At 39.7% G+C, this 271,289-nt stretch overlaps 3 protein-coding genes across 11 annotated transcripts; 1 reads left to right on the forward strand and 2 right to left on the reverse strand.

Moving 5' to 3' along the window:
- Positions 1–7,425: 7,425 nt before the first annotated feature.
- On the forward strand, positions 7,426–181,035 carry MAGI3 (membrane associated guanylate kinase, WW and PDZ domain containing 3). 2 transcript variants are annotated; one of them, XM_067468087.1, is made up of 22 exons: positions 7,426–8,045; positions 83,526–83,642; positions 87,719–87,838; positions 93,016–93,225; positions 94,859–95,033; positions 95,918–95,997; positions 101,633–101,690; positions 117,006–117,100; positions 120,281–120,469; positions 124,679–125,287; positions 130,293–130,339; positions 133,710–133,866; positions 137,645–137,736; positions 139,737–139,929; positions 143,498–143,695; positions 151,032–151,217; positions 159,698–159,800; positions 162,069–162,171; positions 163,212–163,355; positions 171,213–171,351; positions 174,593–174,681; positions 176,026–176,114. In XM_067468087.1, exons 1-21 carry the CDS (start codon positions 7,697–7,699, stop codon positions 174,640–174,642), a joined length of 3,414 nt encoding a protein of 1,137 aa, XP_067324188.1. In that variant the 5' UTR covers positions 7,426–7,696; the 3' UTR covers positions 174,643–174,681; positions 176,026–176,114. The 2 variants fall into 2 exon arrangements, with proteins under 2 accessions (XP_067324188.1, XP_067324187.1); XM_067468086.1 differs by lacking the exon at positions 174,593–174,681 and having other exon boundaries at positions 176,026–181,035.
- A 985-nt stretch (positions 181,036–182,020) lies between these two features.
- On the reverse strand, positions 182,021–212,283 carry PHTF1 (putative homeodomain transcription factor 1). Of its 8 annotated transcripts, none has more exons than XM_060772602.2 (21): positions 212,174–212,283; positions 211,809–211,884; positions 209,706–209,762; positions 207,232–207,301; positions 206,941–207,099; positions 205,890–206,055; positions 204,457–204,606; positions 202,848–202,989; positions 199,350–199,439; positions 198,297–198,353; positions 196,452–196,628; positions 194,625–194,699; positions 193,363–193,581; positions 189,738–189,866; positions 187,606–187,878; positions 186,451–186,582; positions 186,185–186,271; positions 185,257–185,412; positions 184,252–184,347; positions 183,983–184,108; positions 182,021–183,440 (listed from the first exon to the last, which is right to left on the reverse strand). In XM_060772602.2, the coding sequence occupies exons 2-21, from the start codon at positions 211,851–211,853 to the stop codon at positions 183,420–183,422; spliced, it is 2,427 nt and encodes an 808-aa protein (XP_060628585.2). In that variant the 5' UTR covers positions 211,854–211,884; positions 212,174–212,283; the 3' UTR covers positions 182,021–183,419. The 8 variants fall into 8 exon arrangements, with proteins under 8 accessions (XP_060628585.2, XP_060628588.2, XP_067324190.1 ...); XM_060772605.2 differs by having other exon boundaries at positions 199,350–199,442; XM_067468089.1 differs by having other exon boundaries at positions 199,350–199,442; positions 204,466–204,606; positions 212,174–212,282.
- Positions 212,284–218,075: 5,792 nt separating this feature from the next.
- Positions 218,076–259,512, reverse strand: RSBN1 (round spermatid basic protein 1). Its single transcript, XM_060772600.2, has 7 exons — positions 258,957–259,512; positions 239,028–239,698; positions 233,860–233,997; positions 233,400–233,542; positions 231,721–231,888; positions 225,238–225,346; positions 218,076–223,402 (listed from the first exon to the last, which is right to left on the reverse strand). Exons 1-7 carry the CDS (start codon positions 259,495–259,497, stop codon positions 223,043–223,045), a joined length of 2,130 nt encoding a protein of 709 aa, XP_060628583.2. The 5' UTR covers positions 259,498–259,512; the 3' UTR covers positions 218,076–223,042.
- Between the last annotated feature and the right edge of the window lie 11,777 nt (positions 259,513–271,289).

Below are 271,289 nucleotides of genomic sequence, written 5' to 3' on the forward strand. Positions count from 1 at the left end.
TGCTGTTTGACACCATTTTAACTGGCATAATTTTATTCTGTGTTATCATGGGAGTTGTAATTTGACAAGGTCTTTAGCCTTCTTTGCCACAGAGTGCTGGTGCCTCACTGAACTACAACTCCCAGTATTCCATAGCCATAGTAATTAGAGTGGTGTCCAATTACACTAATTCTACAGAGTGGGTGTACCCAAAGATTACTGCCATCCCTCCTCCATGGGCTGCTTGAGGTGGGATTGCTGGGGAAAATGCTACTGAGATCATGGATGCTGATCTCAGGAGCAGTCTCCATATGCCCACTCCTCTATACCTTATTGAAAGCTCTGGATCTTTGCAGGATTTTTTTAACCCTGGTTAAACCTGGAAATCCAGGTTTACTCCAGGTTAAACTGGATTAGCCTGAGATGTTGTTTGGACACCTCAGGCCACTCAGGTAAAACCCCTGCAGTTTAGGCCTGTGTAGATGGGCCCTCAAAAACAAACAGTGGAAGCTGGGGTATTTTACTCAAAATAAAAGCATCTCAAATGATTGCTCAGGTGCTCTGAATAACAGCAAAAGCTCAAAGCACATAAAGCTAGCTACTAGTCAGTAATCAGACTATGTTTATGGCTTTGTTGTTTTATAAAGCCCTAAATTGGAAACTGAGAGTTAGCATGAACTGAGAGTTCAAGCATTGCACTACAACTCTGGAGATAAGTGTTTGAATTCCTGCTTGGTCATGGAAATTCACTGGGTATCCTTAGGCAAGTAACACTCTATCAGTCTTAGAGGGAGGAAAAAGCAACCTCCTCTTTGAATAAATACAACCAAGAAAATCCCATGAGAGGGTTGCCATAATTTTAAAAAAATTACTTGAAGCCATAGAGCAACAAATTTGGGGCATGACCTAAATACCCTAAAGGAGACTGATCCCACCTGATTTGGAAGCTAATCGGGATCAGTCCTGGTTAATATTTGAATAGTAGACTACACAGAAATACCAGGTGTTGTATGCTATATTTCAGAGAAAAGAAGTGGCAAATCCACCTCTGAATATATGTTGTCAAAGGCTTTCATGGCAGGAATCACTGGGTTGCTGTGAGTTTTCCGTGTTGTATGGCCATCTTCCAGAAGCATGGAATATGGCCATACAGCCCGGAAAACTCACAGCAACCCACCTCTGGATATCCAATATCTAAGCAAACTATGCAATTGAAGGGCTAGTTGTATGTTGACACATGCACACACACAACTACAATTTGGAGCCTAGTTTCTCTATTACAGATCCACTTGATCCTTAAGAACATTGAGAAAGCATGTGCTACTCTGCAGATATCTGGACTGGAGCATACAGAATGATCCAACATTTTTTAATATTGTGGTTCACATTGAAAATTTATCTGTACAGTATTTTCAAGTTCTTCCTATATATTCCAAGTTGCTGTCCAATCCATGGACAATGTTAAAGATTTTTTTTAAAAAATAGAGATTTTATATCTTGCTGTACTTTGTTTTTAAGCCTTGAGAACAAAGGTTTTTAGTTTAAAAATTATCCATAAATAAAGATATAATCACTTGGTGCTGAAAGTGCCTCTGCTTTTACTTGCATCATTTGAAGGTTGTGTTGCTTCCCTGCTTCACCAACAGCAGAAATTATTGCTTTGATTATTACTGCTGTCCCTTCCTTGCATGTTCTAATGTCCAATTAAAGGAGGAAATATGCTTTTCTTCCTTAACTGCAGTATCAACACTTAAGACCTCCATGTTTTTATAGACTATGTGAACAAAGCAGGGTGTTTACAGACTGGTGGGTTCACATTAGAGATTCTACAGGGCTGGACAGATAATACTCTTCTTCATTTTCATAATTATCACGATCTTCTTCATCATCCTTGTGGTCCTTTTCAGTGCTGTGATTTTATAATTCTATGAGCAGTGCCATTAAAATATCCCAGAAAGGTGAGTGTAGATGGAATGAATCATCTTTAAGTGTAACAGGTATCAGCAATCCATAGCATGACAAAGTTTCTGTTTTCAAAACCGAAAGACTGGCTACAGCTCAGAGATCTGCATTTTGTCTTGTTTTGGCTAACTGCTGAGTTGGCATAGAGCAACACAGAGAGCAATGGCAGTCCTTATATAACGAAAGATGGATGGCCGCTGGGCAAAAGAATGGGACTAGGTTGAAAAATCAATTGAGCCAAATTGTATTACACAGGGATGGAGGGGGTGGGAATTTCAGTGCAAAGTCTACTTTCGGGAGGCATATTTTCCCCTAAATGACTAAATGCAGTATTTTCCAAAATAAATCAAAACAAAACAAAACAAAGGCAGCTGTGCTGGTCCAAGGGAACAAAGCACAACAAAAATATGCACAGCCAGTCAATACCTTTAGGAACAGAGTGACAGAGTTCCGTGTGTAATACATTAGCCTGATCTGAAATTTGGAAACTATGTGGATGACAAATTATATTACACACAGTTTCTCTTTCAAACTTGGAGTTATGAATGTCCTGCCTAACAAGTTAACCTTAAAAGTGAAAAGTGCTGCAGAATATATTCCTACCATATTCAAACCCACTGGACTAAATGGGCTTATTTTTGAGCAAGCTTGACTAAGGTTGCTCTGTAAGTTGATAAAGCTCTTTACACAAAAATGTGATAGAAGTTATTAATAAAAAGTGTAGCACATATTGGCTTAAATCTTATTGTTGTTCCAAACTAGAGTGCAGCCACTGAATTAATTGTATTTAGGAAAATGTTGAAGGGCTGCAAACAAATGCTACATACTGACAACAATGCAAAGAATCCTTGTACTAAGATGAATCAATAAAGCTGGCCACATTTGGGTTACATTGCTCTTACTCCTTGCAGTTTATTTATTTATACTTCTTCTGATCGGCACTTTTTCTCAGTCAAAGGCCTGTCACTGTGCCACCCTTGGGCTTGGCAATTTGCACAGTATGCTGTAGTATTCAAAGAAGGAATGACAAATTCATAAAGTAAATATTGACAGAAGTAGCCATAAAATCTGGCTCCCTACATTTATCTCCCCTTCTTCTCATATTAATCAAAGATATTTCAAGAAAAGGACTCAATACTTTGATTAATGTATAACTGATTGATATATAACTTTCATTACAGTAGCATATAACAGAAGAAGCAGAAAGGAATGTAGGAGGTCCATTGTGTCTTACATGTATTTCAAAAAGAAGAACCAGCATTAATTAAAAAGTGAAAACAAGTAGAATATGTATATAATTATGTTTTATTGAAGAAAAGCTCATTGTAAATATGCTGAGGGCGAAGTTGATGACCAGAAAACAAAATAAGTTTTTTTTCCAAGCTGAGGATGAAGTCCTTACTATACTGTACAAAGGAAGTTATATTGCACTCAGTGACATTTACTTTTGAGGGGTTTTGCTGAAAGGTGGGAAGTGTCACAGAGAAAGTATTAAAAGGCTAAATAGTTAATGGCTATTTTGCCCCAGAACTACTTGGACCAATATCCTTGGTACCCAAAGAAACAGAAGATTAAAAAGTACACTGCAGCATGTCGCACATTCAATGTTTCTTTCAATCACCCTCTCTCTATATATGTATAAACAGTCTGAATAGCTATGCACATTTATTTCCCAATAAGCCTCATTGACTCTAGAAGGATTTATGGAGAAACCAAGCATCTGTTGAGGCACGAAATTTGCAAAGATGAGAACATGGATCTGTAAGTGAATTGCATTGGCAACGATGGGATTATTATTATTATTATTATTATTATTATTATTATATTTTTTGCTTCTACTTCAGTTTTCTAGTCACATCTACATTTTTTTGTTTGTTTATTTACAGTATTTATATCCTCCCCTTCTCACCCTGAAGGGGACTCAAAGTGGTCTTACAATCAGCAACAATTTAATGCCATATCAAACAACATATAATAAAAATAAACATCAAAATTAAAAGCAATATAAACATTAAAATCAAGTATTAAAACCAAACAGTCCAAAATCATAGTCATAGGGCGTTCCAGCCATAATTCCACGTATTCCATCTACCCTTATTGCACTACATTTCTATCCTAAGGCTTAGTCCCAGAGCCACGTTTGTACTTCCTTTCTGAAGGTCAGGAGGGAGGGGGCTAACCTGATTTTGCTGAGGAGGGAGTTCCATAGTTGAGGGACCACCACTGAGAAGGCCCTGTCTTCCATCCCCACCAGTTGCACCTGAGAAGAAGGTGGAACCAAGAGCAGGGCCTCCCCAGATGATCTTAACCTCCAGTATGGTTAATAGAGGGAGATGCGTTGGGACAGATAAGCTGGGCCAGAAACATTTAGAGCTTTATAGGCTAAAGTCAGCACTTTGTTTTCGGTAGCAAATGGGCAGCCAGTGGAGCCGACATAACAGGGGAGTTGTATCCTCCCTATATGCCGCTCCAGTGAGAAATCTGGCTGCTGCCCGTTGGACTGCTTGAAGCTTCCAAACAGTCTTCAAAGGCAACCCCATGTACAATGTACATTACAGATATAAATAATCTTGTTCTATTGACGTCCTTTTCCCTGGGTTGAAGATATAACTTCTTAAAAAATCTTCTTGTAGATAATGTTTACCTACACCCCTGCAGCTAACTGTTGTATTTAAATAATATTAGAAGAACAAACTAGCAGAAATGAGAAAATTAGCAACGATGCTTAAAGGAAAATCCCAAAAGAGCTATAGAAAGGACTAGGAACCATATTTAAATTTCATTTTTTTAAAAAGATGGACAATTATTTACTGCAGGTTTTAAACTTTAAACGGAAAGTTACCTTGCTTTAATATCTATTGGAATTCCAGTGTAAGAACTGAGAAGGTGTTTACGAAGTAGCTTAAGGAAGAATGCAGAGGCTTAGAACTGCACTGCTGAACAGGAATGCGCAGCCAATCCCTTTGGCACCAGGGTCAGGCTGATTAGATGCCAGCAATGCCAGGCAGCAGCTTTGGTCTAAGCCCTCTCTGAGATTCTACTCAGTGTAAGTGGCAGACTGAGAAACTGGCAGGAAAGACCCCCCAGGAGTTTTAGGTCCCTTTAGTGGGTATATCCCTCTCTTCTGTGTAGCAAAGCCTTTTATCTCTCCTGCACAAGGTAGGTGAGTGGCAACTCAAAGGTACAGACATTTCTTTCACCTTGTATTTTGGCCAGCCCAAATCACTAGTACAAAAGGATTAAGGTGACTCTGGAAGCTCAAACAAGCTGTGGTCACTCCAAAATGCACACCCCTAGAACCAGAAGAGATTCTGGGTTTCTGTGAGTTTTCCGGGCTGTATGGCCATGTTCCAGAACCATTCTCTTCTGACATTTTGCCCACATCTATGGCAGGCATCCTCAGAGGTTGTGAGGTCTGTTGGAAACTAGGCAAGTGAGGTTTATATATCTGTGGAATGTCCAGAGTGAGAGAAAGAACTCTTGTCCACTTGAGGCAAGTGTGAATGTGATTAGCATTGAGCAGCCTTGCAGCTTCAAAGCCTGGCTGATTCCTGCCTTTAGTTGCCTAGCTTCCAACAGACCTTACAACCTCTGGGGATGACTGCCATAGATGGGGGCAAAACATCAGGAGAGAATGCTTCTGGAATATGGCCATACAGCCTGGAAAACTCACAGCAACCCAATGATTCTGGTCATGAAAGCCTTCAACACACAGAAGAGGCTCCTCTTTCAGATGGCAAGGACATTTGTCTTGCCTAAACCTGGATGACATATGGACCACAGTTAGGGGCCAGACCTCTCAGAGGGGTCACCAGGGGGTGTCATAGGGGTCACCAAAGACCAGCAGAAAACAAAGTATTTTCTGTTGATCATGGGGGGTTCTGTGTGGGAAGTTTGGCCCAATTCTATTGTTGGTGTGGTTCAGAATGCGCTTTGATTGTAGGTGAACTATAAATCCCAGCAACTACAACTCCCAAATGTCAAGGTCTATTTTCCCCCAAACTCCACCAGTGCTTACATTTGGGCATATTGAGTATCCGTGCCAAGTTTGGTCCTGATCCATCATCGTTTGAGTCCACTGTGCTCTCTGGATGTAGGTGAACTAAAACTCCAAAACTCAAGGTCAATACCCACCAAACCCTTCCAGTATTTGCTGTGGGTCATGGGAGTTGCCTGTGCCAAGTTTGGTTCAATTCTATCATTGGTGTGGAGTTCAGAATGCTCTTTGATTGTAGGTGAATTATAAATCCCAGCAACTACAACTCCCAAGTGACAAAACCAATCCCCCCAACTCCACCAATATTCAAATTTGGGCGTATGGGGTATTTGTGCCAATTTTGGTCCAGTGAATACATCCTGCACATCAGATATTTACTATTAATAACAATAGCAAAATTAGTTATGAAGTAGCAACCAAAAGAATGTTATGATTGGGGGCCAACACAACATGAGGAACTGTGCGAAAGGGTGGCGGCATTAGGAAGGTTGAGAGACACTGCTTTAGTGAATTGCTATTCCAGAGTAAGAGGGCGAGATCTCCGAAACAGCAACGCCGCAGCCTGAGAGCCAGGCAGAGACCAAAGCCGCTTTGCAGCCCGTCCTGTCGCCGCCACAAACCCTTTTCCTTGTCCCTGAAAGTTCTTTTCTCTCTGACGTCAGGCCCATAGCCCCGCCCCCTGGAATGCCGGGTGGGGCTTTGGGGACAATAGCGAGCGCGAGGCGAGGGAGAGGAGGGGAAGTTGGAGAGGGAGAGAAGAAGTGTGTCCAATGGGAGGAGAGGAAGAGAAGAAAGGGGCGTGGTCTCCGGCGGCCGTGGGGAGGCCGCTTCAGGGAGAGGGGGGAGAATAGGGAGAAGAGAAGGGGGCGTGTCCTCTTGCCCAGGGGCGGGAGTTGAGAAAGGACGAGGAGGTGTATGCAATAGGAGAAGAAGGGGGCGTGTCTTCTGTCAGCCGTGGGGGAGAGGAGAGAATAGATTTGTCCAATGGGAGAAGGAAAAAGAGGAAAAGGGGGCGTGTCCTCCTGCCCAGGGGAGGGAGTTGAGAGTAAGGAGAAGGAGGTGTATGCAATAGGAGAAGCAGGGGGCGTGTCCTTTGTCATCCGTGGGGAGGCCGCCTCAGTGAGAAGGAGGGAGAATACGTTTGCCCAATGGGAGAAGGAAGAAGAGAAGAAGGGGCGTGCCCTCCTGCTAAGGGGAGGGAGTTGAGAGAAGGGATGAAGAGGTGTATCCAATAGGAGAAGGAGGGGGCGTGTCCTTTTGTAGAGAGAGCGAGCTGAGGGAGAGAAGCAGGAGAAGTGTGTCCAATGGGAGGAGGAAGAGAAGAAGGGGCGTGCCCTCCTGCTCAGGGGCGGGAGTTGAGAGAAGGGATGAAGAGGTGTATCCAATAGGAGAAGGAGGGGGCGTGTCCTTTTGTAGCGAAAGCTGAGGGAGAGGAGCGGGAGAGGTGTGTCCAATGGGAGGAGGAAGAGAAGAAGGGGGCGTGTCCTCGTGCCGCGGCCGGCGCGCGGAGGGAGCCGTCAGTTGGGAAGCAGCCGCGGCCGGTGGCGGTTGGGGAAGGCGCGAGGCAAAGGAGAGAGAGAGAGAGAGAGCGCGCGCACGCGCACAAGCACACAGAGGCGCGCGCTTGGCGAACTGGCCGGACGAGTGACTGACTGACTGACTGACTGACTGAGTACACAGTGGGAGAGTGGTGGCGCCTCCGTCGTCGCCGTCTCCTCGTCCTCCTTTCGGGCGGAAGGTCGCCCATGGTGCGGCCTCATGTCTAAGACGCTGCGGAGGAAGCGGCACTGGCTGAGCAAAGTACAGGAGTGCGCCGTGTCCTGGGGCAGCGGCTGCGGGCCGGACCCGGAGCTCCTCCGCGGGGGAGCCGAGCGCGGAGAGTTCCCTTACCTCGGCGCCCGCCTCACGTCGCCGGCCGAGCCCTCGCCCTCCTCGTCTTCCTCAGGCGGCGCTCCCGGCTCGGTCCTGCTCTCGGGGAAAGCCCCGGCGCCGGGGGACGTCTTGCTGGAGGTGAACGGCACCCCGGTGAGCGGCCTCACGCACCGCGACACGCTGGCCGTCATCCGACACTTCAGGGAACCCGTGCACCTCAAGACCGTGCGGCCAGGTCAGTGCCTCGGGGCCGCGAAATGCCCTCCCGCCTTGCCTGCCTGCCTGCTTTGGGTGACTCTACACCAGGCATGGGCAAACTTGGGCCCTCCAGGTGTTTTGGACTTCAACTCCCAGCATTCCTAACAGCCTCAGGCCCTTTCCTTTTCCCCCTCAGCCCTAAGGGCCTGAGGCTGTTAGGAATGCTGGGAGTTGAAGTCCAAAACACCTGGAGGGCCCAAGTTTGCCCATGCCAGCCCTCATCCCTTTCTCCTTCATAAGCTCAAGCTATCTCTCCCTCCCATCTCCTTGCCCTTGGGGCACATTCTCGCCTTACCTGAGCACTCCTGGCCCTGTTTCCAGGCACATTTAGCCCCCTAGGGTGCATCTATGCTGTAGAATTTGACACCACTTTAATAATAATAATAATACACTTTATTTATATTCCATTCTATCTCATTTATTTACTCTTACTTGTATCCCGCCTTTCTCCACCCTGAAGGAGACTCAAGGAGGCTTTCCGTAGGACAACTCTTCAATGCCTTTGAACAACAAACAGTTAAAATACATGGAGTGAAAGGTTTAAAATTAAAATGGAATGCACATTTAAAATATGCCTGTGGAACTCTCTACCCAGTGACGTTAGATTGGCTCCCTCCCTCTTTTCCTTTAGAATGAAATTCAAAACCTGGCTGTGGGACCAAGTGTTTGAACAGTAGAGGCAGCAATTTAGAATGAGACCCAATTTGTGTGAATTACAATGGACTGATCTGGACTATGATTTCAAACTTGCGTGATTTAAACAATGTTTTAGTAATTTTAAAGCATTCACAAATTGTTTTAATTTCTTTTATTTATTTATTTACGCTATTTCTATCCCGCCCATATCATCCTGAAGGCGACTCAGGGCGGCATACAGAGTCGGCACAATTCGATGCCATATATAAAATACATACATTGATAAAAAGCAATAAAGAAACATTACAGTACATTTAAAATCATAAAAACAATGAACAATAAAAATTTAAAGAACTATATCGTCTCGTTCAAATCCTCATCCATTCCATTGTCTTGGCCGTTCCTGGGTCATTTTCTGATTCAAGTTTGTCTGTTTATGCTGTGGTACCGAAAGCTTGCTCGAAGAGCCAAGTTTTACTCTTTTTCGAAAGGTCAGAAGGGAGGGGGCTGATCTAATATCCCTAAGCAGGGAGTTCCACAGCCGAGGGGCCACCACAGAGAAGGCCCTGTCTCTCACCCCCGCCAAACATGCTTGCAAAGCAGGCAGGATCGAGAGCAGGGCCTCCTCCGACGATCTCAAGTTCGTGGTGGGTTCATAGGAAAAGATGCGTTTGGATAGATAAGCTGGGCCAGAACCGTTTAGGGCTTTATAGGCTAAAGCCAGCACTTTATCATTCATTACTGCTGTTTAGCATTGAATGAATGCCTGTTGGGAAGCCACTCTGAGTCTCCCCCTCAGGGTGAGGAAGATGGGGTACAAATATGCGAAATAATATAAATACGAACATATATACATATAAAGCATTACACTCACTAATTAAAAATCACACCACTCGCAATCGTAATCTGGGACCATTTCAAAAGCCATTGCACATAATGTTGACAAGTTGTATTGTGTCCAGAGGAGGGCTACTCAAATGATCAAGGGTCTAGAGAACTAGCCCTATGAGGAGTGGATCAAAGAACTGGGCATGTTTAGCCTGAAAAAGACAAGGCTGAGAGGAGGCATGATGACCATGTATAAATACGTGAAGGAAAGTCAGAGGGAGGAGGAAGCAAGCTTGTTTTCTGCTGTCCCTGAGACTAGGACGCGGAACAGTGGCTTCAAACTACAGGAAAGGGGATTCCACTTGAACATTAAGAAGAACTTCTTGACCGTTCAAGAGTAGAACTCTCTGCCCCAGAGTGTGGTGGAGGCTCCTTTTTTGGAGGCTTTTAAGGAGAGGCTGGATGGCCATTTGTCAGGGGTGCTTTGAATGTGATTTTCCTGCTTCTTGGCGAGGGTTGCATTGGATGGCCCACACAATCTCTTCCAACTCTATGATTCTATGAATTTCGTAGCTTTTATTGCAATGTAGTTAATCTCCAAAGGCTTGACCCACAGGGCCAGATTTTCACTTTCCTTCTGAAGGCCAAGAGGGAGGGGGCTGCTCTAATATGACTGGGGAGAGAGTTCCACATCTGAGGGGCCACCACTGAGTAGGCCCTGTCTCTCATCGCCATCAGTCACATCTGCAAAGGAGGGTGGATCGAGAGCAGTGCCTCTCCAATATGATCTTAATCTCCGAGGGGACTCAGAGCAGATTACAGTATGCACATAAATAGGGAAACATTCCATGCTTTTTATACAGTGAACAATTACATACTATACACAAACAAAGGAAAAGTTTCCCTTTTCATTTCTGGTGTCTGGAGGCGATGCTCAACTCTAGCCATAGGGAGGTGCTCTTGTTCCATTTTTCTCTGCCAAGAAGCCTGTTGTCCATAGACCCTCCAGGTCGTGATTGCCGGCATGGCTTCATGGGTTCCTTTTGATCTATTCACATTACATGTTTTTGAACTGTTAGGTTGGCAGAAACTAGGGCTAACAGCAGGAGCTCACCTCGACCCGTGGTTTCAAACTGCCAACCTTCCGTTTAGCAGTTTCTCTGCAGTTAGCAGATTACCCTACTATGCTACCGCGGCCCTTAATTGCCATGCCTCAATGCTGTGATATCCTGGATTTGTTGTGCAGTGAAGCACCTGCATCCTTTGGCAGAGAAGAAAGCGAAAGACTTTGAAAAGCTGCCATTCCCATGATTCCACAGCATTGAGCCATGGCCGTTACAGTAATGTCAAACTGGATTAATTTTACAGCATAGATATTCCCCTAGTCACCACAGACAGAGCTGCCTCCTATTGATGTGTGTTATTGTTTTCCTCCCCTGTTAAGGAGGGCCTGACCCTGCCATTCCACTGCTAAATCCCTTCCCTGAGCAGACCTGGCCCTTCCTGTTTACTCCAGTATCCATCTTCCGCTCTCGTGCCGGTGGCATTACTCAGGCGTTTCCACTCTCCAGACCTGCTTTAAGTTGGAGAGGGGCTGGCTGGCTGGTGGAACAGGATCTGAGCTGGGATTTCTCTGTCCTTGCTCTCTGTAAGGTCTGCACGGTATTTGATTTCCACGGTGTTAGATACTGTAGTCATCCTGATAGCTCCAGTGCGTTAGCTGCCCTTTCAAATGAGCTGAAAGCCAGAAATATTTCACTTCTGACATATGGTAGTTTGTCCTAACCTTGGAATTAGACGTTTGGAATTTTCATTTGCAACCATGACAGCTTTAGGTGGGAAAGAAACAATTGCAACTATTTTCAGTGCTATGCAGTTCTTAGTATTTGTGTGTGTGTGTGTATATGTTTTTTAAATTGTGTTTGTGGTTCAATTTTGATGTTACAGGGAAGCCTTTTGTTGCCTGTATCTTTGAGGGAAGGGAACTGTTGCAATTGTACTTCATGCTTGAGCAAACAGGTTCTTGCATGTTGTATTTGTGGTGTAGACCCTGAAGCCCTTTTCAGCTTACCAAATTCACATTGTACAGCACCAAGCTTTGCACTTGATTTCTAACATTGTCAAACTGATTTTCATTTGTGGCGGTAGGAACAAACTTGTGATTAACCTTCTCCAGTCTCTGCTGTGGGCTTTCATAATCCAGTAATTTCTCTGTAATGCTAGCTGTTTGTATATGCTTTGAGAGTGAAGTTTATAGAGCATTGAGGTTTACTGAAAGATAATGTTGCACTTGGGAAGGATTAGTGAACGAGCATTATTAAAAGCTATCATTTTAGCTAGTTGCCTACTTGTTATAGGGAGTTCACTATTTTTTTTTTTTACATAATTCCTTTTTGTAAAATTAACATGGTAGAAATATGAATAGCAGAGGGAGGTTAGGACAATGATTCTCCTTTTCTTTGGTCAGTTGACTGAAGGGAATGATAGCTTGCTCATTAATAGGAGAGAGCTTGGCATGCCTGCTTAAACACTTCGGTTCTTGCAAGTGAAACTTAAATCTAGATGCCAGCATTTGGCAGGCAAATTTTAGGACAGACATTCATCACATTTTTTTTTCAGCACTGTTTCAAAATTCCTTCTTCTATTCAAAGGAGTAATATTTGGCTCTAACCAACCGTATACAGTCCTTGCCTAAGAAAGTCCTGTCAAATTCATAAGGTTGCCACAAGCTGACAGAGAACTTGAAGCATATACATACATATTCAGATCATTCCACACAAGCTGTTACAATTTGTCCAAGTATTTTCTGCCACATAAAAATAATATTGTTCCAAAAAGCAAAACATTAAGCATCGTTTTTTTGATAAAAGCACTCAGTATTTTTGTACCTCTAGTGTAATAAAATAGAATTTGATCTTTGATAGTTGTTTATACTTCAGTAACTGTTAGAAATGATGCTATTATATATTCTTCCTTACTGAATTAGAAGAATCTTAAAATATCTAAAATAAGAACTTGTCTTGTCTGTATAAAGTATGGTATGTAGTATCTCTAGAGCAACAAGATCATTCCCTATTTTGTTTATTGTATTTTGTGTTGAACCTCTGTTTGCAATCATTTAAAACTTGTAAGAAAGTGACCTCCCTCCTTCATTGTTGAAAAATGATGAAATTACATAGTCTACTTTTGGGTTGTGTTTGTGAGTTTATAATACAATACCATGGGCTAACCTTTCAGGTGAGATACATCATCAGCATGTTAACTGCATGATTAAATTAAGAATGCAGTTTTTAGGAGAAGATAAGAAAAAGTAATTTTATTTCTACTTCTGCGGTCTACCTAAGTTTGTTTTCAAGTGTGTTTCACGAGAGACCTTCACGATTCTTAAGGAGGTCCCTACTAGTTCACACAGAAGAGTCCAGAATCCTAATTCCAGAGCAGCAAATAAGATGTTCTTGGGAAGATGAAAATGACAGTGGTCTTCATCTCCTATCTGTTGTTTTTATGTACCTTCAAGCTGATGTCAATATATGTCAACTCTAGCATGGGGCTTTCTTGGCAAGATATATTATGAGAAGGTTTGCCATTTTTTTCCAAAGGCAAAAGGGGGTGACTTTCCCAAGGCCATTCAGTCAGTTCCTATGGCTGAGTGAGAATTTGATTCCTGGTACCCTGGGTACTTAATCTAACAGTGAGACCTCTATACAGTGGAACCTCAATGTAAGAGTGTCCCAACTTAAGAGCATTTGAGTTAAGAGTTGTCACTCAGCCTTGTTTTCGCTTTGACATACAAGCAGTGTTTTACGTTACAAACTAGCACCAGAGGGATTGCTAGCATCAGAGTATAGGGCTTAAGGGATTCAATGAAGCATCCTCTGTACCTTGTGTTCTCGTCCACTTTGGGAGATTACTGTCTGCTTTGAAGAACTTTGGGTTAGTTGATTTTGTATTGTTTTTATTCCTGGCATGTTTGGTTTCATGAAGAGAGAGGGAGAGCAAGAGAGGGAGGGAGGCTGGATTGAGTTTAGTATGAAGATAATGATGCATCTGCTTCTTCATTTTGTGCTTTTGCTTCCTTGCCACAACTTTGTGCTTTTACCATTTAAAGTTGATATTTCTGTTTTTAATTGCTTCATGTGAATGTGCATTTATACATTATTTGTTATTTATAAAGTACATTTTCTTATTTTAAAGCATGAAACAAAAAAGGGTGTGTGTGGGCTGGAACAGATTAATAAAACGGCCATTATGACCGGTGGTTTGTTATCAGACGTCTTTTCCAGACATTTGTGTGAACTTGTACAATTTCTGAGAATACATTCATAGTAGGGAACTTTGAACATTGGCATTATGCATCTGGGCAAATTGATAAGCACACTCAGAGCTGATCTTAGGATCAAATAGCACACAGTTATTACCTTGGAGTGGGTTGCAAATATTACGATAGAGCTTCCTGCATGGTAAAGTAACCAAATAATTAGATGAATGAAATGAGTTGCTTCAGAAGGGGGAAATTAATTAAAAGAAACAGTCATATGTGAAAGGTATCAAAAATCTACACTGATTTCAGGGTCCAGGTAGGATTCAGACTAGGAAGTGATTGGAGTTAAGCAAATGGGTGACTCCATTGTCTTTTAAGGCAAAACATGAAAAAAAGAGGCTGAGAGGAGTGATTCTGGAAATTAACAAATAGGACAAAAGGCATTCTGTATTTTTTTTACAAAGCAAAACACCTTTCACCCTAGGCTTACACTTTCACCAAACATGGGGAAACTGCTATTGTGTACATTTAAATATTTCCCAAAGATAGATCAGGGTTTTAAAGGTTTATATTTTTCTTGGATCTTAGAGGATCTGAGAACTGTTGAAATACTGGTAAAAAAGGGAATAGGAAAGGGGACTTTTGGTAAACATTGTAGAGAACAACAAGCTAAGAGTTCCTTGAAGTTAGGAATGAGTTAAAACAAGTTGACATGATTCTGTGGCTAAAATTCTACATCTTTTAATTTAAGCTTTAGATGAACCTAATTGAAGCTTCAGGCTTAGGTTAGTGATTGTAGCAAGGGAAACTGCAACAGAGCTTCTTTTCAAGATAGGCGTTAACTGCAGAATTACTTTTTAAGTGGAAGAAGACAAAATAGCTCCTCAGTCTGGAAGTTGCAAGCATTTCTTCTTAGGTGAAGATATAGGATCTTTAATAGATGCTTGAATCTTAGGCAAGGTGACTTTCATCAGCATTTTATTCTTGGTCTCAGGTTCATAATAATTCTTTCTCTAACGTAGAGGTAGGGAAACTCTGGAGGTGGAGATTCTTCACTGATGCTACTCATTCCTTAAAAATGCTCTGTAAAACTGAGTTTCCTATAAGGAATGAAGTCCTTACTTTTTCTGATGAAGATAACAGTTGGGTTTCTCTAATGGTTGCAAGTGAATGACCAATCTAGCTATTAATATCTTATCTAATATGACAGGGATTCCTTCTCTAGGACTTCACAGTCAATGTTCCCAGGATGCTTTTGGGAGTGCTGAAAATGGATCACTCCTTTGTCCTCTGAAGAATGATTAAGAAAGAAAGGAGAGTGTCCTCAGTCCAGCGCATTCCTAAAAGTGGCAACCTTTTGCTCCCTTCATTTTGGGTAGGGGAAGTGAAGCTAGTTTACCAGCTGAAGCACTAATATTCAGCCTGACTTCCAGGGACTTTTTAACATCTACATGAAATCACAGGGAGAGGTCATCCGGAGTTTTGGAGTTAGGTGCCATCTCTACGCAGATGACACACAACTCTACTACTCATTTCCACCTAACTCCAAGGAAGCCCCTCGAGTGCTGGACGAGTGCTTGGCCGCTGTGGCTGTCTGGATGAGGAAGAACAAGCTGAAGATGAATCCCGACAAGACAGAGGTGCTCCTGGTCGATTGAAAAACAGATCGGTGTATAGGGTGGCAACCTGTGCTCCCCCTAAAGTCACAGGTCCGCAGTTTGAGAGTCCTCCTGGATTCATCACTTACGCTTGAGGCTCAGGCGTCGGCGGTGTCCAGGAGGGCTTTTGCACAATTGAGACTTGTGCGCCAACTGCGACCGTACCTCGCAAAGGCTGATCTGGTCGGGGTGGTCCATGCCTTGGTCACCTCTAGATTGGACTACTGTAATGCACTCTACGTGGGGCTGCCCTTGAAAACGGCTCCGAAATTTCAGCTAGTCCAACGGGCGGCGGCCAGGATGTTAACCGGAGCCCCGTACAGAGAGAGGTCAACCTCCTGTTCAAGGAGCTCCATTGGCTGCCGTTCATTTTCCGGTCCCAATTCAAGGTGCAGGTACTTACCTACAAAGCCCTAAACGGTTTGGGACCTGCCTACCTGCATGACAGCATCTCCGTTTATGAACCCACGCGTTCCCTTCGTTCATTCAGAGAGGCCCTGCTCGCGATCCCACCTGCGTCTCAGGCGCGTTTGGTGGGGACGAGGGACAGGGCCTTTTCTGTGGTAGCCCTCCAACTTTGGAACACCCTCCCCAAGGACATCAGACAAGCCCCTACACTGGCAGTCTTTAGGAAGAGCTTGAAGACCTGGCTGTTCCAGTGTGCCTTTCCAGAATAGGAAACTCCAACAATATGTCCCAGAAGCACTTTATCAGAGAGTTAAGATTGTCTGCACATGGCACTTACCCTAAAGTCCTACATGTTACCTGTCATACTCAGCACCTTTTTAATTCTGTACCCATTACAGTTGCCCCGGCCCTAGTTTTTAATTGTGTTATGGTGTATTGTTTATCGTCTATTGCTTGATGTTTTTGATTTGCTTTATAATGTTATGTGTATTGTTATGTTGTTGTTTTTGAGGCCTCGGCCCATGTAAGCCACATCGAGTCCTTTGGGAGATGCTAGCGGGGTACAAATAAAGATAATAATAATAATAATAATAATAATAATAATAATAAGGTGTCATCTGGCCATTGGGTGATGGTTATCTAGTCCTTGCAGAGTTGATGAAATATGGATTGGTGATTCGTTACATTTTCATATGTTCATAGGCTCTGGATCTTTTTTCTCTTGCCTTTATGTTCCTTTAATTATTTAAACATATTATTTAAAATAGGAGTTAGATGGATATTTGCTCTCCATCTTCCATAATGAAGAAGCATACAAAAATTAAGCATCTCTGCAGTCTTTCTATTCTGCTTCTAGCTGTGTTCTAATCACTTCTAGCTAATTTCTGGCATCTAATATTTGTTCATTTTTGGTCTTGACCTTGTTAGCAGTACATTTTCAAGTTCATTTTCAATCTCTTTTTCTGCTTGCATTTCTTTTGCTTTATGACAGCAATAACGATTGCTAGCATGAAGTGGAGTAAACATTAGTTATGAAATTATCTCTATGTGTTGCTTGGAAATAGTGCAAATGACTGCAGTGACTCATTAAAACATCTTGAATTTCTGTCAACTTCATTTGGACGTCTCATCTTGTCTTGATGGTTTTAATTTGTATATATAGAAGATATCAAATAATTGCATTAATTATTTAGTCTTCTCACCAGTATTATTTCAAATGTCAAGTTATTGCTAAGAACTGCTACTTGCAATCATCCAGACTAATGATTTACAATTATAAATTTGAAGCTAATTATAACTGCTCTAGTACAGCACAATGTGAATATTAAACAGAATTTTGACAATGTTAAATTGTTACAAGTACAACTCATTGTTGATCAAATGAATTCACATTTAGTTTCAATCTATATGTGGTCATTTCTGTTGCTAATACAACATTATACCAACATGTCTTCATTTACCTTTGAAATAAGGATGTTGCTCCTGTTAGTGAGGAGAAATTTTAATAATATGTGTAATGGTTTGAATATCATGGTGATGATGAAAATGTTACTTAGGCCGCAGGCATGAACCTTACCTGGCATTGCTTTCTCGAGGAATTGCTGGGTTTGGTTTGGGGTTGTTGTTGTTGTTGTTGTGGTAATTGGTTGCACATTACAGCTAACTTGCATCACGTTAGATAAGAATAAGGTCCATTTGAAGTGACACCATATTTAATTTATAACATATGAAATGAAATACTTCTGTTTACCAAAATACTTGTCCTCTTCATTTTCTTTACTATTATAGAAATGACAGAAACTTCAGCAAATATGGCACAGTTAGTATTGGATACTATTGGGTTTGGATGGAAGTTGATATACGTGCAGTCAAGTGACTGATTGACCATGAAAGTGTGTTTTGATAAATAACTTGCTTTACAAAATTTTGATGTTAAAGTGAGGCAATAAGTTGGATTCTGACTATGTTTGGTAATTTTATATTCAGTGATCCTAGAACAGTGGCGGGGAATTCTAGCCATCTTTTTTCTCCAATATTGTTGTCTGGGATGGTCGAAGTTATAATCCAAGACATTTGAAGAGTATCAAGATCTAGGTAAAAATTAAGCGGGGAAAAACAGGGATGTCATTATGGAATGACTACTACAGAGCTCAAAGCCAGACTGAGGACCTAGATGGTGTCTTCTTAGAAAAGATGAGGAGAAAAGGGGGAGGCAGCGTGCGAAGCAGCTTTGGGGCCGCTTCGCCCGTCGCCTCCCTGGGCTCAGCCTATTCTTCTCCCTTCGGGACGAGGCCTGGCCTCATCCTGAAGGGAGAAGAGGGGGAAGCAGCGGGCGAAGCAGCTTTGGGGCCGCTTTGCCCGCCACCTCCCCAAGTTTATATTTTAAGTGTGGTTTTTGGGGGTTTTTTGCACTGCAAATAATATATGTGCAGTATGGTCGAAGGCTTTCATGGCTGGAATCACTAAGTTTTTGTGGGTTTTTTCGGGCTATATGGCCATGTTCTAGAGGCATTTCTCTTGACATTTCGCCTGCATCTATGGCAAGCATCCTCAGAGGTGAGGTCTGTTGGAACTGGGGAAAAGGGTTTATATATCTGTGGAATGACCAGGGTGAGACAAAGGACTTTTGTCAGTTGGACTAGGTGTGAATATTTCAACTGACCACCTTGATTAGCATAAAATGGGCTGACTGTGCCTGGAGCAAACTCTTCTTGAAAGGTAATTAGATGTCCCTGCCTGTTTCCTCTCTGCTGTTTTTGCTGTTGCAATTTTAGATTTTTTTAATACCACCAAATGCAGCGCCCAAACAAGAATCAAGGAACATGAAAGGCACTGCAGACTACTTCAGCCAGAGAAATCAGCCATAGCAGAGCACCTGATGAACCAACCTGGACACAGAATATTATTTGAGAACACAGAAATGCTGTACCACACCAACAACCACCATGTCAGACTACACAGAGAAGCCATTGAAATACACAAACATGTGGACAATTTCAACAGAAAGGAGGAAACCATGAAAATGAACAAGATCTGGCTACCAGTATTAAAAAATTCTAAAATTGCAACAGCAAAAACAGCAGTTTAAAAGATATTGGCAAGGTGGAATGTGTCCAGAAGAGGGCAACTAAAACGATCAAAGGTCTGGAAACCATGCCCTATGCTGGATATATTTACCTAGCCTGCAGAAGAGAAGAGACATGATAGCCCTAAGGAGACATAAACTTCCTGACTGTTAAAGTTGTTCAGCCCTGGAACTCTCTGCCTTGGAGTGTAGTTGAGGCTCCTTCTTAGAGGCTTTTAAACAGAGGCTGAATGGCCATCTGTCAAAGGTATTTTGAATGTGTGTTTCCTGCATGGCATTGGGTTGGACTAAATGAATCTTTGACTAATCTAAATGAATTCAAGTCTTCAGGGCCAGATGAACAGCATCTAATGGTATTAAAAGAACTGGAAATCATCTTTGAGAATTCCTGGAGAACAGAAGAAGTTCCAGCAGATTAGAAGAAGGTAAAAGTTTTTGTAATCTTCAAAAATGGGGAGAAAAGAGAACCGCTCAGTCAGCCTGACATCAATACCAGGAATGATTCTGGGGCAGATCATTAAAGAGATAGTCAGACTTAGAAAAGAATGTCATATTCACAAATAGTCAACATGGGTTTCTCAAAAAGAAGCCATACCAGAAGACCTGATCTCTCTTTTTTTTGGTAAAGTTACAAGCTTCTCATTCTGGAGAGAAGTGACCAATGGGAAGGGAAGTAATTGTGCTTTTCTATCCTGCTTTGGTCACAGGATAGAAAACTGTCCAGTTCTGGGCACTGCAATTCAAGAAGGATATTGGCAAGCTAGAACTTGTCCAGCGAACCAAAATGATCAAAGGTTTGGAAGTCAAGCCCTATGAGGAATGGCTGAAGGAGCTGGGTATGTTTAGCTTGGAGAAAAAAAGGCTGAGAGGGGACATGGTAACTTATTTAAGTATTGGAAAGGATGTAAGAGCCGCTGCAAACTAGCCTCCTGCTAGAGCAAACTGTGCCAGCACGTCCATGACGACATAAGACTCCGCCTCTTTCTCCGCCTCTTTCTCCGTGCCAGCGTGGTTTTTCCTTTGCTAGGGCAGCGTTGCCAGCGTACTCTCGTTGTTGAATTCTGTAGAGACATCACACTGGCAACAAAGATCCGCCTAGTCAAAGCCATGGTATTCCCTGTAGTCACCTACGGATGTGAGAGCTGGACCTTAGGGAAGGCTGAGCGAAGGAAGATAGATGCTTTTGAACTGTGGTGTTGGAGGAAAGTTCTGAGAGTGCCTTGGACTGGGAGAAGATCCAACCAGTCCATCCTCCAGGAAATAAAGCCCGACTGCTCATTGGAGGGAAGGATACTAGAGACAAAGGATACTAGAGACAAAGTACTTTGGCCACATCATGAGGAGACAGCAAAGCCTGGAGAAGACAATTATCATGGGGAAGGGGAAGGTAAAAGGAAGAGGGGCCGACCAAGGGCAAGATAGAAAGCTATTCCTGTTGTCAATTGCACTAATGTCCTATTCATTTCTTGTACTGCATTACTATACTTCCTGAAGGCTTGTTCCCAGAGCCATGTCTTTACGTTTTTTTCTGAAGGCAAAGAGGGAGAGTGTTGATCTAATTGTGGGTGGCCAGCCAAACCTTCCTTACGAGGTGTTTCCATAGTCTAGGGACAGTGTCTCTGAAAAAAAACCCCCACTGTTCCATGTCCTTATCAGACAAGTCTGGAGATGGGATGGGACAAGAGAAAAAGCCACCACCCTGAAAATTGTAAGATTTAGATGAGCTTATATGGAAATATATGGATTTTCAAATAGTTTCCATGGGTTTTATAGATTATAGCCATAGCCTTCAAATTGTGCCCAGAAACAGGCCAGTCCCCAGTGAAATTGTTTCAGCATGAGAATTGCATGCTCCCTGTAATCTGTATTGGGCAATGGTCTCACCACAGCATTTATAAAAGATGTAAGTTTTGAATTGGGAAAAGGCCTCGCTTTTCGCTCATGGTTTCTCTTGCAATTTGAAAGTATGACATACACTTTCTCTTTTTATGTGATTAGGAGAGGTGTTTAAATAAACTGATCTGGCACCATTATACTTAATTTGACTTTTAAAATTCACAATTTAGGAAGGGGAATCTTAACCTGTAGTGTTTTGATCAGTGTGCGGTACAGTTTTAAAGGTAGCTTGCCCTGTCCAGTGCCTTTTAGTTTGGAATTTGGAAAGAAGAGATACCATGAAGTTAGTGGTAGAAGACTTGAAAGTTAGTTGTTCATACAGCAGTGGATGAATGTTTGACTCTTTAAAATTGGGAAAATTATAACAACTGCATGAAAATGATACATGAAAATGAATTTGTAAAAAATGATTTTGCGAAGACATTGGTTTGCTTCAAATGTATAATGAATGTGTTGAAGACATGGACCTTATATATTACACCATACATAATTTTTCTACTGTAGAAACCCTACCAATAAAAAATAATATTTTAAAACATTGATAAAACATTGAAAGGCATCATATATTATCTTTAAATTAAGAACACTATAATTGTGTGTTACAAATGCTTCACAGATGTTTGCTTTAAATTGTATTGGTGGGAATCCATTGTCTTCTTGTGTAACCTACAGATGAGGACTCATTTGAGGGGTTCTCTGGGGATGAAGGGTCAATGAGTGAAGGAGAGGAGGGAGACACAATGGATGGGAATAGAGGAAGAAAGAGGGTTACTCGGGAGCAGGAATCGGATGAGGAGTGACAAAGGAAGAGGATCTGGGATATACTTACGGCACCTACGGATGAGGAATCATTTGAGTGTTTCCCTGGGGATGATGGGTCACAGAGTGGGGAAAACGTGGATGACACTGTGGATTTGACTAAGGTAAAGGAAGTGCAAGCTATTTGTGCAGAGCCAACATCTAGTGATACATTTATGGGATTCTCGAAGTGAAGATTGGCAATCAGGGAATACAAAAAAAGAAGCATTCCCTTCTCTAAGTAGAGTGATGAAACAGAATCATAGAATCAATAATAGAATCATAGAGTTGGAAGAGACCTCGTGAGCCATCCAGTCTAACCCCTGCCAAGAAGCAGGAAAATAGCATTCAAAGCACAGAAAATCTTACTCCATCCCACGAGAAGCTAAAACAACTACTGACCCCTTCTACTCTATCTGCTGCAGCACTGCTGGTGATGCTTTTGAATACCTGAGGCTTCTTCTTAAAGGACCATTGAAAGAAAGGGGGGTGCGGTGTTTGTTTTCGGGTTTCTTTGAATGAACTAATATTTCACCTTTTCCCACTCTATCAGATAACAGGTTGGTTCCTTTTTAAAATAAGAGTTAATACTGTGCCTCTGCATCTCTGAGTTGAGTGGTGAAAAGACCTTTCTTAATGCATGGGTGGAAAAAATGGCAGTGGCAGGGATGGCACTCCTTTAGGGGCAGTGCTAATACTTTCCGCTTCCCATTAAATGACTTTCGATTTATCTTTTGATTTATCCATGGGTCATATCAAAATCCATAATTTTGATACCAAAACTTACCCTCAATTTATACATAAGGTCAGTATAGTACATTATTATTTGTTTGATAGTCTCTGTTATTGTACAGTTTGTAAGAAAGGCTGGAGTGGCATTTTATCTGTGAAATTTGCTTGAACTTTGCTTTTCTGGGTACTATGAGAATTGTGATTCCCATATTTCACATGTTAAGTGTTCTTTCTGACTCCCCATGGAGCAATGAAGTTCAATCATTTTAATCTAGGCCAGCCCTTTTTACATGCAGAAAAAATCCACGGAACTTTTGTACACCCATGAAATGGGATATGAATAATATATTTCATAGATACATTTATTTTGTATAATATGAATAATATATTTCATAGATACATTTATTTTGTATAATATTTCGATGTATTGTGATAGCTGTCAATCTGCATGAAGAATGTGCACTCATTGCTTCTTCGCAACTTAATTGTATTATTAATATTATTTAGAAATATGACAATTAGCAAACTTGCATTTTCGGTTACTTAGTGTTTGAGAAAAGCAGCTGAACACATCTGATTTTGCATTGGAGCATTGGTGCATAAGATTTGATCATAATTACCAATTTCTGAAGACATACTTGCTAGAGACATTTATGTAAAATGGATTTGTAGCTTTATGCTGGGAGAGTAATTGGTACAACCAACTTTTATGCTGGTGTGGTTTTTCGATAAAACTTACTTTTAACATACTAAACTGGAATTATACAAGTAGATATATAACTCATTGACAAGTTGGAAAGTTTCACTAAAGAACATAGATTGCAGTCCTATGCAGAGATGGGAATAAATCACATTATGTGGTATTGAAGCATTAGAATGCATCACCCCCCTTTTTCCCCTACTGTAGTCACACTAATTCCTACTAAGAGTCATATAAAAATAGGATATTACAATATTTGGTAGATAATGTGATCTGGCTGGTTGACATTGCATACAGTGGCTGGGTTTGTGTGTCATGGTAATCCAAATTATGGGTATTATATCTCCAGTTTACTTCAAAACTAGCAGTCTGGGTCCTTTCTCTCCTGATAAGCTGGACAAACAACTCTGGACGTGTTCATGTTTTATTTTTGCAGACTGCTGTAGTGCAGATAAGGCAAATTGCTTGATTTGAAAATCATAGTTGAACCACAGGTTTTTGTTTTTTTGGTCATTCTTTTTGGGGATTGGAGAGCATGTAGATCCATACTGTTTATTCATGGGTAATTCTGACTTGTATTATATAACATAACAAGTAGTGTCAAAATAATGTAAAAGTTGATACTGCCAACAGTGTTTATGCAAAAAAAAAAATTGCAGCTAGAGCTTATTTCTTTGGGTTTTTTTTAAACCCATACCCTGCTGTTCTTTTTAAAATAGGGTGTAAGTAGCACACAGATATTTCATAAAATATAAACATCTGTGCTGAAATCCTAGATTGGCTGTCTATTTAATAAGACATACCTAAATATGTCTCCTGGCCTGACCCCCTTTCCCTGGTCTAAAGAGCCAACTATGAGATTGACAAAAGGAGGTCTGTTCTGCAGAAAATTGGGGTAAAAGGAGGATGCTTATATCCACCTACGACCAATAAGCAAGGTTGTAGCATGGACTTGCAACAGTCATCTTGCATCTGATTGTTACAACCTCACTTTTGTTTGTAGGAGGATGGAACTCCCTCCGTAATAAAAAAAGACAGTTCCTTCACTTCTCTCCTTCAAAAAACAAGTGAAAAGTTGTTTTTTCTCATTAGCATATGGAGAGGAGGAGGATTAGGTGAGGCTATACCGCTACTATCTCTGATTGAACACTGTTATGGTACTCAGGTTTTGTAGACCCTGTCAGCCCAGTTAACATCACTGACCACATAATCAGTTTATATATTTAGTGAACTTTCCTCGACGCTTGTAATTTGATATGGATGCTAGATGTTTATGTTTTAGGTTAGAGATAATTTATCTGATATTTACATTCTATTTAATTTTTAGTGTTATGTTATAATGTGTTTTTATATGTTGAGTTATTTTGTGTTATTATGTTTGTATTTATTGTTGTATTGAGGCATTGAATGTTTGCCTTTTTGTTTGCTGGAATCTTCCCCGAGTCCTCTTGGAGAGAGAGGGTGGAATATAATATAAATAAAGTTTTTTATTATTAGTAGTAGTAGTAGTATTATACCATCCTCTTTGCCATCAGAACATATTGCCATCAGAATAGAGCTCCATCGGCTGTTGAAGTGGGCCTTGACAACAAAGGATTAGTTAATGCAGAGCATTTATGAATCCGTGTCTGCACTACTGAGTACCAGCCATCGTAAAATACAGCTCAAATTATTGTAAAAGCACATAAGAAACCCTATTACTACAATAAAATAAAGAATAAAGAATAAGATGTAAATGGGAATGTATAACATTGTTATACTACAGTAGAAACTTGATATCTGCTGCAGTTTGGTTCCAGGATCCCCATGGATACCGAAATCCATGGATGCTCAAATCCATTATATTCAATGGTGCAGTCAAACCATGCTATCAAATGGAAAAAATAAATGTTTGCCATTTGATTTTAAAAAATATTTTCAAGCTGTAGTTCATTGAATCTGTGGATATGGTGGACTGACTATATTTAGAACTATGTGCTGTGTCTGCCAAACAGTTTCTGTGAAATGGTCACACTACTCATATATACGGTAGTATGTATATTTTTTTAGGTTAGCAAATCATTTAAGCCTAAAAGGAACTTCATCAAGCAGCATTTCTTTTTCACCATTTAAAAATGACATTTTAAAGACTATTCTGTAATGGGTAAGAACTCAGTAAAATCAATTTTTAAGTAGATTCCATTTTTTCAATGTTATTGATTTCTAGTCTTGATAAAACACAGTTCCCTTTTCTTTTTAAAATGCAAATAGCTAACATAGTTCTATTTTGTGATCTGCATTGCAGTATAAATAAGCAGAAGGGGAAACAAAGCTAATTGTGATCAATTACAGTTGATCACAAAATGAGGGTCATGCAGTTATAGCTAGGTGTTTTCTTGGAAAGATTTGTTCAAAGAGGCTTTGCCTTCGCTCTCCCTTGAGGCTGAGAGAGTATGACTTGTCCAGGATCACTCATTGGGTTTCTACAGCCAGATGGGGATTTGAACTGTGGTATACAAAGTATTAATCCAACACTCAAGTCATTGCCCATGCTATTCAGTTATAAATAAGATCGGCATTTTCATGAGAATTTTTTTTCTTGAGTTTGGATACTTAAAAATTTTCTAAAACACAGTAGCAGCCAGTAGAGTCAGGGTAAGAACTGAATGGAAGGGAAAACTAGAACGAATTGTATCGGCAACAAATCAGATAACCAGCAGCGAAGCATGGGGTGAAACTATGGATGTGAACTGCGTCATGGAGGAGGGAGGGTGTTCCGTTGGTCGGGGAGCCCCCATAGAAGTCGTGGTGGGGATGGGGAGATACGGGAAAAGGAGACCCCGAATTCGGCCTAGGGATCGTACAACAACATTAGTGATTCCAAATCGGTCTCCTGATACGGTAAATTGGTGTAACCAGGATGGCGGTCCCCCCGGATTGAAGGTGGTGCTGTTGAACGCCAGATCTGTCAATGGCAAAACAGCTTTCATCCAGGACTTAATCCTGGATGAACGGGCAGATCTGGCGTGCATCACAGAGATCTGGCTGGACGAAGCTGAAGGTGTGAATTTGACCCAGCTTTGCCCGCCAGGTTTCTCTGTGCAGCACCAGCCAAGATCCAGAGGGCGGGGTGGCGGGGTGGCAGTGGTCTATAGAGATTCCATTCTTCTGACCAGGGCCCCCATCCCGCAGTCAACAAATTTTGAATGCGTCCACCTGAGGGTGGGTGACCGGGACAGATTAGGGATTCTGTTAGTGTACCGTCCACCTCGCTGCACTACAGTCTCCCTGACTGAGCTAGCGGGGGTGATCTCGGACCTGGCATTGGAGTCCCAGCGGCTGCTTGTGCTGGGGGACTTCAATGTCCACGCCGAGACCGCCTTATCGGGAGTGGCTCAGGACTTCATGTCTGCCATGGCAACCATGGGGCTGTCCCAACAGGTATCTGGCCCCACCCACAGTGCTGGACACACATTGGATTTGGTTTTCTGTCAGGGATGGGAGGAAGGTGGCGGTGTTGAGGAGTTATCCATCTCTCCGTTGCCATGGACCGACCACCACCTGGTCAGCTTTAGACTAACTGCACCCCCTAACCTCTGCAGAGGTGGAGGACCCATTAAATTGGTCCGCCCCAGGAAGCTTATGGATCCGGATGGATTCCTGACGGCTCTTGGGGTATTTCCCGCCACCTCGGTTGGTGATCCTGTTGATGCCCTGGTCGCTCTCTGGAATGGGGAGATGGCTAGGGCAATAGACACGATCGCTCCAGAACGTCCCCTCTCAAGTAGCCGAGCTAAACCAGCTCCTTGGTTCACTGAGGAGCTGGCAGCGTTGAAGCGAAAGAAGAGGGAACTAGAGAGCGTGTGGCGTTCGAATCCGAGCGAGCCAAATCGAACACGGTTTGTGTCCTTTTTAAGGGCATATGCCGCGGCAATAAAAGCCTCAAAGAAGACTTTCTTTGCGGCTACTATTGCGTCTGCAAAGAACCGTCCGGCTAAACTGTTCCGAGTTGTCAGAGGCCTTTTAAAACCCACCATGCAGGATGGGTGCCCTGATGACTCGGAAGCTCACTGTGAGGCCTTTGCTCAGTTCTTTGCAGACAAAGTCGCTTTGATCCGCTCTGGTCTGGACACCATATTAACGGCAGTCTCTGAGGATGTAACACGAGCATCTGCTTGTCCGGTTTTGATGGATTCATTTCAATTGGTTCAATCTGAGGATGTGGACAAGGTGCTTGGAGGAATGAGAGCTACCACATGCATCCTAGACCCCTGCCCATCCTGGCTTCTGAAGGAGGCTCCAATTAGTCCAACGCTCGGCAGCCATGATACTAACAGGAGCGGAGCGCAGGGAGCATACAACTCCTCTGCTGCACCAGCTCCACTGGCTGCCGATCTGCTACCGGGCTCAATTCAAAGTGCTGGCGTTGGCCTTTAAAGCCCTAAACGGTTCTGGCCCAACTTACCTATCCGAACGTATCTCGACCTATCAGCCCACCAGGACCCTAAGATCTTCTGGGGAGGCCCTGCTCTCTATCCCGCCTGCTTCACAGGTGCGGCTGGCGGGGATGAGAGACAGGGCCTTTTCTGTGGTGGCCCCGCGGCTATGGAACGCCCTTCCCATGGAGGTAAGATCAGCCCCCTCATTGATGGTATTCCGTAGAAGATTAAAAACCTGGATGTTCGAGCAGGCATTCGGTTAACTCAGTGCAAGGAATGTAATGATTAAAGGACTGGCAATATGGACGACGAAACTGGATCATGATTTTAGTCAGGAGATTAATTGGATTGTTTGTTGATATATGTACTGTGCACTATGTTTTTATGCTTTTAAACTGTATACTGTCGATTGTTATATTTTGTTGTAAACCGCGTTGAGTCGCCGGCTAGGCTGAGAAACAGCGGTATACAAGTATAGCAAATAAATAAATAAATAAATAAATACTCTAGTCCTATAATTTTGTGCACAAACCTTATGTTTTCCATTCATACATGTTCCCATGCTCCAACTTCACATTAAAAACTGGTTGTTTCTTGGACTCTACTACCTTATCTGACAAAGCTTTGTGAGCTTTGCCCAACTCTGCAGTAAGGAATAGATAGTTACAATAGTCTCATTTAACCAGTACCCATGGAGATTGATAGATAGTGGATATTATAGTAATTAAAAGTGAATAAGGACAAATAAATACAAACTTAATTTAATGTAACACAGTTTTACTGTATTACAAACAGCTTTAAAAATTAAAAGTATTTTTTCTTGGATTTTGTTACTGATTGCTTGAGAGTTCAGGTGAATTGAACTCAGATTATCTGAGATTCTACTGTATAAATCCTTCTGCATGCAAAGTACATTTTAGGATGGTTCATATTTGTTAACTGAATGTCCAGAAGATTGCCCCTTCAAAACAGTGGATGTTTTTGTTCAGTGTTTGTTCTGGGACACATTTTCATGAGATGTATCTGGCAGGGTGTGCATCCCTAAATGAGATTAGGGAAAGCACAATGTGATGCATGTATGATTTGCTAGAGAGGCGTGTAAGTGGCTCCTTGTGAGGGATTACTGAGTTAGTTGTAAGGGAAAGGGAGTGATGGAAAAATGAGATGACAACCACCACACGAATCTTACTTTTTTATCTCTCCTCTCTCTTGGCAAGCCTTTGCTATCACAATCACAAGATTAGAAATATTTCCTCGAAAGTGTGTATTATGGTATCGGGTCCCCTGGTGGCACAGCGGGTTAAACCACTGAGTGGCTGAACTTTCAGACCGAAATTTTGTTGGTTCAAAACCGGGGAGGGGGTGAGCTCCCGCTGTTAGGCCTGGCTTCTGCAAGTGTGAGTAGATCAATACGTATCACTTCTGCAGGAAGGTGACAGCGCTCCATGCAGTCATGCTGGCGACATGACCTTGGAGGTGTCTATGGACAATGCTGGCTCTTCAGCTTAGAAATGGAAATGACCCCCAGAGTCGAACACATAATGTCAAGGGGAAGCCTTTACTCTTATCTATGTATTTTAGTAATACTGTTTGGAAAGTAATCCAGTCTGTCCACTACTTCATTACTTATAGAACAGGCATGGGCAAACTTAGGCCCATCAGGTGCTTTAGACTTCAACTCCCAAAATTCCTAACAGCCGGTAAACTGACTGGAATTTCTGGGAGTTAGAGTCTAAAACACCTGGAGGGTCGAAATTTGCCTATGCCGTTTATAGAAGATACTTTGGTTTTTTGTACTTAATTCCTGTTTTTGTGCTCTAGCTTTTCTATATGATCATATATCCTTGATAGAGGATATATCCAAACATGTTTAAAATTTTGGGGGAATACCCTAAACCACCTGCCCTGTGCTTGCATGCAATTCAGATATACTCTTGACTGAAAAGCTCCGGTCTTGAGCAGTGGGTAAGACAAGAATTCTGTCTTTCACCGTTACTTACAGTATACTCTTGTGTTACTTGTGCATCAAAAAATGAGAGTGGCACTATTATCACTGATAAAGGCTCGTTTCTTGGCTGCTATCCACTTATATGATTTCATGCCTATACTGAGTAACAAACAGCCAACCACACAAGCTGGTGGTTTCTTTGCTGACTTGTACAAAAATAGAGATCACAGTCTGTTCAAGTAGATTTACTGTTTATCAAGCAGCATATTTCTTTTCCATAGAATGAACCAAATGTGAGATCTGTTCAAAAAAGAAATACTGAAATTTTGTTCATCTTACTCAAATGCTTTTCCTTTTTCAGCAGTGTCTGCCTTCATGATTGCTGTGCAGTAGGAGTGGTCATTTTGTGGATCAGAGTATAGATTATTGAAGTGTAAGCTGTGCACTCTTCAATCACTCTGTCACTTCTGTGTCTTAGTGGCAAGAGCAATGGGAAAATCAGATTGATGAAAGATTTCTTGACTTGAAACAGGCACTTAGATTGTGTCATTTAAGGAACTAAACAAAAGACATTGCCCAACTTTGTTTTTTTTTTCTCTCGTGTCACAAGTGACTAGGGTAACTGCAAGTCGCTTCTGGTGAGAGAGAATTGGCAGTCTGCAGAGAAGTTGCCCAGGGGACACCCGGATGTGTTACCATCCTGTGGGAGGCTTCTCTCATGATTCCACATGGGAAGCAGGGACTGAGAGATGGGAGCTCACTCTTGTCATGCAGATTCAAACCGATGACTTTCAGGGCACTAGGGTTTAACCACAACTTTGGTGTAGAGGCCTTCCTCACCAATGCTGAAAGGGTACACAGTTCCATTCATCTGCACTTGCACCTAAGAGATACACATATTTTACTGGACTATGTATGTTTGCCTACAGCAGCCCTTTCTGCATATCCCTTTTCCTATTCAAAATCAGCCCTTATGTTCTTGGCAGTGGTGATTGACAAACTTTATTCAGTAAGCTTAGTTATATTGTAAATGAGTTTTTAAATAAGTCTCTGATGGAAGAATTTACCTGCACTCTTATTTTGCATTATGTTGTGTTTGTTTTGCCATTAGCTTGTTAAGAAATTACATTATTATTACTTCAACTTTACATACATGTGTATTTTTATTTGGGGACCCAGAGCAAAAAATGGTCAGTGGTGTTGCTTCTGATGGATAGAAAAAACCTATAACATTTGTGCCTTTGAGTTATTGTTGTTTTAAAGGGTTAAAAGTTTTTATTTGATTTAATTCTATTTTTAATATATTAAATAGTTTTCATTTTTAAATTAATATAAGATACTGAATTTCTTTTTTTTTTTACTTTCATTTAAAAATAAAAAATAATAATAAACTTTATTTATATCCCACCACCATGTCCCAGAAAGGACTTGGGGTGACTTACAAGGCACTCCAGGGTGCACATATATACCGGTAATAATAATAATAATTATTATTATTATTATTATTATTATTATTATTATTATTTCTTACCCATCTCTCCTCGTTTCTCGAGGTAACTTACAACATTATTAAAAACACACAATTATCTAAAAACATTCTACAAAATACACATAGCTGACAGGTTGTTCCATAGTATTAGGAATGCCAATGAAAAGGTCCTCTGTGTGATGTTTGCCAGTCAGGGTCTGGCGGGCTGGAGTAGCCACCCCCCAGAGGACCTAAGTGTGCAGGGCAGATTGTATGAGAGGAGGTAATCCTGTAGGTAACCTGGGCCTAAACCATGGAGGGCTTTAAAGGTCAAAACCAACACCTTGTACTTTGCCCTAAAACTAATTAGCAGCTAATGGAGTGACTTTAGGATAGGTGTAATACATTCACTCCTGAATGTTCTCTTAATCAATCTGGCTGCCATATTTTGAACCAGTGGAGTTTCCGAACTTGGTACAAAGGTGTAAAGCACATTGCAGAAGTCTAACCTTGAATTTCCCAGTGTGTGCACTACCATCTTTAGGTCCTTCAAATGTAATGCATCAATAATTATTGTATTTGAGATCGAATTACATCTTCTCTCTGGACAACCAGCCAAGAGGGACAAGGATCAAGAAAGCAGGTTGTCTACCTTATTTGCTCCAGCAGCTTGTCTATATCCACAATACTCACCAATTGAAATACTCATCAATTGGCTAACTTGATGGTTCTGGGTATTTATTTATTTTATTTATAGTATTTATATACCGCTTTTCCCACCCTTAGAGGGACTCATTGCTAATCAATCCTTCAGCTGGCTCTCTCACAACCAGTTGGTGTAACCAAAGTGACCAGCAAAGGGATGAGCTGGCAAAGCAGCCAGTAAAGGCGTAAGCTGGCAAAGTGCTAAGGAGTGCTAAGGAGCAAGAGGCCACCTTCACATCTTCTTCCTTGGCTTGCCAGGGCTGCTGCCTGACCAGCTGCAGGCCCTGAAGCCAAGGAGGAGACAAAGGTGGACTCCTCTACCTGGATTCCCCAGGGCCTCCCTCTCAGTGGAACCATTCTTGGCTCTGCCAGCCAGGAGACAAGGCCGTATGGGCGCGGGTGCTGGCTAACTGTTTGGCTGGCGGAGGGGGGGGGGGTAGCAGCTATTCCAAGAAGGCGGAGCAGCTGTGATGCAACCCCTCTCAAATGGCCAATCAACCTCCCCTAGGGGTCACAACCCCCAGGTTGAGAACCGCTGATCTATTGAGTCATGGCAAGTGGTGGGCCTGAGTCTGCGAAGAGAAAGGAATAATGAATCTTCTCTTTGCAGTTCCACAGATGGACCCCAGCAAGCCAAAGCAAAACTGCAGCAATTAAACCTTAAGAGTTACACTGGAGATTCTCTAGGGATTTCAAGAGATAACATTTTTATACTATAGCCCAGAAAGTAGGTAAAGTGGGAACACTGGGTGTAAAAGGTCTAATCTTATGAAATGTTTCTGTAACCAAGCAGAGCAGGCTCTTGTAGGCTTCTGTGGTCTACTTTTTGTTTTCTTTCTGCTGCTTTCTTCAGCTGGGAGCTGAAGGCTGGGTTGTTCTGACAGAAGTTATAAAGGAACCATGTCCAGATGGTCCCAAGCAGAAGTTCTTATAATGTAGCCCTGAAGATAGGCAAAACAAGAACACTGGGTGTTCCTGCACTGTTTCTGCAACCAAGTAGAGCAGGTTATTGTAGGCTTCTGTGGCCTCCCTTTTCCCCCCTGCTGCTCTCTTCAGCTGGGAGCTGAAGGCTGAGTTGTTCCAGCAGAAGTTATAGAGGTGCCACACCCAGTTTGTTTGGTAAATTGAAGCTGCATCTCCAAAAACAGAATAGTAAACTTCCATATTACTAATCATGAATGACTAACTCTCTCACACACATTGAGTTACTTTTAGACAAATGGGGGGGGGGGGGGACTTAGAAAAACTTGCATCTCTCTTTTATTCCATCATTAAAAATGGTAGTAGGAGTATGGAAGATGAAATCGTTTTGTAGAAACCTTACACTTGTTTACTATTGAGGTAAAAAAATGAAAGTTATAAAAACTGCATTTGATGGCTAATTGGTGTAATATGTAGACTTTCAGTCTGTATATCAAGATTCAAAAACACCAGCATCCATTTTGCTTTCTTGGAATTTCTATGTGCTCTACCCTCTATTTTCCCCTGGGTGCCCTGTCCTGGATATAATGACTATATATGGCATAGATGCCATATATAGATGAGAAACTGCATCATAAATAAATAATATTATTTTTTATGACAAGCATTAGCTGCCGTGTTGTGACATCAAGTGTGAAAAATTACAAAATATTTAAAATAAGTTTAATAAACTTTTGTTCCACAGCACAATGTCACAACTATTAGACCTATTTAGTCAATGTGATTTACTTAAATATTGACGTACATAAGCTCACTTAGATTCAGTGGGTCTCCTCTAGGTGGAACTAATTGGATTTGAGTGCTGCTGTTTTTATGTGAGTGATTTGCCTTTTATTGCTCACTAATGTACAGATGCAGCTTTTGTAGTTTAATCTAGGTAGTGAATATATTATTTCCTAAATTAATAAAATTAAAGATATAAATTCTGCTCTTCCAGATGTTAGCTATTGTTCAGTTGTAATTTTGCATATTTTAGTTATTAGAGTTGTGCAATATTCAAAAATATATGAAGAGGTTTCAGGCCAAAACTTTATTTGAACCATTATTTTAGAACATGGGTTTCTTCTGAATTAAATCAATCCTCAAAGGGTTGAGAGTGAAGAGGGAGTGTCTGAGGTAGCAGATGCTGTTAGCTGTATAAAGGTCTTAAGGGACTTTAAGCTTAATGTTCTCTCTGCTATATGCGAACTGATGCAATACATCTGTGAAAGATTGTGATAATTCCTTGTCTTACAACATCTTCTGTCTTTAGGTGGGCTCAGTGCTGTCTCCTGAGCAGCAGCATGTGTTTATAGATCCATGAAGTATTGCATATTATCCAAAGGGGGTAATTTAAAAAAAGAAAGGATTAAGTACTCTTCACTATTACTGCTTCCTGAAATGCACCTTTCTAAAAGGTTGTTCGCCTGCTCTTAATGCATTTGCATATAATATGTAGTTTCTTTCTTAACTAATCATGTGATTGGTGCAATTGCATGTCACATGTAACTGGCATGTAGAATGTTTGCATTGTCCTTTGAAGTCTGTCCAAATGAGGCCTAGTCTGCTTATGTATCCTAAGTAGTAGAAGAATGAAAGCTTTTCAGGATGCATTTCTCAGTAATCTAAAATTCCCAGTTCGGCATTACTGTATAAAGATTTGTTGCATGTCTTTCTTTTTGTGAATTACCCATACTTAGAAGAGATGAAATGTTTAGAGAAATACAGTCAGTAGCTTGAGAAAAGTTATTTTGCTCTTGTCTTTTGCCATGATACTCCCACTCTTCCCAATTTTCTTGATATTAAACAAGAGGAGCTTTCAACAAAATACTACAGTGTGAGATACTTCTGTTCAAGATTTACATAGTGATCTTTTCCACAATAGTCCAGTTTCTTCTCTACTGCCAACAGTCAATCAGCATTCTGTAGTGGACACTGAATTTTCTCAGTCCTCATTTGGTTATTTTTTGTAGGTTCCCCCTTAAATATTTTTCTTAAATGACAGGGTTTGTTGAAGCCTGCTGGTACCTTATATGCTTTTGTTCATGGATGGTGCCAATTTCATTGCATAAGGTTCCACTTACGATTTTTTTTTCAAATGCACACCATAACAAAGCCAAATGGCACTATCCATATACAAGAAGATGTCAGTAGGCTAAGGAACCCCCTGGCTTACAGAGAAATGCTGTGAAGTCCTTGGTCTATTTTTTGCTTTTCTTTTTGGCACGGTATAATCAACTTTACACTTTGGTATAAAACTCCCAGGCTATTTAGCTGCTACCTTGGCAACCAAACTTGCATTTGAGACCTTGCTGTTTGTCTTAAAAGATTGATTTTGTGGGAAAAGATTCAGGATGATTCTGGTGGCTGGTACTAAGTTTGAAATGACTCTGAGAAGTTGGACATGAAAAACATTGTGTTAGGAAGAGTATGTTGGATTTAAAGTAGTTTGAAATGTGTGTTTATCACTTAGTAAAGGATAGCATGAAATTCTAAATCGGCAATGTCTTCCTTTATAAAGAGAATCATAGAATTTATTTTATAGGTAATGTTAGGTTCCAGCAACAAGTTGTCCTCACCCTGTCCCGTCTCCCCGTCCGTCCCCCCCAGGTGCAGATGGTGCAGATGTAAAACTACAGCCTCCAGGATTCCATAGCATTGAACCAAGGCAATTAAAATGGATTCATTCTGTGGCATAGATGCACCCCAAGGTTTTCCTTTCCATTGATGAAGCATTGGTGCTCCAACACTTTTGTTTCTAAAGAAGACAACCTAAGCAGACAGCAATTGTAATTTGGCCAAATTACAAGCAGTGCACATTTTGTCGCTGTGCATTACATTTAGCAGCCAATACTTTTTTTGGTTTCAGGGTTTTGTAAATTGAGGTGTACATTAGATTCAAATAAATACGTGAATTTCAAAGGAAAGAATTGGTAAAACTACCTTTGAGTATTCTTCGGCTAAGAAAACTATGAAATCCATAGGGTGACTGAAGGTGTTTGTGTGTATATACACACACACACACACACACACAGGATTTTCCCCATAAGAGATGAGTTCTAGAACCACCAGGACTCTGTTGATTTCACTCAATCAGTCTGTATTTAGTCATAGACATTGTCTCTGTATTGTTATACATAGCAAGCCCCTAGAACATAATATTGTGAGCTGTGTTGTAGTTCTGTGGAATGTAGCATAGTATGTCCCAGTGATCATGGTAACCTTTCCTAGGAAATCCATCAGTACTACTCCATGCTTGTCCCAAAATACTGTGAGCATGACCTTGCCTGCCGAGAGTTGGGCACATGCCTTCTTTGGAGGTGGTGAGTCATGATGCTTCCAATTGTATCGACTGGACTTTAGTCTCAGGATCATAGTGATGGACCCAGTTTCCATCCAGGAGGTCTGTTGAAAAAGACCTCCTGGTTTTCATGACACATCATCAATAGAGCCTGAGAGCATTTGACTCATTCCTGCTTCTGGAAAGGTGTGAGCAGCCAGGGGACCCAACAAGCGGATACCTTATGCATGTGAAGATGGTCTTGGATGATTTTTTTCTACGTATTCACACTAATCTTGACATTTTGAACTAAGTAGCGAATAGTTAAGAGGCGATTTTTCAAAATGGTGACCTCCACTTGCTGGATGGTGTGTTCATCAATAACAGAGTAAAGTCACCCTGGAATTGGAGCTGTTTACACTGAAATCCAGCCACATTCGATGCCAGTTTTTGACTGTATCATATAATGGGGAATCATCACCATAAACCTCTTTCATCTCATCAAATGTCTTTTTTGGTGTGCAGCCTTTCAAGTAACAGAACTTAATGACTGCTCTGTATTCCACTTGGTCCATTATTACACCTCACATCACTCCAGCACTTGTAAAATCAAGACTGTTATCAGCTCTGAGTCGTAAATTGGCACATAACCTATAGAGACTTATATGCAGTTTCAGCATCCTGTAATAAATAGAAGTGAGTCAGAGGAAATCTTTAATGAACGCCCCTAGTATATTGAAATTCACATTTTCCATGTGACCAATTTATATAGTTCTGTAAAAAAAGAATGTAAATGAAATGTAAAAATGTTGGAAACTCCTGTCTTGCAGTCTCCCTTTTTCTAGCTTTGGGTTTTAGAATTAAGATCCTGTAATGTTTTCAGTGACAAAGTTACGAAGTAGCAACTTTACTGCATTGACACATGTGCTGTGGAATAACAAATTTGTTTGTAAATGTATCACAGGGTTGTGCTGCTTTTAATTCTTCAAAAATGAAATTCTATATTTCTATTCTAACATCTTGTTCTATGTAAAACTCAAATCCAGATATTTTGTCCATTGTTTTGGCTATGGACAAAAAAGCAGATGTTATTTCCTGGGTGGATAAAGTTTATGTTCTTGATATGCTAAATGTATTCAGATTATTTTATAGAGATTATTGTAGGAAAATTCTCTCTTAGAATCAATTTCAGATATTCAGACTGGCTGTTTTTTCCACTGAAACCATCTCATGTTGAAACCATGTACTAGTTTAAAATATTTTGTCAGTTTTTAGTACTGGTAGTTAGATAATATCTGCTATGTTTCTTGACTCTGGGTAATCCATAATCAGAAAAGAGAGCACAGTTAAACTATTTTGTACTAGTAACAATCAATGCATATAAAGCATTGAATAAACTTAGCAATTATAGATTTTTCCTTGGAATCCTGATAACACTTTGAGTCTCAATCGCAGAGATAAAAGTGGGATACAAAAAAATACATAATAATATCTTGAATGTTTAGTTCAAGACTTTTTAATGTTTGTATATATTTATGTTTTTATGTCCTGGCATTGAATGTTTGCCATATATATGTTGTGCTCCGACCTGAGTCCCCTGCTAGGTGAGAAGGGTGGAATATAAATGTTTTAAATATATAATAACTAAATTAGATATCTAGGTGCCTTCAGTGTCAAAAATATTTATTAAGAGTTTTACTTGATGTTACCTGTTACATGAAAGGTTCAGACTTGGCATTGGTTTTCTAAGTACTCACCCTTCATTGATTAAATTACTACAGTGCTCTCTCTGTGGGACTTAAAAAAAAAGACAGCCCAATAACTTGATTGGTTCAGGATATGGCAGTCAATTCGTTTTCTAAAATTCAAACCAGAGGATGTTATTACACGTTTTAAATGTTCTCTTTTGTCATTAGTACTAAACAGGCTTTAACCAATTTTAGGTTGAGGACACTAATAACTATCTGACACTTGTGATTAGCTTCTTAAACTTTGGTTGCAGTACTGCAACCTCTAAAAAGAGCACCAGGATTAATGGTGGTAACCATGAGAGATCTATTCAGTGGTTTAGTAGAATTCCCTTTGGAAATCTTGGAGCTTTTCTTTTCTGATGATTACTGGGGGTTTTTTTCTAGCCAGCCTTTGACTCTTAATATTTAACCATTTGCTTTGATATCTGTTTTGTGTTTGGTTTTGTGTATCTTTTATATTAAAACAACAAAAGTCAATATTTATTTAATATTCATATGTCTTAATTTTTCATGCTGTTTTGAGTGTGCATAAACAGTCCTCGATGGACTGTCACCTTGTCGTGGTGAGGGGGCTTGCGTGTTCCGATGAACCTGTGGTCACAACAACTAGAGTCATGCACTCCCAGGAGTGGCCGCGGGGGAGGTTCCAGACCAAGCACAGTCCGAAGACCCAAAGACCTCAATGGCGGAGCAGGTGGTACATGTTACAATGGCTGTGAAGGCAGGAGAAGGCTGCAACAGACTGAGAAGCCACGGTCATTGTGTTGAACTACAGCACCAGTGGAACTTCACTCTGTGAAGACTGTGTGTTGATCAGTTGTGCACTGACCTCCACACATTAAAAAAAACTCACACACAGGCATCTTCCAAAGAAAATTTCAACATCGACACTGAAATACAACACCGCCTGAGCTCTGTGAGTGCAGCATTTTTCCAAATTAAGCAGAGAGTGTTTGAGGACCGGGACACCCGTAGGGATACCAAGGTGCTTGTTTATAAAGCTATTGTCCTGCCAACCCTGCTATATGCCTCCAAAACGTGGACTGTCTACAGACGTCACATGCAACTCCTGGAACAATTCCATCAGCGCTGTTGCCGGAAAATCCTGCAAATCTCTTGGAAAGACAAGCGGACAAACGTCAGCATGCTGGAAGAAACAAAGACCACCAGCATTGAAGTGATGGTCCTCCGCCATCAACTCCGCTGGACCAGCCACGTTGTCCGGATGCCCAACCATGTTTTTCTGCCTTTACTCTCATGCATTCTTAAAAGTTTGATGATGACAAGTGATTGATTTAAGGCTAACTAGTGATCACAAATCATAGAATCATAGAATCAAAGAGTTGGAAGAGACCTCATGGGCCATCCAGTCCAACCCCCTGCGAAGAAGCAGGAATATTGCATTCAAAATGACACAAATTCTTTGTGTCATTTTGGTCAAAGCCTCTGTGATTTTGATACATGGATATACAAAACAGTAAGTAAAGTTTTGGTAATCTATCAATTCACTTAAATGCTTAATTCTGCTTCAGCAACGTCCTTATTCTATGGTTTGAAGAATAAACTTTTTCAACTGAGAAGCAGAGCTTTGGAAATCTGTTGAAACTGAATTAGGTTCTTTCTGTCCTTCTGAAAGTCCAAAATGAATTCCATGTTGCAGTGCATATGGAATTCACTGCATGTGGGAAAGAACTCCCTCAATAATGATGGAATGATAAAATTGAGCGGATTCGGTCGGGTTTTGACGTCATGTTAACGGCAGTTTCAGGGGATGTAACGAGAGCACCTGCTTGTCCTATTTTGTTGGATTCATTTCAATTGGTTCAGCTTGAGGATGTGGACAGGATCCTTGGAGAGGTGCGACCTACCACATGCATCCTAGACCCCTGCCCATCCTGGTTGATAAAAGAAGCCAGAGGGGGGTTGGGAGAGTGGGTGAAGGTGATGGTTAACGCCTCCTTACAGGAAGGAAAGTTTCCAGCAAGCTTAAAACAAGCTATTATAAAAGCGCTGTTGAAGAAACCATCACTGGATCCCACTCAATTTGACAACTATCGGCCATTTTCCAATCTCCCCTACTTGGGCAAAGTCATGGAACGTGTGGTGGCAACACAACTCCAGGGGTTTCTGGTAGACACTGATTATCTAGACCTGGCACAGTCTGGCTTTAGGCTGGGACATGAAACTGAGACAGCCTTGGTTGCCTTGGTAGATGATCTTCGCCGGGAACTGGACAGGGGGAGTGTGTCCCTGTTAGTTCTGCTGGACCTCTCAGCGGCCTTCGATACCATCGATCACGGTATCCTTCTGGGTCGCCTCATGGACATGGGGTTCGGGGGCACTGCCTTGCAGTGGCTTCGATCCTTCCTTGAGGGATGGTCCCAGAAGGTGTTACTGGGTGACACCTGTTCGGCCCCACAACCGTTGTTGTGTGGAGTCCCACAGGGTTCAATTCTGTCCCCGATGTTATTTAACATCTACATGAAGCCGCTGGGGGAGATCATTCAGAGTTTCGGAATGAGATGTTATCTCTACGCAGATGATGTCCAAATCTGTCACTCCTTTCCACCTGTCACCAAGGAGGCTGTCCAGACCTTGAACCGGTGCTTGGCTGCTGTTTCAGACTGGATGAGAGCTAACAAATTTAAATTGAATCCAGACAACACAGAGGTCCTACTGGTCAGTCGTAAGACCGAACAGGGCATAGGGTTACAGCCTGTGTTAGACGGGGTTACACTCCCTCTGAAGACACAGGTTCGCAGCTTGGGAGTGATCCTGGACTCATCGCAGAGCCTGGAACCCCAGGTCTCAGCGGTGGCCGGGAGAGCTTTTGCAAAATTAAAACTTGTGTGCCAGCTGCGCCCGTACCTTGCGAAGTTGGACTTGGCCACAGTGGTCCATGCTCTTGTTACATCCCGATTGGATTACTGCAATGCACTCTATGTGGGGTTGCCTTTGAAGACTGCTTGGAAACTCCAACTAGTCCAACGAGAGGCAGCCAGATTGCTCACCGGAGCGGCATACAGGGAGCATACCACCCCCCTGTTGTGTCAGCTCCACTGGCTGCCGATCCAATTCCGAGCACAATTCAAATGCTGGTTTTGACCTACAAAACCCTATACGGTTCCGGCCCAGTGTATCTGTCCAAATGGATCCCCCTCTACGCCCCACCTTGGAACTTAAGATCTTCTGGGGAGGCCCTGCTCTCGACCCCGCCTCTATCACAAGTGAGGTTGGCGGGGACGAGGAGCAAGGCCTTCTCGGTGGTGGCCCCTCACCTGTGGAACTCACTCCCCAGGGAGATTAGATCGGCGACCTCCCTTTTCTCATTTAGGAAAAAATTGAAGACCTGGATGTGGGACCAGGCATTTGGACGGTCTGACAGTTAAAGAAAAACATTGAGGATGAGCAGGAACTGACAAAATGGAATGGACCTATGGAACTCTGAAAACGCTGAGCATAGGACTAATCTATTATTGTGTTATTGTATTACTGTGTATTGATGATTTTAATCTGTTAATCGTTTCAAGTGTTTTTTGTATGTTTGTATATTTGATATAGGCATCGAATTGTGCCTTCTTTGTAAGCCGCCCTGAGTCCCCCCTCGGGAGTGAGAAGGGCGGGGTAAAAGTAACTGAAATAAATAAATAAATAAATGAGTTCTTGTTCTTCACATCCAGTTTACAGGAAAGGTGGGGAAAACTAGTTATATTTTGATTTAGTGCTGATTATGCCCAATAACTACTAATAACTCTACGACTCTGCACACATGCTACAGATTGCCTTTGAAACTGGAAAACTGTAACCTTAAATCAATGTTATTGATTTAACTGAGGTTTTTTTTTTCTTTTTTGAGATTTCATTTTCCAGAATATGCAAAACACAAGATATTTCTTTTTGCAAACTATATAAGGCGTACATTGACCTATCTCCTAAAGGATGTATTTGTAATAGCAAAAACAGCCTTCACTGGTACGCATTATTAAGACCAAGAAGATTAACATCCACTTGATTTCCTCTAAAGCTAGAACACTATTGGGAAATAGCCTAACCCTAAAGTTTTAGGTTTGCACAAAGTAATTTCCTCCTAATGCATGTACTTCATAGGAATTTCAAAATCCTGTTATATAAGAGAGGAGCAAAGTCCCACTTTAATCCAGTAGAATCACGCTTAATAGCTTGTTCCATTTTTTATTGATCTAAATAATTCTGAAGAAACTAGTTCACATAGAATGCTAGTGGTAGAAAACTTGGCATGATAAAATAGCCAGGTGGTTTTCAGTGAGAGTTGGTATAGTATTAACTTGCCATAAAGAAAATAATAATAATAATAATAATAATAATAATAAGCTATAGTTCTTTTCCAGTGAGTTAATGTAAATATCGTATGAACTTTTGGTAATTTGCAAGTTTTTAAAACTAGTAACTGGCATTTCCAAGCCTCAATTTTGGTGTGCTCAAAGCCAAGGAGAATACAATCTTTTGTCAATAAACAGTCAGTAAGCTTTTTAGAGACAAATAAAGTTGCCTTATAACATGTCCAACCATTCTCGCTTTGTATTTACATTGAGTCATTATGTAGCTGTGAATCTTTCCCACCCACCACAAGTACTATTTATGGTTTTCAGAATAGACCAAAACATTATTTTATAATTTTGGTTCATCAGACTTATTGGTCTATAGAACGTACCTCTAATGGGTCCTTCCCGTCTTTTAAAATTGTCAGTATTTCTGCCTGTTTCCAAGAATCAGGTGGTGGGGCCCCCTCTCATTATGTGGTTAAACAATATTTGTAATTGTGGTATTAACAATTCCCCCATTTCCTTATAGAATTGACCTGTAAATCCATCAACACCTGGGGCCTTATTACCTTTAAGCTTCCCTATCACTTTTTAAAATTTCCTCCTGACTTATTTCTTCTGTCATTGACTCTGCCTCCCTGGGGTCCAACTTTGTGTTTACCTCTTCTTTCCATCTTTTCAGTGTTTCTTTTCCATATAATTCTTTAAAATAACTTGAAAAACCTGTAGTATTTTTCCTGTCCCCTTTACTTTTTCTTTTTGCTTATTTCTTATCTGCCCCACTCCTTTCTTCTCCTTTCTTATTTTTTAAGTAATTAGCCAATCTCTTCATAGATTGGATATTATTTCATTGGTAATCATTTTTAACCATTACAGCAACTTTCCACAACTCCAAAGCATCAGTCTCTGCCAATTCCCTTTTCAATTGGGCTAATCTAGCTCCCTTCTCCTTATCTTTCTTCTGCTGGACTTCTCTCTGACATAGAGTAATTTCCTTCAATTTCTGCTCCCTAACCATTCTCCTATTTCTCTCATAAACTATTTCTCTAGCTATGCATAATCCTCTAAAGACCGCTTTTAAAGTGTCGCAAATAGTTTGTATGCTAGGTTCTTGTGGGTTTTTTCGGGCTATATGGCCATGTTCTAGAGGCATTTCTCCTGACGTTTCGCCTGCATCTATGGCAAGCATCCTCAGAGGTGAAGTCCTCACCTCTGAGGATGCTTGCCATAGATGCAGGTGAAACGTCAGGAGAAATGCCTCTAGAACATGGCCATATAGCCCGAAAAAACCCACAAGAACCTAGTGATTCCAGCCATGAAAGCCTTCAACAATAGTTTGTATGCTGGCTGAACCATTATTACCTTGGAAGAAATTTTTAATCTGATCTTTCATATATTCTGTACTTTTCAAATCCTTCCAAACTATATCCTTATACTTATAGGTCTTATTCACTCCATCCCCACTTATCTCAAAATTGATCATCACCATGGCGTATCTGTAAAACAAGATCTTATTTCCATACTGAAGTTCTCTTTTAACAATATGTGATCAATTGTGGTATATTTCTTATGCCTATTTGAGTAGAAGGTTGGTTGCTTTTGATCTTATACACACACACACACACACACACTGTATATAAAGAGACGGGGGAGGAGGGAAGAGAGAGTTGGGGGTTATTATTATTATTATTATTATTATTATTATTATAACTTTATTTGTACCCCGTTAGCATCTCCCAAGGGATTCGATGCGGCTTACACAGGCCAAAGCCCCAAAAACACAATACAACAATACAATACCCAAAGCAAATTAAAAACAGTTAAGCAGGAAAACAATAACAGTAACAATACAACAAGACACTATTAAAACTGGGCCGGCCGAAGTAGGGGTACAGGGTTAAAAGTGTTGATGTGGCAGGAGGGATGTGGGATTAAATATAAGTGCGGTGTGCAGTGTGCAGTGATCTTGGTTCTACTAAGGTGCTTCTAGGATTTGGTGCTGGAGGTTCCTAATCTGAAAAGGCACATCGGAACAGCCAGGTTTTCAATTCCTTCCTGAAGACTGCCAATGTAGGGGCTTGTCTGAGATCTTTCGGGTTACATTTTAAAAAATGTACCTGTTCCGACTTACAAACAAATTGAACTTAAGAACACACCTACAGAACTTAACTTGTTTGTAACTGAGGGACCGCCTGTATTAGAGTCTTCTTTCCTAAATATTTTAGAGTGACTTTTATCTTATTCAGAAGCTGAATCCCCAACTGAATGTTAAGCTCTGTGCATTAGAAAAGTCATCCTACTAAAGCACATATTATTGGGTGAGTCACTTAAACAGCTTAAAATGCACTTAAAAGACTATATGCCACATGTTTGTATATAAAGTTGATTTCTGCAGAAGAATCAGAATACTATTTTCTATTTTCTCTCTAAGTAGTGTACTTTAAAGGGGGTATTTTTCAGACTGTTAGAAGGCACATCAAGCAACCCTTGTCGGGATCGCCTTCCATCTGGAAATCAATTTCCTTAGTGTGATAGATCATGCAGATCGAGACTAGGTCACTACAATCACTTATGGACCCATTGCCAAGGCTCTCCCTCTGGAAGACAATCATACTTGGCCATGAGGGATCACCTATGATGATGATGAGTCTACTCAATATGAGCAAACCATCATCATGTCATTGTTATTATGCTATTGCATGTGGATAATTTCGTGATAGGGGATAGGGGAATTGGGCAAACAATTCCTTCTCAAACCTTACAGAATTGTTTGATAAAATATTTCTGAGCACCAGATCTTCAAATTGCCACAATGAACTTGAGTTATAAAATGCTAAGGACTATTTTCCAGCAGATTATGCAATAAAAGATACTAACTGGAACACAATGTATACAAACAGGAACAGGGTGTAAAACACAACAGATAATACAAAATCTCACATGTCAATTGAGATAAAACTCTGAAATACAAGTCCCAGGAAATAACATAGAGCAAGGTCTGAGAGAATAAAAAGGTTTTGAAAGATCAACAGTGAAGGTACCAGATTGGTCTCTTTAGGGAGGGCATTACACCAATGTGGAATTACTGAAGCCCTTTCTTCAATGAACTCCTCTGTAAGTCTAGTTTAGTAATAGGGAAAGCTGTTACTGAAAATTGTAGCACTATTACAATTCCCATATAGCAGGAATCGGCAGATTTCAGACTTGGAGAATCAATTTTATTTTTAGTAAAATCTCAAGGTTTATCAAGAAGAGACTGTTGAAAAAGGTATTGGTTTAGATTTCCGACCCCTGTAATTGATTTTTGAGTATCACTGTCTGGTGGATTAAGAATTCCTCTATGCAAGAATCTTTGATTAAAGTTTTCTTCTTTTCAGATGTATAATAAAAGTCAAGTATCTCTTATTTGGTGCACATTTTAAATCTATGGATGAAAATCTTCATCAGCCAGAGATCTGCCAGTAGACCCAGAAATTACCAAGAGATCTGCCAGTCGATCCATGTTTACTTATTCATGCTATATGACACCTTTTAAGTTTGCTGTCTTCTAATTCTAAAAAATGGAAGCTTTCTTATCCCTTAAGATCTCCAGTATAGTTGTGACTATGATGAAAGCTTTATTTGTTGCTGCTGAATCTCAAGTGGCTTTTGATGTCATTCTTTTTAAAAAAAAGAAAAAGAAAAAAAAGAGCTGTCTCTTTAAATACCATGCAGTCTCATTTTACTAAGATCTTGTTTTAACAAAACAACTGCAAGGATGAAGGGGGAAAGGGCACTAAAGTCTTATGGGGGAAAAGTTCTCCTTGTTTTATTTATTTATTTATTTGACTTGTATACCGCTACTCCCAGTTTGGCTCAGAGCGGTTTACAGAAACAAATTAAAACAATACAATATCTTTAAAAATAACCATAACAATAACAATAAGCAGCGAGAACATAGCCCGGGTTGTTCACCCATCAAAAGCTTGCCGGAAAAGAAAAGTTTTACAGGCTTTCCGAAAAGCAAGTAGGTCTCGGATGGTTCGAGGTTCGACCGGCAAGGCATTCCATAAATAAGGGGCTATGATCGAGAAGGCTCTATGCCTAGTAGATGACAAATGATAGGTCCGGATGTTAGGGACTGCAAGCAGATTTTGGTCTTCAGACTGGAGTAATCTCTGGGGTTGGTAGGGGGATAAGCGGGCCGGGCCCTCAGGTATGCCGGCCCCAGACCATATAAGGCCTTAAAGGTTAGTACCAGCATCTTGAAAGTGATCCAGTACTCATTTGGTAGCCAGTGCAGCTGTTGGAGAATTGGGGTGATACGACACCTCGCTGGCACCCCGGTGAGAAGACGAGCCGCCACATTTGCACCAGCTTCAGTTTCCAGATCACTGACAAAGGAAGGCCAATGTAGAGGCCATTACAGTAGTCAAGCCTCGAGATGACCGTTGCCTGGATCACCGTAGCCAGGTTGTTCCTAGATAGGTAGGGAGCCAGTCGCCTAGCCTGATGTAGATGGAAAAACGCAGATCTGCTCACAGCAGAGACCTGGGCCTCCATTGTGAGCAGCAGGATTCACCCTCAACCTGCTGGCACTCAACCATCCAGAAACGCCTCAAGGCACTGATGGAAATTTTCGGGTACGGAGTCCGGCCGGCCCTCTATCCTCAGAATGAGCTGAGTGTCGTCAACGTACTTTTGGCACTCAAGCCCAAAGTTTCACACCAGTTGGGCAAGTGGACGCATGTAGATGTTAAATAACAGAGGGGAGAGAATGGCTCCCTGTGGGACCCCGCATACTAGTGGAGACCTCTTGCCGCATATTAGCGTAGACCTCTTGGAAACCATCCCTCCCCTCACCACGCGCTGCCCCCGATTCTGGAGGAAGCAGGACACCCACTTAAGGGGTATCCCACTAACCCCAGTCATGGCTAGGCGGTGGATTAGTCGATTGTGATCAACCGTATCAAATGCTGCTGTGAGGTCCAATAGCACGAGCAGCGCTGATCCGCCTTGATCCATCTGGCAGCGAAGCTGATCTGTGATGGCAACTAGCACAGTCTCCGTCCCGTGCCCGCTATGGAAACTGGACTGGAAGGGATCGAGTCCGGCTGTGTCATTTAGGAACTGTTGCAGCTGTTCCGCCCTCTCAACCACCTTGCCCAGAAACGGAAGGTTCGAGGCTGGGCGGTAGCTAGAGGGGAACCGAATGATCTAAGTCTGGTTTCTTCAGCAGCGGTGAAACCATAGCCTCTTTTAAACCCTCTGGAAAAGCACCTTGCTCAAGGGAGCTATTTATTATATTCAACAGAGGTTCACGTAATCCCTCCAGGTAATATTTTACTAGCCAGGAGGGACACGGATCGAGGGAGCAGGTGGTCCTGCTTAGATCTAAAAGTGTTCTACTGCTTAGATCTAAAAGTGTCTTCCAACATCAGAAAGGTACAAAGCAGACATATCACATTTCTCTGCTGAATTCTAGCAACACATTTGGGGTGAGAATTTTAAGGGGGATGTCTTTTTCAATCAGTACATAACTAGACACTGAGAGACAAGGGTTTTCAACCCTCCCTGAGCTAAGAAATGCCACTGGGTGACCTTGGGCAAGTCACAGCTTCTCAGCTTCAGAGGAAGACAATGGTAACCCACCTCTGAGCAAAGAAACTCATACGTTACTTTCATTTTAGGGTCAAGAGTTGGAAATGACAAGAAGGAAAACAATAGCAACATTGGAGCAATATAGTCATGTAGGCAAAAGCATCATGCTAACATGCTTATGTTGCTGCCTGTTGTTTATTGTATTCTTCCCCATTTAAAAAACCCAGTAAGTTTGTTGTTAGCTTACTATTGCTAGCACTGTTTATCTGTATTTTTCCAAAGCGGTCACCTTTTTCTTACCTTAATTGAACCTCATGTTAGAGTAAATAAAAAAACCCTTGAGCAATTGCTAGAATCTGTCTGTTTGAAATAAGAGGAAATTGCTCTTTATTGCTCTGTTTTTCTTTTTAAAAATCTCCCATAGATGAGAGAAGCAAACATCATACTGTGCCTCAGCCTTTTCTGTATATATGAAAACATTACCTTCCATAACTAGTCCATTCAAACAAAATTGTACATTGTTTCAGTTCCATTTATTGTTGTTGTGATAGACCTTAGTTTGAATATAATTTATCTGGATTAAGTGGGGGAGAGTAATGCTTTTACAACACTACAATAAACATATTTAGGTGTTGCTGTATTGGCCATGCACCAAATCCAAGACCTCCCCCCCCCCCCCCCCAAATAGTGATCACTTTATTGACCAGTACAAATGTAGAAAATATGTCATGCAAGGTTTCAAAACTTCACTGGCTTTGTCATAGGCACAGATATTCTAGATGTCCTAGTCATCCGCAAACCAGATCAGCAATTGGATCACACAGTTTATGGAAAGCCCACACACACAGATAGATACCTACATAAAAACTCCAACCATCGCCCAAGTCAAAAAAGAAGCACAATGAAAGCCTTAGCAGACCATGCAAAAAGAATCTGTGAACTTCACCTCCTCCAAGGGAAACTGAACCACCCAAACTGGGCTTTGCAGACCAATGGATACTCCACCTCAGACATCAGACTGAGAAAAAAGCCATGAGGGTAAAGACAAAAATCCACCCAGAGGAAAAGTGTTCTTGCCATACATCAAGGGAACCACTGATCGCATAGGGAAGCTGATGAGGAAACGCAACATACAAACTATCTACAGACCCACCAAGAAAATCCAATAAATGCTACGTTCAGCAAAGGACAAGAGGGATCCACGCACCTCTGCAGGAGTCTACTGTGTACCATGCAGCTGTGGACAAATCTACATAGGTACCACCAAACGCAGCGCCCAGACACGCATCAAGGAACATGAAAGGCACTGCAAACTACTCCAACCAGAGAAATCAGCCATAGCAGAGCACCTGATGAACCAACCTGGACACAGCATATTATTTGAAAACACAGAAGTGCTGGACCACTCTCACAACCACCATGTCAGGCTACACAGAGAAGCCATTGAAATCCACAAGCATGTGGACAATTTCGACAGAAAGGAAGAAAATGAACAAAATCTGGCTTCCAGTATTAAAAAACTCAAAAATTACAGCAGCAAAACAACAGAGGGGGAACAAACAGGCACATGAAATCACTCTCAACAAAAGATTCCCCCCAGGTGCTGCCAAGCCATTGAATGCAAATCAAGGTGATCAGCTGAAACATTCACAGCTAGCCCCAGCAAACAAAAGTCCTTTGTCTCACCCTGGTCATTCCACAGATATATAAACCCATTTTTCCTAGTCCCAACAGACCTCATTACCTCTGAGGATGCTTGCCATAGATGCAGGCGAAACGTCAGGAGAAAAATTGCCTCCAGAACATGGCCATATAGCCCGGAAAAACCTACAACAACCCATGGATTCCAGCCATGAAAGCCTTCGACAATACATTAAACTGTAATATCTTCAAATCCAGGAGATATGTTCAGAGATTGTCATGTTGGCCATGCATCAAAATAAAAGCAAATAACTAAATGCTACTAAATCTCTTTTAGTGAACTGATCTGCTGTTGTAGATGAAAAAGTAGGAAGACTGCCTGATATGCTCATCAAAAACATCTAGTCCACCAATATGAAATTTGTCCAATAGATTAGCATGTTGGTGATAACTGCTTTCTATTTGAGATTGTCAGTGTGGATCTGCCTACACACAACATACTCTATAGCTGATGAAAACTAGCACGTACTTGCTGTTGTTTTCGAATGTGCAAAAAACATTGATTTTAAACCTGCACTTGAATGGAGATTTAAAAGTTGGTAGAAAAGGGCCAATACATCTTGCTAATTGCTAGCTTATTGCTATTAATTTCAGAAATAAATCATTTATATTTAAGTCAGAAAGGGCAGACTTTTAACATGGGAATTAATTTTAATTTACATTTAAATTTATATTAGATGACTTCAACAAACCCTAGATTCTTAACTTTATTTTCTAAAATTGAGGTTTGTTGAAAGATAGGCAAAAAGTCTGCAAGACTATAAAATACAATTGTTTAGATAGAAAAAAAAATCAAAAGATTGGGCAATCTATTTTGAATGGAATCAGTTCCTTTTTGAGATATAGTACTGCTTAATTTCTTTCCTCTTAGATTCTCATTCTCTCGCCAATTCTTTCATGATGTCCCCTCTTCTTCATGTTTGTCCCACTTCCTGATTTGTTTTTCTCCTTAAATGCCTCAGTTTGTCTCTCCTATCCACTTCTGTTGTGGCTGCATCTGGATGAGAGAAAGCAAGAACAAGGCAGATAGTGCACTAGCATTCAAGTTAAGCCCAGCACAGTTCTGGCATCAGAAGGAGACTAAAAGCATGGCACAGCTCTTCAACTAGGAAAAGAAACTAGATGGAGGCAGGTAGGGTGAGGAACTACCTTTTAAAAAAATCAATGCAATTCTTACTAATTACTGAAAAATCTGCATTATAAGTGAGTGAGGTTTCTTTCAAAAATATGAGTAATTGTAACCGATCACCAATTATAATATGTAAAGTACAGAATTTCCAATATATTACTACCAACCTTTGCACTTGGGAGGTGAAGCTTTGATGGTTTCAGAATATCAGATACATTGTTTACAAAAGCAGTAAGTGGCAGTGTGATGGACTGATTTGGTACAAAAAACAAGATTTGTCATTAAGGACGTTAAATAGGTGTCAAAGAATCCAACTAACCTGGATTGGGGGTGGGGGGATAGCAGTAATTAAAATGATGCTATTACCAAAAATGTTATTTCTATTTCAAAATTTACCAGTCATTAAAGGAGTAAAATGGAGGAAGGACCGAGTGCAAAAAGTCTGCACTCGGGCAAAAGTATGGGTAAGTAAAAAAGCCAGAATTGTAAATAGAAATTTGATAGATGCAATAGACAGAAGAGGGCTGGCCTTACAAGATGTTAGATATAATTATAAAGTGGCAGGCCTGTATGTTGTGTGCTGTGTTTGTATATGTATATCATTCTTTTTCCTTTCTTTTACTAATAAATGTTAATTTTAAAAAAATGAAGGACCTTCTGTTCAATAAGTAGGAGTTGGTCAGTGCTTCACCATAATCAGAAAATGAGGTCAAAACAAAACAATATGGGATCCATTTATATATATCAGATCCCTCTCTACTTGGTTCCATACATTAAACAGTATTTTAGACTACCAGTTAGGAGGTAATTTTAAACAACATCTGAAAGTTCATTATCATAAAAAGAAGTCATGTTCAACAAATAAATCATTAGAAACGTTATTGGCCATAATGGCAGTAGAAGATGTGCCCACTTCGTTGTGCCATTAAAATTAATTCCCTGAGATTTCAAATTGCAACAAAAGCCCAGTCAGATTGATATCTGCTTAAGAGGTCAACTCTTATAACAAATTCAGGATTATTATCTGCTTATCCATTCTTCTTCCAAGCATGGTGGAGGATCCTTCTCTGGAGGGTTTTAAGCAAAGGCTAGTTAGCCATCTGTCAGGTGTGCCTTGGTTATGTGTTCCTGCATGGCAGAGAATGGACTGGATGTGCTTTCTTCCAGTTCTATGATTTTGTAATTTCCCACCATGAAAAATACCTGTCTCCCTATTTCCACCAGACAATTACATAATTACCTTCAATTTTCTTTAGGAAATAAATGTTAGTCAGTAGTGATGGCGTGGGAAGGACTTTAGGAAATGTCCATACGTTCACACATAGATTGACCATAGTGCTTTCAAAGAGGAGCCCTAGAAGCAGACCTTGAGGTAATTCCTACTTTCTTGAAGATCTCGGATTAATTGTTATTGAAGTGAACACAACATTTTCCATTCATTTATTATCAGCTTGATTCACACTTGGTGAGGGAAATATTGTGATAGAACAGAAATTTAGCAAAACTTGCTCAGCAGATGCATATTAGCCAAAATAATAAAATTATTGTATGGCATCTACAACAACCATTACTCATGTTGTGATAATTTGTATGAGGACACATCAGCATTGGTTTCTGATGCTTTGCACTGCACTGAAAGATTCTGTCAACAAGCCATTCAGAATTCTGGATATTGGGTTACTGTGAGTTTTCCAAACTGTATGGCCATATTCCAGAAGAATTCTCTCTTGACGTTTCACCTACATCTATGGCGGAGGTCTGTTGGAAACTAGGCAAGTGATGTTTATATGTCTATGGAATGTCCAAGATGGTAGAAAAGACTCTTGTCTATTTGAGGCAGGTGTAAATGTTGTCAATTGGCCACTTTGATTACACTGAATGGCCTTGCCGCTTCAAGGGATTTGTTGGGATGTTTTGCTGGCCTTGATTGTTTCATGTCTGGAATTCCCATTTTTTGTTGTTTTGCTATTTAATTACTCTCCTGATTTTAGAGTAATTTTAAATACTGGTAGCCAGATTTTAGAGATTTTAATACTGGTAGCCAGATTTTGTTCATTTTCATAGTTTCCTCCTTTTTGTTGAAATTGTCCAGATTCTTGTGGATTTCAATGGCTTCTCCATGTAGTCTGACATGGTGGTTGTTACACAGATCTATAAATCTCACTTGCCTAGTTTCCAACAGACCTCACAACCTCTGAGGATGCCTGCCATAGATGTGGATGAAACATCAGGAGAGAATGCTTCTGGAACATGGCCATACAGCCCGGAAAACTCACAGCAACCCAGTCATTCCAGCCTTGAAAGCCTTCGACAACACATTCTGTGTATTGTTTGAAGGTCATTAATGTAATGACTAAATCCACACTATATAAGAGAAAGAGTTTAATTTCATCCGCTGAAACTGTAGAACATAGTGACAACAAGCGCTTCATTGTTTGAGTAGATAGCACACACTTTTTTTCTAACAGAGAAAGCTGACTGGTTGACTGAGAAAAGCAGGCTTTGTATTTGAGATGCTTCCAGTCATAAAAGCCTTCAAGGCCTTTGAAGAACTTCTACAGTAAAGAGCAGTACATCACAGATAATATGGCAGTTGTGTTCCATATAATTAGACAAGGGAAATCAGTCACCTATCTCTGTCATTGCAATTGTGGGAATGGTACCTTACCTGAGACATTTATTCAGTAGCAGAAAAATGCCATATCAACTCATTTGGCAGATCAAAATCTGCTCATAACAACAGAGGGAAAGTTTTAGGCAACTATTCTGCATAAGATATTCAGGCAGTGGGAAATTGATAAGTGAATTTTTTATGTCTCAAGAAAACAGTGGGTCTGTTTTTGCTACTACCAAGCAGGTGCTCTGGGTCATGTATTTTTTTTATTGGCAATGGAGGCTCTTAATTTTTTTGTCATTTCTACCAATTATTAAATTGGTCACCAAAATTTAAGAAAATAGACCAAAATATATCCTAGTGACTCCTGTTGACCAAAGCAAATCATTTCACGAGTCTCCTCAATTTATCCTGACACTAAATGAAATGGCTACCTCAAGTTTTAGATTGGGTGACATAACAGAGGGGCAAGATGAGAGATCCAGTTCAGACTGTGCTCAGCTTGATACTGTGTAGGGTACACTTTGGTTGGACATGGTTTAAAATCCTCACTAAATATTCAGGGCTGCTTCTAAGTCATCATCCCAGAAATCATATTACAGGTATTATATGTAGACAAAAAACTGGCATTGCTGAAATCATTCATGTCTTTGAGATCAAACACTTCCTATACACACAGAAGAACTTAACGTTTTTAAAAATTAGAATGCTTTGGCGGTTTTTTTATCTGTCATGAGACGGGGCTCAGATAAAGTTCATAACACTGCAGAAAGTAAAGAGTGGTTGACAAATCAGTATGAGTTAATCTTGTTTGTTGGCTAGTATATTAGACAAAAAAATAAGTAGGGCTGGGCGGTTTCGTTTCGTAATTTCGTAATTAGTTAAAAATTCGTTATTTTTTTTTATAACGAAGCGATATTGAACCATTCAGGAGCAACTAAAAAACGAAACGAATTTTTCCAATTCGTTTCGGAATTGTTTCGTTATTGATTCGTTATTGATTCGTTATTGATTCGTAAATGTTTCGTTATTATTTCTGCATGTCTGGTGCAAGTTTTAGGGTTGCTGTTTGTTTTCTCAGTGAAAAAAAATATAATTATCACACCAACAGTCAAAACAGAGGGAGAGGGAAGTTTCAGAAGTTTTTTTAGCGTATTGCGCGATCGCGGCCGCCATTAACGAATCGATTCGTAATCGATTCGTAATTGTTTCGTAATTGTTTTATGATTTCCGAAATTTCGTAAATATCGAACTTTTTTAAAGGAAAATTTCGGAATTCTTTTAAATAACAAAACGCAAAAAAACCCTAAAAACGAATCAAGTTTAGAAACAAATTTTTCCGTGTTTGGACAGCCCTAAAAACAAGCATTCCAGTTATTTATCTGCAGTAATGCTTCATTGAGTGATTGGGAGCCAGTTATCTTTCAACGTAACCTATTATATTGTGTAATTATGAATTCAAAGTTTCTTTATAGTATTTTTCTATTAGCTCCCAGTTTACAAGAGTTCATGATGATAAGATTAGGTTTTCAGAGATTGCTGTTGGGGAAGATTTGAACTTGGGGGAGTTTTGAACTGTGAATGCACAATTAAAAATTGTTTCCTTAACATCTGGAGCCTGTAAAGTAGTCCTAAATGAGGTGCTTGTGGGACATAATTTTGTTTCATCTTCATGATTTCTCACACACACAAATGAGTCATCTGCAACCTCGCAGTGCAACTCTCAGAATCTTACAGAGCTATACAGTAAGCATTTTGGCAATAACACGTCCCATGCTCCACACACACCTGTGACTGTACCTTTAAACACTGGAGCCTCAAGCTCATCCTTTCCCAATTAAGTGATGTTCTGTGTAGACATTCAGCCTCTTTTCAGAGGGCTCCTCTGCTATTTTTCCAATAGTAAGGGTATATTGGTCTCAATCTATCCGTTCTTTAAATCAGCTGCAGTAGCCATCTTTCAAGCCTATGATTTTGTTTTCATTTTGTTGATGTTTAATGATTTATGTTACAATTGTTTTTAATTGCCCTATACTTGTCTCGTGATGTTTTGTATTGATGTTGTTCACCGCTTTGAGTCGCCTGAGGGCTGAGAAAAGCAGTATATAAATAAAGTAAATAAATAAATAAATTCAAGCAACTTCCTGCCCAAGTGAAGAGAGTGGTGACAACATTCCTGAGGAATGTTCCCCCCATGACATTAGTAGAGCTACCACGTGGTCCCAGTTTTTGACCTTTATCTCACACTATAGGCTGGGCACAAAGTCTGAAGCAGCTTTTGGGAAGGCTGCATTCTTCTCCTGTGTTGCTATGGTTAATAAATTTCCAATCTCCCATTTGTATGAGTTACAGAAACCACTATAAAGAACAATTTGCTTACCTATAATTGTGGTCCTTCAAGTGGTTATCTGTGTACTCTCACAACCCCATCTGCCCTCCCCTCATTATGCCATGTCTTCCTTAGCTCATTCCATGGAACTGAAGTTTAGCTAGGAAGCACTCTGGTCATGCATGTGGGAGTATGGGAATGGTCACCACCCAAATACATGTTGCAGAAGATACCAAGAGATGCACTGTGCAAATACAGATAACCCATTCGTTCGAATTAATATATGACCTCTCCAAGAACGACAGTCAGAGGCAAGCAACCTGCTCATTTTAAGTTGATCTATTACTCTTGGCTTATTTGTTTTTCGTTTTTGTTTGGCATAATTAAAATAATATATCTGGGTCCCAGATCATACTGGGATCATGCCTTTGTCTTTTCTTTTGGGACTGTATTCCAGCATTCTCAAGGAGCAGCTGTTTATGAGCATAAGGTAAACTTGATCACAATAATTCTCCTATTTCTAGAATAATTTCAGCATTTTATTGAAGAACTCTGATTCTGTGGGAAAAAAGAATGGGCATATACATTAGGTCACGTTATTAAAGGAACTGAGGAGATCCATGTGCATCTTTGTAGTAACTAAGTTTCTGTATTGTCTTCTGTGCCAAATAAAATTTAATTGCAGGATTTTTTTCATATATTAGTTGATTAGCTGTAAATCTGTACTCTGTATTGAAACTGAAATTCATTTTTTGAACTTTATTTATATCCTGCCTTTCTCCAAGTCAAGACTCAAGGCAGCTAACAATCGCTCACTTAGTCAGATTTTAAAAGCACAATACAAAAGTTTAAAAAACAATTAAATAGTAATTGTGTGGTAAAAACCTATCAAAATACCATAAATATACTTAAAGTGGCTTTTAAAACTCACAGCGTCCCCAATCCCACCCAGACCTCCTCAAAACCTGCCCCTTAACCTTCCCCAAAGTCTTCAAATGCTGTTGCTCTCCTTAACTTCATTTTGTATTAATTTGCTCCCCCTTGTTGCCTTTAGTAGCTTCCAATAAAATGTATTTGAAGCCCATCCATAGCTATTGCAAGATAATTTTTTACAAGCTTGTAGAAATAGTTCTTTTATATGAAAGTATAGAATAATCCATAATTTGATATTGTTTAATACATAGGATGTTTAAATTGGAAATATCATGTTCTTCTTTTAAAATGATGTCTTAATTATAATATGTAAAAAAAACGTTGGCAGAATTAATCAAGCTGTGGTATCATAGGATGTTGAGTGCTGCTAATAATACAAATTATGCTACAATATCATTGCAATTCAGAGCTAGGAATCCCAAATACATAATTCACAATATAGAAAGTCAGAAATGTGTTCTTGGCAGTGATTAGAGATTGTGGTATATTACTTACCTTGTTAGTTTCAGGTTTATACAATATTCTCACAATGACAATCAGAATGGCTACCGTGTACGATTTCTGGACCATGGGATTTTAATATTTATATTAGGACTAGCTGCCCCCTGCCACGCGTTGCTGTGGCCCAGTCTGGTGATCTGGAAAATAAAGTAATGGTTTCCAATATATGTAATTCCTTTATGCTTGTGGGTAAACTGTATTCCTTGTTGTTTCTATGTCAGTGTTGATGTGGAGATTGTCTGGTTTGCCTACTTTGGAACATGAGACATATAATTGTCCTTCTTTAGAGGTCCCTTTCAAATCTATGATACTATATCTGTGTGTATGTGAACCATCTACCATCTATCTCTATCTATCTATCTATCTATCTATGGGTGGATGGCTCTTTGTCAGGAGAACTTTTATTACGTTTTCTTGCCCTGAGTTGGATTGGATGGCCTTAAGTATATTCTGTTGGTCATGGGGATTCTGTGTGGGAAGTTTGCCCCGATTCTGTTGTTGGTGGGGTTCAGAATTCTCTTTGATTGGAGGTGAACTGTGAATCCCAGTGACTACAACTCCCAAATGTCAAGGTCTATTTCCCCCAAACTCCATCTGTGTTCATATTTGGGCGTATTGAGTGCTTGTGCCAAGTTTGGTCCAGATCCATCATTGTTTGAGTCCACAGTGCTCTCTGGATGTAGGTGAACTACAACTCCCAAGCTCAAGGTCAATGCCCACCAAACCCTTCTAGTGTTGCCTGTTGGTCATGGGAGTTCTGTGTGCCAAGTTTGGTGTGGAGTTCAGAATGCTCTTTGATTGTAGGTGAACTATTAATCCCAGCAACTACAACTCCCAAATGACAAAATCATAATTTTTTGAGTGATGAGACGTTTCGTTGCCAAATTTGGTGTGATTTTGTTCATCGGTTCTTTTGTTTTTAAGGTACTCATTATGCACAGAGCATTTATATATATGTTTAAATGCTTCGTCTTAATGTTTAAATGTTATTCATGTCCTATGTTTAATGGTTTTAATCATTTTAATGTATATGTTAGTGTTTAGTTATTATGGTTTTTTCTTTTTACATGTATGTTGGCATTGAATTTTTGACATTAATATCTTGTAAACCACCTTGAGTCACACACACCCCGGGGGGAGGGGGGGGAGAAAGACGGTATATAAATATAGTAAGTAAGTAAATGAGAGGTTGCTTACCTGTAACCGTAGTTTCCCTAGTGCTGTGCTGTGAATTCGCACTAATGGTACTCTCTCTGCGCATGCGCAGCCTCATTCCGGAATCTTCAGTTAAATTTCAAAAGAAAAAACGGTTGGCCCCGCGCACACTCCCCAAGATAGCATAAATAGCCCGCGGCTGGCCAACCGCCTCCAGATCTCTTCCGCCGCCAAAGCAGCCAGAAGGAGGAGGCATGACTGGGACTTCTCTCTGTTCACCACGAGACCTAGGGACTGGAGAAGAGAGAGCGTTGTATCAACATGCACACGCAAGCGGTCACATGAGCTCGCTACTAACAACCAATCATCTATGTATGGATAAACCGTAACGCCCCTAGTCCTGAGGTGAGCAGCGACCACTGCCATGCATTTTGTGAAGACTCTAGGGGCTGTAGTAAGGCCAAATGGCAAGACGTTAAAACTAAAGGCCCTGTCTCCAACCATGAAAGCGAGATATTTCCTGTGGTGCTCAGCTATGGAAATGTGAAAGTATGCGTCCTTCAAGTCAATAGATGCAAACCAGTCATCTTTATTTAAAAGAGGAAGGATCATAGAGAGAGAAACCATACGAAACTTTCTCGAATCAATATACATGTTCACTCCCCTTAAATCTAAGATAGGACGCAAACCTCCACCTCTTTTGGTTACTAAGAAATAACGAGAAAGGAAACACCTGTTCAACATTGAAGGATGAACGCGCGAAATCGCGCCTTTACTCAATAACTTCTCAATCTCTTCCAGCAATGCTGGGGATTCGGGAGTAACTCTTAACTGTCCCAGCGGAGGCCAAGACTTAAATTCCATTGAGTAACCATGCTCAACAATTTGGAGGACCCAACTATCAGTCGTTATTGCGGCCCAAGACCGTGCAAACGGCCTAAGCCTATCCTTAAACAAAAAACAATCAACTGGTTCAGAAGACTGGCTGAATAGAGCCGAGCTGTTGTGGAACAGAAACAGATGGATCGTCAAAGACGACGCCTGGGATTTCCCGCAGTCTTAACCTTGTTTTGGTTATATGGTTGGTACCTAGGCTTAGCACCATAACTCTGCCTACGGTTATATTGGAACTTTGACGAGGCATTCCGATTGTTCTGAACCGTATTATATCCACTGTAATTGGACTTACGATAGAAAGGGGCTGACTGCTGCCAACGAGGCTTCTGCTGGCCACCTGGCTGCCAAGAATACGAGTATGGATAGGGATATTTGGCCGCCTGCATAACTTCCCGTGAATGCTTAATTTTTTCGTCCGTTGTTGGATCAAAAAGACCTTCCTCATGCATCGGAAGGTCTTCTGCCAACAACCGACTCTTCTCTGATAACGTAGAAGCACGCAGCCACGTATGACGACGTATGGCTGTGGCCGTGGCGAGAAGCTTTCCAGATGTCTCAGCCATATGTTTAGCGAAAGTTTTCTGAAATTTGGAAAGAACAAGGGCCTCAGCCTGAAAAGCCTTAGGAAGATGGCGGTCTTCAGTAGGCAGGAGATGAATAAAAGGTAGCATCTTGTTCCAGAGAAAACTCTGGTATCCGCTCATGTAGGTGGCATAATGAGCCATCCTAGCGAATAATCCCGCAGCTACATGTACTTTCTTCCCAAGGGAATCTATCTTTTTGCCTTCTTTGTCTGGTGGTGACACAGAATATTTCTTAGGCCTTCTAGACCTGGCTGCCTCCGCCACCACCGTATTAGGAGCAGTGGGGCGGGCAATCCAATTTGCTGTTGAGAGATCTACTTTGTAAAAAAGGTCTACCCGCTTAGGAATAGCTGGAGCAATTGACGGGGAAATGTCAGGGACATTTGTCAACTTTAGCAAATATGGTAGTGTCGGGAGTAGAGTAGAGGAGGAAGTGTCCTGCTCCTCAGGTGTAAACATATGGTCATCCACTGCAGAAACAGGTTTAGGAGCAGGAATGCTCAATGCAGTTATCATCCTCCCAATCATTTGCACAAATTTATTAAAGTCATCCATACGGTCCACATTAGCCTCCTTATCATTCTCTACATTAGAAGTCTCCATCATCTCCACAGAGGCATCTGAGTCAATATTCTCAGGTGGAAGGTGATCCTCAGAGACAGATGGCAGCGGTGTACCCCTTTAGGAATAATAATATCTCTGGCGCTCATTTCTCATGCACACAGGGATTGTCTCTTGTCCTGTCAAATGTCTATCAAATCTATAGTCCTCATTACCACACCTAGGAGGGCATACATCCTCTCGATTAGGGGATATAGGTGGTGGTGGACCACAATAGATGAATCTCCCTTGAGGTGTTATCTCATAATATCCTGGGTGAGGGAGGGGGAGGCTCTCTATTGTTCCGATCTTCCCAACGGGAAGGTCTTGTAGAGGAGGCTTTCTTCGCTCTCTTTGCGCGTGCCTGTCTGCGCATCCTCGCAGAGCACGATGAGTCAGAGCAAGAGCTGGTCGATGAAGAAGAGGAGGAGGAGTCACTAGAACTAGAACGATCCCGGCGTCTTCTCTTGCTCTTGCGGGAAGGAGCACGCGCACGGCGCTGACTCGGGGCCCCAGCGCCTAGCATCCCTGATGTGGAAGGGAGCGCTGAACCCGCGCGGCGCCGATCCAAAGCCCCAGCGCTCGCGCCAGATGACAAAGGGAGCGTTGAGCCTGCTGCATGAGCTGCTTGCCTTGGCTCCTCCTCAGAGGCAGTCCCTTGGGTTGTGGGAGGAGCCGGCGCCGAGAGCGTCGGCATCGGAGGGGTGACGCTGGTCTCCTCCTGCGCACGCGCGGGGCGTGCTTTAGCCAATCTCGGCTCTCTTTCACTTTCGGTATCCTCCTGGGCTCGCGCGGGGCGAGCGGAGGTTGCTGTCGGCTCCTCAACAATAGTGAAGCCACGCAGAGGAGTTTCCTTTCCCCTCTCGGCTGAAGGGACCAGCTGAGGGGCTGCGGCCGCAGTCCCTGCCACTTTCTTTGGGAACTTCGCCGTAGCTGATTTGTTCTCAATATTTTTCAATTTCTTTACTTTCTTTGCTGACTTCGATTGGAACGCCAGACCAGGTAAGTTCTTATCTTTAGGCTCAGTAGGTTTTATAATAAAAGGGAGAAGTGCCCTTTCATAGAGGGCAGCCTTTAAACGAATCTCCCTGTTCTTCCTTGTTTGGGGGGTGAAGGCCTGGCATATAGAGCACGCCTGTGACAAATGTCCTTCACCCAAGCAGGCAATGCACAGCGAATGTGCATCATTATCTGGGTAATTGCTCTGGCAGGCAGAGCAACGTTTAAAGCCCTTTGTAAGGGACATCGTAAAAGTAATCTCTAAGTAAACCGTTCTGAACGGCAGGAAGATCCGGGCTTGCTGCTCTTAGGCGCGGATGAAGAGATCTGGAGGCGGTTGGCCAGCCGCGAGCTATTTATGCTATCTTGGGGAGTGTGCGCGGGGCCAACCGTTTTTTCTTTTGAAATTTAACTGAAGATTCCGGAACGAGGCTGCGCATGCGCAGAGAGAGTACCATTAGTGCGCATTCATAGCACAGACACGTAGGGAAAGTAAATAATAGGATTCAGTCCATTACTAGACCTGTTGTGAAACAGAAAAAATTACACGTTTGACTCAATCTAAACACAAGGATATTATATCGCTTGAAGTCATTCTTCTCCTGCAGCCTTCCTGCCAAAATGTATACAATAACAACTGCCATTATGAGGAGTTTGCATTTGAAAACTCATTTTAGCACAATCTAACATTAGCATATAGCACTTTGAAATAACAGTTTCAAGAGCAATCTAAATCAGAAACTGTAGGTGTTTATACTGTTCATGTAGTTGCATGAAATCTACAGAATTATTATTATTGGTCTTATTTATTATGTATAGTCGTACCTCCACATTTGAAAGTTTAACTTTCATGGATTTTATTTGTGACTTATTACCTGCTGCACTAAGCATTTCACCAAAGCCACAGTCTATCATATATGGCTGTTTAGATACAAGCATCTTTTTAAAAATTCCATCTTTCTAGAATGTATCTTCCTATTAAATATAAATAGTCTTTAAAGCTATTGGAAAGAGAACTTTGTTTCAACTAAGGTGTTTCGGGCAAAAAATAAAATAAAAACCTAATTGTAACACATTTTTATCACAATGAAACATTTATGGACCCAAGCTGTGTTAGCCTGGAGCAGGAGGAGAGGAGATGAAAGAAATTACAATTAGAGTTGCTATTAGGTACTCAGTATAATGTATTCTGTAAAAGTTCGTTGCTACTGTGGAGATATTTATTTATTTATTGTGTCAGAAGCAAAATGAGGGTACAGTTATAATGTATTTAAAAAAGAGCACAAACAAAGTTAAAAACTTGGCATTATACTAGATTTCCTTTGACCAGAAGCTGGCCACTTGGACTGCCTCTGTTGTCGCTGTGAGAAGGTCCCCCATTGTGCATGTGGCAAGACTCAGACTGCATTGTAGTAAGTGGTCTGGAGTTTGCTCTTCTCCACACTCTCATGTCATGGACTCCACTTGGTAGCCCCACTTTAAAGATTAGCTCTGCATCTCATGGTGCCAAAGCACAGTCTGTTCAGCGCCTTCCAAGTCATCCAGCCTTCTGTTTGCAACATGCAACCAACTGTGGAGATAGGAAATTGGGATAGTTTTTTTAAAGTGTAGCTCTTACTTGAGGAACTATAGATATCCTCAAAGAAGTGAGGATATCTATAGATATCTGTCCAAGTAGATTGCAAAACATGCCAGGAAGATCTGGTCTGACAATATTTAAGGCTGCATCTTTGACATCTCCAGAATCCCTAGTCCAACTTTTTTCTGCTTAAAAGGAAATGTGAATTGCTGGCTCTGGAAACCCGCAAGTACAAAAAATTTAGCCTTTAAATAGGGTTCAAGGCTTCCTAACATAAAAATACGCATTTTTTCAAAGTAAGTGGATTTCGAGCTACTTTGGGTTTTCTGTAACCCATGAGGCCCCTTGAAGGTCTCTGGAGCTGCCATAGTTACCAAATCCCAATTTTTAGGGATTGTTCTTCAGAACAGAACTGGGCTATATGAGTCTCCAAATGTTAATTATAACTCCCATTAGCTCTAAATTACATTTAGTACTAAAATTTATGGGAACTGGAAATTTGAAACATTTGGTCTTGCCCATCCCTGTTGTAGAAGGTTTCATGTGTTCAGCCTCAAGCCATTTCTTTTTCTTAATTCCAAATACACTTTGTTTTAGCCACTGACAGGCCATTTTGTTGGTCCAGAGGGAGAATGTGTTATAATTTACTTAACAACAACAACAAAAATGTTATTTCCACGTTTACCTATAATTTGTTGGAGATTCCTCATGAACTCCTTTTTCAGTCATGAATTCTCTGAAAGTGGGAATGCTCTTAACTGAGCATTTATTTAAAATTACAAACTAGTAGGCATACCAGTAGATTGGGTGAAATCTTATATGCATGCTGTCATTGAGATATCACTCCTGGCCATACTCAAGGGCATCTGGTTTGCTTTTAGATGTAGGATCTAGATTTTTATGCCAGTGTAGAAGGGGTCCTAGAGTGAACATACACATACAACTCTGTCTTCTAAAAAAGAAACGCAGGAAGCTGTCATCACTGTCTCCCAACATTTTCTGCCCGGGACAGTTGCCTCACTCTCTCTCAAAAGATTAGACTAAAAAACCTCATCTGTCCAAGTAGAATAATTTTGACCAAAGGAGTAAGGAACCTTTGGTTGTAAATAGAATCAGCAGATGACACGATGACTTCCTAGAGTACCTTACCAAAATGTCTCAATCTTGTGATTTAAGCATGTGGGGTTTTTTTTCTAAAGTAAATATTGTGATGATTTCTCAGCTGTATTTCATATTAATAAAACGGATGAAATTCCTTTGGCTTTATAAATAATTTAGAAAGGTAGTGAAATCAGTAATATCTTTCAGTTGTTTCAAATTCAGTACTCAAAATATGCATGCCATCTTCCTCTGTGGCATAGTGAGTTTATATAATGTATGATAACTTGTCTATATTCTTCTTACAATTATATCTATAGAAGGCTGTCTAGTTTTTGTAAAAGACATTTGTGAGATTGTCTGCTGAGGCTACCCAAGGAGGAGGCTCTATTATTTACAATTAACAGTGTTATATTTCACCTGGCCGCACACTTCTTTTGGTGTTCTATGACTGTGTGAAGTCTGTATTGCCACTAGATGCCACTGTAGTGCACATAGTGACAAAATCCTGTTAACTATCAGTAGAAGAAATAACATAAGATGCAGCAATTGCAAGATATTTCACATTCTTATCATGGTGTCCAGCTGAGAAACATCTGTAAAACAGTCATATTTAGGAATCTTTCTGGAAAAAAACGTTCTATAGACCTTTTTTTTAAAGGCCTCCTGTGTACAATACAAATGATGAAAAAAAAAGCTAAGTCCTGGTTCCTATAAACTTATCCTTACATGATTTACTCCTTTTTTAAGTCATTTTTGCAGTTACAAGGTAGGGACTTTGGGAACATATTTAGATAATTATCATATGCTACTGCTTAACAGAAGATGAAAGAGAATCAATTTCAGAGATCCTTATTAGACTGCACAGATGTAGATGAACAGAGTCATTGAATCAAAGAGTTGGAAGAGGCCTCATGGGCCATCTATTCCAATCCCTTACTGAGGCCCCTTCTAAACTGTCATATAAAATCCAGATTATCTGATGTGGGCTATATGGCAGTGTAGACTCATATAATCCAGTTCCAAGCAGATAATGTAAATTATCTACTTTGATAATCTGGAGATTATGGAAGTGTAGAAGGGGTTTAAGTGAAGGGTCTCCAGTCAGCACATCTGCAGCAGGTACTTGTCTAGCTTTTTTGAAGACATCCAGAGAGACTCTACCACCCTGCTAGGTAATTGGTTCCATTTCCAAACTGTTCTTACTTTTAAGAAGTTCCTTCTAATGTCCAATTGAAAATTACCCTCCGGTAACTTCAATCCATTAAACTTGATCTTACCCTCTCAGCCAGCAGATCTGCCCCCAACCATTGAGTTATTTAGAGTCTAATCATGTCTCAGTCCTCAATCTTCTCCTCAACAAACTGGACATGCTCAGTTCCTTTCCTTTGTTCCCCATACCTTTTCTGATCTTCATTACTCTTATATACCTGCTCCAACTTGTCTATATTCTTCTTACAATTAGGTTTCAGAACTTCACACAATAGTCCTAATGAGGCCTGATCAGCACATAATATAATGAAACTATTACTCTCCTTTGGAAACTATGCATCTAAAACAGGCATAGGCAAACGTTGGCCCTCCAGATATTTTGGACTTCAACTCCCAGAAATTGCTTGCCGGCTGTTAGGAATTGTGGGAGTTGAAGTCCAAAATACCTGGAGGGTCAAAGTTTGTCCATGACTGATCTAAAATATGCTAAAATAGTATTTTCTATTTTGCCTAAGGTTCATGTTCAATTTACAGTCAGCAATAATACTGACTGTAATATTTGCAACCAGCCCTATTCATCGTGATCGACTATTGTGATTTTATTTTGTCTTGTGTGCTTATCTTGTATCACTTTTTATTTTATTCTTTATTTTTATTACATTGATGTGTTATTTTATGTTGTTTATTTGTTTTGATGTCATTTTTGGGCTTGGCCTCATGTGAGCCACCCCGAGTCCCCTTGGGGAGATGGTGGTGGGGTATAAATATATTATTATTATTATTATTATCATTATCATATGCAATACTGCTGTGGCATGTAACCAAATCCTATATCTGTACATTTGGTTTTTGTGGCCTAAATATGGAATTTTGCATTTGCCTCTATTGAATTTCATTTTTATGGTTTATCTAGATCCTTTTGAATTCTGTTCCAATCTTCCATTGTATTAGCAACCCCTAGTAGTTTTCTCTTATTTGCAGTCTTGATAGAGATTCAATACACCCCATTATTCAAGTCATTAATAAGCATTTTGAAGAGTAATGACCCTAGGAAAATTTGTATTTGAAATCTGCAAATGGCACATAATGAGTAGGAACTGGAGACTGCCTCAGATAGTGCATGTGGGAAAAGTATTGGAGATTGGAAAAGTAAGTTAAATAAAGAGTAAATAAAGGAAAAAGGAAGACAAGCAGGCAAATGTCAACATTCTGGAAAAAGCAAAGATGACCAGCATTTAAGTTGATATCATTCACCATCAACTTCGCTGGACTGTCCATGTGATCTGAATGCTCGATCACCATCTCCCAAAGCAGTTATTATATGCTCCACTCAAGAACAGAAAACGGGATATTGGTGGACAGGAAAAGAGATTTAAAGATTATCTTAAATCTAATCTTAAAAACTGTGGCATAGACACTGAGAACTGGGAAGCCCTTGCCTTCGAGCATTCTAACTGAAGGTCAGCTGTTACCAACAGTGCTGTGGAATTTGAAGAGGCACGAATGGAGGGAGAAAGGGAGTAACGTGGTAAGAGGAAGGCACCTGGAACAGCCTTCCACCTGGAAATAGATGACCTCACTACAGAAGAAAATGTGGATCAAGAATAGGACTCTGTATTTACCTACGGACCGACCACCTCCTAGACCCTACACTTGGAAGGCAATCATACTTGGACACAAGGGATTGCCAATGATGGTGATGATGAAAGGAAAAGGAGATGAGTTACAAGTAAACCAAGTAATCTATAGTTATCTTATATCTAAATTCCATTTGAATGAACTGTATGATTATTCAGCCCATCTTGAATTTTCCTCTGAACCTTGCCATTCATTTTTTTTAGATATATCACCACTTCTTAGACATTCAGTAGAGAAGATCTGCTTTGATTTTTAAGTCATTGCAAAATGGTAGCACAACATCCTCATTTCAAAACAGCAATAATTTGAAATAAAGTGCAGTTGCATTTCTAACCTTTTTGTACATATGGACTCCAATTTAATAATTTACTGTTGCCTTGAGTGTAATATGAAACCTAAATAGATGATCTCTATCTATCACACAGACAAGTTGTTGTCCTATGAAATTATATTTCCTGCCTGCTAGTAAGTTGGAAGAAAGGCTATAAGCATCATACATGAATCTGTATGTTTTTTCTGATTTTTATTTCAAAACAACTGGCCAGTTAACTTTATGTTTGCTTCAATTGTATTAGCAGATGCACTTTAATTATTTTTAGTTATCTTTAATGAAGTTATGGTACGTATGGTGGTGCCTACTGTTATATCTTTAGTAAATATTGTGCAAATTGTATTACCTAATTTGCTAATTTGAATTTAGATCCAATTTGTTTATCTTTAAAAATTATGCCTTGGAATGCTTCAGCTGCTCTTATAGCACTTGGCAAGTAGTTGGTCACAGTAAGTTACCTGGTTCCTTGTGAGAGCTCTAGAGGTTGGTTGAGGCATAAATTGTCTTCAGACTATTTGCCTGCCAAGTCAGGGTACTAAATCAAATTCAGAGTTCTAGTGGGATCTAGTTCAAAAAAGCTTACATAATATTATAATTTCTGCCCTTGTTTTCACTGCAGCAGATTAATATTATTTCAACCCTCAACATTTTTACATTTCTGTATATTTAGAGCATAACCTAGTGTATCTAAGGTCCTTGCAATTTAACATTTACTTATTTTTAAAATGATTTTGTTCCATTTATTTCCTGCTTGAGGCAGCCTTGTTGATAAAAATGGAAAGCAGTAATATGTATGAAGTCACAACACCATTCAACAGTAGTAGTTTCCAAGAGCACTGCTGCGAAGATGAGTTTTATTTTAGAGTAAATCAGGGAAGAGGAAAGTTTTTGTGCTTAATTCAGCCACCAGAACCTTCCTGCTTAAGATGCCATTGAAAATCCAACTGATATAATTGCGTCTAGAGATAAAAACATTTAAAGTCCTTATTAAGTTACCATTTTTAGAAGCCTTATATCACTGATCATGATTCTATTTTTTATTATTTTTTTACTAAAAGAGGCTTGGAAATGCATGTCACCCACAGGCTGCATTCCCCCCAGTTCTAGTTAGAGTGGTTAGTTCCTCCCCCCCTTTATTCATGTTCATGCAAACTTCCTTTTGTTTTGTTTTAATAGCAGATTATTGCTACCTGCATAGTTCATTGTTCTTGCCTTAATAGATTGATAACTGTACTAATAAAATGATAAGAGAGAAAGATGTGATTACTTTGCTGGAGGAGGGGGAAACAGCTATCGTAATTGTTAATTGAACTGTTTCCCTGAGTACCACATGAAGCAAACAGTTTCATCCAGCTTCCTGATCGATACATTCTATTCCTAAGGGAAATTTGAATTCCCTTAGGAGTTTATTGAGAGATGAAACATAATCTTTTTAAAGGGATCAGTGCTTGAATTGGTGGCTTGCCTACTTTTCTGCTTTGACTTTTTTGTTACAGTGATTCAATATTAAGACTTTAAAGACCTTGGAGAAACAGATTTAAAAACATCCGATAGATATAGACAGAATGTGTGAATAGGCTTATCGTATACTCCTTAGACTATGCCCATCATGATTGATTGGCTCTGACAGGAAAGGGCTAAGGCAAAAAATACTGTAAATGCCTTCCTGTTTTGAGACAAGGGGGAGAAGTGGCTTAACAAATACTTTACTGCTTCAGTTTGTGATTATGTCTGAAATAATAGCATTGGAATTACCTGTGGGTTGTTTTATTTTTTCCAGAAAGGGGAGTGGGTTGAGTACTTGGTGGTTGGCCAACTCTAGCTTTTGACATTGATTTATCAAAATTCATGATGATCTATCCTCTAATGGCTATGGCACTGAGTTTAACCTGGTGAGTGACCTGGGCACAAAAACCAAGATTTTATTTTATTTTTTTTGTCATGTCAGAAGTGGCTTGAGAAACTGCATTTCTCTGGAAGAGGAGGAGGCGGGAAGCAGCATTCACGAAGTCCCAAGGGCTCTGTGCAGCACAGTTTGAGAACTCCTGGTTTAAATGATGTAATAACTAATTCCTGTTATCAGTCATTTTATTGTTTACATTTATTACACTACTTCTTCATATCATGTTGTTTTCTGACACCCTGTTTCACTCCAACAATGGTACTTTTATTTCAGCAAACATTTTAGCTGAATCTTTTTAAGATTTATTATTTTATGTCTTCTGTATCCTTTCTGACTGTACTTACTTATTCCTAGTGTTATTTTAAACTTGTAATGTTGCACTCTTTTAAAAAATAATTTGTACTGATTTTCAGAAAGAAAGAAAAGGGGGAAAAACTAACACCATAAGTTACATAAGTTACAAAGAAGAAAAGACACACACAAGCTAAGCAAACATAATATAATCCAATTAAATAACATATACAAATACACTACTTCCTTCCCTCCCTTAGAGGTAGAGGTTCTTCCTAAGTCTTCTTGCATTGCATTTGGTAAAAAGAGAAACTTAAATACCCAGTGCTTATATTTTGTTTACAAATACTACTTATTCCTTAAAATATTTCTCTGCTTTCTCCCACTTTTTCTGCACCATTCTTAGAGAACACCCCTTCATTATTCTAGTTACATTGCCCATTTCCAGGACTTCTATTAATTTCAGTTGCCCGTCATAGACGGAAGATACTTCAGTTCTTTTCCACGTTTTTGTCAATACCATACTTGTATTCAGATACATACTTATTCTTATCCTTGTAGGTTTATTTATTTTTATTGTTATTTTAAACTTGAATTGTTACACTATCTTTTTGTAAGCTATTTATTTTGCAAAAAAGGGACCATGTGTTTATATATGTGAGTGTATTAAGCTGCTAATCTTTTTGGAGTGAAATTGGAAATAGGGCAAGGTGAATGAAGAACAAAAATGTATAGCAGCAGTAGGACATTAAATAGCTAAAATAGTGAAATGATCAATACATAATTTATGTGTAGCCCAAAGGTAAGGCATTATATAATAGTCTGCTGCTGGACTTCTTGCAGCTTCCTTTAAAGTACAGTACTTGCAACTGGTTGTCTTGAAACAGAATGCATTGATAAATGACATTGATCTGACAATATTGAATTTCTTATGTACTTTGAAAAAGAATAGTGGTGGTATCAGTTTCTGAGTATCTCTTTAGGTCACTCCCCAGCAGCTATGTCATGCTTCACAGTTTTAAAATGATTCATTTTAATATTGTTTATTTCGACCTTTACATAGTGTTTGAGTTAAATATATCACATCCATTTTTTAAAAAAAATTATAGTTCTTTACAATATTTTCAGGCAAATTTGGTGTCATGTGTTGGAATGTTTCTCATTAACTCTCACATCCTATCTCTGGGGTAAGGTTTGCTGGACAAACTTAGCTATGAAGGCAATAAAAAAGCAAACCTCAAAAAGATGGAGTGAGGTGAGAAAGGCTACACTGGTACACATGCATGCCATCAAGTTGCCTGCTGACTGTCTCAGGAATTTTATAGTTGTCTTTGGCAAGGAATAATCAGGTGGTTTTGACAACACCTGGTATTCAGTGGCGGTCTCTCTCAAATGCTAACCTTAGCTGACCCTGCATAACATCTATTATCAGATGGTGATCTGCTGACTTCAGGGTATCTAGATCCTACACTGATATCTTAGAACAATAAACAAAGAACACAGTCTTTCTTTAGAATTGTTTGGGGAACAAAGAACTTGCTCTTCCCATGTTACTTTTACTGTCCTTTAAGATTGTATCATTTGCATACAATGTGTTTTAAACTGCATTGAGATGGTAACTCAAACAATCAAGCAGAAATGTGTAATAATTTGCAATGTATTGCTCAGCCCCCAAGAATCTGGAATACAAGCTGGTATCTTTTCTCCTACTGTTCCATTGTGTAATGCCACAGTCATTGTTTATAACTGGTTTTAAAGCTAGCAAAATGTCCCGCAGTTGTCCCACAAAAACAAAGTTTTTGCAGTTTAATAAATGTTTTCCATGTTTTTATGACAGAACTAATTAGAAAATGACATTTATAACCCAGGAGCAAAATCCATGTCACATAGTGTTGAACTTACCTTCTTTCTCATATTGCTTTCGCGGCACTCTTCATCCAGCTTTGTTGCTGACTGTTAGTGAAAATTTCTTCCTGCTGAATTACTGATCTTCACCAGAGATTCTGTTGTGTGAGGCTGTGTTATTTAGTATGCAAGACCATTTTTTCAATACAATCAACTATCATGTTTCCTCCCATGGGAAGCTAAGCTGGATGCATCCTTGTTACGTTTCTGCTGGGTGTCCAAACTTAACTTATTCCACTTGGCCTTTAAAATTACACTTTAATATATATATTTATTATCAATATGGTTTGAAAAATTATATGGCAGAGGAAATATGTTTGTGAGAAGGGAGGTGTGTGTTTGTTCTGTTTAGAGAAAAAGCAGATAAGTATCTTTATTAGAGACAAACCCTTGTTGAATTCTACCACACTTGTGCTTCAATAAGCGAGCATGGGATCAAAGAGGGAGGGAGGATAACAGGAAGGGGGAGGGAGTATCAGTAAGGAACAAAGGATATGAGACCATCTCCTTTGAAACAGTGTACAGCCTATAGTGTACTATTATTGAAAACCTGTATTCCTTGTGACTGGTATCTGTCATTTTCACATGCTTTTGTGAAACGTGGAACTTGCTAGGACTAAGCAGTCATCCTTTTTTAAGTGTTTGTTTCCTATACTGTGCATGCTAATGTTTCCCTCCAGTCTACTACAGTGTTTTACTATTTACATTTTCTAAGTGTTGCTACAGAGAACAAGCAATTTAAATTCAAAGTTCTTTTTGTTCTTTCCACAGTTCTTTTGACTTTACCAAATCCAAGTGGATGGTACTTGCACTGGTCTAAGTGCATGGAAATGTTAATGGATTCTACATCTTGGGAGTCATTACCAGCCCCATAGACAATTGGTTGATACTATCTGCATTCCAGTCTTGTCTTTGTAGAGGTCAAAATGCCATGCTACTCTCTTCTATTGGTCTCTGAGCAAACCCATCTGGCTCATGGACAATTAATCAACCTAACAATTGGAGGAAATTTCCTCCCAGAAAACACAGCCTTGATTTTGTAAAGGGCCACATCTTGGGTTTTAAAAACACATGATTCCCCTGCAAATATACATGTTTTGCAAAGCCTCTTGGCATTAATAGTTATCCTTTGTGCCAGGCTAAACATGATTATTCTTCTGAATTGATTCCTTGAGGTTTTTGATCCAAATAGCAACAGATTTCATATATGCCAGTGGATGCCAGTTTATGTCAAGCATTTCCTCTATTATTTGGGTGAGCAAAACCTGTTTGAGAGTATCTTATTCAAATTGAAGTGGCAGTAGATTATTATAACTATGGACACCTTAAGGTTGGCATGCCTGTTTTCGCATCCTCAAGAAGTCTAGGGAGGTGCTTGCTAGGAGATGCATTCCTGTTCCATCACAGAGGCCCCTTCATGTATGCTTTTTCTCATTTCTCCATGTCACTAGGGTGATAGCCAATGTATGTAAGGACAGAGAGAAGTGCATCCAATCAAACTTGGTGGCACAGCCCTGGTTTTGTCTTTTTGTGATGAATGGAATGAATTAAATTATATGAATGGGGTCTGGCTAAGGGTCTGTTAAGGCTGCCAAGGCTGAAGTCACCATCCCAAGAAATTTTGAACCTGGAAAACCGCATTATGGAGAGAAAAAAAGGAGGTGAAGGTTTGATTAAATTGTAGCATGAAAAGTGCTGATGAAGAAAAATTGCTGAACCACTGACATAACTGACCTGGGTATGTCTGGTGTAAACAACATATGGCTACAAGGTCAGAGACAATGATTCTTTAAGTTAAGGAAGTCAAAAACATTGACTCCATATGTTAAGGAAGAAAAATATCATCTGTTCGGAATTGATGGAGCTTCAGGAGGTCTTAGCTGAATTGTCAAAACAACAACAGCAAAAAATGCTCCATAAGAAGACCCTTTCCTCTTCCAAAGTGTGTAAGATCTTTGGGGAATGCAGAGTCTTCCAAGATAGCCTGAATGAAGAAGGTAGTAAATGTTACCCATTTACTTCCATACTGCCAGCTTTCATTAGACTTGTTCCTGATGGAGTATATCATTCATATTCTTATAAGTAGATCAACTTTCTTGTCTATCTCATCTCAGGGTGTCTTTCTGACAGATAAGTCATGTTTACTTTCTGATTTCTATATGTGATAAAGGTATTTTCCATCTATCAATTAGATACTACCTGTTGGTGACCCTCTGTAATCTACAGAAATTCAGCAAGCCTTCCTATTTTCTATACCACTTAGTCAAGAGGTTTCTGTGCAGACACAGAAATCTACATCCACCTGTGGCAGCTCACTAAAGCCTTAAACTGGTTCTATCCCTGTTGTTGTGGAAGCTTTTTAAACCCGTGACCTCATGTGATCTGAAGCTACTTACCTGGAAGACTGCTTTCTTGGTGGCTGTAACTTCAGTGAGGTGTGAAGATGACCTTTGTGCCCCATGGACTGATCCACTTGATCTTTGCTTCCATAAAAACAAAGCTTTTCTCAGGCCTGATTGATTATTCCTTTAGAGTAGGATAGGCTAGGATAGCTTTATTGTTGTTGTGCTATTGCACAATGAAATTAAATGCCTTCCCCAGCACACACGACAAAACAACACACCCATCCCTCCACACCTCAACCAACACACAGTCCCCAATGCCACATCAATGTGAAGCCTGTGAGTTCAACATAGTCACAGCTCTAGGATAAAAGCTATCTCTCATTTTGTTTGTCCTTGTCTTTGTCACCATGTACCATCTGCCAGATGGCAGTAATTCAAAAAAAGAATATGCCAGGTGAGATGGATCCCCAAGAATCCTCTGAGTTTTCTGAAGTCTTCGGGATCTGTCAAGTTCTTCCAAATAGGGGAGAGGACAACCAGTGATTCTCTGTGCAGTAGTGGTGACCCTTTGAAGCGCCTTCCTGCCTGTCACCGTACAGTTACTAAGCAATGTACAGATGTAGTAGGTTAGGACACTCTCTATAGCACAGCGCTGGGAAGTCACCTGCAGTTTTTTATTCAGTTGTTGGTTCCTTAGAAGTCTCCAGTAATACTGGGCCCTCTTAACCAACACTGCTGTATGGGTGCCCTGGCTCACATCCTCCTTAACAGTGTCACCCAGGAACTTAAAACTGGCCACCCATTCCTCTTGGTCTCCATTTATGGCCAAGGGCTGAATTTCTAGTTTGTTCTTTATGTAGTCCACTATGAGCTCCTTGGTCTTATTGATGTTAAGAACCAAAGTATGGTCCCTGCACCATGAGAGCAGCTGATCCACCTCATCCCGATAGGCAGACTCATTCCCTTCAGAGATAAACCTCACCACAGTTGTATCATCTACGAATTTGGTCATGGTGGACGAGGGGTACAATCATATGCGTACAAAGTGTAAATCAGAGGACTCAACACATGGCCCTGTGGCATCCCAGTATTGACAGTTAGAGCTGAAGAGGTATGATTACCTAATCTAACCCTTTGGGAATGTCCAGGCAAGAAGTCTATAAACCAGGAACAGATTGAATATAATCCAAGATCCATAATTTTAAATACCAGTCCATGTGATAGGATTGTGTTGAATGTTGAACTAAAGTCTGCAAAAAGCAGTCTCACATAGGTGGTCTCTGCTTTTCACACCAACCAGGATATTTTACTTTGTGCATTTATGAAGAATCCTACATCAAATGGCCTCTTTCCACATATTCCACGGGGATTCACCCTGCTATTAAAACAAGAAAGGTCTCCCGATCTCTATATCTTGTTTTTCTATACTTCGCATCCACTTCCTGTTTGGCCTATTCTCTTGCTGGAAAAGAATGACTCCTCAGCTCAAATGAGGAGTCATTCAACCAGAGTGGTGTGGTCTCAATTGCCTTTCTGATAGTTGTTTCAATCCATGGCATTGGCAGAGTGGCCACATAGTCCTAGCTTTTCAACCATAACACATGACAGGTGACAGATTGAATGCAAGGTCCCAGGCTGAGGCTGCTTTTGGAGGTCTGTGTTCTTCTTCTGTGTTGCATGACACATCCCCCCCCCCCCCAATAGTGAGTAGCTTGCTAATCTCCCATTTCTGGGAGAAGAGGTTGCTTCTCCCTGTAATTGTGGTTCTTTAAGTGATCAGGTGTGAACTCCTACAAGCCCACTCACCCTCTACCCCCACCATTGTGGCATGCTGTTCTTATCTTCCAATTCTTCATCAAGGAAACTCGGGATTTAGGCAGGAAATGCACTAGTCATGTGCATGGAAGGTTAGATCAGCTGCTTCCAAAATGCTAGAATGCATTGCTAGAACGTTCAGAGAGGTGTATTGCACATCCACAGATGACCATTTGAAGAACCAGCTACAAGTAAACAACCTGTTCATTCTAATATAAATAGTTGCCATAAAGAAAGGTTTATCCTATCTTCATAAAAGTTTTTTACACCAGAGTTTTACAAAACTGCTTTTAAGATCCTCATCCCACAAGGGCGGAGAAGTGGGGGGGGGGGGGGATCATCTTCTTAGTTTGGCATTTGGTGGCCTTCTGTTTCCAATGGAAACTGAGAATTTAACAGTAGTTCCCATCCCATTCCACCTTAAAATGCCTGGTTTTAATAATTTCTGTGTGCAGAGTTGATTCCACCCTAACTTCAATATCTTCCCCTTTCCATACACTTTGAAGACAAACTTGTACGTCAACTGTGACCCTACCTCATGTAGTCTGACTTGACCATGGTGGTCCATGCCTTAGTTACCTCTAGACTGGATTACTGCAATGCACTTCTCGTGGGGCTACCCTTGAAGATGGCCCAGAAATTACAACTTGTCCAATGCTGAGCAGCCAGATTAATAACCGGGGCGAATTACAGGGAGCGGTCAACGCCCCTGTTTAAGGAGCTTCACTGGTTGCTGTTTATTTTCAGGTCCCAATTCAAGGTGCAGGTTTTTACCTATAAAGCCCTAAACCAGGGGTCCACAAAGTTTTTAAACAGAGGGCCAGGTCACAGTCCCTCAAACTGTTGGAGGGCCGGATTATAAATTGGGGAAAAATGCACACTGCACACTGCACATATCTTATTTGTAGTACAAAAAAACACTTTAAAACAATACAATAATTAAAATGAAGAACAATTTTAACAAATATAAACTTATTAGTATTTCAATGGGAAGTGTGGACCTGCTTTTGGACGATAAGATAGGATCGTTGTGGTGGTGGTGGTGTGCTTTCAAGTCATTTCAGACTTAGGTAGACCCTGAGTGAGGGCCGGGTAAATGACCTTGGAGGGCCGTATCCGGCCCCCCGGGCCTTAGTTTGAGAACCCCTGCCCTAAACAGTTTAGGACCTGCCTATCTTCGTGACCGTATCTCTCTCCATGAACCAGCCTGAGCTCTTCGATCTTCAGGGGAGGCCCTCCTTTTGCCCTTGCAAATATCATAGGCATGACTTGTGGGTACTAGGGGGAGAGTCTTCTCCTCTGAGGCCCCTCCCTCCAACTTTGGAACTCATTACTCGGAGAGCTTAGGAAAGCTCCCATCTTAGAAACTTTCAAGAAGGACCTCAAAACCTGGCTTTTCTGTTGTGCATTCGGAGAGTAGTCACGCAGCCATATACTATTGCTCCCCTCAACGTCTCTGTTCTTGGAGCACTCATCCCACGTCTATATGAATGCCCCTTTACAACTCCACTCTTTTTATGTGCTCTCCCTCATAAATAATCTGCTCCTCCTTATCTCACCCTGAGTTTTTAGTGTTTTATCTTGCACATGCGGTCTGCTCAATGTCATTGGAATTGTGGATATTGTATTTTATATTTTGTATTGCTTACTATATTCATATGTTTTTGTATTTTATTGTGTTGTTGTGTGTGTTTGTGTTTTATTTTATTGTAATTGTTGCTTGGGCTTGGCCTCATGTAAGCTGCCCTGAGTCCCCGTTGGGGGAGATGGTGGCGGGGTATAAATAAAGAGCTTTATTATTATTATTATTATTATTATTATTATTATTATTATTATATTACTTTGCAACTAATGTTTGAATCTATCCATCCACAAGTCTTGAATGAATGTTCCTAGAATATTTATCAGAACAAAGCTTTTGCAGTATTACAGTCCATACATTGAAATAGCAAATAATTTTGAGCTCTGCATAATTGGAAAATGACATTCTTTTTCTTTCTTAAAGATGATGTTTTTAATCACATTGTAGATATCTTAAAGTTGGTACAGGATGTTACCTTGCTACTAAAGTTGAAGAAAATTTCTGAAATGCCATAGTTAGGATTCTCTTCCTCTGTTAAATGGAAAGCAGTAGGAAAAGTCCCCCAGAGGTGAGAAGAGTGAAGTATAAGTACAGTAAATAAATCTATATATATAATAAAAGAGAGTGTTTGTAGTGGAAGGGCAGAAGTGTGGAGGGCGGACGTGTTTGTGGCAGCTTTCCGATTGGCTAGCCTGAAAGTTCCAGCATTCAGATTGGCTGCCGCAGTGGTGCTATTTGCATATGGTCTCTGATTGGCCAGCTTCAAGAGGAGCCCCTGGTGGAGAAAAGATTTCATGGCAGAAACGGGGACATGAGAAGGAAATTTGCATATAGTCTCTGATTGGCCAGCTTCAAATCCAACATTCCGAGATGACAAAGAGAGGAAAGGAAAGGCCAAAGGGGGCTGGGTCATAACACTACCAATACAGACCGAAATAGGCACACAGAGCCCCCATCACCCACTCTACATCCTACTGCAGTTTGGAGGAGTATGAACGATGGATGATGGGGCTTGCAGTACCACCACTCACATTCTGAGACCGCTGTTAACCTTATCCAATGACTGATCAGGACCAAACTTCGCACATAGACCTCTCATGATCCACTTTACGTCCTGGTGCGGTTTGGCCGGGGATGGACCGTGGATTATGGGACTTGCAGTACCATTGCTCAATTCTTCAGACCACTGCAACCATCATCCAATTACCAATAAATACCAAACTTGGCACACTGAGTCTCCATGACGCACTCTACATCCAGATGCAGTTTGAAGGAGGATGCACCATGGACAATGGGACTTGCAATACCTGCACTCCCTTCCTAAGACCATTACAATTACCAACGATGATGGATCAGGACCACAATTTACACAGAGACCCAGCATGACCCTCTCTACGTCCTGGTGCGGTTTGGAAGAATTTGACAATGGATGATGGGAATTGCAGTCACTTCGCTCACTTCCTGAGACCACTGAGACCCTCGCCGATGACTAATCAAGACTAAACTTGGCACATGGAGCTCCAATGACCCACTCTACATCCTGGTGTGGTTTGGAGGAGGATAGATCATGGATGATGGGACTTCAAGTACCTCCACTCCCCAAGACTGCTGCAAAACTCATCTAATGACCAATCAAGACCAAAGTTGGCACACAGAGCCCCCATGACCCACTCTACAGCCTGCTGCAGTTTTGGAGGAGGGTTGACCATGGATGATGGAACTTCCAGTACCTTCACTCACATTCTGAGACCTCTGCAAACCTCATCCAATGACGGATCAAGATCAAACTTGGCACATAGACCTCTCATGACCCACGTTACGTCCTGGTGTTGTTTGGAAAACTTTGGAGATGGATGATGGGACTTGCAGTACCTTTGCTCACTTTCTGAGACCACTGAGACCCTCGCCAATGACTAATCAAGACTAAACTTGGCACATGGAGCTCCAATGACCCACTCTACATCCTGCTGCAGTTTGGAGGAGGACAGACCATGGATGATGGGACTTCAAGTACCTCCACTCCCTTTCAAAGATTGCTGCAACCCTCTTCTAATGACCAATCAAGACCACACTTGGCACACAGAGCACACAAGACCCACTCTACATCCTGCTGCAGTTTAAAAGGGGATGGACTTTGGATGATGGGACTTGCAGTACCTTCACTCACTTACTGACACCACTACCAACCCTCATCTAATGACTGATAAAGACCAAACTTGGCACACAGAGCCCACATGACCCCCTCTATATCCTGCTGCTGTTTGTAGGAGGATGGCCCATGGATGATGGGACTTCAAGTACCTTCACTCACTTCCTGAAAATAATGCTGCCATTATCCAAAGACCAATAAAGACCAAACTTGGCATACAGAACCACCATTACCCACTTTCTCTAATAACCCGGGCAACGCCGGGTCCCCAAGCTAGTAATAAATAAACCGCAACAGTTCCAGTTCAGAGTATGACCCCTAGCTTATTGAAATGAGGAAATTTTTTTCCAGAGTAATGTAGCAAGCTTTCCACCAATTTCTGTGATTCCTTAGTTCACTCAAAATAATACATCCAAGGTTTTATCTCCAGTTCAGAGTTGTAGAAAGTGCTGGGAGCATGTTGACTTAGTTGTGTCCTTAAATAGATCTGTTTTCCACAAGACACTGCAGTTCTATGCAGAGCAGTTTAAAGAACAATTCCACACTTGCCAACTTTTCCATGGTGTGGGGGATGAGAAAAGGATATTGCTCCAACATTGTGCTGTAAACCAGAAGAGGACTGAAGTCTCACATAAAATCTGAGCCCTTGGCATCTCTGACCAAGATTTTCAGTTTGTCTTTGTATCATATTTCTGCTTGATTATAGTAGTCCTCCATTTTTGCGGATGTGATTATTCACAGATTTTATTTAAGTATTCTTAGTCAGTCTTGTTGGAGGATCTAGAGGATTTCTAGAGAGAACATCTCTCTAGGAACCTCTAGGTCTTTGGTGCTCATCTTTCTAGGGAAATCAACCATAGGGTCATGCTGAAATACCTAGAAATTCCTAGAAAGGTGCAATATTTCAATTCTTGGTGCTGTGTCCCTAACCCCAGCAAATGTGAAGGGCTGACTGTACTGTGTTTTATTGAACTGATAACGTCTGGAAAGGCTTCTATAATAGCTTGGTACTGATATATAGAGAGAGAGAAAGGGGGGGGGGGCATTTCCTGCTTTGATGGTAGAAAAGTTGGTCTTTAAGGTTCCACAATACTTAATAAAGATTAGGATTGCTTTTCTGCTGGATGTTCATACAATGTGTTGACAGGTTAATATGTCATATTATGAGGTTTACTCTTATGAGAGAAGACTCTCACAGGATGGTAAAACATCGGGCGTCCATTGGGCAGCATCCTTGCAGATGGCCAATTCTCTTACTTCAGAAGCAACTTGCAGTTTCTCAAGTCGCTCATGACACCAAATTAAAAGATTTACTTCATTGAGGATACTTGGAATAAATGATTAGAGTAAAATTAGTATTCTTACAGATTTTTGGTGGTAGAGCATCCAGACTAAAATCCTGCTTGATCACTAAAATAAGCATAAAAGTGGTTGTACAAGTGATTCTGATTGCTCAGGTTTTGCTTGAGGTGGTGCAACCTGTCGTTCTGCAAGCATTTATGCATACTCTCACTTTGACTTGGTGGGTATGGTAATTGATCGTTGTACCTGATGGGATCAAAGCCTTGGCATATGTTGTGTGAATGTTTTTTATGACCAGAGATGCAGCATAACTTTCTAGTGTTTGTTTTTGCTGTTCTAAAGTGCTTAGGTTCTTGGCCAAAATTTCTAAAGATTGTACAGTGTGTGTCTGTGTGTGTGCATGTTTGAAGTAGCTAGCTACATTAAATTTAACCAATGCTGTGAGCTGTGTAAAATATAATTTATATAATTTGGGAATATGCTATTGGTGTGCCCTGTACAGTATGTATGCAAAAAGGTAACTTTGAGCTAAATCTAATGTTAAATACAACTTGTTAATCTCTAATAACTTTACTTCCATTGATTTCAGATAGGATACATGTAGGATTTAGCCCTTAGAAAACGGGAGGGGGGGGGGCATCCTTGGTGCCTTGAGCAATATTTTTCCTCTCTGGGTGAATTTGAAACTTGAAATCACAGGATTTTGAATACAGTGAAATATAGGATAATTAGGCTGGTCTGTTTAGAATCATTTTGGGCTGTGTGTTTTGAGTTTTTATATATATTCTTCCTCCAGATTCTTTTTGACATGGTTTGATGGGTTGTGTGTTGAGGCCAGCTTTTATAATAAGATTATAAAATTGTATTGTCTTCAGTTCTTTGGCAAACTAATCACTTAATTTATTTCCAATATTCTGGATGAAAGAGAATGACTTACCTAGACAAAACAGCACAACTTGTACATAAGAGGAAGCTTTCAGCAGGTTTGGGGGAAACTGTAAAAATCTTTGTGGATTGGTTGCAGGAGGCTAATCCCACAAAACTCCAAATGAAGATTGACCGTATAGGTTTACCAAAAAATGCAGGCTTATTGGGAGCAAAAATTGAAAACTGGGTGAAAGCAAAGTTCTAATGGAGGATATGAGCGACTAGAATACTGAAATACCCCATGGAAACATGCAAATTCATTTTGCAGTGCAAGCTGTGGGACTCGCTATGACAAACTGTAGTAATGACCATTCACTTGGATCATTTTAGAAAAGATTTGACAAGTTAATTGAAGATTTACTTATTATATATTTACTTACAGTATTTATATTCCACCCCTTTCACCCTGCCGGGGACTCAGGGCAGATTACAATGCACATATACGTGACAAACATTTGATGCCATTTAGAAATACAACATATATAGACAGACACAGAGGCAAGATAGACCCGAAGGCACATATACACACACATGCAAGATTTTTAACGACTAAGCAGCAGTCCACAAGCATCACTGAGATAGTGGCACACTCCTAATTTGGTTGTATCCTTTTTTAATATTAAAATTTAATTTTTGTAAAATAAATCAATACATTCATAATACAGCAGATATATGATATCCAAAGCGCTTAAATCTCTCCCCCTCCCCCCATTAATCTCATTATATCTACAGTAAATTTCACTCTTCTGTATATATTTCTATTATTCACCTCTGTGCTCCCCTCCTCCAAGCCACTTTTTATATCCTCTGTCCAGAATTTCATTTCCTCTTGTGGAGGTAATTTTTCAACCTTCTTTTTAAATCCTCTTTCAATATATTTTCCCAGACTTCATCAAAAACATTTTTTCCATATTCCTCTTTTAACTTTTAACTTGTATCCTAAATTGCACATTGTGTATTGAACGATAGGTTGCAGGACTGGAATATCTCCTGTGTTCCTTTACAACTCTGACATTGTGAATCCCTGAACATCTAGATTTCCTTAATCTTCAAGCAATTTGGCATTTTCCTGTAGAGTTGATAAAAGTAACCTCTTGGCACCTATTTACTGAAACTTTCAATAAAAAATTAATGTCTTCTTGAGACTTAAGTTTAATAATACATATAAAAATATGCCATAATCCATATATAATTTATAATATATAATTTGGAATAGATCGGTCAAACTATTTGCAAACTGCAATTAAAGTTTCCGATCTCTCTGAATAAGATAATCTTTCTGTGTTCTACTAGAGCAGTGTTTCTCAACCTGGGGGTCGGGACTCCTGGAGGGGTCGCGAGTGGGTGTCAGAGGGGTCACCAAAGACCACAAGAAAACACAGTATTTTCTGTTGGTCATGGAGGTTCTGTGTGGGAAGTTTGGCCCAATTCAATCGTTGGCAGGGTTCAGAATGCTCTTTGATTGTAGGTGACCTATAAACCCCAGCAACTACAACTCCCAAATGTCAAGATCTATTTTCCCCAAACCCCACTAGTGTTTACATTTGGGCATATTGAGAATTCGTGCCAAGTTTGGTCCAGATCCATCATTGTTTGAGTCCACAGTGCTCTCTGGGTGTAGGTGAACTACAACTCCCACCAATCCCTTCCAGTATTTTCTCTTGGTCATGGGAGTTCTGTGTGCCATGTTTGATTCAATTCCATCGTTGGTGGAGTTCAGAATGCTCTTTGATTGTAGGTGAACTATAAATCCCAGCAACTACAACTCCCACAGGACAAAATCAATACCCTCCCCCAATCCCACCAGTATTTAAATTTGGGTGTATTGGGTCTTTGTGCCAAATTTGGTCCAGTGTATGAAAATACATCCTGCATATCAGATATTTACATTACTATTCATAACAGCAGCAAAATGACAGTTATGAAGTAGCAATGAAACTTATTTTATGGTTGGGGGTCACCATAACATGAGGGAGCGTATTAAGGGGTTGTGGCAGTAGGAAGGTTGAGAACCACTGTACTAGAGCTTTCTGATAAATCATCTGTCAATTTTTATGCATCATTTAATACTTGTGAAATGCTTCTAGTATTTTGCTGTTTCATAATATAATTGACACATGCATAGTTAACATTGTTTATTGCAGTGTTTACAAGTAACACAAGTTGAGATTTTCAACTTTTCTGTGTCCTCAAATCAAACTAAACAGTTTGAGGGAAATGATATTAATGTTAAAGTAGATTAGTGCAAACTGCCAACAATTCTCATTTTTCCAATAGTAGAAGATAAAAATTGTAAATAACCAGTAGACATAAAGAGAGAAGCATCTATAGATGACTTTAGAAAAGTGACTATATGATGCACTAATTGAGCAAATTATTGGCTGTATGTTGCAGGTACAAAATCTGCATCAATCTTATTGACATGACTTTTCTTTTTTGTGGAGAATAAGAATCCTAGAAAGGTAGTAGATTACAGTTGTCATGTGGCAGATTACAGTATTGTGTGACACTCTGTTTTTTTACAGGCAAAGTCATCAACAAAGATTTGCGTCACTACCTAAGCCTGCAGTTCCAAAAAGGTTCAATTGATCATAAACTGCAACAAGTGATCAGAGATAATCTCTACTTGAGAACCATCCCGTGTAAGTATTTAGTGTGGTGACATAACTCATTTGGTTAAATATGAAATATCCGAAATGAAACTCATAAATAGTGGATATTATATGCTGTTAAATTGTGCTTGCATTCTCTAAGGATGAATATAATCCTGCCTGTCATTGAAAATTTCTTTCTCCAAGTCCCATTTGTCAGTAGCTGAAGAATGTGAAGTGAACTGCATACTCTGTATTCCATTGGAGGTATGGCTTGGTCTTCTTTGTTGACTGCTTCTAGGCAGTTGGCTCTGACAGGCACATTTTGTTTTAGGCAGTCCTGGTTTGGGTGAAGCTGCTACTATTAATTTTCATAGGTAGCAATTAGCCTGATAAGAACTATGAACTAACAGATGAAATATATGTTGACTGAATGGCCATCTGTCAGCAATGTTTTGATTGTATTTTCCTACATGGCACGGGTTGAATTGGATGGCCCTTCTGCTTTCTTCCAAGTTCATGATTCTGTGTTCAAGATAGTTTTATAAAGGTTTTCTAAAGTTGAAATTAACATCTGAAAAAAAAATTCAGTTTAAAATAAAATAGGGCAATTGATATCTGTTAAAGGAGTTTCACTAAAGGTAGGCTAAAAAAAGAAATGGGAATAATAACAGGGAAATAGAATTTCAGATGAAGGGTTATAGGAGGAAAGTTGGAATGGGTATGTGCTCAGTAATGTGTTCTACAAGGAAAATTAGTAATTCGCAGCATCTGGTTTCTAAATCTTTCATTTTCCTAGCAGTTTTGTGAACGAATTTTAATGTAGTAGAAATGAGCAGTGTTTAGTAATAAGTACAAACCTGGTAATTCCATTGAGGATTGGGGCCAAAAGTTTATTGTGTGGTCTTTTGAAAGACTAGATTTTTTGCTTTAACAACTCTTCTGCTTCATTTTCTGTTAGCTGTATAAGAACCAACTTGTGATTCTCTTACATTATAGAAATACTCTGTTCAGGATAGGTACATGTTCAAATAAATCATTTTGTTTTGATATCATAGGCTGGTACTTTTTTAAAAATCACAACAAATAGTTTGGAAATTTTAAAGATCACTTGTAAGCAAGTGGAGCGTGAAGCTACTCTTGGGGAAAAAATCTGACATATCTGAATGCAACTGTACTTTGTGAGGTTAGTTGCTTGCTCAAGTTTTAACTATATACAGAAGCTGTGATAACTATATATGCAGCACAGATGCTGTGATAAACATTTCTGTTAAGGTATGCGTCAGGAATAAAACTGAGTGTATATTTCTGTGAGACTTCATAGTGTATGTGATGTGCAGGGATGTTATGTTTTGGTGCTCCTGTAATGAAAAAATCAGCACATCTGATGATATGGCTATAGTTGTATTAAGTTTTGTGGGGGGTTTTTTTTAATAGATATTTTGCTCCCACATCCTCCTAGGAAAAAGGATTGGGACTATTAGTTTTGCTCTTAGTGTTAGTAGTGGTATAGAAAAATAAGAGCTGCAACCAACTATATTTATTAGGAATGTGCAATGTTTTTGTTAGTAATCAGAAGGCATATCAAATTCATTAAATTTGTACTTATGACGCAATATCCAACATGTGGGCATAGCCCGTGGCAAAAACTTAAGAGTCGAAACTTACCCAATTTCATTTTAATTTTGCAAATCTTGGAAGCCTGTTAATGTCAGTTTCATTTTCAGTGCAAGGAAGCAAAGCAAAGTCAAAAAAAGGCTGCCTTTCCTTTTTAATAGTCTATCACCATTAGGAGAGGGAAGGAACAGGGAAAAAGCAGAGTTCGTTGGGAAAGAAACTGAAAAAGCACAGAATTCTGGGAAATGTAGTTTGGCAAGGCAAGGAACCCTATGGCAGAGAATTCAAAATGCCTTGCACTAAACTACATTTCCCAGAATTCTGCTCAGCATCAGAAAGCCCCATTCAGAATAGGAGAGAGATTTGTCCCTTCGTAGCAACAACCAAACAGAGTTTCACTAAATTGTTGAATCTGCAAAGAGGAGGACTGACTGATATTTCTACTAAGTAAATCTCTGTGCTGGGCTGGGAAGAAATTTCTAAATGAAAGTTCTATTGCTTAATATGAGAGACTATCAATGAGATAGCTGATGTGATTTTTTCAAAAAGTTTTTTGTCAATTTTTTAAAAATCCCTAAAATCATTAGATGTATTAATGTTTTTGAAAGTTGGAGGGAATTATTCCCTGTTATCTTGTGCCATTGTATAGGAAATTTGTAGTTTTTAAAATGTGGTTTATAAAAACTTTGAAAATTCCCCAAAAATCTATGAATAAGTGAAACATTCTGAAACTTGATGGGCTAACAGTGGTAAATATGTTCTACCATTGTAGCAAGTTTCACCCCAATATCTGTAAAAATGAGGGAGAAAGAAGCCCCTGAAGTTTCTCCACGTCCGCAATTACTATAACAAAAGGTAACAAAATCCGGTTACTCTTGTTATAGTAACAAAATTTTCACTAATTACTCTTTAGAAACACTTCAGAAATGAAATGCCGGTGCCCCCTAATTTTGTGATTACTTTTGAAACATGTTTTACCGTTCGCACTGCCCTAATATTGATTATATTGTAGTTGTTATGTGTTGTCAAGGTGTTGTCAAGGAGAAGAAAATTTAACAAAACTTTTCCAGATAATGAAACTGCAGGTAAACACCAATATGATGGCAAGAGTTATACACAAATGTAACAGCATGTTGAAAAAATGTTTTATATATGAATGTGATACATTTTTCAAAAGGTGGCTTGAACACACTATTATTTTTCAGGAGATATCCTATTAATGAAAAGAGACAAGAAATTGCCCCTCAAGTGTGGAGCTTATCTGTGGGATTATCATATCTTGTTTTTTTTTCTTGCTATCTTAGAAACCATCAGTTTTTCATGTTAATTCATTTTGTAGACCTTGTTCAGAAATAAATTATACTCTAAAGAGAAAAGTAATAAAAAAGAGCAAAAGATCATTATTGAAATCCAAATGAAAGACAGATTTGTTAGTACAGCTGACCTTCCATATCCACAGGTTCTGTATCCACTAATTCAATCAACCATGGTTTGAAAATAATATCCTCAAAGCAAACCTTGATTTTGCTACACATCAAGCACCTTGGTGAAGTATAGAAACTCCCTGATGCAACCCTCCCACCATTTCACAGATCCTCAGGCTCTATTTTATTATACCATTGTATGTAATGTGATTTGAGCATCCACAGAATAACTCAGAGGGTCAGGAAGTTTTTCCTAATGTTCAGGTGGAATTTCCTGGTAATCATATACAGTATTTTCAGACATGAGCTTGCATATTTCACATTCTGCAGAAGATGATAGAATCTGAAACTGCTTTCCTGATTAGCCCTCTCTGTCTGAGTGTACAGTACAGTGTAAATAGGAGAAGTATTCAGTCAGGGAATGAGTAGTTGAAAGAGAATGTTCCAACACTTTTTTCTTGCTAAATTGATAGCTCTTTTCTTAGGAAATGCTGGGCATATTAAGATGATGAAGTTTGATGAAGTGTAGCTTTCTGTCAACAGCAAATTGTATGATAAATATACCACTGTGTTGAGCATCTTTCCATTTTTAATATTTCAGTTCTATATAGAAAAGAAGAATTAAATTGTTTTACAATACCTTACTGTTTTGTTATGCTGATATGGATTTGTTACACACTCTCTAAAATGCCAAGATTTGAATGCAAATACATCAGGTCTTTTAAATTTAAAAGGTTAGCTATCTCTATTCAGAGAAGATTGTGGATGTAAAAAAAACATATTAGTGTTTTAATGTGAAGAAAAATTCAAATGACTCTTTTGCACTCATCTTGTAGCTATAGACTTCATAAATTCATGAGGGTTCTTTTGTTAAAATATCTCATTGCTACATAATTTATTGCCCTAGTTTCACATTCTGGAGTGCTTGTGACTTAGAATGTTCTGATTATGATCTTGCTGAAGTGGCAGCCTCTTTGTATGCAGCATTAGATTGCTTCTCTGCCAAGTCAAACTGAGTATTTTGTAAACTAGCAGTGCTGAAAAAACTTTACAGCTGTTCTCTTCCTGCCTCTTTTTTTTCCACAGGCACTACAAGAGCTCCCAGAGATGGGGAGGTCCCTGGGGTAGACTATAATTTTATTCCTGTGGAACAGTTTAAGGCTCTAGAAGAAAGTGGAGCCTTGCTAGAAAGTGGAACATATGATGGTATGTTTCAGGTTTAAATCAATTCATTTAACTGATTTGCTCAAGGAAAATGTTTTGTCATAGTTATACTTTTATATTACTTCTTTTCTATCATGATGTCTTATGTTAGCATAATTCTCCGCTTTCTAAGAAGAGAACTTGATTTGAGATTCTCCATTTCAGTTGCTTATAGGGCAGTTAGTGTGGGTACCAGGCCCCCTTGCTGTGTGTTAGCAAAGTAACTCTGCATATAGCATGTATAATAGAACAATCAGATTAATCTGTCCTGCCATTGTCCCTAATTTTGCTTGAAAGTTTTCACTGAAAATTGCTCTCCCTGCTGAAAATAGATATCTATTAAACTAGAATATTAATTTATTTTTAACTGAAGAGTGATAATGTGAGAGTGTAGAGACAGAAACCCTTGATATTGGTGCAGAAATAGGAAAATCTTTTTAACTCCAGCATCAAGAAAGGCAAAATCTAGCTAATGGGTTGTTGTAGGTCTTTCAGGCTTTATGGTCATGTTCTAAAAGCATTCTCTCCTGACATTTTGCCTGCATCTGTGGTAGGCATCTTCAGAGGTTGTGATGTCTATTGGAAACTAGGAAAATCTAGAAAAGGCAGTTAATTTCAGTGGGACAATGAATTCTATGAACAGAAAGATGGAGTAGCTATGGGGAGCCCTCTTAGCCCAGTCATAGCAAATTTCTACATGGAACACCTTGAAAAACAAGCCCTGGAAACAGCAACAAAAACGCCCACTATATTCAGATATGTGGATGACACCTTCACCATTTGGAGCCATGGAGAAGAAGAACTAAACAGGTTGCTAGACAACCTTAACAGCATCCACCCAAACATACAATTCACCATGAAAAAAATAAAATGAAGGAAAACTGCATTTTCTAGATGTCCTAGTCACCCACAAACCAGATCAGCAATTGGATCACACAGTTTATGGAAAGCCCACACACACAGATAGATACCTACATAAAAACTCCAACCATCACCCAAGTCAAAAAAGAAGCACAATTAAAGCCTTAGCAGACCATGCAAAAAGAATCTGTGAACTTCACCTCCTCCAAGGGAAACCGAACCACCCAAACTGGGCTTTGCAGACCAATGGATACTCCACCTCAGACATCAGACTGAGAAAAAAGCCATGAGGGTAAAGACAAAAATCCACCCAGAGGAAAAGTGTTCTTGCCATACATCAAGGGAACCACTGATCGCATAGGGAAGCTGATGAGGAAACACAACATACAAACTATCTACAGACCCACCAAGAAAATCCAACAAATGCTACGTTCAGCAAAGGACAAGAGGGATCCTCTCACCTCTGCAGGTGTCTACCATATACCATGCAGCTGTGGACAAGTCTACATAGGGACCACCAAACGGAGCATTGCCCGAACATGAATCAAGGAACATGAAAGGCACTGCAGACTGCTTCAACCAGAGAAGTCAGCCATAGCAGAATACTTGATGAACCAACCTGGACACAGCATATTAATTGAGAACACAGAAATGCTGGACCAATCTAACAACTACCATGTCAGGCTATGCAGAGAAGCCATTGAAATCCACAAGGATGTGAACAATTTCAACAGAAAGGAAGGAACCATGAAAATGAACAAAATCTGGCTACCAGTATTTAAAAACTCTAAAATTATAACAGTAAATAAAAAAACAAAACTCAAACTCAGGGGAACTCCAGAGAAGAAACAATTAGGATAGCTGATAATCACCTCTCAACAAGGAATTCCCCCAGGCAGTAACAGGGCACACCAAAAAAATGTCAGGTCATCAAATGCTAATCAAGGTGACCAATTGAAACATTCACACCTAGCTCCAACAGGCAAGAGTTCTTTCTCCCACCCTGGACCTTCCACAGATATATAAACCCACTTTTCCTAGTTTCCAACAGACCTCACAACCGCTGAGGATGCGTACCACAGATGCAGGCGAAACATCAAGAGAGGATGCTTCCAGAACATGGCCATACAGCCCAAAAAACCTACAACAACCAGTGATTCCAGCCATGAAAGCCTTCGACAATAAATCTAGCAAATGTTTGACAATGGTGCCATGTTAGGTTTTCCCCCCCGTTACTTGGAAATGTATATAAAAACAAGTTTAGAAACCAGCAATAATCTCTATGCAAGCTAATTATTTTCAAAAGAAAAATGGATGCATCACATAGCAATAGTTTTTGCCATTCATACTAAGAGATAATTCATAAAAGAGGGCTGATTTTTTTCCCCAAAGTATTATATTCAGTATGAACAGCAGTTGCATAGTGATCTCTTACATAGTGCTGTCAACTCGTTCTCATTCTCAAGGTTATTTAACCACTTGGGTCTTACTAAGGATGAGATCTATGGCTATGATTCTGTAACATGCATTTCCCCCCATGTATACATGTGGCTGCAAAGCCTGTAAGACAAGTGAAAATTGCACAACTATTAGCCAGCATGCAGGTTCCTCAAAGCATCAGTGCAGTCACATGGGGATTGGGAGTTCCCATGTTTTTGTTTTTTGTTTTTCAGAATAAGCCCAAAACTGCAATGTGAACTTCTAATCACTTCTGTAGTGTTGTGTAGGCTGTTTTTAGAGGTGTGGTTGTAATTTATTTTGTTTTTTAATGTTCTCTTCAAAAGCTATTGCAATCCAATTCCAGTGCTATTCTAGAGCACTGTATCAAGCTTCCCATTTCATCTGAACTGAGATAGTATAGGTCAGAACTATGGACTAGAATAAGCCAAGATCTTGAAACACAGTTTGGAAGAAAAAAGTTCCAGGGGTGTACTAATCAGTTTGATGAAACAGAAAATCGGTTAGTAAAGATGCCCAGGTTTAATTGGGATGTAATGGAAAAGGAAGAAATTGTGGAAACCAAAGCTTGCTAATCCATTGACATATTGAATGAAAGTAACAGCACTCCATGCTGGCCACATGACCTTGGAGGTGTCTACGAACAACGCTGGCTCTTTGGCTTAGAAATGGAGATGAGCACCAACCCCCAGAGTTGGACACGACTGGACTGAATGTCAGGGGAAAACCTTGCTCTAAGTTTTTATGGGTTTCATGCTTTAAAATACCCCTTTACTAGTTTTTATAATTCTTTCTCGCCTGACATGGGCTACAACATCATCCATTTGAGTAATGATTGGGTTATGATAGGATTTGTGCTTAAACACATCTGGAAACTGCATGTTTTGGAGAAGGTTTGAGTTTTGTTTAGCCTTGTTGCAAGACAGAAAACAATTAGCACATTAGTAATTAAATTTAACTGGTTATTTTTAACATCTCACTTTTTGTTGACCAACTAATTTGTAATAACTAATTTGTAGAAAAGGGCACCTAATTAATAAGTAATTAGTTAAATTTAACTAGACACTTCCAAAGTGTGGTTCTGGAGCTCTGAAATACTTTGCAGGTAATAGTAATGTTTAGTTTCAAAATGTTACCACATCCAAATTCCTGACCATGTTTACAGCAGTCTACATATTCCTTTAGTAAAGCCATATCATTAATTAAGTAGTAAAAAAAACTCCAATTGTTTTAATTTTTGTTCCAGAAGACTTTCTTTATTGTGAAATACTGCTGAGATTCTTCAAGTGAGTCATTGTAGTATTTTTAGCTTTTTGGGATATAATTCAGCATTGAGCTGGCAGCATTATTTGGAGAACAAACTACATTTGAAACCATGGGACTAAACCTCCAACTGTGAATTTAATGTTGCCTTGGTATAAATTACTGTTTTGTGTTTCTGCACAAATATATATCTGCGTTTGATTTCAGCCTGCTAAAATTTACAGATTGTTCTGTATTAGTTAAATATCATGCGGTGCATATTAAAACAGAATTGATTTTGTTGTTGTTGTTCCTTGTTACGTATTTTTTCTGTGTGCCTCATAGGGGGCGTTAGTAAACACAAGGTAAAATTACAAAATCCTCATTTATGAGAAACCCCATGTGGGACAACCCTTTTGAGATTAAGTAGTTTACTTTTTCTGAGCAGCAGTATCAGAAATACATTTAGCCTGTTTGAAAATTATAGTATTTCAGTATGCATTATAACATGCAAAAGCTGAACATGCTCTTTAATATTGATATGTGATTAAAATGCATTAGACAGTACATTGCATAAAATGATAGGCAGTCACATGTACCTGGGAATAAATCCCAATGAATTTAATCAAATTTACTTCTAATTATACATGACACAATGACACTATAAATGTATGCTAGTGGTAGGATGATATAGACATCTTGTTGAGTCTTCTATGCCGCTCTTTGACACTTTTTTTGTCAGAGCATCAACGCTTTCTGTTTAGAAGTTAAGGTTCATGCAGTGCACTAGTATAACCCTAGCATCTCCTACATAAAGCATGTAAAGTGTGTATGGCACACAAATTCCTTTGTGCCTTCTAGTTGCCTGTCAAATTACAGTGACATTTTGAATTTATGGGATTTTCTTAGGCAAAACTGCTCCCAAAGCAGTTACTTTGCTCCCAACTCACATAGTTTTGCTGTTTCCCTCTTCCTTTAACCATCTGTAAATGCTGTCTGCTATATTTCAGAGGAAGGAATTTGCAAAACTACTACTAAGTATTCCTTGCCCAACAAAACCATGCAATTCGTGGGGTTTTCATAAGGTAACAGGTGAGGTGAAAGCAAATTAATGCACATACATGCATAGAAGGAAACTGTGGGACACCCTAAAATGTGTGTGTGTAAAATTCTTTAGTGTTTCATCTGTTAAAAAAATGTAGCAGCAGCAGCAGCCTTACATGTGAATTACCAATATGTTCCAATTTACAAAAAGTCACAAAGAAACTTGAAAATAAATTTGTAATTTATCTGAAAGTCTTGGTATCCAGAAAAAAAAATCAAAACCAGGTGCTATTTTTACTGTATTATTATTTCCGGATTTTGTGAAGTTGAATGTTTTATTTAAATTAGATTACGATTAAATTTTCATTTCAGATAAAATGTTGTTACCATATGAAAGCAATTTATATTACCATAAATATAAATTAGGTAGGCCTTAAGCTAAAACTGGAGTTTGTTTATCCGTAGTTGTTGGTGCTAAATAAATAGCTTGTCTGGGAAAATCAAAATAATAGAAAAATAATGTAGGTATATGTGTTAATTATTTCTGATTACTGTGCACATTGTTTCCCTCCCAGGTAATTTCTATGGTACCCCTAAACCTCCAGCAGAGCCTAGTCCATTTCAGCCAGATCCAGTGGACCAGGTACTCTTTGATAATGATTTTGACCCAGAATCTCAAAGAAAAAGAACAACATCGGTTAGCAAGATGCAGAAAATGGACAGTTCCCTACCTGAAGAGGAAGAGGAAGAGGAGAAGGAAACACTTAATGGTAGCATAGGAACAGGTTAGTACACCTGTTAACTTGTTTAATTATATATTTAGTAATAAATGAAATCCTGCAATTAAATACAAGATGGTTCTTTAGTAGTCTGTATACTTTTCTTTTAGGCACATTCCCTTCTGTAGTCCAGAAAATGTTGAAGTATGTAAAAGTCTCAGAGCCTAAAACGGAAGTGGTTAAAGTTTGGCTCATGACCCACATGTAGCCCTCCAGGGGAAATTTTGTTATTATTATTTTGCTACCAAATGACCTCTAGGGTTGTGGAAGGCCCTTGGACTGCCATGGAGTCAAACAATTTTTGTGAAAATTTTCAAAAGCCTTTTGCCACCTCTAAGGAGCATTACCTCTAAGGGGCATTTTCAACACTTTATGGTGGAAATTGACCATAAAATTGCCTTGGAGCACCTAGGGCACATCTACACTCACCACATAGGGCAGTTTCAAACTGGCATAGAAGAAAGTGGTTTCGATGTGCAAATAACTAGATTGGAAATCCTGGAACCAGTTTGAGGTACAAATGGTGATTATACAAACCACATAGGTTGGTCTTAAACTGCTTCCAGGATTCATATTATCCACAGCTTGACAGCTGTGGAGAATGCAGTATTTTCTTAACTCCCTTGATACATATTAAAGGCGCTATTCCCGACTATTCCCCAATATAGCTTGTGGTAGTTAAAGGCCCTAGGAACACATTGTGGCATGCATTATATAGCTGCTGCACTTTCAAGCTGACTTCAAGCTGCATTAAATGCTCAGTGTAGATGTGCCCCATGAGATTCCCAGAGAGAACATATTAATCCAATCAGTGAATAATCAAATTTGCAAAACTTAAACCCTCATGTGTGGGGGGAAGATATGCAAATGTAAGGTTTTATATAGAATCTTTTAACATAAAGTGTTGTTCTGTCTTCTATTATTTTTTCATTAGCCCATTTGTAACATTCTTCCAATTTTACATCCTGTGATTTGACCTCAAATGTAGAATTTGGCTTTTGTGTACAATACAACCACTTTTTACCTTTTCTCATTCATGGCATTTCTGAGTTCAGGGGATACAGTTCTGCTCATGATTTTCGTGGACTTCCCATAGGCAGCTAGCTGACCACTGTGAAAACGGAAAGTTAGACTGACAAGTTTTTATTTCAACTTGTTTTTCATGTGTTCTGCTTTTAGAAAAAAATGTCCAAAATAAAAAATAGACTGTTCAGAATTAGTCCACCTCCCTATTTCATTTCTCTCTTGATAATCTCATACTATTTTTAATAACTTGTGATTTTCCAAAGAACAGTGAAAGTATTGTAAAGAAATGCACTGAAACTGATTTCATATTTTTGGTCCAGGTTGTTGTTATTTTTTTTCTTACAGACTGGATCTAGTTGCAAAGAGATGCACTGAAATAGGTTTCATATGTCTAGTCCAAATTGTTTTTCTTACCGAAGGGGTTAGCCATCAAATCAATTCTATGTTAAATGGAGTATATAATTTGTATTTCATTGAGTTTATAAAAGAAAAATAATATGGCATAATATGGTGGAATTCTGTTTTTGATATAGCGTTATAATCTATGCATGAGGTGCCTCTGTGTGTAAAGCAACATAAACATATGTTAACAAGTTTCTTTAAATAATTTCAGAAAACAAAGAGAGACATTCAGATTCTTCTGACTGGATGAAGCCTGTTCCTAGTTATAATCAGACAAATAGTACAATGGATTTTCGAAACTATTTATCAAGAGAAGAAAACTTAGAGCCTCTTCCTAAGAACTGGGAGATGGCCTACACAGACACAGGCATGATCTACTTTATTGAGTGAGTAGAAGTTGGCAATTAAAAATGTTCAAGAGACTCTGAAGATTTTTAGTTTATCATATTAGATGTACAGCTTTAACGATAAGGTATGTGAATATTTTATGAGAGAAATCAGGATTTTGTTTAATATTTTCTGACAGTTGTGTTTTAAATTGGATCCTGAAATTGGTATCCTAAAAACACAAAGCGATTCTGTTTCTTTATGCAGGTATGTGTTTTTATTTTTGTAATTGTTAAAGTGTAGCTGAACAGCATATATTTTTAGACCCGTGATAAGGAGCTATAGAAGGAATATGTGTGTTTTTGTCTCATTAGTCTGTCTGTTGTCTGCCGAACTTACACATACGCCCACACAGATCCACAGAATTGCTGGATTCATCATGCACTGAATGTTGGAGAGTTACCAGTATTTTCTGACAACCATAACCCAAGCTAACCCCACTCCAAACAAACCTGTTGTTTTGTAGCAAAACTACATAAACTGTGACTGTGGACACATACTTCTGAAACAGTTTATGGTTGATTAACTTTTTTTCCTTTCCGTCAGTTCCAATTTTGTAGCTGGAAACAAGAGCATGACTCAAACGGTTATAGTACATTGTGTAGCTAGCTTCCTTAATTTTGGGCTCTATAGTTGAAATGAATTAATTGTTTTGGAATCTTTCCATTCTGTTTCCTGCCTTCATACATATCTACAGTTCCATGATTCGAGCAGACATATATATGGCAGTGGATTGTTTGTGTCCATATGGCTGCATCATTTAATATGCAGCCAAACATCACATGGGGTTATGTAATGAGCTCAAAGCTTCTTATGCTATGATTAAATGTGAAAGTGGCTTTCTGTGAGTGTTTCTCTTAACTAGATCCTCTGTGTCCCATAGTCACAACACCAAAACGACCACCTGGTTGGATCCTCGTCTTTGTAAAAAAGCCAAAGCTCCTGAAGACTGTGAAGATGGAGGTGAGAACTTAGGATCCTGTTTCTTATTTAGAGTTCAGTTCAACACTTGTTGATGTCATGGTGGGAATCCTACTGATTTCAGTACACAGGACTCTACCCATAAACTACATTTTACTTTCCGTGTACATTAAACTGAAAATGCAGATTAAGTTCCATTGCACAGAAAAAGTTTGCAAAAGTGTGTTTTTATATCTAGCAATTTGGTTGTGCATGAATTAGCAAAAAATTGAAAAACCTTAATGTAGCTCTGCACAGTTTAGGCATTAGGAAGAAATGCATAGATAATATAGTCAAAATAAATTGGGAATTAGTCAGTGTTGGTGTTTTCCAGCTTATCCTTGAAGATACAATTGTTGCACCAATAGCAATAACATTGGCCATGAAGTTGCAAGGCAGCAGCTGTCCCAATTATCCATGTATAAGATTTCATAACATAGTAGGGCAGCATACATGCTGATAAGCATTAGCAGTAGGTGACTAATTGTGAACTTACGTTGTAACAGATGTTTGCTTGAAAGTTACAAGAACTGACTTTTGCTTCCCTTTACAATCTTCTCGTTGTGTATCCTACGACCTTGTCACACATACCACTGAAGATGTCCTGGATTGCTGGGTCCCACCGGCGTTCACGCCAGGAGTATAGGGGCTTGTCACCCCATGCCCTGTTCTGTTGCAACTTCCCCCCTTCTTCATCACATGGGAGGAAGCCCCCCCCCTTTTTTTTTTTTAACTACAGCAGTACTTCAGCCATGGAGCCACCCTGGAAGTAATTTTCCAGTGTGTGATGGGAGTCATTGGGCTCCGTGGCTAAAATCCAAAAATACTGTCAAGAGGTCCCTAAAGGCAAATTCTGCACTCTCAGACTAGTAGCATATTTTGTCTAGTGACTAACATACATAAACTGTATAGTATTTCTAATGAATCAATTGTGTCTACATTTCGTTATGCATAAAATATGTACAAGATAAAACATGGTACATTTTATGTGCTGAAAATAATTACATAGATAATGGTAACTTATGAAAAATAGTACTTTTTATTATCCCTGTATTGATTATGGATATAAATTAGCATGAGATTTTATATTTTGTGTTAAGACAGGACAGTATGAAGTTTGAAAAACTACTACAGTAGACTCTTAGTTAACCAGAACTCAAAAACGGTCTCATATTTTAATGCCTTTTTAGCATAACTTAAAAGATTTTATTGTGTGGTTAATGTATTGATATATTAGGTTTATCTGTGTTTTAATTTTTTTAGTCTTTGGTCAGCCTTATATAGTTATAGGTTGTCTTATTGTATTTGATTTATTTAATACTTGATTATTTTGGCATTGAATGTTTGCCAATTTGTTACATTGCTGGAAACCGCACTGAGTTCCCTCGGGAAGATAAGGCGGGTTATAAATAAAGTGTAATAATAATAATAATAATATAAAATGATTATATAAGTTATTGTTTAAGTTATTATTATATAAACTGGCCAAAAAATGAAGAAATGACACTGCATTCAAAAAGCAGTTTTTATAATACAGTAAGACTATGTTACATTAAGATAACTTTGTCTTTATTTGTTATTATTTGCTTTTAATTACTGTATTTAAATCTTAATATCAAGTCAACACAGAATTTATGGTATGGTATAGTATGTGGTATAGGATTAGGTCTGTTTTAATAGCAACTCTTACGCAACCAGAAACTACATTTATCCAGCATCTACCAATCCCTATGGGTGCTGGTTAACTAAGAGTCTACTGTATTATAGAATTTGTTGCATCAATGTCAGGCCTTTCAGACAGTAAAGGAGTTGCAGTCCAGTATGTAGCCTATGGTCATAGATGAAGAAGCAACAAATGTTGCCTATTACTTGCTTTGAAAATAGCTTTCCAGGTTAATTCATGGTTCCACAACTTCAGACTACATTTTTAGGGAAACATAGCCCTAGAGGAAGAATCAGTGACCCACCTGTCATCATCCAGTGTTGTGTAACTTTTTTTTTATTTATCGTGTCAGAAGCAAAATGAGGGTGCAGTTATAATGTATTTTTAAAAGAACACAAACAACGTTTAAAATTTGGCATTATATTAGATTTTCTTTGACAAGAAGCTAGCCGCTTAGAGTGCCTCTGTGGTCACTGTAAGAAGGTCCTCCATTGTGCATGTGGCAGGTCTCAGGTTGCATTGTCATAGGTTGTATGTGGTTTGTCTTCTCCATACTTGCATGCCGTGAACTCCACTTTGTAGCCCCATTTCTGAAGATTGGCTCTATATCTCATCGTGCCAGAGTGCAGTCTGTTCACTGCCTTCCAGGTCTCCCAATCTTCTGTGTGCCCAGGGGGGAGTCTCTCATCTGGTTCCATGCAACCAAACAAATTTAGTACTTAAAACAATCCACTTATGGAGGTATACCCATCCGTGGAGGTATCTCTTATATTTTATAGACATGCTACAGTATATTTCCTTGCATAGGCATCTCACATTCTAGGTAGATAATTTTATATAAAGCATCAGTTTTATAAGGGACATTTTATCATTAATCAGACAATTCAATTTATGAGACACCATTAATCTCATGAGATATGTTTTAGCCTACAAGGAATCTAATATCTTAGAATGGTGAGGTACATCACAAATACTGTTCAGTATATTTAAGCATTTAAAATGTATTATTTCAGCATAGCTCTGTATTTAGTTTTCTAGAGCTGCCGCCAGGTTACTAACTGGGGATGTCTACAGGGAGTGAACAATCCCCCTATTGCAGCAGCTCCATTGGCTGCCAGTCTGTTTCCAGGCACAATTCAAAGTGCTGGTTGTGACCTTTAAAGCCTAGACTATTCAGATCCAGGCTATTTGGCTGACCGCATCCCCTTTTATGAACTTGCCCAGGGCCTGAGATCTTCAGGAGAGGCCTTTCTCTCAGTCCCACCTCCATCTCAAGCTCGGTTGAGGGGAACGAAAGAGCAGGCTCTGGAACTCCCTGCCCAGGGAAGCCAGAATGGCCCCTTCCCTTCTGTCCTTCCAGCAGCAGGCTAAAACCCTTTTATTCAGACTAGCTTTTAAAGATGAAGATTTTAAAGATCTAATCAGGGGGGTGCTGGTTTTTAACTTTGAACATGGTTTGATGGATTTGAACTGTGCATTTTTAGTGTTTGTCTTTAATTCTGTTTTAATGGTTGCCTATTTGTATATTTTAACTAGTATCCTAATGCTTTTATGTCAAACCGCTTTGAGTTCCCTTTGGGGAGATAAAGCGGGATATAAATGTAACAACAACAAAAAGAAAGAAAAAGAAAGAAAGAAAGAAAAAAAGAAAGAAAGATAGCATTTTCTAGTCACTCAGACATCTGGATCAGTTTACACAGGTTGCCTAGTTGGCAAGGTTCAGTGACATTCCAATGAACTGATTTAGAAACCACATTTCTTTGGTTGTTTCCTTCTTGTATTCAGATCTTAGGAGAGTGGTGCCATCAATTCTGCATTCTGCTATTTGTAGTCTAAGAAAATTAATGTCCATGGTTCTGCAGCTGGGATAACTTGGCATTCTTCCTAGACCTTTTATCTGTAGAAGGAGTGTAAATGTTTGTGGCTCTTTCTGGCCAGATGCCTAGAAGAAATTCTGTTGACCACTTCTGTTGCATTTTTCTATACAAACACTTAGTGTTTTAGTATTAAGAGGCATATAACATATTAGCATGTGAGACATCATTAATAAATATTTATATGCTTATGATCTCTGAGATCACTGAGGTGATAACAAGACTCTCTTTATTTCCTTTCACACTGCTTCCTTGAGGGGAGAGGTCTGTAAATCCACATGAGTATACTGAATCAAAGCCTGCGTAACTCAAACATATGGTGTGGCTCATCTGCCCTGACCACAGAATATCATATTTCACTAAGGCTGCACCTATTTTAACTGTCATCCCCACCAACCCCACTCTGGAAGAAATATCTAGGGCATCTATGTGGGGAAGGACCACTACCTTTACCAAATACTACATTATGGCTAGTTGCATTTCCAAAACCAACTTTTGCCAGATACATCATAAAATTGGTTGGTGGGAAGATGTTGAGATGCGCCTTCAGGTAGACTCCAACTTACAGTAATCCTTTAATTGGCTTATCTTGGCAAGATTTATCCAGAGCTTTGCCATTGCCTTTCATCTTAAGATGGGAGTTGACTTGCCTAAGATCACCCAGTAGGTTTCCATGGCAGAGTGGGGATTTTGTGTATGGCTTCCCAGAGTCCTAGTCTGGCACTCAAGCCACTATACCACACTGGCTGGAGTCTTGGGTCTCCCTACCACACCATCTTTTGACATTATTTCATTGACCTTCACACTTCTTAGATGGGAAGAGTCAATTCCACCTTCATTTGTGTGCTATCCTCTATCTGGGGAACTCTTCTGAATATGATCCAAGCTTAACTGCATTCAATACAAGAGCTTGAACCAGAGGCAGCTATTTTTTACTGATATGATATCCCATGGCCATGCCTCTTCTGAAAGTGCCTAGAACATAGCTTGCTCTTCTGGATGCCTCACTCAGACCTGCCCCAATGAAACTTTCACAGTAAGCACCAATCTATCCTTTTCCAAAGCATTGTGAAAAGGGAAGGTGCTTATTTTATTGTTCTTTCAGTTGTGTACTGATTTGGGGGGGGGGGGGGGAGTTAGCTGTACAGGCCGTCCTCAAGTTATGAACAAGATAGGTTCTGTAGGTTTGTTCTTCAGTTTAATTTGTTTGTAAGTTGGAGAACTTACAAGCCCCTGGTGGCACATCAGGTTAAACTACTGAGCTGCTGAACTTGCTGACCGAAAGGTTGATGGTTCGAATCCGGGGAACTGGGTGAGCTCCTGCTGTTAGGCCCAGCTTCTGCCAACCTAGCAGTACGAAAACATGCAAATGTGAGTCAATCAATCGGTACCATAGGAAGGTAGCAGGGCTGCATACAGTAATGCTGGCCACATGACCTTGAAGGTGTCTGTGGACAACTCCGGCTCTTCGGTTTAGAAATGGAGATGAGCACACCACCCAGAGTTGGACACAAGTAAACTTAATGTCAAGGGAAACCTTTACCTTTACTTTAAGTCGGAGAACTGGTACATTTTAAGTGTGTATATGTATGTATGTGTAGAGAGAGAGAAAGAGAGAGAGAGAGAGAGAGAGAGAGAGAGAGAGAGGTAGCTTTGGCTAGCATAAGGTAGGGTGAACACCCCTGTGGTATTTGTTTTGCTGCCTGTGCCCCTGTTCAGAAGATTTCACCTTCCTTTCTCTCCCTGTGTTAATTGGATTTTGAAAAAAATGGCTTGTTGTGGAAACAAGGATTGGTTATAAAGCTTCAGTGGAGCCACCTTTTCCCCATGGTAACTCTTCCAGGAGTGAATTTCCCTTCTTAGGGGTAGATTTCTCTTACTTCTTGTTGTTTCTCACCCCCATTTTTAACTATGAGTCATTTGTAAGTCAACATGAACTCGGGGACTGCCTGTACTTGGTTCCCCATGCCAGCTAAACTTAATAGATTTCAAGCTTGATAGAAATGAGATATTTATAAAAAAAAAATCTGTAAACTGCCTTAAGCCCTGAAGAAGGGCATAGAAATTTGAGTAATAAACTGTGTACCTCTTCCAATTACAGAGCTTCCTTATGGTTGGGAGAAAATAGAAGACCCTCAATATGGAACATACTATGTTGAGTGAGTATTTTTGAACAACTGTTACTTAATTCCATAACATTTATCATTTGAGAGCAAGGCAGGACATGTAATAAATATATCTGCTGTTTTGTTTAAAGCTTAGTTCAGAAAATAATGTTCTGTTACCTGGAAAACCTTATTAATATATCCATGTAACTTCCAGAAGAGTGAATAAGTTCTGCACGGGTTATGTCTGGTACTGCAGATAAATATTTAAAACTGGCAAATGGAAAGCACCAATTATTGTAGTTATAGTGCAAAAGGTCAATTTATCATTATACAATATGTGGAATTGTTTTATCATAACATTTTATCTTTATGCATCAATGAGCTCCTCCAGAAAACTACAAAATATTTTTGTGTACAAATCACTAATTTTGTCCAAATAACTGAAGGTTTAAACTACATGTTTGTGGTGTGGTATTTACCTCCTTAGAACAGCATAATGTCGCAATATAACCTGGAATCATTGTGAAATAATGGCTGTCGAGTGAAGCATAGCTTTCTTTACTTTACTGGAGATCATAAGGCATTTTCACTGTATCCTTGATCCAAAGCCATTGCTTTGCAGCAAGGAACAAAAACAAAGCTGGAGAAAGTATTCTTCAATACTGAGGCCTTAGATTTAAAATAGTCATCTGTGTTCTCTTGGTTAATTGATTGTGAGATTTCTATAGAAATGCTGGCATGTCAAGGTCGATATTTTTTTCTGTCAATTCTAGTTTGACTTTTCTCTTGAATAAAAGATACAGGCTGTTTTTTTCATATAAGAAGAAGTACATGTTGCCATATTTGCGTATACATACCACGAAAGATTTAAAACAATGTGAACATATTTTAACCCTCCAGGTGTTTGGACTGCAACTCTCACCAGCCACAAATAGGGTGACTTGAAGTAAAACTTAACGTCTAGCTATAGTGCCTTTAGGTGTTAAGCCACTCTATTTCATTTGATGAAACATAGAAATCCAGTCTTTGTTTATGACTTGGCATAGCTTAGTCCTCTTGGTCCCCCCCCCCTTTTTTTTAAAGGATATATATTTGTGGAGAAGAAAAGGCAAACCATTATCCTTGTATGAATAAATAAGACTTCCCATATTTGCTCTGTTCCTTATGCTGGGGACAATAATGTTTAAGAGCCCACATGTGATGAAACTGTTATTGCTATAACTTGTGGTCAAGGTCTCCAGGCCCTTCCACACAGCCATAGAACAAAGGCCTCTTCCACACAGCTGAATGAAATCCCACATTTTCTGCTTTGAGTTGGAATATATGGCAGTGTGGACTCAGATATCCCAGTTCAAAGCAGATATTGTTGGATTTTTTGACTTGATATCCTGGGTTATATGTCTGTGTGGAAGGTCCCCCAGAATATCAAGGCAGATGTTCCACAATATCTGCTTTGAACTGGATTATCTGAGTCCACACTGCTATGTAATCCAGTTCAATGTGGATTTTATACAGCTATATGGAACAGGCCTCTTAAAAGTCAAGATGTAATTTCAATTTCCTGTGTACATTTCAGTCTATGGCAATGCTGGATGTGCTACTGTTCTAGCTGTAGGTGTCATACTTAATATACATACAAGTTAGGCACACAGGACCCTCGGGTGGCGCAGCAGGTCAAACTGCTGAGCTACTGAACTTGCTGACCAAAAGGTTGGCAGTTCGAAGCCGGGGAGCAGGGTGAGCTCACACTGTTAGGCCCATCTTCTGCCAATCTAGCAGTTCCAAATTATGCAAATGTGAATGGATCAATAGATACCGCCTTGGTGGGAAGGTAACTGTGCTCCATGCAGTCATGCTGGCCACATGACCTTGGCGGTATCTGTGGACAACTCTGGCTCTTCAGCTTAGTAATGATCACCAACTCCCAGAGTCAGACTCGACTAGACTTAATGTCGTGGGAAACCCTTTCTTTACCTAAGGCACACAACCTGTGCTGCATGTCTTTTCCTATGTTTCTACATGTTTTCTGAACTCCCATAGTTTCGGTTTTCCTAAACTGGACCAGGGTATTACATATACAATATGAATATTGACATTCTGAGGAGTAATAGAATCATATGCAAGGAAGGGAAATTGCATCACTTTTGTGGGACTGTGGCTGTCATTGCTAGAAATGCGAAACAAAAAGGTATACTGTTTTGTGAAGTACATAATTTTTAAAAAACTGATTGAGTACCTATGACTTTTTTACCTATTCTCTCTGTGGAAACTATTTCCTGCAGAATATTTAAGGTTGTCAGCAAAAAGAAAGCATTTTGAAGCTGGCTGAGCACATCCCCCCCCCCCCCCCAAACACACACATGTACCCATTTCTTTATATCCACCCATCAAAGTGATGTGAGATTTCGCCCAACCTTTTGACAAACTTGAACAACTTGTAGATCTCCAGATTTTGTTGATATTCAACTGCTCTTATCCCTCACATCACAGGGATGTAAAGGAAAAAAATGGGACAGCTTGCTTTGCATCACTAAAAGCTGTTAGTGGAAGAATAAGATATAAATGGGAGGTAAACATTGTCTGCAAACCCATTCATTTGGCTCTTGCACAACAGTTGAGAAGGGCAAACATGATTTTTGATACTCATATGGTTAGTAAGACTGTAGTTGGATCACCTGGATTTAAAAGCTCATTTTGTTATATAACTCTTCCTAGCTCACAGAGATGCTTCAAAAGTAATGCTGGAGTTTCTGATTTTAGTTTTTTAAATGTCAGAAGAATTAAGTAGTAGACTGTCATAATCTTTCTCTGGTATTTTGTATTTTTGTTCAGCTGGTATTTATTTATCATGTCAGGAGCAGACCAAACAGTTGTACTGCATTTTTTTAACAAACAAACAAAACACAAAGTTTGCAAGCTTGGTAGTTGATTAAATGTCCTTTGACCAGTAGCTGGCCACTTGGAGTGCCTCTGGTGTTACTATAAGAAGGTCCTCCATTGTGCATGTAGCAGGGCTCAGGTTGCATTGCAGCAGGTGGTCTGTAGTTTGCTCTTCTCCACACTCACAAGTCATGGATTCCACTTTGTAGCCCCATTTCTTAAGGTTGGCTCTGCATCTCATGGTGCCAGAGCACAGTCTATTCAGCGCCTTCCAAGTCGCCCAGTTTTCTGTGTGTCCAGAGGGGAGTCTCTCATTTGGTTTCAGCGATTGATTGAGGTTCTGGGATTGAGCTTGCCACTTTTGGAGTCTCGCTTGCTAAGGTGTTCCAGCAAGTGTCTCTGTAGATCTTAGAAAACTATTTCTTGATTTAAGTCATTGACGTGCTGGCTGATACCAAAACAGGGGATGAGCTGGAGATGTCACTGCCTTGGTCCTTTCACTATTGGCTGCTACTTCCCGGCGGATGCCAGGTGGTGCGATACCGGCTAAACAGTGTAATTTTCTCCAGTGGTGTAGGGCGCAGACACCCCGTGATAATACGGCATAACTCATTAAGAGCCACATCTACTGTTTTAGTATGGTGAGATGTGTTCCACACTGGGCATGCGTACTCAGCAGCAGAGTAGCATAGCGCAGGGGCAGATGTCTTCACTGTGTCTGGTTGTGATCCCCAGGTTGTGCCAGTCAGCTTTCATATGATATTGTTTCTAGCGCCCATTTTTTGCTTGATATTCAGGTAGTGCTTCTTGTAGGTCAGGGCACGGTCCAGAGTGACTCCCAGGTATTTGGGTGTGCTGCAATACTCCAGTGGGATTCCTTCCCAGGTAATCCTCAGAGCTTGGGATGCTTGTCTGTTCTTAAGGTGAAAAGCACATGTCTGTGTTTTAGATGGGTTAGGGATCAGCTGGTTTTCCCTGTAATAGGCAGTAAGAGCAACAGCAAAAACAGCAGAGAGAAAAACAGGCAGGGACATCTAAACACCTTTCAAGAAGAGTTTGCTCCAGGCACAGTCAGCCCATTGTATGCTAATCAAGGTGGTCAGTTAAAAGATTCACACCTAGCCCAACTTACAAAAGCCCTTTGTCTCACCCTAGTCATTCCACAGATATATAAACCCCTTTTTTCCCAGTTCCAGCAGACCTCACCTCTGAGGATGCTTGCCATAGATGCAGGCGAAACGTCAGGAGAAATGCCTCTAGAACATGGCCATATAGCCCGAAAAAACCCACAAGAACTGATAGATGAAACTCTTTGTGCCTTCTGGCAGTGGCTGGTCATTTGTGTAAATGTTGAACATGGATGGAGCAAGCATGCTCTCCTGAGGCAGGCCATTCTTCTGTTTTCGCCATCTGCTTCTTTGGCCCTGGAACTCAACAAAAAAGCTCCTGTTTTGTAGCAGATTTCCTATGAGGTGGGTAAGGTGGTAATCCTTTGTGATACTATACATTTTTCTCAGGAGGAGGTGGTGGTTTACAGTATCATAAGCTGCTGACAGGTCTATGAAGACAGCTCCTGTGATCGGCTGCCTTTCAAAGCCATCTTCTATGTGCTGAGTCAGGTTCAGCATTTGCAATGTGCAGCTTTTTGTTGCAACCCAGAGCAGGAAACTGGACCCTAAGACAACAATCCACCACACTTGACTTCAGGAAAAAACAATCCTTTTTATTGATGAAAGATGAGTACAAAAATAGAGGAAAAATGCAAGGTAAAAAGTCACAGTAAAACTCAGCAACCAGAAATGTCCATGAACAATATCAAAAACCCACAGTAACACTGCTAAAACCTGGAACCTGTTAGCAAACCACTAACCGTACTTGAAGCACTAGGAAAAGTCCTTGGAACAAAGCCACTGGAAGCAAGAGAATGCAAGAGACTGTTCATGAATCTGAAACGATGCCTGGACTAAATGGGCATCCAGGCCAAGCGTCTTTAAAGCATAAAAATCTATTTTGTGACATGCCTGAAGGCCGTGTTCGCATTTCTCTTAATCTAGCTGACCTCCGTAAACTCTGCGTTTCGCCTCTGTTTTGCCAAATCTGCCCCCGTCTATTCTCGTTAGAGGAACCAGGTGTCCTATTATCTGGAGAGCTCAAAGGGAGTGAAAGTTCAACGCTTGGCTCTGCATCATTCTCATGGGAATTTGTACTTTCGCTTTCCAAAGCAGCGGGATTTTCACTACACAAACCTTCATCTTCTACATTGACCTCACAATCATTGACATCTTCATTAACATCAGGAAATACAATCAGAGAGTCAGGTACAGGTTCACACACAGGCTGAACCCCAACACTTTTGCCCTTCCTGAAGCCAGCTTGCTGTGGTATCAGACATGGGTCTATTTTTTCCATAATTCTATGCAAAATAAGTCTCTCCAGAACTTTGTAAAGATGGCATAACAAGGAGATTGGTCTATAGCTTTTTGGATCATTATGGTCTTTGCCTGGTTTCAAGATGGCTATAACTCTTGCTTTCCTCCTGATTTTGGGGATCTGACAGGATGCAGTGCATTTGTTCATCAGCTCCAGCAGTCAGCACCTTGCTTTTGGGCCAAAGTTCTTGATTTGTTCCATCCGTAGATCATCCAGGCCAGCTGCTTTGCCATTTTTACATTTATTGAGAGCCATGACCAATTCAGTAGATGTAAAAGGTTCATGAAGGTTGTTGTTCTCAATATCTGGTTGTCTGGCTATTGGTTTCTTTCCTACTTTGGTGACAAAGTTGGGTTTCCCATTTATAAAGGAATTTACGTGGGCACACTCAGATTTTCAACTCAGTCAGGGGGTAAAAACACCTAATCCCACCTGCTGGCACTAACGTAATAAGAATATGCTCACACACGGTCACTATAAATCTTAAGAGGATCCTGAACTAATATTTCCCTAACAGATCCCCTCAGACACACACACACCCACACACGTTCCTTCAGCTGTTAAACCTCTCACAGCTGACCACCACTTTGAAAGATCAGAGTACAGGATTTTACTTATTTAGGTTCTGGCTGAACACTAACACAATCCTGTCACAAAGCACTTCATTGTGTGCTGTGGAAACGTGAGTGTGTAATGGTAGGGTTGCTGCCACCACTCAAACTTTGATTTGAGAAATAGTCTTGTTGTTATACTTGAGGTAAATCTTCCTAATACACCGGCTCTTCTATTTTGGCTCTCTTCAAGTGACTGGATGGTAAAGATGTTGAAAATTACTGGAACTTATCTTATATAATGAATCAAGACTGAGGCAGTTTAAACAGTGAACAAGAGAATAAGTTTATTAAGATCTCTGTAACATACAACTGACTTCTATGAGGTACACAAGCGTAGTTTGTTACTGAAGCACAATCTTCTTAAGAAATGGTTTCTTTAAACTGAGGTTCCTTTCTTTAACATAAGCTATTTCCCTCACTCTACTCTATACCTTGTAGCAGTGAGTCTCTTTGACAAGCCTCTCTTGGCTGTCTCCCAGAGTATCTAAGTTTCCCCAGACTACTCTGTCCCTAAGAGAATAAAGCCACTTGTGTCCTAACTCAACACAAGATCACAGGTCTTCACTTTGACTCTCCTTGTCAAACTCTGTAGAAGCACCTGCCTTAAACTATTCTCTAACAGGCAAACTATTAGCTCACTTAGAAAATCTACCCTCTTCTCCCTGTCAGAAATCCTTCTCTTTCTGTGTCAAAATTCTACTCTCTTCTCTGTCAGAAACCCTTCTTCTCTTTCTGTCAGAACTGACAGCCTTTTTACACTCTCTGCTCCAGCTCCTCCCAGCGGGTCTTAACCAATCAGGAGATAGCTGGGCTCCTCCCCTCTGCTTAGTTGCCTCTTCTAAGATGTCTGCTACACTGAGCTGCCTTACCAACATGGAGGCCGGCTCACTGACTTCTACCAAAGGTATGATTCACTACACCATTCTTCAAGAGTTGGTGTGCTATCTGATCTGCCTTTATGTTGGCATGGGTATTAGTTTGTGAGGGGTCGTTGCAAATGTTCTTTCTTGGCTTCAGAGATGGAGGACAAAATGCTCTGCGCTGCCTGAAGAGTTTGCTCACTAAATGGGTCTTTGTTGTGGAGCCTGTAAAAGTTTTCCAACAAGGCAGCTGTTTCAGGAGTAATGCCCTGAAGGTAGTTGGTTTTGCAGCCTCTCGGTATAGAAGCCGGTGAGCAGGTTTTCACTATTTCAAAAAGTGCTCATATTCCTCAGGGATTGGCGCAACCGATATGATCATGTCATCTAACATGCCTGAGAATTTAGTCCAATCTGCCTTTCTGAAGTTGAATCTTCATTTAAATCGAACTTCCTGGGGCCTTATAGTTGGGAACAGTTGGCATACTATTGGTCGGTGTTGTGTGTTTGGAATTGGTGGTCCCACTGATTTAGTGCATTGCTGTACAATGCTCACAAATAAGAGGTCTGGGTTACATCCTTGGTGCCATCTCCCGCTGTTGTAGGATGGTGGGAGCTTGCTATCATGAATGAGTGATAGTTTGTGCAGTTCAGACCAGGAGAGGACAGCCTCTCCATTTTTATCCTCTTGAGCATAGCCCCATACATGTCTATGGCTGTTAAAGTCACCAAATTACTACCGCCTTTTGGTGCCTATCAAAGTTCTCGGGGGAGGAGAAACAAAACTCTTCATTTGTGAGGTGATTGTGATGTTATTAAGGTCTACTGTTATAACTTCTATATTGTTTTCTTCAGTGTTGTGGGCACTGCTGACTTGGAGGCCTGGTTTTAAAAAGACAGCGCTTCCATACTGCGCATGTGGTTTTTCTGCTACTAAGATCATTTCTGGAACTTTTGGTCATTTCTGTTGTTCATCCCTGTGTGTTTCTTGGACACACAGCACATCACATTTCTTATCTTGGCACAGTTCATAGAGCAGTTGTTCTTTGGCAGCTGACATGCCTTCAATGTTGATTGAGATTATTGTCATGGTTGGTCCTGAAAAGGTCAGTTGGTTGTTTTGCTTGCTTGTTTGCATGCTGCAAGTCGCTTCTGGTCACTTCTAGAGTGAGAGAATCAGCTGTCTACGAAGACGTTGCTCAGGGGACGCCTGGATGTCTTGCAATCCTGTGAGGAGGCTTCTCTCATGTCCCCCGTTCAGCTGGTATAACATAATCATTAAGAACTTGATTATCAGCAAGGAACTTCCCAAAATCTTACTCTACTATAAAACCTTTATATTGCTTTAGGAATATCTTTCACATTCAGTACTAATATTTGGCATTTGGCAGTATTAGTATCCTTGACATTACCAAAGGTTTGTTGTGAAATTTCAAAGTAATGCTTTGAAAATTAAATGTTAATCTGTCAATTAATATGGAGCTAAGAAAATAGATAATTAATCGTATTAATTACAGAGGTACGTGATATTATATCTTAATATTAAAGGTATCCCTTTATGACAAACAGAATTAGTTAAAATAGCAGTAAAACATAATGGGGACATTTAAATTTGTATTAAATTTATGTAAGACTTTAACAAAAACATGAAATGCTGAGCCTGTTTCAGTGAAAGCTGTCTTATGGCATTATAATTTGGGTGTTGATTTATATCTTTAAGAAATCAGAAAGATTTCTTCAAAGTGCACTGATCATTTTACCATTTTAAAAAGTTCTATTATTTTTTTCTAACATTGTCTTGCAGCTTACCTCTTCTTTACTGTCTTGAAAAAATAATTTGAGAAACTGCAAGTCGCTTCTGGTGTGAGAGAATTGGCCATCTGTAAGGATGTTGCCCAGGGGACACCCGGATGTTTTACCATCTTGTGGTAGGCTTCTCTCAGGTCCCCGCATGGTAAGCTGGAGCTGACATACGGGAGCTCACCCCACTCCCAGATTCAAACAACTGACCTTTCGGTCAGCAGCTCAGCTGGCATAAGGGTTTAACCAGTGGTTCTCAACCTGTAGGTCCCCAGATGTTTTGGCCTTCAACTCCCAGAAATCCTAACAGCTTGTAAACTGGCTGGGATTTCTGGGAGCTGTAGGCCAAAACACCTGGGGAGTCACAGATTGAGAACTGTTGGTTAACCCATTGTGCCACTAGGGGCTCCTAATAGATAACATGATAGCAGTCTAGACCATTTATACCAGGGGTCCTCAAACCTTTTAAACAGAGGGCCAGGTCACAGTCCCTCAAACTGTTGGAGGGCCGGATTATAATTTTTTTAAAAAAATGAATGAATTCCTATGCACACTACACATATCTTATTTGAAGTGCAAAAAACACTTAAAAACAATACAATAATTAAAATGAAGAACAATTTTAACAAATAGAACCTTATTAGTATTTCAATAGGAAGTGTGGGCCTGCTTTGGGCGGATGAGATAAAGTCGCTTCAGACTTAGGTTGACCCTGAGTGAGGGCCGGGTAAATGACCTTGAATTAATATTAGATAGGATTTTAATTTATTGAATTTTTAATTGTGTTTTTTTGTTAGATGCTAATTACGTGTGATGTAGATTTTTAATATTTTTATTAAATGTGATTATGCTTATGATGGTGCTGTTTATTTTTATTGTATATTATGTCGTTGCATTTTATATGTTGTTCACTGCCTGGTGGAGATGTAACCTTAATCTACTCTCACTTTAAGAGGGTATCAGTGGTTCTCAACATTTGGCCCTCCAGGGGCTTATCATGAGGGGTTCTGGGAGATAAAGTTTGCTCATGCCTGGTGTAGATGTAGCCTTAATCTACTGTCACTTTAAGAGGGTAGCTGTGGTTCTCAACCTTTGGTCCTCCAGGGGCTTTAGACTACACTCCCCAGAAATACCAGCCAGCATGGCCTATCGTGAGGGATTCTGGGAGGTGAAGTTCAAAACATCTGGAGAACAGAAGCCGGAGGGCCCTGATTTAGCGGGAGCTACTCTTTCTTTCCTAACCCCTTTTTACTTGGAGACCAGCTCGTATCCTGACATGATGTTGCCCATCTGGTCGGCGCCACCCAGCTGGACGAGGCAGCTGTGGTGGCGGCGCAGGTGGAGGAAGTCGTAGGCCTGCAGCGCCGGGTAGAGGAACTCAGACAGGCCCATGCCTTCGGGGCTCTCGAGGCACGCCCCGCAGCTCTGGCGGCTGAAGAGAGTGCCCATGAGCAGGTGGCCCCCCGTGCCGCAGAGGAAGCCCAGCACGGTCTTGCACGCCAGCCAGGAAGCATTGTCCAATAGCATGAGGTAGCCCAGGCACGCGCCCCCGCACCGCCGCAGAAGAGCTGGCAGTGGTTGTGGAAAATCCGCTGGAGGCCCTCACGCAGCCCCTCCGACCGCACGCTCGCGCGCCTGGGTGCGGCCGCTGGGGTCGCCCAGCCGTGCCGTGGCCCCGCCCACCAGGGCGATGACGTCATGGCCCGCGCGCTGGAAGTGCAGCAAGCCCAGGATAGGCAGGAGGTGGCCGGTGTGGAGCGAGTCTGCCATCGGGTCAAAGCCGCAGTACACGGCGATAGGCGGGCAGCCGTTGGGCCCAGGGAGGCGGAGGGCGGTGGCCCCAAAGCCGCTTTGCCCACCGCCTCTCACCCTTCTCCCCACCCCGCGGGCTGGATAAATACCCTTGGGGGGCCTGGTCCGGCCTGCGGGCTGTAGTTTGGGGACCCCTGTTTTATACATATAACCATTTTATCAATCATTATTGAAAGGCATAAGCCTTAAAATTACAAGAATCTTTGGGGGGGGGGGGGAAGAAAAGCAGAATTTATCTGCATTGATCATTTGACTCATCACAAAAGATTTTGAAAGTTACATGGCTGAGAATCAGTATTCATATGTTCACAGATAGATTCGAATTTTGGTTGCACTTTGGCGAGTGTTTTGTGCATGGTAGCAAGCAAGCAAAGTTTATTGATTAGTCCACTGACCATATCAACATTAAAGACAAAAACAAAAACATACACAAATAGACAATAATCACTATCCTAAGACTCCCGTAATAGTGAACTACCATACATTCAAACTTGATTAAGTTAAAAGGTAATTAAAAATTTCATCATTAAAATGCCAAGGTAAAATTTGAAACCACAAAAATTAAAAATGAAGGGTAAAACAAAGGTTAAAATAGACCAGCTATTACACAATCCCAAGCCAGTTCAAATATCTGCGTCACCCCTTCCGTTTACCCCAATCGCCTCCAGATACGCAGTTCTCAGTTGTGTTGCTTTATGAAGAAAAAGGGCTGTTTGATGTGTTATCTTAGCATTCTGGCCAGCTATTAAGAATGTAATTTTGATATGGGGATCCCAGTGAGTCTTGTGCAATGAATGGTATAACAATCCAACCACTGTACCACCAAATTATAAAGATCCATACAAGCAGCCTACCAAATTATAATGATGACACCACTACAGATTAGCTCACCAAAGTATAGAGGGAGTAATGGTTGTTGAAACCAACTGTATATTTAGAAGTTAGGAACTAGGAATCACTGGAAGTGAGAGACTTAAAAGAATTCTTTAAAAGGTTTTCACTGCCACCATATTACTAAAGAACAGGTTGAGGTACTATTGAGAGGTTGTTCTAATGAGGTACTATTAGAGGCTGGCAACAAGCTGATTTGAATAACACTTTTACCACAAAGGTATTCACACTGAGGCTAGTATAAGTTGGTAAAAATAACAAGAACTTTATTTGAACAGACTTGGATATTTCAGGTACAAATGCTTGATGGTTTCAGTAAAACTCTGGCATACAAAGCTTGTGGTTATGTTTGAGAAGAGATCTTAAAAACTTCTGGGTTACAAGTCTTAAAGTTTCCACACAGAAAATTACTTTCGGAAATGAATATCTGAAAGTAACTCTCACAAAAATCCCGCTTAGGAAACTAGCCAAAACCACAACTAGCCTTCCTTAAGGAAAAGAACGGACCACTGACGGGGTTCTGCTCCCCACAGCTATACTTCTCTATAGCTACCCTGAATACTAAACAAAAGACTAACCCAAAGTCCTTCTTCAAAACCCCAAACTGCTCTCACTAACACCCTTTCCAAGCTCCAACTCGCAACTGGCAAACTGGGAAACTCAAGCCTCAGTTTAAAAGTCACTTTTTTTTCCTTCAGATCACTTAGGCTCTGCCCCCATTGTTCTAACCAATCCTAGTGATCTAACTTTCCCTCCGAGACTAGAACACACCCCCTTAAGGCATACCTAACCTAAGATGGCATCTCCCTGTCTCCCTTCTCTAAAATGGATGCCGGGGCTTTGCCAGGCCCACTCTTAGGCCTAAGCCAGGCTGCCAAGGTAAGGTATTGATTTCTCTCTTTGTTGTACAAAATACAACTAAACAGTACATGTGTAATATCCTTTATCTCTGTCGTCCCACAGATACAGAATTGTTTGTTATATGGAACTTAGTTAAACCTTCCATGTTTAACTATTGTATCCGTCTGTTCAAATCTGGTTCTAGTGAATACCCTCCTTAGATCTTTATGCATTTCTGTCTTTAAGTATTCAGCTGTTTGAAAAGTATGTTTGAAGCGACTTAACCATTTCAGTGAGCTGGCTTTACTAAGGGTGGCAATGTCTTTGTGAGCCTCTATATCATGTATTCGCTGTGCCACTATTTTTGGATCTAGTTCTTTTAGGAGGTTTGGGTATAGAATTGGAAGTTCACAACTCCTGATGTATTTTGTCAATTGCACTAGCCAAGAGGACTGATGTTGGTTTTTGGTCTGCTCCAACAGGCGCAATTTTGGTAGCCTATCATTTGCCATGGCATTTAGTTTTATCCAATATTTATATGCCCTAATTTTGGATAAACCATCAACTGTATATACTCCCATTTCTGTTCTCACTGCTGCAGCTGAGGTCCTTTTATCCACTCCCAGAAAGTTACACAGGTGCTGTGCTTGAGATCGTTCTAATAATGATACCTGGTTTAGGCCCCAGACTTGTGCATGGTCTTATGGGAAATTCCTCTCTTTCAGTGAAACAGTTTTGTTGGTATAATTTGTGTGCAGTAATCTTTGGATAAAGGTATCACTTTCAAATTAGGTACATGCAGTAGTGACTGACTTTGAAGCAGTCTCACCATTCTGTGGTATTAATAACTAGAGGCAATAAGGAAGGAAATAAGTAAATAACAGATACATTTATTTGCGATGGCTGCTATGTTGAACTAAATTAATTGAAATTGGCTTAAGAGTTGCAAAGCTATCCAAAAACCCAGTGAGGGGTTATTTACATTTTAAATTTAAATAGAAAAACATCTTAAATACACCGTTGCCATGATTCCATTACAGCCTAATAAAAATAAGACACAGTAAAACTGCAAAGTAGAAAAAAAAATCAAAAATAAAGAATGGAAATCAAAGTATGAGTTAAAACATTTTGAAGTTTACATACTCTGGGAAGAGATTACCACCTGTTATGACATCATTGATATTTATTAATCTGTATAATTGTTATACTTGAACCAATGATATAACGGCACCTTTCAAAATGTGAATTTTCCTCATAACAGTTTTTCACAGCCATCTTTCTAAAGGGTTTAAAACACAAAGAGCTGTATTGATCCATATCTATAGGGGTGTTATATCTCTTAATAACCCATTGATGGCTAGTGTAGAGGGCCCATCTACACTAGCCAAATGAGTCAGTTTGCAGGTGAATGAACTCTATGGCATTAACCTCTGTTCATCTTAATGGGAGAAGACCACTTAATGCTCAGGACCTCACCCACATTTTGGCAGGTGTAAACAGTTGAGCTGCTTCCTAGTTGGAAGTTTCCCTGGCTTTTTCATACCGCCATTATAATTTCCCTGAGCTCTGTCACCTGGAAATAGGGGACAGCTCTTACCCCTTGTTGATTTGGTTTTAGCAATGACCATCTGACACAAAACTGGAGATGGTGGTTGCTCGGTGATGCTAGCTGCAGTGATTGGTAATTGTGTTGCTTTGTTGTTCCAACTAGCACTACCACAGGCACCAAGCAACCTTGAGTTAAGAATGGAGCCCCTTGTTGTGCAACGGGTTAAACCCTTGTGCCAGCAGGAGTGCTGACTGACAGATCAGCAGTTCAAATCTGGGAAGAGCAGGTTGAGCTCCTGCCTGTCAGCTCCAGCTCCCCATGCGGGGACATAAGAGAAGCATTCCACAAGAATGGTAAAACATCAAACATCTGGGCATCACCTGGGCAATGTGCTTGCAGACAGCCAATTCTCTTATACCAGAAGTGACTTGCAGTTTCTCAAATCACTCCGGACACACACATTAAGAATGGCAGAAGAAAAGTAAATGTGGTGGTCCAGCAACGCCAAACTGTTCGGGTGCCATTGGGCCATAAGGATGCCATCTGGCCCCCATTGGTTCGGTGGTTGGCCAAATGAATTTCAGCAATGCTGATCCAGAGTACCACACTCCAGATCAGCATCACCATTTCTGATCTTCTAGAACCTTGGCATTATTACTAAGAAAGTTTACACAAATCCATTGGTGCTGTCAAAATCAGAGCTATATTATGAGGACTGCAGCTCAATTTAGAGGGAATGGAGAAGCCTATGTCCGGTTGTGACATTATCCTCGCTAATCAGGAAGTCTCAATTTCTTAACCCTATAAACTGGCTACAAAGAGGATATAAACTGCTTCAAATGAACAAACAGGTATAATGTCCCTCTGTGAGTCATCTGGAATGGCAATGGCCTATGAGAAATGGAAGAGATGGGAAAAGTTATGCGTTCTTTTTTTCATAGCTTTTCTTAATCTGTTGTGCTTGAATCCCAGTGAGCATCCTATTAAAGCATTTAAATGCTACTTAATCACAACAGGGAAGGAATGGACACATACACACACACACACACACAATCTGACTATTCCTCTCATCATCACTTGTTTCTTGCCTTGCTGTGCTGTAAGATTAATGTCCAAAGTAGTGGTGAGAGTGGCTGTCCTACTTCCAGGGTTTTTTTGCCTAGTGTGAACTATGAAGGATCCTCAAGTGGAGCTAATCTCTCCTCTTCAGTTATTGTAAGGTAACATATGGAAGTCTCAATATAACTTTAAGTTGCTTTCTTGAATTCTTTTGTACTGTCTGAAATATAAGCAACTGTGTTTTGTGTTTAGCAATTCAATGTAAACCATTACCTTAATTTTAAAGTTGTCAGGAACAAAAGTGGGCACAACAAGGTAGTTAATTAGTAATATAACTAGATAGAAGATGTTTGATTTCCATTGTATTTGTTTCTTAACACAAAGCCAGAGGAAGGTGATATATAAGTAAAGTAAAAGGAATCAGCTTTGATAACATAAAGATAACCCTTTGTGGAACTGCTTGGTCTTAATTTGCAACTTCCATGTTTGAATTAGTAGACTGGACAATTTATTGTGATTTAATTCTTAGATGAGAGTTTTCTAGAAATAATTTAGCACTTCACATTAAAATGGAAAAGGTTACCTAACTTTTGGAAAAGAAACTGAGTTTTTACAGCTCTTTTTCTCCTTACAGTCATATTAACCAGAAAACCCAGTTTGAAAATCCAGTTCTGGAAGCTAAGCGGAAAAAGCAATTAGGACAGACTGATGTTGGTTCTTCAAATCCAGGTATTGTATTGAGTGATAACTCGGTGGCTTTCTACTAAAAGCTGTAATACAGAAACCAAGACCTACATACTGAATGTATTGTATATTCATGTATAAGTCGGCCTCATGTATTACTCGAGGATAGGTTCAGATGTCAAAATTAGAGATTTTGATGTTACCCACAAATAATTCAGGGATCATTTTGTGGGGCATAGAAGGAGAGGGGAAAGGAAAGCACCAATCTTGCTTTGGAGGCCAGCCGCCCTCGGTGCTGCCATTTCCCAACCCAGAAATTCATAAAGGCCAGAAGTGGCATTGTGACAGAGAGTGCATACTTGTTTTAGGTTGTGTCAGGATGATCTAAGCTACTCAGAGAAGTTGGTTCCTTTTTCATAAGAGTTAAGATACAGTACTTATATTGACCTATGGATAAGTTGAGCCAGGTTTTTTGGGTTGAAATTTTGACTAAGATTTCTAGACTTGTACATGAGTCTTTAAGGTAAATTTTGTTGTGTAATCTGCAAAGCTAAAAATGAAATGCACAGATATAGGATGAGTGACACCCATCTTGAAAACAGTACATATGGAAGGGATTTAGGAGTTTTGATAGACCATAAGCTGAACACGAGTCAACAATGTACTGAGGCAGCTAAAAAAGCTAATGTGATTCTAGGCATCAATAAAGTACAGTATACAGTCTACTCATAGTCTCATTCTATCCTGCTTTGGTCAAACCTCATCTGGAATTCTTTGTCCAGTTCTAGGCACCACAATTTAAGAATAACATTGACAAGCTGGAATGTGTCCAGAGAAGGGTGACCAAAATGATCAAAGGTTTGGAAGCCAAGCCTTATGAGGAGTGGCTTAAGGAGCTAGATATGTTTAGCTTGGAGAAGAGAAGCCATGTTTAAATATTTGAAAGGAGATCACATTGAGGAGTGGGCAAGCTTATTTCTGCTGCTCTAGAGACTATGACATAAAGCAATGGATTTAAATTGCAGGAAAAGAGATTTCCTGTAATCGTTAGGAAGAACTTCCTGTTGGTAAGAGTGTTGGACAGTGGAATATGCAGCCTTGGAGTGTAGTAGAGTCTCCTTGAAGTAGAGGCTGGATGACCTTCTGTCGGGAGTGTTTTGGTTGTGTTTTCCTGCATGACGGAGTTGTGCTGGTTGTGCCTTGTGATTTTCTTTCCAGTCATATGATTCTATTGGTGCATCTACACTGTAGAAGTAATGCAGTCTGACACCACTTTGACTGGCATGGATCAATGCTATGAGATCTCAGAAGTTGCAGTTTAACAAGATCTTTCACCTTCTCTACCAAAGAGTGCTGGCGCTGTACCAAACTACAAATCCCAGGATTCCATAGCATTGAGTTAAAGAGATGTCAAACTGCATTCATTTTATAGTGTGGAACCGTCGTAATATTCTGTGATTAAAATTTTTAACAAAACCAAAACTCAGTCCTCAGTTGTATGAAGAAATCTTATGGTACAATTAAAAATGAAATTAAATTGTTTTCTCCTCCCAAAATTAACAAAATAAAATCAGAATTGCAGTTGCATAATAAACAGATAAGTGTTCTTGGATTAGAGCAATTGTATTGTATATGAAACAGCTGTGGTTGAAACTAATTGGTAGCCTTAATATTGCATAATCTCCTAAACCAGTGCAAAGCCATTGTTATAATCAGATTAAACATTACATAGTGTGGGTGGACAACCACTGCTTTGAAGTTCTAGATAAAGGAGGAAGATGAAATAGCAGGCTTCTGGCTGTTATCCAGTTTTGTTCACATCTTTTCAGTAGTGCTATGCTGAAACCTTTTCTCAGTGTTCACCTTTCTGGCAGTTTTTAGCACAATCAAAAGATTAGAAGAGCTTTGTTGTGTTGTGTTGTGTTGTTGTATGTTGTTGTGTGGTAGGTAATGCTCATAAAACTATATGGAAGTTCCCCAAGGATTTATTTAATTTTACATTACAATGTTTTTTAACAATTTGGTGCACATTCAACAGCATCTGGGATGTCTTCACATACGTTTTCTTCCTTGTTGCATTTTTAAGTTTTAAGAATGTTACAGTGCAGAAAAGATCCCATGACAATTTTGCATACTTAATAAGGTAACCCACCTAACGGTTCTCTGAAGTTTTTCCATCCTATTGCAGTTCTTCCATCCTATTGAATAAGCAAAATAAACATTATTTCTTGTGAGAAATGTGAGTAGAGATTAAATAGAGCATAGCACTAATTTTCATAGATAAAACCTAAAACACCTGGAATATTGTGTCCAATTCTGGGCACCACAATTCAAGAGAGATATTGACAAGCTGGAATGTGTCCAGAGGAGAGCGACTAAAATGATAAAAGGTCTGGAGAACAAGCCCTATGAGGAGCGGCTTAAGGAGCTGGACATGTTTAGCCTGAAGAAGAGAAGGCTGAGAGGGGATATGATAGCCATGTATAAATATGTGAGAGGAAGCCACAGGGAGGAGGGAGCAAACTTGTTTTCTGCTTCCCTGGAGACTAGGACGCGGAACAATGGCTTCAAACTACAAGAGAGGAGATTCCATCTGAACATGAGGAAGAACTTCTTGACTGTGAGAGCCGTTCAGCAGTGGAACTCTCTGCCCCGGAGTGTGGTGGAGGCTCCTTCTTTGGAAGCTTTTAAACAGAGGCTGGATGGCCATCTGTCAGGGGTGATTTGAATGCAATATTCCTGCTTCTTGGCAGAATGGGGTTGGACTGGATGGCCCATGAGGTCTCTTCCAACTCTTTGATTCTATGATTCTAATCATGTCTGGTAAGCTCTGGTTGTTTTGTATTTGTATTACCGTGCCACTTCAGAGTGTTAGTTGTTAATTCATTCTATTCTTTTGGTTAGGTAACAACGAAATCGTGTTTAGCTTACTCTGTATATCCAAATTCATTTTAATGTCCTTCAGCTAAATAATGTTCTTTCTTCACCCCTACCTAATTCCAACTTGGAACTCCCAGTTAATTGGTTATGTCATACTTGAATTCTGTTATAAAGGTTCCAAGTAAAGAAAATCCCCAGGGAAGTTTTTCTTCTCAATGTTTCCTGCATTTCTTAGTGTGACTTTTCTTGCACTTGTTTAATGATATATTACTGCTATATTAGGTGACTCCAGCTGTAGTCTGCATTAATGAGGGAATGTCTGGCAAACTTTATGTTTGTGTGCAGAACCAGTGAAGTCTTTTTTCACTCGAGACCCATCCCAGCTGATAGGAGCACTCATTCGAACATCACTAAAGAAAAGCACTATGGGATTTGGTTTCACAATCATTGGTGGAGACAGACCAGATGAGTTTCTACAGGTGAAAAATGTATTGAAAGATGGACCTGCTGCACAGGATGGCAAAATTGCACCAGGTGAGGTACAATTGTTTTGTTTTTTCTTTTACTGATGGGACAAAAATAAATAAAAGTTTTTTTACTGAGGAATTGTGACATAATTGTTTCCATTGCAACCGGCATTATACACTACACATTAATCAGTAGTTGAGCATCAGAAATGGTTCAAATTATCAGTTCCTTATAATTTTAGCATTTGTATTTCAGAAAAAGAATTACCTATGAAATTTAAAAAAAAAATTGAAATTGTGGATTTAAATGCCATTAATATATTATGGTACTAATCAAAAATATAGTTTTGACAAAATTAGCTAGCCACTATAGCCGCTAGTGAGCAAAGTACTAATATTCTAATTATGCGCATTAAGTATCTTAACTTTAACTGGTTATCTTTATCTCTTTTGTTTTGTAGGTTCGTTTTTTTGTTGTTAGTGATTCATTTCTGTTTAACATGCCAGCCTTTTTGTCTACTCTGTGTTCATTTATATTTCTGTTTATTGTAATTTTAAATTCCTCCTAAAATTCTAGTTATCCCTACAAGTTATACATTATTCCAGATATTTATGAGTAATTCTGAATTTTGAGTGTATCAGTTCATAATTTGTAGCTGTGCAATGCTAGAATTGATGAGAGAGTTGTTATCCCGATTTTGTCAATATGATTCACTTTGTTTGATTCATGCTGTAAACTTTAATCTCTCAAAGTACCATTGTTAAGCTAAGAGGAAGGAAAATTGAACTTTTAGTCTATCTACTCAGGAAAAGATGTGCTTCAGATGAAGTGTTCAACAATGATGCTTACAATGAAGATCAAGGGAAGGGAACTTAGTTATGTCCTAAATGGAATGGTTTGATGATGTGATTGGACGATGTTTTTAACTAGGAGACCCTAATGATACATGTTTTTATTGATTCTATTGATTCTGTTATGGTTTTATTATTCGATTGTTTTATTATATTGAAATTGTATTTTATGGTCTTGGTACCAACTGTAAACCGTCCCAAGTCACCTGCGGGCTGAGAGGGATGGTATATAAATGCAGCAAATAAAATAAATAAATAAATGTAAATACCCTAGCATGCAATTTGGATAATAGTCCATTGGTTAAGAGTTGCTAACAGTTCTTTGGTTTGACAAATCAAGCCTTCACCCTCCCTGGAAACCAAGATGACTAAACTAAAATTGTTTCACTTTGGACATGAGTCACTAGAAAAGACAATAATGCTTGTTAAGGTAGAAGACAGTTGGAAAAATAGGAAAATTGTCTCAGAGATCGATAGAATGAATCAATAAAGCCATGTCCCTGAGTCTGTAAGACCTGACCAGGGTGGTAGATGACAGGATGGCTCATTTATTCATGGAGTCATCATAAGCTGAAGTTGACTTGACAACTGTTAACAACAACACAACCAGAACTTATTGTTATTCATCATGTACAAAACCCATAAGGATCCGTTTCTTTATTCAGGGAGTTTTAATACTACGCTCTGATCTCATTTTGACTTCTTCCCTTCTTCATTGTGCACTACACAAATATGGGATTACTATCAGAATTTCTATAAATTATTGATTTAAGGTATACTTTATAAGGATCCTTTGGAATTTTCCTTGTAGAATAATAGAATCATGGAGTTGAAAGAGACATTGTGGGCCATCCAGTCCAAATCCCTGCCAAAAAGCAGGAAAATCGCATCCAAAGCACCTTTGACATATGGTTAACTTCTGCTTAACCTCCCCATGCTTGCCCTCTTTGTAGATTTGCAGGAATTTACCCTTATTTAAACATAGGAAGTATGCTACACTATCTCAGATACCCAAGCACAAGTACATGTGCTTGTATTCTACTTGAGAAGAAGGGGGCTGCAGTGTATGGAAAATATGAAGTACCAGCAGAAAATATGCATGCAGTATCTAAACACGTGGTGCATGTGTCTTTAACCCCGTTTCTCAAACCCAGGCTCCCTTGAAAAGAAAGACAGAAGCCCAGAAAGGATGCTTCCTTAACCCATTCTTCAAACCCAGGCTCCCTTTAAAGGAAGGAAGGAAAGGGTCCTGGGAAGGATGCTTCTTTAACCCCTTCCTCAAACCCAGGCTCCCTTGAAAGGAAGAAAGGAAAGGGTCAGATCTGTTGGACTAATGTTTAAGAATGTTTAAATTTGTTGTTTGTTTCAATTATTTAGGAGACAACTGAAGTTAGGCAATAATTAGAATACATTTTTTTAATTCATATTTGATTGATATTAGCCACATTTCCTGCTTTTCATGCATGTAAGTGGGGGACACAAATGAGGAAGTTCTCCCAAAATAAAAGAATAGCATACAATGCAATATAAGACTGGTGTTATGTCATGCATGGCTAAGAAACTAGAAACTAAATTTAGAAATTGTGAAGGAATCCGCAGCAGCTGTGACTTGCTCTGGTGTTAAACTGTAATTCAAAGAGACAGAATGATAAGATACACAACAGAGCATTAAAAATATCTGGCTCAGTCAGTTAAAAGTTTTGAAGTGAATAATGGATGGTGCTATGATTTGAGCTTGCAAAAGATCAATAACAAGTTGAATCTGATTAATCCAGCAGATTACCTCCTGTCAATATTCCTAACATTTGTGAGGGGATTGTGAGGAGAAGATAACTCTTGATGTTTCATTTACCTGGCTACACCTATGTTACTAAATGGTATTGACATGAATTTGCACACTTCACTGTGTGGGTTCTTTTGTCACCGCCATATACTAACAAGGGATGTGATGATCCAATTTAGTTGGGAAACACAGATCGGATTTCCACGGATTTTGAAGGTCCAATGTATATGGATGTCTTAAAACAAGTTTATCTCTTTCCAAATAGAACATAATTGAGATACAGGTTTAAGCTATTAAAAGTTACTGCAGAGAACAGAAACTATCTTGAATCCACATGTATTCCTAGACCTTTCATTTGAGGAGCACACTATGCATTTTGAAGGAACTTTAAGGGTGTCTGTCTTATAGGGACTGAGCTACGTGTTTTTTGCTCTCTTTTTCTTATCTTTATTTTGTGCCATATTTTCTTGTATATATACAAAAGAAATTCCCTATGTATATAGAAAAATAAAATGCCAAGAAGCTACTTTGCATACTTAGCAGGAGTGCTGTTTATTAGACTGGCTTCTCCAGACGGCCATAACAGCAAGGGCTCAACCACCATGTTTTTTTCACCCAAAAAGACCCACTTGGCTGCTGGGCTCAGCTTCTTCCCTTCTATTTGGGAGTATGTGGTGCATGTTTCCTTAAACCCTTTCCTCAAACCCAGGATCCTTGGAAAGGAAGAAAGGAAAGGGTTCCAGGAAGGATCCTTCCTTAATCCCGTTCCTCAAACCCAGGCTCTTTCGGAAGAAAGAAAGGAAAGGGTCCCAGGAAGGATGCTTCCTTAACCCCATTCCTCAAACCCAGGTTCCCTTGAAAGGAAGAAAGGAAGGGGTCTCAGGAACAGAAAGGGGTGCCTCGTAAGTTCCCCATTGCCGCCAATGGGCTGGATCTTTTGGCTGCCTAGCCAAAAACTTTTTTCCCCATTAGCTGATTTTCGGGAGGTTCCTGAAAATGAATCTGGGTACCCAAACAAATTTGGATACCAAAAACAGATCACTCTCCAGCTGAATTGCACAAGCCTACTGTTTATGAACTTGTCCATCATCAGAATGTGTGCATGGTATGATAAAACCGGTGGATGGAGATTTCTTTATGCTGGTTTGTTTTGTGAGCTGTTGGAAGTTTGTACACATATCCACTTGGATTTTGCTAAAAGAAAATATTTTTTAAGAGCAGAAGTGTTTTGTAATGTAAGAACTCCTTTTGTATAGCAATATATAGGAACAAGAGGGGTAGTCTGATTCATTTGGATTGAGTTATACTGGTATATGAACTCCAGCATGTAACATCTGCTTATTCTAATGTGAGTCATATTTCCCTTTCAAACCCCATATGCAGTCATTCCCTGAGTCTCCCGGAGATTAAGCTTTATATATTTAGAACTCAGTGGTTTTAACAGATCCAAAATACAGATTAAATGTAAGTCAAATCCTGTTTTGTAAAGCATATGGACACATGGAAATGGTACAGTGTTGTTCATTATTATTTTGAGTAGTTCTCAATGCTTTTCCTTGGTAAAGCTACTAAGATTATTATTATTGCAAGGTATGAAAATAGGGTTTTAAAAATATTAACAACCCTGTTTATTTTTAATAGGTGATGTGATTGTGGACATAAATGGTACATGTGTCCTTGGCCATACTCATGCTGATGTTGTCCAGATGTTCCAATTAGTCCCTGTCAACCAGTATGTGAATATGACTCTTTGTCGTGGATACCCTCTTCCTGATGAAAATGAGGACCCTGTCATAGATATTGTGACAGCTACTCCTGTCTTAAATGGACAGCCAATAACGAAGGGAGAAACTTGTCTCATTAATCAGGAATTAATACCTGGAACAGTGGTTTTGGACCAAAATGGAAAACCAGGACATATTTTGGTCAATGGACGCCTGAACGGGCCTTCGACAGATATTAGTGAACAGAGGGCTTCAGTGTGTTCTTCTGGTTGCTCTCAAACAGAACTGGTCACAATTCCTCTAATTAAGGGACCTAAAGGGTTTGGATTTGCAATAGCTGACAGCCCAGCAGGGCAGAAGGTGAAAATGATTTTAGACAGTCAGTGGTGCCATGGTCTTCAAAAAGGAGATATAATCAAAGAAATTTATCATCAGAATGTTCAGAACTTGACACACCTTCAGGTGGTTGAAGTGTTGAAGCAGTTTCCAGTTGGAACAGAAGTGCCAGTGCTTATTCTAAGGGGAGGTAAGAAATGAAAAATTTTAATATATCTTTAATTTTCTTTAATACACTTGGTTTTGTATTTACTGGTAATAATACAAGTTGTGTAAAGCAGGATGTTTGTTCCCTATCCTTTTTCTAAGAGTGTTCAGGTATTTTCTATAGAAGTGTTCTGTGTATTAAGCCTCCCTTTGGAATAAACTTTGTGGAGTTTTTTTAAAAAAAATTAAAGATGTGTAATCTATACATGTCAGCATTAGCATATGCAGTAATATAAATGGAAGGTGACTGAGTGCTGACAGATAATTTCTTGGTTTTTCCATCATTTGTCTCAGTTAATTGTTGATTTTCACTCATTTTGTTGTTTTGTTTCTTAACTTCTTCTTCAGGGCTAATTAATCAAATGTTTCCCATTAAATAGCTTTCCTTGTTGAGCTGTATTTTCCATTCATAAAATATTACTTGCTGTAGTTCCTCTGCAACAGCAGTTTGCACAGTTACAATATTCATGCGTAAATGGTCCTGATTGAAGTTGATACATTATACAGTCTTCTCAAATGTTATAATATTTGGTATAGTGTTGCTATTGTGTATCTAATTTGTGAGGATAACATTTTGTGAGGATAACATTTTGACATTTCCTTAGTATGAATTGATAGGATTAAGTTTTCCTGAGAGTATGCCACATTAATCTCATGCCCGCATCCCCTTAGCAACATGCTCTGATCATTTTAAAGTTCTTTTAGGCACTGATATTTAGGGTTTTGTTTTTGTTTTTGCTTTATTATTCTCTCTTCTATCCTGACATGTAGTACTTGTTCGTTTTTATATTCGAAATAAATTTTTTATATATACACACACAAACACACACACACATACAGTATATATCTATTTTCCATAAGTGAAGCTTCCAGTAAGCCTTTGAACCAATTGGAAGATTCATTTTGAAAACAAACTGTTGGTCACATCATGTATTAATAGGGACATCAATACTCCAGTAATACCGGCAGACATTCAGGAACTTGATGATGTAGCTGCTGACCTAAAGTTCTGCTGAGCTAAGTTATGGTTAACATATGCTTTGGCATATAATTTGCATTATGAACAATATCTTCCCAAGACTTGTCACAGTGAAACTTCAGCTGAGCATTTAAGTTTTCTGGAGAATTCACAAACCATTGTGATTTAACTTGACAGAAGTAAAATACCTTTTTGAGCATATTATAATACATAAAATAATTCAGAGGAAAAGTCAGTGCTGCTTTAATAAAGTTGAAGACAGTAGGAAATGAACACTGGTGGATTGGCACAAAGAAGTCACAGCCATAAGTTTACTAGACTTGTCCATTATTTAGGGAGGCCATCAAGATCTTCCTTTACACCCTTCGTCATTTCATATAATCATAGAATAATAAGAGTTGGAAGAGACCACATGCATATCTAGTCCAATCTCCTGCCATGCATGAAAAGCATAAAGTTCCCCTGACAGATGACCATCCAGCCAAGACAATTGTCTTTGGAGAGTGTCAAGGTTTTTCTCTTTATAAAAATATGCAATAAACATTAGAATTCTACCATATATACTTGTGTATAAATTAATTTCATATATAAGTCAAAGGAACATTTAGGAGGCAAAAATGATAGCTTTTCATATGACCAGTAGAGGAAAACAAGGTTAGAAATGTGGGGTTCATTCTGCAAAGAGGCAAAATCACCAGTGCTGCTCCTGCTATTTTCCCACCCAGATTTGCCGCTCTACTCAGAGAAGGGGATTGTTGCTTTAAAAAAAGTTAAGATAGAATATTAACTCTTATCCAAAAAAAGGAACCATCTTTTTCCTGAGTGGAGAGGCAAAAGGTGAAAGCTTAGTGTGATGTCTCGGCCTGTTTATTTCCCTGGAGTTGGACTGTTCCATTTTGCCAAGTTTAGGGGAGAAGCTTAGGCTCCCCCTATAGGCCGAGCTCTTTGGTTCAGCCCATTCTGCCTCAGAGCCTGGTGAAAGACTTTTTGGCTCCATTCTTTTTGGTCATAGTTTATAGATAGTTACCAGAAAAGTGTCTGGTCTGGCTTGCAGTCCAAACAGGCCATCCTTATCACATGTTTGCCAAAGCTTATAGATAAATAGTTCATAGATAATACATATTTGCCTTATAGATAGTTCATAGATAATACATATTTGCCATAGAATAGTTATATTTGCCTTATAGATAGATAGTTCATAGATAATACATGTCTCATAGAATAGTTATATTTGCCAAAGTTTATAGATTTTAGATTAGAATATATTTGCCCCAGAGTTTATAGTTTGTTACCTCAGAGTTTATTTTTCACTAATCAAACTGCACTTTTAAACCTTGATTATTTAGTAAACAATTGTTGAATTTAGTCTTGTCTCTAGTGTTTTATTTTGAGGTATTAAAGTAATTTATGGCATACCGATGGTCACTGGGAAAATAGCCAGACACATTTAGTTTCTCATTAGATCTTCCTGGTGTGCCATCATACTTAGCATGTCCCTGGCAAACCTAAAATAATCACTGACCTCCTTTATTCTTTCTACTGTGGTACCACTTCTTTTTGAATATTTGCACAAGTGGCATTTTTTTAGTGCTACCTTGCTTTGATATAGAGAACCGAGGGGGCTGGGATTCCTGTTATAGTGGGTTCTCCCCAGTCAGACTAAGGGCTAACTGTAGTCCATCTGGGGAGACCCTAAAAGATGCAATAATCACCTTCACTCCCCTCACCACTGCAGTGGCTCTTTAGTGCAACCTTATCTTGGCATGGAGAGCAGATAGGATTGGTGCTTCTTTTATGGTAAGCTCTCCTTGGATTGGCTATCTGACCACTTTCCTCAGTAGTCCACAAGTGGCCCATTTGTCTCTTCAAAGAAGACAATGGAGGAGGAGGAGGAGGCAAGTGGGTTAGCTGCAGACAACTGAGGGCTAGTGATTGGGGACCAAAATGAAGCCAGAGAAGGCGGGCAAAAGATGAGAAACCAGCCACCTCTCCAGCCACAGTGCAGGGATCCAATAAAAGCAGTGAATAAAGAAACACCAACAGTGATGGGGAAGATTTGGCTGGAAAGGTGGCTGGTTTTTTATCTTTTGTTTGCTTTCTCTGGCTTCTCTTCATCAGTCTACTGATCAACTGCCTGCCATCCATTGTCTGCAGCCAGCCAGCTTGTCTCTTCAGAGAATATAAAAGAAGAAGGTGGATGATGAGACAAGCAGGCTGTCTGCAAACTAACAAGGGCAAGTGGTTGGGCAGTGAAGAGGTAGGGAAGGCAAGTAGAAAACAACAAACTAACTGCATCTGAAGTACAGGGAATCAGCAGAAGCAGTGAGCAAAGAAACACTAGCAGTGACGAGGAATATTTGGCTAGAGAGGTGACTGGTTGTCTTTTGCCTGTGTTCTTTGGTTCCTTTTCATCATCCAACCAACCATGCTCAGTTGTACATATCCATCCTAATTGTCTCCTCAGAGAAGGTGAAGAGAAAGAGAAGGTGTATAAGACAAGGGGGCCAGCTATAGACAACAGAAGGATGACAGGTGGCAATGAGTAGCCCGAGAAGGCAGGCAAAATATGAGAAACCAGCTGCTTTTCCAGAAGCACTGAGCAAAGAAGCACTGGTAGGCATGGAGCAGATTTATATATCTAAACTGTTGTAAACCGCTCTGAGTCGCCCAAGGGCTGAGAAGAGCGGTATACAAATAAAGTAAATAAAGTAAATAAATAAATTTGGCTGGTGGTTTCTCGTATTTTGCCTGCCTCCTTTTGCTCCTTTTTGTCAACTGAACACCTAACCTTGGTTGTCCACAGCAGCCAATATATCTCGTCAGAGAAGGTGGATAGGAGAAGGGGAAAACAAGCAGGATAGGCAGTGAAGAAGAGCCAGAGAAGCCAGGCAAAAAAGGTCAGAAACTAGCTGCCTCTCCAGTTGCAGCAGAGGGATCAGGCAGAAGCAATGATCAAAGAAGCACTAATCTTGAAGAAGATTTGACTGGAGAGGTGAGTGGTTTCTTGTTTTTTGCTTGCCTGCTCCATCACCTTTTCACCAACCAATTGACTTACTAATCATCCTAGGAAAAGGTGGAAAGAAGTAAGAAGTGGATGAGACAAATGAGCTGGCTGTTGACAGCTAAGGACAGGGTGGCTAGGCAGTGATGAGAGGCCAGTAAAGGCAGGTAAAAGACAATAAAACTTTTTCCTCTCCTGCTTGCAACACAGGAATCCAGCAGAAACTGACAAGGGAGATTTCACTGTAGAAGTGTCTAGCTTCTTGCCTTTTGCCTACCTTCCCCGACTTCTCTTCACCAAGTGACTAGCCAATGAACTGCTCTCGGTTGTCCCTTGTCTCATACAAGGTGGAGAGAAGCAGGTGGGGGAGGAAAACCAAGGGTAGTCAGTTTAGGTGGCAGCATTCCTTTTTGCTCTCTCAGCCAAGGTAGGACGGAACCACCATTTTTCTGTCCAGGCATTCAAAAGGCCAGAAGCAGTTCCTCAGCAGACAGATGTACCACATTGACCTGTATGTTAGTTGACCCAGTTATTTTCAATTGATTAATATATGAGTATAAATGGTGAGTACTTGGAAATGACTTATATTGTTTTTTATCTTCTTCAAAACAATAATGGAAATAAGATCTATAGTAGGGACATTTATAATACAGTGGGGCCTTGGTATCCATTGGGATTTGGTTCCAGGATCCCCTGTAGATACCAAAATCCATGGATGCTCAAGTGCCATTATATACAATGGCATTGTCAAATGGCTTCTCTTTCGTAAAATGGCAAATCAAAGTTTTTAATAAAAAAAAATCAAGCCATGGATGGTTGGCTCCATGGGTGCTGAATTTATGGGTAGAGAGGGTTGCCTGCACTAATTTTCCTGTTTCTCAGAGGGGTGGGAGGGACTTGGCGTGGTGGTCTGAATTGGTGGTTGCCCAAACAAGACTCTTAGTATATAAAGTAATTATAGAATATAGCAGTGTGATGGTTTATATTAATATTTATTCTCTATTTTAGGCCCTTCCTCACCTGCTAAAACATCCAGTGTTGTGAGTATTGATAATGTGAGTACTGATAAGATATTTTCTGTAACGTACTATATCTTCTGTTTATGGAGGTAATTAGTTATTTGCAGCATTCATATTGGATGTCCTGCTGCTCCTGTTGAATAATTTTAATTAGAGTTTTACATATGTTCCTTCTGAAATAAAGATTTGGTTTAAACAGCATCTTTGAGTGTAATGAAAAACTCTGAATACTTCAGAGAAGGCTGTCAGAAATTGAGTGTATAGCAATTGCTTTACTTATAATACTTATCTTTGAATGAAGATTTCTTTTAGCCATGTAGTCCTGTATCTCTGGAATTGATTAAACAAAATGGCTGCATATCTATTTACATTTTCAGGACAATCTGGGAGTGAAATGAGTTCTGCTTATTGTCTCAATAGCATAGTGGTTCCCAACCTGTGTTATTAGAGAAAATGATAGCAAAGAAATGAATAGAATTAATCAGCAGCCTTTCTGTATTTTGCTTAGGAAAACCATTTTGAATCTTTTCTTTTATTGGTTTTCTGGAAATAGGGAAATTAAAAAGCATAGTATAGAAAAGGATTGGGAAGTTAATACATGCCAAGCAAACTGTGTCAGATAGGAACAAAAATTAAAGCGGTTGCATTTGGTTTTTCCAAAGGTTAGGGATGAGCTAAATGGTAAAAGTAAAATGGACATTTTTCTTCCATCTATAAACACCACTGCATAACTTTTCCAAAATATATACTTACACCCTAATAGAGCAAGATTGTTTAAAAAAACACATGGAGGCACTTAATCTGTTTTTAAACTTACCTTCTCCATGATTAAAACATGATTTTAGAAAAAAGATCTTTCCATACATCATGTGTGTTGCTACTTGTTTCTGAGTCATATGTGTGCACAATGACAGATGTCGTTAAACACATTCACTCTGCCAGTCTCTTCCTCTTTCTCATTTTTGCTGTCTTAATCTTTGATTTGTATTTTCAGTAGAGGGGTGAATGTACATTTTTCTTTTGTAATTCTGTTTCTTTTATAAAGTTTCATTGCTAAATAAGATTTTAAAAACTACTCTAGAGTGTGTTTACGCTGTGGTTGCCATGGCTCCATGCTTTTTTTTGATACTTATCCTATATACTCATGTATAAGTCTAGAAACATTCATCAAAAAATTAGCCCAAAAAACTGGGTTGGCTTATTAACAGGTCAGTGTGAGTACTGCACCATAATTTTTTTCAGAAAGGAACTATTACCGTCAAGGCAAGAGCTTAATCTGTCCCAGGAGATCCTAAAAGAAGGAAATAATACTAACCCTAACCCTATAACCAAGGCACAGAAGGCAATTTACAAAATTAAAAGAAACATAGTATTTCTTTTGATTTTTAAAAGCTGTAGACCTGTATCAAACATTTGTTTTAACAAAGCATTCCATTCTCAAAAGACTGTAAGGATAGGTTTTGCCTGCTAACAGAAGGACAGCAAAGAGCTTATCCTAGGGAATGAATTCATGAGCTTTGGGGCAACCACCCATCCAGAAGGTTTGGACTGAAACAGAGCCATTATTTTAGGGCTGTTCCAGACATGTCCTATATCCCAGGATGTAAACCCAGGTTTTCTGTTTATCCCAGATTATCTGGCAGTGCGGACTCATATAATCCAGTTTAAAGCAGAAAACCTGGGATCAGATCCTGGCATATAGAGTCTGTTTGGAAGAGCCCTTTGACTTGGTTAATATAACCACCCTTTCTGTCTGAGTGCCTCTGTCTTATTCACAGGTCTGCTTGCCTCAGTCATTGGTAAGTAGGTCAATCCTGGGACTGCCTTAAACTACAAGATGAGTCCAGCAGGGAAAAATATTGTCAATTGAATTGTTCTAAATTCAGACAGATTCTGATGCCTTTCGGGCATTTGTAGTAGCTCAGGACAAATAGAACAGTTTAATCTTTTCCCCAGAAAGCCCTTAAAATTGTGGGTCTACTTGAAAAACTTATATGTGTAAAAATAATGACTATAGTCATGTTTAGGGAATAGGGCTTGAAGTTAATTATGAAAACACATTGGACAAAATAGTATAACAGGAATTGTATCAGTGATTCTTTCTACACTTATGTCCCTATTCCACATATTGCAGATTGAGAGATGAGACCCAGCTAATTCTATCTTATATAAGGCAGTGTAGTAGATTCAGGGACAAGTTGAAATCTTCACAGCACTAGTATAGAGGAAATAACATGTAAAACAGTTACAGAGGAAGAGCAAGAATATTGTGTGTAGAGTAGTCCATCTGCAATCCTTCTCAAACGTTATAGTTGGAAGCACAGTGACATCATTATCTTAAATTGTAGCAGAGATATATGGAAAAAGAGCTGGGCAGAATCAGTTTGTATGCGGTGACAGTTTAACCAATTTAATATCAAATATAAAGGTTGTAATGTCATCTCATGCTTTTAGATGTATGAAATGTCAGACTCTGGACATTTTTAACTTATTGCCACTGCTGAAAAATACTTAAACCTCTTTAAAATATTTTTATTAGAATACAAATACAATTTCTATTATAAAACTACTTAATAGTCTAATCCACATAACAATAAACAAACAACCTAAATATAAACCAACAAAATATAAACATACATATCTACTTCAGTTATTAATAGTGACAATTGCATACCTGATAGGGGAACATATAAGTCTTCACTCCTGCAATTATGTTATGTACTATATTTCCCTACTTGTGAGTGATTCATTTAGACAGATATTTAATCTCCCATCTTTCCATTACTGGGCATATAAACAGTCTAGATGACATCATTTATTGAAATCATCTTCCCAGTTTTTTTCCTCGTTTTTGTATTTTCTAAAGTCCAAGAAGAAGAAATTATGGTTTCAATTGTATTTTAGTTTTTAAAATCTCCTCTCTCCATCCATGAATTTGGATCCAGAATTGTTTTGCTTTTTCGTAAGTTTACCACATGTGATAAAAAGTTAATCTTTTCTGGGGTTAAATACCTTTGCATCATTTTATAAAAATATATTTGAGAGTATAAGACAATGTGAATTTTAAATTTTCTCTTCACATTTCTCCTATTGTGCCATTTGTATATTGTGTCCTAAATTTTTGGCCACTTAAATCCCTTTTTAATTTTCTGCCTCAGCGTTGGAACATCCATCACTCTACTACTCATAGTTAACTATGCAAATTTAGAACAAGAGAAATCTAAGCCTGCTGCTATAGTTTAGCATTTCAGCATTAAAATCATTCCTGTAAGATTTTCAAATCTCATAAGAAATTAATAATAATAACTTTATGGAACATTTATTGAATAATGTTTGCCTTGCTTTTTCTCTTATTTCTTTAAGCCTTTAAAACATTATTTCACATGTGTTGTTTTATTTGTTTCAGAAAGTAGATAAGCAGGAAAATTCAGGAAGCCAAGAAGCCATCAACGAGTCAGCCCCACATCCCATGCCTTTTCCACCTATTGCTATGAGGTCGGCCTCCCCAAAGCTAGACCCTTCAGAAGTTTATCTAAAGTCAAAAACATTATTTGAAGATAAACGTGAGTACATAGACTTACATTACATTATGAACTTTTCAGTTGTAAAAATATTCTTTTCAAAAGTGATGTGTTCAAAATATATATTTCAACATTTCTCTCTTTCCACAAGATGTGCAGAGGTAAGCTATAACTTATTAGATTGGACAATCTTCAGGGAACAGCCTTCCACATATATATGAGCCACAGGTAAATGCAAATGGTGATCTGTTTTGATGAAACTGAAACAAATGCTAGAGGAAATGGGAACCCTAAACCATAGAAGATGGCTCTGATATAGTTCATTCACAGTAAACATGTTTCTCAGCTGCAATGTAACAACATTTTGTCAACATGGGTCACAGATTCTTTCAAACAATTGCAGGGTTGGTTTTAAAACTATCCTGCTAGTGGCTACAGCATCTGCCTGTGTGGTTTCAGAAAATGGTTGTGTATTCAGCAAATTTATGTTTTTCTGCCATAAAAATAATTTATGCATCTTCACCACATTAAAATGAGACTGTTTTTGACAGTTTATGACTTCAGTATTCTTTTCAGAATGTAATATTTCAAGGAAGAAGAGCACCTGGGTTTTGTTTTGTTTTTGTTTTTTTGGGGGTTTTTTTGGAAGATGTCTCGTGGAATATGGTGCATTTTAGAAAAAGATTGACCATAGGAATATGGTACATTTTAGAAAAAGATCCACAGGTTCATTTAGGTAACCTTAACTTTTTATCAAAAAGGAAACCATCCCCTTCTCTGAGTGGGGAATGGCAAGATCTTAGTCCTCATAGAAAACCTTTAAAAAGGCCCCAATCCTGTCTATTTTCCCTGCTGCACTGCTGGTTCTAGCCTCTTTGTATGTCTGGATGGTACTCGTAAAATGGTAGTGGTGACGGTCAAGGATAGCTGGCCTCTTGAAGAGGTGATGGTGTTTTCCAGATATTCAAAGAGCATGATAAAATGGTGGTTGGGGTGGGGGGGGGGATAGTTCTCCAGAATGACCCTCAACTTATCCGCGGCTCATATCAAAATCCACAATTTTGACCCCAAAACTTGCCCTTGACTTATACATGAGGTCAAATTGCACATGAATAGATGGGATGTTATCTAAATGTGCGTGTCATCTAAGTTTTAAAATTCTACTACCTTGCAAGAAACAATTGTATCAGCTGCTTTTGGGGGTTCTATTTTAGTTAAGGAAATGTGTAGTTGTGTGAGTCATCCATTCATATATTCACAAACTGCTCTGGGTTTCTTACATACATTTTTGGATTTGTTGAAAGAAGCAGAGAGTGCAACTAGAAAGAAGAAAGGCCTAGAATATGAAGCAGCTTTTACTTTATCTAATATACATATGTCATTTTTTTCTTTTTAGTCCATTTGTATCACACTAATGAAATTTGAAACAGTTGAGACATGTAATTTTATTTCAAAAAATCACATTTAATAATATTTTGAGTTGTATATTCTTTTAATAGTAACTAAATAATTCTTGCACACCAGCAAAATTAAACACTAACAATGGCAAGATGAAACAGTCTTTAACCTGCTTTCTAAAATGAGGTAACAGGCAAACAATTATGTGTTTTATTGCTGGGATACCACAACAGAAAAGAACACCAACAAATCTCTCCGGAAAATTACATGGGGGTAGAATCTCCTGCGTGCTTTTCACTGCTAGATTGCTGGAGGTAGATGAAGATTATATGACTATTCCCATTCCCATCTTTGAAGTGTTCCATATGTTATTTTCATTGCTTTTGTTCTTGGTTATTCTGACTCTAATGCAAATAATCTAAGTCTGTCCCTCAGAAACTCATTAGCTGGCAGAGAATTTCCTATGTAAAGTTAGGGGAGGGGAGCAATCAGCAGTCAGCTTCTGAAACTGACCTAGTTAATATTGTGTAACTGTCATCTAGATTTTGTTGGACTTTTCTCCCCTTCAGCATTTTTATCCTGATTTTGTTAACAAACATTTTGTACTATTTCTGTCCAAACATTTTTTTTCTTTAATATTTCAACTTATTTGATTAGACATCTTTCCTATGTTCGGAGAAATAACTTTGAACAAATAAAGTGATTTAACAGTAAAGGATTATTGAAAACATTGAGAGAAAGAAGTTGATTGCATACACTTTTGCACACTTCAGTCTCCTTCATTAGATGCATATACATCCATTACACACAGTTTAACATTGTGTAGTTTCATGCCAATTGATAAAACTGCTACACATTCTATTTTGAAATAGATATTGACACTGGGAAGCTTAAGTGTAATCTTTCCTCAAGATGACAAGTGTATAATGTGGAGTAGTTGCATCCTGGATTAATATTATCATAGAATCACATTTATTTAATTAAATACATATATTATAAGAATACCAGTGGTGAATAACTTGATTTCACGTCCAACCTTGCAAATAAATTCACAACCACAAACATTTTCCAATGTGCCTATATATGATACCTCTATTGTTTTTTCAAAGTGTTTCAGCATTTCCAAAATGATAGAGAAGTGACATTGACCATTACTAAAAATTATTCTCCTCCATGGCATGCTTGTCTGAATGTTTGACCATATTAAAGGCATGGTTAAGGGCGGGGAGGACTCTGGTTCCTGCAAATCCAAAGCCTCCCCTTGTCTGCCCATGCGATGCTTATGGTGAAGGATGTTACCAGCAATTCTGTGACATCTAGAGCAGGACTAGGTGATTGTCAGGAGCTACAGCATTCCTTCATTTTTGTTGGATCAGGGTAGTTTCCTGAGTTGTTAATCCCTTGTAGGGAGGGTTGGAGGCTGAGGGCACATCTACACAAACTACTTAATGCAGTTTGAAAGCAGCTTGACAGTGTGGATGATGAATGCCATCAACATCAACAGCAATGCACATTAAGAACTTTACACCAGGATGAGCAAGTTGAGGAAAACCCTGAAATAGAGCCAATAATGCACATCAGCACCCCTGAGTGTAAATTACATTGCATGGCAAACCGATTAAAGGACAGCTGCACCAGCAATCCACACATGCACATTGCAGCAGAATTAGATATAAAAAAGATTACTCCATGACTGTGGAGTTGTGGGTACTGTGGATTTTGGAACTGGTTTGAGGCTACCCCCTGCGGTACGCATAAGCACTATCTGGTTCCAGGGCTTCCAATGATTCAGCATGCACACAATTAATTTTTCACTACAAAATAGCCATTGGAGAGTACCATTGACCACTGGAATTAAGTCCATCCTCATTTTTTCTCAAGGCCTCTAGACACCTTCCTTCAGCCTGTGCAAATCTTTCTTTAAAATAGGTGCCAAATGGAATAAGAAATCCTTTCCTTTCCTGGTTTTAAGAAAGGCTGAAAAGAAACTTAAAAAAAGAACAAAGAGACAGTAAAATATGAAGGGCCCCCCAATATGTAATAGCTAGTGGTGTGCTTCAGGGCTTAGTGAGTGCCAATAGTCATTGGGGGCCAGCCTCCCTCCCCCCTTCCATTTGGGATGGTGATGATGTGATGGTGGTGAAATTTGAAGGGGCTGCTAAAACAGCCTTCTGCAGTCATGGGCTTTTAAAAACAAAAAAACAAAAAAACCCTGCTGAACTTAGACGGTATGTTACTTATCTTAGAATAATTTTTGATTTAATGCCACAAATTATTAACTGTCATTTTTAATAACGTGAAAAGTAATGGTTTATAATGGATTTTTCTCTTCTATAAACCAATGTAATGATTGTTTACGTTGTTGTGTAATGACCATTTAGTTTCTTTGTGCAGACACAGTTTTTTCTATCTTTTTAACTAGCTCCAAACACGAAGGATTTGGATGTCTTCCTTCGGAAGCAAGAGACAGGCTTTGGCTTCCGGGTTCTTGGAGGAGATGGTCCTGATCAGTCAGTAAGTAAACTGCTGCTTATTTTGGGGCTAAGTAGCTTATGCCCTTAATGTTGTCTTCATTACTAAATTACTCTTCTATATTATAGCAGTAGTTCTAGCAGGTACTTCTAGCAGGTCATTTTTTTAATCTAATATAATGGTGCTGAATAGGAATAATACTTGCATAATACCTTACAAGTTCTGCCTGAAATGTATGAATAAATTACTTTTAATTTTATTAGATGTATTGATAAGAAATGTTTGGTTGCTGGTTGAGATAAAAACTATTGGCATCCTTCACAAAGAAGACATCAGATTCCCAGATCCCTAGATTTACACTCATTTTAAGCAAAATAATCACTGGGAGTGATACGCATTAGCATTTGAAAAAACCTTTTGAAAAGCAATTTTTTCATTCACTTACTATTGGGCAAGAGAGATGAATTCTTCCATAAATTTATTAGGAAAAGTAGAGTGTGTATATCAACATAAATATATATGAAAATAAGCATAATTTAATAGACGGGTTCAAATCTGGATACAGGAAAAGTAATTATGCAAATGAAGAACTGATAATTAAGTACATACAATATTTATTTAATTATTGACATTTTACCAAGTCCCTTTATACAGTATTGGGAATATTTAAAAACTTGATGAAATGACAGAATTAGTCCTGTTAACAGGTGCATAGAAGATGTGATGGCTTTAAGTTGGAGTATGAGCTTTTTAATGGCTTTCTTAAATACATGTGTATTATAGTGATCATGTCTAATAACATTTAGTTGACATACGTATATGCTCGAATTGACATCATTAGCTACATTTTCCTATTTTTCTCAGGCAAAAGCCAGTGGGGATGAGTAAGCAAAGCTGTACTATGAAGTCATATCACAAAAATGCTTCAACTAAATTTTACCAGGTGTTGGTGGATTAGTTAACTCATAGGCTATCACTTGTTTTGAAGCATTCTCTATTTCCTGTAGTTGAATATCCTTGCACATGGTCTATGTTGGAAATATTTTTTAAATGCTCATTCTTGTGCTGCTTCCAACATTAAGGCCAGGATACACAGATTCTACTATGTGAGCAGATGTAGTATCTGTACATGCATGTAGGAGGAGTTATGAGTTGCTTGTTTCCCTTCCCAAATGCATACTTTCAGGTTAGATTTCATATAGTAACAAAAATCTCTGACCCTCAAAAACAGCTTCAAAGTAGGTTTAAAGAGCTGCAATGAGAAGAGGAGATGAGAAAATCTGTGGTTTACCCACTGAGCACCCTACCTGATCCTTCTTCTCTAGATAAAAACAAAAATAAACTACTATTTGGTCAGAAATTGTTATACATTTTATATGTGTTCATTATGTCATGTTTAGGGCTTTAGAAAACAATAAGCTGACTAGTAAGAATGTCTACCAAAACTCCTGTAGGTCAGGTTTTTTTTTAAATTGACACAACCTGTTTCAAAGGCTTTGATAACAAATTTATAATAATTGACATATCAACTGAGTCATCTTGTCTCTCCCACATCTCTTGTCATGAAAAGTTAACATAAAATAAATTTCTTAATTTTTTAAGATTAGTGTTTTGATAAGTTTTCTTCATTCCTAACGAAGACACCAAAAATAGAAAGACCTCTGCGTATCTTTGAAGTCTTAGTGATATATAGATAATAAAGTTAAAAGGGCATTATCAGTCAATAATTATTACCACATCTTAAACTCAGCTGAGATGAAAACAAGTTATAGCAGATGCTAATGCATTGGGGCTGTGTACCTAGGGATAGCATTTCAGGTAGAAGACAATTTGCTGCATTTGCAAAAAGACTTCAGAATCCAAGAGGCAATCACCTATTTCTTGAGTGCTAAGTAATGTTAGAAATACCATTGTTCCTAGACTTCTCATTTTTGTTAAAGCTAATCACACACATATTTACATTGTAATTGGGATATTGATTTTTGGAGTGAATGTCCTTTCATACTTAAATATGTTCATGTGTCTGTATCCTTTGCTACTAGATCTACATTGGAGCCATTATTCCACTGGGAGCAGCTGAAAAAGATGGTAGACTCCGTGCTGCAGATGAACTGGTATGCATTGATGGTATCCCAGTCAAAGGGAAATCACACAAGCAAGTTCTGGATTTAATGACTAGTGCAGCACGAAATGGCCAGGTGCTGTTGACTGTTCGCCGAAAGATCTTCTTTGGTGGTAAGTGCCATTAGCTATCAGTTAAGCCTCTTCTTTTGCACTTGATGTTATGTGATGAAGCAGTATATTTCAGCCACTTTGAGTCTCATTTGTAGAGAGAAAATTTGGGGTATAAATAAACAATAATAACAACAACAGTAATAAAATGTTGTCCACTATTTTTGCCACCTACTTTAGAAGAGTTAAAGTATGTTGAGTAAAAGAAAAATGACATAAATTGCTGCAAGACAATGTGTCAGTAAGGCACAGTTAATACTGTATTTCTTCTGCAAAGAATGTAGTTTTGTATTAGCTGCAAGGACAAAAAGCCCATCTGTTGAATCCAGATTGATAAATTGTAGTATGTATAATTCAAGCTCCAGTTATTTCGGTAAGTCTACTCTAAGCATGACTCAGCCTGGATCCAATCCTATATATAGATTTAATTTAAGAAAGCTTCAAAGGGAAAATGTCAGAGGGGACCTTCTTAATCATTCTTCATCATCCTCCAGTGATGCTGAGATAGGATTGCCTATGGTTCAAGAAAAGTGTTCCCTCTTCTTTACTTGGCAGCTCCGAATGTTTTTGGACAAACATTTTTTTATAAATTTTATTCATTTTAATCATTCTGTGAAAAAATGGTAGGGGAAGCAGCTGAACCCAAGAGGTGATTTCCATGAATGTCTGGACTTAATTCTTTTTTTGTAGCCTCTCCATGACCAGATATTATTGAAGGGGGTTACTTATCAACATGATTCTTCACTGACTCATCATTGGATCCCTTCCCATTTGGGGACAAAGATATTGGCAGTATTTAGAAACACCTGGCTTCAATTCTTGAAAGTAGATTTAGACTCACTGTCTTGCCAGTGTTTGTTTTACTATTTCTAATCTTTCTCAAAAACCTCTTGATGCCTGTTTAGGGATGCAGAACAAAAAAAAAACTCTTAGTCTCTGAAATGGAGGCAGAATGCTAAAGGCTGATTCCTTTGTGGCTACAAGTTTTCATATTTCACCAACTTTAAAACTAATTGGAAAACTTCCAAAACTACCAAGATAAATAACACTTTCACACATCTTAGACTGATGCTCTTAGCCAACAAACAACTGGGAAACTTGTATGCCATGCCTCATTGTGCTACAAGGATAACTGTTTGTTTCCTCTACTTTTGGGGTGTGAGTGAAAAAAAATCTACACATTGGTATGACATTTGAACTGGAGAGAGCTTCTGTGAGTAAATTTGGTATGCTGTAGCATAGCATTAGACATTACTCTTTGAAATTCATTTTCTTTGTTCTGTATTAACTGCTGTCAGCCAGAAATATGATACTTTCTGTCATCAGAAAATACTGTCTGAGGAGTTCATTAGAGATGTTAACCTTCTTAGATGCAGACACTAATCTCCAGGAAGCAATGGACGTGATGAGAGTAATTGGATTTTATACTAAAACACAGGGTACATCGGACATCTAGCCTGACATATCTTCAAATTCGAATCATGGTTATGATAGCCAGGACCTATGGAAGCAGCAGGTCAGCATCTGGAGAGCTGTTTGTGCTTCAGATCAGCATTACTCAAAGTAGTGGTTCATGTGCTTGTGTTGATCCCTGAACATCTGCTGACAGCTCCTGGAGAACTTTCCAGAAATAATTGTAGCCAAAGGGTGCAAGTGTAGTACCAGTCCCTGACACACTGTGGAAGAGTCACTTACTAGTCCCATATTAGATAGAGTAAAAAGTACTGGTGCCAATAATATCTAGAATTTGACCAAGATTATACTGAAACTGGATATGAGTCAGCAGGTCCTACATGTTCCATAGAAACAAAAGTTAAGTTTAGCATGGAGTTCAGGTCAACTGTATCTTACTCAGCCATTTTTTCTCCTGGTTTACTTTCTTTCCTGTGCTGCCTCCACATGCAAGGCTGATCATGCAAGGCTGATAACTAGGGATTTTCCAGAATTCCCATTGCAACTACCCAAGCAAGTCTATATATAGCACTCTTTACAAATAGTCTATCCACTATTGAAACAGTTTGTGAGCCACTGTGAACCCCCACTGCCTGCCAGATCAGCTTATATTTTCCATGTTACCCATTGGCTGAGTTATGAATGGAATCTACCTGGTCTGTTTCCTTTGTGTTCCCAAAATGAGAAAACTGTTGATCATTCATTAAAATAAAACATCTATAGTAGAATGGAAATTTTTAAGCAGCAAAAGGGACATTAACAGAAGTTTGTATGCATTATATTTGTATTTTACCTGCTGGCTGCTGTCAGCATGGTGTTTTATAGAACTATGAGATCAGACTGAGTGTAAGCAACCACCTGGAGAGTAGGAAGATATTAACCAAAGAAGAGCAATTTTTGTCTTTGAACCTCAGCATTCATTATCAGCTTATATTATTTTGAGACAGATGTGTGTACTTCATAGTACTCCTTGAGTGCACTGTTGTTACATTGCTCCTTAAGTAATGGAAAAAATTGTTTAAGCTTCAAATGGACTGGAGCCATGCATAAAGGACAATAGTTTGCAAATCGTATGATGGATGATTCAATAGTCTTTAAATCCCTGGAATAAAGTTTTGAGAGATATGCCAATAGGAGAAGACATAACTATTTGCAAAAAAAAAAAATGTTTTAATTGAGACAAATCTTTATTTCCCTAGTGACCAAGAATATGTTACTGATATCAGTCCTGGAATGTTCATACTTTTGCCAAATAATGTGTTTGCATTCCCTGCAGTTTGATATATACTACAGGGACCTTAAAAAAGATTCCAGAGTATAAAATAAGGAGAAATTAGTACATTGCTGTAGAAACATAGAATAATAGAGTTGGAAAAGACTGCATGGGCCGTCTAGTCCAACCTCTGTCATGTAGGAAAAGCACAATCAAAGCACCCTAACAGATGGCATTCATCTTCTACTTTGGTCTGTTTCTCTTGTTAGTCTCCACATACTGTGTGTACTTTACAGTCATTTAAATTCTATTTTGTGGTATAGTTTTAAAGGCATTCTGTTTTATAGCTGCTCTGCACCTATATCTTCTTGATTCTGTCAAATACAGCGGTGTTTATTACTGTTAATTTAGCTTCATATTGATAATAACATCCAGATTATCTGCTTTGAACTGGATTATATGAGTCTACACTACCATATAATCCAGTTCAAAGTAGTTAATCTGGATTTTGTATGGCAGTGTAGAAGGGGCCTACACTGACCATATAATGTAGTTTCAGACTGCATTATATGACATTGTGGATGGAGCTTAAGTGAGAGAATGAGGTTGATAGCATTCGCTTTCATAGACTAAGTGTGCGTCTACATTTGTAATATTAATGCAATTTGACACATTTTTAACTGCATTGGCTCAGTGTTGTAGAGGCATGGATGTTGTAGTTTGACATGGTCTTTAGCCTTCCCTTTGAAAGAGTGCTGGTGCCTCACCAAACAACAACTCCCACAATTCCGGTAGCATTTATTACTAAATATCTTTGCATATTAATATTCCAGAGTGACACAGCGATGTCTTGGGATTTGCTGATTTGCTGATTCATTCATGCTCCTATTTTTGTGGTGTTTGTAGTAGAGAAGCAACCAGAAGAAGACTCATCATCTCAATCTCAAGTTGCCATTTCCTCCCAGAATGGCTCTCCTAGACCAAATCGAGTAGAGCTACTTAGTAAACAGTTCTCAGAGGCATATGATGTTTTGCTACAACGAAAGGAGAATGAAGGTTTTGGCTTTGTGATCCTTACCTCGAAAAACAAGCCACCACCTGGTGGTAAGTACCTAGAGATCTCAGCGTCACTTCCCAGTATAGGTGAGCTGTTACCATCAAGCACTAGCACTAATATATTGGGAAATGGTGACCTATTTCCATGCTTTGGTCACATCCAAACCTGCCTGTTATTGGAATGCCCTTGAAGACTATTCAAACAATAGTCTAGCTGCTGTCATTTGACCCAGGTGAATTTTCCATCATTGCTGATCACATCTGGAATGTGAAAATTAATAAAGACTGCTGAGATTTCATCATCCACTTCCTAACAAACAAGAAATGGGAAACCACTAACTTCAAAAGCACTAACCTCTGACCATTTTCATGGAAAGAAAAATTAGAAATATTCTATTGGCTATAATTGGAAGTTGTTTTTTCATCATTAGTTTCTGATTACACTATGTAACAAAATTTGGGGGGGGGGGGGGGGGAATCTGTTCCTGGTTTGAAAGTGTTATTCCTGTTCAATTGTTTCGGTACGTACTTGTGTGAAGTAGTTGTTATACTCCAGAAACTTCATTTTTGTGGCTGCCACAAACTATGATGAATTGGTTGAGACTTAATTGAAAAACTATAGTAAAATGTGCTGCAAGATGTTTTTATGATGGAATCAGTTAGGAAATGACATTTATAATCCAGGAACAAAAATTGTATTACATAGTTTTATTAAAGCAACCACTGGTTGCAGGTCAACTGAAAGGAGGCAGCGTAGACAAACATGCTGCCCATTGAGAAAAAGCCAGAATTCTCACCTATTCTGTTTTTTTGGTACATCTAAATATATCTCACTGCTTCAAAACTTCATTTGGCTCAAAAGACCAGCTTAATTGCTATTTAAGCCTGATAGTTAGGACTTGCACCCTTCAATATATACAGGTTGAGTATCCTTTTTTCTTGTAGGGGTGTGTGTGTGTGTGTGTGTAAGATAAGAAAGATAGTGTCCATGGAGAAGATCATTTGTCCTGTGGCACTTGCTTTTAGAATTGCCTCCCATTATAGCATCAATTCTTGTGGGGTTTCTGTGCCAAATAAAAATATTTTTGTGGTCCCATATTCCACAGGGGAGTAAATATACTTTTTTACCAAATTCCCTCTGTGTGGCATGAGGAGCATTTTCACTATGTGTCTAGCCCCCAAATCATTTTAAACCTAGGCCATGCATTTTTTTAAAAAAGGAAGTGACTTCTGGGTTTATTATTACATCACTCATGGCCAAGTATTATTGAATTCTGGGTAACATTCTGATGTAAAGAAAGGCATCTCTCAGATCTGAAATGATCCAGTGTGTCCCTCAAAATGGCAAAAATGCCCCAACACAGTCTATTCAGAATTTTGAATAAAAAGATAAGACTTTTAATGTTGAAATGTTGAGGGGAGGGATGGTTTCCGAGAGGTCTCCGCTAGTATGCGGGGTCCCGCAAGGAGCCATTCTCTCTCCTCTGTTATTTAATATCTCTCTCCTCTGTTATTTAACATCGCACCAGTCGGACGACCACTTGCCCGACTGGTGCGAAACTTTGGGCTTGAGTGCCAAAAGTACGCTGACAACACTCAGCTCATTCTGATGATGGCGGACCGGCCGGACTCCGTACCCGAAAATTTCCATCAGTGCCTTGAGGCCATTACTGGATGGTTGCGTGCCAGCAGGTTGAGAGTGAATCCAGTGAAGATGGAGATCCTTTGGCTGGGCCGTCCGGGTGGGAGGGAGATCCAGCTGCCTACTCTGCATGGTGAGACACTACGTCCGTCATCTTCTGTAAAGAGTCTTGGTGTTTTATTGGACAGAGGCCCAGGTCTCTGCTGTGAGCAGATCTGCGTTTTTCCATCTATGTCAGGCTAGGCGACTGGCTCCCTACCTATCTAGGAACGACCTGGCTACAGTGATCCAGGCAACGGTCATCTTGAGGCTTGACTACTGTAACACCCTCTACATTGGCCTTCCTTTGTCAGTGATCCGGAAACTGAAGCTGGTGCAAAATGCGGCGGCTTGTCTTCTCGCTGGGGTGCCGGCAAGGTGTCGTATCACCCCAATTCTCCAACAGCTGCACTGGCTACCGATTGAGTACTGGATCACTTTCAAGGTGCTGGTACTAACCTTTAAGGCCTTATATGGTCTGGGGCCGACGTACCTGAGGACCCGCTTATCCCCCTACCAACCCCAGAGATTACTTCGGTCTGAAGACCAAAATTTGCTTGCAGTCTCTAACATCTGGACCTATCATTTGTCATCTACTAGTAATAGAGCCTTCTTGATTGTAGCCCCTTATTTATGGAATGCCTTGCAAGTTGAAACTCAAACCATCCGAGACCTACTTGCTTTTCGGAAAACCTGTAAAACTTTTCTTTTCCGGCAAGCTTTTGATGGGTGAGCAACCCGGGCTATGCCTGTCCTCGCTGCCTATTGTTATTGTTGTGGTTATTTTTAAAGCTAACTGTTGTTTTAATCTTTTTCTGTAAACTGCTCCAAGCCAAATTGGGAGTAGCAGTATACAAGTTAAATAAATAAAAATAAAATAAATAAATGGGAGGAGTACAACTTTCTAAGATCTCCTGGGAGGCAGTACGCTTCTCTAGCCTCTGACAATTGTGAAACATAGTGAAAATGCTCCTCATGCCACACAGAGGGAATTTGGTAAAAAAGTATATGTACTCCCCTGTGTAATACGGGACCACAAAAATATTTTTATTTTGCAAAGGAGGGCCTTCGCACAATTAAAACTTGTGTGCCAGCTGTGACCATACCTCACAAAGTCTGACTTGACCACGGTGGTCCATGCCTTAGTTACCTCTAGATTGGACTATTGTAATGCACTCTACATGGGGCTTCCCTTGAAGACAGCCCGGAAACTTCATTTAGTCCAGCGCTCGGCAGCCAGAGTTCTAACTGGGGCAGATTACAGGGAGCGGTCAACTCCCCTGTTTAAGGAGCTCCACTGGCTGCCGTTCATCTTCCAGTCCCAATTCAAGGTGCAGGTCATCACCTTCAAAGCCCTAAACGGTTTGGGACCCACCTCCCTTTGTGACCACATTTCCTACCACAAACCTACAAGATCTCTTCAATCTTCTGGAGAGGTCCTCCTCTTGCCCCTTCCACTATCACAAGCCCAATTTGTGGGTACGAGGGAGAGCGCCTTCTCCGCTGTGGCCCTCCACCTTTGGAACCCGTTACCTGGGGAGCTCAGGCAAGCCCCTACCCTAGCAGCCTTTAATAAGGCTTTAAAAACTTGGCTCTTCGAATGCGCCTTCAGAGAGTGACCACTCAACCCATTTGCCTATTTCCATCTACAGTTGTCCCCTCAATAAAGTACCTTCAGCAGTGACCAAACTCCACTGCTTCTTGGGCTTCTCTCTCATAAATGCACTTTTTATTCCTAACTCTCCCAGGGTTTTAAGCTTTTAACATTTTATCTCATACATCTGGCCCACCCTCTGTGTTTGATTTCATTATATTGTTTTATATTGTTTATTTTATCTGTTATTTTATATATTTTGTTACGATGTTTTTTCCTGTTATTTTTTGTCTAATTGTGTTGCTTTATTTTGGGCTTGGCCTCATGTTAGCCGCCCCAAGTCCCCTTTGGGGAGATGGAGGCGGGTTATAAATAAAGATGATGATGATGATGATGATGATGATTATTATTATTATTATATTCACAATATAGAATTATAGCACTTTAACTGCTATGACTCCATCTTATGGAATCGTGAGTTCAGCAGTTCATGGAGGTTCATTTAGAATTCCCAGCCAGAGCCCCGCAGTGCCTCACAACACTACAAACCCTAGGATTTCATAGGAAGGGGCCACCACACCACACTGTGTTTGGATTTTTTTACCTGGTTTCAATAAATAGACTCCAGATAATGGAACTGACTAATTTTTATTGCAATATAGGATATATTGGTACTCAACCTGATTACATGTCTTCAGCTCAAACTTCTGCAAAGGACAAGAGAATAGCCTGAAGGACATTTTTTAAAATTAATTTGGTAATACATCTCCAAATATTTCTACAATCGTTCATGTTCCAGTACTTATAATAGAAACATTTAATGTCTTGTAAGAATATATTTGAAAACCAAATTGCTGTTGCTATTCATCTAGGGTTTTCCTTCTGTAAGTATCCTTTGAAATATTTTAGAAAGTATGTTGATTACGTTTGTTCTGTTCCTAAAATTCAAATAGAATATGGAGAATGGAATGACAGACTTTTTGAAATCCATCAAATTACTTCCTGCAATCTTTTGCTGTGATGCAGGTTGTCTCTTTTTTTCTTGTTTGTTTATTTATTCATTTTTTTTCAGCAGATATTCTAATAACATTGGTGGCTATTACTGGAATGGTGTCTGACTCTCCGTAGTTTGGGTTGTTTTGAGCTTTTTGGGCCGTATGGCTGTTTTCTTGACATTTCGCCTGCATCTATGGCTGGCATCCTCAGAGGTTGTGAGGATCTTCTGAGGATGCCTGCCATTGATGCAGGTGAAACGTCAGGAGAGAATGCTTCTGGAAAATAGTCATACAGCCCGGAAAACTCACAACCCAGTGATTCCAGCCATGAAAGCCTTCAACAATACTCTCTCCATAGTTTACAATTTTCAGACTTCCTATGCTTTTATTTTTACAAAAAGTTTGTTCTTGAACTCCATTTTAAAGTACCTTGCCACAGTGCACTTTGTGAAATAGGAGGTGGTTATGAAAAATGAGGTACAGTTGTAGTACTAGGTCACTATTCGGAGATTCTTCATTCTCCTTTCTGAAGGCAGTTGCTATGGAAACGATTGGAACTGGCACTGTCACCCTCTGATGCTGTAGAATTGATTATGTGCCCTGAGTTAGAAATATGAAATATGATTTTCATGCTGCCTAGTCAGAGCTTAGACGGCATCAGAGAAAAAAATATTGTTGATAATGAAGTCAAATTCCCCTGTGTAATCCTGATGTCGCATAATAAAACATTATTGTATTTGAAAAATGATGCAATTGAAAATATGGAGCTTCTGTAGAAATTCATGGAAGATAACCAAATACTTATATCAACATTGTATGGCCTCAAATAGTAGGGCTGGGCTTTGGGGGATTCTTTGGAGGTATTGTTTATTGTTTACACTTGAGTGCCTTTTTTTACAGTTTGCGGTTAACCTGCTGTGGTTCATGTAGTGTTATGGGTCTCCTTATATGCAGTGATCCTGCAGCTAACACTGCATTCATAATCACACATCGGTTTTGGGTTTATAGTCAGAATGAGATTAAATTAAAATTTAGAAGAAATGCAGAAAAAATTATTCATATGGCTAGACAGCTATTTCATTGATTGCAAGTTTAACAACACCTTAGTTTCACAATGCATATGACTTTCAGAAGCTGTATGAAATTTACTGTCATTGTTTGAAATGCGAATTTTGCTAGGTATATCTTTATCCCGTCTTTTTCCTTCCTGCAAAGTATGGTTTATGATAAAACACCCATTGTTAAACTCATCCTTCCAGTTAGGTGTGAGCTTTTTTTTAGTATGGAGAGTATAATCTGTGATACTGACTATATTTGTAATAAGGATCCCCTCCCTTTATTAAATTGGCACAAAATTTATTTGATACTCTTTGTTGATATTGTCGCCACAGCAAACAGAATTAAATTTTCAGTGTTCTGTATTACAGTAAGTCATAGAAGGAGCATGAGCAGGTGCAAGGATCCAGGCAGACCTACACCTCTGTCTGTTTTAGGCCTTTGGGAAAAATAGAATGATGGGAATATAAACAGATGGCTTTCAATGTAATTTTCACACAAGAATACCTAAGTTATGGAAGGAAACATCTGAATCTAAGCATTGTATATTCTGAATTACTGAACAAATGGTGTGATTCCAGGAGATTGATTAAATGACCTTCAGTGAAGTGAACATGGTTTAGATTTTATTGAAAAATGACCCAGATAAACACAGATTAGACAACTTGACATCAATAACTAGTAAGATAGAACAAATTTCATGTGGAAAATCGAGTAATTATTGTCAAAAAATAGTAATTTCATTTTCTCCAGTAGTAGCTGAACTTGATGGAGTGTGCAGAAAATTTCAGAAGAAAATCATTTATCCTACTTTCTCAGAGAATTTGAAGACAGATGATACTTTATTTAGATATATTTTTTGGTTATATGTAGCAGCAATCACCCAAAGTTTCTCCATAAACTGAAATAGATAGATTTGTTAGAGAATATAATAGCAGTGTTATCCCATAGAGGAGACAGAAAGTCTAGGGTTTCTGGAGTTATTTATATATTGTAAAAGTACAGTGTGTATGTGTAAGCGTATATATGTATATGTATGGATACACGTACACACACACATGCATATTTGAATATATTTGTATTTATGGTTCATATTATCATACCTATATTTAGACTTAATTTGAACATATTGAAAGATGAGGATCTTAAGACTGATTTATATAATATGTGATTGTCAAGATTTCCAGTTGAATATCTAAAAAGTACCATATATGGAACAGCTAAGTATTATTTACCATGGTTTTAGAGTGGAAATTAAAAGTTGATTGTCATTAGACTTGATCATACAGTTTTTACAGGTATCAATCCCACTGTTGATTCTCAGGAAACGTGAATATCAGGATAATATGAGAATCATTGACCAATTCTGATGCGAATTGTAGTCTTTATCTTCTCAGGAAATCTCAAGATGTTATGATTCTTAGAAGTGCAAATAAGAGTTTCTTGCAAGAACCTCTTAGCATCCTTTTGTATGCTAGTATTAGGAGAGAAATGGCAGTTTAACTGTTATATAAGAGCAGAACATGGAAAAAAACTTATGGGTTAATGTTACTAGACATGATGGTCATGTATAAATATGTGGGAGGAAGTCATAGGGAGGGAGGAGCAAGCTTGTTTTCTGCTGCCCTGGAAACTAGAACGTGGAACAGTGGCTTCAAACTACAAGAAAGGAGATCCACCTGAACATTAGGAAGAACTTCCTGATTGTAAGAGCTGTTCAGCAGTGGATCTCTCCCCCAGAGTGTGGTAGAGGCTCCTTCTTTGGAGGCTTCTAAACAGAGGCTGGATGGCCATGTATCGGGGGTGCTTTGAATGAGATTTTCCTGCTTCTTGGCAAGGAGTTGGACTGGATGGCCCATGGGGTCTCGTCCAACTCAACGATTCTGTGATTCTGTTAAAAGTAAACTTCTTCTAAAAGTAAAATACTTCAAATAATGCCATTATTTATAAATGTCCTATTTCCAAACAATGTGTACAGGAGTTTTTACTATAATACCTAATAGGAGTTCCTTTCTAATAATGAGTACTAGAGGCCAATAACCTTTTTTTTATTTCCAGTGATTCCACATAAAATTGGCCGTGTCATTGAAGGGAGTCCAGCTGATCATTGTGGAAAACTGAAAGTAGGGGACAGAATCTCAGCAGTGAATGGTCAATCAATCATTGACCTCTCACATGAAAACATTGTGCAGCTGATCAAAGATGCAGGAAATACTGTCACACTCACTGTTGTTGCTGATGAAGGTAAGGATGTGTCAGCTACTCATATACTTTTGTATCATCATATTGCTTCAGACAGTGTCATGCACAGGTAACAATCAGGACTTGTCAGCAACTTTCAAAGCCCTTTTTATCTTTTTGGGTCTGTAAGCTGTGTTAAAGGTTGAAGAGTACTGTATTTCAGTGGCCCTACTCTATAGTGAATTCCAAAATGTGGTATTGGAAAAAATAGGCTTAGTTGTGAGAGCTGGACCTTAGGGAAGGCTGAGCGAAGAAAGATAGATGCTTTTGAGCTGTGGTGTTGGAGGAAAGTGCTGAGAGTGCCTTGGACTGCGAGAAGATCCAACCAGTCCATCCTCCAGGAAATAAAGCCCGACTGCTCACTGGAGGGAAAGATACTAGAGACAAAGTTGAAGTACTTTGGCCACATCATGAGGAGACAGGAAAGCCTAGAGAAGACAATCATGCTGGGGAAAGTGGAAGGCAAAAGGAAGAGGGGCCGACCAAGGGCAAGATGGATGGATGGCATCCTTGAAGTGACTGGACTGACCTTGAAGGAGCTGGGGGTGGTAACGGCCGACAGGGAGCTCTGGCGTAGGCTGGTCCATGAGGTCACGAAGAGTCGGAGACGACTAAACGAATGAACAACAACAGGCTTAGTTCTGTTACTTGGAGGCCTGGGAAGTATCTGTGCTGTATGCTGCTTTCCTTCACTTTCAGCTAGTACATCAACTGCGACTTCTCCTGGGCTGTGCAAAAGCTTACCTAAATGGGACTATTGTAATTCATTTCCTTTGAAGCCTTCTTCAAAACTTCTAGCTTGTACAAAACATAGCTGCAAAAGCTAACCAGGGCAAATCTCTCTCAAGAATTGGGGCCAAATGCTTACAGAACCTGTAGTTCATCTATTCAACAAAAAACAAATAAGAACCATTGTATTGTCGAAGGCTTTCATGGCCGGAATCACTCAGTTCTTGTGGGTTTTTTCGGGCTATATGGCCATGTTCTAGAGGCATTTCTCCTGACGTTTCGCCTGCATCTATGGCAGGCATCCTCAGAGGGTGAGGTCTGGAGCTAGCCCATCTTACAGTAGCCTTTTGTCTCACCCTGGTCTTTCCACAGATATATAAACCCCCTTTTTCCCAGCTCCAGACCTCACCCTCTGAGGATGCCTGCCATAGATGCAGGCGAAACGTCAGGAGAAATGCCTCTAGAACATGGCCATATAGCCCGAAAAAACCCACAAGAACTGAGTGATTCCGGCCATGAAAGCCTTCGACAATACATTGAACATCTCTACGGGGAGAAACTGTTCCAAGACACACGGAAATTGGAGAAACTAAGGACCAGGAAAGCACATCTACTGTGCTCCCTGACTTTCCTTCTACGCTGCAGAGACACAGATACCATCCCACAATTTCTCGCAGCCAAAAGGACTTTCAAAACACCACAGGCTCACCGGATCTATGACCGCCTGGAACGCAACCTCTTAAGAGAGAGAATCCACACCATCCGCAAAGAACTCGCAAACACAGACAAGGAACTGCTGCATCTGCATATCAATATCAGCCAGAAGATGAATTCCCAGGACTGGGACAAAATAGACAATCTCACTTACAGGAAAATGGAGAAGAATATGGTTGTCCACACCAACAGACAAAAACAAAAATTCCACAAACGACAAAAGCAACAGCCGAAACCAGAACTGGATACATCACGGACCATCATCAACCTGACAGACAGACAACTCTCTGAAGACCAAGTATCCATACTAGCGAAAGGAGGAAACTTTGCTGTAACCTCCACCAGGATCCCAGTAGAAAACATCATTGCCAATGTCGAATCAGCAATTTACCGCCTACCAGAGGAAGAAGCAGAAGAAGTACGAGCGGAAGCAGCAAGGATCCTGAAAAAGGCAAAACTCCCCTCCAGTAACATTACTAGGAAGGAAAGAGAAGCCATTCGAGACCTAAATTCAGATCCTGATATCCTCATTCTGCCAGCAGACAAGGGGAATGCCACAGTCATCATGCATACAGAGCAATACAAGGAGAAGATCAGAAAACTCCTGGACCCTACCATATACAGAAAGCTTAAGCAAGACCCAACTTCCAAAATAACCAGAAAAACCAACACTCTAATTAAAAACTCCTCCATCAACTTCGACATACGACAGCAGCTATGTAAGTCGGAAGCCCTTCCACCCAGGCTTTATGGACTCCCCAAAATCCATAAGGACTCCACCCCACTCAGACCAATCGTGAGTGCCATTGGGTCCCCCACATATGACTTAGCCAAATTTCTTGCTGCACAGTTACAAAGCCACATTGGGCTCACAACACACTACATCAAGGACTCCGCCCACTTCATTGAAAAAATCAGCAATCTCAAGCTAAATACAAATGATAAACTGATCAGCTTCGATGTGGTGTCTCTATTTACCATGGTCCCAGTTGCAGACACCATGGCACTCATCAACCAGAGGTTCCCAGAAGACATCACGGCGCTGTTTCACCATTGCCTCACCACCAGCTATTTTCAGTGGGATAATGAATTCTACGAACAGAAAGATGGAGTAGCTATGGGGAGCCCTCTCAGCCCAGTCATAGCTAACTTCTACATGGAACAATTTGAAAAACAAGCTCTTGAAACAGCAACCAAAAAGCCCACTATATGGTTCAGATATGTGGATGACACTTTCACCATTTGGAGCCATGGAGAAGAAGAACTCAACAGGTTCCTGGAACATCTTAACAGCATCCACCCTAACATCCAGTTCACTATGGAAATAGAAAAGGAAGGAAGACTGCCTTTTCTAGATGTCCTAGTCATCCGCAAACCAGATCAACAATTGGGTCACACCGTCTACAGAAAACCCACACACACAGATAGATATCTACATAAAAACTCCAACCATCACCCAAGTCAAAAAAGAAGCACCATCAAAGCCTTGACAGACCGTGCAAAAAGAATCTGTGAACCCCACCTCCTCCAAGATGAACTGAACCACCTCAACTGGGCTCTACAGGCCAATGGATACTCCACCTCGGACATCAGAAGAGCTGCAAGACCAAGAACAAGCCACAAGAATAAAGATGAAGATCCACCCAGAGGAAAAGTGTCCCTGCCATACATCAAGGGAACCACTGACCGCATAGGGAAGCTGATGAGGAAACACAACATACAAACAATCTACAAACCCACCAAGAAAATTCAACAAATGCTACGTTCAGCAAAGGACAAGAGGGATCCTCTCACCTCTGCAGGAGTCTACCGTGTACCATGCAGCTGTGGACAAGTCTACATAGGGACCACCAAACGCAGCGCCCAGACACGCATCAAGGAACATGAAAGGCACTGCAGACTACTCCAACCAGAGAAATCAGCCATAGCAGAGCACCTGATGAACCAACCTGGACACAGCATTCTATTTGAGAACACAAAAATGCTGGACCACTCTCACAACCACCATGTCAGGCTACACAGAGAAGCCATTGAAATCCACAAACATGTGGACAATTTCAACAGAAAGGAAGAAACCATGAAAATGAACAAAATTTGGCTACCAGTTTTAAAAAATTCTAAAATTAAAACAACAGAGAGAAAAACAGGCAGGGACATCTAATCACCTTTCATTAAGAGTTTGCTCCAGGCACAGTCAGCCCATTGTATGCTAATCAAGGTGGTCAATTGAAAAGATTCACACCTAGCCCATCTTACAGTAGCCTTTTGTCTCACCCTGGTCTTTCCACAGATATATAAACCCCCTTTTTCCCAGCTCCAGACCTCACCCTCTGAGGATGCCTGCCATAGATGCAGGCGAAACGTCAGGAGAAATGCCTCTAGAACATGGCCATATAGCCCGAAAAAACCCACAAGAACTGATAAGAACCATTCCCTCCTCAAACAGTAAAAGCTACTTTTGAAACACTACTACTAGAAGATTTGAGTTTTAAAAGTGCAGATGTGAAAGCATTGTGTTTTTCATTTTTGTCTAACTCATTTTGTGGGAATTCGATAAGAATTAAATCTGACCACTGTCTCATCTTCTTCCCTCACCTTTTCTCTTCAATCTTCTTGGCTACAAAAAATCTCTGTGCTAAAAATCTTCAGTAATAAAATGAAAATTATTTTTATATATGAAGAAATCCTGTGTACTGTTGTAACATTGTTCTTTATGTAGCATTATTCCCTACACAAATAACTTAGTATAAACATGTAAAATCCAATCATTTCAAGGGAAGTTTTGATTCAGTTCAGCAAACTGTTGTGTTTTTCCAGACTGTGTAGTCTTGCTATCATTATTTTGTAAGAAATTAAGTTCGTCACCATTTTAAACAACAATGGCAGCATGCCTTCAGAATTGTTCTCCTAATTGGACATTGACCACAAATATTTAGTATGTTTTGTCGAAGGCTGATGTTATGTGTTATATAGTATGTATGTGTTATATATAGTATGTTATGTGTTATATAGAATATTAAAGACTTTATTCGCCATATTGAACACTGAACAAGAAAGGAGGGTTTTTTTATGACATAACCTAATTATGATGATGAATAATAATTTCCAACTTTGTTTCATTTTAAACCAAATGACAGTCAGTAGTAAACACAGCAAATACGATATTGACAATATGCTGGTCTGCTTTGTCCTTGACTTTGAATCATTGTCAACTCGAACTACTTTTTTCTGTTAATACCCAAGAATAAGCACCCACTGCTGAGACACTGGAAGTAGCCCAAGAAAGGAGGAAAGCAAAAGGAAACAGGGATAAGGGGAGATATGCCCGGTTAAATGCGCAATTCCAGAGGTTAGCCAGAAGAGATAAGGAACTATTTTTAAATAAGCAATGCATGGAAGTGGAAGAAGACAACAGAATAGGAAGGACAAGAGACCTCTTCCAGAAAATTAGAAACATTGGAGGTAAATTTCAGGCAAAAATTGGCATGATAAGAAACAAAGATGGCAGGGACCTAACAGAAGCTGAAGAGATCAAGAGAAGGTGGCGAGACTATACAGAAGATCTGTATAGGAAGGATAATAATATTGAGGATAGTTTTGACGGTGTGGTGAATGAATTAGAACCAGACATCCTGAGGAGTGAGGTTGAATGGGCCTTAAGAAGCATTGCTAACAACAAGGCAGCAGGAGACGACGGGATCCCAGCTGAACTGTTTAAAATCTTAAAAGATGATGCTGTCAAGGTGATGCATTCCATTTGCCAGCAAATATGGAAAACACAAGAATGGCCATCAGACTGGAAAAAATCAACTTATATCCCCATACCAAAAAAGGGAAATGCGAAAGATTGCTCAAACTTCCGTACAGTGGCCCTTATTTCTCATGCCAGTAAGGTAATGCTCAAGATCCTGCAAGGAAGACTCCAGCAATACATGGAGCGAGAGTTGCCAGATGTTCAAGCTGGGTTTAGAAAAGGCAGAGGAACGAGAGACCAAATTGCCAATATCCGCTGGATAATGGAGAAAAGCAGGGAGTTTCAGAAAAACATCTACTTCTGCTTCATTGACTATTCTAAAGCCTTTGACTGTGTGGATCATAATAAATTGTGGCAAGTTCTTAGTGGGATGGGCATACCAAGCCACCTTGTCTCTCTCCTGAGGAATCTGTACAAGGACCAAGTAGCAACAGTCAGAACTGACCACGGAACAACAGACTGGTTCAAGATTGGGAAAGGCGTACGGCAAGGCTGCATCCTCTCACCCAACCTTTTTAACTTGTATGCAGAACACATCATGCGATGTGCGGGGCTTGATGAATGCAAAGCTGGGGTGAAAATTGCTGGAAGAAACATTAACAACCTCAGATATGCAGATGACACCACTCTGATGGCCGAAAGCGAGGAGGAGCTGAGGAGCCTTCTAATCAAGGTGAAAGAAGAAAGCGCAAAAGCTGGGTTGCAGCTAAACGTCAAAAAAACCAAGATTATGGCAACAAGAATGATTGACAACTGGAAAATAGAGGGAGAAACCGTGGAGGCCGTGACAGACTTTGTATTTCTAGGTGCAAAGATTACTGCAGATGCAGACTGTGGCCAGGAAATCAGAAGACGCTTACTTCTTGGGAGGAGAGCAATGTCCAGTCTCGATAAAATAGTGAAGAGTAGAGACATCAGACTTGCAACAAAGATCCGCCTAGTCAAAGCCATGGTATTCCCTGTAGTCACCTACGGATGTGAGAGCTGGACCTTAGGGAAGGCTGAGCGAAGGAAGATCGATGCTTTTGAGCTGTGGTGTTGGAGGAAAGTTCTGAGAGTGCCTTGGACTGCGAGAAGATCCAACCAGTCCATCCTCCAGGAAATAAAGCCCGACTGCTCACTGGAGGGAAAGATACTAGAGACAAAGTTGAAGTACTTTGGCCACATCATGAGGAGACAGGAAAGCCTAGAGAAGACAATTATGCTGGGGAAAGTGGAAGGCAAAAGGAAGAGGGGCCGACCAAGGGCAAGATGGATGGATGGCATCCTTGAAGTGACTGGACTGACCTTGAAGGAGCTGGGGGTGGTGACGGCCGACAGGGAGCTCTGGCGTGGGCTGGTCCATGAGGTCACGAAGAGTCGGAGACGACTGAACGAATGAACAACAACAAGCACCCACTAACAGGAGCTTGTTTTCTTGACATGCTGGAAGTAAAATCTGGAGATAACAATATATGATTTTAAATGACAAATTATTATTTTTTTAAATCCCACTTATTAATCACCTACACTTTATGGTTGAGGAGATGTTTCCCATGAACTGTATAATTTAAGGATCTATAGAAATATATTCTTAAAATAACTGCTTCATATGAATTTGAATTTAGGAAACTCTATGTATGTAAGAACAGTAAATGTCCAGGTCACAACAATGTTTATAGTCATATTGCTATGGAGGGAAAGTTAATGCAAAAGACCACAGAGCCAATGTCACACTCAAATGGTGTCAAAACCAAAACAGCAGCAGAATCAGTATCTGCCATAACACTCAATGTCATATTTTCTTTTTTCTGTTGTGTTCTCATTAATGAGCATCTCTTAAACTGGAAATCTTAATGCCCCTATACAAAACTCTACTCTCCTTCTCCTTTTAGCACAGAAAAAAGCCAAAAATTAGCTCTCTTCCCCTCCCCCAGTCTCTTTAATGTGAAGAACAAACAAATTATGCTTCATGCTCCAGAAAGCATTCTGCTAACATTTTGCACAAAACAGAAGCTTGTCAGCCCCAGTCATGTAGAAAGTAAAAATTCTAGGGAGAAAAGGAGAAGTCAAGGAGAGGGGAATGTAAACAGACAGATGGCCTTTTCCTTACCTGTGCTTATTAATTAAAACTCTGAATATAGACCAGGAGAAAACGTTGACATTTGTCTTTGTGGAAAAAATTCTTCTAGGCATGTCATAGTAATAAGCTCAGGCAAACCTTTGCTGGATTCTACAGGGCTGTACATTGCTGGGAAATTGAAGTTAATAACCTACTTTGGGGATCAGTGAAATGTACGATTCAAGGGCATTGACATTACCACACGGACCCGTAAATGTGAATACATGTTATATGCCAGAAATTAACTTGGTACACATACTTGCTAGCATGAAATATCCAATAGCATTTTCACTTCCTTGCTACTCAGCGCTGTTCTCACTCAACTAAACTCTTAACTGAGAGATAGGTTTTTTTGTTGCACCCTGAATAGCAGAAACACATGTTTAAGCTTACACTTAGACTTAGTGTCTAATCATATTTTTTTCAGAAAGTGTTTCTTGAGTAAGTCTGTTTCGATTTATTGTCATAGTCAGTATGTATGTTGCATGGGAGACAGAGGTATGACTGAAGTTTTTTTCAGATAATTTGCTGCCCAGTTTTGCTGCTTGTAGTGATTTGAGTACAACCCAGCTTAACTAGACAAGTTCCTCAACAGGCATTTTAGGATTTTAAATGGTTGTTTTCAGTTAGTGATTGACAACAACATCGTTGTTGTCTGTGTAATGCCGTGGAAAACACAAGAATATGTGCTGCTGTCCTTCGTTACCTACATATGTATATGTATACAGCATATATATGTATGTTTGCTGCCATAAGTCCTATTCTGACACTTCATCACGGTGTAGGTGACACTTTTGTTTCAAAGACTTTATCAGTAGAATTGGCTGGTTCTTCCAGACTTATAAGTCTTCAAGTGTAGCTCCAGTGGTGAACTCTACAGCCTGATTCCTATTAGGACTGCCAGTGTGAGTCCCATTCAACATTTGATTCAGTTTATTTGCTCTGATTGGAAGTATGAACAAGACTTAGGCCCATGACTGCCATCTGAGGACTAGCAGAGCTCACTACAGATAGGTTCATTGCCATCAGGCTAACAATCAGGTAGTTAATTGGTCACAATAGCTGTAAACATAAAGATGCTATATAAAGTAGCAGTCTACATCAGTATAGACATTATGATAAAATCAGCAGCCTTTAAGGTATATTTACTACATTGCCTCTAATTTGCACTTCTGCCTTCATTAGATCACCGAGGTCCCCCTTCAGGAACAAACTCTGCTAGGCAGAGTCCAGCCCTACAGCATAGATCTATTGGACCAGTATCAGCCAGCTCTGGGCCCAATGACAGGTACAAAAACTTCTTTTATTTTCAGATTGCTGGAAAACAAGATGTTCTCTCTAGGTTGTGGTTAAATGGTTAATGGCAAATGGCAAATTCATTTTATTTAGGTTTAATTATTTCAGCGTGCAAAATAGATATTGCAACATCTCCCTTCAGATGCCTAGCAATAATCTAGGACAGGTGGCCATAGGGCCATTTTTGCCTTGATCCAACCCTTTGTGGACCACATAACCACCATTGCAATAACTACAATATACTTTCCAAGAGTTTTCCATTTGGGAGGGAAAGTGAGACAAAATAAGGATGCAAACCTTTATCATCTTTGGAGTCTATTGTGACCAAAGTAACATCTTTTTTTAGACACTTTGCAAAAATTTAAATTGAAAGGATGAAGAGTCAGGGAGATCATGGGATGCACAATATTCCTTTTTTTTTGGGGGGGGGGGGGATCACTTGTGTCTTGAGGACTCCATAGATCCCGTTTTTGTTCTAGCGCAAATTTAAGAACAATTATATGCCCATCTTAACATACATAAAGTCTAGAGGATGTCCAACAGAATTTGCCTCAGTTTGAGCTGGGCTACATATTTTGCAGGGGTGGGGGGCAGCCTGTAGAATCAGGATCTGTCTGTTCTTCCCTTATATCAACACCCCTTCTATGTTTGTCATTACATATGTTCTCATCATCTATACTCTATTATAGGATTTTAGTCTATATTTCTTGTTTGAGAAGTAAAGAATACAGTCTGAACCTGGCTTAACTTTAGTAGGTTCCTGTGGAAATTCACTACAAACCATTTTGGGGAGAACACCCATGTGCTACACATCCTTGCAGATCTCTTTTGTGAAAGTATACTTGATCTGAATATACAAACCTAAGGTCTTGACAGTAATATGTCTTAGACATATTTGTTCATTTACACTCATATATACTCAGAGCTATCGAAAGGAGACATTTATTAAATAGCCAAGAATCAAAATACACACAAATATTATGATAGAGCCTCATAAGTCATAAACAGTAATTGGATATCTAATTAGTTGTGTATAAGATAGGTGCTTCCAAATGGGAAAATATTATTTCAGATAGCCAAGCAAGGCTCATAAGGTTTTAACTTCCAAACTGTAATTATGTTACTGAGGACTGGATTCAGATTGCAAGAGAAGGCAAACAACTTGAGGTACAAAAGTACTTTTGAGGAGAAAACCGAATGACAAGAGTTCTGCCAAAAGGGAGATGGTTGTATTTCCCCAAATCACACACTTGCACACCATAGAAAGAGGTGCCTTCACATTGGCAGGCACAGGCACCTGCCAATGCACAGAGAAAATGCTCTCAAAGAGTAGCATTTAAGGGATGATAGAAATTACCTGTCCTGAGTGTTTCTAGGCTTTCCTGAGAGATGTTATGTATCATTACTATTAACTGCATATATTTACCGCTCACCCCTGGGAGGACTCAAAGTGGTTTACAGCATTCTTATCATTCTACTGGAACATTGCAAAAAAGAGAGATCTTGGCAGGGCTGTCAAAGATGGACAAACTAAGCCTGGAGAAGATCCAGGACTAAGAGAAAAAATAACCCGATGTGATTCACTAGCTAAATCCCAAATTCTTACAATGTAAGAAATAATAATTCTAGGGATTCCTAAAGTTTATGATTTCTGTGATTTCATCTTAAAAGGAGTCAGTCAAAACTTAGTGAATAATTTCAGCAAGAGACTTCCAAGACCAGAAGGCAAGCTATAGGGCTCTATGACAAAGAATTGGAGAGCAAATTTCTCCCCCAAAATGGAAGTACAGTAGCTGAGTACTTTAAAGTTTCCAATATGCATTTGGGATGAAAATCTTATAAGCTTTACTCTTCAAGATTTCATATTTTAAAATTTTGCATTTTCTCCAGATCTTGTACCAGTTTGCCAGTGTGATATTATCAGTATGATTTCCCTCAAAGAACTATTTTTGACATGAAAGGTGTCACAATGGGGGAATGCCTTGAGATATTAATTGAAGTCCAAGAATTTAATTAGAATTTCTGACCCCTCCAATTCATGACAGTGGGTAATATTCTGCCTTTCCTTCCATTAAGGATGCTGAATTCAGGATTTGGCTAGAAACACTTTCATTTTCCATCACTAGCAGACACCCTCCTTTGTATTGCAGTTCTCATATGCAAACAAGTAAAATTTTAACAGGGATATTGTACAAATATTAGCTTGCGGAAACAGTCCTAATAAATGTAGTAAGTATCTTTACATTTCCTTCTATTTCAGGTGTGCTACAGAAGCTGATGGTGGAAAAGAACAATGCAGCAATTACAAGCACTTCTCGCCATCAGAGAGTGTTGTCTCTGTCATAGGGAGCAAGCATTCTCAAGTATATGGTCTTTTCTGTAAAGTTCCTATTTAACTGTTTTCCATTGTGTGGACCTGTATTGTTCTGTAGCAAATATTTATTTAGCATTTGAACCGTAATCTTCTACAGAATTAACAAAATCCATGATGTCTTTTTTAATTTGGAGGTTCTGCTATACTGTCTATAATATATAATCCTTTATACATTGAAGTATAAAAATGTAAAGACATATCTGCAAAATATGTGCAGGCCATAGTTTTAGGTCAATGCAGGAACTCCACTGAGAATTTTGAAGGAAAATATGGCCTTTTTAGTGGGGGGGGGGTATCCCTTAGGATATATTTGTTCTTTCCTTTTAAAAAAACAGAGGAGAAAGGTATCTTTCAGTTGCATGACTTATTTCTGCTTAAAATTAATGTTCTGAGGGGTGGGGTGGAAAAGATGTGAAGATGCTATTAATGAGCTGTTCTAGTTAATTGGTTTGATAGTTAGAATATGTTAAAGAACAGAAAAATGCAAATGTCAATTTCTTATAAATACTACAGAGTTTCATAGAGCTTTCACCAAGGGTGATTTTCTAATGAGCTTGAAAACCACGAATGCTGGTCCACATATTTCACTTCAGTTTGTCTCTAGCCCAATATTACAATAGTACAATATTTATACATATTTATAATGCTTCATCCACTAAGATTTCTTTACATTTCCATAAGTAATAAAAAAGAACAGGTCAGTTGTTTTAACAATGCTCCCATCACTTTTTTAACTTGCAGTCCTAAACTCCTAAAGAAACTGAAAAGTGCATATTTGTATTTTGTCAAAATAGTTATTGTCTTTTAAACCATATGTGGATTGCAATGGGAGTAGAGTCTGTGTGTAGAAATCATGGGGAAACTGCTAAAATAACTAATAGAATGATGTTATGGGTAAGTTAAATATTGGGCTAAAATTACAATTGTGCTCTTATATTTTCCTCTGAAATTCGTAAATAAAACATTTATCTGACAAAGAGGTGAACATTTTCCCCAAAGGTGATCTTAGTCTCTTTACTTTCTGATCAGAGTCCTGGATCTTACCCAGTAGAACTAGACAGAGGTCCTCGGGGCTTTGGATTCAGCCTTCGGGGAGGGAAGGAGTATAATATGGGACTGTTTATTCTTCGACTTGCTGAAGATGGACCAGCCATTAAGGATGGGAGAATTCACGTGAGTATATAGTAACCTTAGATTGTGAGGATTGGGCAATCAAACTGATATCTTAGAGCACATGGGCATGGTGCACATGAATCTATTTAGTGGCCAGGGGACTAGGGCGCCTGGGCAGAGTCTGTCAGCAGTTCTGTATTGAGAGGGTAGCAGAAATACTACAAGTGAACCTAAAGGTGTGTTTAGACCTTGTTATTAATGGCCTGCAAAGGCAGGGTTGTAGTTACCTTAACTGAGTCAACCACTTAGAGGGTACCATATGAAATATAAATGTGATGGAACTCAAAGACCATTAAATTCAAGAGATGGCGTTTTTACAGCAGGCCTACACAACATACGACCCAGGTGTCAGATGCAACCCGCTAAGGGATTTAGGGGAAGGCCACAGGGAGTTTCCCTCCTTCCCCTCCTTTCAACCCCATTGAAGCACTTCATTACTCTCCTTCTCTTCATTTTATCCCCATTGCAGCCCTTCATTCCTTTCTCCTACATTTGGAGGTGCATACACTGTTGAAATATGCAGTTTGACACCACTTTAACTGCTATGGCTCAATGCTGTGTAATCATGGAAACTGGAGTTTCACAAGCTTTGGCTTCAAAAGAATGCTAGTGCCTCACCAAAATACAACTCCCAGGATTCCATAGCACTGAGTCATAGCAGTTAAAATGCATTATTTCTGGATTCATTCTGCGAGATTTTGCAACAAGTGGGGTTTTTTAAAAGGAAAAAGGAAAAGCAACTTTTTGAAAGTCTTGATTCTCCCGCTCTGAGACCCCCCTCAGTGTTTTTTATTTACCAACAAATATGATAAATAAAAAATAAACATGGTAGAATCAATGCAGTTTGATATCACTTTAACTGTCCTGACTCAATGCCGTGGAGTCGTGGGAGTTGTCGTTTATTTGGAAAACAGTACTCTTTGGCAAAGAAGGCTAGAGATCATGAAAAACTGCAACTTACAAATTCCATAACATTGGATTCGGTCTGCCTTTGCAATTTCTGGGTGTTTTGGGTCCGGGGGCAGGGCAAGTGCTCAAGCGGCGCATTAGGGATGTCTATGCACAGCTGGACCTAGAGAGCATAGGTAGGTCTTCAGCCACAAGGTTTTTAGCTTCCCACAAAAGGAATATTCATTTAGAGCACTACCTAACTATTCCACTTCCTCTACCCTTAAGAAGAACAACTCGATACTATGGTGCAAACCGGGTGCTACTGTAACATCCCAAGAAGTGAGAGATTCTGCATCTGGGGAGAACAAACAGTGGAAGACATTAAACATTTCTTAATTGACTGTTCAGCATATACTGAACTGCGAGACAGATATTTACATCCAATATTATCCAACTGCAGGTCCCCCAACAGAAATGATATTCTGACATCCCTCTTGCAAGGGCAGGAAAGATCCAGCGTAATCAGAGTAAGCCTTTTTATTCTGAAAGCTATTAAGAAAAGAGCAGATTTCATAGAATCATAGAATCAAAGAGTTGGAAGAGACCTCATGGGCCATCCAGTCCAACCCCCTGCCAAGAAGCAGGAATATTGCATTCAAATCACCCCTGACAAATGGCCATCCAGCCTCTGCTTAAAAGCTTCCAAAGAAGGAGCCTCCACCACACTCCGGGGCAGAGAGTTCCACTGCTGAACGGCTCTCACAGTCAGGAAGTTCTTCCTAATGTTCAGATGGAATCTCCTCTCATTTCCTGAAAGAAGAACCAGGAAAATAAGATTCTGACTATAAATAGAAGGTCGACTGCTGTCTTCACCTTGTTGCCTTGTTTTTTACTCGTGTCCTATTTTTAAATGGTCATATGACTGATCAAATAAATAAATAAATAATAATAATAATAATAATAAACATTGAGCCTGGGTAGGCAAAATGGGGCCAAACTGCATTCACACTATAATTTAGATCAGACATGTGAAGGGTGGATGGGGTAAGAGAGGAGGAAGGGTAACCTGAGGAGTTGCAGGCAGTCAAGACTGAGCATGGAGAGGAGTGGCTTGAACTTAATATTGACCCATCACATCTGTCAATTTGTTCAAGCCTGGTTTACAGGATAGGAACAGAGTGACCCATTCGCAGCAGCAACGGTTGGGAATAATATTATTTTTCTAACCTTGATATGTTAGGTCAAGTATGCAACCTGTTTGAATCTAGGCAGAACAGAATCAAAGCAGCTAATGCTTTTTATTTTTAACAATTTCATTTCTCCCTTTGAAGCCTTCTTGCTAGTAAGGTGACCTCAGCTTAAGTGTCATTGTGTCCTGGGATACTGAAATGTTCTACTGATTTCTGACATCTAATTTGTATTCATTTACTTTCTTGGCTAGTTATTTGTCCTAGATAGACAGTAGAAGAGCAGTGCTGACAGACAATGACTGATGTTGTCTTAGGATAGGTTGGTCTATTCAAGCATTTCTGATGTTTTTAGGATGCTATTTTTATGACAACTTTGGTAATATCACTAAGGAATAGTTTCTTCTTAATGTTTTTTGGGGTATCAGTCTTGGTCCTGCTATTGTTTTTAAGAAGACTCAGTGTATACCTCATATGGTATATTGGCCTATATTTTTATAATTAATGGGTTTGTATCTGGGCCATATAAATATAAGCACAAGAAATCCTGCTTATTCTCTGGATGGTGCAAAGAACCAATTATAGTCATGGACTGCTTTTCTCCACTGTCACTGAATGGCTCCTCATAAAAAGAGTACCAATACTCTACTTAATTGAATTAGAAAATACTGAAATATTGAAACCTTGCAAACTCTTTAACATTGGATCATTCCTGCCAGTTTTATAAACCGACTGAGAGTAAGCGTGTGAACTCCTTTATATTTTCATTTTAACATGGTATCTATTGAACTACGCTTGCTCATTTATATTTTAGGTATGCATCCCTCTTTCCTTGAAATTGATCCCTAGTTTCCTATTTTCTGTAAAAATCACATTTTTTAGTTTTATTGCATTAGTCACGTGATTTTGTTAAGCAAAGAGAAAACTTCAGTTTTACAGTATAATTCTCTGGGTAGATGAGAAATCTGACTATACAGCTTCTCAAAATGCATTTCAAATAGTATATACATTACATGGTAGAATTCTTTTGCAAATGTTATTACAACAGTATAACATATGAGGAACTGTATTGGATTATACAGGCAGCCAGTCAACTCCAGCATTCTGTACTCATAGTAGTCTATATGAAGCCTACAAGCAGAACAGGAATGGGATAACTCTTTCTTGCTCACGTTTCCCAGCAGCTGTGTGTGTGGGCGTGTGTGCACGCCTTTAAGTTACCTGTTGGATACTGAGAGATATGACACCACAATGACTAATAGCCATTGAAAGCCTTATTTGGAAATTTAATGCCTTCCAGTATTGGTGGCTATCATAAGATCTTGCAGTAGTGAATTATGTAGTTTAACTATGCAGTATTTAAAGAAGCACTCACTCCCTTAGGTCTGTCCTCAATTCCCCATTATTAAGTATACATTATTATGAGATGGAACGCAAGGAAACTTCCCAGTCTATTTTCTCCAATCCACACATATGTTTGGATTTTCCCCAAACCTTTCTTTTTCCGAAAAAGCCCCAAATGTTTTAACCTTTCCTTATAAAGTGGTTGCTCTAGCATAGTGATCACTTGTTTGTGTGTTCTTGATTTCACGATTTGTCTTTTTTGATATGGCAATCAGAGCTGTTCACAGTATTCTAAGTACTGTATAGCCATTTCAAGCATACATATATAAGTGCTATGATGTTGGTAGTTTTATTTTCAATTTCCTTTGTAATCATTTCCAGCAATAAAGGACTTTTTTCTTTTTTACAGCAGTTGTATCTTGAATCAACATTGTCACTGAACTTAACAGTTCAGATACCACAAGACTTGAATTTGGATTTTTTTGCTCTAATTTATATTACTTTTCACTTGTTTAAACTGAGGTTGTCATTTTAATATGAATTCCACCAGTTTGAAAATATTTGAAACTATTTCCATTTCCTTTTTATATTAACTATCCAAATAGTTGGTGTCAGCAAGAAGCAGTCCTCATCCTCCCAAAAACTAAATATTTCCTGCCATTACCTTAGTCTGGATGAAAGCATCCAGGAAGGCAAATTTTGTTTCTACTTCAAAATGTATTTTCAATTATCTAGTAAACAATTAGATTTTTTTGTACTGCATTTGTCAAGGAGGAAAATTAGCTAGGTGGTTGGATTAACATATGCAGTGCCTTGCTTTAAGTGAGACCTCTTTATTTCTTCTTATTCACTGGAGCATCAGGCTCCAGCACTGTATTTCATGAAATATGCTACAGAAACATGGGCATTATTGTACTCTAAATTTCACACTCATAAAAACTTTCATTTATCTTTTCTCTCTCTTCCCATCTACTGTACACCATATATCAGAGCAACACCTGGTGGTAATTAACTAAACTGCAGTATGCACCATGATTGTTAGGTTGACCTTCATACAACTCCACTCTCCAATCAGCTCCATGGCTGGACTTCAGCAGATGCATGTAAATGGCTTATTATACTCACAAGGCAGAAGTAGTAAGCGTGTTGGTGAGCCATTTACAGACAGAATAAAATAGAATAACTTTATTGTCATTGTACAATGAAATGAAATGCTTTCCCCAGCACAAATCACAAAACAACACACCCATCCCTCCACATTCACACCACTGCACAGCCTCCAATACCACATCAATGTGAAACTATGGAGTTCAACCTAGCCACAGCTCTTGGATAAAAGCTGTCTCTCAGTCTGTTTGTCATTGCCTTTGTCACCCTGTATTGTCTGCTAGATTGTAATAATAATAATAGGAGCCCCCGGTGACGCAGTGGGTGAAGACCGACAGGTCGCTGGTTCGAATCCAGGGAGAGGCGGATGGGCTCCCTCTATCAGCTCCAGCTCTTCATGCGGGGACATGAGGGAAGCCTCCCACAAGGATGATAAAATCATCCAGGCATCCCCTGGGCAACGTCCTTGCAGACGGCCAATTCTCTCACACCAGAAGCGACGTGCTCCTGACACGACAAAATAGTAATAATAAAAAGAATATGCTGGCTGAGATGGATACCCAAGAATGCTGTGACCTTTCTTAAGGTTGTGAGACTTTAAAAGTTATTCCAAAGAGGGGAGAGGGCAAACAATGATTCTCTGTGCAGAAGCCTCTGCCACTGTGCAGTTACCAAGCTACGTGCAAATGTAGTAGGTTAGGACACTATAGCGCAGAGGTAGAAAGTCACCAGCAGTTTTTCATTTAGTTGTTGGTTTCTTATAAACCTCAGGTAGTACAGTCTCTGCTGGGCCCTTTTAACCAACGCTGCTGTGTGGGTGCCCGAGGTCAGATCCTCCTTAACAGTGACATCCAAAAACTTGAAACTGGCCACCTGCTCCACTTGGTCTCCATTTATGACCAAGGGCTGGATATTTGGTCTGTTCTTTCTGCAGTGCACTATGAGCTCCTTGGTCTTATTAATATTAGAACCAGATTATTGTCCCTGTACCATGGGAGCATCCGATCCACCTCATCCCAATAGGCAGACTCATCCCTTTCAAAGATAAACCCCATCACAGTTGTATCATCTGTGAATTTGGTAATGATAGTGTTATGATGGATTATAGTACAATCATATATGTACAAAGTGAAAACCAGAGGACTCAAAACACATCTCTGTGGCATCCCAGTGTTAAGAGTGAGAGCTGAGGGGATACGATTATCTAATCTAACCCTCTAGGAACATCCAGACAAGAAGTCCATAATCCAGGAACAGATTGAATATGATAATCTAGGATCTATAAGATTAGACTATGTGGGAGGATTGTGTGAAAGCAGAACTAAAGTCTGCAAAAAGCATTCTCACATAGTTCCCCCGTCATTTCAGGTGGGTCAGAGGACTCTGGAGTGTGATGGCTATGGCATCCTCTGTTGATCTTTTGACACTGTATGCAAACCAACTTTGTCCAATGTATGTGGAAGCCAAGAAATGATTTGCCTGCAGACCAGATTTTGAAGGCACTTCATGATGATGGAAGTGAGTGCCACTGGTCTGTCGTCCTGAAAATTACCAGTAGGGAACTTCTTTGATACTAGGAAGCCTTCAAACAAGATAAAGATTGTTTAAAAACCCCAGTAAAAACACTGGCCAATTGGTCAGCATGTGTGATTAATTGCCTACATTTTAGGCCAGAGAAAAGTTCAGGAAGTAGGCCCAAGTATTTTGGAAGCTATTTTGTGAGATGGCGCATAGAGGCAGCCATCTTAGAGTACTCATTTCCCAGAGGGGATGGAGCTTAGGAGCAGCCTGGAGGGAAATGTGAGGGAGCCTTTGTGATTGGCTGGGAGAAAGTGGGCGGAGCTTAGAGTGCAGAAAAAAATGCCCGAAATTGCCTAAAATCTGACAGTTTAGTCAGGGTCTATATGTCGAAGAAGAAAGTCAGGTTCTGGGTTTTGAAGAAGACAGTTGGGAGAGAGTGTTAGGAGAAGAGAAGTTAGAGAAGCCAAAGTGGTTAGTTAGAGTTTACAGATAGCTATTAGAAAGAATAGCTGGTGTAGAGTATAGACAGATCTAAGGGAAAGGACTGTCTGGAGTTTTAGGAATTCTAGGAGGGAAGTCTGCTAGTTTCCTGAGGGAGTGAAGAGTTGTTTTTGGAACTAAGTATTGAACTGATTTTAAAGTAACCATAAGTTTCATCTCATTATTGCAACCATTACATTCAAGTGCCTGTATTTTTGAAATCCACACAAATAAACAACTTTGTTAATCAACAACTGTCTCGAAAATGCCTCTGTGTGAAGAAATTCCATAGCAGTTAGGAAAAGAGTTCCCAGATTGGTGGCAGTGATTATTTAAGAGAATCTCATTATTATTTACCTCCGAGTTTTGAGCCCTGAGTATGAATTTGGCACATTCCAGCTTAATTAAACCTCTGGTCAAACAAGAACTGAAAATCTCTTTTAAATTGGGTGGTAGCCAGTTTCCACATTAAAGTTACCTCAGAATACAGTGTGTTGGGGGCAAAGGCTCTGCAGCCTCCAAACTTCTTTAATCGTTTTAAATTATAATGTCACATTTGGTGAGCAGCATTGGGACTGCCAGAAGATCGTTTGAGTTGGAGTCAGCCTCTAAGTTAATTAAACGATCTTAAATAATTAATTTAATTAAACGACCACATCCTTTACAGCATGTAACAAAAAATGTCATTTGGTCCAGCAGCCTTCCTAGGATTTGCAGCCCTTAAAAGAAATGTTTCTCTACGGTGAGTTGAAGAGCTGCAACTGGCTTGATGAATTCCAGCTACCTCTGGTGGTCTTGCTTCAAAGTGATTCACCACCTCTGCCAATGAGGCATCCCCCTCAGCAGGAATGTCATTGTTTGATTTACATTTCATTTGTTGAGTCCTCTGCCAGACCTGCCTTGTGTTGTTACTGTGGAAATGATCCTCAACCTTCCTCTTATACTCCATCTTGGCCTACCGAATGATGTTAGGTAGCAGCTCTCAGCAGTCTTAGTCAGGGTAGCCAGTTGTAAAGAATACTGGGAGTTGTGGTCCCACTTCTGCAATGTAGCATGATTTCCACTCCCTCTATACAGTGCAAAGCTTTTTAAAAAGTGCTTGAAAGGGGAAGGAAAGTGTGTGAAGGAAGGAGCTGGGCAAACCTGATAGATAGGAAAAAGATGGCCTAGAGAAAGGGGAAAAGTGTAATAGAGAGAACTGTCAGCCAGAAGGAAGAACTGAACAGGATTTGGGGGAACCATGAGTAATCATACATATGTGTTTATAAATAGGTTCTTTATAAAGAGATGGTGTTTGTACTTTAATGTGGATGTTTTTGTGTCTCAGGTTGGTGATCAGATTGTTGAAATCAATGGAGAGCCAACCCAGGGAATCACTCATACACGAGCCATTGAATTGATTCAGTCTGGAGGAAATAAAGTTCTCCTTCTCTTGCGACCAGGAACTGGCTTAATACCAGATCATGGTAAGAAAATAGGACTTCTGGCTTGTTTGTCAGGCTGCGGATAAGAGAGCATAACTATATGAGGCTGCACTGCATACTGAAGATGCTGCTTTTCTTCAGATTTATGAGCAATAATGACATAATTAACTACACCTTCTTCTCAGGAAACATGTCAAGTAAACTTAACCATCTGCTTTTTTCAACTTTTCTCAGAGAATAGAATTTAATCAGTATTTAATATTACTAACTCCCATCTTTTCAACAAAAACAACAATAGTAATTATAGTAGCTGTCGCTTTGATACCTTTTGCAGAGTCAGCAAGCCAACTAGAAATAATTGCCCGATTTGCTTATATTTCTACTCTGATTCTGTGCTTGTCTCTTTACTTGTCTCTCTGTATCACTTGAGAAGGAATGAACTACAGTCTACTAAAAGTATTCACACAGCAATTCTTCCCTCTTCGAGTGGTGCATTGTCTGTTGCTTGCCAGTTCTATGCTGTCTATGCTCATGGGATCCCCTGGAAATATCTTTACTGGTAATGCAGGACTAAAGAGGACTTGAAAAAGTATCACCTGTGAATCAGCTAGAGCAGGGCTGAGAAAAACATGGTCCTTTCAGTGTTGCAATGCAACTCTTCATTGTAAGCTGCCCTGAGTCCCCCTTTGGGGGTAGACAAGGGTGGGGTAAAAATATTTGAAATAAATACAGGACATTTTCACAGGTTCTTGTACATTTAATTTTTCTGGATCCCCACCCCAGCTGACATTATTTGCTCCATTTGTTTCAAGGAGCTCATGCAAAATTTCCTTTTTCCCACGTTTCCTTTGGTAAAGAGAGTATTGAGTTGTGCCCCTCATTGCCTGTCTTTTTATATTGTGTATTTGGGGTTTGAGGGCATTCATTTGCTATGTCTATAAGGCATTGTTTCTAAAACTTTGCTCCTCCAGGTCTTTTGGACTTCGACTCCCAGAAATCGCAGCCAGCTGTTAGGAATTGTGGGAGCTGAAGTCCAAAACTTCTGGAGTAGCAGAGTTTGAGAAACTGCTGTAAGGTAAACAATATGGACTAAAAACAAAGCCACTGCTGTGAAATCTTCATAAACCATCAACTTTGTTGAAACAAAGTTTGTTTTGTATTTTCCATTCATCATGCTGATTTGAGTAATCCCATGAGCATATAACCACAGAAATCTTTTATTAAACTAACCTTTGTAGCTTTTCTAAGATACTTCAAAGACTGTGATCTATGGCTAGAATTCTTTTGAGTCACTGCTGGTATAAAAATAGTTGTGCAAGCAGTTACATTTTCTCATCAGTTGCAGAAATGGGGTCCTTAGTACAGCCAGTTATGTTGCAAGCATACACAGCCCTCTGGCATCATTGATGTGTGTACAGTGAATTAGCTCAAGGCCTTGATCCCTATTGCACAATTGGCTGGATAGCCATAGGGCCCAGCTTAGCTATGTTGATGTGTATATATGCAGTGCAAAAAGGCTGCAGGTTCTTGACGTGCATTTCTGTGGAAACCCTGGTCACACATTTAGGCTGCCATCTGGCTGATTAATTACAGTGGTATAAGTTGAAGCAACTTACTTCTTTGGTTGTTGCAGAAGTCAGAATTCTGATGCAACCCTAAGAACAACTCTATCACACAAGTTTTAATCACAAATTTAATCATTTGCGATTGGGGATGACATTTAATTTGTTGGACGATGAACATTGACAATAAAGTTATTCTATTTGCTTCCTTGTTTTTGTTCAAGATGACAGATAGCTGTCAAAAGATGGAGTTTTCATATTGCAGTAATGAGCTATTCTGATAGTGACTTGGTAGTTTTTTTGCACACATTTCATCATATGAAAGTCCACAGATCGATCAGCCAGCAGACATGTCTTTCAGTCAAATATCTTTGCAGAGTTAGGCAAGAGAAAGCCTTTAGGCTTAGACAAGATTGAAAAGTCTAAAAGAAAATGTTCTAGCATATTTTTGTTATATTCATTTGTTATATTCAAATTATTTTTAATTTGTTTGCAATAGTATGTGCACTTAAGAAGAAGAAAAATATTTGTGTAAGTGTTGAGGGCAGGAGGTGCTGTCTGTATAATGCAGCCATTTATTGATGTTGGGAGGAAAGCCAAAACATTTGAAAAAGTAGAAAGTACAGACTGGGGCATTCTATTTGCTCTTTTTATTTATTGTTGTTATGTGTTGTCCTGTAACCAGAGACATCTGCTTACAATAATAGATTAAGTAGTTTAATGCAAAAATAAAATAATGCAAAACTAACATAGAGTTTATCCAGCAGAGTAGTTAGTGTAGAAAGAGCACATAACAGCACAGATCATGTGATCATGAAATCTCAGAATAACTCAAAACATTATAGTCCACAAAAAGCTCTTAAGATTTAATGACCTGGGAAAATAAGAAGATATTTAATTGCTACCCAATACACCCCAGTGTAGATGCCAATTAAGCCTCGCGAAGAGCATTATCAATTGGGGTGCCAACCCTAGAAAAGTGATTTCCCTTCCTTTTGCCTGGCAATGCTACTTGAAGAAAAGGGCTTCAGAAGCTTATTTTAAAGTCCAAGTAGATGTATGTTATTCCTCCAAATAATCTGATCCCAAATTGTTTAGGACTTTAAAGACAATTAAATATAAATGAAGTGTAGGTTCAGTAAAACAAGAAGTTTAAATAAAATTGTATGCCTTTTGTCATATAATTTGGAAGCAGAGAAATGGTCGTGCACATCTGAAATGGTTAGATTAGCTGTTTTCAGGTCTCCGACATTGAATCTGCTAGGAGACAAAGTGCCCCTTCGTATCTGGTACTATCTCCCCCTTTTCATCTAAAGAGCTCTGAAGAACTAGAAAGGCTTCATTATTTTCTCACAACAAATAAAAGCAGAATACTTCTCTTTTTCTTTTCTCCTCTTTGTATCTTTTCTACCAGACCATCTATTTAATCCCTCCTTTAAAATGTGTTTGTTAAAAGAGCAATTCTTACATTCCAAGGTATCTCTAACATCTCTGGGGAGATGCTGTACTAGAATACAGTTGTAGTCAACTAAGGGATTCCTTTTCTCCTCTCTCTAGTTACTTGAATTTGCTAAGAAATGAAAGAGAAGAGTGGGACTTTCTCTCCTCTCACTATGCTAGCTCTTGTACTCTGCTTGTGAATCATACATTTCTGATGAAATCTTTTGCTGTGTGCTGTGATTTTGGTATATAGTCCTGGGCTTTTTCTCTTCCTCCCTCAGGTTTGGCTCCTTCCAGTTTGTGCTCCTACGTGAAACCTGAGCAGCATTAAAGCTTTCAGTGCTTTTCTTGGTCTTTCCTTAAAGACTTGGTAAATCTGCATGTCTTGTGATTGACCTCCTTTTATTTGCTTTGAATAATAGTTTTTCACTCTTCCTTGTTCTTAGTTTTCTTTTGACATGAATTGTGCTAAATGTAGCCTGTGATTGGTATAGTAGAATAATTTTTAGAACTATCCACCTGCCAACAATAACAGTTTACAATAAACAATTGTATTACAATAACACACCTTACAAATAGGAGATCTTGTAAAAGTGGTTACCCTCGCTCCAAGAAAACAGGGCAAAGTCCATACCAAAGCAAAACATGAGGCATCTAAAGCCTCAAAATGGTGCAGAACCATACACAAAACTTTAATCAAAGATACAAAACACCCCTACATCTAGAAAACACTGCTTCCTTGTTCAGTAAGCATTATTTAAAGATGTGCTGCACTGACATACTATAGTAATTTCGTATATTGCTTATATCTGAGAAAGATTAAAACTGAAAGTATTTAGTAATTTTGATTAAAATTCTTTACATAACATCATTTTGGGGTTTTTATTCCCTTTTTATTTATGCATTCTGTAGATTTCATGCAAAATGTCTCCAGAATCCTTAGATGAAGGGCCTACTTAGAAATGAAAAGGAGTGGGTAGATACATGACCCATTCCTTCTCTCCCTTAGTTACAGTGCAAAGGGGTGGTGGCTAAAACCATTGAATATTTGGCAACTCTTCCTTTCTTTGCCTAGCTGCCTGCTTTCAGTTAGGAAATGGTAGCTTAAAGTATCCTTTATATATGTATTGAGTTAAGTGTGGATAGGACTTAGAGAATCTGAAAATGGATTGAAGGGTAGATAACTTAATAGGTCTAATAGATGTGGTAAGAATAGCCTGAGCTGGTTAAGAGAAAAAAGTCTTTTCTTTCAGCTATCATATAGAAAACATGGTTTTGGCATTGACTTGAAGACTAGTTGCAATATTGTGGTGCCCAAACCTTCATGGGTATAGAGCAGTGGTTCTCAAGCTGTGTGTCCCCAAATGTTTTGGCCTTCAATTCCCAGAAATCCTAACAGCTGTTAAACTGGCCAGGATTTCTGGAAGTTGTAGGCCAAAACACAGGTTGAGAACCACGGGTATAGAGGGAAAGAGTTGCACATATTAGGGACATAGGTTTGCAAACAGAGGGGGGATGTTGTTTACATGTAGGAAATAGATACACCCAATAGCAAACAAATGCATGGCTTTCATTCTTAATCTAAATTTTTGTCATGCCATACAAAGCATTACATCAGTTTCTGCATATTTTCTCATTAACTCTTTAAGGGCTTTAGATGTTGCCAGTTGATTCTTATTGGTTAGCTGCATGATTTTTTCTTGTTTTGATGCAGGTGATCTGGATAGTTTTAATCCAACATCCTCAAGTGTAACACATGGTGAACAGATGCCACCTCCCTCATCCTCACATTCTGCTTCCACATCTGAAGCATCTCATTTGCCAGGATCAGAAGAAGCTTTAATGAAAGTTCGGATGTCTGAGAAACTGGAAGAGCTGAAGAACACTGTGCCTGAAAAGAAAAGCACTTTAATGGAAGACCACTTGGAGATTCAGAATGCAACTTCTGCACAAAGGAAGGTGAACAAATGGGACCATCCCTCCAGTCCAGGTAATAAGAAGGTGCACAATACTGCACACTTAGCAGTGAATAATGCAACCAGCAGAGGCAGATCAACTAGTCCAAAAAAGATGAGCAATAGTACTTCCAGAGGCCATAATCAAGCATCATGCAACAGTCCTAGAAAGGATGAACTTAAAAAACAACTCAAGAATTGTTTCGACCAGCCAGAAAGTCTGAGAAAACATGAAAAGAAGCCCACGGGAACCTCTGAGAATACAAATCATGGAAAAATCTCTGCCACGGAAAAGAGAGGTAGATCTGTCAGTCCCCAGGAACATCGAAAGAAAGAAAGAGGCAGAGAGAAACTGCACTCAGAAGGGTTAACAGAAATTCAGAGCAGAGCAGCTGCTGGTGATAAAAACACAACTATGCTGCCAAAAGGGGACAAATTGAAATTAGGAGCCATGAAGGAAGCCACTAAGAAAAACATATGTGGGAAGGCTGATAAATACCCTTCAGAGACAACAAATACCAAGACAACTGAGAAGTCTCTTCCACTCCCTAAGACTAATGAACTTAGAAAGAAAACGTTGGAAGAGAAAAGGAAAAGCTCTAACCAATCCAAAATGGCAGGTCTTCCGGAAGACTCACTCCTTTCTAGAGATAAAAACACTGGACTTGAAGCAGAAGAGCCTGTTGTACTGAACAAATTCAGAGACAATGACTTGGAGCCAGCTGATAAAACCAAAGAGGATGGAACGGTCAAATCTGAGAGTAGATCTCCAGTGAAGAAATCAATAACTCCTGGACCTTGGAAGGTACCAACTGCAAGTAGAGTCACAAAAGCAACGGGTTTGACTGACTAACGGGTTTGACTGAGACTTTTTTAGAACACATTTTAATCAGGTTTCTAATGTGGTAAATTAAATTGCTTCCTTTTTTTCACAAAAGTATCATTTTTTCAGTCACTGTGATTGACAGAATGGACGGACAGATATTGATTTGGTCATAATTAGGCTGCATGAAGGACCTTTTGGATTGCGTACGAGAAACTCTTCAAATGCTGCTGTCCTTTTGTTCCCTTTGAAGATGGTGTCCTGCTGCTCCTGATGTTGCACTGCAAAGGCTTTCTGATAGTATTGTGGGTTAACAAACAACATTATTTTAATGCCTATAGCGTAATCATGACTCACTAATTGTTCTTGTGCCAAGTTATCTACTGTATCCTGTTGAACCTTCTCCTTTTTTCCACTGCCACAGAAAAGAAAAGATTTTGTCTCAAATTCAGTGTTTACTCAGGCATGCTGCATGTGTACATAGTTCTGAGTCTTCACTGTTGAAGCAAGAAGTTGAGTGAGCTTTTTTCCCTTGGCTTTACAGAGTCAAGGAATAAATATTACCTGAAGCCTTTTTCACACAGCTCTTTTCTCTTGCTCTTCCCACCCACCCCCAGCGAACTTAACAGGCCAGAGCCCCTATGTGCAATATGTGATATGTTGTCATTTTTCTCTGAACCTTTTGTTTAAAGTGTTGATGCCAGCTTTTAACAGGTGATACCATTCCAGATCTCAAAGTTGTGCAGTTTTTAATCACAAAAAATGTTATCCATTTCAGTGAAACTGCATGGGAGTCAATGTTTTCAGGGCTGGCATCAAATTACTTCCTCCTCATCTCTTTTTTAACACTTTCACATTAGAAATTAAACATGCAGAGAGGGCATATGCTTTCAAGCGTTCTGTCATGCTGTTTGTCAGAATCTCCCATCTGTTGTTTGGCTGTTCTTTTTCTTAATGCTAGCTAAACATTTGAAAATGTCCTGCCTTGCCTGAAAATTTAAGATCATAGATTACAGCAAGGAAGCCAGAACCAATCTAACAAGCTCATCTTTCAATGAGTCATCTTTGCTTGTGCCTGTTTGTAGAAGCCTGTTCTATTTTCTTTCCATGTTTGTACATACATGATTTCCCATGTTGCATACATGATTTCCCATATCCCTTTAGCTTCTGCATGTGCCCAAATCGTAATGAGGAATATTGAGTATATTTGCCCCTCACACATTTTAGTAATGGAAATGAAGTGAAGACAAGAGGGAAGAATTAAAATCTACTGGACTTTAAATAGCCCAAAGCAGTAGATTTGGGTCTCTTTGAATAAGCCCAAGTGGTTGCCAACCTGGATTAAACCACAGCCAAGCAACAACAAAAAAAATGTGAATTCTTGTGTTTTCCAGATCAAGTTTTTCAAATGTTTTATTTAGTCTTCCTGTGGGTAAGTGAACAATTACACTAAAAATAAAAAGCTAAGTGCAGCTTTTAACTTACCTTCTATTAGGCTTTCTTTGTAGGCTTTTAGTCTGTTATTATTTTAAACTACTTTTCAGTCTTTTAAGTTCTCTTTGGTCCATTTATATCTCAAGTTTCCCTATCACCACCACCTTTGGTTGTTCTTCCACCTCTTTTTTGGCCTTTACCTTATAGAAATGATTTCTGAAACATAGGTGGCAAAGACAGAATTATCACCTCCTGTGATATGTACATCTGTCCATTTGTCTGTTCTGTCACAGTTTCTGGTCAACTGGTTTTGAGTTTTTGCTGGAATCCTCTTGGCACTACACCAATGTTAACTCTTAGTTATGCTGATAGTTGTTATTCATAAATGCTTGTGAAATGAAGTATCTAATATCTCCTTACTTCAATGCATGATGTAAAAACTTAACCCTTTTAAAAGGAAACATGTATAAGGTTATCCCCCTTTGCAGGGCAACTTTCTCAATATTTCAATAATGCCCCTCCCCCCGCCCAGATGATGAACCTGCTGTCATTTACATACTCATACTTCTTTCCTTTTTTCATGTTTTATTCCAGACCAAAAGCAACTTTCAATCTAATTCCCAATTTAAACACTTTATTGACTTGAATGGGACTGGATTCCCTGCATATTTGTGTAAATGCTGCTATTGCGCCATGCGCCCTGAGCCAACAACAAGATGGAAGTTATTCAGATTGCTTTGCAGAAATTATCCATTCAGATACATATGTCTACAGCGGGTCTGCACAACCTGTGGTCCTCCAGGTGTTTAGGCCTCCCAGAAGCCCTAGCCACTTGTTCAATGGTCAGGAATTCTAGGAACTGAAGTCCAAAACACCTGGAGGGCAACAGATTGTGCAGGCCTGGTCTACAGAATTGTATTTTAACAGAAAACTATCAAGCAAAAAAGAAAAATGATCACACATTATGGGCCCAAATCCAAATGGCAATCCCAAATGGAGTATGCCCTTTAAATCAGAAGCATTTACATAAATGTTGACAAGTCTACCTTGTATGGGGTTGCCTGTTGACTTTAGCTAGGAAAAACAGCTGCTATTGGCTCTTGTAGACAACAACTGCAGGCAAGTCTTCGGAGAGCTAATGCCTCCAGGTTCATGCATGTACTTCTAACACATAGCTTTCCCCCTCTCAAACCACTCAATGCATGTGTTTTGTATGCAACTGGAATTCTTACCAGGACTGAACTGAGCACTCCAGAAGCATATCTGTTATTTTCATGATAGTCTGGTGCTATTGTTGCTGGTTTAGTGATTGTGCTGATCCTGCTAGTATCATTTGACCAAAAGCATTTCTCAAGTGACATGTGGCTTCCCAGGGTTCCACTCACCTCTTCAAAAGAACTAGACCTTCAAGTTCTTATGATGGTGGGAAGAAAAGAGCAGGGATATCAAAGAGCACACTGAGAAGGAGTAGCAAAAAGTCTTTGGAGGGCTGCTGCCCTGCAAATGTCAAAAACGTAGAGCAATTCAAGACTGCCTATTACTTTTATAAAGAGCTATGTATGTGGCAGCCAAGATTGTACACTGGTGTGCTGATGCCCATTTAATCCATTTGAAACATCTGTTTACCTCTTTAAAAACTTGTGCATATTGGCTGTGAACTTGGAAGTTCCCTACAGATCAACTTGGGCTTAAGACCTTTTTAGTTTTCTAGAATACAAGTGTAGCCCTACAATGATCAGATGTTGTTAATTCCCTTGAATTTTATGATACATCTCAAAGGAGTTTCATTTTAGAAGTTAAACGTCACTACATTTCTTGGACTGTTTTCCTGTGTATTTCTCTGGAGTGAAGCTAAGACAAAACAAATCAGTTCTGGGCAGGAGACACAACTGTTTTTAAAACTACCATCTGTTTGAATGATCTATCACCTGAAAATTGTTTTTTTGAAGTGTATCATTTGCCGATTCTCGCTGCTTCTCATTAAGAAGTCAAGTTGCTGTAGAAAGTATGTGCAAATATGTAGAACATTACTGTGAAAATATTTAATATTTGAGTTAGCCTGTGTAGACTAATACAGTGACAAATATCATACAATTCTCTACACTGTCACAGGATAGTGTTAAATGAAAATTGCAAAAATATCAAGATGACTTAGTAAAACTGTAAAGGACCCCCCCCCCCCATTATTCAGCAAGTACCCTTTATCCAGATGCTATTCAGCCATTTAATGGTGTGACCTGATTTGTTGTCCTCTGTTTGATGTGAGCCTTCCTATCCAGAGACTTTGTACCTGTACTCAACTGCATAAAATGACTTAGCAATGTGGCCTTGGAATGTTGAGAAACCTTTGGTTGTACTGGATGTAAATGTTTATATATTGTACAGCACCTTTATATATACTTCAGAGGTTCTGATTAGAAAGAGACCTGTAAATTGCTCATTATTTTTTATATAGATAACATTAAAAAGAGACTCTAGTTCATGGCCTCTGGATTAAAATACTTTAAGCAGATCTTTCAAGGCATAACTCCTCTTGGTGTTCTACTTGGGCTTGGATCTAAGGAATCATTAATTCAATTATGGTCACAGCTATGCACACTTCTGTAAATATGCAGAAGTTCGACGTGCTGAAAAGGTAAGCTCAGTAGCAATTCTCTGCTTGCATCATAATACTTAAAAAGTCAAGCCTTGGTCAGGTATTATACCCAAGCAGTGCACTGATATTTACTTGAATCCAATGCTCACCTTTTTTTCTTTTCTTTTTTTTTGCTAAATTGCATAGCTAAGAGTAAGGTGTGCATTAGATTTGATGGCACATTATAATCACAGAAATTCTGGTCAGGCTGAGGCTGGCAACCTGACGTAGGGGCATCAAATCTTTGCCATGCATTATATTCAAGAACAAATCTTTTTTTAACAATGTGCACCTTCAAAATTGAGGTGCACATTACAATCAATGACACATTAAACTTGAGTAAATGTGGTATGTAATGCCACATGGCTATGCACACCTTAGGCGATCCCTCGTTTTCCGAGGAGGATTGTCATCCAGTATTCTTGTGGGTCCGTATGTGGCTGTGGAGCCCCATTCTTGCTCTGCATCTTCTTCCGCAGTGAGGGCATTGGTTTCCAGGTGGAAGGCGGTCCCGGTCGGGGTTGGCTTGACACGCCTTCCTCTTGGCACGCTTCCTACCTATGCACACCAGTCCTACCCCAAAACCCCAACTTCAGCAGAAAAATCTGAAAGGCATTGCTTCACACTCTTTTGACTATGGTTAGAAGCTCTCTCCAGATCAGGTGTGGGAGACAGGGATCATGCAGATGACCATTTGCCCCATCAACCTTCATATCTTTTGGTTAGACATATCTTTCATTTCTCTTCCCTCACTACTTTAAGGCAAAAGGGCACACTTGTTGGCAGCTCAGTGCTGCATGTATTCAGCTCATCTCTTACCCTCACCAGCAACTCCCTTCATGGAAAAAGAACATGAAGAATCTATTCTTCACCCAGACTGTCTTTATTCATCCACATTTAAATACTGACATATGTCCTTCCATCAGTCAGAAAGTATACAAACAATTTTGTATAAAATATTGTATGCTTTTTAGAAGCTTTATATAAAGATATTTTACAAAAACAAGTGCACTGTTTTGAGAAAATATTAAAACCATTGCATCTATACAGAGGATAAAAAGCAACCGTTCTGTGACACCTGATAGTCTCCGGGCTGCTGTTTCACATTTCTGTTATGACCTGGAATAAATATCTAGCTCCTTGTGGTTTTACTGAGTGTATACACATTTGGAAACTGGCATCCATTTGAAATGTAAATATATGCAACAAATACTGTTTCCACCCATGGGGGATGCACCTCTAGGGCAGCTTCACAGAGACACAACCCTGCAACTTGTACTGCATCTGAGGAGCTGTGTGAAAAGTGCTACATCAACAGGCCACTATGGCGGGAAAACCCACAGGGCCAACTCACTTCCATGAGGCTAAATGCCATCAGCAGGGGGTGCAATGTATCCCAGCAGAAGTTTGGCTTTCTAATTCACTCTAATGGCGTAAAACATCTGCTCTCTCTCTATGGCACCATAGAAGCATTGCTGTGTTCTTTCATGGAGAGACTGCTTTGCTTGTTCTGACTGGTCTGAATTCACATAAATTATTTGGAAAATGCTAATTACCAGAAAAAATCCTCTCCTCTCCTGGTGTGTGGCAGGCCAACTGTAAGCCACCTTCTGGTGCTGTTTGTGTGTTACTAAGCAACTGAAGCCTCAACTGGCAAATGCCTGAAGAGGATATCCTCAGCTTGTACAGATAGATTTTGTTTTCCTCCCTTTTAAATCACTACTAAGCCTAGTGCAATTCAAGAAAAATCTCTTCATTAGAGACACTTGGACAAATATTAAGTAGGTCAACAGCACCGTCCAAACTGGCAGAAACAACCACCTGTCTAAATGTAAAACTTGCATAGCAAATAACTCAGACACCTCATTAAAAGACCTGCTTGCAGCACACCTTAATCTTCTCTTTTACAGCTAGAGATGACTACAATAAACTAGAAAAAGTGGCTTTGTTGTCCCACAAAAAGTTGCTAAATAAAATTGTATCCGACTGGACTGGGGCTGCAAGTTTGCCTCATTAAGAGACTTTAGTGTAATAAAGCTCACTTAATCATCTCTTTCAAGCCATGATCTTACTGGGAATAAAGCAATCTATTTTGAAATCCTGTGAGAATGTTTGAAGAAAGGGCAAGATTTGTGTTGCTGCTGAGAACTAGCATATATCTCATTTTTACAGAGGCAATGCATCTTCAACTGTCATACCATGTCTGTGCAGCACGGCCCACAATTCTTGTGCTCTGGGAAAGGAGCTCAGCTTCTCCTTTGTCAAGGTTTGATTTTCCACAGCTGAAAGATTAATTGGCCATAATTACCATTCAACTGACAGAGGACACTAACTTACTAAATTAGTTTAAAAGGGAAAGTGATATTTGTTTAAAAGGTGAAAACTATGCAACTCACTACCCAACTTAGGACATACCAGCCCCTTTTGCAGTAAGCTCTTACACCATTTCAAAGTTACACACAGGAGAGAATTATGTCCAAGACATTTGTGTCAATTGGAAAACTCACACTTTTAAAAGTTGGAATAACAGCAGGCTTCTAATCAAAGAAGCAGTGTTATAGGTAAGATGCTCCTTCCTGCATATTAGGCGCACCTTACGAGCCTCGAGGAGAGGTAAGAAATAAAAATTATTTTTTTAGTTACATTTTAAAAATAGCAGTACAAACTTGAAAAGGCTCAAAGCTCTTTCAAAATAATATTCTTGGACCTTAAACCTAAAACTGCTTTTACAGTGAGAAACAGCCTATCAGTTCACTATTCTAGAAATATAGCAAGTGAAAAAAAGGTACTGAACCAGCACTTCAAGACACAAATTGATACTTACTCTGATATTAAATCCCAGTAGATCACTTATTACACCAGAGACGGCAGACAAGATCACCACACGTGTTATGTTGTAGATTAAAGGATTCATTGTCAAACCGTAGAGTCTAAACGGTGTATCTAACTCCTGCAATTAAAAAAAAGAACTTACTCTGTCTGCCTTCTTTCTGTCTCCATATAATAAGGGAATTGGGAAACAGCCTTTTGGCTACTGAAAGCAACACACCAGGTAATGGAGTATTAAAGGATGAATAGTAGCCCAGTTCTTACCTTCAAGAGTTTTGTAGAGAGTTTTAGAACATTGTTCACCAGTGTCAGCTGTTCTTTTTTATTTGGTTTTTTTTCCATCTTTAGATATAAATTAATCTGTAACAGATTTTTAAAAGCAGTTTATTAAAATCCCATGCTAATCCCTGTCTGGCCTGTAATGACAGGGCCAGCAGTTACTGCGCTCAACTGTGACACAACCAGCTTTCCTTTATCCTCCCGTAGAGCCAGCACAAATTCAGGCTGTAGAAAACACTGAAGCCGCTCAATACTTCTCTTTTCGAACCAAGGTCATTTTCTTTGAGTCATACATAAAACAGCAGAAGGATGGTTCCCAGAAAGGACTTTTAGAGGCAAACATCAGTTTTACATCTCAAATAAGCTAAAGATACATACACAAAAATCAATTTTCTTTTCATATCAAAGGATGGATCACTACATGCCTTAGTATCAAAAGAGGGAAATGCAACACTGTATGTGAAAGTATGTGAGAAATAAGGCTGTATTGATTTCCTTGTTTTCAAGGAGTAAAGCAGTAGCTTGAGGACAAGGGCATAAAGAAATGGAACTAAGTGGGGTTTTAATACACCCCCCCCCCCCTTAAATGGTATATGTTCAATTTCCATCAAATATGCATGCCTTTGTTAATCTGCATTCATATGGATTAAGAATGTGCTTTCCCTTAAAAGGTGAAAATATAACCTTGAATTTTGTTATAAAAGCTCATGCTTGCACATTAAAATAGACTTTTCATTTTAAACAGTGCCGACAGAACATGGATTTGAAAATAAGCCTGTTCTTCAAGACTAATTTTAAAAACACAACTTCTCCATATACAACCTTGTTAACTGTACAGAGGTTTTCTAGGAACCAAAGGTTTGAATGCCTCCAAGCATAAATGGCAAACCAACACTGGGAAAAAGTTTTATTGAGCTAGCTAGTTTTTAGTATTGGGTTGTTTATTTGAGAACGGAATGTCACCAAGACAGCACATGTAAGGCAGAATACCTGCTCAGTGAGCAGAATTGAAATATTACTGTATTTCTTGTTGGTTTCAGAGCCTAGGGATGCCAAACGTAACAAGAAGAGGAGCAGGGCCGTTTCCCAGATTAGAAATTCCCAGTTGTAAGCCGCATTCAGGAATGTCTTGTGACCTTTTAAAACCTATGAAAAGCAATATGTCAAAATCAGCAAACAGACTGGAATGTTCCTTTTTGCTTTGCTCAGAAATTTGTTCTGCTACAGTAATTGAATTGACAACGAAATTTCACTGTGGACCCTAGTTAGCAAACAACATCATTGGCCTGTCCGCATGAGACTTTGGCAAATATATATTCCTAAACATCTGATAATATTAGAAATGGGGAGGTAGAATTTGCACAGGGAAAAACACATTTGGGATAAAAAGAATATGAAGAAATCAAGAAGCTGGTTTTACTGGAAGAGATTCTAGGTGCCATCTTTTATTTTAACTAGGTGGTTGCATGACGCTTCCCTGTGGGAAGCTGCTCTGAGTACCCCTTGGGGTTGAGAAAGACGAGGCACAAATAAGGTGAATAATTAAATAGCTTCATGTGTGGCAGATCATGAAATGCATCCCTCTGTGAGAAAGAAATTGTGCAAAAGCAACCCATCACTTACCAGGACGTATCAAAGAGCCTCTCATCAGGCAGCTGAATGTGAGTGATATTCCACATTACTTTTTACAGGGGGAGCTATTTGAAAAAGCATTCTGCTGGAAAATACTGTGTCCTGTGTGGCACTTGTATCAAAGCAAGGCGAAGACTTTGTTTTCAAACACTTGATTTTCACTTGGAGATTCTCAAATGACTTTCTTTTCCCCATTTAAAAACTCTGAATTCTCCAGACATGCAGACTGCCTCACTCTAGGGAAATATTTCAACCTGCCCTGTTGTGATAAGTAAAGAGATCTCACCTGTGCACAGCATATGAAAGCAATAGATAGAGCCAGTAAGAAGATGGAGGATACCACCACATCAACAGACCGTTGTGGACCTCGCCTCTGCCAAAATAATAATAAGGATGATGTGCAATTAGAGCATAGAAAATGCAGAAGACAAAGGAAAGGACCACAGAGAGCAAGAGATCTGCCCAACAGCAATCCAAATGTCTGCAGTGGCACACAGCTCTACTTCTACTTTGAAACTTCTCTTTATGGTGCTAGAGTTAACTTGAGCTCACCTTTAGGTAAGAACGAAGCGATAACCATATTTTAATATTTTCCACTTTCTTGAGCCTGAAATGAGGGATTTCATACTTCCTGGCCTTTCGAGCTGACGTGATATGGCTAAAAAGTTTAGCAAACAAAAATCGCTGCAAAAGAATAACTGGTGTCATTCAAGGTTAGCTGCTCATTGCTATCAGTAATCACATCCAAATTTTTCTTTTATCACATTTTGAAATCACTTAAGTCAAATTAATGAACAAAAATCATATATCAATGATCTTTTAAATTATGCATTGCTCAAGAATAGAATATACTGAGTTGGAAGAGACTCCAAGGGCCATCCAGATGCCATGCAGGAACATCCAATGAAAGCAATCCCAAACAGATGGCCATCCAGCTTCTGCTTTAAAACTCCAGCGAAGGAGACTCCACCTCACTCCAAGGCAGCATCTTCCACGGCCTAATAGCTCTTACTGTCAAGAAACTTTCCTTAATATTTAGGCAGAATCTTTTCCCCCCTGCAATTTGAATCCATTGCTCCATGTTTTAATCTTTGGAACAGCAGAAAACAAGCCTGTCCACTCCTCAATGTGACATCTTTTCAAATGTTTAAAAATGGCTGTCATGTCCTCAGCCTTCTTTCCTCCATGTTAAATATGCCCAGCTCCATAAGCCATTCCTTCTAGGGCTTGGCTTTCAGATCTTTAACCATTTTGGTTACTCTACTCTGGATATATTCAAGTTTGACTTGAATTGTGATGCCCAGAAGTGGACACTGTTCCAGGTGAAGTCTAATCAAAGCAGACTAGAGTGGGACTATTACTGCTCTGAATCAAGACACTACCCTCCTACTGATGCAGCCTAGAATCACATTGGCTTTTTTAGCTGCTGCATCACACTGTTAACTCATGTTCAGCTTGTGGTCTCCTGAGACTTCCAGATCCCTGTTATCAAGGCAGGAGTCACCCATCCTATATCTGTGCATTTCATTTCTTCTGCTGAAATGTAAGCAAACTACTGCAAATATAAACTACAACTTATGATGAAACATGATGCCACATTCATTCCACCCTATTAGGAAATTACCTGGGAGAGAAGAAAGGAAAGGCGAGATGGGGTTTTTAAATGTGGTTCTTATATTTTGGTCCTATTTGAATGTTTAGACTTACCTGTTTATACGTTCTCTCTGCAACACACATCATGAAGAAAAACATCCAGGTAAGGCACAGGCGCTCAAGGAAGATGATGATAGCAAGGACAATAACAGGGGGGATCGTGGGAGCCCCACAAAAGATGTATAAAAGTTCTTTCATAGAAAGGGACCACAGTTGTTCCAAAGTCTTTGAGTGGAAGAGCCGATAGAGGAAAGGGAGGAAGGCTAAACCAACTGTAACAATATTTCCCAGCCACTGATAACCAGCACCTTGTTGATAAGCATTAACCTATGCATGAGGAAAACAACAGTAAAATTACACAGATTGCCAAAACATTTTAATTTTGCACATTTCACTATGGAGCCTCTTGTCTATGAACAGACATTCACTAAATAATGCAGTGAAAGGAGCAAATTGCATCTTTAGAGATGATACATTCACCTGAGAGTTTCTAATGATTGAATATAGATAGGAATGATGGATAGTAATGCACTAACACATGGAAGACAGCTCCAAATTTTGTGTTCTCATAATTAAATACTATCCTATCTAGCATTTTACTGAAATACACCGAACACTTAAGAACTTTTCCTTCTCCATTTAGAATAGATATGGGGATATATGGTTCTCCACCTGAAGCAGGATTAAAATCTCATTTATCATATATACTCAAATATAAGCCTAGATTTTCAGCCCTTTTTTTAGGCTGAAAAAGCCCCCCTCGGTTTATACTCGAATGAGGGTCCTGGCTGAAAGAAGCCCTTCTTTCAGCCCCACACATTCCCACCAGGACACTCACCTCTCTGCACAGCAATCCAGCTAGATTGCTGTGCCGAGAGGGGAGGGGAGGAAGGTGCCTTCCTCTCCTCCTCGCATGCTTTCCTCTCCTCACGTCTCAGCAGAGCAACCCAGCTGAGTTACTGTACCAAGAGTGGAGGAGAGGCCACACGCCATCCTCTCCTTAGTCCTTCCCACTTCCTCCTTTCTCATCTCAGTTTTTTCCCCTTTTGCAGCACCCCTTTCCCACATCAGTCTTCCTTTTCCAGCTTCCCCTTTCCTACCACAGTCTTTACTATCCCCAGACCCTCTCTCCCACTTTTCCAGCTCCCTTTCCATCCCAGCCTTTCCCAGGTTCCAGCCTCTCATTCCCATTTCAGTCTGGCCTCTTTTCACACTGCAGTTTCCCACTTTCCCAACCCCTCTTTCTCACCCCAGGCTTTCCCACTTTCCCAGCCCCCTTTTCTACTTCAGTCTTTCCCACTTCTTGCCCCTTTCCAACTTTCCACACACCCCCTTTTACACCCGTCTTGCTTATTTTGCAATTTTTCTTTCCCCATCTCAGTCTTTTCCAGATGTCCCTCTTTCCCACCCCAATTTCCACAGCTTTTCCCACCCACCCCCACTCTAGACTGGGGTCTTTCCCACTTTTCCAGCCCCCCTTCCCATCCCAATCTTTCACAGTTCCAGCCCCCCTTCCATACCTCAGTCGTTCCCCCTTCCCAATTTGTCCCCTTCCCACCCCAATCTGTCCTACTTTTTCAGCTACCCCCTTTCTACCTCATTTTCCCACTTTTTCAACAACCCCTTTCCCATTCTAACCCTTTCACATTTCCAGTCCTTCTTTCCCACTCCCTTCCCACGCCAGTCTTTCCCACTTTTCCTTATTCATATGCACACAGCATTTCCCCTATATTAAATGTGTAGTTAAAATAAACAATGGTAATTATTGGAAGGATACATTCTTTACATTGAAGAAGGTTAGAATAATGATTTAATCAGAGTTGGACTGTCTTATCTTAATTTACAGTTTTCTGTAAATATTCAAAAACATTTAACTTACTGATTCCTCAATGTAATTTTATTGGTAACTCCTTTTATTTTGAATTTTAGCAGCAGCTGCTGCATTTCCCACTTTCAGCTTATATTCAAGTCAGTAAGTTTTTCCAGTTTTTGTGGCAAAATTAGGTGTCTTGGCTTATATTTGAGTCGACTTATACTCGAGTATATACAGTATCTTTTTTCACTTGCTTTACTGGCTGGGGGAGATTGAAATGGCAATCCAACATTCGGCAAGCCACGCTTTCTCAAATTTTTATAGATCTATAGAAATTCCTTCATTTTGCTTACCATCAATGTACATAACTTACCCTACTCATGATAACTCCACTGATCTCCAACACGGACATGTCCACCTTCTTGCATTCATTCCCCTCCCAAATGAGAGCACTCACTTTGGTAGAGGCAGGACTTGTATTCTGCAGCCAGAATAAATGGTTCTAGGGAAGAAAAATGCATCTCTAAGACACATTCTGAAAAATCTGTCTCCAATATGACTTAAACTGCAGCCTTAAGTCACATGATAGTGAACATTTTGCCATTAAAAGCATACACTGCTAATAGTGGACCCTAATTGAATAAGCATAATTAACATAATAAATCAAAATCTGCAAATCTGTTTGGCACTATGGATGTCATATCTTATTAATGACATGCAGACTATACTATTCTTGCAGATTCAAGTGTCAGATAATTCCAAGACTATCCACAGATTAATTTCTCCTGAAGATATATCCGAGAGAAGAAGACAGAGCAGTCTGTGTACAGATTGGCAAATACCTTTGGCACTAAACTGTTAAACAACTGTAACATCAAAGTAACTTCAAAGAAATAAAGAAAATTTGGGGAGCCACAAGTGGAACTCTCTGGTGAAAGATATGAACTCTGATGCTTAATTCCTGTGTTCTAGTGAGTCGTTTGCAGCTGCAAGGCATATCTTAATAAACTTGATGTGGTTTGAGTATGCTTTATCCAAAATGGTTGGGAGCAAATTTTGGATTTTTTGAAATTTTGGAATATTTGCATATAAATAATGAGATATTTGCTTGTTTTGAGTTTTCCACAACCTCTGAAGATGCCTGCCATAGATGCAGGCAAAACGTCAGGACAGAATGCTTCTGCAACATGGCCTTACTGCCCGGAAAACTCACAACAACCCAGTGATTCCAGCTATGAAAGCCTTCAACAATACAATGAGATATTTTAGAGACGGGACCGAACTCTAATAATTAAATTCATTTCTACTTCATCTACACTTTATACACATAGCCAAAGTGTAATATCATATTCAATATTTTTTTAAAAAATCTGTGCGTGAAACAAAGTGTTTTGTACATTGAACCATCAGAAGGCAATGATTCCACTATCTCAGCTACCCACATATACAATTTTGGATTTTGGAACATTTCAGATTTCCAGATAAGGGATTCTAACCTCTAATAATAATAAGAAAAATGCAAGCCTAAAATGTACTCATAAAGCTTTTATCTTGTCTGGTTATTAGGCTGTTCCCATATGATCATTTTACATAATAAGCATGCATTAATTCCTCCATCTGCTGTTCAGTAGTACACTTTCACAGTCCTTTTAATATAAAACCATCACATGCCATGATACTTTCTTGATACAATGCATTTCTTTAAAATGCAAGCTGGTCTAATGGCATTGATAGAGATTAGACATTGTGCTCAATGTTTTATAAGATCATAAATAAATGTACAGACTTGAAACTTTGGGTATTCATGTTTATCTTAAACCAGGCAGCACCCCAATTGAAAGGTTTCCAATATGCTACCAATCACAGCATTTGGATAATATTTTTTTAACAAAACATGAACCATTGTTGTTACTACTCAGGCAGTTGAGAGGAATGCACCAAGATCCATCTAGCTATAGTCACTCTCCTTGAATCCACTTGTAACCAAGCCCAAGATGGGCTAACAGAATATGGCTGCATCCACACTGAAGAATTTGATGCCACTTTAACTGCAATGGCTCAATGCTACAGAATCATGGGTGCTGTAATTTTAAAGGCCATCTAGTCTTTTGGATCAGGCTTTCAGAGAACAGTGCAGTGTAATAACAATTTTGGAATATGTGCAATGACTACGGAACATCTTTGGACTACGATTATGGGTTGTTGTTGTTCATTCGTTCAGTCGCTTCCGACTCGTGACCTCATGGACCAACCCACGCCAGAACTCCCTGTCGGCCGTCACTACCCCAGCTCCTTCAAGGTCAAGGCAGTCACTTCAAGGCTACCATCCATCCATCTTGCCCTTGGTCAGCCCCTCTTCCTTTTTCCTTGTATTTTCCCCAGCATAATTGTCCTTTCTAAGCTTTCCTGCCTTCTCATTACGTGTCCAAAATACATCATCTTGGCCTCTAATATCCTTCCCTCCAATGTGCAGTCGGGCTTTATTTCCTGAAGTATGGACTGGTTGGATCTTCTCGCTGTCCAAGGCGCTCTCAGAACTTTCCTCCACAATTCAAAAACATCTATCTTCCTTCGCTCAGCCTTCCCTATGGTCCAGCTCTCACATCCGTAGGTTACTACGGGGAATACCATTGCTTTTACTATGCGGATCTTTGTTGCCAGTGTGATGTCTCTACTCTTCACTATTTTATCGAGATTGGTCATTGCTCTCCTCCCAAGAAGTAAGCGTCTTCTGATTTCCTGGCTACAGTCTGCATCTGCAGTAATCTTTGAATCTAGAAATACAACGTCATTGCCTTCACGTTTTCTCCCTCTATTTGCCAGTTATCAATCAGTCTGGTTGCCATAATCTTGGTTTTTTTTATGTTTAACTGCAACCCAGATTTTGCACTTTCTTCTTTCACCTTGATTAGAAGGCTCCTCAGCTCCTCCTCGCTTTCAGCCATCAAAGTGGTATCATCTGCATATCTAAGGTTATTAATGTTTCTTCCAGCAATTTTTACGCCATCCTTGCATTTGTCAAGCCCTGCACATCGCATGATGTGATCTGCATACAAGTTGAATAGGTTGGGTGAGAGTATACAACCCTGCCATACGCCTTTCCCAATCTTGAACAGTCTGTTGTTCCATGGTCCATTTTTATTGTTGCTACTTGGTGCTTATACAGATTCCTCAGGAGAGAGACAAGGTGATTTGGTATGCCCATACCACCAAGAACATGCCACAATTTATTATGATCCACACAGTTAAAGGCTTTAGAATAGTAAATAAAAGAGAAATAGATGTTTTCTGAAACTCCCTGTCTTTCTCCATTATCCAGCGGATATTGGCAATTCGGTCTCTCATTCCTCTGCCTTTTCTAAACGATTATGGGTGGCGTGATTTATACTGAACATAATGTTTTTAAACGTTTTAAATGCTTAATGTGGAATAATTTTAATTTAATTTTATGTCACAGGAATTGTATGTGTTTTAAGGCATCGAATAACTGCCTATATGTAAGCTGCACTGAGTCCCCCTTGGGTTAGAGAAAGGCAGAGTGTAAATGGGGTAAATAAATAAATTTAGCCTTTTCTACCAAAATGGGCTGGTGCCTCTCCAAACTCACACTCCCAGGATTCCATAGTATTTAACCATGGCAGTTAAAATGGTGTCAAACTGTATTCATTCTATAGTGTAGACATACCAAATAGTAGTAGTAATCATAATAATAATACTAGTAAAAACACTAATAAATGTATTATCTGCTTCTTCCTGCGGCTTGAGGCAGGTTGCAACATTATTATTACAATTATTTATGCCTCTCTCTGGGTGTTCATATTCCTTAGCTGAAGACTAACTCTATAAATGACACAGTGAAGTGACATAACTGTAAAAAAAATTCTGACAAATAGTTTTCAGGTGGGGAAACAACTAACTCTCAGTGTACCATACCTGGGTTTTAATTTAATTCACAGGCAGAAACAGCACATCACAGAAAAGTTTTCCATACTACCAACCTGCTGGAAAACATCCTCCTTCGAGTCTCTTTTGCTTCCTTTTGCATCTTTCCCTTTGGCTTCCTCGCTGTCACTGGTGTAAGAGGAGCGGCACTCGGGCCCATGGAGCAGGTCGTCCCACAGCATATCCTCCGTCTCAGAGTCATGGCGGGTGCTTTCCGAATCTCTGTGGGATGCACTCCCACTCCGGGATTCACTACTGAAAGAAGGTCTGAATTCCTGGAAGAAAAAGTTAAACTTAATCTTACTGTAATCCTGATTTAGTTGAGACTAAGGACCTTATCACACTAGAGTTTAAAGAGTAGGTAAAGAGTGTCCATCCCACTTTAGATTCTCCTGCAGAATTCTGGGGTTTGTAGTTTAGTAGGGCCCGGAACCTCTCCAACTGAGCATTTTAAAGGCTCCTCCCTAAATGATAAGCCTCAGAAGGAAAATTTCATCCACCTCTGGCTCAGCTGCTCCACTTCCGATGCTTCACCTTAATTCCTCTGAATTTTAATGGGGTGTGACCGTTCATATAAAATGCATTACTTTAAGTTGCAGAAGTACAAGCAACTGAAGTCCAGTTCTATTCCGAACATGGCAAATAGAATCACAGAGTTGGAGACCTCATGGGCCATCCAGTCTAACTCCCTTCCAAGAAGCAGGAAAAGGTAAAGATTTCCCCTTGACATTAAATCTAGTTGGGTCTGACTCTGGGGAGTGGTGCTCATCTTCATTTCTAAGCCAAAGAGCTGGCATTGTCCATAGACATCTCCAAGGTCATGTGACTGGCATGACTGCATGGAGTTCCATTACCTTCTCACCTAAGCGATACCTATTGACCTACTCAAATTTGCATGTTTTTGAACTACTAGGTTGACAGAAGCTGGACATAACAGCAGGAGCTCACCCCGCTCCCTGGATTCGAACCACCAATCTTTCCGTCAGCAAGTTCAGCAGTTCGGCTATTTAACCCACTCCTCCACCTTCTAAATACCTACAAGGTGCCAAATCCCATCTGATCCTGGAAGCCAAGCAAGGTCAGCTCTGGGTAGTACTTGATGGGCGACTATGAAATTCATGAACTTTCCATAAGTCAGCAGGTGACTTGAAGGTATGTGCGCACACACACTTTATAAAAAGATGCCAGCAAAGCAATTACTTTTTCAAAGAAAGATGAAGACATTCCCAGATTTCAGAAGGGAAAAATGCGATCAGCTGTATCCAGAACTTTCATTTTATATATATAATTTACTTTAATAATCTGTAATCCTGAATACCTCATGAAGCACTGTTTCCAGTTCTGATTCGGCTATGCTGTCAGAATCTTGCATAGATTTCATAACTTCCTTGACCTGCCTCAGACAACAAAAAGAGCAAATGGACAACATTCAAATGTACGAAACCTTGACATAAAGTGTGTTGTATTACAAGGAAGGTAGTAACTTTAAGAGTCACAGATCAAGGCTCAAGCCTTCTTCTTTATATATATCATTAAGATACTATATGACAAACACAAACCAAAAAAAGGCCATCTATTCTGTTACCTTTTTACATTAATATATTTCCAAACACCTAATTGATTTCAAATGATGTTTTATCATCATTTGTCTGCATATAAAGTCTTGATACATTGTTGATATTTAGTATAGTTAAAAAGACAAGTAAGCAGAGCTTATGAGCAACTATACCCCCTGAACACACTCCAACCTGATTTCTCAGGGCAAATAGGATCAAAGCCTAGTCATACTTGGGTGGGGAATGATAAATAATCAATAGAGCAAAACAATAAATGTAATAATAACAATAAATAGAGTAAAATAATAAATGTAATAATAGAGTAAAATAATAAATTTAATAATAACAATAATTGAGTAAAATAATATATTTAATAATAATAATAATAACAACAGATTAAAATAATAAATAATCTTGACTCAAGTATAAGCCAAGGGGAGCTTTTTCAGTCTAATAAAAAGCTGCCAGTTGGACAGTCTTATTACAGTTTTATGTAAATATTCAAAAACATTTTACCTACTGATGCCTCAATTAATGTACATTTATTGGTCATCTATTTTTAGTTTGAAGTTTACCAGTAGCTGCTGCATTTCCCACTCTCAGCTTATACTTGAGTCTATACGTTTCCCCAGTTTTTACTCTATTATTACTGGAAGGATACGTAAATGTAATAATAATAATAATAATAATAATAATAATAATAGAGTAAAATAATGGAAATGTAATCCTAACAGTGATAAATAGCGTAAATATGGATGAAATAATAATAATAAAGTAAAATAATAAACATAATAATAATAAATAGAGTAAAATAATAAATTTAATAATAACAATATGGAATAAAATAATAATTGTAATAATAACAACAACAACAACAACAGATTAAAATAATAAATAATCTTGACTCAAGTATAAACCAAGGGGAGCTTTTTCAGCCTAAAAAAAGGCTGAAAAACTCAGCTAATACTTGAGTATATACAGTACATATAAAACTACATGTAGAATATTTCTTAATGCACTAGGTATGATTAATAATACTAAATTCATTTTACAAGAAATAGTCCATCTATACAAAGTTATTACAAATGTATTAAATTAGTAAGCACATATATGCACGCATAAAACTACACAGATGATTCCTTACTAAACGAGACATGATATCTAACATAACAAGAAATATTCTTTATAATTTTATATGACATATTCTATACACATTCTGTTTGCAACGTGAGATGGTTGAGGAACAAAGTGAAGTGTGAAAATCAAGCCTCGGAAGAGATTTGGAGCAAACTGCTACGGGACTGCGGCCTCCAACTCCACAATCAAAGCCACTCTCTAAACAGAAGACAAATCCTACTGCATTTTGAAAAAAGAGAGACAGAGGGAGACTACCAGTGAGCAGACAATTAGGGGTAAAACACTAGGGACTAAAAAACGTTTGAGGTGACACCATTACATTCAATGACAAAACGTAAACACCCTCTCCTCTTACTGATTCTGAGTAAAAGTGACATCCTGGTTGTGCCTGAGGGAGAATGGAGTAATGCCCTCTGTAAGACAAACACTCTGACAATAAATCATACACTTACCTGTGATATTGACTTGGTGGGAAGTGGCCCTGATCCAACAGAAGGCACCCTGATCTGATTTTCATTGACATTTGGTGCACCTTCCACACATCTGCGCAGCAAAACTTTCTGGCTCACTGAATCAGCTTCCTCCTCACTTGACAGTTCATCAGAGATGCCAGGGCGTCTGGTACTAATCTGAAAGAACAGCAGTCAGAATTAAAGCTGTTCAGCATCTAGCAGATGGGACCATCCATATTCATACAATCTGTTTTCACTATAGTGAACAATCAGTAGAAAATCGCTTTGCATCAGTAAAAGCAAAATAAAAAAACAAAAGAGCATCTCATGGGTGTATTGAGAATAAACACTACTAAGCTTTACAGTTTCAGCAATAATAATAAAAAAACTTGCAGTTAAGTGAACCTTCTCGAGAGCAGCAAAGCTTTCTTGAGATTGTCAAACCTCTTGATTGTCAAGCAAATGTTATGAAGACCTGTCTAACACCTTTTTTTTTTACATAAAACAAGAGCTTGACACTTGCAATGAATGATCCTTTTCAGAAGGCTGCAGGAACATATTCCACAACAAGCAGATAGAGGTAGGAGATCCAAAATTCAATTTCTGTTAAGATCACTGACTCTCAGCTCTGCCTCAATTTAGACAGAAGTGCAAAGAAAAGAAGGCGGTGGTTGGCTGTTTATTTTTGTTTCTTTGCAGGCTCTGGATGGAGGTGATTGTTCCTTCAAGCCTTCCCAGAATGATCATTCATGCTATGTGCCAACCTTTCATTCCAATGACAGCTGAAGGAGCAATCCGCAACAAGTGGGATATATACTTGTGGGATACCTTCCAGACAGGCCCTATATCCCAGGATCTGATCCAAGGTTTTCTGTTAATCTCAGATTATCTGGCAGTGTGGATTCATATAATCCAGTTTAAAGCAGAAATCCTGGGATCAGGTCCTGGGATATAAGGCCTGTCTGGAAGAGCCCTTAAACTCCACCTCAAGGCAGTAATGGCTGCTTTCTGCTTTCTTTATTTCTTATAGAACAGACCTATCAAAAGCTGCCTTAAACCTGTCTGCTTTACAATGTCTAATAACAGTACATGACTCCTTCAATCCAGCAGTATTACACATCTCTTCTAATGATGAAAACTCGGTAAGCACTGTAGTAATTCCAACAGATCTTGTAAAATGTGCATAGACCTGCTTGGTCTTTGGAGGTTTCACATAATCACAGCACAAGAATATGCAACTTTTTATCAACCTAGACAGCATCTGTTTCAATGTCTTATAATCCAACATCCTCAGAAGGAAGGACACAAATAATGCCTCAGTTTGACAAATGGCTTTTGTTCTCTGCTAGGAAACCTTGGCTTGTTTCTTGACATTCAGAGACAACCACCTCTTTTAGAGAAGAAGAACTGGATTTAGAAATATATTAGTTTCTCCATATAATTTTTATTGCAAAGGTATGGGGAATTGGGGAGGGTACAAGAGTGGATACAGAACAGGGGCATTTTTAACATCTTACATCTTCATCTTCTTCCCAAAAAAGGTTTCTATGATGTTAAAAAAAGAAAAAAATATATAACATTTCTTTTCTAATCTAAAACAAAAGGATAGAAAAGTGGATATGCATTGTTTTGAAACAAAAGAGATAGAAAAGTTGAGAAATGGAACAAGAAAGCCCTAACTAATGTTTCCTACCCTGTCTCTGCTGTCTTCTTCATAATGAAAAAAAATCTATCTTTTTGGTCATAAATCTTATTATCTCTGGCATAATTGAAATATTAGTAATGACTGAAGCTGAAACTTTGTTGCTAAAGATTTGGAAATAAATTTTATGTTTATTTACTTACTTCATTTCTACTCTGCTTTTCTCGACTCTGGAGGGGACTCAAGGCGGTGTACAAATCCTGCAAAAATATAATGCTGCACAGATAAACACATCTCAGGCCCTGAAGGCACAAAGGGTGAAACCCTTGTGCCAGCAGAAACTGAAGACCAACAATTCGGAGGTTCAAATCCAGGGAGAGCATGGATGAGCTCCCTCTGTCAGCTCCCCATGCGGGGACATGAGAGAAGCCTCCCACAAGGATGGTTGGTAAAACATTAAAACATCCAGGCACCCCCTGGACAACATCCTTGCAGATAGCCAATTCTCTCACACCAGAAGTGACTTGCAGTTTCTCAAGTCACTCCCGATACAAAAAAAATCTCATCAAAATATAAAACAATCTAAACATATAACCAATTACAATACATATCTATCAGATTTAAAAAGATGGATCTAATGTTAACAGCAGTTAATCTTTTTCAAAATTGCAGAAGAAAGTTGGATTCAGTGATAATGATGGTAATTCCAAAACCTTTTTCACTGAAGTTATATTAACTGAAAATACAGCTTTGAAAGACAACAGCCTCAAGGAAGCCTCCTCCTGTTTCAAATGGTGGTTTCATCAATATATTCAATATCAAATTTCAGATCAGAAATTTATAAACTGTTAGTTGTCCTTGTAGGCTTGCCTCTCTTTTAACATGCAGGTGAGCTGAAAGAAGTTTTCCTTTTACTATTAAAACTTAGGACAGGACAACAATGTCTCTATTTAAAGTATTTGGTATCAGTCCTTTTGCTATGCCATCTCGAAGAAAGGCTAATATTTCATTTATGTGTGCACTAGCTTGGGGACCCAGCTCTATGTGGCCAGCTTTAACCACTAAAGATTTGGATGACAGACTGGACACTCCATCAAGAGTGATCTTTGAGGCAGCACTATGGTTTTCCATTATCCTGTTTTTCAGATGAGGAAACCATGGTGTGCATGATCAATGTGGAACAACCAACACAATAATAATAATAATAATAATAATAATAATAATAATAATAATAATAATAATAATTTTATTTGTACCTTGCCACTATCTCCCTGAAGGGACTCAGCGTGGCTATTCCACTGAAAACCTGTTGGTTTAGATTCCATTCTCCCTGCATGATCTTCTTCCTGCTTAGGAAATTATCAATCAAAATTCAAAACTTTATTTGTAATGAACTAAAGCTAACCTCATTGCTCTCATTTCACTGAGTTCCCACATCAACTCCAGGCATTCTCCCTGAACAGCCTAGGAACAAAAGTGAGTCCCCTTCCTAATATGTTCATATTGTAAGTTTTATTTTCCTTTGTGGTATAAAAGAACTTTCTAACATTTTCCTGACTATCCAACATCACAAATCTTCCTTCATTTTGTCCAGTAAAGTCAAACAGTAATGACTTTCTTAATATGTTCTTCTGGTGATGTCTTAGGGATATCTGCAAAATTCTGATATGAAACTGAGCTCAAGGCACTATCTGAATTGCCTATATCAACATTCTCAATATATGTAGCAGAGACATTAAATCTGTTGCAATCTCCTGAAGCAACTCTGACACTGCAATTTTTATTTTCTCCTCACTTTCCTTTGAGAGAAATATATCACTTCTGTGCATTTATTTCTGCTCATATATATATATATATATATATATATATATATATCAATGCTTGAAAGAGGCTCTTTTAAAATGTATTTAAAACCTATGATCTTGCAGACATTTTAATATTGTCAAGAGATCTGATTTGGCCTTCTTTTTGCTCCAAGCATTCACCAAAATGTCATGCAAGTATGGGAACTGATGAATTCTCTGCTGTTTTAGATAAGCTATTAATGTCACCAACACATTGAGGAATATCCTGGGAGCTGATGCTAACACAAACGAGAGAGCCCTGAATGATGCCGATTCTATCAGAAACTTCCTGCAAACATGATCATAGAATCATAGAATCATTTTGTTGGAAGAGTCCTCGTGTCCTACCCCTTGCCAAGAAGCAGGAAAATCACTTTCAAAGCACTCCCTGAATACACCAGAAAATGGAAAAAATCCTCTTTACTGAAAGGAGATAGTCTCCCAGTTCCAAATGTGCTATTGTATTCCACAAAGTCTCCATCTTGGATTTGCAATATTGCACAAATCCATTGAGGTACTTCAAATCCAGAGCTTTGTCTATTTTGCTCATTTTGCACAACAGAGATATATGCCAGGATATCATCTGACTCTAATATTTGCTGAACACATAACATTCCAGCCCTTGCAAACAGTGAAGCAGTGCCTTGATGAACAATGCCACAACCTCATGTGCTTTTCTAAATGCAGCTTGGAAAATTTTCTTAGAAACTTAGGTACAGGCGGGACAATCAACCAATGGCATTGACAATTGGTCCATAAAATCTTTTCAACACAAGTTGAAAACAACAAACTTTTTAGAATTTAAAGAAGTCTCCCACTCCATGTCAATCAAATCCTCAAACATTCTGGCACTGAAATTTGAATTGATTGAGGTAACATTTTCATAATTCTAGCAGCCAATTTAGTATGGAAATTCTCTTTAATGTTTACATTTCCTACACTTATATTTGAATTCAGTCCTAAGGTAATCAGAACTTCCTTAAGAAGATTTTTTATTGATCTATATTAAATAGTCTGGATTAACCACTCCTTTAGTTGCTGCAGAGTCTGAGAGTCCATCACTGCCCTCATCTAAGACTATCAAGTCTTCCTCATACTTGCAACTGGAATCGAACTAATCATGTTCTGATCACGACTGATTCTTACAATCCAACTGAAAATACAGCCTCTGAAATGTAGCTATGAGATGAATGCACCCTATTAATTAAGTTATCAAAACGCTGGCACGTTTTGAAAATTACATTAAGGCTGCATCCAGACTTGAATCTTACTAGTCACCATGTCTTTCACCAATTCTCTTATTGCAAATAAACTGTATTGGAAAGACTGTGTTGCTGCACCAGCCTCATCATCACTGAATCTAAACGCCTGAGTCTGAAATTGATTTTCAGCATACATTACAGTAAGAAACAGCTCTAAATGCCTATCTTGCAGCTAGCATTGCAGTTTGCAATGGTTTCCCTGGTTTTACTCTAGAATAGACTTACCCTGGAATAGATTTAGATCACATCCTTCCACACTGCTTTCACTGGATGATATAAAAATGTTCTTAAACACCATTTGCCTCTGGTTTTGTGATTTTATTTTGTGAACCTTTCCTGAACCCGTCTCTCATAATTGACCAGCATGCCTGCAGTTTTGGTGGAGACTTTTAAACTCACTTCATCCACTGCCAACATTTTCTTTCTATCGGAAGGTATTAGGGAGTCCTTCCTGTCACCCTCAATATGCTGAATTTTTCTTTTGATTTGATAAATCTGAAGTCATGTTCCAAACCTTAAAGCAAAGGTCAGAGCAATACTTAAAATTGGTTTTAGAAAGATTAGGAGAAAGAGAAGAAGGAAAATCGACCGTCTGGCAAGAAAAATTAAACAGAGGGAGAGCAGAGACTCAACAGATCTAACAAGATTGGAATGTGGGTGTCTTGCCTCAATGTGTTTGAATAAGGGAATGATCCACTTCTTTTGGATTGCTCTTTCAGACAACGTAAGATTCCATATTCCTTTCTTTAAGGATCAAGAGGAAGTGTGCCGTGGCATAGTGTGAACTTTTTTGACTGAACCTTATTCACAACTGGTCTAAAGGACAAAACATGTGTGTCACCCTAAACCTGTCAACATGACCAAATGAGGCAGGATGGAAGTGAATGGACTCCGATCCATTCACCCATTCATTCACGGGACCCATTCGTCCTAATGCCTACCAAAGTGACTTAATGGGGCCTTGTTCCACATTTTAAAAAGTTGCAGGATGTGCCAGAGCCTTGGGTTGCCTGCACATTGGGGCAGCGTGAACAGTTGGGCCAGTTCATACTTTGAACCAGCCTTGGCTGTTCAAATGGCCATTCCACTATCCCTAGCTGTGTAATGAAAGCAATACTACTAGCATTTAAGAGGTGAGGAAAACTTCAATATGAACTCTCATTATGAAACATGGGAACAAATTAATAATTTGTGTGGTTAATTATATTTATGCAAACTTTAGAACTCATATAAGCCCCTGGTGGCGCAGCTCCCGCTGTTAGGCCCAGCTTCTGCCAACCTAGCAGTTCAAAAACATACAAATGTGAGTAGATCAATAGGTACCGCGTCTGGGAAGATAATGCCACTCCATGCTGGCCACATGACCTAGGTGGTGTCTACGGACAACTCCAGCTCTTCAGCTTGGAAACTGAGATGAGCACCACCCCCCAGAGTCGGATACTAGACTAAACTTAATGTCAGGGAAAACATTTACCTTTTAAACCCTCACATGATCTTTGAGTAAATAAATCACCGACAACATTAATAACACGTACAAAACCTATTTTGCAAGGCTATATTCCACACCTTACTGAATGTAAGGATGGGCAAGGGACTGGGTTCATACAGAACACACCCTATATTTCCATCAATCAAGCCCAGAGCTTACCTGGGTTTTTTCTACACATAGTACTGTTCCAGATTCCTTGGTCCATTGCAAACCATGGTCAGATTTGGAAATCCTTCGCTTAATGCCAGTGTTATGTTCTGTCTCCGTCCCTTTATCAGCTACTCGTTTTCCTCTTTTCACCCTAAGAAAAAATATAAAACATTATAGTTGTTCATACTTATAAAGATATGGGTGAGAGCCCACATAATTCTCCAGGGAAATGAGTAGCTGCTTTGTAGCAATCAGCAGTTACGTCTCTCACCACCTCTTCCACAGGTTCTTTATTTCTTTTTTTGTCACAACTAGTAGTTTGCCATTGTATAATTCTTCTTCTAATGATTTATCAACCTTCTGTGATTTCTTCATCCTAATTCTTTATAGGTATTTCATTTCACATATGTGGAGGTTTAGCTAGCTTGAAGGAAATTTAAAAACATATGTGAAGGTGCAGGAACTGACAATTATAACTGAAAGAACTTTAGATTTTAGAACTCCTGCAATGTATGCTGGCAATCAGGAAATAATCCAAATGTAGTGGATTGTTCCTCTGGGCAATCCAGGAAACAATTCTGCACCTGCTTATTGTTTGTTGGTTAAATCCTGAGCAAAGTTAGAGGAAGAAAGGTACATATAATTGCATCAAGAAAACACATACTAGAGAATAAATTTGCAAAAACAAATAAGAGAAGCAGAATGATTACTCTGCCAAACTGAAAACCTGTTGACTTTATCACCGGCTTCTGAAGTATTTGATGAACTGGACTAGAGTCCACAACAGCTAAAATTAGGCTTTCCTTTTTCTATATAAATCTTAAAGATGTTACAGAATTCTTCTATGTATTTTATGCTGAACACCTCCTGAAAACAACTTGTCTATCCTCTCCATAACAGCACAGAAAAACAAGGCAAGAACAATCTCATCCAGAGGTAAATCAGACTGCTGTGGTATAAATGCTAGAATGCTGCACTCTAAAGAAGATACGCATTTCTTCCACAGGGAGCCACAGGGAGGAGGGAGTAAGCTTGTTTTCTGCTTCCCTGGAGACTAGGACGTGGAACAATGGCTTCAAACTACAAGAGAGGAGATTCCATCTGAACATAAGGAAGAACTTCCTGACTGTGAGAGCCGTTCCACAGTGGAACTCTTTGCCCCGGAGTGTGGTGGAGGCTCCTTCTTTGGAAGCTTTTAAACAGAGGCTGGATGGCCATCTGTCAGGGGTGATTTGAATGCAATATTCCTGCTTCTTGGCAGAATGGGGTTGGACTGGATGGCCCATGAGGTCTCTTCCAACTCTTTGATTCTATGATTCTATTTCACTTTCTGCTCAGTAATAAGACTCCTTGGTAGGCCTTGCAACTTTCACAGCTAGAGCCTAATCTGCTTCACAGAGTTGCTGCTGTGAGTATTAAAGGGGGAAACATTTCTGCTGCCCTGAACTACTTGAAAGGGGGATTGGGGAAAAATTCAAAAGTGAGACAGGACTAAAAAAGTTAAGAGTTTAGAAATATGCAAGAGATTCTTGGCAATCTTTTGCTTTGAGACAATCTTGTGCAATAGCATAATATGTAGTTAACCTATAATTATAACCCCCGAATCAATCAAAATTACCAACCATACCCCTCCCTGCTCCTTCTGCGCAACACCGAGCCAAAGAAGCTGCTGATCCGTGATGAAAACTCTGGGGACTCGTCTTCTTTGACGATTTTGTCAACAGAAGAAGTAGAGCTCCCATCACCTCCTGCAAATTTGCGCATTTTTCTACATTAAGAAAAAAAATCAGAACTAAATCACTACCTGATAAAGCATGGGCAGTTCATCATAGTCTATTCCTTGACACACAATAACAGCAACAACAATTAACAGCAACAACAATAACAACCAATTTTATTTCTTACCTGCCTCTCCTTACAGCTCAAGATGGGGAACAAGACAGTCAAAATACATCAGCATAAATACTTACAACAAAACATATATATCAAAACATCAATATATCGAACACACCACATATATCAAAACATACCAACGTGCCCTACATAAGAAATGTTCAGTATGTTAATATTTTTAAGCCACATCTAGGCAATTGTGTGTGTCTTCAGAGAAGGAGTAAGGTCTATGACTACAATAGCATATATGATTTTTATATATAATTATGAAAAGGGGCCTTTTACCAGTTGATCCATATAGCTGAGACAATGCTACTTGATCCCTAATTTGGTACCTCTCTTTGACCAAAAAATACCAAATTTGATTTTCCCTACCATCGCCCAAACTGTTTGTAATAAAAAAAGGAGAGGACTTTATTTATTTACTGTATTTCTACCCCGCTCTATCTCACTTCAGAGAGGACTCAGAGCGGCTTCCAGTTTTGGCAATTATTCAATGCCAAGGTTGTTGTAGGTTTTTCAGGCTATTTGGCCATGCTCTAGAAGCATTCTCTCCTGACGTTCGTCTGCATCTATAGCAGGCATCCTCAGAGGTTGTGAGGACGTCACAACCTCTGAGGATACTTGCCACAGATGCAGGTGAAATGTCAGGAGAGAATGCTTTCAGAACATGGCCATATAGCCCAAAAAAACCTACAACAACCCAGTAATTCCTTCGACAATACATATTCAATGCCACATTAAACATAAAAGCATACAAATACACAACATGTTAAACTTTAAAATCAAATGAAGTATATCAATATAATTAAATGGTCAAAACATACACAGGAATACGTTCCTCTTTACATTTTACCAGTCATTGTTTCACTGGCCAAATACCAGATACCTCTCAGCAAGAATTAATGTCACCATAGTTTGTAAAAAAAAAATAATCAAGAGAACAAAAAATGATGACAAATATAAGAAAGAACTCTTTGATCTTGAAAGAGTCTCGGGGGAATTAGCATTAAAAGAGTAAATCTAGACACAACTCTTACTTTATGATTACATTAAAGCTAACTTTTAAGTTATATATGGCCATACGTTTCAGCAAGTACCTAAATATAGAGAAATCCACCCTGCTTTTCCTTAAGGTTATCAACATTTTTCTCTCACCTCCTTCTTCGGCCAATACTGCTCCCATTGATTCCCGAGGGCTTTGTTAACTGAGTAGATACTATTTGACAGTGTACAGTTCCCATCAGTAGCATAAGGCACAATGGTCCAATAATTTCACTTGTACTCACAACCGGCATTATGTAGTACAACACAATTGCTACAACTGCGAAATAAAAAAAAAATATCAGTAGTCTAGCAGGTAACATTTTATTTCAATAATATGGAATATAATTCCTCCTTGGTAATGCTGGGAAACATATACTGCATAATAGTCACTTTCTCCTTTTTTGTGAAAAAAAAAGGGGGGGGAACTATTACGCAGTGGCAACTATTATGCCATGGCTTAGGCACAATTCAAAGTGATGATGATGACCTTCAAAGTCCTAGATAGTTCAGGTCCAGCCTATTTGGCCAATTACAACCTCTTGTACAAACCTGCCCAAGCCATGAGATCTTCAGGAAAGGCTCTACTCTCGGTCCCACCTCCATCTCAAGCTGAATTGGGGGCCTTCTTGGTGGCTGCCCCTCAACTCTGGAACACCTTGCCCAGGGAAGCCAGAATGGCCCCCTCCCTGTTATCCTTCTGACAGGATTTTAAAGATGAAGGTTTTTAAGATCAAGTCAGGGGGTGCTGTAGTTTTTAACTTTGAATATATTTTAATGGTTTTTAACTGGGGAATTTTTAATCCTGTTTATATTTAATCCTGTTTTAATGTTTGCATATTTGTATATTTTAAAGTGTATGCTGATGCTTTTATGTTAAGCTGCTTTGAGTCCCCTGCAGGAGAGATAAAGTGTGTTATAAATAAATAAATAAATAAATAAATAAATAAAAAAATAATTTTCTCAGTGGCAAAAAATGAAATGAAACGAATCATATTTAAAAAAAAGGAAAGAAAAGAGGAAGTGAAAAATGAAGAAACAGTTGGAGAGCATGCCTCAGGGGAAAAATAGGGATCCTGAACTGTTAAGTTTCTACCAGGTTCAAATACCCCTTAATTTACAATAACCCCCACCATTTCCAAATATAATTTTGATCCCAACTCACCTTGTAAGAGGTAGAGCATAAGCAGCCATGTAAAAATGCGCCAAGAAGTGACTTGAATCCACCATCGACTGAAGAGGGGGAAGAACACAACCCTAACAAGGCCCTTCCTCGTAAGTGATGTCCAAGGGATTTCAGGCTTAGCTTTAGCAAATGTGGAACCTAGAGAGGATGTATGATTAACATCGGCAGGAATTATAAGAAATTTGTTCTATTTTTCCCAATAAGCCAGAACACCCTTTAAAAATATGAACCACCAACAAATTCAGACACTGTCATTCACGGTGTGCTTACCTCTAATTAAATCAACATCTATCAAATCAGGCTGGATGTGACCTTTCTTTTTGGGTTTGTTCTTAAATCCCTATAAATATAATAACAGAAAATGAATAGGTTTTGTAGTAAATATAATAGGCAGTGAGCTTGCATGCTTTCAGTTCTGCTCTTCTGAACAAGCATAATGGTTTACAACTATTGATTCATATTCCTAGGCTATAGCTAGACAGAGCCAGGGGGCATTTTTCATTTGTGTGTGTGTGTATTTTCAGTATCCATAAACATAGCATAAAGGCAACATAGGCAGTCCCCAAGTTGCAAACACCCAACTTACAAACAACTCGTAGTTAAGAATAGGGGTGAGACAACAGGAAGTGAGAGAAATCTATCCCTAGGAAGGGAAATTCACTCTTGAAAGAGTTATCATGGGGGGAAATGTATCCACTGAAGCTTTATCCCCAATCCTTGTTTCCACAACAAGTCAAATTTTCCAAAATCTAATTATCACATGGACAGAAAGTGAGGTGAAATCTTCTCAACAGGGGCACAGACAGCAAAACAAACACCACATTCACATTTCCCTATATTATCCAAAGCTTATATATATGAGTTACACTTTAAAAATGGACCTGTTCTGACTTACATACAAATTCAACTTAAGAACAAAACTACAGAACCTCTCTTGTTCATAGCTTGGGGACTGCCTGTATACAGTCAAGAGATTTTAAACAGACATTAGGCTTCTTTTGCCTTTTTAAAAGTTTTCATTACGTTATGGAATGGCACCCTATGTTTTCATTCCACTGACACCACTGTTTTTGTCAGTGCTCTAGAGTAGGACTTCTTAAACTTGTTTTACTCACAACCTCTAAAAATGAGAAATGTTTGTGAGAATCTAAGTATATGGGTATGTAAAATAGGTATAATAGTCAAACATTTACTAGAAATAAATCAAAATGTGCAAGGCTTGCTAAACAGGATGATTACCTTTTTCATGGAGTACAGCTGGAACATTTTCTGCAGAATCACCTGTAAACACTGCATGTTGTTGCAATTTTTTTGTGATCCCAACATGAAGTTACGAGGACCCCATTCTGAATTGGGGCTCACAGTTTAAAAGTAATGCTAGAGTCTAGAGGACCAAGAAATTGTCTGGAGTATATTTTTGGGTTTCAGGGCAGGGGAGACTTCTGTTGCACAAATAAATGCCTTCTAGTTCAATGATGGATTTAAGATAGAAATATAAAATGCAAGGAAAAATACAGACAAATAGACACAAAGAAATATGGATAAAGCACTAAAGTCATGAAATGGGATAGTAAACAGCACTATTTCCTGTTTCCTCTAATTCAGGGGTGCAAGCACTTGATCCAGCAGCAGGGTCCATTTTTCCGATAGTTTGAAGCCCTAGAAAGTTGCCACACTGAAATCAGAATTGACGTGATTTCACATCACACTTTGTTACTCTTTGTTAGCCACTTTGAAATGCAGAAAATGCATATCCTCCATTCAGTTGTAAGATACCTTTTATCCATAAAATGCCTACAAGAGTTGTTTGGAGTTTATTTGTAAAAATAAAAGCAGCTTATACTTCGCAAGTATGCTTAATTTGTAAGCAAATAATTACTGGCACATAAGAGATGTCGTTATTACATCCCATTTGGATTTTATGACCCAAGGAGCAACTGTTGGTCACTCATAGAAGCAAGTCAAATATAATACATATAATTTTATTGGCCTTTTCAGATGACCACTATTTTAATGTATAGCATGACAGCTGCTTACTAATGGATTACAATTAAAGTTTTCCAGTAAACCAGCTTTCCAATTGAAGTAGTAAAACTGATCTTACAATGATTCACTAAACTTACAAAAAGGGTTATCTGACAGAGTGTCAATATACCAATGGAGGCAGTCCAACAGGAAATATTTGGCTACAGAAGTCTTCCCATTTCATGAGTCATTTACAAACACTGAAAAGTAAATACAATCTGCATACCATTCTTCACAGAATATCCAACAGTAGCAGTTTAAGAAACTTTTTTTCCCTGTTAACCTTTGTCACAGTGAGTTCTTTTATATCTTTCCCCGATTAGTTGTATTTAAGGCTGCCCAAAACTACTTCCAACACAACTTTAAATTTCTCATAACACATTTCAGTCCAGAGATCTACCAAATCTTTCTGCATCAAAGTTCCCAAGCAAACACAGCCTTCCCAATTTTTGACAATGAGGGTGTTCCTTGCTCATTCCTATGTTAAGGTAAATAGACAGGCGATGTGTGAAACAGAACTTCTCACATTGTTAAGAACCCTTGGATCAGATCAGTGCAACTATCAGTATGGAAATATCACATCAAGCGTAGTATCTGTTTGGATCTCAGGTGCAATTCCATTTTTCAACATAAAACATATTAGCTTTGTCATTTTACAAACCCAACAAGAAAGAGGAGGACCAATGTGTTTATCCAGACAATCTGCAAAAGGAAAGTACCTTCATCTCCGTCTGTTCTATAGATTTTTCCCATATTTGCTGATCATAGGCACCAATCTGAAAAACAATTTTCATTTTATAAAACAAAGTCCTTGTAGAATTAATCTATTTCCCATATCCTACTTCCATTTCCAAAGTATTAGCAATACAGGCAATGTCAACCTCGGCCACATTATTTCCAAGCACAGCATATACTCATGTGTAAGTCAAGGGCAAGTTTTGGGGCCAAAATTATGGGTTTTGATATAATCCATGGATAAATTGTAGGTCATTCTTTAGAGAGCGGAAAGCACCAATGCGCCTAAGGGGACCAGTCCTTGGCTGACAACACAATTTCTTCAGCTAGATATAAACAGGATTACAGGGGTAAAACAGGTACAAGCTGCTTGAGAATTTTTATCAGTTTCATACTTATGTATGCAATGCATTTGATACAAAATAAATACATTTTATTATGCCATCATATGTAATGGGACTTGAATATCCATGGATTTTGGTTTCCACAGGAGGCCCTGGAACCAAACCTTCACCGATATCAAGGGCCCACTGTTCTTCATGGTACCATTCTACACCAATAGAATGGAGTCTCAATTAACTGGAAGTCAAGCAACCAAAACCTTCAAGCAACTAGCAAAATATTAAAAATCAACTAAAATTGCATGCTGCCTTCACAAAGCTGCTTTTATAATATGCCTAAACTGTGTTTACATGCTTCTAATTACTGTATTATTAATATCAAGTCAATACAGTTTAGGTACAGTATAGGCCTATTTTTAATAGTTACTCTCAAACTATCAGAAACTACACGTATCCCGAATTTACTAATCTGCATTTGATTTTGCTTTTACTGCACTGCAGGAGTTGGATTAGATGGCCCATTTGGTCTCTTCCAACTCTATTATTTATTTATTTACAGTATTTATATTCCACCCTTCTCACCCCACAGGGGACTCAGGACAGATTACAATGAACATATACATGGCAAACATTCAATGCCAGTTAGACATACAACATATATAGAGAGACACAGAGGCAATTTAACATTCCAGCTTTCTGGCTTCATGCGGCTATGCTCGATTCCGGCCACAGGGGGAGCTGTCGCTTCACCATCTACTTGAGACACTGAGTCCTTGATGGAGTACTTCCTCATTCTTACACACACTTCTGGAAGGCTTTATGGTGTCGTAAATTACTTAAATTACCCTCCCCGCATAAAGCGGTACCTACATTTCCTACTTGACCAATGCAACTGTCTTTTGGACTACATGGGTCAAAAGCAAGCTAGACTATTAATGGTTGGGAGCTCACTCCAACCCAGTCTGGATTTGATGGAGTACTTCCTCTTTCTTACGCATGCTTCTGGAAGGTTTTATGATGTTGTAAATTACTTAAATTACTCTCCCTGCATAAAGCGGTACCTAAATTTAACTGTCTTTCGGGCTACATGGGTCAACAGCAAGTTAGACTATTAATGGTCGGGAGCTCACTCCAACCTGGTCTGGATTTGATGGAGTACTTCCTCATTCTTACACACACTTCTGGAAGGTTTAATTAGTTAAATTAATTAAATTACCCTCTCTACATAAAGCGGTACCTAAATTTCCTACTTCACCAATGCAACTGTCTTTCGGGCTACATGGGTCAACAGCAAGTTAGACTATTCATGGTCGAGAGCTCACTCCAACCCAGTCTGGATTCGGTCAGTAGTGATTTAATGCAGCTGGGTACTAACTAGCTGCGCCACAGCCCTGTCTGATCATATTATTGTACAATTCTATGGATGTCCATGAATCAGGGTTAACTGGGAGTCTACTATATCCTTTTTCAGACAACAACCCCAGAATTGAAGCCACAAAGATTGAAAGGCAGGTGTTTAAAGCAGGCCTGGGGAAACTTGGGCCCTCCAGGCGTTTTGGACTTCAACTCCCACCATTCCTAACAGGCTCAGGCCCTTTCCTTTCCCCCCTCAGCCGCTTAAGGGAAAAGGAAAGGGTCTGAGCCTGTTAGGAATGGTGGGAGTTGAAGTCCAAAACGCCTGGAGGGCCCAAATTTGCCCAGGCCTGATGTGGAGTGAGCGTCTTCCAAAGCAAGCCCAACACTGACCTTCTTCTGGTACCAAGCAATGGCATCTTCCCCATTGGAGGCCATCTGGCATCTCAGGCGCTGGTCATCCAATTATCTGCACATAGAAATAACAGGCGAGCACCTGAGTCGAGCGGACAAGAGTAACGAGAAAGCCAAGAGCCACCTCACTCCTTCCCTTTGGGCCGCTTCCTCCTCATCTTTCCCCTTGAACTAGGCTTTTGGGGCCTACCCTACTGATGGGTGATGTCTGTGTGTATTCATATTTTTTATTACACAGAGAGGACATCCATCATCAAACTTTTTTTTTTATTTTGGCTCCTCCCTCGGCTCCCAGGGCCCCTCTTCTTCTTCTTCTTCTTCGTCTCCTTCTCCTTCTTCGCTACCTTTCTTTCCTCCGAACCGGGCCGAGGCCCCGAGAGGCGCCGGCCCAGCTCCCGGCCGTCTCCATGGAAACGAGGGGCGGGCGGGAAGGGAGGGGAGGGGGCGCACGACCGCACCCGCACGCGCGCGCCATCCTGAGACACGCCAGGCAGCGCCAGACGAGCGCCGAGCGCGCCCAACCCTCTCCTAAGTAGGCGAAGAAGGGCAAGCCAGGCAGCTGAAGCCGAGCGCCGAGCCCTCGAACGCTAAACAAGGGCAGGCTTTCCATCCCTTGGTGGCATTTGTTTCTGGGAAGAGCAGCGTCGAGCATCCCTTCCCAAAAGCCAGCCCGCGACTCCCAAGGGAAGCTTTAAAAGGCTTAAAACTGTATGTTGCTTCATTTTACTGTATTGGAAATACCCCAAAGGCACCAGATCCCCATCTGATCATGAAGCTAAGCTGGACCAGCTCTGGTTAGTACTTGGAGGGTATTTATTTGTCGTGTCAGAGCAGCCAGTCCATTATATTACATTTCTAACAGAACAAAGCAATCAAACAGAAAAATACACAACTTGTGAGTTTGGTATTTGGTTAAATGTCCTTTGACCAGTATCTGGCCACTTGGAGTGCCTCCGGTGTTCCTGCAAGAAGGTTGCATTGCAGCAGGTGGTCAGGTTGCATTGCAGCAGGTGGTCAGTGGTTTGCTCTTCTCCACACTCGCATGTCGTGGATTCACCTTTGTAGCCCCATTTCTGAAGGTTGACTCTGCATCTCGTGGTGCCAGAGCGCAGTCTGTTCAGTGCCTTCCAAGTCGCCCAGTCTTCTGTGTGCCCAGGAGGGAGTCTCTCATTTGGTATCAGCCATTGGTTGAAGTGCTGGGTTTGAGCCTGCCACTTTTGGACTCTCGCTTGCTGAGGTGTTCCAGCGAGTGCCTCTGTAGATCTTATAAAACTATCTCTAGATTTAAGTCGTTGGCGTGCTGGCTGATACCCAAACAGGGGATGAGCTGGAGATGTCTCTGCCTTGGTCCTTTCACTATTGGCTGCTACTTCCCGGCGGATGTCAGGTGGTGCAATACCGGCTAAGCAGTGTAATTTCTCCAGTGGTGTAGGGCGCAGACACCCTGTGATAATGCGGCATGTCTCATTAAGAGCCACATCTACTGTTTTAGTGTGGTGAGATGTGTTCCACACTGGGCATGCATACTCAGCAGCAGAGTAGCACAGCGCAAGGGCAGATGTCTTCACTGTATCTGGTTGTGATCCCCAGGTTGTGCCAGTCAGCTTTCGTATGATATTGTTTCTAGCACCCACTTTTTGCTTAATGTTCAGGCAGTGCTTCTTGTAGGTCAGACCAGTGTCCAGAGTGACTCCCAGGTATTTGGGTGCGCTGCAATGCTCCAGTGGGATTCCTTCCCAGGTGATCTTCAGAGCTCGGGATGCTTCTCTGTTCTTGAGATGGAAGGCACATGTCTGTGTTTTAGATGGATTAGGGATCAGCTGGTTTTCCCTGTAAAAGGCAGTAAGAGCACCTAGAGGTTCGGAGAGCTTCTGTTCTACCGTCTCAAAGCTCCCTGCTTGAGCAGTAATGGCACGACCATCAGCATAGATGAAACTCTCTGTCCCTTCTGGCAGTGGCTGGTCATTTGTGTAGATGTTGAACATGGATGGAGCAAGCACACTCCCCTGAGGCAGGCCATTCTTCTGTTTCCGCCATCTGCTTCTCTGGCCCTGAAACTCAACAAAAAAGCTCCTGTTTTGTAGCAGGTTTCCTATGAGGCGGGTGAGGTGGTAGTCCTTTGTGATATTATACATTTTTCTCAGGAGGAGGCGGTGGTTCACAGTATCATAGGCTGCTGACAACTTAGATGGTGTTCACCAGCAAACGAGGTGTTGTGTGTGTTGTCTGGTAGCGCAACGGGTTTTAAAGCTGCTGAGATGCTGGACTTCCTGACCGAAACATTGGTGGTTCGAATCCAGGGAGTGAGGTAAGCTTCTGCTGTTAGCCCCAGCTTCTGCCAACCTAAGGTAAAGGTAAAGGTAGTCCCCTGACATTAAGTCCAGTCATGTCTGACTCTGGGGTGTGGTGCTCATCTCCATTTCTAAGCCGAAGAACCAGCGTTGTCCGTAGACACCTCCAAGGTCATGTGGCCGGCATGACTGCATGGAGCGCCGTTACCTTCCCGCCGGAGCGGTACCTATTGATCTACTCACATTTGCATGTTTTCGAACTGCTAGGTTGACAGAAGCTAGGGCTGACAGCGGAAGCTCACGCCGCTCCCCGGAATCGAACCTGCGACCTTTCGATCAACAAGCTCAGCAGCTCAGTGCTTTAACCCACCGGGGGCTCCTGCGCCACAGTTTCATCTGCCAACCTAGCAGTCCGAAAACACCACGAGATGCTGATACCAAATGAGAGACTCCCCCCTGGGCACACAGAAAACTGGGCGACTTGGAAGGCGCTGAACAGACTGTGCTCTGACACCACGAGATGCAGAGCCAACCTTAAGAAATGGGCCACAAAGTGGAATCCTCGACATGCGAGTGTGGAGAGGAGCAAACCACTGACCACCTGCTGCAATGCAACCTGAGCCCTGCCACATGCACAATGGAGGACCTTCTTGCAGCAACACCAGAAGCATTCCAAGTGGCCAGCTATTGGTCAAAGGACATTTAATCAGCTACCAAGCTTGCAAACTTTGTGTTTTGTTTGTTTGTTAAGAAATGCAATGCAAATGTTTGGTCTGTTCCTGACATGATAAATAAGTTCGAAAACATGGAAATGTAAGTAGCACCGGGACTGTGGCATAGCTGGCTAGGAGTCAGCTGCATTAAGATCACTACTGACCAAAAGGTCATGAGTTCAAGGCCAGCCCGGGTCGGAGTGAGTGTCCGACCAATTTGTGTAGCTTGCTGTTGACCTTTGCAGCCTGAAAGACAGTTTCATCTGTCAAGAAGGAAATCCAGGTACCGCCTATGTGGGGGGGCTAATTTGACTAATTTATGATGCCATAAAAATCTCCAGCTATCCTGCAAAGAATGAGGAAGTACTTCATCTGTGTTACAAATGGACAGTGAAGCGACAGCTCCCCGGTAGCCAGAATACCCTCATGAAAAGTTGGAATGTTAAGTTGCCTCTGTGTCTATCTATGTATGTTTTGAGTCTATGGCATTGAATGTTTGCCATGTATATGTACATTGTAATCCGCCCCGAGTCCCTTGCGGGGTGAGAAGGACGGAATATAAATACTGTAAATAAATAAATAAGCAATATTTATTTATTATTACTTTCCCTTCAGACAGGAAGGTAATGGTGCTCCATGCAGTCTGGGCCAGAGCCCTAAATGGTTCTGGCCCAGACTACCTGTCCGAGCGTATCTCCTGTTACGAACCATCACAAAGTTTAAGATCTTCAGGAGAGGCCCTGTTCTCGATCCTACCACCATTGCACATGTGGTTGGTGGGGACGAGAGACAGGGCCTTCTCGGCAATGGCCCCCCATCTGTGGAACTCTCTCCAGGGACATCAGGTTGGCCACCTCCCTCCTGTCCTTTAGAAGAAAAATGAAGACTTGGCTTTGGGACCAGGCGTTCGATTAGTAGACAGCAGCAACTGAAAAGAAGACTTAGGATACCTGCGACATTGAATTAACCAGACTTGGATTTGGTTTTAACTTGCATGTTTAATCTATTCTTTAATGAATTGTTTTAATGTATTTTAATGTATTTTTTATTGTTTATATGGTGATAGCATCGTACAGTACTTGTGTGAGGCCACCCCTTCAGGGCAAGAAGGGCGGGGTAGAAATGCATGAAATAAAATAAATAAATAAAATATTTGGAGGTGTCTACGGACAAAACCAGCTCTTCTTAGAAATGGAGATGAGCACCATCACCACCACCATACCCCAGAGTCGGACACAACAAGACTTAATGTCAGGGGTAACCTTTTACCTTTTATGTGCTGTCGAAGGCTTTCATGGCCAGAATCACTATGTTGCTGTGAGTTTTCCAGGCTGTACGGCCATGTTCCAGAAGCATTCTCTCCTGACATTTTGCCCACATCTATGGCAGGCATCCTCAGAGGTTGTGGCGTCTGTTGGATGTTATATTTTAGAAAAAGGAACTGGCAATAAACACTTCTGAGTATTCCCTGCCTTGAAAAAAATGCATGGGGTCGCTATAAATCAACAAGAGACTTGAAGGCACACAGAAGAGAAGTCTCAGTTCCATAAAGAGAAGGGTGTTTTTCCCCGTTGTCTGTCCCTTGAATATTTCATGTTTCTAGAGCCATCAAAAGTTGGCAAATGATACCAAATTAGGAGGGATAGATAGTAATCTAAAATGAGCTCAACAGATTCAAGAACTGGGTCAAAACTTACGAAATGAACTTTACTAAGTTCTAAAAACTTTACTAACATTGCGTTGCTGTGAGTTTTCCAGGTTTTATGGCCATGTTCCAGAAGCATTCTCTCCTGAAGTTTTGCCCACATCTGTGGCAGGCATCCTCAGAGGTTGTGAAGTCTGTTGGAAACTACGCAAGTGAGATTTATGTATCTGTGGAATGTCCAGGGTAGGAGAAAGAATTCGTCTGTTTCAGGCACGTGTGAATGTTGTAATTGACTTCACCGCCTCTAAGGATGCCTGCCATAGATGTGGGTGAAACATCAGGAGAGAATGTCCTGGAACATGGCCATACAGACCAGAAAACTCACAACCCAGTGATTCCAGCCATGAAAGCCTTCGGTGACACATTTACTAAAAATGAAATGCAAAGATACAGAATGGGCGACGCCTGGCTCGACAACAGTCTATGTCACAAAGATCTTGGTCTTCATTGACAGCCAACAGTGTGATGCAGCAGCAAAAAAAGCCAATGGGATTTGGGGATTGATCAAAAGGAGTGTAGTCTCTGGATCGAGGGGAGTAATGGTGCCTTTGTATTCTGCTTTGGTCAGACCTCACCTGGAATACTGTGTCCAACTCTGGGCACCACAGTTCAAAAAAGATATTGACAAGCTGGAAGGTGTCCAGAGGAGGGCACCTAAAATGATCAAAGGTGTGGAGACCATGAATCCCTATGAGGAGCATCTTAAAGTACTGGGCATGTTTGGCCTGCAGAAGAGAAGGTTGAGAGGAGACATGTTTAAATATCTGAAATGATGTCATAAGTAAGAGTACTCCATAAGTAGGGTACTCCATGAGGAATGGTATGGGAACATTATTTACTTATCAGTGTTTACAGATGACTTATTAAATGGCACTTGTTTTCTGCTGCCCTGGAGACTAGGACTCAGAGCAATGGGATTCCACCTGAACATTAGGAAGAAGTTCTTGACCGTACAAGCTGTTCAACAGTGGAACACTCTGCCTTGGAGTGCAGTGGAAGCTCCTCTGGATGACCATCTGTCAGGAATGCTCTAATTGTATTTTCCTGCATGGCAGATTGGTGTTGGACTGGATGGCCCTTGTTGTCTAGGGTACTCCATGAGGAATGGTATGGGAACATTATTTACTTATCAGTGTTTACAGATGACTTATTAAATGGCACGACTCTTGTTACTGAATGATTTCCTGTTGGACTGCTTCCATCGGCATACTGGCACTTTGTCAAATAACTTTTTTTGTAAGATTAGTGAATCACTGGAAGATCAGATAATAACAAAGATGCATTTGCATTAGGGAAATTTCCTGTGAGTGACATGTAATACACATGGCTTTGAACCAATCTTCATAATTTCATGGTATTTTAATATTTAGGATGAGATAATGGGCAAATAATATGGGAAAAAACAAACACTTCCCATCCAAAAGAACGGACTAGTCAAGATATGTTAAAACTTCCTGTATGTTTCCCTGGTTTTTTTCCCACCCTACCCACAAATGTGCAACATAGGGCTTTCTGCCCAACAGTATCTCTCATTAAGGACAAATCAGAATTCTGTTTATTAAAAAAATACTTTACAGGGGGGAAATCTATGCATTCCATTGTACTATTTTTTTAAACAAAGAAATATCTTTTAAACAGTGATATGCTTTTACAGTCAGCTACTAAAAGAAATGCACTGTGTTAGGAATTATTCACAGAGAGGCTTAAAATTTTCCCACCAGTTTACACTATTATAAAAACCTCTTTAAAACACTTGCTAAATGTCAATAAATATACTAAGGCCACACAAAGCAAAACAGTCTTCCAGGCAATTGTACATAACTTCTATATGCAAAGACCTTAGATTATTAAAACCACAGAAAAATATCTTAGCTGCCAATCAAAACTGAATTTAATCACAAAACACTACACAAATCTATTGTATATACAACATATTAATTATAGGTATTTGCTTAGACAGAATCGAAAGTGCTATATTAAGAGAAGCCCCTTCTCGACTACATGTGCTGTTGGGTCCTAAAATTAGGTATATCAATGGAAGGCCTTAATGTTACTGGAAAGTTGTTTGTTGGACCAATATGTTTATCTACAGTAGAAAGCTTTCAGAAGATGGAGGATAAATATCCTTGCTAACAGCAATCTTCAAACACAACCAATATGGCTATAATACTCAGCATTTGCAAGGAAAGAAGAGTACAATCCTGCCAACATTAATCACATTTAAAGTTCATTTGATTTAAAATCAATGGGATTTAGAGGTGCTTATCCTGGACAGGATTGTGCCCCAGTGAAGAAAGGTTAATGCTCAGAATAAATTCAAGCATGTCAATGGCAGTATGAGAAAAACAAATACCCGTCCTGGGGCTCTGACAATAAATGAACACTCTTTTCTCCAAACATGTGTAGGAAAACTAGCAAAACCAGAGCCCTTTTCCTGTATGCAAAAACCTATATGATAGATGTCAAGAGTCCCTTAAATCTCACTTGAATCCTCTACATGTTCCATCTTCACAGAAGAGAACATGTTATTTACAAAATAGACACTTATGTTCCGGGGGGAAAAAAACAAGTTGGGAATATTAAAAGTTTAGTTCACTTATTATTTAATTTTCCTTTTTTTTTTAGTTTGCTAAATGATTCAATGGCCAAATATAGACACACAATGAACACACATCACTCTTCTTTGGTCCTTTACAAAGGAAAAGGAGGATGTGTAATAAATGAGAGAACCCTAAATTTTCCACTTAGGGGCTGCTCAATATCCTTAGGCAAGAACCATATCTGTGGGAGAGCTAATATTTAGCAAGTTCTTTAGTAATGAAAACATTAGACAGGATGTACTTAATACATTAACAAAAGATGGGGTGCATGTGGCTATCCATAAATCCTGCCCAACACAGACAATGGTGAGGGAAGATAGAAATTGCAGTTCAGTATCTGGAAGACCAAATGTTTTCTCTACCTTTCAAAAAACTAGTACTCAGCCATTATGGAAGTCAGAATGGGGAAAATGTCTTCACAGCTAGATAGTATCCTATAATAAAATAAATGTAAATATAACTCTGCCTTCTCATTTAATTCCTTTTTGTAAGTATATCATATACTGTACTACTCATAAAATGAAATTTCCTATTGGCTTTAAGTGAAGTATCAGTTACATTGGCAGATACATTTCTGTAATCTCCACATCAATATAATTTATTTCCTAACATGTTCCTGAGATATTAAAATTTAAAATCTCTTTACTTGTCCAAGAACTAAAGATTCGATGTTCCCCAAATAAACTGAGTTGTCTTGGCAATTGGAACCCAGTCACCAATATTTTTAGTAAGTTCCATGGTTGACTTTCATTATTATTCACTCAGAAATCCCATGCAAATCAGACATATTTTTCACCATGTTAATCCTACAAGCTGTTTTTCCTCATCTTCTATGAAATCCAAACAAATAAACTGGGCGTGCATGTACTAGGTTTTTTCCAGCATCCTCTCACAGGGCAGCCCCAACTTCCCTCAAAAGAATTTCAAGGGACTTTTGGAGTACTTTCCAATATTCTGCAATGGGCTGGAGAGAAAATTCAGTCCAGCCTTGCGAGTATGCACAAGTCCATGAACTCTTTGGTACTTGGCCCTGTAATTTTATAGTAAGTGACAATTCATGCTTGATGCAGCAAATTATAGCTCTATAAAGATACATGTAAAGTGAAATTAAGGTAAGTGAGCAGGAACAAAATGTTTGAAGCACATTTATCCAAAATACTGCAGGACTGCATTTACACATCATAGCGTAATTCTGATACTAACAACTCTAATTAGAAAAGAATGGAAAATTGGTCCAAGAGTCTTCATCTAACTTAAAAATTTTAGTTCTGAAAAATAAAACCCAAAAGGCTACTTCATACTGCTGTAATTTAACGTGCAAGACAACTTATTATTCGGAGAAATCCAGTCTTATGCTCAATAGAACACAGCTAACCCTGGTTGAGATGATGGGTGTATTTCAGCAACTCCTGTTCCCCTTATAACTGTCTGAAAAGCTGCTCTAGAGGACAGGTGAACCATCCAGAACAGTGTTATGGGACATAACACTGGGCCTGCAAAAGGAATGAGGGAAGTAATGGAAATTATTTACTTCCTTTTTCTAGCACGTAGCCTCCACTGGATTTTCCTGCTAAAAGGAAGGATCCCTTCTATTTACCAACAGACAAGGTTGGATTCAACCTGCATTGTGCATGTTAATTGGCAAAAATTAATGTTGCACTATACCTTTCTTAAATGATATGAGTGTACATGTTGCTACTTTATAAAGCTTGTTGGTTTGGAAGTTTTATTTCAAGACAGGAAAAGCTGACCAATGAATAACTTCTCCTTCAGCTGTGAAGCCTTTCCCATGTTTTCCGATTCCTGAGCGGTTTCTACACAGTGCTGTCTTTTCAGGTGACAGGTGTCCATGTAGTTGAAACGTCCAAGAGAGAAAGCTAAGCCGCCTTTCTTCAAATGGCCATATACAACATATGGGTGAGAAGAAATCAATGCTTGGAAGACTAGTAAAATGAAAAAGAAATGCAAAAATAAATATGGGATTGGTCAAATCTAAATGATTTGCTGACACTCATATTGCCTGTGAAGAATTTTACTTTAAATAGACCACTGAAACATGAAAATTCTTCTAGACCAAGAGTTTAAAAAAAGTGGAAAAGGCTAGAGTACACAAAGGTTATTTCTGAACCAGTATTGGTCAACCTAGAATTCTTTGTTAAGATAAAAAGCTACACTCCTGCATAAAAACACAATACTTTTTGTAGAAAGATTTTCATCCTAACACTGTATTTACACAGATTACATTACAAATCAACACTACTCCAATCTGAAAATTCATTTTAAGCTGAAATATTTTCTATGCGTCTTCAGGTATGTACCAAAGACAATACATATACATGTATATATCAGGAGTAATACAGTTCTACCTAAATCACTGCAATGTTTTCTGGTTATTTTGCTATTGGTTTAAAAGTGTGCCCTCTGTCGAGAGATGCTAATAGGCATATAATCTACACAAAACAATATTGCACAAAGTAATTGCTATTATAAACAGATTAACATTTGCAAAATTTTCCAAAGAATTGATATCAAAGATGCATTGAAATAAACAAAGCTTCTTTTTCTACTTGCATTGATGTAGTGCTCCAGATCTGTCCCTTACTCTACAAGTTGCATTTTTAACAATTTTGATTGCACTTTAATGAGGTTGACATCCTATAATTTGGGGGCCCGATTCTTCTAGAACCAGAAATAAATATAATTTTGTATACAGAAAACGAGTGAAAGTTGATTATAGTTATTATTGGGAAATACTGTGTGACTGATAAACAGTGTTAGTTATTGACACTGAACATACCAGGATGTGCTATTTAAACTTCCAACACGGCACTAGGGTACCCAAGACTTATATGTGAAAATATCAGTCCATTTGTGATAACCTGTGAACTGGCAATATAGAATTTCTGACAGTAAAGACAACCAATGTATATACCTTAGCCTACACTATTGGATTAAGTGCATCAATAGAAAGGAGCCGATGGTTTCCTCTCATATGCTTGATGTGCATTAAACAAGCCACCAGCTTCGTTAGAACACTGTAAAGCCTTAAAGTGCTCAAAGACGGCAGTTTCCTTGGAGAGACTGCCAACAGTTAATTTCATTAGACACTAGTGTTCTGTTATGCAGTCAAGGAAGATATTAAAAAGCAACATTCCCACGAACATTAAAAGCAGAGGCATGGGAAGTGTTAGATTAGTCGTCATCACAATTCAACAAGATCATATACTCTGCCACTAACTTCATTATGGATGTGTGTTGGTAAGCACTGAACATCTACTTTGCTGGTAACTTAAGTTTCCACCAGGCTTTCAAAATCTCTCACACATACACAAATAAATGTAATGGATCATTAAAAGTGCTGTGCTCTCATTCATTCACACCATTAATAGAGTGGGAGAGTCATCTTGTGAATCCTCAACAGAAACCATCCCTTTTATTCTGAAAGCAAAGGATAAATAGATGGAGCAGTTTCAGATTTACCAAGTGATAAATATTTGATGTTTCTGAAAAGGAAAAAAAACTATATTTAGATATTGAATTATTACCTCATTCCTTTAAAAAATACACAAAAAGTGTAGTCCACTACTACATGCTGCACTAAGGGAGTAAAATACAACTCTAATTTTGCATAATCTGTGTAAAAAAGATATGCCTGACATTTTTGGAATGTCACCTTTTGTTATAGAATTATAGGCAAGATATTTCCAATAAAACATAACCCAGTTATAAAACTATACCTTCACATCAAAATTTTAAAAAGCAGTTTTAAAAATGTATATGATTATATACATATCACACAAGAGAGCACATATGATCATCCTGGGGACTGCGCTGCTTATATGGTTCTAGTTTTTTAAAAAACTGGAAGAGATTGAACCATCAGCTTATCTTGTTGCAGGACAAGTCATGAGAGAGATGAAAACAGCGGTGGCGGTGGTATTGTTGCTGTCTGCACATCTCTTCCTACTTCCTCAGGCTCCTCTTTCACAAGCATGCATTGATTTTCTTCTGATAACATCTCGTTACGGGTGGTACTGTCCATATTTGAAATGCTATCTGTACTCTGAGAATTCTCCCCTGCAGGATAGTATTGTTTGAGTCTTATATGCCAAGCTAAGCTGCAGACAGCTGAAACTGTCTTGAATTGATGAATGACATTTCTAGGGATGAAGTAGATGTCATTGTCACAAAGCTGAATTCTAGCATAGCGAATCCCTTCTCGTCTCATTTGGTTCAGCTTGGCTTCATCGACCCATTGAACACACTGAGGGAGAAAATAAATGAGAGGTAATACATATCTCCAGTCCAAAACATGCATTTAGCTGCAGTGCACAAGTTCTGCCCAGAACTAATTTTTAGATTTATTATTTGATATTAAAAACTGAGGAAACTAAGCAGCCTTAATATTTAATAGACAAAACCTATTTTGAATTGGAGCTGCAACTGTACAACGAAGGAAATGTCTGTTATGCAAGTAAAAGCATCTGCTATTATAAAAGAAAGCAAGAAGTTTAGATTTCAAAATAGTGATAGTATACTAGGCCAAGGTAAGTGTGAACCTGTATAAACCAGGTGAGAGCAAACTGGTCTATAGGCTTCCAATCACTTTCTGGATTGAAAAAGGCATCTACAGGCCTAAATGGGAGTGGAACAATCACGAAAATGTGACAAAATTGATACTAGGATTCCCTCCTATCAAATTCCGACATAGAAATAGTTTTGCACCCTTCAAAATTTGGGAGTAGTGGCCTGGGTGAAGTGTAGATGCAGGGTCACTCCGAAGGTAGTATGTCCCCATTATGACTGGCAGTTTCCCACCTCTCAATTCACAATTCTTAGCCCAGCCTTGTTAATAAAATAGCCCTGTGAAACAAGAGATTCATGCCCTCCATAAATCATCTGATTTGGCTGCCCAGAAACACATTAAGCAGTTCAAGGTCTTTCTGTTGGCATTATTTAAACAAACATGCGCTCCATTTTAAAAAGCAGCAGTGAGAACAACACCCTACCCAAGACACAAATAATGAATCAATAAGTAAGAATAAATGCTGTGTGTTTAAAAGCAAGAAAATAAATTTAAGAACAGGAAGAAGAAATTCTAAAATGTTCCGCCTCACTATTTACCAGGTTGGATCTTTGCTTTTTTAAATATCATGTCAGAAATTGGCACTTAGCCTGCTTCAGTGCTGGAAGGGCTGTACTGTGTATCTGGTGTGAGAAAATTGGCAGTGTTTCTGCTGTTTTTCCATCAGAAACACTGCCCAGGGGATGCCTGGATGTGTTACAATCCTGTGTGAGGCTTTTCATGGGAAGCTGAAGCTGACAGACCAGAGCTCACCCTGTCTCGCGGATTCAAACCTCTGACCTTGAGGTCAGCAGTTCAGCTAGAACAAGGGTTTAACCCACTGAACCACCACAGCTCCTGAATCTTTAATAATGATACGTCACTTTGGATATTAATTTTAATTCACATGATTCTAAGTTACATAATGTCTGATATGAATAGACTCAGGACTGCACAATGCAAAAGCATTGAAACAGGGAAGCCTTTAAAATCAAGTACTAAAATATGCCTACTTGCTATAAGTGTGCAAATATACTTTAAAGTTAAGACTCTACTTTGAAGCAGATACACCTACCAATAACATTTCAGAAAATCAGTTCATGCAGAACTCAAATGAGGCTGTGGAAGGGAGTTTGTGAATGCACTTTTCATAGGGTACAAATATTTTTATTATTTGAATTATATAACTGTGGATACAAAAGTATAGCATGGATATAGTGCATTTCCTGAACAAAGTTATTTCTAAGAAAGGTATTTCTTAGCAAGTTTTCTAAGTGTTGCTAACACAAAGCAGTAAATACTGCTTTACACATTGCTGCAATACCTGTGATGCATGAATGGATGGGCGCGATTGGTGGCAAGGCATTCAAAGTTCATTTATATAACATGGCAGATTCTGATAAACATTTAGCAAAATAAAATGCATGTTTGTCACATAGCTAAATAACAAAAATAAAAATAGCAGCAACTAACAACTTCATACACTGAAACCATTTGTAAATAAATTTAAGATTCAGCAAAGGAGCACAGACTACCTGTGAGACTGGAGGTTCATGTAGATCCAACTGAAGTCTTTGAACTACATCAGTAAAATCCTCAGCATGAAAACAAACTACATCTTTGGTTATACGAGGCTGGTCACTCCTAGAGAAAGAGTTTAAAACTACTTCAGTATGTGTAATTATATCTGTGAAAACAGCATAAACTGAGCTATGCTCAATTACTGCTATAAATATATACCATTTTATAGCTCACCTCTGAGGATGCTTGCCATAGATGCAGGCGAAACGTCAGGAGAAATGCCTCTAGAACATGGCCATATAGCCCGAAAAAACCCACAAGAACTGAGCATTTTATAGCTGTTTACAACCCCAGGCACTGCAGAAGAAGCTATGTGCCTTGCCTTTCATACCAATGTCTATGGCCATAATTATATTCCATTTCTTCATTGTTCACAGGATGAACCCTCTGGGAGAGGTCACCTGGAGTTTTGGGAGTATGGTGCCACCTACATGCTGATGACACCCAACAGTATTATTCCTCCGCACCTAAAGCCAAGGAAGCTGTCCTGACCCTAAACCAGTGTCTGTCATCAGTAATGGACTGGATGAGGGCAAAAACATTGAAACTTAATCCAGACAAGACAGAGGTACTCCTGGTCAGTCAAAAAGCAGATCAGGAAATAAGGATTCAGCTTGTTCTGGATGGGGTTACACTCCCCCTGAAGACACAGGTCCACAGTTTGGGAGTCCTCCTGGCCTTGGCACTGAACTTGGAGGCCCAGGTATCAGTGATGGCCAGGAGGGTTCTTGCACAATTAAAACTTGTGTGCCAACTGTGCCCATTCCTTGAGAAGCCAGATCTGGCCACAGAGGTCCATGCCTTAGTTACATCCCTTCTCGATCTACTATAGTTCAGCTGGTCCAAAGAGCTGCCGCCAGGTTGCTATTATTTATTTATTTATTTATTTATTGCATTTATTGACCGCCCCACTCAGCCCGAGGGCGACTCGGGGCGGTGAACAGCAACAAAAAGAACAGTGTACAATAAATCACGACAATACAGACCAGACAATACAAACATAACATATACTTATACTAAAAATCCGCTTCGTCAAGTCCTGGGGTCATAGCCAAAATTCATAGTCCTAGTTCATTCCAGTGTCGTTTCAAGATACACTCAGTTGAAGGCCTGCTCGAAGAGCCATGTTTTCAGGCCCCTACGAAAGGCCATCAAGGAGGGCGCCTGTCTAACTTCAACAGGGAGGGTGTTCCACAGCCGGGGGGCCACCACCGAGAAGGCCCGCTCTCTCGTCCCCGCCAGACGTGCCTGTGAGGCAGGCGGGACCGAGAGAAGGGCCTCCCCGGATGATCTCAAGGCCCTCGTGGGCTCATAGGCCGAGATGCGGTCTGCAAGGTATTTTGGGCCGGAACCGTTCAGGGCTTTGTAGGATAACACCAGCACCTTAAATTGGGCCCGGTAGCGAATCGGCAGCCAGTGGAGCTGGGACAGCAGGGGCGTTGTATGCTCTCTGCGTCCTGCTCCCGTTAACAACATGGCTGCCGCGCGTTGGACTAGCTGAAGCTTCCGGGCCGTCTTCAAGGGCAGCCCCACGTAGAGAGCGTTGCAGTAGTCGAGGCGGGATGTGACCAAAGCGTGTACCACCGTGGCCAAGTCAGACTTCCCAAGATACGGGCGCAGCTGGCGCACGAGCCTAAGCTGTGCAAATGCTCCCCTGGTCACCGCTGAAACCTGAGGCTCCAGGCTCAGCGATGAGTCCAGGGTCACACCCAAGCTGCGAACCTGCGCCTTCAAGGGGAGTGCGACCCCGTCCAGCACAGGCTGTAACCCTATACCCTGTTCGGCCTTGCGACTGACCAGGAGTACCTCTGTCTTGTCTGGATTTAGTTTCAGTTTGTTCGCCCTCATCCAGACCATTACAGCGGCCAGGCACCGGTTCAGGACTTCGACGGCCTCCTTAGTAGCAGGTGGGAAGGAGTGACAGAGTTGGACATCATCTGCGTACAGGTGACACCGCACCCCGAAACTCCGGATGATCTTACCCAGCGGCTTCATGTAGATGTTAAACAGCAAGGGGGACAAGATGGAACCCTGAGGAACGCCACAGATCAACGGCTGTGGCGCTGAACAGGAGTCCCCCAGCAACACCTTCTGAGTACGACCCTCCAGAAATGACCGGAGCCACTGCAAAGCAGTGCCCCCAAGACCCATCTCTGCAAGGCGCCCCAGAAGAATACTGTGGTCGACGGTATCGAAGGCCGCTGAGAGGTCCAGGAGCACCAACAGGGACACACTCCCCCTGTCTAGCTCCCGGCGCAGATCATCCACTAAGGCGACCAAGACCGTCTCGGTACCATGTCCCGGTCTGAAACCAGACTGTGCCGGATCCAGATTATCCGTGTCTCTCAAGAATACCTGGAGTTGTGAGGCCACCACGCTTTCCATGACTTTGCCCAAGAAGGGAAGATTGGAAACAGGCCGAAAGTTGTCCAATTTAGTGGGGTCAAGTGATGGTTTCTTCAACAGCGGCTTTACAACAGCCTGTTTTAGGCTCGCTGGAATCTTGCCTTCCCGAAGGGAGGCATTAACCACCACCGTTACCCACTCGGCCAACCCCCCTCTGGCCTCCTTCAGAAGCCAGGATGGGCAGGGGTCTAGGATGGACGTAGTGGGTCTCATTCCTCCAAGTATCTTGTCCACATCCTCGGGTTTCACAAACTGAAAAGAATCCAACAAAATCGGACAAGCAGGTGCTTGTGTCACATCCACAGAGACTGCATCTAATGTGGCGTCCAGCCCAGAGCGGATCAAAGCGACTTTGTCTGCAAAGAACCGAGCAAATGCTTCACAGCGCGCTGCCGAGTTGTCAGGGCTCCCACCTGAAGTAGGGGGAGTTAAAAGACCTCTGACAACCCGAAACAACTCCGCCGGACGGTTTTTTGCAGACGCAATAGTGGCCGCAAAGAAAGTTTTCTTTGCGGCTTTTATTGCCGCGGCATATGCCCTTAAAAAGGACACAAACCGTGTTCGGTTTGACTCGGTTGGGTCTGAGCGCCACACGCTCTCTAGAACCCTCTTCTTTCGCTTCATCGCTGCCAGCTCCTCAGTAAACCAAGGCGCTGGTTTAGCTCGGTTACTCGAGAGGGGACGTTCCGGAGCGATCTTGTCAATAGCCCTGGTCATCTCCCCATTCCAGAGAGCGACCAAGGCCTCGACATGATCACCTACCGCGGCGGCGGGAAACTCCCCAAGAGCCGTCAGGAATCCACTCGGATCCATTAGCCTCCTGGGGCGGACCATCCTAATGGGTCCTCCACCCTTGCGGAGGTTAGGGGGCGCAGTGAGCCTAAATCTAATCAGGAAGTGGTCGGACCATGGCAACGGAGAGATAGACAACTCCTCCACACCGCCACTCTGCTCCCATCCCTGACAGAAAACCAAGTCCAATGTGTGTCCAGCACAGTGGGTGGGGCCAGTTATTCGTTGGGACAGCCCCATGGTTGCCATGGCGGACATGAAGTCCTGAGCCGCACCTGTGAGGGTTGCCTCGGCGTGGATGTTGAAGTCCCCCAGCACAAGAAGCCGTTGGGACTCCACCGCCAGGCTCGAGACCACCCCCGCTAGCTCAGGTAGGGAGACTGTAGTGCAGCGAGGTGGACGGTACACTAACAGAATCCCTATTCTGTCCCGGTCACCCACCCTCAGGTGGACGCATTCAAAATTTGTGGTCTGCGGGATGGGGCTCCTGGTTAGATGGATGGAATCTCTATAGACCACTGCGACACCGCCTCCCCGTCCTCCGGCTCTTGGTTGGTGCTGCACGGAGAAACCTGGAGGACAGAGCTGGGAGAGGTTTACGCCCCCCGCTTCATCCAACCAGGTCTCCGTGATGCACGCCAGATCTGCCCGCTCCTCCAGGATTAAATCCTGGATCCAAGATGTCTTTCCGTTGACAGACCTGGCGTTCAACAGCACCACCTTCAAGCCAGAGGGCCCGCTCACCTGGTTACACCAATTTACCTTAGGAGACCGATTGGGAATAGTCAATTTAGATAAGCGGTCCGAATTGAGCCGAATTCGAGGTCTCCTTCTCCCGCATCTCCTCCTTCCCACCACGACCTCTATGGGGGCCCCTCGGCTAGTGGAACACCTCCCCCCCTCCATGCCGCAGTTCCGAGCCATACGATCCCTTTCTCCTACACTTGTTGTTAGGCTTATAGGTTCTTGCCAACATCCCCCCTCCCCCTCCTCCCCCCTCCCCACCACATCTTCAATCACAGGCTCCAGAACACCACCCCTTCTGCCCCCTCCGCTACAAAAAAGCAACAGGAACAATACACAAATGGGGGCAGGGGACCACATGGGTAGCAGCAAAACAGATGGTAATTGATGTTCCGACTACTACAATGGGACAGTTCATAAAGTGCTAGCTGGGGCTGGCTACAGGGAGCGGACAACCCCCCATTGCAGCAGCTCCACTGACTGCCAGTCTGTTTCTGGGCACAATTCAAGGTGCTAGTGATGATCTTCAAAGTCCTAGATGGTTCAGGTCCAGGTTATTTGGTAGACTGCATTCCCTTGTACAAACCTGCCTGGGCCCTGAGATCTTCAAGAGAGACCCTTCTCTCGGTCCCACTTCCATTTCAAGCATAGTTGGTGGGAATGAAAGAGTGGACCTTCTCAGTAGCTGCTCCACAACTCTAGAACTCCCTGCCCAAGGAAGCCAGAATGGCCCCCTCCCTACTGTCTTTCCAGCAGCAGGCTAAAACCTTCTTATTCAGGCAGGCTTTTAAAGAAGGTTTTTAAGATCAAGTCAGGGGCTGCTGTGGTTTTTAGCTTTGAATATGTTTTAACTGTGAATTTTAATACTGTTAGGTCTAATTCTGTTTTAATGTTTACATATTTGTATGCTTTAAATTGTGTAGTCACAGTGGCACAGCGGGTTAAACCGCTGAGCTGTGATCTTGCTGACCAAAAGGTCAGCAGTTTAAATCCAGGGAGTGGGGTGAGCTCCCACTGTTAAGCCCCAGTTTCTGCCAACCTAGCAGTTCGAAAACATGCAAATGTGAGTAGATCAATAAGTACTGCTCCAGCAGGAAAGTAATGGCACTCCATGCAGTCATGCCAGAAAGGGAAAACCTTTACCTTTACTTTTAATGTAGGTCACTTAGTGTCTCCTTTGGGAGAGATAAATTGGGGTATAAACATATAATAATAATAATAATAATAATAATAATAATTATTATTATTATTATTATTATTATTCCTCTTTTTTCTACCTTATTAGCTTATGCCCTCTTTGCTTTCACCTATATTCCCCAAACCACAGATGGAGAGTTATGTAGACTTCCAAATGTTGTTGGACTTGCAGCATAGCCAATGGTTAAGACTACTAGGAGTTCCAGGACAACAACTGAAGGTCCACCCATTATCAACCATGCACAAACCTATCCCAAGGCCACATGTTTCTAGGTCATGAAAAATCCTGTTTCAGGAAATGGAGCTGTGAAATGAATGCAGTGGAATCATTCAACTGTGATCTGCTGCCAGGAAAATGGAGGGGTGGGTTTCAACAACATATTCCACATACCTCCAAAATCTACTCTAGAAAGCTAGGATTTCTTCTCATGCATGGGTCAGCTGCATACAGCCCCACATGGTTTTGACTTCTTCCCCATTTTCAACTAAAACATGGAAAACTATATTCCAGCAAACAGGCTCTGCCTTTATATCAACCAGATCAATCTTTATTTTAAAATATCAAAAATAAGGTTTCCCCAAGAAGAGCACATTCCCCAATACAAGTCCACAACATCAAATTAACACACTGAGTGAGAACATGGGCGAGAGCCTTGTCTACCAAAGCAGAGACCCAATGATGGCAATCCTGGTGAAACCAGTACAAAATAAAACATGACTTTTTGCTAGTGCCTTTGTAGTCAGTCGATTTAATCTAAATCTGATTGTATGCATGATTTAAATAAGATGTAGGCAAATATTGGGTGTTATGGATCATACTGTCTTCCCAAAAGAACTTAGAGGAACGCCCAAGCCATTTTTAAAATTATCCCCAAATTCCCTTAGGAGGCAAAGGGAGTATTTTTGCCAAGTTTTTTTTTAAATTCCTCTGAGCCACTTTAGGCCCAAGCAGGTCTTTTTTTTTTTTTAACAACTGGAAGCAACACAGAACTTTGGGGCAACACTTTTTTTGATAAAGAAGTTTGAAAAAAATTATGACCCCAGGGAATTGCAAAGGCCACAAAAACAGACCAAGTGCCTCTGTTTAAATTGTGCTAAAATGTTTTAATTGGTTTTAAACATTTAATTTTTACCTGTCAGATTGCTTAATACATTTAGTCAATTTAAATTAGTCTTACCATTCAAAATTCTTTTCAATGGTTAACATTGATCTTATTGTATGCTGCCATGAGATTTCTGGCTACAGAACAGAATATACATATATTATAATTTGCTACAAGATATACCAATGTGCTTACCATTCACCAAACTGGACAGCTTTAAGCACACCAACAGCTGCAGTACTCTGCCAGTCAAACCCTTGCCCAACATGATCAGCATGTGCTCTTGTTCTGTCTTCAAAGAGAACTTCGCGGGGTTCACTGGTCCGAGGTAGATACTGGAGGTTTTTTATTTCATTCATTGATCTATGAAAGATGAAAACAGGGGGAAAGCTTTTAGAATTCTGAGTATGAGAGAAAATACAAATTTTACATTAAAAATGAAAGCCCTTCCACAGAATCTTTTGAATGGGTGTATAAGACACTGTTTTGATATTGTAGAATTCAACTGTAGTTTTACTTAGTGTAATCTAATATGAAAGAGAAAAATGGTTGCAAGCCACAAATTTCACTAATAAATCGCTGAAGTCCACGCAATCATTCTTTAAATTGGATCATATTTTACATTGCCAATAATATTTTGTTTAACATCAAGTGCTATGGAAAACTACTTATTTTTCAATTACAAAAATATAACACATAAGGCAAGTTTTTACTTCTCACATACATAAATCCCAAATCTTAAACAGTAAACTATGTCACATCTTACCATTTAAAGGTTCACCATTTAGCATTGCCTTATGAATTTTGTATGTTCTATCCTGTAAAAAATTCTCAAGTGTAATACAGTATGACCCACATGTCCACAGGAAATACATTCCTAGACTGATGATGGAAATGTGAAACCGCAGATAGTAGTAAACCCCATTCAAAGGAACAACCTTTAGTGGAAGCATACCATGAATTCACATTGGAAGATCGAGAAAATGCCTCGAGGGAGAATCTTTCTAACATTTCTAGGTCCTCCACTGTGACTCCATGATAACCATCTGGCAGAGGCATACCATAGAATTAACCTAGGAGATCTAGGAATGCCTATAAATACAGTTTCTAAACATAGGTATGGGAAATTGTGGGAATTGGTTTTGTGGATACAGGGGTCGCACTGCAAATAAATTTCAAGGATACTGTTCAAGCCTTAATTTTATAATGGGTACTCAAAACAGAAGTATATTCTACTATATGCAACTACAACTATGTAAAATAAATTCTGGAAGAAAATGAAAAGATAAGATTATTGGATTCAGTAGTTTGGGTTCTCCCGACTATTGTTGCAATTCAACTCCAACCGCCCCCCAATTAACTCCCAGGGATTATGACAGTTATAGTCCAACAATGTCAAGGGACTACAAGCTGAGAACTGATAATTGCTGCAATACATATGACTTTAACTTCAGAAAAATGTTGCAGCCACTGCATTAGTAAGCCTGTGCAGAATTTAGATCTACTATCAAGTTAAGTCTCCTATGTGAATGACATGCATACAATGATAAACCATGTATGCATAAAGCATCAAGCACTTTAAATTGTGATGTTTGGGGCAAAAAGGACTACAAACCCAATTTGGGGGGTTTATAGCATAATTACTATACATGGCATTTTACTAAAGTAGGTGTCTGCTCTAAATACTTTATAATGATATGCATGACAGAAGAAAAAATGTGGAAAGTTAGAAGATAACATGGATCTATTTCTGTAATGCGTGCCAGAACCCTTTCATTCCTATTTTCAAGATATAATTAACTGAATTAAACACTAGAGATACAAAATAAGGGCTTTAGGCTTCCCAAAACTTTCCTTCAAAAAGATTGCATTACCTTCGCCGTTTGAATGGTGACTTTGGCATATCAGCTGTTGGAATCATTTGTTCGCCTGGTCTTACCCACATGATGGGCCCATCATCGCTTTGCGATCTGCATTGCAGTCTGAGACTAGAAAGAGTACCCCAAGGCAAAGTCATCTGTAAACCACAAAAGAAAAGCTAAATCAAATAAAACAAACTGCTGACCTCTTGTAGAGAATCTTTGTCAAAAATAAATCTCTACACAGATTTTGTTAATAGAACTACACTTCTAATATCTGAGCATGATAAATCATTCAGTTATGTGGTAAAAGTATTCTCGCTCAGGGCTTTTCTCTCTTATTTAACTATTCTGTCACATAGTAAGGTTATAAATGCTCATCCACAGTGCTAATGTCAGTTAAAAATTAAACAAGTTTCCTATAAATGTTTTAGATAAAATGAATAAATTAAAATAAGCAAAAGTTAGTTCTTACCCTAAGAAATGGAGATTCTTCCAACATATCAAGAAATTCTGGGAAATAGTCTCCAACTTCTTCATCCACTGCTCCAACAAGACTGATCTGCCTCATTGGACCTGCTCTGTAGGTTCCACAGCAGTATGTTCGACTGACCTATACAAATATCAAATAAAAATATTTTGTATATCACAGCACTAAACTACTTACTGCTGTTTGCTATGTCACTGTGAAATATCCCAAAACAGATTTCATTATGCACAAATACAGAAATGAAAAGAATATGAGAACAAACATACATACAATACTGTAGTAGTGCCATATCAATCTAACTTTTCTATAGGAAAAGTCATGACTAACATGCACTAAGAAATATAACCAGAATAGGCAGCAAAACTTGATATTTATTAAAGCTCTAAGAGAACAAGACAATATAAGCTCTCCCTGTGTCACACATAAACTAGCAAACGATGCAAGGACCCAAATGATAGCACTTACCACCCTGGGGAAAAAAACAGAAGAATACCCTGAACTGGAAACACATTTGTGAAAACCAAGAAGTACAAGTTGCCCTGTTTCATCGAAAAGCTGGGGATATTTTGTCAAATATGATGTACCAAAATTAAAATATATTATGGGGGAAGAAAAGTGGTTTGATTATCCAAATCCACAACTAGATATGAAAGCATGTAAATAAATAACTTCCTGTAATCTCCTGCAATAGAAACAAATCCACAGAGAATCTATTCCTGTTTTCCTTGCATAAGAATTTTTAAAACAGTTAAGTAGCTTCTCTGGATTCATAACTGAGAAAAATCCCAAAGTGTCAGGAAATAAACAGCTGTTTTTCAGTCAGTTATAATTCAAGCATTAAATATCCATCCAACTCAACATCAATCTTAGAAAACAAGTAAAGGTTTTAAAAATCCAAAGATCATCATTCCAAATGCATACTATATTGCAGAGAAAGGGAGCCCTGTCAACATCCAAATGTCACAGTGGCATCTAAACCATAGGAAGCTGTCTTAGTTCCAAACAAGTGTCTACACTTTAGATATACTCCTGGAGTCAGCTTTTGAGTATAGAGGTCCAGATTTATGCAGCAGCCAGGAGTAGTTCGGCACATTTAAAACTTGTTTGCCTATTGCACCTGTTCTTTCAGACACTGGATCTGGCCATGGTGGTACATGCCCTAACTACAATCTATTTGGATTACTGTAACACATGCTCTATATGGGGCTGCTTTTGAAGAAGCTTCAACTATTAACAAAGAGCTGCAGCTAGAGTGTCAACTGATTTAGGTTTTTAACTAGGAATTTTTAAATACTGTCTATATTTAAAACTGTTTTAATGTTTGTATATTTGTATATTTCAAATGGTTATGATTATGCTTTTATGTTAACAAATAATAATTATTAAACTATTTTAGAATGTTTATGTCATTCTTATAGATGGTTTTATTGCTATATGTGTTCGTTGTTTGTACTGTCTTTAAAATGTTGTGAGCCACTTTGGGTCCCATTCAGGGAGAAAAGCAGGACATAAGTATAGGTTATTATTATGTTAAGCCACTTTGAGTCCTCTTCGGGGGAGATAAAGCGGGGTATAAATAAATTAATTAATAAATAATAATAATAATAATAATAATACATCAGAGGGATCATACTACTCCCCTATTATGTCTGCTCTACTGGCTACCAGTTTGATTCCTGGAATAACTCAAAGGAACGTTTGGACTGTGATTTCTCTCAGCCAAAAGCTAGGAAATAGGAACAATCCAGCCCATGCTAGGGTTTGTTTTGTTTTTGCTTCAAACAGCAACTACCTGAATCCTCCAGAATAAGTATATTTTCAGAGTATGTGTTCTAGAATGCAGAAAGAATATTGAAAAACGGTCCTTGGTTCTTTATTGTCACATGAGATGACACATTCTCCAGACAAAATATCATTTGCTATTTCATGTTCACAACTTTTAATGTGAAGAAGGTAATCAGACAATCCCCGATTGTCCATCCCAACTGCTGCTGCCATGAACTGAGAAGGTGAGAAGAACAGCCAGGCACAGCTCTATGACACCTAAGACCAGAAGACTATAAAAGTCCCTCCACCCATCCCAACTGCCACCAACCCTGGCCTCGAATGGAAAGATGAAAAATCAAGCACAATTCCATCTGGGCACCAAGTCAGATAAAAGGGCCTTCATCCATCCTAACTGCCACTGCCTCTGAGAGAACAGAAGAATCAGGAGAATCTACTAGACTTAATCTCCTCCCACACTGCCTTTTCCTTGTGTATCATATCTAATTTATTAAGTCTGAATACAGGAACCTGTCAAATTAACAATTTGTAAGCCACTATAAGAACCTTTGTGGCTGATGAGCTGGGTACAGATGAAATAAAATACCAGTAACTTCAAGCACATGATCTGCATGCAGAGTATCCAATATGAAATCACATGATCTTGAATTTAAACAAGACCTTTTACACAGTTGAACAACTGTATGAGAGACAAATGTTCCTTATTTCTCTGTCTGTAAGTAGCTCATCCTTTTACATTTGGCAACAAGCTGAGCCTAGCAATGTATTATAGTAACAAAATCTTAATTCCAGGCATCTATCCAGGTTCATGGGATATAAGAGAGGAGGCTGAATTTCAGAATACCCAATACATTATTACCAGTGAATAATATCACACAAATCATTATTCAGTGCAGAGACCAATAAAAACCTGAAATCCCTTTCCATTCCAGACCAATAAAATGCGCTGCTACAGGGATAGCATCAATGTACAGACAACCCCATGTAACAATAAGAAACAGTTGCCAAACAAGCTGATTTTCTTTTCCCTAATACAAATAAGCTCAGTAGCTCTAATTTAGGCAAGGTTACTGGAATGGGCTTTGCAGTAGCATGTGGAATTCATGGGCTAGGTACTAGTCAAGCAAAGTAATAGAGAATGGATTTGTGCATACCATGCACTTAAAGACTAAATGTCAAAACTTACTAACTGAAGTTGAGACTAATTGCAATAAAAATTTAATTAGTTTCATTAGCTTGAATCTTGAAACTATGCACAGCATGGTGCTTTGAACAGACATTTTAAATATAAGAAATGCTAGATTTTATTTTGTGTTATTAACAAGAGATCAAAATCTGAAAATGAATAATCTGAAATAGAAATTGGTAAAGTATGCCCTCCTAGATACTTTTTACAGCCTAAATCTCACATTTTTCATGCTTTCATGCTTTCTCAATGAAAAAGCATTGAGAAATTAAATTACATTTAATTTCCAATTAAAATGGAAATGCACACGCGCACTCCTCAAAAATATACCATTAAAGAACCTGGGAGCAAAACTGAAAATCACTTCTTGGTTGTTTTTTTCTGTCTTGGCACCAATGCCCATTGCATGGCCCACCCCAAAATCAGAGGAATACTTGTGTTGAAAATAAGACTTAACCAATACAGACTTCAAAAACTCAAATGTCAGAGGCAAGCACATAACATAATTCTGAGCATCTGTTTTCATTATGAACAAAAATAGAAAAAAAAACAACCTTCCAAAGATTTTTTTCATGCTGACAGAGCAGTTGAGCACAGCATATGGCAAAAGCAGTATTTTACTAAGAAAATATTCTTGTAGACTAGTATGATGGGGAAAATGCTTGCATTACCAAAATTATAGTTCGTAGGAAAAGGAAAGAGACACCTTCGGTCCAGCCTACTGAATAAATGTATTGTACTGGCCGGGATCCAACAAAGTACTATTGGCCCCTCACTTTTGCGGATTTCGTTTTTGCAAATTTTACTATTTGCAGATTATTTTTGCTGCCTTACGCTATTTTAATATGGACTGCAAGCCTCAGGAAACTAAGCAAGAATGTAAAAGCATGATGGGGCTTGTAATTCCCTATGAAATGACACAGAACAGTAGCAGTCAGTGGGTGGGACTGAGAGGAACAGAAAATGGCATGGATAACCCAGACACCTAGGCAGTGAGAGAAACAGCAATAAGTTTTGGCAATGTGTCTGGGACTGGTACCATATTTCAGCACACAGTCTATGATTTTTCCTTTTTTCCCCCTGGGAATTATCCAGGGACGAGCAATTGGTGAGTCATGAACCAGTGTTGGTCAACTGAAAAGCACTGCTATATGAGATTGAATATCTAAATGTATACTGTATGTGTACAGAAGTGTTTATTATAATGGTGTGATTATAACTGTATTTATGTTTTACATTGGTTGCCTATGGCTGGAGCGGCCTAGCTGTGAGAGATGCGTTGCCATGGAGACAGGGCAGAAGAGGAGGTGGGAGGAGCTTAGAGAAAAAAAGGTTTAGAAAGTGACAGTTAGGTGCAGTCAGGAGGAAGAGACCCTGAGAGAGTAGCAGAGTCAGATAGGGACTCTGAGAGAGTAGCAGAGTCAGGGAAGAGACTCTGAGGAGTGAAGAAGTGTAGAGTTAGTTTTTTAGTGTTCGTGAATATTTCTTCAGCTAGGGAGCTGAAGGGGAAAACCTCGTTAGATTACTTTAGTTAGAAAGAACTAACAGAGGCTTTTTAGGATCGCCAGTCGGTGTAAGACTGGAGATCAGTGATTTGATCCAGTATAGATCAAACAGTGAGAATATTCACAGCAGGGAACACTGAATAATAAAGCGCTTCACTACAGCAAGAGTTTATAAGTTGTAACATCAAAAGTCTGAATTGTATCGCAACCAAGTCATATTGTAACCATCAAGTATATGCCAAGCTTAACATCTTCATATTGCAACAATACGCTTTGTTTAACAATAAACTTGTTCTCTTTGGTTTTTTAAAACTGCCTCATCTCCATTAATTTTTACGTTCTGTGCATCCACTCTACAAAAATTACCTCACAACACAAACAGAGCCTTTAATATAGAGCCTTTTAATAATCAGTGGCTCCTCTCTCCCAAACTTAATCGTTTCCTCACTAATTGGTAGCGTTTATTTACAGTATGAAAGAAAATCAAGCAGTATGAAAGAAAATCAAGTTTTGATGCTTGGCAAGAAGGCAAGTAGAAGCTGCAGTTGACACAGACTTTGACACAGATTTCATTATGATAATCCCTCAGAGTATTTTCCTCATTACTGCAGGATTATGAAGTTAGTTAAATGGCAATGTTTCATGTTCTACTTCATCTTTAGAACAGCTTCTCTTACCTGAGAGTGAAAATTTGAAATGGTGGTTGTTTCAATATCCTTCTTGCCAAGAATTTCCATTTTCACCGGAGTGTTAGGAAAATTAAAAGCAAAGTAATCCAAGAAGTCTGGCAGGTAGGCAGCTGCCCCATGAACTATAGCAAGAGCATAGTATGCTGCATTTTTTTCATTCTCACTGAATGTCAAAGCAAGAAACTCTTCAGCAAATCTCTCCATCTCCACTGGAGACAAAAATGAGAGTTCGTCCATATACGCATGAAGTACCAGAGCTCCTCCATTTGACTGATGCTCTTCATGAATAAAATTACTAAATTTAGTGCCTGTTTTCAAGAAGCTGTTGCGAACAGAATGTTCCTGATGGGTAGTAAATGGAGACTGCACCCCCTGGGGTATCCTATATTCCTGCACGCCCAAATTCAACTTACACAGCTGTTCATCTTTTAGATACCTAAAAGATTCCTTGTTCTCTTCCAATTTATCATTCTCCCCTGGAGTCAAAATCTCTTTGTTGATACGGGTAAGACCAGCACACACCGTCTGTACTTCCTTGTTGTACATTTTCAGATGCCTCCCCCTTGTGTCTTCTCTGTGTTTCTTTTTCTTCTTTTTCTTTATTTTCTTTACAATAAGACTGTCAGCTCTCTGGGTCTTGCCATTTTCATCTCGGCTTTCTAGAAATAATAAGAAAATTAGTATTCTATAGTTGCAGTAAAACCACCCAAAAACACAATCAGAGACACTCGGAAATAAGCTCTATATCCAGTCCCATCCCCCAGTGTGGGAAACTATTAGCATTTTTCAGTGACTGAATGTAAAAGATTAGGAAATTGATGCATCTGCCTTGGAAAGGTGAAGTTTCAAAAAATACAAGAAAATGTCTTCAAGATTTTAAAAACAAGACTGGGAAATGGATTTTAAGTTTTCAGATATCAAATTCTTCCCCGCTTTTGCTTAAGCCAAATAAATTAAAACATTTGTTTCAAGTCTTACTAAACAAGGAAGAGACAAGTACTACAAGACTACAGACTTTGAAGTAGAACTGATTTTTCATCATTTTATTCTTTACAATAAGCACTAGTCACCTATATTAACAGCAGCTGGGAAAAGATGTTTTTACTTCAAGTTGCTACACTGATTTGTGAATTATCAGCATTTTTGTTCATGTATGCTATGATTTTGTATTACCACAGCAAATCAGAATCTCAGCTTGCATTTTAAAAAAGAAGAGCTTAATCTATATCTGTAAAGCTTCAACTGTAGAATTGGACTGACATTATTCACTTGCAATCAGAAAACCAGAGAGATGCCTGAAAGTTTTCTAGCAGCTGGGTTGGAACTTGATATCTTGTCTCTCCCCATGACTAGAAAATCCAGAACAATATTAACAATATTAGCCCCTGGAATTCCTCCTATTACTGTGAGGTGGTGAATGTGTTTATATTTGTATATAATATAATATAATATAAATGAATTAGCTCTGTTGTTCGTCCTTCTAATATATTTTACATATATATCTAATATATGTGTAAAATAAATTCACTGTTCACTCCTGAAGAGTGACAGTGTGGGCAGGCATGCTCTATCCCTTGGTAGCATCTAGAGCACTGCTAGCACTGCACATAGAATTCAAATACATAGCCATGTTAGTATGCAACATATCAGTATGAAAGGGGATCTTGCAACACCTGAAAGCCTGGTAACAAAGTTGGTAGCATAAAGTTTCATAGATTGTCTATTTCAGATGCATACTTAGTCTAAAAAACTTATGTTATCAATTTCATTATCTCATTTAATCTCTAAGGAGCTATCTATTTGAATACATTATACACAGGTCAGCCTTTGAATGCTGTTCAGAAACTACAGCTGGTAGGTCTTAGCTGGTGATATGATTCAGCTTCTGCTTCACTGGTTGGATTTCTTGCTTGTTCATTTCTGCAGTCCTTTTACATTTGGCAACAAATATAACAAAAATGTTATATTTGACCTTTAAAGTATTTCACAGCTTAGGAACAGGGACTTTCAATGGGTCCCTTATTTGATTGACAGAGGGTTACAAGGGAAAAGAGCCAGCTCTCTGACAGCGCCCTAACTGTAGGATACTCTCCTCGTGCAGCCTGGCCTGGGATCCACCTTAATCTTTCCAGCATCAAAGTCTACTTTATTTGCACTCATCTTTTATATGGGCAATGGTTTATCTGGTGATGGTTTTTAATTCCGCTGACTGTTTTTACGTTCTACCTTTATAATGTGGTATATGTTCTTTTAAAAGTGTTTTTCTATTGTACTTCCAACTTGTTTTATAAGTTGGCCTTGAATTCTGTTTTTAAGTGAATGAAAGTAAAACTTTGAGATGCATTTATTTTTCAGTAGAACTGCCAGCAAGCTTGAATTATAACACTTTTTCTGGAAACTAAGTGCGCTTAGTGCTGGTTAGTACTTGGATGGAAGACCATCAAAAACACCAGGGACTGTAAACTATATTTCTGAGAAATTGGAAAACTCACTCAGGCAGGAGACATATCTCCTCTAGATATACATAATGTGCATCTTGCTATGTTACAATTCTAACTACAACCCTCTAGCCAACTGTTGTCTCTATATAAAGGAAAGGAAAGATTTTTCCTACTTCAAAATTATTTGCTTTTTTTTCTTTTTATAGAAAATGGAACAGTGGTTCCAATCCTTTCGGAAGTTGCTTTAACCCCTTTCTCTTAGAATAATTACAGGTGTATCCTTTTCTATCAATTTGAAGACCTGCATGATCTGTTCTTCTGTTGTTGGTATGTCTTCTTGGTGGTGCCCTGCCCTCCCCCCCCGCAAGCTCTGGAACACTCTCCCTAGGGAGATTAGATTAGCGCCCACCCTGTCCACTTTCCATACAGACCTAAAAACATGATTGTTCCAATTCACTAAATGAATTGGCCTTTTTAGCCATAATTTCTAGCCCTCTAGCCATAACCTCATTCTTGACTCTTGCATTTTACTATTGTCCCAGCCCTGGAATTGTACTGTATTTAACTGACTTGGCCCTCTCAACCTTAATTTATTATCTACCTCTCACATTTTACCATCAGCCCTTATTCAGGCAGTTGTATTGCACAAGTCTTCCTCGCCCCTTAATTCAGGAATGTCTATTATCCTTGGCTACTGGTTGCTGTATGATGAATTATGTTTTTAATTATGTTTTTTGATGCTGTATATGCATTTTATTGTGCATTTTTAAACTCTGTTTCACTGGGCTTAGTTCCCATGTAAGCTGTCCTGAGTACCTTTGGGGAGATGGTGGCAGGATATATAAATAAAGTAGTAGTAGTAGTAGTTGTAGTAGTAGTTGTTATATCAGTCTTTTTCCAATTCTGTGCAGATAACTTTATAGCTTCTATTATAATGCACTGCAGCATTTTTAGCATTTATTCATTTTATTGTTCATTTTGTAGTTCTAATAAAACTAAATCTATGTCTAATTGGATTGGGATTTTGAATTTTGTTTGCAATTATTTTAGTTATTTGGTTCCAAAACTGTTGTGCTTTTGGACAAGCCCACCACTTTTAGGGAAAAGTTCCTATTTATTTACCAGACCCTCAGCAGGCTTTTTTTGTTTGTTTTGTTTTGTTTTCATACATTCTAGCCAGTCTTTCAGGGGCCAAATACCACTAGAACATCATCTTATAGAACTTTTCAATTAGATCTTAACATAAAATTCAAATCACTTCTGAGTATTCCTTGCATCTTTAAACTTAGGCATGTTTATGCAAAAGTAAATCCCCAAAAGCCAACACAGTACTGTTTAGTACCATAATTGGAAGATACATGGCTTCTAAACTGTATGCAACTGTGTCATTTTACTATTATTAGAAACAGAAAGTTACTGCTGAGTCTCACACTGGCTACAACCACACATTTCTAAAAATTAGGTAACAAATCTACAAAACAATTTGTAAAGGTCAGACTGACTAGTGTGCAATTTAGGTGTCTAACCAAAATTATACTGTTAGTGAAAAACATGTCAAATTTCTCCAAAGAACTTCATAAATGAGAATAATACTAGAAGCTTATTTATTGAGGAGCAAGTCCAAAACAATAATTATGCATGTCTCTTCAAAGTTGCCTGAATTTCTTAGGATTTTCTTAGGCAAGGAAAATGCAGACATGGATTTGCTAGTTCTTTCTTGAAAACCATAGAACATTAAAGGAAGCCAGTAAAAAATACAAAAAGAGCTGCAACCAGAAAAGACGCCATACAAAGTTAGCTATTTTAAATGTCTGATCATTTGTATCACTCCCTGAAGAACATGTTATCAATCACAAATCCACAAATACAGAATGTGCCACTTGGAACAGCCCCATGACTTCAAATTACTATTGAGTGCCAAGTCCATTAAATTTCTACGATAGGTTTTCAGAAGTGTTAAGTAAAAAGGAAGCTATGGTTATATATTTATAACACAGCTTAAGGTAAGAGTGCCAGTAACCAATACCATTTTGTAACTAACACAATGCGTTATTTCCTGTGCTTATCAAATAGAGCAATGCTTCAAAGCTGTGTGGAGAGAGCATTTAAAAACCCTTCCCTTGAACTTTTTGAGAGGCAATTTTCATGTAATTAGATGGATGGGGTTCCAGCTGGAGAGGACTCTCATAAATAAATAGGCAGCCTTTAATTGTAGTTTGCTGGAGTTAACAGAACTGTTTAACAACTAGTTCTAGATAGGTGATAGTGATGCAAATAAAATAAATCAATGGTTCTCAAATGCTGCTCTTATGTTCAGGATTTTAACTTGTAGATCTCCTGGATGTTATTACCAATACTAGAATTTTGCAAGCCGAAGTCCCAAATATTTGGAGGATCAGACCTTGAAAACAAGTGAAATAGATCAATTGAGTCTGCGAAAGTAATGATAGACTTTGAGCGAAAGATAGATAAGCAAAATTGATAGGCTTATTTCGCACCAAAGTCATCAACTGCCAAGATCCAAATGTCTAAATGATTTCAAGATCTATATGTCAGACCCCCACCCACTCATAGTAGCTATACTTGGAAAATTGTGGTACATTAAGAAAACAGAACTTCCAGCATTTACCAATCACTATGGGACTGGTTAACAGAGTCTACTGTATATATAATGGCAGATTCTAGTGTCTGTATGTTTTTCACTAATGAGGGAGAGTGTTTGACATTTGCTGAGTTAAATAGTGAGGTGAAACTGTTCTTGAGAAAAATGCTAGCTGCCAATTAATACAATGAAGAGGTGGGCAACTTGTTTCCCTCCAGATATCAGTGGGACATAACTTCCCAAATCTCTCACTACAGGTTATTATGCCGAAAAGGCCACAAACTACCAACACAGCAACACACATAAGCTAATTCACTTTCAGCAGGGGTAGTACTTCAACATGTTTTACATCATACATAATCAAGTATCATGCATCTGTTACAGAAGCTGTGCAAACTAAGAATGATTGATATGATTAACCGTCAGTTTACATGTAGGATATTATGCAAGGATATCTTAAGAAAAAAAGAATCCCACTTTGGTCTACTTCGACTCCCAGATCATACAAACTGCTCTCAGCTTTCTTCCCACCAATAATTATGAAATTGTGTCTAAAGCTGACAGTTTTAGGAGGCAAAATGACTCAATATGCCTAAGGAAACGCCCTTGCAGTATCCTTGAAGTCATAATGTTACCTGCTCCCTATTCAAAAATTTAGCTTTGGAATACAATCAGTCCACCTATGCCACAAAAAAGAAGATGGAAGGTACCTGTCATCTGTGCTAAAATAAATCAATTCTATAACCTTCAATCCCCAAAACAGAAAAAACAGTATGCATCTGAGGAGGACAGGAAAGGGAGGAGGTAGAGGAAGGTTCAATAACATTATTCCACCTTCAAATAGCCTGATAGTCACAAAATATGTATTTTTCATGAACAACTTTATTCCTGCATATGATGCATGACTTCACAGAAAGTATCTGCTTCCAATTCTGCTTGAATATTAGGACAAGATGATATATGACTTTCAAATGTATACAGAATATTAAATGGTATCCAGGGTTGCCTCCTTTAAAATTGTCAAGCCCAGGACTATACTCTACAACCCAAAATTGTCATTCAGTAGAATGACACGCTATATCTACAGGTTTATGCCCAAGCACAATGCACAACTGACTGAGCAGATCCCTCTAAGAAAAGCCAGAGTCGGAGAAAAAAGCTTGAAGTGACATGGAAGAAAAATGGAAAAGGGCTTGGCTTCCTCAGTTGTTCATTTCTTTTGATGTAAAGAAAACCAGAGCTCGCTCACATTTTAAGTAAGGCCAAAATATATCCATGAACAGCAAATAAAGCTGCCTTCATCCTATCTTCTTTGGTCCACAGTGATTCCTAGTATATCCATGTTTCTGACAGGATAAACCAAGAACTAGAGAGCATCCCGTGGGATCCAAAAAGGAGATATGTCTCAGTATATGTCTTTATTTGCTAAGATACTCAAACAAATGCCATTTTATTTATTATTTGCTTTATTTTTATACCGCATTTTTCAGCCTAAATCGGCGACTCAATGCGGTTTACAATGCAGTTTATATAACAATAACAATTAGTTAAAACACAACATACACGACAGACAATACAAGACAAAACAACGTGGTCATCAACGCCTCAGTAAAAATCAGATTCCGTTCTCATAATCCTTCTACCATTCCTTTGTTCATATATACCGTCTTCATGAGTTCAGTTGCCTTGTTGACCGAACGCCTGTTCATAGAGCCACGTCTTGACCTTCCTCCGGAACTCCAGCAACGAAGGGGCCTGCCTGATGTCTGCGGGTAGGGCATTCCATAGCCATGGGGCCACCACCGAGAAGGCCCTGTCTCTCGTCCCCGCCAGCCACGCCTGCGATGCAGGCGGGACCGAGAGCAGGGCCTCCCCGGACAATCTTAACGTCCTCGTCGGTTCATAGGTGGAGATGCGTTCGGAGAGGTAAGCAGGGCCAGAACCGTTTAGGGCTTTATAGGCTAAAGCCAGCACCTTGAATTGTGCCCGGTAGCAGATTGGCAGCCAGTGGAGCTAGCTCAGCAGAGGAGTGGTGTGCTCCCTGAGTGCCGCTCCCGTTAGTAACCTGGCCGCCGAGCGCTGGACCATCTGAAGCTTCCGGGCAGTCTTCAAGGGCAACCCCAAGGTGTATCCCTTTTTGCTTCATGGAATCTGATTCAAAACCTATATAATCCCAATAAAATTTATCAGAATTAGTAGTTTGACCTAATAGAGAATACATTAGCATTAATCAGTGAAATTTTAGGAGAACCAGCAAATAATTGCCACTTTCTCACATTAAAATTGTGGCATTACAAACATAACGCAGTAAATGTAAACCAATATATTTGTGGAGATACTGAGAGCTCAACTAGGCTCCCAAAATCTTCAAACCTTCTATTTATATTTGCTATTCACAGCTTCACCACCACTGGTCTGGCAGTGAGTCATGTCATCTTGTTGAAGTTACATAGTTCAACTTATTTTTCCTTACCCAGCTTCTGTAACTCACAAACGGTCAACAGTTTCCAATAGTCCAGCCTTTCCTGAGCAGCAGGTAGATTGATGTTCTTCCTGCATAATTTTCTTGTATTTAAACAATTTTAACTTGTCTCTTCTTCAAACCCCCTCCTATTTCCAGTCCTATCGCAAGTTTCATCTACAGCTTACCAAGTTTTTACCTTTCTTAGATGACCAAGTATTTGGAGCACATGTATATTTTTATCCACATATGCAGAGCAGTTCATGTGTGCTAAAGTTAATGTGTTCATAGTGCTTCCTATTAAACAAACTAGGAACTTTAAACCCTAGTATAACATCTTGGCCTGTTCTAAAGTTGGTAGCCATAGCTCCCCAGTTTCATCAAAATTATTGATTATACTCTCTGATGTGCTTCCAAAAAAAGAAAAGGAACTTAACTAATTCATTATATTATTTTATGCACCAGTATTTCTTTACAATTAATGAACATTTTCCACAGGAAAAAATAAAGCAGAAAAATTATTGGCACCCATTATTTGTGAGTTACTCTCCAAAGAGCCTTTGCAGAGGCCACAACAGTACTAATTAGGGATGAAAAGCAATTTAATTTAACATTCATTATATAAATGAATGTGCCATGGTGACACAGTGTGTAAAACTGCCAAACTGCAGAACTTGCTGCTCGGAAGGTCAGCAGCTCAAATCCAGGGGATGGGGTGAGCTCCCATTGCTAGCCCCAGCTTCTGCCAACCTAGCAGTTCGAAAACATGCAAATGTGAGTAGATCAATAGGTACTGCTCCTGCGGGAAGGTAAGAGCACTTGATGCAGTCATGCCAGCCACATGACCTTGGAGGCATCTACAAACAATGCCAGCTCTTCAGCTTAGAAATGGATATGAGCACCCCACCCCAAGAGTCGGACACCACTAGACTTAATGTCAGGGAAAACTTTTACCTTACCCTATAGAACCTATCTTGTTCATAACTTGGGGAGTGCATGTATGGATAAATTCCCATGGCTGCACAGATCAAGCAGTGGTTACAATGACCTAACCTTATTTTTCATAATTGTTTGTTGCTTCTTACTGAAGCCGCCCATAACAGTGCAGAGAAATTAAAGAAAAACAGAGAGGGAAAGCAAAAGCTAAGTAAAAAAGACAAACACTGATTTCCTCTATAAATGTTTCTTTTACCCCAAAGTCTGATGCCTTAAAAAGCACAACAACCAAACGAGTTCTGAATGATGCATCAATGTTCCAGTATTTAAAGCCACATTTATTTCTTTGCTGCTGCAGACGCCCTGATTGCTTTGACAGCAAAGGAATGGGCATCCTGTATGGCATCTGTCACAAAACTGTTTCTTTTTAATTATTAAACACAAACACACACAAATACATTTTATATTATATAAAACACTAACATGGGATCATACAAATGAACTACAAATTACATTAACACATATTAGCTACCAAAGAATACTAAAGGAAAAAAGAAAAATAGAGCAGAAGAACAGACTTGTATAGATAGCATTTAAATCTTCAGAAATTTATTATTTATTTATTTATTTATTTTATTTACTGTGCTTATAGACCGCTGTGTAAAATGGGCACTATTAAGGGTACCATTTTCCAAATGGTGGATTTATGAAAGAGCAAATAAATTTTGAGTTGGAATACATTGTATAATGGAGAAAATTGAACATTAAATTAAAACTTTATTTACTATGAGATTATAAATATAAAATGAAATAGGAAATCATTTTATAATGTCATCATCAACTATTCTTTAAACACTATAACTGATTGCCTATTTTTGTCGATTTCCCACTTAAGATGAGCCTATGAATGGGAGATCTCCAAATCACCTTATATAATCACCTATATTCCAAACAGCCCTCCTTAGGTCTTGCAAACTCAGAACCATGGCTCCCTTGATTCAGTCTATCCACCTGTAATGCACTCCTCTCTTTCTACTTCCTGCCTTCTACTTTGCCATGTTTTTTCTCTCTAACAGGTCAAATCTTATAACAATATGTTCAAAGACAACAATATCTTCCTGAATTTCTCTATAATCTTGAAAATTAGGTTTAGGTGGTGGTACTACATTTGTCTGTGAAGGTATCTCAGCTGTAGCCTAAGACACCTACATTTTAGCAGACTTCCTGAAATTTAGATAGCTTGTGTACATACCTCCTGCTGATACAAGAGGATTCAGAGGAGGCAGCATATCTCATACTTTGAGACTGCTCTTTTGAATCCATCTGGAAACCATCCATCAGTTCCTCCCCAAATAATTTAATCTTTTCCATCATGGAGTCTTCATTTAAAACTAAAGATGATTTTAAGGGAAGAAAAAGAAAACAGTGAAGTGGCTGAAAATTGGCCAAGCTGAAAAAAGGGATACTTCAAAAACAGTGTGGGGAACTCAAGATTTATGCATACATTGACTGCTGAATAAAATGGCACAGCAACCTTCAGATTTAGTGCCATTTGAAAGATTCTTTAAAAGTAGAGCATTTAACATGCTTCTTCTACCATATCCACAAGGGCTGCAGCTATTCTTTCTCCATGTCCCAATGTCCAACCCATCTAGTCATTAGAAAATATGCTATTTTATACTAGTCTCAATGATCACTTGAAGCCCTAACACCATGAAGTCAAGTGCAGGGATCATTACTGGTGGTCAACAAAATAACTAACATTTGTATCCCTGCATAAGTCAACTTCATGTATAACTCAATGGCAGGTTTGAGGACTAGAATAATGAATTTTGCTATGGTCTATGGCTAAATCAAAGGTAAACCTTAAGAGCCTGTAACAAACAAATATTCTCCTCTCCTTTAAAACAATGTATAGTGGAAACATATTCGAGAGAGGATCTGTTTATCTGAGAGGTTCAATGACGTATGTATATTGCATTGCTAATCTTGAAATATTTGAATTTCTACCAATAGGATTACGCAGTGGTTCTCAACCCGTGGGTCCCCAAATGTTTTGGCCTTCAACTCCTAGAAATCCTAACGACTGGTAAACTGGTTGGGATTTCGGGGAATGTAGGTCAAAACACCTGGGGACCCACAGGTTGAGAATCACTGGATTAGAATGTGACATGGGAAAAAAGTGATGGAAGAGAAAAACAAAGAATGCAACCTGCCTTTATTAGGGACCAGAACAAAGCCCTTGACAAGAGGCAAAACAGAGAAGTTGCCATCTCATTAACCCTTCCTCAGTCAAACTGGAGAAAAATTGGTCATCCTTCTTTGCCATTTTTATCTGCTCAAGTGGTGTTCAACAGCAATTGGAGGAGCCTAAAAATGCAGTGTGGACATTATTTTGGACTCTTGAGATGGAGTAGAATGGGGATGCTCATTTTTAATAAGGACTTACTGCATAATATACCTCTGAGGAGTAAAAATGGCAACTGTCAGGGCAGAACACAGAGAAATGGAAAGGAGATTCAGATGGCAAGGGAGTCAAGCACAGCTACCTGTCACCATCCTATTTATTTAACCTGTGCACCAAACACAACATACATAAAGCAAGATTAGGCCCGTCGCAAACTAGGTTCCTGCTGGAGAAAACCTTGCTAGCAAGTCCCTGACGTCATGAGCCTGCGCCTCTCTCCCCGCCCCTTTCTCTTTGCGAGCGTGGTTTTTCCTTTGCTAGGGCAGCATTGCCCGCATTTTCTCTCAGTTGAATTCTGCCAACTGAGAGAAAATGCGGGCAATGCTGCCCTAGCACAGGAAAAACCACGCTCGCATGGAGAAAGGGGCAGAGAAAGGGGCGGGGCGAGAGGCGGAGTCTCGTGACGTCAGGGACATGCTAGCAATTTTCCTCCCGCAGGAACAGAGTTTGCGACGGGTCTTAGACTGGAAGGAGGCATGAAAACTTGAGGGAGGAACATCAACAATCAAGATGACACCATACAAGATGACACCATACAAAACATTCCAAGCAAAGACTTGGAATGTTTACTGAAGACTGTTAAGGAAGGTGAATATCAAGAAAACAAAATGAATGACTGCAAATGATTTACATAACTTTAATGAAGATGATGAAGATTTTCCATACGTTGGCTCAGACATTAATCAAAATGGAGGATGCAGTCAAGATATTAGATAAATATGACTTGAAAGAGCAGCAATAATGGAGGTAGAACATGAAGTGTACAGATATGTCACTGAATACTAAAGTAAGGATTCTCCAGATGTCATTTTCCCCATTTTTACGTATGGCAGTAAAAGCTGATAGGAAGGAAATCAACTAATTTTGAATGTCACATTGAATAACAGTTCTAAGGATACCATGGACTGCTAAAAAGACAGACAGATAAATGGCTCTAAGAGCCGCCGTAAACTAGGCTCCTGCGGGAGCAAACCTTGCGAGCACGTCCTTGACGTCATGAGACTGCGCCTTTCGCCCCGCCCATTTCTCCGCCCCTTTCTCCGTGCTAGAGAAGAAAACCACTGGTTTTTCCTTTGCTAGGGCAGCATTGCCAGCGTTCTCTCTCAGTTGAATTCTGCCAACTGAGAGAGTACGCTGGCAATGCTGCCCTAGCAAAGGAAAAACCACGCTGGCACGGAGAAAGGGGCGGGGTGAGAGGCGGAGTCTCATGACGTCAGGGACGTGCTGGCAAGGTTTGCTCCCACAGGAGCCTAGTTTGCGACGGGTCTTAATCAAGCCATAATGACTAAACTGAAACTGTTGTACTTTGGCCATACCATGACTCACTAGAAGACAATAATGCTTGGTAAGTTAGAAGGCAGCAGGAAAAAAAAGATTGCATTACAGGTGGATTACACTCAATAAATGAAGCCACTGCCGTAAGTCTGCAAGACCTGAAGAGGGCTGTTAAGGATAGAATGCCATGGATGTGTATCATTTGTGAGGTCATTATATATTTTTTTATTAGTAGTATCCAATATTTTCTCTCTTAAAATAAACACAAAACGGCTAACAAAATGAAAAATGTACCATTTAAAAATTAATAAGGTAAAGTAGAGTTAATGGCAGTTAATAATAAGAATAGCTGCTGAAATTAGCTGAAAAGTCACAATGCAACTACCCAAAGAGACTGTAAGAAATGTCTGAGTATCTTGTAGTCAGTGCACACACTTCAAAATAATTTTTGCATCTCTGCAAAAATTAGAGCAGGCATCCTCAAACTGCGGCCCTCCAGCTGTTTGGGCCTGTTTTAGAGGTTGTCTACACTTTTCCCACCAAGGCTATTGTGATCATCCGCATGAAGAGAGAAAGAGGAGAGGAAATAGAACTATTAAGAGAAGGTAACCTTTTCTGAGGCAACAAACAGGAAACTCGATGTGGCAAGCAACAGTGTGAGTGTATCTGCCTTCAAGTTTCCTACTGACTTACCATGACCTCCTAAATTACATACTTAGGCAAGGAATACTGTATGTGTGAAAGAAGCTTAGATCGAGTCACCTTTGCTTGGCTGGTAATAGGAGTTAACCATACATGGATGAATCATTCTCTGCACTCTGAACATTAGTAATGCAGATGGTTGCATTGCAGAAAAATCCAGTATATCTTTTGCTTACGACTCTGGTTTATGGATCTTAGGGTTTTAGGTAGGAAAAATTGTATACGATCTTGGAAACTGATAGCATACCTATTCAATAAAATTGCTTTAGAAAAATATGATAGTAGCTGTGGAACATGGTCAGAGATTTCCATGTATTTTGTTGTCAAAGATACACTGCTGCTCAGCCACTCAAGTTGTAGTGCTGAGAAACATTTTCAACACTTAAGCAATTCAGTATCTATCACGTATCTTACTTAGGATTTTTAGTTACGTGAAACATGCCTTCCCTGTTTTCCTCTTCTTTCAGTATTTTCAGTGTTCTGCGCTAGTCAGAAAGTTAAACATCAATTATCCAGAGTAAATCTGCCAGGTAACTCATGTCCTGGAATCAGATCTACCGTTTTGCCATGTCACTTTTACATAATGACTTTATTATACCCCACATCACAAAGAGTGTGTGTTTTCCTTCTAATGCAAGTAAGAAATTGCAAACTACTATTACATTAGTACAGTTGATGGAAACATTTCTACAAAACTGTCTTTTCTGAAATTTCAGCTCCCAGTAAAAGGTGTGAAGACATGTCACCAACAGTGTGAACAGACAACCACACAACTTACAAAAAAACCCTCTAAATATCTTTACTTCTACTATATATAGAAATCCAAGGAATAAAAATGTGCATCCCTGAGCCAGATTTGAGCTAATACAAAGTAGATACCAATGCAACAATATAGGGAACTGATAGCAGAAAGCCCTTATCATGTAGCCGATTATGCATATTGCCAGTGCATGCTCTAAAGATGACCTGTGAGAAGTGTATGTAGTATCAACATATGGTTGCTGAAGAAGCTTTGTGTCTATTAGATCACCTTCACCTCTGCTTTTAAGAATACAGTATGCATACAAAAATTGGCTTGTTGTGGAAACAAGGATTGATGTCAAAGTTTCAGTTGAGACACCTTTTCCCCAACTATTTCAGTAGTGAATTTCCCTTCCTAGCAGCAGATTTATTTCACTTCCTGTTGTAACTGACTCCTTTGTAAGTCAGATCTTTGTAACTCAAGGATTGTTAAGTGTATACATACACTTAACAATCCCTGCTGAAATATCATAACACTCCATTCTATGACAACTCCTCTGAACTCTTTGAACAACGATTCCATGCTGATTGTATCTCCCTTTATTGCATTCAGTGTTTCCATTTACAGTATCTCCTTCCCTGAAATCTAACTAAATGAGGACATCATTGACATTGCTATTATCCTGCTCAAAAATATACTTTGGTTTTTGAGACCATGGAGAACTCTATTAGTGAAACTAGAAACACCCACTCCAAGCCCCTTACCTATTGCTTCCTGATATTCAGCTGTGCCACTCATATCTCCCACAGTCAAAATGTACTTCTGATATAATCCAATGCCTACAAGTGGCTAAACATTCCAGAATGGTAGCACTTTTAAAAGCAATCTGTACATGAAGTAAATATGAGGTAAACATTTACAGTTTATCTGTGAATGTTTATAATAGGAAGTCTGGATTTCTTGCCACATACAGGTATACCACAGTTACTGAAATAGAGGTATTTCTTTAGCATAAAATTTGGCACCAGAAGCAGGAATAAAAATGAGAGCACTTAAACATGTTTGAGCGAAATTGTTATTAAATAAACGATGTGCAGATGTGAAATGAAACAACCAGGTTTCTTTTCAAAATGCACTTAGGGATTATTTTTTATCACCAGCCTCCTGTGTCTTATGATTCTGATGGCCAAGCTTACCTATTTATGCCCTTTAAACATGCTGTGGGGAGCTGGTGAGATAGATCTATTTGCTCTCCCAGTTTCTTTCTGTTTTGCTGTTCATGCACATTAAAGTAAGGGATTCTGGAGTTGGCTGCTATTTACTTTGCCTGTTGTGGGTAAGTACACACAGCTACAAGATGATCAGCTAACGCAGAAGCCCATTTGTTCCCTACACAAACTTTATTGCAACCTAGCACTGAAAGTCTGTTTACCCAGCTGTTCATCATAATTCTCCCATTGCTAATCCTGGGGGGGGGGGGGGAATCACCTAGAAAGATTAGGAAAGGGGGGGGGGACTGTGCAGCTACGAAAAGACTTTGTAAAAAGGAGCTTCTTTGTTAAATGCTTTTAAAAACTGAGAAACATCTATATTACTTAGTGGCCCTTAACTATTGCGAACTGGGTAACGAGGCCCTGCTGTACCTGTTACCTCTGACTAACAAAAATGTGCTTCAAAACTTCTTGGCAAATAAATACAAAAGTATGATTAATGTTCAAAATGGTGGGGAAAAACAGTCTCATTACACAAAAGAAGATAAAAAGTTGAACATTTATGTAATGTTGTGTTTTAATAAAAACAGAATTAAAACATAATACTGTGCTTTTTTTGCACTGAAGGGGGTTCCTTTTAGAGTAGAGAGTAATTTCCTGATAAAAGAAATCATCTAAATGCATAGAACATGCATATTATAAAACTGGAGAGATTCCAGTTTTTTATTAGTAAATAATTCTAAATAAAAAATGAAGACGGAAAAGTCTCCTATTCTTGTTAGGTTGTCAAGCATATTTTGTGTGCATTGTGGTGACATGATAAGAAAAAGCAACCAGCAGTTCTAAATCAAGAACAAACACAACTACCCAAACTCTTATAAGTGAGAAATGGGATTTGAATAGTGCCATTATTCCAACGGTTAGTAATAAAATACTATTATTTTAGTATTATGACTATCAGATGATATATTGTTAAGATCCTAAAAGAGATGTGGATTAACTTTTGAAATATGGGACCATATACACTGAAATGCAATCAACTATGGAAAAGTAGTCACAAATCTAAAAGCATTGTTCAGGGAATACATTGCTAAACAATAATTTTCACAACTTTAAAGAAATGTCTTATAAGATTATCCACATCATAAATATACCACATTAATACTGATCCAAAAGACAGCATTTTCTAACTCGTTATCAACATATATAACAGCTGTATTTCTCAGATGTAAACAAGTTAAGATCACTGAAGAAATTTCCAAACTTTAGTCTTCCAGATGTTTTGGACTTCAACTCCCAGAAGCTTCAGCTTGGCCAATGATCAGAGTTTCTAGATGCTGAAGTACAAAACACCTGGAAGACAAGAGTATGTGAAACAAATACAACTTCCAATTCCATATTACTATGTTTCTTGAGGAAAATACTGCCTGCATAGAGCAATCCCATCACTCTTTGTGGAAATCATTCCTACTGTGAACTCCATTTCGCCTTTTATCCGTAGATGAAAGAGATATTTCAACAAGCCATCATTATTTAGAGATGCAGAAAGGCAAGAGCTTATAGTCTGGAAAGCTATCTATGAAAGGACTAAAAACAATAAGGAGAAAGGGTTGATACATTATAGCCATTTCCTAGTAGATCTATTATCTAGCAAGTAGAATTAATGTAGTTTGACACCACTTTAACTGCCATGGCTCAATGCTGTGAAATAATGGGAGTTGTAGTTTGGTGAAGCACCCAACACTCTTTGGCAGAAAAGCCTAAAGATTTTGTAAAACTACAACTCCCATGATTCCATAGCATTGAGCCATAGCACTTAAATGATGTCAAACTACATTCATTCTATACTGTGAAGATGAACTCAAGGTCGCTAAGGAAGGCAACAGGTGCAATGCACTCCAAACTGAGACTTGACCAAACTTACACAGGAAAACTTTCCAAATGTGCCCTATTTTTGACCAGGGACTCTTCAGCACTGAAGAAGTGTATTATGTGAACTGACGAGTTCCCACAACAATTGTATCTGTTGGTTTCATCGTTATATGTATGGCTGATTTGTATTGTTTTTTAAAATGTTGTGAGTGCTTTGGGTCCCATTTAGGGACCCATTTAGGTTTAACACAGCTGGTAAATCATCAGCAATTATAAGATCTATCAACCAAAAGGTTGCAAGTTCGAAGCCTGAGGTTGGCGTGAGTGGCCAACTGTCTAGCTCATTGTTTACCTAAGCAATTCGAAAAGAGCTTTAGCTGTGATTAGAGAAATTAGGTACCGCTAAAAAAGTGGAGGAGGTGTTTTACGACACCATAAAGAAGGAAGATCAGAGAATGCTGGGCGACCAAAAGGAAGGAGGAAGTCCTGACAGCTCTTCGTCATAGAGGATGGAGCAACAGCACCCCGTGGACTCAAGCCCATCCTTTCATGGCACCTCCTGTTCTGTTCTGTCTGTGTGTTGTCTATACAAAGCGGCATTGAATGTTTGCCATGTATGTGTACTGTGATCTGCCCTGAGTCCCCTTTGGGGTGAGAAGGGCGGAATATAAATAAAGTGTTGTTGTTGTTGTTGTTGTTATTATTATTACTGCAGTCACAGCTCAAGGCTAAGGAATCTGGTGAGTTGTATGATGTTCTTGTTGATGATGATGATTATTGGTTTTATTGCTTTTATTGGCTTTATGGTTGTTTTTGCCTTACAATAATTATTGTTTTCTGTTAATTGATGTTATTGCTAGAATTGCTGTTTTCTGTTAACTGATCTTATTTGTCTTATTGCTGTTATGTGATGCGGGCATCAAATTGTGCCTTGCTTTTGTAAGCCGCCCTGAGTCCCCTCCGGGGTGAGAAGGGCGGGGTAGAAGCAACGGAAATAAATAAATAAAATTACATTGTTCTATTTGGTTATTTACATCCTGCTTTCATCTCTAAGTGTCTCACACCAGAAGCAGTTTCTCAAGTCACTCCTGACACGGAAAAAGAATCTTTAAAAGGAGGCTCCACGCGGTTTTACAAGGGCTTTCAGATTTCCCTGACAAAGAGTGCTGCTGCCTCACCAAACTACACCTTCCCAGGATTCCACAGCATTGAGCCATGCCAGTTGAAGTGGTATCAAAAAACAATGATCCAGAATTGGAGGGAAAAACCACACCTGTGAGCGTGGGGGACTGATTACCATACCTACAGGCTGACTAGAAGCCCTAAAGTGATCCTCTATCACAGTGGTTCTCAACTTGTGGGTCCCCAGATGTTTTGGCCTCCAGCTCCCAGATATCCTATCAGCTGGTAAACTGGCTGAGATTTCTGGGAGTTGTAGGCCAAAACACCTGGGGACCCACAGGTTGAGAACCACTGCTCTATCATTCTAAATGTTTAGTCAAAAATGAAAAGAAAAAAAAAGGCAAAACCCTCCACACATGTTTTCAGGCTTTCCCTCCTTTGCCCTCCCCCCTCCCCCAAACTATCAACCTCAACATTTGCTCTGACAAAAAAAATTAAGTTGAAATCTTTGGATTATGATTCTGGATTATGTGATTTCAATGGTATATTAGGATGTTTTAAATTGTATATTTTAATTGTTTTAAATGTCAGTTTATGTTCTATGTTTAATATGATTTTAATGGTCTAATTTATAGTTACATTATCGTTTAGTTATTATGCTTTGGTTTTATATATATGACAAAAAAAATTGTGTCAGGAGCAACTTGAGAAACTGCAAGTCGCTTCTGGTGTGAGAGAATTGGCCATCTGCAACGACATTGCACAGGGGATGCCTGGATGTTTGATGTTTTACCATCCTTGTGGGAGGCTTCTCTCGCGTTCCAGGAATGGGGAGCCGGAGCTAACAGAGGGAGCTCAACATGCTCTCCCTGGATTTGAACCACTGACCTATGGGTCAACAAGTCCTGGTGGCACAAGGCTTTATTCCAGTGCATCACCAGTTGTGTTGGCATATGAATCTTGCCATTACTTGATGTACACCACTTTAAGTCCTCCCACGGGTAAGAAAAGCAAATAAATAAATTGTCAGGATTCCACAGCAGCTACCACACTGATTCCCCTTTGAAATGTTCATAGTTAGCATTTGCAGCATGACTGAAACCATATAGGCTTTGGGACCTTCTTCCAGCTTTTCTCAAGCCCTACAACAGTGGTTCCCAAACTGTGGGCCATGGTCCACTGGTGGGCAGTGAGACCTAAAATAAGGTCCACTGCTCTAGATTATTAACTATGGTTTTCTTTGGGCAAACAGATCACAACTACTGGATTGCATATGTTCTGTATCAGAAACTAGAGCAGATGTGGTCTATCTAGAGCAATTTTCTGAATCAGCACCCCAAATAACTAAACCAAATCTAAAGTTGACCAAAAACTGATTTGCAACCCTTTTAGTACTAATGTTGGGAGAGTGGTCCCTGGTCAAAGCAGTCCATGGCCAAAGCAGTCCGTGGTAAAAAAAAAAAAGTTGGGAACAACTGATGAAGGTCCTTTCTACACTATAGATTATCTGCTTTGAAGTGGATTATATGAGTCTACACTGCCATAGCCGAGTACGCACAAGATGGTCCCCAACTGTCTGAGAATGATGTGAGTTATAGTCCAAACTTGGGAAAATCTGACTCACGCCTTAAGTAGCATGGGAAGCGATTTTCTGATTGACAGGTCATAATGGCCACAATTGAGTCACATCCCTGCTTCTGTATGGAGAAGTAGCAATCGAGGAACATCACTCAATTACAATGGGCATCAAACAGCATTTAGTTTAAAAGAGAGACGTGTGTGTATGTGTGTCTTTTGGATATAGTTACATTTGAACAGCGGTTTATTTATTTTCATTTATTTTTGGAGTCTCCCTCCTCTCCTGGCAGCTTAAGTGGCGTCAAACTGAGTTAATTCTACAGTGTAGAGCAGGCATGAGTCAACTTGGGTCCTCCAGGTGTTTTGGACTTGAACTCCCCGCATTCCAGGAAAGGGCCTGAGGCTGTTAGGAATGCGGGGAGTTCAAGTCCAAAACACCTGGAGGGCCCAAGTTGGCCCAGGCCTAGTTCAGATGCCCTCCTGACCCGAGGAGCTCCTCCCCGCTCACCTCTCTTGCCAGGCCTCCCTTCGCCGGCGCTCCCCCGCCTCCCCTTGTGCGCCTTCTCCGCTGAGGAGGCGCCGCTGCCTCGGTCCGGGGGGCGGTGCCGGTGCCGGTGGTGGTGCCTCCGCTCGCAGTGCGCGGCCTGAGGCGGAGGAGGCGGCGGCGGCGAGAGGCTGAGGGAGGCGAAGGTGAAGAGGCCCGCCGTCGTCGTCGTCGCGGCGGGGAGCGGCTCCGCCTGAGCGGGCCCCAACAGGAGCGTAGTGGTGGTGGTGGTGTTGGCCTGCTGGCCCAGCTTGGCCCTCTTGCCGCCTTCCAGCTCCCCCGGCGGGGGCTTCCGCTTCCTCCCTCCCCCCCTCGGCCGGCCGGGCCGCTCTCCCAGCGGCAGCGAAGGCGTCTCCGCCGCGCCTCGGGACACGGCGCGCACCGCAGCCATTTCGCCGTCTCCCTCACACACATTTAAATGGCCCGAGCGCCAGGACGGACCGCGCAGGCGCAGAACGAGGGCCCACTGGGAAATGTAGTCCCGGCTTGGCGACGTCGGGCGCATGCTCGGCCGCGCGCGGGTGCCTGGGACAAGAGGTTTTCTTCGGAGCTCTGGGTAGTCGGAGAGGAGCGTGCGAGAAGGCACGCAGCGCGGGCCCGGTCACGTGGGCAGGGAAAGCGAAGGGGCGGGGGGAGAGGAACGCGCGTGCCTGCGTGGGCGGGGAGGAGAAGCAACTGAGCCTGCGCTCTTTGGTCCCTCTGTAGAATCTACATGCCTGGCAGGGAAAGCGACGGGGAGAATCAACTGCGCCTGCGCGCTTTGGGTCCCCCTGTGGAATCTAGACACTGAGCAGGGAAGGAGGGGAGAATCAACTGCGCCTGCGCGCTTTGGTTGGCCTGTGGAATCTCTATGCTAGGCAGAGAAAGGGGAGAATCATCTGCGCCTGCGCGCTTTGTGTCCCCTGTGGAATCTAGATGCTGAGTAAAGAAGGGGAGAAGCAACTGCGCCTGCGCGCTTTGGTCGCCCTGTGGAATCTATATACTGGGCAGAGAAAGGGGAGAATCATCTGCGCCTGCGCGCTTTGTGTCCCCTTTGGAATCTAGACGCTGAGCAAAGGGGGAGAAGCAATTGCGCCTGCGCGCTTTGGTCCCTCTATTGAATCTACACGCTGGGCAGCGAAAGTTGGGGGGGGGGGACCAAATGCGCCTGCGCGCTTTGGGTCCCCCTGTGGAATCTATTTTTACTGCCAAGGTTAAAAGAGTGGAAAGCATGCGCATGCGCAAAAGAAGTTTCTCGCTCATGAGGTAAACAACCTGCCCTTATTCGTCAATAATAATAGGTACCGTTTCCATTTGAGCAGAAGTTTATTGGTTATTTCTTATTTTAACAGTCTTCCTTCTCTCCTGTACCAGGTTGAGGACCCATTATCCAAAATCCTTGGGAGCAGAGTGTTTAGAGGTGCATCTACACTAAGCCTGGGCAAACTTGGGCCCTCCAGGTGTTTTGGACTTCCACCATTCCTAACAGTCTCAGGCTCTTTCCTTTTCCCCCTCAGCCGCTTTACATACAGGCAACAATTTGATGCCCTAAAGCACAATGTACACTTAAATAACTATTAAAATAGAATTAAAAATATATTAAAACAATTCAAACATTTTTAAAAATACATTAAAGGTTAAACACGTAACCCACAAGCATAATCCGAGCCATTCCAATGGTCATTGTGCATTGTTCCAAGTCTTATCTATTTCACAAGTTCTCTAAAGGCTTGGTCACAAAGCCACATTTTCACTTTCTTGCAGAAGGCCAGAAGGGATGGGGCTGATCTAACATCGCTAGGGAGGGAGTTCCACAGTCAAGGGGCCACCACTAAGAAGGCCCTGTCTCTCGTCTTTGCCAATCGCACCTGCAAGGGAGGTGGGACCGAGAGCAGGGCCTCCCCAGTTGATCTTAAACTCCATGGTGGTTCATAGAGGGAGATACATTTGAATAGATAAGCTGGGCCAGAACCATTAGAGCTTTATAGGCTAAAACCTATTTGCTACCAAATTGTGCTTGGTAGCAAATTGGCAGCCAATGGAGCTGATGTAACGGGGGTTGTATGCTCCCTGTACGCCACTCCGGTGAGCATTCTGGCTGCTACCTGTTGAACCAATTGTAGCTTCCAAACAGTCTTCAAAGGCAGCCCCACATAGAGCGTGTTGCAGTAGTCTATTCTACATGTAACCAGAGAGTGGACTACCGTGGCCAATTCTGACTTCAATCATCATTGTTGTACACTACATTTCAGAGAAGGAACTGGTAAAATCACCTCTTGAATGCTCCTTGACTGAGGAAATTCATAGTGATGCCATAGGTTGACAGTCAACAGACAGAAGATAAGCATTATTTTTTGATCGTGATAAAGGTCTCTTCTACACTGCTATATAATCCAGATAATCAAATCAGATAATCTAGATTTATCTGCTTTGAATTTAATTATACGAGTCTACCCTGCCATATAAATAAATAAATAAATATCCAGTTCAAAATAGATAATCTGGATTTTATATGGCAGTGTAGAAGGAGCCTAAGAATGAGGCAGATATCTACTGCTTGAAGCTATCTGATCAAATGAACTTGACAACTTATGCCAACTGAACCTTTGCCAAATAAGATCCTCACAAGTCAGAAAAGTCTTTGGGAAATGCTTATACCAAGTGAAATTTTGACAACCCTTCAGGTTCCACGAAGCAACACGTTGTTGATCTTGCAATGACCAGAAAGCCTTGTTCCTCACATTCCTCTGAATGTGAGCATTTTATGGGGCTGAGGAGACTTCATGAACCATTGCATAGGGAGCTGTAAAGATTCCTCTTACTTCGAAGTCTAATTGATTTTGCGGGGACTCGCTTCTGTGTAAAGTAAAAGGACCATGCAATGATCTATTATTGTTGTGATTGCTACATTTATTTATATCCTGCTTTCCTCCAAAATTGGGACTCAAAGTGTTTCACAGTTTAAAAGACCAATACAATGAAAAACAGACAGACGATAAATATTAAAATAAAATTAATATTAAAACATTTCAGATCTAAGTACAGAAATAAAATGCAATTTAAAAAAAGCTGTTAAACACAGTTCAATCACAGAATAATAAAGTTGGAAGAGACCACATAGTCTAACCCCCTGCCATGCAAGAAAAGCACAATCAAAGTACCCCTAACAGATGGTCATCCAACCTTTGTTTCAGAGCTTCCAAGAAAGGAGCTTCCACCACACTCTGAGGCAGAGAGTTCCACTATTGAATAGCTCTTACAGTCAGGAAGTTCTTCCTACTGTTCAGGTGGAATCTCCTTTCCTGTAATTTGAACCCATTGCTCTGAGTCCTAGTCTCCAAGAAAACAAGTCTGCTCCCTCTTTCTTATGAGAACCTTTCAAATATGTAAACATACTTGTGTCTGTTCTCAGTCTTCTCTTCTGCAGGTTAAACATATCCAGCTCCTTAAGACACTCCTCATAGGGCATGGTCTCCAGACCTTTGATCATTTTAGTCACCCTTCTCTGGACATGTTCCAGCTTGTCAATAACTCCAGAATTGGACAAAGTATTCCAGGTGAGGTCTATCCAAAGGAGAATAGAGACACACTATGACTTCCCCTGATGTAGACACTATACTCCTTTTGATGCAGCCCAATATCTCAGTAGCTTTTTTAGATGCTGCATCACACTGTTGGTTGATGTTCATCTTGTTCTCCATGAAGACTACAAAATCTTTTTCACATGTACTGTTGTCAAGCCAGGCATTACCCATTTGGTATCTGCATTGCATTTTTTTCTGCCTAAGTTTAGTATCTTACATTTGTCCTTGTTCACTTGTTTAGTTTTGGCCCAGCTCCCTAATCTGTTAAGGTCATTTTGAATTTTGATCCTGTCTTCTGGAGTATTAGCAATCCCACCTAATTTGGTGTCATCTGCTAACGTGATCAGCATGCCCTCTATACCTTCATCTAAGTCTTTAATAAAGATGTGGAACAATACTGGGCCCAGGACCAAACCCTGCATCATTCCACTTGTCACTTCTTTCCAGGGTTTTTTTTCCTGTAAGAAGCTACTTGAGAAACTGCAAATTGCTTCTGGTGTGAGAGAAATGGCCATCTGCAAGGATGTTACCCAAGGGATTCCTGGATGTTTTACCATTCTATGGGAGGCTTCTCTCATGTCCTTGCATGGGATGCTAGAGCTTACAGATGGGAGCTCACCCCACCTCACAGATTCAAGCCGCCAAACTTCAGGTCAGCAATTCAGCCGGCAAAAGGGTTTAACCCATTGCGCAACTGCAGCTCCTCTTTCCAGGATGAAGTGGAACCATTGGTGAGCACTCAATAGAGCAAGTGTTTATTCTACATTAAGCATTTAAACATTTAAATGGATTTTAAATTTATAGTCTTTTAATGTTGTGAACTACTTTGTGCCTCGATCAAGAGCCAAAAATGGGATATAAATAGAAGAGGAGGAAGGTCAAACATTTCAGCAGCAAGAAATATTTTTTGTGAAAACAAAATCAAATTTCAGATGCCCATATTCATAGAGATTTTGAGAGAAGGAGCAAAAGCCAGGCAAAACACAAGAGGACAAAGGTTAAGCTTTGATCCCTAGGGTAGGGGAACTGGCAAACTGGTAGGACTGCGTAGTCGCTTGTGCTTATCTGTAATTGCTGGCAGATTTCCTGAACTTTCTGGCCATGTAGGATATGAATTGGTCCAGTGAGTTTTGAAAGGATCCTTTGCTTAAAAGGATTTGCTTTTTCTAGAGGCCTCAAAATGCTATGGGGCTCCAATCTAGTCATTTTCGTCATGAATAAAACAGGATAGGATGTAAAGGGTGCACGTGGAAGAAGAATGCAGAAGTCTTCTAGGCACAATCTTCTTACTTCAATCTGTTGCTTTAGTCACATCTCTATCTTCATGCTTACCTCCATCAATGGAGCCAGGTAGCAAGAAAAGGGGCATAAAGACAGTAAAACATGGATGAGAGCTGCATCTTACTTTCTGATTAAGTTCCTTACTTCCATGGCCTGTTTTGCACATGAGTGGAGTGAATGTCAATAAAGTGCCTCCCTTTCCACTAGCCCATAATGTTGCAATGAGTCTGTTAGTCAATCAACTGATTGCATATTACAGAATTGCTTGTGCTCAAATCAGCTTCTATTTGATTTTGAAAAAGAAACAAGAAACAATTAAAAAGATATCCTGCAGAAATTAAGATATAATATATCTGTCATCAATATACAAAGGTTTTTCTTAGGCGGCTGCTAATAGGAAACTTTGTATTGAAACACGCCAACACCAGAGTATTCGCCAACTGTTTTCATACTGTGTACAAACCATGATTTTGCTAATTGCTCCAGTCACAGATGTGTTGCATTTTTAATTTTGCCATGAAGGATTTAATTAAAAATAAACATGCCTAGCTGAGATGAGGTTTTTTTTTTTTTTGTTTTTTTTTAAGAAACCAATCTAGAGTTAGGTGGTGATTTGGGAGTCGTCAAACAGATTGTTGGTTTGGCTCTGTGAGATTGCAACAGCTTTTATTCTTCTAAGTATGCTTTCAGTGAAACATATGAACAAAAGAAAGTGCATTTTCCCATAATTATCTAACAATAAATATGAACTGATTTTTTAAGTCGTTCTCCTCCATGAGTATTACAAATACTATATCCCCTAAATATCTTGAGTTGATTTAAAGCTTTAGCTTTTTAAAATAATTCTCAGAATCTTTCTTTTTTTTTTCCAACTGGCTTTGCTTGTGTAGTTTTCTAAAACTTTATTTAAGTTCATATACTGCTGGTTCTGTCACTCTATAACTTTTGTGGGTCATAGTATAGACACAATCTTTACTTATGGTAAGCTCAAACTACCATATTTCTTCCATTTTAAGAAGACATACTTATTTCAGTACAATGAACAGAGAAAAACTATCTTTTTAAAAGCTTCTTCTTCTGAGGCTTTTAAACTGAAGCTGAATGGTGATCTGTCGGGGGTGCTTTGACTGTGCTTTTCCTCCATGGCAGAAGGGGGTTGGACTAAATGGCCCATGTGGTCTCTTTTAACTCTATTATTCTATGATTCTATGATGCTCCCGTTTTTTGGAGATGTTTATGTGGGGGGACAGCGTGTCTCAGAATTGAAGAAATGTGGTATGACTCAGAGTAAAACCAGCATGCTTTATTTGGCTTCTTAAGCACTGCAAATTTTTTATCTTGCATAATACTGACAGAGAAAGACATCTGAAGTTGCATATTCCTTACCGACTATTGTATGGATGTGTTGAGTTTTCAGCCAGACAATCATCCTTTCAGCCTGCTCCTGTTAACAACCCAGGTCTCCTTTAAAAAAAAGAACTGCCGGGCGCTCTCTGACAGCGATTAACAGAAGTATTTGAGTGACCTAGTTTACCAGGCTGAATGTTCTTGTTGCGTCTTTATTAAATAAGTATGATCTGTTCAGTTTCAACTGCTTTCTAGAAGCAGCTGAGAAACAGTGAAGTTCTGCCGTGTTCTAGGGCGACAGGGCAAATATCCATCATTAAAAGAAAGGATTTTGGTGCTTAGGAAATGCAGAAGATTGAGCTGAAGACTGACAGCTTCAGAATGAAGAGATGGAATTGAAGCACTTGATGGGATATCTATGACAGAACCTAAAATATGCACAAAATGTAATGTTGAATGAGAGACTGCATCCAAAGCATTCATTACCAGACATACATACACAGTGCTGGTGGGAAGGAGAAAGATACTTATCCTTTTTTCTAACTCTATACAATTAAATATCTCTCATAGCAACAGATACAGAAGAGAGACTCTTGACATTGTAATGTTCTCATCCTGAGAATGACAATGGAATTTCTCCACTGAGTAATACTTCTCAGTAAAGTCCAAGGGACTTTGCCACTACACAACCATTCCACTTCAACTTAAATAGGAACATCCTATGCAGTCCTGGGTTTTGTAGTTTGATTAGCCACTAGAGCTCTGACAGAAATGTCTAAATACTTGCTCTCTTAACATCAAATTCTAGGATTTTGTAGCATGCTGCCCTTACATTTGAAGTGGAATCATGGGGTTGGCATTTGTGTAGCATGAAAGACAGTCCTGAAGTATATCATCTCAACTGAAGTTGAAGGCTTGCCTGATTGAAAACAAGAAAATTCACTCCACAGATCTATTAGCGGACATGAGCTTCTCTCCATGATGCACCAGTTTTGATTAGCACACAGAATTCCATGTAGCGCACAATGTAGAAATGGTATCACACCAGTTAAATAATGCAGCCCTTAAAGCACAATGTAGTATCAATACAGTCCAAATTAAATGTTGACATTTCCAAGGTTGTTGTTTTTGTGTGTGTGTGTGTGTTTTGTAGAAACCTTGGCACTTTTCACACACCCAAAATGTGTGCATGGCCTTCTGTGGCAACATTTCACGCCAAAGCCAGTATGGTTCAAACCACCACTCACAGAGGGCAACCCATTGTGTGATCATAGACAAACTCTCTCAGTCTATAGGGAAGACTATGGCAAGCATAATCTTGAATAAAATTTTCCCAAGAAAACTCTGCATTAGGATCACCACAAGTTGGTGGTGATTCACCACAAGTGAATCACCACCACAAGATCTACGGATGGAACAAATCAAGAACTTTGGCCCAAAAGCAAGGCACTGGCTGCTGGAGCTGATGAACAACTGCACTGCATCCTGTCAGATCCCCAAAATTTGGAGGAAAGCAAGAGTCATCGCCATCTTGAAGCAAGGCAAAGACCGTAATGATCCAAAAAGCTATCTCCCTGCTGTGCCACCTCTACAAAATTCTGGAGAGATTTATTTTGCATAAAATTATGGAACAAATAGACCCATGTCTGATTCCACAGCAAGCTGGCTTCAGGAAAGGCAAAAGCTGCACATCGCAAGTGCTGAACCTGACTCAGCACATAGAAGATGGCTTCGAAAGGCGGCAGATCTCAGGAGCTGTCTTCATAGACCTGTCAGCGGCTTATGATACTGTAAATCACCGCCTTCTCCTGAGAAAAATGTATAATATCACAAAGGACTATCATCTCACCCGCCTCATAGGAAACCTGCCACAAAACAGGAGCTTCTTTGTTGAGTTCCAGGGCCAGAGAAGCAGATGGCGGAAACAGAAGAAAGGCCTGCCTCAGGGGAGCGTGCTTGCTCCATCCATGTTCAACATTTACACAAATGATCAGCCACTGCCAGAAGGGACAGAGAGTTTCATCTATGCTGATGATCGTGCCATTACTGCTCAAGCAAGGAGCTTTGAGATGGCTGAACAGAAGCTCTCCAAAGCTCTAGGTGCTCTTACTGCCTTTTACAGGGAAAACCAGCTGATCCCTAATCCATCTAAAACACAGACATGTGCTTTTCACCTTAAGAACAGACAAGCACCCCGAGCTCTGAGGATTACCTGGGAAGGAATACCACTGGAGCATTGCAGCGCACCCAAATACCTGGCAGTCAGTCTGACCATGCTCTGACCTACAAGAAGCACTTCCTGAATATCAAGCAAAAGGTGGGTGCTAGAAACAATATCATACGAAAGCTGACTGGGGATCACAACCAGACACAGTGAAGACTGGGGACCACAACTAGACACAGCGAAGACATCTGCCCTTGCGCTATGCTACTCTGCTGCTGAGTATGCATGCCCAGTGTGGAACACATCTCACCATGCTAAAACAGTGGATTTGGCTCTTAATGAGACATGCCGCATTATCACTGGGTGTCTGCGCTCTACACCACTGGAGAAACTACACTGTCTAGCCAGTATTGCACCACCTGACATCCGCCGGGGAGTAGCAGCCAATAGTGAAAGGACCAAGGCAGTGACATCTCCAGCCCAACAACTTAAATCAAGAAATAGTTTTCTAAGATCTACAGAGACACTTGCTGGAACACCCCAGCAAGCGAGAGTCCAAAAGTGGGAGGCTCAAACCCAGAACCTCAATCAATGGCTGATACCAAATGAGAGACTCCCCCCGGGCACACAGAAAACTGGGCGACTTGGAAGGCGCTGAACAGACTGCGCTCTGGCACCACGAGATGCAGAGCCAACCTTCAGAAATGGGGCCACAAAGTGGAATCCACGACATGCGAGTGTGGAGAAGAGCAAACCGCAGACCACCTATTACAATGCAGTCTGAGCCCTGCTATATGCATAATGGAGGACCTTCTTGCGGCTACACCAGAGGCACGCCAAGTGGCCAGAAACTGGTCAAAGGACATTTAATCAACTACCAAGCTTGCAAACTTTGTATTTTGCCTGTTTGTTTGTTTGTTTGCTTTGTTAAAAATGTAATACAAATGTCTGGTTGCTCTTGGCACGATAAATAATACTACAAGTTGGAGTCTGCATAATGGCACAAACTAGCAACAGCCTCAAGACACTGGGGATTGAGTATGAATATTCAAATAACTGTGTTGTGGGAGTGAGCGTGATTTTGTGAGTTCCATCTACCTAAACAGACTGGATGGCCATCTGTCAGTGGTGTTTTGATTGTGTGTTTCCTGCATGATTGGAGTGAATGCCCATTGTGGTTTCTTCCAACTCTATGATTCTATTATTGTTACTGACTGGATGGAAATAAAATCAGTGTGCTCAACCCTACCCGCCAAGCTATTTAGACATATCCCACAACTGCTTGCTATCAATCCATTAAGAACTGAGCCCTCATGTCAGTGTGTGAAAGCAGAAGGGACTTGTCTGTGTTCTACTACTTGGATCTGATGTTGCACAATTACCATATCTGCAAGATTATTCACACATTATAATCTGCAACAAAGTGATTACTTCCAGTGAGAGATAACCTAAGGTTTTTCTCTGCTCCAGGCAAAAAAAAGTTGGTGCCCTGCACATTTAATGGAGAAAAACCAAGACAACTGTCAAGTGTACCTTTCTTCAAAATTGGTGGTGAGACAGCTTTCTGACAAGGGCATTAGGCTAACTTTGAGATGCTAAGTAGGCTATGTTACATGTAGCTCATACCTTGCTGTTTCCTTCCAGAATTTGCTATTAGAGGTATTTTTGGTAGGACAGGCCCTGCCACTAATACAAATGACCACTGTGGGAATCATGCAGCCTTCCCAAATACTGTTGAAAAACAATTACCTGTATTCCTTAGTGTTGTCTTTGCTGGCTAAGGTTGCTGAGATTTACCATTCCACAACATCTAGAGGGCCACAGAATTCCTACTTGCTGTACAAAGAAATTGTATTATATTTAATTAGTATTGTCTTTTCTTTTAAAGGACATTAAAATAAGATATACAGTAGAATCTTGCTTATCCAACATAAACGGGCCGGCAAAACGTTGGATAAGTGAAAATGTTGGATAATAAGGAGGGATTAAGAAAAGCCTATTAAATGTCAAATTACATTATGATTATGTTATGATTTCACAAATTAAGCACCAAAACATCATGTTTTACAACAAATCGACAGAAAAAGCAGCTCAATACACATTAACGTTATGTAGTAATTACTGTATTTACCAATTTAGCACCAAAACAGACAAGGGTTCTTTCTTTCTCCCACCCTGGACTACGTTGGATAATACAGAATGTTGGATGAACGAAGGTTGGATAAGCGAGACTCTACTGTAGTCACATTTGTATACTAATGAGACCCCACTCCCTTCTCCAGCAGATCCTAGGAGAGGCAAAGGCACCATCTATGCTGCCATATAATGCAGTATATATGGAAACCTTAGAGTGACAACAGCACTCCTTGTGTTATAGATACATGTTAAATCCCATGGTATAAGAACCATGCAAATAAACTCGAAATTGAAACCCCTGCCTAAAGATTTTCACATACACAACCTAATTTACATTCTCTGACTCATTTATGTTTGTAATTCAAATGAGTCCTTGACCTACATGGCTGACTTAAATTTTGCTTTTAAGTGGAAACTAGTCCCTTATCTGTCAGAGTTTGGAATATTAGTACTGAGAATGTAGCTATTGGCAACTCAGTAAGTATGTCATTAAAAGTTAAGTAGTCTTTTTTTCTTTCCTTTTTTTTTTGTACAGTGCCAATGGTGGTGCTAGGCACATTTGTGATAAATATGAGATATGCTTGGCTCTTGAATTTTGTAGAAATGCCGTCTACAGAAGCATTAACTGGCATACTAAATAAATAATACATTTAATTTTGGTATATTGCATTTCCCACATAGACATTTCATTAAATGCTTTAGGATTTATTTAAACATAACCTTTCAAGCTTTTTCCCTAGAAGAAAAGGCTATCTGTCAGTTTTGTCCGCTTTAATCTCATTTGTGCTCTGTTCTCTAGAGCAGTGTTTCTTAAGCTATTTTACATGGGAGGCTAGCAACTTTCTCTTTCTTTCTTTTTATTTCTTTCTTTCTTCCCTCCCTCGCTCCCTCTCTCCCTCCCTCGAACTTCTCCAGGTATTGTCCACAGACCACTATTTTAAGCTTGAGACAGCTATCTATCAAACCTGTGTGTGTGTGTGGAGGGGGGGTGTCTTTGCTAGTAACCAAGGACCAGTTAGATTTTTTCCCATTGTGTTAAATTTATTTCTTTTTGGAAATTTGTTCAGAACCAGCAACCGATGATTAATCACTTTGAGTATTAATGCTCTCACTTATTCAACTATTTGCATGTGTTCCTATAGTGCAAATATCGTTTCCTACACCAGTGGTTCTTAACCTGTGGGCCATGGACCACCAGTAAGCAGCAAGAACAAAAATCTGGTCTGCATGCCTCTTTTCTCATTTTTATTTTATTTCCGCCCTTTTTGCACTGCCTGCCACTCTTTCCCTGTCACTGACCAGCCCCGATCCCTTAGATAGACCACACCAGCTCTAGATTATTAAATATGGTTTTCTGTGTGCAAGCAGATGGCAACTACTGGATGGCATATGTTCTGTTTCGGAAACTAGAGTTGATGTGGTCTATCCAATGCAGTTTTCTGAATCAGCACACCAAATAACCAAACTAAATCTAAAGTTGACCAAAACTAATTCATAACCCTTTTGATACTAATGTTGGAGAGTGGTCCCTGGTCAAAGTGGTCCCTGTTAAAAAAAAAAAGTTGGGAATGACTGTCCTACAAGCATGTCTGCCAGGGCACATTTTGAACTGTTGAACATTAAAGAATATTGTTTTAGTGACAAGTATAAGGCCTTTTGGGGCCCACTAGGAGGGCTTTTCAATATCTTTTTGCACTATATCCCAACAATTGAAAGTGACAAGGAGACAAAAACCTCTATGAATATGTTCAGACTTGACTGTCTCCAATCTCAACTTATTGCTGGAGGACCATGCTAACTGAAAAG

Source organism: Anolis sagrei, chromosome 4 (genome assembly GCF_037176765.1).
Source record: "Anolis sagrei isolate rAnoSag1 chromosome 4, rAnoSag1.mat, whole genome shotgun sequence".
Classification (NCBI taxonomy): Eukaryota; Metazoa; Chordata; class Lepidosauria; order Squamata; family Dactyloidae; genus Anolis; species Anolis sagrei.

Coding starts and splice junctions, on each gene's coding strand:
- MAGI3 (XM_067468086.1), top strand. CDS start 7,697: ATGTCTAAGACGCTGCGGAGGAAGCGGCACTGGCTGAGCAAAGTACAG. Junction 95,034..95,917: donor GGCATGATCTACTTTATTGA/GTGAGTAGAAGT, acceptor TGTGTCCCATAG/TCACAACACCAAAACGACCA. Junction 101,691..117,005: donor TATGGAACATACTATGTTGA/GTGAGTATTTTT, acceptor TTCTCCTTACAG/TCATATTAACCAGAAAACCC.
- PHTF1 (XM_060772605.2), bottom strand. CDS start 211,853: ATGGCCTCCAATGGGGAAGATGCCATTGCTTGGTACCAGAAGAAG. Junction 186,583..187,605: donor CAGAGAGAACGTATAAACAG/GTAAGTCTAAAC, acceptor ATTCTTTTGCAG/CGATTTTTGTTTGCTAAACT. Junction 184,109..184,251: donor TCTCTACAAAACTCTTGAAG/GTAAGAACTGGG, acceptor TTTTAATTGCAG/GAGTTAGATACACCGTTTAG.
- RSBN1 (XM_060772600.2), bottom strand. CDS start 259,497: ATGCGCCCGACGTCGCCAAGCCGGGACTACATTTCCCAGTGGGCCCTC. Junction 233,998..239,027: donor TTTCAAATTTTCACTCTCAG/GTAAGAGAAGCT, acceptor ATATTTGTATAG/GTCAGTCGAACATACTGCTG. Junction 233,543..233,859: donor AAGAATCTCCATTTCTTAGG/GTAAGAACTAAC, acceptor TGTGGTTTACAG/ATGACTTTGCCTTGGGGTAC.